We start from the raw sequence: 221005 nt of genomic DNA, 5'->3' as shown, positions 1-221005 counted from the left end.
GTGTTACTCTTCAGGGGTGTTTGATGACTTGAGATTCTCTCCATTACTTGTCCAACATGCTTACCCTGAGCTTTTATTTTTCTCTAGGCTTCCTCTCTGGACTCAGTCACATAAGTTCTCAGGATTCTCTTCTGGATCAAAATCTTCTCATGATCTCTATAAGAAAGACAAGGCTAGGAACTACAACCGCAGAGGAATTGGGTCTCCCTGAGGCAAATGTAGGTGTTTCTCCGTGGGTGAGTGAGACACCAGAAAGACAGTTAAGTGCAGTGGCACAAGCGAGAATCCAGGCAGAGTCAGAGATACAGACGGGGCCAGAGATAGGAGATGAATCAGTAATAAGGGATGGATTTATCCCTCGGGCAAGGTTAGCTGCTGAGGAAGAACCTCTGCTGACCCAGTAGAAAAAAGACCTGAGGCCAAGAAATACGTTGCAATAGACTTGAGGGTAATCAAAAGAAAACGGCCGAAAACAGGAATGATGGAAACAGATTCAGCTGAGAGAAATGAGGACAACAAGACACACAAAAAAAATTAACCTTAGATGTCAGGTAGTTAAAGGCAAGGGGAAAAAAAGCAATCCAGCAGAGATATTTCCGTTTGGGGTTGAAGACATTTTGTTGAGTCTGTGTGAGGAGCAGTAGGGGTATCTGATGTAGTTCTGAGAGGATGGTATGAGGACTGTCAAATCCTCCCTACGTTACACCCTGTTCACTGAACAGATTGATACTGTGGATGATAATCATTCGTAGCATTTAGGTCAAAGGCACCAACAACCTAAGAATGACAAAGTGATGAAAAGCTGATTAAAAGAAATTTCCATGTTTGTGTTGTGTGCTGTGATGGGGAAAGGCTGCAAAAGATGGGGAGCCCAAGCCACCAAGCCTTTACAGATTTTCATGACCACCCAATGGATCTCTTAGCAGAATGGAAAGGGCATTCTGTTTGGAAATTCAGACTCTCGTTTTTTTGGGCTTCACTCCCCTAATGAGTTAGGCTAACTTTTGGCAAATATTTAAGTTTCTTGGGCTTAAGATCCTCCATTAACCAGCAAGGCTCTGAAATTTCTAGTGCTGTTTATGGCTAAACACAGTAAATAATAGAGAAGTTATTCCTATTGGCCTCTACAACCCCAGGTTATTTTAGTAAGTAACTTGGAGTAATTAAATTCAATTCTCTACCTCCAAGGTAACTTTTGAAAAGTTGTCTCATTTTTTATTCAGATACCTCATTTTAAAATGTAGGTGATGGGGAGTTCCCGTCGTGGCGCAGTGGTTAACGAATCCGACTAGGAACCATGAGGTTGAGGGTTCGGTCCCTGCCCTTGCTCAGTGGGTTAACGATCCGGCGTTGCCGTGAGCTGTGGTGTAGGTTGCAGACGCGGCTCGGATCCCGCGTTGCTGTGGCTCTGGCGTAGGCCGGAGGCTACAGCTCCGATTCGACCCCTAGCCTGGGAACCTCCATATGCCGCGGGAGCGGCCCAAGAAATAGCAACAACAACAACAACAAAAGACAAAAAATAAAATAAATAAATAAATAAAATAAAATAAAATGTAGGTGATGGAGTTCCCACAGTGGTATAACAGGATTGGCAGCATCTTAGGACACAGGTGTGATCCCTGGTCTGGCACAGTGGGTTAAGGATCCTGTGTTGCCGAAGCTTGTCACAACTGCAGCTCGGATCTGATCCTTGGCCTGGGAACTCCATATGCCGTATAGCGGCCGAAAAGGGGAAAAAATGTAGCCGATTCCTATAATTTCTGACTATTTGTAGGAATTGGAAAGGAGGGAATAAGATACAGGCAAAAGGAACAGACTCTCTGCAAGAGAGTATATCATCTAGACTCAGGGAGACTTTAAATGGTTTTGCACAAAGGATTGTGGTCTTTGAAAGTGAAAGCTAATTTTTTGGTTGGCTGTGTTAGTAGTTCACTGTGAAAACCTACTTTTAATTCCTTAGACTCCTAAAAGCTGTTATACTATTTCTGCCTGCCTGTACCCCTCACTAGGTAAATTCTATAGCCCTTAATTTTATCATCTTTAAAAGTGGCTTCAATAAATAATATCACCCCCATTCAACACATTTTACTTTCTGGAATGTTAGATGAGGAACCAGGAGAGAGAGTAAAGGACGGACAGGGCAGGGAGCATTAAAAGATATACCTCCTTGTAAAAATGAATGAAAAAAAATGTATTAACATACAGATTCTCTATGGGGATAGTTCAAATTTTAGTGATATTTTAATTTAAGTTGCTTAAATCAATTAGATAATTTATATAGCCAAATACTACTGAGCAGATGTTTTGATAGTTGAGAGAGGAGGAAGAAAAAGGAACCTTGCAAAGGGGAGGTCTAGATGCTCGTGTGGGGGTAGAATTTGGGAGCTCTTAGGCAAGATGAAAGAGCCAACTACTTGGAGGGCAGGGACACTGAAAGTGTTGAAACAAATGTGAAAGATTGTTATGGACAAAATTTACTTTCCTTATAAGTATGCCTAAAACCATGGAGATATTTGACTGGTTTGGAAACCTGTAACCTCCATCCTTTTAATCATACCCAACTTCTCATGCATCATCCCTTCAACAAAAATTTAACAGAGGTTTATTAAACATTAACAAGTAGTTCACTATGCAGTGGGGTATAAAGGTAGTAAGAGCAAAGGGTAAGACACAAGTCTGTGGAGCTCTAACAGAACACTGAGGTCCTGCACACCCAGGTCAGTCTAGGCCTTAAGGGAAAGTGCTCAGAGTTGCTAAAACATGAACGGGCTTATTCTTGAAAAGGAAAAAGTAATGACATAGACTTCATCTAGGAGAAAAGTTACACAAGTCATTAGTGTGAAGCTGACTTCTCCAAAGGTTTTGGGAAACAGAATAATACTATGTCAACACCATGCCTTAAAATTGTATTTATTTGGAGTTCCCTTCATGGTGCAGTGATTAATGAATCTGACAAGGAACCATGAGGTTGTGGTGTTGACCCCTGGCCTAGCTCAGTGGGTTGAGGATCCAGCGTTGCCAGGAGCTGTGGTGTAGGTTACAGACGAAGCTTGGATCCCGAGTTGCTGGGGCTGTGGCATAGGCCGGCGGCTACAACTCTAATTTTGAGCCCTAGCCTGGGAACCTCCGTATGCTGCGGGTGTGGCCCTAGGGGAAAAAAAAAAAAAAGACAAAAAAAATTGTATTTATTTACTTTTCTCTTTTTAGGGCCCCACCTGCCGCATATGAAGTTCTCCGGCTTCATCGGAGGAAGTTACAATCGGAGTTACAGCCGCCGCCCTACACCACAGCCACAGCAATACCAGATCTGAGCCGCGTCTGCAACCTACACCACAGCTCATGGCAACGCCAGATCCTTAACCCACTGAGTGGGACCAGGGATCGAACCTGAGTCTTCATGGTTCGTTACTGCTAAGCCACACCGGGAACTCCTAAAGCTGTATTTAAGTAAACTTGTTCTTAAACAGTAAAAAGCGAAATAAAAACAAAACTTCCTCAGCCATTTTTCTCCTTGGACTCAAGCCTCTTGGCATAACTGCCTGGCTTGTTTAATCTTCCATCTTTGTTTATCCTCTTTAATTCTTTGCTGCCCCTTTGAGAAATACCCATCTTCTTCACATTTTCTTACACACAGAAATTTTACCTTTTCCAGTCATGTCCCCAGGGAGATCCAGGGGCTCAACTAATTACTTGAAAATACTGTGTTTAAAATGCCTAACTTGTAGTACCCACTGTGGTGCAATGGGTTAATGATCCAGCTTATCTCTGTGAAGGCACTGGTTTGATTCTGGCTTAACGCAGTGGGTTAAGGATCCAGCACTGCTGCAGCTGTGGCGTAGGTTGCAGCTCTGGCTAGGATTTGATCCTGGCCTGGGAACATCCATATGCTGCAGAGGCGGCAGAAAAAGAAAAAAAAAAGGCCTAACTTTTTTATAAAAGGTCTATCCTCTGCTATCATAGAAGGAGTTTAGTTTTTGCAGTTACATTTTCTCTTTGCAATATTTTGCAAAACTGTTCCACAAATTCCCTTTCCAAGAGTAGTTGAGGACAAAACACAATATTAAATTGTGATGCTTTTATTTCTTGTCCTTCTGTCCTGGAAAATTACTATAGTAAAGATAGATGCACATAAATATACCCAAATGAAATGCAAAGACAATTTAATGGAGGAAGGATAGATTTATCAACAAATGGTGCTGGAGTAATTGGACATCCTGGGGTCAAAACAATGAACCTCAACTTACCATGTACCTTATGCAAAAATTAACTCACAATGAATTGTGGATTTATATGTAAATTGTAAAACTATAAAGCTTTTAGGATAAAAACTAGGGAAAAAAATCTTCAGGATCTAGAGCTAAGAGTTATTAGATTTGACAGCAAAAGCATCAATAAAAGTAAATATTGGTAGATTAGTTCCCATGAAAATGAAAAACTCTGCTCTGTGAAAGATTCTATTAATAAGAAAAACCAGAGTTCCCATCAAGGCTTAGCAGTTATCAAACCTGACTAACATCCATGAGGACGAGGGTTTGATCCCTGGTCTTACTCAGTGGGTAGGGATCCGGTTGCAGTGAGCTGTGTGTGGTGTAAGTCACAGACACAGCTCTGATGTTGCGTTGCTGTGGCTGTGGCATAGGCTGGCAGCTGTAGCTCCAATTGGACACCTGGCCTGGGAACCTCCATATGCCACAAGTGCGGCCCTGAAAAGACACAAAGACAAAAAGACACCCCCCCAAAAAAAAAGAATAACAAAAAAACAAGCTACAGATGACTGGGAGAAAATATTTGCAAACCATGTTACAAAGGACTAGTATCTAGACTATGTAACTCCAAAACAACAATTTTAAAAAAGATATAAATGAAATAATCCAATTAGAAAATGTGCCCAACACATGAACAGGCATTTCACCTGAGAGGATATACCATTGGCAAATAAGCACAGGAAAAGTTAATTAACATCATTAGACATCAGGTAAATGCAGGTTAAAAACCACAGTGAGATATCACTACATACCTATTAGAATGCTTAAAATAGGAGTTCCCGTTGTGGCACAGTGGTTAACGAATCTGACTAGGAACCATGAGGTTGCAGGTTCGATCCCTGCCCTGGCTCAGTGGGTTAAGGATCCGGCGTTGCCGTGAGCTGTGGTGTAGGTTGCAGATGCGGCTCGGATCCCGCGTTGCTGTGGCTGTGGTGTAGGCCGGCGGCTACAGCTCCGATTCGACCCCTAGCCTGGGAATCTCCATATGCCGCAGGAGCGGCCCAAGAAATGGCAAAAAAAAAAAAAAAAAAAAAAGAATGCTTAAAATAATAAAGTCATCCTCCTGAATGCTACTGAGGATATGGAGAAACTAAATCATATACATATTGCTGGGGAGAAAGTAAAATGTTAAAACCACTCTGGAAGATAGGATGGCAGTTTCTTATAGAACCAAACATACAACTACCATATGACTCAGAAGTTGAAGTCTAGGGCATTTAGTCTGGAGAAACGAAAACTTATATTCACACAAAAAATGTACACAAATGGTTCCAGCAACTTTATTCAGTTTTTTTATTAGTTCCAGGTGACAGTATAGTGATTTGATACTTCTGTACATTACAAAATGATTACCACATTGAGTCTAGACTATATGTCATGATACAAAGTTATTACAATATTAATGACTATGTTTCCCATGTATATTCCCCATTTCATCGTCATGACTCATTTATTAGGTAACTGGAAACTTACACCTGTTAATCTCAACTCACCTATTTTGCTCATCCTCCTTCTCCCTTCTCCTCTGACAACCACCTGTTTTTTTTCCTGTATTTATGAGTCTGCTTCTGTTTTGTTGTTTGTTCATTTGTTTTGTTTTTTAGATTTCACATATAGGTGAAACCTACAGTATTTGTATTTCTCTGACTTATTTCACTTAGATTATATTAGGTCCATCCATGTTGTCACAAATGGTAAGATTTCATTCTTTTTATGGCTGAGTAGTATTTTATGTATATATACACTTCTTTCCCTTTTCATCCATATTAATGGACATTTAAGTTGCTACTATATTTTGGCCATTATAAATGATGATGAAATGAACATAGGGGTCCATAAATCTTTTCAAACTAGTGTTCTTGTTTTCTTTGGAAAATTACCCAGAAGTAGAATTACTGGATTGTATGTTAGTTCTATTTTTAATTTTTTTGAGGAGACTCTATTGTTTTCCATAGTGGCTGTACCAGTTTGCATTACCACTAATAGTGCACAATCCTTGGCAATGCTTACTATTTGTTGTCTTTTTACTTGATGAATAGTGAATTTGAGCATCTTTTGATGTGTCTGTTGGCCTGTTGTATGTCTTTTTTGGAAAAATTTCTATTCAGGTTGTCAATTTTCCAATCATGTTGATTTGTATAAATTATAAATTATTTATAATAATTCCATGTCAGATATAGCATTTGCAAATATCTTCTTTCATTCAGTAGGCAGTCTTTTCATTGTGTTGATAGTTTCCTTAACTGTGCAAAAGCTTTTTGGTTTGATGTATTTCCATTTGTCTAGTTTTGCTTTTGTTTCCCTTGCCTGAGGAGACATATCCAAAAAATATTGCGAAGACCAATTGTCTAAGAGTATATCGCCTGTGTTTTCTTCTAGGAGTTTTATAGTTTCAGGTCTTATGTTTGCCTTTAATCCATTTTGAGTTTATTTTATATTGATTCTTTTGCATCTCCAACACCATTTATTGAATAGGCTGCCTTTTCCCCATTGTATATTTTTGCTTCCTTTATTGTAGATTAGTTGCCCATTATAACGTGGGTTCTAATGAGTTTGGGGCTTTCTCTTCTGTTTCACTGAGTTATGTGTCTGTTTTTGTGCCAGTATTGTACCATTGAATTATTGTTGCTTTATAGTATAGTTTGAAATCAGGGAGCATGTTACCTCCAGCGTTGTTTTTCTTTTTCAAGATTGTTCAGGCTATTCAGGCTCTTTTGTGTTTCCAGAGGAATTTTAGAATTACTTGTTCTAGTTATGTGAAAAATGTCATTGGTATTTTGATGGGAATTGCATGGAATCTGTAGATTGCCTTGGGGAGTATGATCTTTTTAACAGTACTAGTTATTCCAACCCATGTACAAATTTGTCTTTCCATTTGTTTGTATTATCTTCAAAATTTCATTCATCAATGTCTTATAGTTTTCCAAATACAGATCTTTTACCTCCTTGCTTAGATTTACTCCTGGAAATTTTGTTCTTTTTGTTGAAGTGTAAATGGGATTGTTTTCTTAAATTCTCTTTACAACAGTTTGTTATTATTTAGAAACTCATTAAATTTCTATATATTAATTTTGTGTCCTGAAACTTTACTGAATTCATTTACTAGTTCTAATAGTTTTTTAGTGGCATCTTTAGGCTTTTCTATATGCAGTTTCATGTCATCTGCAAACATGAAAAGAAGATATCTGAGAAAGAACTTGAACTGTAATGAAGGAGTTTGGTTTGTAATTTTTTTCTGTATGGGCTATCCTCTGACTGACCAATTCTACTGCTTGGTTTATTCTCAACAGAAATGCCTGATGCATTCACTAAAATCTATGTATGAGAATTTTTATAGCAGTTTTGTTCATAGTAGCCACAAACCAGACACAACCCAATGTCCACCAAGAGAGGAATGGATAAATATATTGTAGTATATTCATACAGATGGAACATTATAAAGCAATTAAAAAGTAAGAACTACAGATACATGCAAAAAAATGGATAAACCTCACAGACATTATATTGAGCAACAGAAGCCAGACACAGGGAGTTCTCTTGTGGTGCAATGAGTTTAGGATCCGGCATTGTCACTGCAATGGCTTGGCTTGCTGATGTGGTGCAGGTTCAGTCCCTGGCTGAGGGACTTCAACATGCCATGGGCACAGCCAAAAAAAAAAAAAAAAAAATCAGACAAAAAAGATTACCTGGGTACTATTACACTGTAAGAAGTTGAAAAACAAGCAAAGTGAATCAATAGGGATTAGAAGGAAGATGGCTGGTTACATTTGCCTAGGTACAGTAATAATGGGGCTACTGGAAAGGTACTATATTTTTATCTTGCTGGTGATTATATGCAAGTATTCATACGTAAAAGTCAACAGACTAATAAATGAGTTTGTGAAGGTTACAGATGCAAGATCAATATGCAAAAGCCAAGTGTATTTCTATGCACTAGTAATGAACATTATGAAAATGAAATTTAAAAAACAATCCCACTTATGATAGCATCAAAAAGAGTCAAATATTTTTTTGGAGGGGGGTTCTTTTTTAGGGCTGTACCAGCCACACATGGAAGTTCCCAGGTGAGGGGTCAACTTGGAGCTGTAACCAAAACTAAAACTCCTTATTCCTTTAAGTGGAAATACATTGAGAGGATCAGCAAGGTCAGAGAGAGAGAGCAGGAGCAGGTGGGGATAAAAGAGTAAAGCCCTTTGCAAATAGGCACATTTATACAAACCGAAAATAGGTCCTTCAATCTCTGTGAATCTTCAATCCATCTATATGAATTAAAGTGTATTTGCTTGCCATCTTTTTCGTTCTTTGGAAAAACCTTTCAGCTACCATTATAGTTATTTTGGCACTTCATATTTTTGCAACTTCTTTTTTTTGAGAAGTCAGTAGTAAAGGAGAAAATAAGCTTAAAAAAATTACCAGTTATGCATACCCATTGTAGAAGTATAAGAAAATACAGGTAAATAAGAAAAAAAAAATCTCTTTAGTTGAAATGGGATAGTTGCACAACCTGTAAATGTATTTAAAATCATTTCATTGTACATTCAAAATGTGTGGAACTTATGATTAGTAAATGAAAAAATAGAGTTTTAAAAATTCACCTAACTTTGCTCATACAAATGCACATAAAACAACACAGGATCATCCTTTAACACTGCTTTGCAGCTGCCTTTTCTTCCTTGTTTAACTGCATTTCATGACCATCTTTCCAGATCAATTAGTAGTTTTCTATCATATAATTTAACCTTTTTTTGGCCACACCCCCAGCATGTTTCTACATGCTGGGCCAGGGATCAACCTGCACCACAGCAATGACCCAAGCTGTTGCAGTGACAATGCCAGATCCTTAACTTCATACAGCCAAGGGAATTCCTATCATACAATTTCAAATGGCAGCATAGTTTTAAGTTTTTGTAATTTGTTAACCAATTCATTCCTTGAATATTTTGCAGCTAGATTTGGGTACAAATTTTCTTAGGTTAAGTTGCTAGGAAAATACTGCTGGATAGAGGGTCCACTCATTTTAAGATTTTTTTCATATTTAAAAATTGCTCTCTAGGCATTCCCGCTGTGGTGCAGTAGGTTAAGAATCTGACTTCAGGAGTTCCCGTCATGGTGAAGTGGAAATGAATCCGACTAGGAACCGTGAAGTTTCGGGTCTGATCCCTGGCCTCACTCAGTGGTTTAAGGATCTGGCATTGCCATGAGCTGTGGTGTAGGTTGCAGACTCGGCTTGAATCCCACGTTGCTGTGGCTGTGGTGTAGGCTGGCAGCTGTAGCTCTGATTAGACCCCTAGCCTGGGAACCTCCATATGCCATGGGTGTGGCCCTAAAAAGCAAAAAAATTAAAAAAACAAAAAATAAAAGAAAGAAAGAAAGAAAGAAAGAAAGAAAGAAAGAAAGAAAGAAAGAAAGAATCTGACTTACTTCAGTGGCTTAAGTTGCTGCAAAGGCATAGGTTCGATCCCTGGCCCGGCACAGCAGGTTAAAGAATCTGGCATTGCTGCATCTGCCACGTGGGTCACAGCTGTGGCTGGCATTCAGTCCCTGGCTAGAGAACTTCCATATGCTCCAGGTGTAGCCATAAAAATAAAATAAAAAAATTTTAAAGTAAAATAAATTACTCTCTGATTGCTTTCTGGGAGCTCCCATGTGGCTCAGAGGGTTAAGTATCCCGTGTTGTCATAGCAGTGCCTCAGTTGCTGCTGTGGCATGGGTTCAATACTGCCCCTGGAACTTTCTCATGCCACAAGTGCAGCCAAAAAAAAAAAGACCTTGAGAAAAGCTGTACCAATTGGTATTCCCACACAGTGTCATTCTGTCCCTGCTTCTCTCCCATTAAAATCAATATTAGTATTTTATAAAATATCTACAATTCTGACAGGAGATAATGGATTATTATTATTAAATTCCATTTCAATTACTAATAAAACTAAATTTTTTGGGTCATTTATTGGGCATTTGTATTTCAGTTTATGTCTTAGTCCTCACAAACACACTAGTTTGTATTTGTATTTTTTTATTAATTCACGTGAGATACATTGAAGATAAATAACCTTCTGTCATGTATGTCAAATATTTTTCCCAGCTTGTCTTTGTTTTTTATTCATGATGTTGTTTTTGCAGAAGGAAACTTCAAATAAGGTAGTCAAAACTAATCTTTCGGGAGTTCCCATCGTGGTGCAGTGGTTAACGAATCCGACGAGGAACCATGAGGTTGCGGGTTCGGTCCCTGCCCTGGCTCAGAGGGTTAATGATCTGGCGTTGCCGTGAGCTGTGGTGTAGGTTGCAGACGCGGCTCGGATCCCACGTTGCTGTGGCTCTGGCGTAGGCCAGTGGCTGCAGCTCCGATTAGACCCGTAGCCTGGGAACCTCCAAATGCCGCGGGAGCGGCCCAAAGAAATAGCAAAAAGACAAAAAAAAAAAAAAAAAACCAAACTAATCTTTTGCTTTATAGATATTATTGTTGGTACTATCTCTGATAAAGATTTTCTCATTCTCAGATGATTAAATATTCGCCCATATTTCTTCTACTAATAATGTTTTCTTTCCTTATACTTAAATATTTCATTTATCTGAATTTTGATATATGACATAGGGTAAGGATCTAATTTGGTAGAAAGAATGGGGAAACAAATTAAGTTAGATCTTTATTTATTGTATGCCTTCTAAGTATTGAAAACTACATTACTATATGTAGTCTATAGTAATAAACACTAAGAATAGTCTCCTCTGAACTATGGGATTTAGCAACTCCGAGAGAAAACATACTATACAAGTTTGATGAATGCTATGGAAAAGTGCCAATTTCTAAGGTAGTGTGTATGTAGACTAATCAATTATTCTATTGAAAAATTGATTATGTAAAAGGAGGTACTTTGGTTGGAGTGAAGAAAAATTCAGTTTAAAACAACAACAACAACAGGAAGTTCCAGTCATGGCACAGAGGAAAGGAATCCAACTAGGAACTATGAGGTTGCGGATTCGATCCCTGGCCTTCCTCAGTGGGTTAAGGATTTGGCATTGCCGTGAGCTGTGGTCTAGGTCACAAATATGGCTCAAATCTGGTGCTGCTGTGGCTGTGGTGAAGGTCGGCAGCTGCAGCTCTGATTCGACCCTAGCCTGGGAACATCCAAACGCTGCGGGTGTGGCCCTAAAAAGCAAAATGAGAACAACAACAAATATTTATTATCTCAGAGTGTCTGTGGGTCAAAATTTGGGTGTGGCTTAGTTGGGTCCTCTGTTGCAGGATCTCTCACAATGGTGAAACAAGGTGTTGGCAGTCAAATAGGGCTGAAATCTCACTCGACTGCACAAAGATTCATTTCCAAGCTCCAGTCAGGTGATTGTTGGAAGGATTTAGCTCCTCCTCCATTTCTGAACCAGGCCTCCACTTCTTTATTGAGGATTCAGTTCGTTACAGGCTGCTGGCTGGAGGCTTCCCTCAGTTCCTTGGCATACAGGCCAGGAGAATTCAGTTTTACTCTGGGGTAGGTACTTTAGCTTTGATAAAATGATTTGTAAAGAAGGGCTATATGAAGTAAAAATTAGCATAGCATTCATATTCTTACTTCTAGATTAGGGACTAAAATGAATGTGTATACATTATGAATTTTCTGGTAGATGTACACTTCTGGCCTGTATATAAATTAATACATGAGTGATTTAAGCATTCACAGAAAATTAATTAATTGCATATTGCAGAGAACAAACACAATTTTTTTCATTTTTTAGTTTTATGGAAGTTGGGAGTTCCTGTCATGGCTCAGTGGTTAACGAATTTGACTAGGAACCATGAGGTTGTGGGTTCAATCCCTAGCCTTGCTCAGTGGTTTAAGGATCCAGCGTTGCCATGAGCTGTGGTGTAGGTTGCAGACGCGGCTTGGATCCCGCATTGTTGTGGCTCTGGTGTAGGCTGGCAGTTACAGCTGCAATTAGACCCCTAGCCTCAGAACCTCCATAAGCCATGGGAGCAGCCCTAGAAAAGGCAAAAAGACAAAAAAAAAAATTATGGAAGTAAAGTTGATTTATAAGGTTGTGATAAATAATTTCTGCCATACAACAAAGTGATTCAGTTATTCACGTACACACAAACACATAATTCTGTACAGGGTAAGACTGTCAGGACAAGTTTTAGATGATTATAGTGGGCTAAATTGAAATAATTTATAAATTTGAGTTTCTCTTTCAACCACATTGTGGATATAGCTTCAAATCATTTTTCATTCTCTCCTTCCCTTCCCACCAGATACTATATTGTGAATACACTGCCCTGGAGTTACGCGATGTGGCAGCCTGAGCTCAGCTACACAAGTACACACACAAGAACGTACATGATTATTTAATTTTTTTAAATCTAAGGCTGTGGGTTTTAGTCTTCACTCAGGAAATTTAATTTTTAAGTTATATTTAACCTTTGGGTAGATATTTACTAAAACTCCCAAACTGAAATTTGACTGTTAGTCTTAGACTTTTGAAAGTGATAGCCTAGCAACAACAACAACAACAAAAGACAAAAAAAAAAAAAAAAAAAAAGTGAAAGTGATAGCCTTAGCCAAGTGCATATATTCTCAACATGGGCGACACTGCCTCCTAGGGGGGCAAAAAATGGTTCTTGAGGGATGTGTGTGGCAAAAGAAAATAACTCCTTTTATGCACAAAATATACATCTACATACAGTAGATGAATAGATAAACAGTATATCTGTGGTATTATAATTTCATGAGAGGAGGTGATTAGGGGGTGATAATGAAGAAAAAAAGTTGAGAAACACCGTCTTAGTGCTAAGCTTAACAGATAGGCTGCCTTGAATTGTTTTCCTCTAAGTCTCATTTCCTCTATTTGATTGTAAGCTTCTTAGGGATAGGAAATGTAACCTGATCTGTATTTTCAATAACATCTAATACAATGGCTTATGTCCAATTGCATTCAATAAATATGGAACTAATATGGAACACATCTTCCTCTCCTTGCACCCATCCTATTGCCCAATCGATATAATCTAAACACAATGATCAAAATGAGTCTAGCAAGCAACCTGACATAGCTTCTCTCACAAAAATCCTCAGAAAAATAATGACAAACTATTTAAAAAGCAAAAAATCTTCAAAGTAGCATAGCAAAAGGAGACTCTGGAGATGGAGGAATCAGGGCTTTGATTTCTAGCTCTACCATTTACAAGCTATGGAAACTTTAGCCAAGTTACCTATGGGGGAAGGGGAGAGAGGATTAGTAGTCTTGCATACACCCTAAATTTCAAGTGTGTTGACAAAATGGCAGTTCCCCAAACAGGCTAAGGTTCAATTATACCATATTCTTTCAAGCTTCTATGTACATACATACTCCCTCTTTCCAGAGCATCATTTGTTTTTCCTCCAGTCCCCAGCTCAGGCCACACCTCCCCTAGGAAGCCCTCCATGATACCCTTCCCTGCCTCCCACACTGAGATGCCTATCTTCTTGCTTCCCTGACATTCCAATCATACATCATTACAGTACTTGTCATATTATAGTGTAATTAATGGTTTACACATTTCCCTCATTAGTCTGTGAGCATTCTGAGAGCTGAAATGGCTTTATCTTCTTATTCTCAACATCTAGCATGGTACCTGACATACTGTTGGTGAACAGTCGTCATGGTGAATTAACTAATAAAAAGACAGGCATACAAAAAAAGCACAGCAATATTTGACGAATAATGGTCTGTACTCTTCAAAGGACTTTTTTTTTTTTTTTTTTGCTTTTTAGGGCCACACCTATGGCATATGGAAGTTCTGTCTGGAAGTTCCCAGGCTAGGGGTCGAGTTGGAGCTGTAGCTGCTGGCCTACTGCACAGGTACAGCAACACAGGATCCGAGCCACATCTACAACCTACACCACAGCTCACGGCAACGCTGGATCTTTAACCCACTGAGTGAGGCCAGGGATCAAACCTGCGTTCTCATGGATACTAGCTGGGTTCATTAACCACTGAGCCATGAAGGGAACTCCCAAAGGCAAGGGCCTTAAGTTAGATGGAATCATCATCATTGTATATTCTCAGGTCTAAAATAAAACATTGTATATTTCCTGTGTCCAATAATGATAATATAATGAGTCCTTTTAGTAATTTAATGTTACAATCCAATGAGGAAAATCCTATTCTTCTTCTTCTTTTTAAGATTGGAAAATGGGCTCTTAAGTGGTTAAATAACTTGCCTAAGGTCATATAAGGGGAGCTTCTAGCTCTGAAGCCTAGGGTGCTGGCTGGCACACCATAGTACCTCTTAAAGTTAGCTGAGTAATATTCACTTTTGCAAAACATCCCTCTGACCCTCTCCACCTGCAACCTCCTACATACAATCACCTAGAAGAAAACAAAGACTCATACCTCATACATGCAGTTTGTTTACTTTCACAGAAAATCTGTCCGCATACACCCAGCTTCGCTTTATGTAAAAACATACCAATCAATGATAGGGTAATGCGTTGGGACTATACCATTTTAATAACTTTTAGAGACAATATAATGATTATAATTATTTCAGTGACCTTTCAAACTCTTTAAAATGGGAACTCTATTCAGTGCTTCAGCATTCGAGTGTGTCAAAACAGGCATCCAACATGCTAAATTATCATTTCATCAAAGCAAAATGTGAAGTAGCTCATAAAGAATTCTGGACAAGAAGTCATGTATTACAAGCCCTCCATTATTACTTTACTGATGATGTCTGTGAGGGTATAGTTGGAAAGACAGAATTGAAAAACCGGTTCTTGCCACATTGCAAAAGGAGTGGCATCTGGTTCCTGGAGCTACAAGAGGTTACTATGCCTTTTAAATCATGGTATTGTCTCAAACAAAACAAATGAAAAAAAAAACACAGAAAAGCTAAGAGAGAAACAAAAATAAATAAATTAATAAATTAATAAATAAAGGAAAAGTCTTTTCATTTCTGAAAGTTTTGGGGCTATGTGAACCTGTCAGATGCTATTGTTTGTGGGTTCCCTCAGTTACTTCAATCTTCAGGTCCTTAAGGCTTTTCTGTTTTGTCCTTTATTCATTCATAAACAGGCTGCATTGTATTAGTTGTGTCTGATGTGTTGAATTCTAACATCAATCCTTTCTTGCCATGCACTATGAAAAGCCAAAGTACTACTGGGTATGTGAGAGGTGAGCTGGGCATTTGCCCTAGAGAAAACCTGGATAAGAGATGCCATGGAGAACATGCGCATCAGGTCCCCTCCTCCTCTTCCATACAACCTTCAAGTTTCCATGGAGACCTGGACGAATTAACAAATAAGGACACTAATGTTAATATAATATCAGCAAAATTCAGTCAACACACTTTGAGATAAGAAGACAATGTCTATTGGTTTATAGCTTTAGGTTTATATTAATTCATTCCAACACTATCAAAAGCTTGGAATTATGTTAGTAATGGGAGATACTCACGTTCTAGGCATCAGGTGCCAGGTTTGGAATGGCTTGAAAAAAATAGTAGTTTTGAAGAATATGGATTAGTTAGAGGTAAGGAGTAGTTGGTAGAGGGAACAGTAGGTGCAAAGGCATAGAGGTATGAGAAAGTCCAGCATATAATGCTTTCTTAAAACATCTTAGTGACCTTTAGTGATTTTGTCTTTTGTAAACTCCTTAGCACTTACCATCTCTGCCATTCTTCTTGGTTTATTTTTCAACTACAGTTACCATTTTTATAACTAAACTTTCCTTCAAGTCTCTTTCACTTAAATAAATTATGATTTCGTTCTTTTTTCTCTCTCCAGGATGCCTAGAAAGGTGCTTTGCACTGAGAAGTCACTAATAACTACTGACAAATTTGCCAAACAATCAGGACATATATTTTGAGTTTTCATTAAAAACACTAAGATTGTATCTACAAGATTAAAGCAAGACTATTTGAATAACACACCTTGCAACACATTCATGTGGCTTAAATACGTGTTTATATTACTGGAAAAATACACAATGGTTTTGTACATTTGTCTATTTGTACTAGGGCATGTATATACTCTACTTCTAGATCCAGCATTATCTTACCACACACTGTAGATAACTACTTGTATAAAACCTCTGGTTCAATAATAAAGTGCGTAGACTGGATTCTAGACAAAAGGTAGAGTCTGAGAGAGGGGGTGGCAGTCAGGAATCTCAAGTTCTATTTTTGGTTATTTCTGTATCTACCAGACTTTGAATGAGGCACATAACCTCAGTTTCTCTAAACCTTATTATTATTTACCACATAGAACTGGTATGATGAGCTCTCTCTCTCAACAATGGTGTAACACTTGTTGTTTGTAACAAAATATGAAGTACACAGATGTTTCTAAATAAATGCCAAGTATTCAGGTAGCTTACTAGAATCTCTCTTTGCACTTGAAATAAAATTTTATTTTATTTTTATTACTATTGTTTTTTGTCTTTTTAGGGCCCCACCCTCGGCATATGGAGGTTCTCATGCTAAGGGTTGAATCAGAGCTGTAGCTGCTGGCCTAAGCCACAGCCACAGCAACGTGGTATCCAAGCCGCAACTGCAACCTATACCACAGCTCAGGGCAACACTAGATCCTTGACCCACCAAACAAGGCCAGGGATCAAAGTCGCATCCTCATGGATACTAGTTGGGTTCAGCCACAATGGAAACTCCTAAAATTCGATTTTAAATTAAATTTATATTAAAATTAAAAATTCATTTTCTTACCTCCTACCTGCAAAACACAGAAACAACTCAATTTTTTTTAAAAAGCAAAAAGTGCTGCATTAAAAACATTTCACAAACAAAATAGCAAAAAGCAATTTCCACTTAGTTTTTGAAAGATCACACAAGAATTTTTGATGAGATGACCACATCCCCATTTGTCTGAGATTTCCTAGTTTTAACACGGAAAATTCCACATCCCAGAAATCCCCCATTCTGTCACCCTAGTGCCGTGCCATTACTAGAGGTTTTCCATAGCTTACAGCTATTATCTGCCCTCAGGGCTATTTTAACTTTTATTTATCTGAAAAGCACTTGCATATTTTTCCTGTTGGAATTTCATTCGTTAACCACTGGTGAGCATATAAATACTTAAGGAGTTTTGCCCCAGGAATAGATATTTAATAAATGTATACTAATATTTTTGACCTTATCAGAACATTGAAACAATGGGAGTACCCAATTACAAAACAATTATTCTTTTGGCACTAAGGAAATACTAACTCGACTATTCTTTTTCAAGGAACTTGTCCTGTTGTTGTTTACAGACTACTATACTTCCACCCAGTAATCATCATAGCTGAGAAATCAGTAACACAGGCAATACCTTTAAGATCAAGTCACTTAAAAAACATTGTATGTGGGTCATCCCTTGGCCAATTAGTGGCCAGAGAGAAGTTGTTATACTGGTTTCCTTTAATAGCACTATAAACTAATCTGATTCTAAGGTATTTTTAAAAATACCAATGGAATGATTGTTGCTGAGAATCTGGTTATGATGGTTTAATCCATGAATCAAGACCCCAAAATTCAGAATCACTATGACATTGCCCATGATACTGACTAAAAAAGAAGTCATCAGACTATGGAAAAGATTTTTGAGAAACAAGCTGACCAGTTTTCTTTCCTGGAAAACAGGGATGACTTAGGCCATATACATACCTGTGTAATCAAAAAAATCAATTAAAAGGTTATAAATCCAATTAGCTATGGTTTTTTTCCCCAAAAGATACAAGGTGACTTATACACACTTTTTAAAAATTCTAATTTTGTGAACACGTAACTATGTGCCAGGCATTTGATACTCATAAATAGTCCTATGAAAACTGGAATTATAATCCTTCAAAGTGAAGCTTTGTAATTTGTTCAAAGTTACAGACATCAACTAGCAGGGCAGAGGTAAATTCTGCTCTGTCTCCTTCAGAGTCTAACCTCTTAAACTTTAGCCTATGCTGCTTCTCAACATTGTTGAAATAAACTTTGGTGAAACTCTATCTCTAGCCCTAACTTCTGACCTGATTCAGTCTTGTACATTAGAATATAGAACTGCCTATTCAACATCTCTACCTCAATGTCTAGTAGCATTTCAAATTTAATATGTTTCAGTAAATGGAACCACCATTAACCCAGTTGCTCAAGCCGCAAATTTAGTAGGCATCCTCAATTCCTCTATCAACTTCACACTCTAGCTATTTGCAAGGACATCTCCACTGTCACAACTCTAACTTGAACCATTATCATTATTCACCTGACTACTGAGCCTCACAATTGGTCTCTGCTTTCATAGTCCATTTCCCACAAAGCACCCATAGTTGTTAAAACACACATATGGTTTCACTCTTCACTCTTCTGCTTAAACTACGTTAATGCTTCCCATTGTAATAATGTAAACTTAAGGCAGCCTACAAGGTCCTACTGACCTCCTGCCCTGATCTGCCCTCTCTAACTTTATCCAGTAACACTCTTTTTTGCCCAGTATGCTTCAGTCACATTGGTCTTTATGATTTCAGAATTCTCTGTTATGTAAAGTCATGTACTTTAAGAGGATTTGGAAGGGCAGGGTTGGGGATCTGAAAAACTGGTGAAGGTTTGAAAAGGTTGCCTAGAGTAGGAGAATAATTTAGAAAAATTTAACAGGACTGCTCTGTGGTATTGAGAGCTCAGTTGTGGTAGGCGATTGAAATTTAATAACAGAATGCATGTGATTACGCAAATTTCTCCAGTAGTGGTCAGCTGCTCCAGTACCAAAGGGGAGGATATGGATGGTAGGGTTCACTCAAGGTAGAAGCAGATGAAAGGAAAGATGGGGCAAAGGAGTTTAGGGTACTGATAAGTGTGGCTGATTTTTTCCCATAGGTATATAACAATGGAGATGGGGTTGAGAGAAGGGTTGCTAGTATCCTTAGTTTGCCCCAGTTGTGGCAACAACCTATAATTGCTAAATAAAAACAGGACCAAAGGACCAAGACCTACCAGCATTGATGTTTCAAAGTTTTAATTTGCAAATCCTAAGATTACTTTAGGAAATTTGATTCTAAAAAATAAATTACAAAATGGAAGTTCCCTCTGTGGCACAGCAGGTTAAGGATCTGGCATTGTCTTTGCAGTGGTTCGGGTCGCTGCTAGGGCTGGGGATCCATCCCTGGCCCAGCAGAGTGGCTTAAGGATCCACTGTTACCACAGCTGTGGCATAGGTTGAAGTTGCAGCTGGGAAATTCCATATGCTGCAGGTGTGGCTAAAAAAGAAATTACAAAATGGACAAATTAGTAGAGGCTAACATACATTGTAAAGGAATTTTTCACTTTTCAAAATAAATTTCCAAAGGGAATTTGTAGGTTCAACATTAAGATTTATCAGTAAGTTAGGGATTCGGGCTTTAAAAGATTTCCAATCTGGCCAATTATTCAAGTTATCCCAAGAGGGAGTTTTCTTATGCTTCTCCCTTCAGAACATTTCTCTGGTTCTCCTGTTCTGCCAACAAAGAATTAAGTCTAATGTTAGAATGGCATAAATTACTCTTACTGTCCTGGCCACTAACTTGCCGTTTGCCCTTCCTCAAACTAAACTACTTTACACCTACTGCGCTATTGTTTTTGCTGTTTTCTCCTTCTCCTTTTTCTTCTCTTTGCCATGTGCCCTCCACATGTGCAAGTACCCAGGCCAGGGATTGAACCCGTGCCACATCAGCGACCCAAGCCACTGCAGTGATAATGCTGGACTTTTAACCTGCTGCACCGCCAGGGAACTCAAAATTCGGTTATTTTCTCAGGCTCGACCATCTTCCCTACCTTCCATTAAACTCCTAGCCATCTATCAACACTAAGCTCAAACAGCACATTTCCAGATAAAAGACAAGCACTATCTCTCTGCTTTATTTGGTCCCTGCAGATATTTCTTTTACCGGTCTTATGTTGTCTTACAATGCATTTTATATACAATGCAGTATATAATACATACTATACGTTATAAAGTGTTTTTATGATCGATATTTAAGGTCACCCAGGGTCTAAAATAGGGCAAGTGTTCTGTGGCCTTGGTCAAGTCTCTTCCTCTTTGAGTCTCAGGCATAACACAGGTACTGTGGCTCTGTGACGATGAGAAAAAACATTACATATTTAATATGTTGTATTATATATTAATATTATAATTCATACGTATAGATTATAGATTATAGATCTTACACAGTGCTCAACTAAGGCAAGCCACGACTTTGCCAATGTTCTGGCCTTGAATAGGCGCTTAATGAGCGGAGTTTAGAGACCGCTTCTTTTAAATGACGTCACTACAGGCGACTTAAATCACAGCACGTCTGTACCAGGGCACAGAGTCAAGTGAATTACTTAAAACGAGAACACCTGCTGCGTGGCTGAGAGGTTCTGCATAAAACAGAATCCTCTGAGTAGCCCAGGCAACAGGAATATTAGCTCAACATCCAAGGTCTTCCTGGAATTACTCCAGGTTGGGCGGGAAGGGTCTTTACTGCCCGGTGGGAAGGCCGCCTTCCCCATTGGTTTGCGCGAATGGCTGGATCCCCATAGCCAGTGGCAAAACCACTCCCGGGGCGGCCTAAGGGCCCCCTCTCGGTGACCAGGAGGCCACAGCCTCCTCAAGTACACTGTCAGCTGGTGTCGGCCAGCGTCCGTCCGAACAGCGAACGCAGCGGGAACCCAGGCGGCGATTCCCGCGGCGCCTGGCTCCCAGGGCCAGCCCCGGCCGTGGGGTCTCCCCGCACTCCACACAGGGGCCGAGGGGCGGGGCGCGGTGACGCCAAGAACAGTGACGCCACGACGCAGCGCGACGCGGTGACGCACGCCCCTTTGTTGGCTCAGTAGCGGTAGCAGCGGCCGTGGAGGTGGCGCTGGGGACTGTTTTCTCTCCGAGGCCGGTGCGGAGCCGCGTCTGATTGAGGCGGGCGACGAGCGGCCCCCTCGCTCCCTCCCTCCCTCCTCCGCGCCCTCCCCGCCGCCGCCAGCCGCCAACCGCCAACCGCCGCGCCCGGGGAGGAGCTGCGGCCCGCGGGGCCGGAGCCAGGCCTGCGTCCGGACATCAGCCGGAGCCGGAGCGAGAGCCGGGGCCTCGGCGTCCCCGCCCTCTCCCCGCCTTAGGGCCAGCGTCTGCCGGGCCCCCGCGCGTCGCGCCATGGACTCGGACGAGGGGTACAACTACGAGTTCGACGAGGACGAAGAGTGCAGCGAGGAGGACAGCGGCGCCGAGGAGGAGGAGGACGACGACGACGACGAGCCGGACGATGATAACCTGGATCTGGGCGAGGTGGAGCTGGTGGAGCCTGAGCTGGGCGTCGGCGGGGAGCGGGACGGACTGCTGGGCGGGGAGACGGGCGGTGGCGGCGGCAGTGCTCTGGGGCCCGGCGGCGGCGGCGGCGGCAGTGGCGGCGGCGGCGGCGGGTCGGGGCACGAGCAGGAGGAGGATTACCGCTACGAGGTGCTCACAGCCGAGCAGATTCTGCAACACATGGTGGAATGTATCCGGGAGGTCAACGAGGTCATCCAGGTGAGAGTGGCCCCCACGCCTGCTTGATCGGTCTGGACCCAGGAGCGGATTCGTGCTGCTCGCGCGGTCCCGAGGGGCAGGCCTGGGCCTGGTGCTCAGCTCAGCCCGGTACCTCCCAGCCCTGTCTCCTCCGCTGCCCCTGCTGGGGGTAGAGCAGACATTTGCCGGGTGTGGGGAGGTGCGCTGGAGGCGGTGCTTTCCAGGTCCTGCTATGGCGGAGGCCTCCGGCCGCCTAAGACTTCTCTCTTGGACGCAGTTCCTGCCGGTCCTGGCCCCGGTGTTACTCCTCTGGCCCATGGAGCACCTACCAGGGCAGAGTGGAGAAGAGCTGGAAGAACTGGGCCCCTAAGACTGTTTCTCCGGCCTTCAGCCTCACTTGAGCACTTTTGGAAGGGGTTAGAGTAGGCCTAAGAGCTGCTTGTTGTACGGTTGCCCCAAGTGGACACCAGTTAATAAAGGAATGGATCTGCTTGGCAGTCTTAAGTGCCTACTTAAAGGTGGGGGAAGGGAAGTGTTTCTTGGAAGAGGTGTTCGTGGGTCTTCTTTTCTGATGGTGAGGCTTCTGCTTGCATCTTTTTAAATCTTTGCTATTTGTTTGGGACCCAACTACTACTTTTTTCAGTTGTAGCGTACTTAAGCTGTTGGAACAGTTGCAGCGAATTGCATACCCAGCCTTGCAGCTAAAACAACAGCAAAGCGTAGTGTTATTGTTTAATATTGGACAAGCCTCTATTGTGAGTTAGTAAGTAGAGGCTTTCTGCTTCTGGACTCACCCCCTTTCTCTAATAATTTGTATTTCGTGGTCATTAAGTTGGTCTTGGTTTAAATTGATAACCACATCTCATTTAACCTTCTTGTGGGTCGGACTTTGTTTTTGAGCTTAGGACGTCAAAAGTTTCTCTTTGGGAAAAACAGTCATGGGGGTCAGGGATGTGATTGAAGAATAAAAATGAAGCCTTGATTCACTGCAACTTTTAGAAAACACTGGTTACATGGAAAGAAACTATATATACATAAACAGAAGATTACTATTGTCTTGTTGTATGTCAGTCATAACCAATCCCCCACCCCCTTAAAATTGCTTGGCTAATATTCACTGGTAAATTAGTAGTATGTCAGTGCCTACTTGTGAAGTTTGCATGATTTTTTACAGTATTGTTTAGTAGGCGACACTTTCTTTTGAAAATGGAACTATCTATGTAGGCCTATTGGAAGACTGCTTTGAATAATAGTTTAAAAAAATCTGTGATATCTAGTGCTATTACTAAACAGTGGAAATCTCAAACTTTCCTATAGATAATGTAGTTTGAGGAGAGAATTGAAGGGTTGTAGAAGAAAGATAAGTTTTACTTTTTTTTCTAATTCTTAAAATATGACAGTTGAGGTCTTAGGTCACTAAATTGAAAATTTTTCTTTCTTTGAGGAAACTTGAATTTACAGTGAAACTTTGAATTCTTTTTTTTTGTTTATTTACTGTATAAAGTATATAGCAAATCTATAAAGTGGTTTTCAAACTTATTACCTAGGTTTTTTGGCATTTTAGTTAGCTTTAAAAATTCATGGCTATTTATTTTTTAACTTAGGTGTGTTTTCATGTAGTTAAATCTCATCCAACTTTTTCAACTCTTAAGTGTGCCCTTAATCACTGAGGTCAAACCTTACAAATTCTTTATGTCATTTCTGGAACAAAGATGTAGCTAATGCATATGATATCTTTTTTTTGTTAGTTTAGGGGGAAAGGAGTAAGTGCTGATGAACTGAACTCAGACCTACAAAATACTAGGGATTTTTTTTTTTTTTTTTTAGGTGTCCTGCTTTAACCATGTTTCCATAACAGATTTTTGAAGAAAACTGCTATTCTACTCCATGTTAAGGATGCTCTTAAATAGAATTGCACAATATCTTAGTATCTTTCCCTTGTTAAAAGTTCATATTTAGGAATATCAGTAAATCAAAGGATAGGAGTTAGCCCAGACCATTTCCTCTCCAAATAGTACACATTAGATCTAAACTAGGCTTTGGTTATGTTATAGGTTATGTTTGTTAAATTTAAACTTAAAAAGTTACATAGGTAACATACTGTTAGAAAACAGGTATTGGGTAAGGAGAAAAAAATAATTATTTTACCTGCCACTTTGAGATATATACCAGAATTTGAACTGTGGTCATTATTCCAGACCTGTGACTAAGCTATAGATGTTTTTTAAATAATAACAGAATCAAACCCTGTATTCTCTTTATGTTTTTAGTAGAAAAAAGCAGATTAGAAAAAAGAATGATTTTAAAGAAGGAATGTCAGCAACTTTGTCTTGTCAAAAAGTAGCGATTTTTCAAGTGCTTACATTTTTATAGATCTAAACTATTTAATCAGTCTTTTATTATTTTGCTCTTTTTAATGTCTAGTTTCTGTCTTATAAGCCTCTTTGGAAATATCCTTATAGGTAAATCTTTGAATGTCTATTTTTCAGAATAAATTGAATTGCTGAGTCAAAGAGCTTGGTTATTTTCAAAGCATGTGATACGTATTACCACACTGCTTTCAGAAATACTTATACTAGTTTTTCCCCCCTCTGATGTTTGATTGAAATAAAATGGTCATCATTTTTTAAATTTCCTTTTTTTTTTGAACTTCTAACACGTTAGAGGTTGAACTTCTAACATGTTTATTCTTTCGTAAATTGCCCTTTGCTTTTGCTGTTTTACCCCTTTTGGGGATGTTTGTCTTTTATTGATTTATAAGACCTGTTTATATTAATAGTGGCTTTACATATCACACATGTAGGTTTTTTAGTTAAAACTAATGTTGGTCTAATGTATATTTTAAGTAATTTTAGAACCATTGTTTTATTTAGTTCACCTTAGGGAGCTTACTGTTAATTCTAAAAAATTTAAATCCCCTTCTCCCTGGTGCTACTTTTCAATATGAAATCAGGTATACTAGTGAATTTGAGAGAGAAAGACTGAAATGTAATAAGGTCACCAAGTTAATCTTTCCTGGGGGAATTTGGTTACTTTTTCTGAGAGTAGTTCTGGGCAACAGATTAATACTGTTATTTGTAGATATCTGCTAATTAGTTCTAGTCTTCAAATAAGTTAACACGTTTTCTTTTAGGAAATTCTTGGTTTTCTGGCTTTCTCTAACTCTTGTTATAGTTTGTTTAATTTGGCCTTGTTTTTTTTAAACCCTTTGTGGCTACTTAGCTTACCTTTTGAACTTTTAAGAAAAGATCAAGGATTTTCTTTAACTTTATATCAATGGTAGGTGCTTATAGCCTTTGGTTTGCCCAACTTTACTTAACTACTATTGTTACTGTTACAATAGTTAACTTATTAAAATTACTGTGATTATTTAATGTAATTGCCTAAATAGCTAAGTAATTTATTGAACTAACATTATATAGCTCTGTATTTGAAGGATGTTTAACTTTGCCATTTTGTATTTCCATAGCAATATTCAGCAAATGTCGGTTGTGCCTTGGGTGTGTGCTTGTCACTGTAGAGGACATGGTTCTTAACTAAGAAGCATAGAGATGGGGAACACAGAGGTCCTTGGGCTCCATTCCCAGAGATTGTTATTCATTAGTCAAGTCTGAATTGGAGCCTAAGCATCTCTATATTTTTAGTCACTCTGGTGATAATTCCAAACCTCTGGAATAGTCATAGTTCATCCAGTGTCATGATTTTGACTCACTTAGGAAGAATGTAGTAGAGTATGACAGTACCCTTAATACCACATTTAAAAAGGATGTGCTGAAGAAGAGGCACATCGGACTATTGGATGTGAACAGAGAGGAGGCATAAAGAGAAGTGGATGGCGTCTTGCTTTATTATAAGATTTATTATTCTAAATAACCTGTATTAAAGACACCTGAAATATGTAACCTTCATGAGGGAAACTTTCTGTTGTTTGTTGATTTGAAATCTTTGGTTCATTTTTTGTCTTTTTATAGGGCCGCACCTGTGGCATATGGAGGGTCCCAGGCCAGGGGTCTTATTGGAGCTGTAGCTGCCAGCCACGCCACAGCCACAGCAACGCCAGATCAGAGATGCCTTTGCAACCTACACGACCTACACTACAGCTCACGGCAACGCAGGATCCTTAAACCACTGATCGAGGCCAGATATCCAACCTGCAACCTCATGGTTCTTAGTTGGATTCTTTCCACTGTACCACGATGGGATTTGAAATCTTAATTATTATTTCACCCATTTATTTATTTGAAATATTAAAGAACTTCTAAGGTAAAGTTTCATGCATAAATTAGAGGCAGTATAGTCCAGTGTATTGTGTATTGGTTTGGAAGTCAGTTTTAACCATTACTTTCTTCTAAACTGACAGGTTAATTTACATCTCAGAACCTTGAGTTTTTGTTTGGCTTTGCTTTTTTTTTTTTTTTTTTTTTAATTTAAATCTGGGAAGTTAACTACTAGACTGGCCTTTTTTATGTTAATGCTTTGTTTGTTTTCCTAAAGTCCTTTTAAAGGCTCAGTAAATTGGAGATTCTCACTTTTTCCAAGAAATTGAAGTGTGCATATCAAGATGAATTTAAGTTGATCAACTTGGAGTTCCTGTTGTGTCTCAGTGGTAGCGAACCCCACTAGTATCCATGATGATCCGGGTTTGATCTCTGGCCTTACTCAGTGGGTTAAGGATCTGGCATTGCCCTGAGCTGTGGTGTAGGCTGCCGATGTGGCTTTGATCCTGATTCTGTGTTTCTGTGGAGTAGGCCAGCAGCTGCAGCTCCAATTTGACTCCTAGCCTGGGAACTTCCACATGCCGCAGGTGTGGCCCTAAAAAATAATAATAATGATAATAATAAATTGGTTCACTTGTTTGAGGGAGATGCGATGTGTGTGTGTTGTAGCTATTAAGGTGTCAGTATGGTTTATTCCTCTCGAATTTTTATCTTTTCCCAGCTGATTTCTTTGAGCTCTAAGTTCTAAATAAAACTAATTCTTGTTGAATCGCTTATGGTTTTAATCCTCTGAATCAGAAACTGTGGTTTATCAGTCTGTTTTAACAGCCATTCCAGGTGATACTGATGTAAGCTGAAGTTTGAGAACCACTGGTCTAGTTGAAATTTAACAGCAGTGCTCTCCATTATAATTACTAGTGATAAATTACTGTAGAGGTGCGATATTGATGGAAGGCAATTTGTTCAAGAAATTTTAAGAGTTTGGTCAATACTTACTAGGCTAATCATGAAGCGGATTTATTATCGTTACTGTTATTTTTCAGATAAGGTGATCTTTATTCAGTCATTTCAAACTTGCAAGCCAGACTGTTGACATCTTTCTTTTGAGGTTGGAGGACTTGGTTTTTCTTCCACCCTTCCCCACACACTGGTGGTGGTGGTGGTGTTTTTTAAACAAAAATAGTTGTGTTTCTTTATTTGATACACTGGAAGAGATATGAAGTCTTTGGATACTGTCAGTGTACCTGCTTGGTACTGCATTAAATATTGAAAAAAATATGAAACTTATTCTCTAGGAGTTCACGGTCTCTCTGAATTTAGACCCTCAAAGCTATTAGGTCAGTGCTAAATGGATAATAATAGAGGTCTGTGGATGTTATCTGGAAGATGTCTAGGATTTAGGTGGATAGAAAGGACAGATAGGAAGCCATTCGAAGAAATTGAAATAAAAATGAGGAAGGTGTGTTCCAGTAATGGTGAGGTCGGCTAAGGTAAAACAATTAATTATGGGTGATAAGATTGTAGAAGCTCGGACAAAGGCAGAAATCATCAGACTAGATCACTTTCTTCTGGGCTTGACCTGTGGCAGCTATATGTATTAGTTATCTTTAGCTCTATATTTTCCCTAAAAATTAGTGGCTTAAAAACACAAAACACCTCACATTTTATATGGGCCATGATATGGCTTCAGCTTAGTTGGGTTCCTCTGTCTCAGGGTCTCTGTATCAGCTAGATTGCATTTATCAAGGTTGGACTCATGGGAAGATCCCCTTCCAGACTCACTTGTGTGGTTGTTGGGAGGCCTCAGATTTTTCACTGGCTGGTTTTTGGCCAATTCATGCCACGTGGGTTTCTCCAGAAAGTGGCTTACAACACAGTAGTTTCTTTTCTTCAGGGTGAGGAGTCTGATAGAGAGTCCCCAAGATTAAAATACAGTCTTCTATAACTTGATCTTAGAAGTGACATCCCATCACTTGGCTGTATTGTACTGTTTTAAAACAGTACAATACAGCCAACACTCAAGAGGAAGGGAATGCACGAAAGCGTGAAGACAGGAGGTGGATCCTGAGGGCCATTTTAGAGACTACTTACCATGATACATATAATCTGGCTCAGATAAGAGGTGAGTATAAACTATTGTATAGTGTGTATTTATCCAATTTATCTACTAATGGAAGGGTATAGTAGTTTGAATTTTTAATTTTTGAATAACCATAAATTATTTGTTTGACTTTGAGAAGTATTACTGTACCTTTAAATGATTACCTTTCAATGGCTGAGATTGAAAGAATAGTTAACCTCTTAGAATTGGCAGGAATTTGAGATTCTTCAGTTCATTGATTTTTTTTTTTCCCCCTTTTTCATTTTTGAACTTCGGCTAGATAGTAGCATCACCTGTGATTTTTTTTTTTTTTCCCTTCTTTTGTTTGTTCTTTCTTCTTTTTGGTCTCTTTAGGGCTGCACCTGCAGCATATGGAATTTCCCAGGCTAGGGGTTGAATCAGAGCTACAGCTTCTGACCTGTGCCACAGGCACAGCAACACAGGATCCAAGCTGCATCTGCAACCTACACCACAGCTCATGGAAACGCTAGATGCTTAACCCATTGAGTGGTACCAGAGATTGAACCCATGTCCTCATGGATGCCAGTCCGGTTCATTAACTGCTGAGCCATGATAGGAACTCCTCACCTGGTAATTTTTTCATGACATTTTAAATTTTAAGATACAGATTAACGTGTAGTTGTAAGAAAGGTGCGCTATACCCTTTACTGATTTGATTTTTTTTTTTTCTCCTTTCTTTTTAGGGCCACACCTGTGGCATATAGAGGTTCTCAGGCTAGGGGTCTAATGGGAGCTACAGCTGCCAGCCTACACCACAGCTCACAGCAACGCTGGATCTTTAACCCACTGAACGAGGCCAGGGATCGAACCCAAAACCTCATGGTTCCTAGTCAGATTCATTTCTTCTGCACCATGACAGGAACTCTGCCTTTACTAACTTTTCTACAGTGGTACCATCTTGCAGAACAGCATAATATCATAATCAGTATATTGACATTGATGCAATCTACTCATCTTATTCAGATTTTTTACTTGAGAATTTTTTTAAAAGCTGGCACTCATAACCCAAGGCTAAGCGAATAGGTCTCTGGGAGTTTGGTCTAAGCATTATCATTAAACAAAAAGTCTTCCTCTGTTTTATTTTATGTACAGCCAGTGTCTCTAAGAATCCTCTCCATAACATTCTAATCTACTTAACTCCAAATAAATGACAGTGAGCTGTTTTGTGATGTAGCACATTCTAAGTTTAAATCTTGACTTTTTTTAAAAAAAATGGAGTTAACATTCTCCATTTTAGCTTTCACCCATTGTTCCTGTGGTGGCTTAGATGAAGATTGTTGTTGTTGTTCTCTTAACATAATTATCGTTTGGAAGCATGAAGGAAAACATTCTCTTCCTAAGGTTAATTAATCCCCCTCTTTTTGTTCTTTTTATGATAGTGGACCTATAATATCTTTGATTATGCATGTTGCCTATTTAGACACTTTCTTTTAATAGGTATAGTATCAAAGGCCATAACTGCTAAGATCTTGACTGTCAGTATAGTCCATTTTGCAAATAGCTGAATTATTTGCATTATATGATGGGGTAAATAGAAGAATGAGTGTTAGGCTGACATTTGATCTGTTACCCAGAGCTGCTTCTTTTTTTTGTTTGTTTTTTGTTTTGTCTTTTTTTGCTATTTCTTTGGGCCGCTCCCGTGGCATATGGAGGTTCCCAGGCTAGGGGTCCAATCGGAGCTGTAGCCACCGGCCTACGCCAGAGCCACAGCAACTCGGGATCTGAGCCGCGTCTGCAACCTACACCACAGCTCACGGCAACGCCGGATCGTTAACCCACTGAGCCAGGGCAGGGATCGAACCCGCAACCTCATGGTTCCTAGTCAGACTCGTTAACCACTGCGCCACAACGGGAACTCCCCAGAGCTGCTTCTAATCTGGGATGACTGGATACTTTGGGGCCCATGGAGGTAGTAGAGGCAGTCCTTGCCTTATTTTATTTTCAGTGTTTAAAAAAGTCTACTCTATTTAAAACAAAGCAAAACAAAACTGCCAGGCTAATTAAAATGTGGGCCGTTGTTATATGTTCAATTTCAAAAGAACACGTTTTACAGTCAGTAGATTTCTAAAATTAAGTAATTTAAGTTTCTTCCTAAAATTTTGCTTTCTTCCTAACTTTTTATTCACCCAGTAGTAATCTGGCTTAATCTTGAATAATGTCTCCTTTCTTGATGTATCTTGGTATGTAGTAAATGCCCAATTAATATTTGAGTTAAATAATGGATAATTTGGTATTTTAGAAGGCAGTTTTAAAAGGTCTTGTTTGAGCTAGCAGCTGCTCTGGCAGATTAATTTTTTAGAGCCCTACTCATTTTTAAAAATGAGAGTATTGTTTTTAAGGCCAAAAAGTGTGAAGATTTAAATGAGAAACTGCCAAATATTGTATTGGGAGGTTGTTCTTTTCTTTTTCCCTGCACTTTTGGCAAACAGAAGTTCCTAGGGCCAGGGATTGAACCCACTCCATAATAGTGAACTGAGCCACTGCAGTGACAACACCGGATCCTTAACCTGCTGAGCCACCTGGGAATTCTGGGAGTTTTTTTAATGTAATTTTATTTTCCACTTAATGAAGACTTGCTCAATAACATCTTTTCTTTGTGCTGCGTTCCATTTAAAAGAAGTGTCACAAATGACCTGAGAATACGTTTTGGCAAAAAGTACCGCAGATAGGAGTTCCTGTCGTCGTGCAGTGGTTACTGAATTGGACTAGGAACCATGAAGTTGTGGGTTCGATCCCTGGCCTTGCTTAGTGGGTTAAGGATCTGGCGTTACCATGAGCTGTGGTGTAGGTCACAGACGCAGCTCGGATTCTTCGTTGCTGTGGCTCTGGTGTAGGCTGGTGGCTGCAGCTCCGATTAGACCCCTAGCCTGGGAACCTACATATGCTGCAGGAGCGGCCCTAGAAAAGGCAAAAAGACAAAAAAAAAAAAAAAAAAGTACTGCAGATAATGAACTATTAGGTAACATTTCCTTATTACTAAGATACTTGTTTAGACAATGCTAAGAATAGCTATAATCCCAGACATTTCTTCCAGGCTTGCTTTGCTGTCTCCTTTTAAACTGTCATACTTCTAATTCAAATATTAACCAGCTCCAATTAGTTGATAATATAGCCTTTCTCAATCACAATGGCACTCTTTTTTTGGAATTAAGAATAGGCCAGGGACTGAGAAATATTTTCTTATTATCCTAGCAAGTATTTATATGTGGACCTCTAATGTGGACACACTGAAATTTGTGACATTTTGGATAGGCATTTCCTGAAACCCACTTGAAATCCAAACTTATGGCCTTCTTTCCTTAAGGCTCTTCTTCCTTTGATTGACTTACTAGTTGGTCATTCTTGGAATTTGAAAGTCATTCTTGATTCTTTTTCTCCCTGTATTTCCCATATCTGGTTGCCCTGATCAAGTTACCCCTGAAATTTATAAGTTACCTCTGAAATTTATTTTATGTTATTCTTATCCCTTTTTTTCTAACTAACCTAACGTAGGGCCTCTTTTTATTTTGCCTTTTTGTCTCTGGGCTTCCAGTCTGTCATACTACCAAATACAAATATACCAGTTATTTTCTTGCTAAAATTAAAAAGAGGCTTCATTACCCCCCATATATTTATTTCCTTTTATATATCTAGTTCAGATTCTTTAATGTGGTCTTCGTGGCTTCCCCATCTTGATTTCAACAGATTTTTTCATTCTTTGTTTTGGCTGCCCCATGGCATATGGAGTTTCTGGGCCAAGGATCAGATCAGAGCTGCAGTTGCAGCTTACACTGCAGCTGCAGCAACACTGGGATCCTTAACCCACTGTGACGTGCCAGGGATCAAACCTGCGTCCCAGCGCTCCCAAGATTCTGCCAATCCCATTGCATCACTGAGGAGACTCCTAATTTTTTCAGCCTTAACTGCTGTTGTTCCATGTCCTCCCACCACCCCAAGTTGCACTAATAATTTCTTAATATATGATACACATCTGTGTTTTCCTGTTTTTGCTCATGCTGGTCCCTATTTTTGTGATGCTTTTTGTCTTTTTAATTGCCTGATATACTCCTAGACATACCTCACTCTGTGTTACCATGTCTCTTAATAGGTCCCTCTCCTCTACCTTCACTGCTTCCTTGTTTATGTTTGCATAGCACTTTGTATGGACATTTAGTGTGGTATCAGTGAGGCTATAATGTAGCCACCCCGATTTCTAAGTCACTAGCTAACTATGAGGGTTTTGAGGGTGAGAGCTGAGTCTTCATCCATAGCATATGTCACACAGTCTCTGACATAGTAGAAACTCAGTAAATACGTACTCATTGAAGTATGTTCTTGTGTAGTAAGTGCTTGCTTCTCTGGTTTCCTTAACTGTAAACCAAAGGGGACCAGACAATGTTTTCTTTTGGCACTAATTATTTTATGATTTCTAAATAATGCTACAGTGATAGTGTAAGAAGATGGCATGAAAAAAGCATTTAAATTGCAAGAGGGCAACCTTTTTTTTTTTTTTTTGTCTTTTTAGGGCCACACCTGAGGCATATGGTCCTTCCTAGGCTAGGGGTCGAATTGGAGCTACAGCTGCCAGCCTGCGCCACAGCCATAGCAATACAGGATCCGAGCTGCGCCTGTGACGTACACCACATCTGGGGACAACGCTGGATCCTTAACCCACTGAGCGAGGCCAGGGATTGAACCCACTACCTCATCGTTACTAGTCAGATGCGTTTCCACTGAGAGAACAAGCTTTTTAAGGCCTCTTTTACGTTAAACTTTTATTTTCATATAGTTCCCTGATACTTTGTATGAACTGAGAGTGATGTTAAAAACAGTTTAGTCCCTCTAATATAGTAGTTCTCAAAGTATGGTCCATGAGAGCAAAACTTTTGTATAGCAGTATTTGTCTTTTTTTAGAGCCGTACTTGTGGCATATGGAAGTACCCAGGCCAGGGGTCGGATTGAAGCTGCAGCTGCAGGCGTGTGCCATAGCCACAGCAATGCCAGATCCAAGTCGCATCTGCAGCCTGCAGTGCAGCTTGTGGCAATGCCAGATCCTTAACCCACTGAGCCACAATGGGAACTCTAGTATATTTCCTTTTTAATGTGCATGGATTTGTATTGATGGTGCAGAAACAATGAGTGGGTAAAACCATGGGAACCTTAGCACAAAGCAAATCAGTGGCTATACTAGTTATTTTTTCATTGCCACACACTTAGTAAAAAAAAAAAAAAAAGAATCATTTTCAGAGTTCCTTCTGTGGCACAGTGGGTTAAGGAGTTGATTGTCTGTGTAGCAATGTGGATTCCATCCCTGGTCTGGTGCAGGGTTAAAGACCTGGTGTCGCTGCAGCTCTGGTGTAGGTCACAGCTGAAACTCAGATTTGATCCCTGGCAGGGGAACTTCCATATGCCAAGGGTGTGGCCAAAAAAAAAAAAGCCATTTTCACCTATTGTCCTGGATGAAGCAGTAAAAGTTATTAGTGTTGGAGTTCCCGTCGTGGCGCAGTGGTTAACGAATCCGACTAGGAACCATGAGGTTGCGGGTTCGGTCCCTGCCCTTGCTCAGTGGGTTAATGATCCGGCGTTGCCGTGAGCTGTGGTGTAGGTTGTAGACGCGGCTCGGATCCCGCGTCGCTGTGGCTCTGGCGTAGGCCAGTGGCTACACCTCCGATTCAACCCCTAGCCTGGGAACCTCCATATGCCGTGGGAGCGGCCCAAGAAATAGCAACAACAACAACAACAAAACAACCACAAAAAAGACAAAAGACAAAAAAAAAAATTATTAGTGTTGTTATATCTTATCCCTTAAGTACACGTCTTAGTAGCTTACGTGGCAAAATTGGTGGCATGCATAAAGCACTTCTGTAAACTAGAGTGGTTGTCTTAAAAACATTTGTGCAGTTTGATTTGTGAGCTGAACAAACTGCTTGTTTGATGGAACACTGTTTTTACTTGAAAAAAATGACTTTACAGACTAGTTATTCAAACATATGGCAGATAAACATATGGTAAATGTTTCTCCAGAGTGAACGAAATACACCTGTTATTTGAAGGAAAATTGCTTATTTGTTGCCAATGATAAAATATTTAAATTTTTAAGTGAAAATTAGAATTTTGGAAAACTTATATCTGCCATTGTGAAACTGACAGCTTCTTGATGAGGTATAATATAGCAACATTTGGAAGATCTGCTTCTTCCAAATAGTGAACCAATATTTTTCACATGATAATTTTTCAGTGTCCGATTATGATATTTCACAGTCATGCATTGGTAAATGATCCATTCAGAGTATAAAACAGATCATTGGATTTTAATATAGCTGGAGTGTGAAAAGTTCTTTTTTTTTTTTTTTTTTTTTTTTGTCTTTTTGCTATTTCTTTGGGCCGCTCCCGCAGCATATGGAGGTTCCCAGGCTAGAGGTTGAATCGGAGCTGTAGCCACTGGCCTACGCCAGAGCCACAGCAATGTGGGATCTGAGCCGCATCTACAACCTACACCACAGCTCACGGCAACGCCGGATCATTAACCCTCTGAGCCAGGGCAGGGACCGAACCCGCAACCTCATGGTTCCTAGTCGGATTCGTTAACCACTGCGCCACGACAGGAACTCCTGAAAAGTTCTTTAATATAGTTTCAGACTCTATGTTATAACTTATCCTTTTAAGAAACTACCACTTTTAGGGAGTTGCTATTGTGGCTCAGCGGTGATGAACCCCACTAGTATCTGTGAGGATTTGGGGTTTGATCCTTGGCCTCGCTCAGTGGGTTAAAGGATCCTCCGTTGCTGTGAGCTGTGGTGTAGGTCGCAGACACTGCTTAGATCTGCTTGCTGTGCAGATTTGACCCCAGCCTGGGAACTTCCATATGGTGCAGGTGTGGCCCTAAAAAAAAAAAAAGAACCACTTTTTGAGTTTTGGTGTAATACCAGAAAGAATATCCATAGTTATTTGAAAAGGCTGTGAAGGAGTTCCCGTCGTGGCTCAGTGGTTAACGAATCCAACTAGGAACCATGAGATTGTGGGTTTGATCCCTGGCCTCGCTCAGTGGGTTAAGGATCCGTCATTGCCATGAGCTGTGGTGTGGGTTGCAGACGTGGCTCGGATCCTGTGTTGCTGTGGCTCTGGTGTAGGCCGGCGGCTAGGTCTCCAGTTATACCCCTAGCCTGGGAAATTCCTTATGCTGTGGGTGTGGCCCTAGAAAAGGCAAAAAACAAAAACAAACAAAAAAAAAACCCATAATTTCATAAAAATTTTTTTTGTATAAGTTCTTCTGTGGCATGGTGGTTTAAGGATCCAGCATTGTCACTGCAGTGGCTTGGTTTGTTGCTGTGGCTTGGGTTCACTCGCTGGCCCAGGAACACATGCCATGAGTGGGGCAAAAAAAGCGATTTTTGTATTAAACATGAGGGTTTATTACTGATATTTTTAATGAATTAATAAATATTTTAAAAATCATTTTGAGGCGTTCCTGCTGTGGTGCAGTGGGTTAAGGATCCAGTGCTTCTGCAGTGGCTAAGGTCGTTGCTGCTGAAGCACAGGATTCGATCCTCAGCCCAGCGCAGTGGATTAAGGATCTGGCCTTCTTGTAGTCAAGGTGTAGGTTTGCAGCTGAGGCTCGGATTCAATCCCTGGCCCAAGAACTTCCATATGCTGCAGCCGCCAAGAAAGGGAAAAGATATCTAACATCATTAATGTTGATAGTTATAATTCACATAAACAAAACTCAGTACTTTTTAAGATAGAAAGGGGTTCTGAGACCAATCAGGTAGTGAATCACTGCTCTGATATTCTGAAATATTTATGAATCATTATGGAAACACAGTATTGGCTTGCAAACAGGGGATAAGACTAGCCACACTATATGAGTTGAGTTGAGTTTATTTTATTTTTTGTCTTTTTAGGGCCACACCTGTGGCACATGGGAGTTCCTAGGCTAGGGGTTGAATCAGCTGTAGCTGCTGACCTATACCACAGCTCGTGGCAATGCTGGATCCTTAACCCACAGAATGGTGCCAGGGACCAAACTTTTATCCTCATGGATGCTAGTTGGATTCATACCGCTGAGCCACGACATGAACTCCCTATGAGTTCACTTTAAATCTGCAGTGGGTTATGTATGACAAATTAAGTATTGCTGATTAATCAGAAACATATATAAGCTGTCTTAGATGCTCTGGGAGATATTAACAGAAATAGTAATATCATTAATAAATATGATTGAAATGTGAATCATAAGGTATGATAGGGTAAGATGTTTGGAAATGGAATGGATGCTTAATTTTCTCAAGAAGGAACTGTTAGAGGTACCACCTGACATACTCCATTTATTAATTTGCTTATATTTTGACTTTTTACCTTAAAATGAAAGCTTTATGAAAGCAGTGACTGTTTTATTAATTGCTGTAGTTCTAGCACCCAGAACATAGTAGGCACTTAGTAAACATTTTTTGTTCAAATATTTTTATTTTACTTCTATTCTTGAATATTTTGCTACATATATGATTTTAGGTTGGTAGTTTTTCTTTAAGCACTTTAAAGATGTTGTTTTCTGGTTTCCATTTTTTTTTAAATTTTTTATTTTTTTGTCTTTTTGCTATTTCTTGGGCTGCTCCCGCGGCATATGGAGGTTCCCAGGCTAGGGGTCCAATCGGAGCTGTAGTCTCCGGCCTACGCCAGAGCCACAGCAACGCGCGATCCGAGCCGCGTCTGCAACCTACACCACAGCTCGCGGCAACGCCGGATCGTTAACCCACTGAGCCAGGGCAGGGATCGAACCCGCAACCTCATGGTTCCTAGTCGGATTCGTTAACCACTGCGCCATGACGGGAACTCCTGGTTTCCATTATTTGTGGTCGGAAGAAGCTAAGGAACCTTTAACCTGGGTATTTGTAATATTTTTTACTTTGTGTCTAGTTGTGGTTTTCTTTGTGTTAATCTTGTGTTTTCAGATCCTTCCAAATCTGTGGAGGGTGATGTCTTACCGATTTCGGAAATTTTCAGTTTTGTCTTTATCCCCTTTCCTTCTGAGATTCCAGTTACACATATATTAGAGCTTTTTCTTATGTGTGTCCAATGCCCTTTTGTGTATCTTACATTCACTTTTTTCTGTGCTTCAGTTTGGATGATTTCTATTGATTTATCATGTGGGTCTCTAAATCTGTCTTCTTTGTCTGATCTGCTTTTTGTTTTGAGCTGTACCCATGGCATGCAGAAGTTCCTGGGCTAGGGTCAAACCCATGTCACAGCAGTGACCAGAGCCACAGCAGTGACAATGCTGGATCCTTAACTTACTGACCCACCAGGGAGCCTCTCAGTAAATACCCCTCAGTAAATTCTTAATTTCAAATAACATTTTTTTCCTCTTCTTTGTTTGCTTTTTTTAGGGCCAAACCCACTGCATATGGAAGTTCTCAGCTATGGATTGAATCAGAGCTGTGGCTGCTGGCCTATACCACAGCCACAGTAATGTGGGATTGGAGCCACATCTGTGACCTACACCGCAGCTCACAGCAACACTGGATCCTTGGCCCACTGAGCGAAGCTAGGGATTGATCCTCTGTCTTATGGATTCTAGCCAGCTTCATCATCGCTTAGCCACAATGGGAACTCTACCTTTAGATCTTTAGTCTTGGCCCTGTACAATCTCAGGATTCAGTAAATGTCCTGGATGGAAGACCAGCCATTCCTCCATTCATTGAGATACCCCTTCAAGTCTCAGTTTGCTTTTGTTGCTGTAATGACTTAACACAAATTTAGTGACTTAGAACAACAGAAATTCTTTATTTTACAACTGAGAAAGTCAGAAGTCCAAAGTGAATCTCTCTGGTCTAAAATCAAGGAGTTGGCAGGTGGTATTCCTTCTGGAGAATCTGTTCCCTTGCCCTTTTCACTTCTATAGGCTGCCTGCGTTCCTTGACTTGCGGCCCTTTATTCCATCCTCAAAGCCAGCAGCATAGCATCTTTTTATTTTTTTGGTCTTTTTAAGGCTGCACCCATGGCACATGGAAGTTCCTAGGCTAGGGGTCGAATCAGAGTTGTAGCTGCTAGCCTATACCATAGCCACAGCAACATAGAATCCAAGGCGCATCCGCAACCTATACCATAGCTCACAGCAACGCTGGAACCCAACCCACTCAGCAAGGCCAGGGATTGAACTCATATCCTCATGAATAGTAGTCATATTCATTTCAGCTGCACCACAACAGGAACTCCTAGTTGGACTTTTTGACTGAACCAAATTCTCATACTTAAATTTTCTTCGTATACTGAAAACTTTACGAAGAGAATCTTTCATTGTAGCTAAATTGACTGTTTTTAGATGTCTCTTGTATTAGTTATCTGTTGCTATATAACAAACTAACACTTTTGGCTTAAAACAGCAAACGTTTATCATATTACAGTTTTGAGTGGCTTACTTGTCTGATTCTGGGTCAGGGTCTCTGATGAGGTTATAGTCATCCTGTTAATTGAGGATGCATTTATCTGAAGGCTTGGTTTGTGCTGAACTGTTTTCAGTTAGATGGCTCACTCACATGGTTGTTGGTAGGAGGTCTCAGTTCTTTATCACGTGGGCCTCTCCAGTCCTTCCAGACCACATAATCAAAGAAAGCAAGATAATACCCTAACATTTTTTATGGCTTAGCCTTGGAAACCATACTTACTATTTCTGCAGTGTCCTATTGGCTACACAAGTCAGCCCTATTCACTGTGGGAAGCAACTACACAAATCACAGAAGGCAAAGATCATTGGGGGCCATCTTAGAGGCTGTTTTTATGTGGAAAGGAAGGGTAGATACAGGGATATGGCTGTCAGGCTAGATTTTGGTTCCAGGATCATTAAAAACTTTTTTGGGTATATGCTTAATAAATAATTAAAACTGAACTTGAAAGCCCTCCAAACTGAGTGGAGGGCAGGCTCCTTTTATGTAGTACAGTAGGTTTACTGAGGTCAGTGTTTAAAAGCTTCTATATGTGAGACAGCAGGTATATATAAAGGTCTTAAGTACATAGCAATCACTTTGTTTAATTCACATTCCATACTATTTATTAAAATTCTTATACCTTATAGTGTAGGACTAGAGTGGAATTCCATCTATATTACAAACTATAATAACCTTAGACTAAATCAGTTTCGAGTTTGCACCTGCTCCTGCAGAAGACAAGGTTTGAACTTGATGATCATTTCCAGAGTTCTTTTCCAGTTAAAGAATTCAAATGACAGAATAGTGTGATTGCTTTCGAGGTAGGAAGCTGAAAGACCAAAGCCTCCTTTCTGCCTGAGGCACTGTCTATGGTGAACTTGGTTCTCTTGGATTTTACTCTTCCTAAAACCACTTCCTGTATGTCTTCCTGTCACCATGTTCTACCAAAACAGTTCTCAACTTTTACATCTATATGTCTCCCCTCAGTACATGTGCTTTGGCAGTAGGTTTACAAAGTGGAGAACATTTCTTTCTTTTCTAGGACTCCTAGTATAGGAAGGACAGACATGTACATAAATTCTTGATTATAAATAAAAGACAGTAAATCAGGACCCATCATGCCCACTTTTATTCACATGTAGCCTTATTTCCTGTTTCTTGACTTGCCCTGACCTGGTTTTCATAGTTGAATATCTTAGTGTATTGTCAGAAATCCCACACCTTAGCAGTTTGTCTTTGGAAGTGTTACTTTTTATAGTAGGTCAACTTTGGCATGTTTCACTTTTGTTGTGGTTTGACCCTTCTTTACTACTTGGTTAAGGAATGCCCTGCCTTCTGAAAAGACTAGTTGGTTTTTATGAAAGAAGGAAAGTAGAGTCTTTTGTGTGGGTAAGTACAGTTCCCCCCCCCCCCCAGTGTACAGGAAGTTTTATTTATGGCCTCTGAGCGGGAGCCCTGGTAGGGACTGACCAATAAATACAGTCTTGTTAGACACTATTAGAAGTAATTAGAAAGTGTTCAATGGCAAAACAGAAAAATTCAAAGAATGTGAAAAGGGTGATATTGATGGAAAATGGGGCTTTCTGAGTGTAGGATGATCACCACAGATTTTTTTAGGGAATGCTAAATGTCTCCTTTCCTTCCTGAGTAATCATCCTTCAGTTAATAGCAGTGTCGGAAATGTTCATGCTCAATCGAAGTTTATGCCCTGAAAAAGTGTGCCACATCTTTACTATTCATGATAAGCAGTGGTTGGGAATGGGTCAGGAAATGGTGCTCATAAAGAACCTACTACTACCTAAGCCTGGGCATTTGGAGCCTAGGAGTTTCCAACAACTAGGTTACAAGAGGCTGCAGATTAGGATAAAAAGATTATTTATATTTAGCATGATAGATCAGACTTTTCATACTTCAACCTCTGTCTACCTTATCTGTTATTTCTTCACACTTACCTTGGTGTAGCAAAATAATGATGTTCCCTCTGAAATTTTTCTTTGAAACCTTCTGTTTGAGTAAGTTTCAGGGTTTTATATGTACTTTTATTTTAAAAAGCTCTTTATTAAACTCACATTAAATAGACTGAAATCCTTGAGCATAGGATCAGCCTACAAATGTACCATCCTCAAGAAAATATCAAGCCAAAATTGCTGTTATAATATATACTATTTGCTAGTCTAATATAAACATTTAAAAATGAAGTTTAACACTAAGTAATTTTACTACGTGATGTACATTATAGGTGCATATATAATGTAAAACTTAGTCGTGGTTTATGTATGAAATTACAGACTGAGACCATTGTTCCGCAAAGTTAGTGTACTCCTGACAGAAGCACAAAGAGATTCTGGAAGAATAGCATTGCTAAATTGTTACGGATGTGCCAGATAACACATGCATTTAAAGGGAGATTAGCTGACTTTACTAATTGAAGTTGTTTTTTGTTTTTGCTTTTCTTTTCTTTTTCTTTTTTTTTTTTTTTTTTTTTTTTGGTCTTTTTATGGCCACTCCCGCAGCATATGGAGGTTCCCAGGCTAGGGGTTAAATTGAAGCTGTAGCTGCTGCCCTACGCCACTGGCGCAGCAATTCACATCTGAGGCATGTCTGCCACCTGCCCACAGCTCATGGCAAGCAATGCTGGATCTTTAATCCACTGAATGAGGCTGGGGATCGAACTGGCATCCTCATGAATCCTAGTCAGATTCATTCCCTCTTTGCCACGACGGGAACTCCTTGAGTAAAGTTCTAATGTTCATTAAATACTAATAAAGTACTAACGTTTAGTAATGAGAAAATAGTTCTTTTTTAAAGTTATTAGAGGAGCATATTACTGATATTTGCCTTACTCTTTGAACCTGGTGTTTCCATAAGCAAAAAACCTAGAGTGGGCTTCAAATTGTTACTCAATATGGAAGTAATATTCCTTTGAAAAGGAAGTATATATGTAATTTTAGTTACCAGTCTGACTTTTTTTTTTTTTTTGGTCTTTTTTTCTCTTTTTGGGGCTGCACCCGTGCCATATGGAGGTTCCCAGGCTAGGGGTCTAATTGGAGCTGTTGCCGCCGACCTACACCACAGCTCACAGCAACGCCAGATCCTTAACCCATTGAGTGAGGCCAGGGATCGAACCCGCAACCTTGTGGTTCCTAGTTGGATTCGTTTCTGCTGCGCCATGACGGGAACTTCCGGTCTGACTTTTTTTTTTTTTTTGTCTTTTTTTTGCTATTTCTTGGGCCGCTTCCCATGGCATATGGAGGTTCCCAGGCTCCATATGGGGTTGGATCGGAGCTGTAGCCACCGGCCTATGCCAGAGCCACAGCAATGTGGGATCCGAGCCACGTCTGCAGCCTATACCACAGCTCACGGCAACGCCGGATCCTTAACCCACTGAGCAAGTGCAGGGACCGAACCCACAACCTCATGGTTCCTAGTCGGGTTCGTTAACCACTGCGCCACAACGGGAACTCCCCAGTCTGACTTTTTAAATCTAATTCCGTTTCATTGGCCCTAAACATTTTATCTGTTTTCTATATTATCTCAACTCATATTGCATTGATATGGTTTTACTGGGTCTTTGGAATATACAGGTGCCGAAGCTTGATTTATAAGTTGCCTTCTAGCCAACTGTAAAGCCAAAAGGGTGAAAATAAAATTCACAGAAATCCTCTATTCACTCTTAGGAGTGAAAATATAATAACAGTAGAAAAAGAATGAAAGATTGCAGTAAACTTGCTTAGTATTTGTTTCATATCAGAGTCAACACAATTTTTGATTCACATAGGGTAAGATTAACAAGGATGAAAATGTTCTTAAAGGTTATATCCTGGTCAACAACTTACCAAGTATCTTGCCTCCCTGTTAAGTGATCCCTGACCCTATTCTTAGACCTCTATACTGACTTAAACCAAATGGCTACAGCTGCTCTAGAAAATGAGCACATTTCATACTTGAACAGCTCTGCTTTTGAGTTTTTCTTTATGTTAGTATCGGTCTCTGTAGCTTTTTACTTGAACTTACCTGGTTTTAATCTTTCCTCATGATAGCCTTGTATAATTTTTAAAGAGTTATTTAACATTTTGGAGATTACCAATGTGTTAAACCTTAGCCAGCCTAATATTTTATGTGCAGTATCTGGAAAAACGCTTTTGCTTTACTTATGGATTGTTGCTTAGGAAGATTATTATGCACTGATATTTTGGATTCAGACCTATCTATGTATGTCAGCTCAGAGTTGAGAGAAGATAGGACACTGCAGCAGCACATACAGACCCTGTTCAGTCAAATAAATGCTAGTCAAGGAAAAGGCAGATGTTTATTCATACCCCCACTGCAGACACTGGAAGGTTTTGAAGTAGCAAAGGAGTAGATAACTCATTCTGGTTATTACTCTGTTATTAATGGTATGAGGTTTTGAGTTCTGTGTATTTCCTCTGTGTGTTTATAAGAGTAAAAGTAGTTGCTAGACAGTATTGACTAGTTAGCTCTGAATAAAATGTTTTCTGCTGCCTTTTTTAAGCTTCTGGATCAGTTTAAGTGAAGTCCTGAAATTGCAATGCTGACTTTTTAGCATTGTGAATCAGAGTTTTTCTTCATTCTCTGTAACCAAAACAAAATACAGAAATAAGTTGCATGCTGGGCCCAATATGACTGAATTCTCCTCCATAACCTCTTTTTTTATTTTTATTTATTTATTTATTTTTGTCTTTTTGCTATTTCTTTGGGCCACTCCCGTGGCATATGGAGGTTCCCAGGCTAGGGGTCGAATCGGAGCTGTAGCCTCCGGCCTACGCCAGAGCCACAGCAACGCGGGATCCGAGCCGCGTCTGCAACCTACACCACAGCTCACAGCAACGCCGGATTGTTAACCCACTGAGCCAGGGCAGGGACCGAACCCGCAACCTTATGGTTCCTAGTCAGATTCATTAACTACTGCGCCACGACGGGAACTCCGACCTCTTTTTTAAAAAAATTTGAACAGCCTTAGTCTAAGAGTGTTAATACATCTTTTTTTTTTTTTTTTTTAGAATTAAATAAATAAATTTTATTGTTTGACTATGCATGTATTTTCTTGGCCCAAAATTCAAAAAGCACAAAAGATAAAAAAGTAAAAAAATCTGTAGTTCCTGTTATGGCGCAGCGGAAACAAATCTGACTAGGAACCATGAGGTTGTGGGTTTAATCCCTGCCCTCAGTGGGTTAAGGATCCAGCATTGCCGTGAGCTGTGGTGTAGGTTGTAGACGGGGCTCGGATATGGCATTGCTGTGGCTGGTGTAGGCTGCCGTTGTATCTCCGATTAGACCCCCTAGCCTCCATGTGCCATGAAAAGACAAAAAGACCAAAAAAAAAAAAAGTTAAAAACTCTCCCACCATAGCATCTTAACTACCTTATTCCCTTCCTCAGAGGTAATCATTATTATTATCTTCATTTTTAATATTTTTCTCTTAAATGTAGAATCTATACCCTTTCCCTAACCTGATTTTTATCCTCCTTTTAAGACCCTAAATATCATGATTATTTTATGAATTTCTGAGGTTAATGGGTTCCAAAAAATAATGCTTCAGTTTAATTGGCAACAGTATATAAAATGAGTACCTGATTGATTTTTGCCTACTTTTTTTTTAGCTGCTACATTGTGCTGGGGGAATACAGATATTGGACAACTCTTTTAAGGGGGCCTGTATAAATAAATGATAGTACAGTAATATGCAACAGTAGAATTACAAGGTCAGAGAAGGAATGTTTAGTGCCACCTTCTGGAAAGGACTGACGAATCCTAATGGAAGTAGGTCTGAAGCTAGGCTGTGAAATCTGCTTACTAGGCAGATGGTATTAGAGATGGAATTCTAGACAGAGGAGGAAGATCAATAGAATGCACAAAGGTAGAGGCTACTAATGGTCTAGATTGTTGAATCTAGAATAAGGAATTGAATATTGCTAAAATTATTGGGAAGTAGTGTGGTAGGAGCTAGGGCTAGATAGGCAGTTTATAAAGGCTTTTGGCATAGTGCTAAATGAGGTGGGGCCAGCTGAAACAACTTTAAACTTAAATTAGTATAGGATTAGTGTTTAGAAGAACTGCTTTGCTGGCTGTATAGGAAGTAAATAATATTAGGAATCAGGGAGTGTATTGAGAAATTTATTACAGTAATCTGAGCAAGAACTATATGGTGAGGTTAATTAGCCAGATAGGAATGAAGAGGAGGGAGAGGTATTCAAGGTATTAGGAGATACCATCAGTGAGAATTGGTAGATTATTGTTAGGAGATAAAATAATTTAGTGGTTAATTCTTTGGCAACATATAGAACTAAGTTTTGCTCTTTATCAGCTCTATGACTTTGTATAAGTTATTTAATTTTAATAAATTCTCTTTCCTCATCTGTAATAAACGCAGTTGAAGCTTTAAGCAGCCTTCATTTAACTGACTTTCTGAATTAATAGTTCCTCTCTAGTCCCTCAGTAAAACAGACCTATTTGATGTCTGTGACAAGCTCTCAGCTTGTTGGCCTTCCTATGTAAGTAAAACTAAACGACAGAATTAACCAGTCACAGCAGGCCTCATACTATATGATGCCATTTATATGAAGAGTCCAAAATAGGCAAATCTATAGAGACAAAAAGTAGAGGCTCAGTGGGGAAATGGAGAGTGACTGCTAATGGGTATTGGGTTTCTTTTTGGGGTGATGAAATGTTCTGCAGTTAATGGTTGATGCAGCTATATCATAACTGAATATAATCAAAATCACTGAATCACACACTTTGAAAGTGAATTTTATGGTATATGAATTATATCTTAATAAAATGGTCATAGAAAAAAATCTAACGTACATATGACATTTATATTTTCCCAGTTGTCTTTTGTAGCTTTTCTTCTTCTAGTGTAGGATTTAGTCAAGGATCATGCATTACATTTGATTATCATTACTCATTACCTGCTCATGGTTTTAAGAGGTTACAGTAAGAAATGTATAAATGGTTAGATTTCTGGAAATAGTAGGGAAACTTTTCCCCTCAATCTTTCTTATACATGTAGCTTCGATCTGTTATTTTAGATGCATGCAAAACAAAATATTTCATTAAGTTGACTTTTGGAGTTCACATTGTGGCACAGTGGACTACAATCCTGACTAGTATTCATGAGGATGCTGGTTTGATCCCTGGCCTTGCTCAGTGGGTTGAGGATCCGGCATGGCCATGAGCTGTGGTGTAGGTTGCAGATGCAGCTCAGATCTGGCATTAGTTTGGCTTTGGTGTAGGCTGGCCGCTGCAGCTCCAATTTGATCCCTAGCCTGGGAACTTCCATATGCTGCCAGTGTGGTCCTAAAATGCAAAAAAAGAAAAGAAAAGACTTTTACGTGGATGTAAGTTTTTGATGAAGCTTAAGCCAAGCTGGCATTTTGAGATACAAAGGTGTTTTTTGGGAGGGGCCCCTCACCCGCGGCATATGGAGGTTCCCAGGCTAGAGATCTAATCAGAGCTACAGCTACTGGCCTGCGCCAGAGCCCCAGCAATGCCGCATCAAAGCCATGTCTGTGGCCTACACCACAGTTCAGGGCAACGCTGGATCCTTAACCCACTGAGCAAGGCCAGGGATCAAACCCGCAACCTCATGGCTCTTGGTCGGATTCGTTTCCGCTGCGCCACAATGGGAACTTCCTAAAATGTTTTTCAAAAAATGACTTCTAGAAGCTTCTTTAAGTGTGAATACTCATTTGAATGTATTTGAGGTAACAGGAGGACTCTACATGGCTTTTAGAGATTCTGTTAGCGTTGTTTATAAATATTTTACTCTATCTTGGTAATTGGCCTAAATGACACTTCTTTTAAGCCCTCAAAAGTATCTAGATGTAGTACCAACAAACGTTTTTACATAGAAATAAAAATGTGGAATGATAAAATGCTAAATATGACTTTCACTCCATGATTCCCAGTAGTATACTTTAATCATGTAGGCCTTAACACTACAGTAGAACTTTTCTATGTGTAATACTGCCGTTTTAATTTTGTCATAGGAAGTTGTCTTTGGATGTGATAGTTTATTGTGTATTAAAGAGCAACCTCTATTTAAAGAAATTGTGTGGCATGGTTACAGAAATGCCTGCTGTGTCTGTAACTGCCAGTAATATTTTGTCTATGGCAGCGGACGGTTTCTACTTGAAAGAAGGGAATAATATGGAAATCAAGAATAGTTTATTAGGGTGAGTGTGTGGGAGGGTTGCGTATCTGAAGTTCAGGTGTTTTACTATAAAATGTAGGTAGATATGTTTTCTGGTTTTCCCCTTCCCTTTATATACCTTGATTTTAATTTTTATCAAATCTATCTGGCCTTTGTCGCTGTGGCCCATTGATCTGTCCATCTGTCTGTTACAGTGCATATTGGGTACTTCCAGAAGTATGAATTCAGTGATGCAAAGGACAGGAGGGCTGCAGCAGCAAAGGTAGGACAGAATCATTCCAAAGACAAGTTACTAAAGGATAATTAAACACATATATGTGTGTACACATATTGGCAGCAAGTACCTATCCTGTAAAATTTATGGAAAACCTGTTGTGACATGAAGAATTTGACCTATTTATTTTATAAAGGGCACAATTTAAAAGTTTTTTAAATTAGAAGCTTCTTTGGCACTTAGGCAACAAAGTAAATTGATATTTGCCACTCTATTTCAAAAAATGCTTAGGAGTTCCTTCCCATTGTGGCTCAGTGGTAATGAACCCAACTAGTATCTTTGAGGACGTGGGTTTGATCCCTGGCCTCACTCAGTGGGTTAAGGATCCAGCATTGACACGAGCTGTGGTGTAGCTCGCAGACATAGCATGGATCCCGTGTTGCTCTGGCTGTGGCGCAGGCCAGCAGCTGCAGCTCCGATTTGACCCCTAGCCTGGGAACTTCCATATGGCGCAGGTTAGGTCCTAAAAAAAAAAAAAATTAAAAATCCTAATAATAGAAGAAATGATTAAATGGAGGATATTTATGATATTTACTTGGTTCGTGGATCTGATTGATTTTCAGAAACTGGTGACAAAGGATACCATTTATAAAACTGGGAGAAGCAAGAAAGAGATTGATCTGGCCATATATGTATATTTATATGTATGTATATATGATTCTCTTGGTAAAAATAATCTAAAGCTTCCAGGTTGTTTTTTAACTAACTTATGTCAGGAAGCTTATGTGTTCTTATTTAGACATTTGTATCAATTTATTTGCTAAATGATAGCAATTAAATAGCAATTCCTGGTTTCTTTCTTTCTTTCTTTTTTTAAATGTTGACTTAGAATGAGAGCAACAGCGCTTTCATACTAAATCCTAAGACCTAAATCACAGGCAAGTTTTAAGAACTTAGGCAGTACAGTGCAAACATTTGAAGAAAAAGAAATGAAATTCTTAATATGATAATGTATTGGAGTGCTTATTTATTACCGTTGTATTGGCTGTAAAAAGTGAGATTTTTATAGGGATAACTAAATGATACAGATGTTTGCATCATTTTCTTTGTGGTTATACTTCTAAAGAAAGTGGCTATATTTGTATAAATTGGTTAATACAGTACTTCTCAAGACTTCCCAGAGAGTTTCCATTGTGGCACAGCAGGTTAAAAACCTGACAAGTATCTGTGAGGATGTGAGTTTGATTCCTGGTCTTGCTCAGTGGGTTAAGGATCTGGCATTGTCCCAAGCTGCTGCTTAGTTCGCAGATGTGGCTCAGGTTTGGCGTGGCTGTGGTTGTGGCATAGGCTGGCAGCTGCAGCTCTGATTAAACCCCTAGCTTGGGAACTTCCATATGCCAAAGGTGTGGCTCTAAAAGAAGAAAAGATTTCCCAAATGCAAAGGCAGATAAAAATCGTTAACTGGGAGTTCTTATCGTGGCGCAGTGGTTAACGAATCTGACCAGGAACCATGAGGTTGCGGGTTCGGTGCCTGCCCTTGCTCAGTGGGTTAAGGATCCGGTGTTGCCGTGAGCTGTGGTGTAGGTCGCAGACGCGGCTCAGATCCCGCGTTGCTGTGGCTGTGGTGTAGGCTGGCGGCTACAGCTCCGATTGGACCCCTAGCCTGGGAACCTCCATATGTCGTGGAAGCGGCCCTAGAAAAGACAAAAAAAAAATGTTTTTTTTTTTAAAAAAAATTGTTAACTGGTTTTCAGTAAAGATTGGATTGCTGGGTTTTTCAAAATGACTGTAAAACCTAAGAACTCCGGTATCTACAGACTAAATTCTGTCCCCCAAAGCCAATATTAATAGTTACTTTTATAAACTCTGTACACCATAGTGAAGAGATCTAGTCTCTTGTTGCTTGAATGTGGAAACCTATTTTGGAGTGAAGTTTGATGGCATATCATGATTTTGAATTAATAGTGCTAACACAAAAATGTTTTTGTGCATTTTAAGATGCCCTCTTTTGTTTTGCTTTTTTAGGGCCACAGCAGAGGCTTATGGAAATTCCCAGGCTAGGGGTCAAATCAGAGTTACAGCTGCCCGCCTATGCCATAACTACAAGCAATGGGATCCGAGCCATGTCTGTTATCTACACCACAGCTCACAGAAATCCCGGATCCCTGACCCACTGAGCGAGGCCAGGGGTCGAACCAGTATCCTCATGGATACTAGTTGGATTTGTTTCCACTGTGCCCCAACAGGAACTCCTAAGGTGCCTTCCCCGCCGCCCCTTTTTCGCCTACCTTGCAGCCTGTGGAATTCCCGGCTGTCAGGGACCAAGTCTGAGCCACAGCTACAGCAGCGCTGGATCCTTAACCCGCTCTGCAAGGGCCAGGGATGAAACCTGTATCTCAGCCAGTGCTGCAGGGACACTGTTGATCCTGTGGCACCACAGCAGGAACTATAGGTCTCCCCTCTTTATGAGGGGGTTGTAGAAACCTTTTTGGTTAACTTTTTAGACTTTCATATTTAGCACTTCTTTCAAATGTAATTTAGGTATTTCATGGCCTGAGTAAATCATAAATCATTTTTTATCTTTTATTATGTGACATACTGAAATGAGTATTAGTCATAAATCTATAGTTTCTTCACAATTGTCAGATCTGGCAGTCCAACTCAGTGTAAAGCAAAACACTTGTGAATTTTGGAGACCTACTGTTCTAATCCTGACTGCCACTATTGACGTTTCAAAAGTAACTTCTGCTTTTCAGTTTTTGCCGCCTTAAAATGTATGTGGCAGGTACCTTTACAAAACCTTGTTAATCTATGTCTTCATGAAAAGGGATTCACAGTAAGAAAATGAAGATGGGAACTGTTTAACTTTATCTAAATCATTGCAAAGCTTTGATTTTTTTAAAAAGTAGTTCTTATGTCATCAGTAAACTTTATGAGTGAAATGTTTTATTTTTAAAGAAAGGTAATGAGCTATATGTGTATTCTTTCTCTCTTTCTTTTCCAATTCCACTTTTTTCTGCAAGTGTTGTTATTTTTTTCCTTCAGTTGGAATTAACAACTGTGTAGTATTTTCTAACATGACCTATTGTTGGTCATTTTTTGTGTTCTGTATTGTGTGCCTCCTTCCTTTCCTTTCCTTTCATTTCTTGACCTAATCTAACTTTGCCAGTGATCTTGCTGGGCCTTTTGGGTATAAACATTTACAATTTTTATAAATAAGTCTGTTTTCAAAAAAGGTTATGGAGTTTTAACATGTGAACTATCTCTATACCCTTGCTGACACTATTAAGAATCCTAAAATTTTCATTAGTCTGATAAAGTATTACTTGGCTTTTTGTTTTTGGGGTTTTTTGTTTGTTTGTTTGTTTTGTTTTGTTTTTGCTGTACCCATGGCATGTGGGAGTTGAGCCACTGGACCAGGGGTTGAGCACATACCACAGCTGTGTGATAAGGCCATATCCTTAACCTGCTGCACTATGAGGGAACTCCTATTATTTGGTTGTTTTAATTTAATTTTTCTCTGAATTGCCTTTTCATATCCTTTGCACCTTTTCTTAGTTCTTAATGTATGATAGTTTTTGTACCTCTTTCCTCCAATCTGTTATTTGTGATTAAAAAAAAAAAAAGGAGTAATACTTGCATATGGGAACAAATAAAGAGGTATTTGGTCTTCAAATAATTACATTTATAACTTTAATTAATGTACTTCTTTCTTGCTATCACCTTTTGCCATTCTCTTTCCTCTTCTCTCACCTTTGAGGATCCCACCTTTTATCAGCTATACTTCTGTGTTATCATAAAGTTCTTTTGTGATCATAGCTAAGTCTCAGTTTGCTCATAGCTTGATTTTTTTAAAGTGACACTGTTGGATAAAGTTTGTTTTTGTGGGTTATATCATTCAGTGACAGTTTAAGTTGTGTACTGGGATTATTGTTACTTTTTTTTTTTTTTTTAAATAGATTTAATGCCAAATGTTCTGGACCTTCCTGCAGTGCTTCTGTTATCAAGGTCATTTGCATTGTATTTACTCTTCTGGAGGCCTCCATTCCACTCTAATCAGGATGCCCTTCCTTACTAAGTCTCTCCTATCGCTGTCAACCATGAACTTTTACATCACTGTTCTACCTCTCTTTCTTATATCTATGTCTTTTTTCTTCTTTTCTTTTCTTTTCTTTTTTTTTTTTTTTTGCTTTTTAGGGCCACACTTGTGACATATGGAAGTCCCCAGGCTGGGGTTGAATTGGAACTGTAGCAGCCAAGCCACACCACAGCCACAGCAACTTAGGATCTGAGCTGCGCCTGTGGCCTATACCACAGCTCACTGCAGTGCCGGATCCCTGACCCACTGAGCAAGGCCAGGGATCAAACCCACATCTTCATGGATGCTAGTCAGACTCGTTTCTGCTGCGCCACGATGGAAACTCCCTATGTCTTTTTTCTTGAATTAATCTCATTTTGCTGGACTACATTCTTAACTCCTACATTATTTTTCTAAGGATATTACTCATTGTGACTCTGATAATGTCTTTAATTTCCCTTTAAACTTGGTTACTAGATTGGTATGTTTATAAAAGATACTACCTTCACATTCACTGTTGGCTATTAAATCTAATATCAGTCTGGTTACCATTTCTTCATGACTTTTTAAAAATTTTCAGCCTTTTCTCTTTATTCTTTGTGTTCTGAAGAGATGTATAAATGTGAATCTGCTGATTGTGTTGGGCCCTTATTGGACCCTTTTATTTTATTTTATTTTATTTTATTGTTTTTTTGCCTTTTCTAGGGCCACTCCCGCAGCATATGGAGATTCCCAGGCTAGGGGTCTAATCCGAGCTATAGCCACCGGCCTAAGCCAGAGCCACAGCAACGCGGGATCCGAGCTGCATCTGCAACCTACACCACAGCTAACGGCAATGCCGGATCCTTAACTCACTGAGCAAGGGCAGGGATCGAATCTGCAACCTCATGGTTCCTAGTCGGATTTGTTAACCACTGAGACATGATGGAAACTCCTGGAGCCTTTAAACTGAAAGACTTATTAGGTCCTTTTAGAGATTTTTGGAAATTAACTTTTAATACTGTTTTGTGATTCCCTTCCCTTTCCCCTCTTTCTGGAGTTCTTTATATCAGAAAGATTTGGGTGGGGGGGTGCATGCTGGAGTGCTGAATCTTCAGCTTTCACAAGGAAGGTGATAGAAAATACCTAAAATGAAAAGATAGTAATTATCTGACAGAAGCATGTTATCTAGGATTAAAATAAATATTAGAAGAAGCAGCTAAAAGAATTTCAAACAGTTGCTTCAGAGGATTGGAAACAGTAGCAAGTGGGATATGGTAAAGATGGTTGTTAAATCTTGAGGTTACCATTAGCTTCTTTCTTTTTGTCTTTTTTGGCCACACCCATGGCATGCAGAAGTTCCCAGTCTAGGAATTGAACCCATGCCAAAGCAGTGGCAACATTGTATCCCTAACCACTGGGCTACCAGGGAACTCCACCATTAACTTGTAAAACTGTACATAGAGTAATTTTTAAAAAATGTGATTAAGTGCAATCACATCATTAAAGGTTCACATTGAGTGGTACCTTCATTCTTTAAAATCTCCTCTGCAAATATATGTAGTAGTGTTCTTAGTCTAAGCCTTCATGAAGGAAGATTCCAGTTATATGTGCCACATGTTCCTTTTTCATTATTCTTAACCATCAAGCTGTATGTTTTGAGAATAATTTGCAAGAGAATGTCCTGGAGATGTACATAATCTGTTACAGCTTGATTACAAAATTTTCTTTAAACGATGAGAGGAGTTCTCATCATGGCTCAACAGAATCAAATCTGACTAGTATCCATGAGGACGCAGGTTATAACCCTGGGCTTGCTCAGTGGGATCCAGCATTGTGGTGAGCTATGGTGTAGGTCACAGACGAGGCTTGGATCTGGCATTGCTATGGCGGTGGTGTAACAGCTCCAATTCTACCCCTAGCCTGGGATGAAAAATAAAAAGATATAAAATATAAAAAAAGATGAAAAATAAATAAACGATATAGGAAGACATTCGTGCCTTTCTTAAGTTCATTTGGATTTATAACTACTCTTTGATCTTTAATGACCTTTAAAATCGCTTTATTTTCAAGTCCTACTTATTGGTGATATACAAATTTACGTAAATAAACTTTCACACTCCTTTTAAATATAATCACTATGATTTTCAAATAATCTCACATTCCTATTGTACAAAGTGCTGTGTATCACATGTATAGAGTATGAATTAGTAAGTAGACAGCCAGTTGCTAATCAGAATCTAACCACTTATCCAGAGGTGCTTTGAGTTGCTGTGCTGGGAGTGGAATGATATTAGTTAAAAGATACAGTTTGAGAAAGTACTAGCTCAAATCCTGTTAAAATTTGTTATTAGGAAGTAGTTGGAAATGTATATTTCTTTTTCTAAGTGCGTCCAGAGGAAGAAGTAACTATATACGAGACTTCCTAGTAATATTCAGTTCACTTTACAGAACTAATTTTTGTATGTAGGTTGTTTGGAGATGGCTGGGGGTAGTGTTAAGTGAAAGTACAGTAGCTATGTAGAATGCTAATACTTTGAGCTTAACCTAGGAATTCAGAGGTGAGACTATGAATAGATAAGTAAAGATTGTTAAATAACCTTAATTACCTCTCAGAATTCTGAATTACCACAAATTTAGAAGAGTAGCATAAGGTAGTCTATGTAGAAATCTTCATTTGTGGTTTAGAGTAGCTCCATTATGCCAGGACAGTTTTTTTTTTGTCTTTTTCTAGGGCTGTAGCCACCGGCCTACGCCACAGCTACAGCAACTTGGGATCCGAGCCGAGTCTGCGATCTACACCACAGCTCACGGCAATGCCGGATCCTTAACCCACTGAGCGAGGCCAGGGATTAAACCCACAACCTCATGGTTCCTGGTCGGATTCGTTAACCACTGAGCCACAACGGGAACTCCCTGTGCCAGAGTAGTTTTGATTGGAGTTTCCTGGTTCTTGACCTTACGTTTTTGTTCTGAATTTTTTTATCTATAGGGTTTTTTCCCCCACTCAGGAATAGCCAGTTAGAAGACTAAGACTAAAAAATAATCTTGCTGAATGGAGCCTCGTGTAATGGTAAAAGTGTAAAACTAGAGTTAAGATTGTTCAAGGTGACTTGGCTATTATTCAGCTAGCTGCTGAAGAGTATAGTGTATTTAAAGTCATGAGTTTCTTTTTCTGATGTAAAATAGTTGTTTATAAGTTTAGGTAAATAGATCCTTTCCTTCACTTTCCCCCTTTGGTTTGCAGTTGAATCTTTACAGAATAAATTAAATGTCTACACAGTTTAGTATTCTTCCTTTCATTTACAGAAACATTTTCTTATCTTACTCTGATTAAACTCTTGACATTTTCTAGAGGTGAAACCTTTGACTCTTCAAATTTGAGATGACGTAGACGGAAATAATTTCCTTCTTAAAATTCCTGTACAAGGGCAAGTGAAGAAGAGCAAAGTCAAACTTGAAATGCTATTGATGGGTAGCTGGCTAGGTGCATTCATTAACAAGCTTTGGTACATTAGGATTAAATTTGTAGTTCAAATGCATACCTCAGCAGAAATTCCAGTTAAGTATCATGTATGTACAGAATTACAGGTAGTTGGTCAAAGCTCGTCAGTGTTAAATTTATAAAAAGTAATTTGCAAGGGTAGTGAGTAAAGTGTAAACTTCTCGCTGAAATAATCTTCCAGGAAGCATCTTCAGTGGGAAGGTATCTCAAAAACATTACTGTGAACATTTCCCCCTTCTTTCACACCTTCTTTCTGATGGTAGCTTAGAAGTAAATATTCAGAACTGGAAACTTTGAGAATTAGTGTTGTTTAGTTATAAATTCTTGGAGTTCCCGTTGTGGCTCAGTGGTTAACGAATCCAACTAGGAACCATGAGGTTGCGGGTTGGATGCCTAGCCTCACTCAGTGGGTTAAGGATCTGGTGTTGCCGTGAGCTGTGGTGTAGGTCACAGATGCAGCTCAGATCCCGTGTTGCTGTGGCTCTGGCGTAGGCCAGCAGCTTCAGCTCCGATTGAACCCCTAGCCTGGGAACCTCCATATGCTGCAGGAGCAGTCCTAGAAAAGAGAAAAAAACAAACAAATTATTTTAATGCCTATAGCTTTTAAGCCATCTGGGAATTCTATTATTGTCTTCCTCTACCCTCCTAATTACTTCTCTGTATTACTGGACTAGAAAAGCCAAAAACTTTCTCAGATTAATTTGTATTTAAGCTTTTAGATGTGAAATAGTTGCTAGCAATTAGATACATATGTGTGTGTGAAGGTTTGAAAGGAATTCATTTTTCTTTCCTCTTCTGCCCCCACCTCCTTTTTTTCTATATCTTGAAGATTTTTCTGCAGTTATCCATTGCCTTGCTGTGTTATCAAAGACTCATTTGTGGCAAAGGCAGCACCTGGACTGTTTTGTTGTGTACACCACCTTTCTTCATGGTTGTGTAGGGACAGTCGTGGCAGTGGCAGTGATGACTTTTCTCATTGCTTGGATCACTTTGTGACACTTTGGATTACAGTTATCTGTTGTTCTTGAATTTAGTGGTTTCATTGGTGGCTCAAGGGGGGGAGATGGGAGTTCCTTGTGATTCAGTTGTGTGGTGTTCTGGTGTCATTCTTTTTTTTTTTTAATATTTTTGTTTTTTCTATTATAGTTGATTTACAGTGTTCTGTCAGTTCCTGCCATACAGCAGAGTGACCCAGTTGTACATGGATGTATACATTGTTTTTCTCACATTATCCTCCATCGTGTTCCATCACAAGTGACTAGATATAGCTCCCTGTGTTACACAGCAGGATCTCACTGCTTATCCACTCCAAACGCAGTAGTTCTCATCTACTTAACCCCAAACCCCGCGTCCATCCCATTCTGTCCCCCTCCCCCTTGGCAACCACAAGTCTCTTCTCCAAGTTCTGGTGTCATTCTTGTAGACACATAAAGCCTTACAATCCTATTCCTCCAATCCTTCCAACTGTTAAGCACCTAGTTGCTTTTATTAACCTATTCTTTGCTCAAAATATCTAGTGGTTTCTGTTCCTGGCACTTAATCCTGATTGATCAAAATCAAGAGCATCTTTTGGTGACAAGGTACTCCTCTTTTTTTTGGAGGGGGGGGCCATGCTGGCTGCATATACAAGTTCCCAGGTGGCCATGGGTTGAGCCTGAGCCACAGCAGTGACAATGTGGATTCCTTAACAGCTAGGCCACCAGAGAACTCTTCCATTTTGTATACAGTACTGTGCAAACTTTGGATACCTGAAGAATTTATTGTATGTCACTAAGTTATATTGTAGCCTTTTAGTGACTCTTAGTATTCAAAGCTCTCAGCATTCTTATATACCTTTAAATGGAAGGCAAATCACACCTGAATTATACATGATAATTTCATTCCAAGTATTTAATTAAATCTGAGAGTTTAGTGATGAAACTTTTTACAGTTAGTGTGATGAGCCAAGAACATTGTTTCCTATAGCTTGTATGTATCACTGCTTCTTGTACTTATTAGCATGTACACATCACCTAAGGAACTTAAGGGTTTGGTTGAAATGAACATTGAGTAGATGTGGATTGAGACTGAGGATTCTGCATTCCTTTTTTCCTTTTATTCCTTTTTACGGTCTCACCTGCCATTTGTTGAAGTTTCCAGGCTAGGGATTAAATCAGAGCTGCAGCTGCTGGCCTTCGCCACAGCTAGAGCTAAACGGATCCAAGCTGTGTCTGTAACCTATACATACCACAGTTCATGGCAGTGCCAGATCATCAATCCCCTGAATGAGGCCAGGGATTGAACCCACATCCTCATGGATACTAGTTGGGTTCGTAACCCAATTTAGTATCATAAAGAGTTTTCTCCTAGAAGTGTTATACTTAATATGTTTTACATTTAGGTCTGATCAATTATGAATTTTGTATGAAGTCTGAGATATAGGTCAAAGTTGATTTAAAATATAAATTATTGGCATTCTCTTGTGACACAGTGGGTTAAGGATCTGGCATTGTCACTGCATTGGCTTGGGTCACTGCTGTGGTACAGATTTGGTCACTGGTCCTGGATCTTTGGCCAAAGGTGTGGCCAAAAATATATCTGCACATATATGGCGATTGGTAGTAGGTAGGTAGATATGTAGATGGATGGAGATAGGTGGTAGGTAGGTAGGTAGGTAGATAGATGGATGGATGTCTTAATCTAGCACTGTTTGTTGAAAAGATTCTTCATTTAATTCTTATAGCACTGTTGTAAAAAATCACTGCCGTATTTATGGATCTACTTCTGGCTTCTATTCCTTTGATCTACACAGATCTATTGATCTTTTGATCTACACAGATCTATTCTTTTGCTAGTACTGTAGCTTTGTAGTATATTTTGAAGTCACATGGTGGTCTTTTCAAAATTACTTTGGCTATTCTGGTTTTCTTGCTAAATCCATATAGGTTTTACAGTCATCTTGCTGATCCCAAAATCCTATTAGGATTTTGATTGATCTTAAGTTGAATTTGCAGATCAATTTGGCAAGAATTAATATTTTAACTATATTGAGTTTCTCATGAAGATATATATATTTCCAGTTATTTAGGTTTTTAAAAATTTCCTTCATTAGTATTTTGCAGTTTACATCATATATGTACTTCACATATTCTGTTAAATTTATACCTGAATGTAATACTTTGGTGCTACTATAAATGGCACTTAAAATTTTTTTGATTTCCAGTTACTCATTGCCACTATATAAAAACGTGTATTAAAAAAAAATTGGTCCTGTCTTCTAAAACCTTGCTAAACCATTTATTTTAGAAACTTGTTTGTAGATCCATGGAATTTTCTACATAGATCATGTCATTACCTATCTATCTACCTATCTATCTGTCTGTCTGTCTGTCTATCTGTCTATCTGCTGCCCCTGTGGCATTTGGAAGTTCACAGGCCAGGAATCCAGCCAGTGCCACAGCAGTGACCTGAGTTGCTTCAGTGAATGTGTAACCCACCACACCATAAAAGAACTCTGATCATATCACTTTCTACAAGAGATATTTTTATTTTTTTCTTTCTAATCTCTATGCCTTGTTTCTTTTTCTTACCTTAATGGATTTGTAAGGCTTCTTCCAATACAGTGTTGAATAGGAGTGGTAAAAAATGGACATCCTTGCCTTGTTTCATATCTTGGAGGAAAGCATACAGTCTTTAGTCATTAAGTATGGTGTTAGCTGTAATTTTTCTAATAGGTTGCCAATTTGAGGAAATTCTTTTATATTCCTAAATTGGTAAGAGTTTTCATGAGTACTGCATATTGGATTTTGTCAATTGCTTTTTCTATATCCTACTGTTACTACATTCCTGTGGTTTTTCTTTTAGGCTGTTAATATGGTTAATTAATAATCCTGATTTTTAAATATTTCAATAGCCCTGAAATACTGGGATAAACTTCACTTTGTTGTAGTGTAATTATCCTTTAAAATTTGTTTTATTATAGTTGATGTACAATCTTCTATCTTTTTTTATATATAGCTAGATTTGGTTTCCTAATATTTTGTTAGTTTTTGCGCATGTGTTTTGTTTGTTTTGGCTGTGACCACAGCATTCAGAAGTTCCCAGGCCAAGGATCAAACCTGAGCCACAGCAGTGACAATGCCAAGTCCTTAATTTCTAGGCCACTAGGGAACTCCTCTTGGGGATTTTCACATCTTTGATTATGTAGTGGTTTCTTAAAAAGTTTTTGTCTGATATTGATAGCAGGGTGATGCTGGTCTTATAATAGGAATTGGAGGAATTGGGAAGTGTTCCCTCTTCTGTTTTCTGTAAGAGATTATGTAGAATTGGTATTTTTGGGTTCTTTGATGATTGATAAAATTTACCAGTGAAACCATTTGAGTCTTATGTTTTCTTTGTACAAAGATTTTCCTTGCTTTCCTTTTTTCTTTCTTTTTCTTTGTTTCTTTCTTTGTTTCTCTCTCTCTCTCTCTCTCTCTCCTTCCTTCTCTTCTCTTTTCTTTATTCCTTCCTTCCTTCTTTATAGGGCCGCACTCATGGCATATGGAAGTTCCAGGCTAGGGGTTGAATTGGAGCTGTAGCTGCTGGCCTACGCCACGGCCATGGCAACACCAGATCTGAGCTGGCCTACACCACAGCCACAGCAACACTAGATCTGAGCCACATCTGCAACCTACACCACAGCTAATGGCAGTGCTGGATCCTTAACCCACTGGTCAAGGCCAGGGATTGAACCCGCATCCGCATGGATACTAGTGGGGTTTGTTACTGCTGAGCCCACCATGGGAGTGCCCTGTGCAAAGATTTTCATTGCTCGTTTGGTTTGTTTTATAGATGTAGAAATGTTTGTGTTAGGTATTTCTTCAGTGAGTTTTAGTAGTTAGTGGCTTTTAAGGAAATTGGTCTGTTTCATTTATGTTGTGATTTGGGCCTTTTATCTTGGGTAGTCTTTCTAGCGTTTTGTTGATCTTTAGTACTAGTTTTTGGTTTTTCTTTTGTTTTTCTCTTATTTTGTTGACTTCTCTTTATTACTTTTTCTGCCTGCTTTTGATGCAGTTTGCTTTTTCCAAAAAAAAAAAGCATTTTTAATCTTCACTACTTATATAAACATTAAATACAATAAATTTCCCCCAAATGATGTTAGCTACATTTCACAAATTTTTGTGTGTTATATTTTCATTTTCTTCAGTTTCTTCAAAACTGCCTCTTTGACTTGGGTTATTTAATACAAGATGGCTTATTTTCCAAGTAGTCTGTCAACTTGTTCAGTGCATTAGTGAGAGAGGTGTCTTGAAATTTCCAAGTGTAATTGTGGATTTTCTTTTACTTCTGTCAGTTTTTCCTTTTTGTATTATGAGGTTTCGTTGGGTGCATATTTTCTTGGTAACTTGACCTTTCCACTGTGATGTTTTTCTTTAGCACTGGTAAATTTTCTTTTGAAGTTTACTTTGATACAAATATAGCTGCTGTTGCTTTCATTTGATTAGTGTTTTGCATGACCACATCTTTTTTCATCCTTTTAGTCTCTATATATCATTAATTGGAAAATGTATTCTTATAAACAATATATAGTTTTGCCTTTTATAGAAACTAAACTGTCTTTTCATTTAGTAGCATAAAGATTTATTTATTTATTTATTTATTAAAAAAAATTTTTTTTGTCTTTTTGCCATTTCTTGGGCCGCTCCCATGGCATATGGAGGTTCCCAGGCTAGGGGTCGAATCAGAGCTGTAGCCACCGGCCTACGCCAGAGCCACAGCAACGCGGGATCTGAGCAGCGTCTGCAACCTACACCACAGTTCACGGCAACGCCGGATCCTTAACCCACTGAGCAAGGGCAGGGAGCGAACCCACAACCTCATGGTTCCTAGTTGGATTCATTAACCACTGAGCCATGATGGGAACTCCAAGATTTATTTTTTTTAAGTTAAGGTATAATTGACAACATCAGTTTCAGGTGTAAACATGATAACTTGGTATTGTATATCTATGTCTTTTAAATGAGTTTTTCACTTTTTACATCTAATGTGATTACTGATGTGGTTGAATTTAGTAGGTCTTTTAAATAATTTTTTTCTTTAATCCTCCTTTTCTGCCTCTTTTTTGAATTGAAATTTTTAAAATATTCCACTTTGGAGTTCGCTGGTGGCTCAATGGGTTAAGGATCAGGCATTGTCACTGTTGTCCTATGATGTGGGTTTGATCCCTGACCTGGGAACTTCCACATGCCACAGGTCCATACCCCCCCCCCCCCAAAAAGGGAAAAGGGAAAATTCCACTTCATCTATTCATGTATCTATTGGTGTTTTAGGGACTAAAATATAAATATTTTAACTCTTCACATTGTACTTGGAGTTATTTTTGTTGTTACTGTTATTGTCATTTTAGGGCCACACTTGCAGCATATGGAAATTCCCAGGTCAGAGGTCAAATCTGAGCTGCAGCAGCTCGCCTACCTGACAGCCACAGCAACACCAGATCCAAGCTGCATCTGCAGCCTAACCTACACTGCTGCTCATGTCAATGCCAGATCCTTGAACCCACTGAGCAAGGCCAGGGATCGAACCTCATCCTCATGGATATTAGGTTCTTAACCTGCTGAGCCATAATAGGAACTCCTGGAGTTAATATTTTGCCACTCCAAGTAAAGCGTAGAAGCCTTATATCTATGTAGATGACCTTTCTCTCAGTCCCTTTATATTGTAGTCATCGTGTGTAGTACATCTATATACATGTAAGTCTTCCTCTCACCATGATGTGTTAACATTTTTGGTTTCAACAGTTTTAAATATTTTCAGGAACTAAAGAGGAGAAAAATAGACTGATACTTATTTACCATTTCTGTTACTCCTACTTCTTTCCTGAAGTTCCAGGTTTCCCTGTGGTACCATTTCCTTTCTACCCAAAGAACATCTTTTAGTATTTCCTTTAGAGCAGGTCTGCTGCCGATGCATTTTCTTGGTTTCTTTTGTTTGAGAATATCCATATCTTCATTCCTTAGCTATGCTTTCACTGAATTTAGAATTCTAGGGTGATGGTTTTTGATATTATCCCACAGGGTCGTGAGAGACTTCTTTAATATATGTAGATATAGTTGTTAAGATTGGAGAATTTATTGACATTTCTTTTTGTGTGTGTGTGTGTGTGTGTTTTTGCTATTTCTTGGGCCACTCCTGCGGCATATGGAGATTCCCAGGCTAGGGGTCTAATCGGAGCTGTAGCCACCAGCCTACACCAGAACCACAGCAACTCAGGATCCGAGCCGCGTCTGCAACCTGCACCACAGCTCACGGCAACGCTGGATCGTTAACCCACTGAGCAAGGGCAGGGACTGAACCCGCAACCTCATGGTTCCTAGTCGTATTCATTAACCGCTGCGCCACGACGGGAACTCCTGTTGACATTTCTTTAAGTTACTGACTCTTCTGTTACCTCCTTTCTGCCCATCCAGTGATCTTCAGGTTTTTTGTTCTAAAATTTTCCTGGTTCTTTTTTTTTATAATTTGAGACTCTTTCCTAAGGATTTCTTTCATTCATTTTTAAGGTGTTCACCCTTAAATGTGTCATGTTTTTAAAAGCTGCCTTAAAAGTCTTTGGTAATTCTGATATTTAGGTCATCTTGGTGTCAGAAGAAAACAATTATCAGATTTTTGTTGTTGTTCTTTGGTAAGTTTGGATTCTGTCCTAGATGTTTGGAATGTTATATGAGATTCTACATCTTTTTAAAATCCTTTAGAGAATGGTGAGAATATTTTACTTGTTTTAGTAAACAAGTCAACCCAGTTAGGTTTTTTTTCCTTATTTTATGTATGAATTGGTTCCATTATCTATTCAGTTTTCAAAGTTTTTGCTATGTTGAGTTTGCCCTTCCCATTCCCACTTAGGTTGATGTAGAATTTGTGTAATTGTTTATATCGTAGTTCTGTTCTGGAGGCCTCTCTTCCTATTCTTTGGCTGTGTTCCACACATGCATGGGTTGCATGTGAGTCCATGACTTGGTTCACATATAAAATTAGGAAATCTACTTCTTCATCTCTCTCCTTTCAGTGTTTCTGGCTCCACTCTCTTATCTCTCAGGGGCCCTGCATTCCCCTAGGCAGAAGTATAGAGTTCTTTCAGTTTTAGTTTCCTTCACCTTGAGGTGAAGTGTCAAGAGAAAAAAAGAAAAGAAAGTAATAGGCGTTCTCCCGCACTCTTCTTTTGACCACAGGGTCTCTCCTTCCATTTCTTCTACTCAGAGCAGTGGGTTTATGCTTGTGGTCTGCAGGAGTGTAGTTTCATGGCTGGAGCTGGCCTCAGGGCAGGGCTGGGAGGAATAAGGGACAGAGAAGAAAATATTCTCCCTACTTTTTCCAGCAGCCTTTTGCCTTAGTCCTCTGGCCAAAAAGATGCACTTGTCTCAGTTTTTGGTAATCATGCCTGCTATACAGTATGCCTGTTTGGCCCACTCTTGCACCAAATCCAAGAAATAAAGGGGAAAAAAAAATCGGGATACATACCATCATCTTATTTGTTCTTCACTTCCCTCATCAGTCTACCTGCTGTTATTTAATTTTCAGTACTCTGATAGTTGTATATTGTGTTTTGTCGAAAGTTTTTATTTAGTTGTAAAGTCAGAGAGAGATGCTATAATGAGCTTATTACTCCGTTTTGGACAGGATGAGAATTCAGATTGTTCTGTTTTTAAATAAATAAATACTATTGATGTATAACCTTTGTATGACTAAAGGGTACTCATTTATACGTGTTTAGTGTGAGTTTTGATAAATGTTTTCTCTCATATAACCAACCATCACATTCAAGAAGTAGAACATTTTCAGTCACTTAGAAAAAGCTCCCTTGTGCCTCTTTCTTTCTACCATTCCCTCCTCATCCTGCTCTGAATTACTTTTTGGTGGAGAATATAGAGGATATTTAGACATATGATTAATAGTTAAATGAGATCTTTAATATTCTTTTAGATTCTCCTACATGGAATAATCGAAGGAATATTAGATCCAGGTTGTCCTAAACTAGAATTCACAACTATTCTACTTAATAAGGAGCAGGATATTAGGTAGTTTTTGTAAGCTTCTGGAACCTAGTCATAGTTTTCTCGTATTTAAAATCAAAGATGACTGTGTTTACAGAGTACTTTGAAGATTTAATGAGTTGTGTAAAATACCTTCTACAGGGCCTGGAATACAGTAGATACACAGTAAATTTTATTGCCCCATCACCTTTCCTTATATGCAATGCACATAAACGACTTGAGCCAGCTGCACTGAGATAGTGACCTAAATATGTTTATTTAGTTACTGTTGTGAAATGTCTTCTGCCCTATAGCATAGAACCCTGGCAGAATATAGGTATTTTGACATTATCATGTGGTTTAGACAATTTTTTTTCTGTAATACTCTCTTGGGAAACATTTTTGAGCATGGGCCTCCAATACAGTATGTATATTTTATTTATTATTTATTTATTTATTTATTTATTTATTGTCATTTCTAAGGCCACTCCCAAGGCACATGGGGTTCCCAGGCTAGGGGTCGAATCGGAGCTGTAGCCGCCGGCCTACGCCAGAGCCACAGCAACTTGGGATCCGAGCCGTGTCTGCAACCTACACCACAGCTCACGGCAATGCCAGATCCTTAACCCACTGAGCAAGGCCAGGGATCGAACCCACAACCTCATGGTTCCTAGTCAGATTTGTTAACCACTGAGCCACAACGGGAACGCCCAGTAGGTATATTTTAAACAAACATATTACATCTATGCAGAAAATTTTCAACAGATAGCTAAAAATCAGAAAGGAAGTTGTAATGTTTTCTTTTTCTTGGGGGACCACTAATCTAATGTTCTGAATTCCTTTGGTGATGAGCACATGTGAGGGCGGAACCTAGAACTTTTTTTTTTTTTTTTTTTTTTTTTTAAACAGAACATTCCATAGTAATTTTTTTTTTAGGGCAGCACCTGAGGCATATGGAGATTCCCAGGCTAGGGGTCTAATTCGAGCTACAGCTGCCAGCCTACACCACAGCCACAGCCACGCCAGATCTGAGCCTTGTCTGTGACCTAGACCATAGCTCATGGCAATGCTGGATCCTTAACCCCCTGAATGAGGCCAGGGATTGAATCAGCCAACCTGATGGTTCCTGATGGTTCGGATTCGTTTCTGCTGCGCCACGACGGAAACACCTCCATAATATATATATATATATATATATATATTTTTTTTTTTTTTTTTTTTTTTTTTTGTCTTTGCCATTTCTTGGGCCACTCCCGCGGCATATGGAGGTTCCCAGGCTAGGGGTCTGATCGGAGCTATAGCCACCGGCCTATGCCAGAGCCACAGCAACGCGGGATCCGAGCCGCGTCTGCAACCTACACCACAGCTCACGGCAACGCCGGATCATTAACCCACTGAGCAAGGGCAGGGACCGAACCCGCAACCTCATGGTTCCTAGTTGGATTCATTAACCACTGCGCCATGACGGGAACTCCTTTTTTTTCTTTCTTTCTTTTTTTTTTTTTCTTTTTCTTCGTAATAATTTTTGAAGAAGCAGTAACAGGTTTGGGAACCTCTGGATAAGAGACCAGTTTTTGATCTGGGAACTCAAGACCCAGAAAAGGCACTTAGCAACAGTAAGTCAAAGAGGGCATTTCACCTCCTGTCCCCTTTATCTCTTTGCAAGTTGAGACTCTTAGCAATTCCTGAAACATTTTTTCCCCAAGTGCACTGTCTAGTGGCAGAGAATATATAGTGCATAGAGTGCTGCAAAGCTATAGATGCGGAATCCCAGTGGATACTAGTTGACCTAATTTTCCCACTTGATAGGATTATTTCCCTTATTGTACATATGACTAAATGAATTAACTATTTCAATTGCATGGCAGATCCTGTTGTGAAAACCTATTGTATCATATTTCTGAGAAAGAGCTGGACACATGACAGTGTTTATATATTCTATACAGATATTATGACTTTGGATCAGCTAGATTCATTTCTTTTCATTATTAATTCTTGTAGATGGGTTGTATTTTTTTGGAGTGCTGTGAATCCTTTAGGAGGATTCTTATGAGTTTCGGTCCAAGAAATAAGGAATAACTAGATGGATTAGCAAAATGTGCCTAGAGTGGAGGGTTGGGAGTTACCATGTCTGCATTTTTGACTTTTTTTAGGTATGTGAATGCATGTGAATTTTTCTGTGACAAATAGTATTATTGAGGATAATTGAAGATTTCTTTCATAACAATATACAGAATTACCGTTTTTTTTGGTTTGTTTGTTTGTTTTTTTAGTGCCACTTCCTTGGCATATGGAAGTTCCCAGGCTAGGGGTCTGAGCTGAGTCTGTGACCTACACCATAGCTCATGGTGACACCTACCTGATCTCTGACCCATTGATCAAGGCCAGGGATTGAACCCGCATCCTCATGGATACTAGTCAGATTCACTTCTGCTGTACCACAACAGGAACTCCAGGCTTACTTTTTTAATACTATGATCTAACTATGGTGAAATAGACCTTTTTTGAAATGTTACTTGATGTAGTGAAATTATACATGAAGTAATACAAATAAGCAGACTCAGGTTTGAGTTTCACTTTTGATATTGTCACTAGCTCTAGTTATCTTTGAAAGAATCAGGTTTTGACTCCTCTCTTAGGTGCCGTTGTATTTCGAGTTAAAATTCTGCTAATTTCATTGAAAATGGATATATTTGTGACATCGTTGAATGATAGGGCAGTAAACTTTGGGTTTATTTCATGGTGCTACCCTTTCCTGAGATAGCAGTTTAAAATTATAAATTATTTATCAGTACAGATATTTTGTCGTTTTTCATAAATATCTCTGAAGGACCTTCTCACTCAAAAATGGTTTGGACCCATTTGAACTATTCAGTACATAAGGTGTTAGAAGTTTTATTGATTTACAGTGTATTGATATGGCAGTTGGTTTTAAAATCTTTATTGCAAACAGTTCACTTTAATTAATGCTTTATTTAATATAGTAGTTTTTCATTTAATTTCTTCTTTGCTTATTTTGAATTCTTCTTTAGACTCCCATGGAAACTTGACATTAGTTTGACAAACTATTTTTAAATAATCTTGATTATATAATTAAAAGTTTGGGAATTCCCATAGTGGCTCAACGGAAATGAATCCGACTAGTAACCATGAGGTTGCGGGTTTGATCCCTGGCCTTCCTCAGTGGGTTGAGGATCTGGCGTTGCCATGAGCTGTGGTGTAGGTTGCAGATGCAGCTCAGATCTGGCGTTGCTGCGGCTGTGGAATAGTAGGCCGGTGGCTACAGCTCTGTTTTACCCCTAACCTGGGAACCTCCATATGCCGGAGTGCGGCCCTAAAAAGACAAAAGAACAAAGTTTGTGTTTTCTTAATGGAATAAAGAAATATCTTAGGAATTTTGGGTGGGGTGTTATAGAAATTTAAGTTCAGCCTAAATCACTAAATGTCATTGAAGTACTATTACCTTAAAATGACTTTTTTTCCCCCTTCTTTAGAATCCAGCAACTATCACAAGAATACTCCTTAGCCACTTCAATTGGGATAAAGAGAAGCTAATGGAAAGGTAAGGAATTATATTGTGAGCTTTGCACTTAGAGGTGACACGAAACTTTTGCCTTTGAACTGAATTTATGAGACATAGTAAGGAATTGATTTATGTACCAAGATATGACAAACCATCATACAACTAGTATTTGCTTTAATATCTCATATTCTCTGTCTCTGAATTTTGCAATAAACTTAGTGTTAAGGAAATTCAGACTTAATGTCTCTTATTTTATCTTAGAGGTGAAGTGTGGGGTCTCTCCTTCATTATATTCTACAGTGTATCCTCTTGCATACTCAGAACTAAAAATAGATTTAAAAAAATCACTTGATATATTCTTAGAACACATGAATAAAATCTCTCCTTAATTATTCAGAACTTTCTTGCTCATAAACCTTTAAATTTATCTTAGGCATAATAATGTCATTTATTCAATAAGAACAAAATAAAGAAGTTGCTCAGGATATCCTGGCCACCAGAACAGCTCAGTTTGAACTGGTTCTGTGGTTTCAGGGCAAGATTAAAGTCCATTGGGTACTTTCTCTCTGGAAATGTTTCTGGTCCTAAAAGGGAAGAAGTTACGGGGACTGGAGAATACAATAATAGTGCCATTCTTAATCTTTTTCTTTTCCTTAGAAGAAATGTGGAGTACTTTGTGGTAGGATGACAGCTTTTATTTATTCTGTCAGCTTTGTTCTGTCAGTCTAAAATTAGTAATTCTTAATTATTGAGCCCTGTGTGCCAGGCATTATTTCATTTTATCCTAGTGATAGCTTTATGGAGCTACAAATTACTATCCCCATTAACTGATAAGGAAACTAAGACTTAGAGCTTGATGCATTTATCTCAGTTTTTTGTCACAAGGAATTAGCACTCAAACTCAGGTTTGTTGGACTCCAAAGCTTATGTTCTTAAACGCATACTATACAGCTTTCCTGTGGTTCACTGAAGAATAAAATGCTCCTTGATTAGTATGATCTTTTTCTTTTTCCCATGGATCTGACCATCTTTTTTTTTTTTCCTTTTTCTTTTTAGGGCCCCACCTGTGGCATGTTGAAGTTCCCAGGCTAGGAGTCACATCAGACAGACCTAGCGCTGTCGGCCTACATCACGGCCACACCGAATCTGAGCCACATCTGTAACCTGCACTACAGTTCATGGCAGTGTGGGATCCTTAACCCATTGAGTGAGGCCAGGGGTTGAACCCTCATCCTCATTGATGCTAATTAGGTTCGTTACTGCTGAGCCACAACAGGAACTCCCACTAACTAGTATGTTTAGATTTAACTACTGACTTACCTTAATTTATACAGCAGTATTATACTATTTATATCCATGCCCTGCACAAGACAAAGCCTGTAGCATACTTTTCTTCTCTATCCTTCTCTCTCCCCCTCTCTGTTGGATAAGTTGGTAATATTTGAATTTTCCATTTTATGTTAAGCATTTTTATCATCAATATATTTAACTTTTTTTCCCTGCTCGTTTGTTTCTTGCATCCCACTGTTTTATCTAGATTTACTTTTTTTCCCTCTAGAATAATACATCCTTCAGTCATTTAAGTTAATTACATGTGATTCGTTTTTGAGTGCTCGAAAAAGAAATCCATAGTATTCTGAAATTCAGGGGTAGGTTTTGAAAACATAGACAGTTGGGCACTTTAAGTCTGAGGACTCACATTAGTTTTGGGAAATTCTTAGCTGTTACTTCGTTAATATTACTTTTTTTCCATTCTCTTAATGCTTTCTACAATTCCTCTTGATTACATTTTGAAACTTCTGCATCTCTCTTTCACTTTTTTTCAAAATGCTTCTTTTATATTTGTCTTCCTACCGTGGTCTGTGAAAGTTCCTCACGTTTACTTAATTCACTAACTTGCTTTTCTTTCTGCATCCATTCTGCTGTATAGCCATCTTGAATTATTTATTTCAACAGTATACAGCTTACTCATTTTAATTATTGTTTTGTGAGTGCTGTCTCTTTTGACATATTAACTATGCTTAACACTAGTTTTCTTTTAGACTATTTACCAATAGGTAAACATAGTGAGGATATAAAATATGTATTGGTATTTGGTGTACTCTTCAGAGTATATTATTTTCAAATTGGTCACATTCTGAGCTATAATACATTCCAAGAAAAATTGGTATTCTAGTTTCACTTTACTAAATAACTCTTAGAATCAAAAAACAAAATTATTAAAATAATTAGAACCAAATAATGAGATGACAAATGTGGGATTCTGCTGAAGAGGTATAGGGAAATTTATAATTTTAGTATCTATAAGAAAAAGATAAATAGGTAGAAAATTAAGCCTTTGAAACAGGAGGTTAGAAAAATAAAAAGTTAACCCAAAGAGAATAGAATAGGTATTCCTAAAAAAGCAACATTAATGAACTAGAGAACAAAAATAAATAAAACAAAAGATTTTTTTTTTTTTTTTTTTTAAATGGCTGCACATGGCATACGGAAATAACTGGGCCAGGGATTGAATCTGAGCTGTGGCTGTGGAAACATCAGATCCTTTGACCCAGTGCACAGGACTGGGGATCAAACCTGTGCTTCTCAGTTCTGAGCGAACTGAGCTGCTGCAGTGGGATTCTTAACCCACTGCACAACAGCGGGAATGCCAAAAGATAAATCTTTGAAATGGATTTTTAAATGGGGGAATATCAAGAGAATGAGGATACAAGCCATAGATGGAGGAAATGTTTGCAAAAGATACCGTTTTCCAGAATACACAAAGAATTCTTGGAATTCAACAGTAAGTAAACATTTAAAATCAGCACAAATCTTAATAGACACTTCATCAAAGAAGATATACAGATGTCAGATAAGTATATGAAGAGATACTTACATATCATTAGGGCATTGCTAATAAAAATGACATTGCCAGTTAAAATCACTGCAACGGACCTGTTAGAATGGCCAAAATCCAAAACACTGACACAACCAAATACTGATGAGCATTTGAAGCAATAGGAGCTCTTCATTCATTGCTGGTGGGAATACAAAACGGTCCAGCCACATTGGGTCTGGTTTGACAGTTTCTTACAAAATGAAACATACTCTTACTGTATAATCTAGCAGTCTTGGTTCTTGGTATTTACCCTAATTAGTTGGAAACTTAGGCCCACACAAAACCTGCCCATGATATTCAAAGCATCTTTATTCATAATTGCTAAAGCTTGGAAACAATCAAAATGTCCTTCAGTAGGTGAATGGATGAATGAACTCTGGCACACTAGACAGAAGAATATAATTCATTGCTAAAAAGAAATGAGCTATCAAACCCTGCAAAGACATGGAAGAATCCTAAAGCATATTCCACTGAGTGGCAGAAACAAATCTGAAAAGGTTACACACCATGTGGTTCGAAGGATATGACATTCTGGAAAAGGCAAAACTTTGGAGATAATGAAAAAATCAGTGGTTGCCAGGGGTTAGAGAGAAGGAAGGATGAAGATACGGATCAAAAAGGATTTTTAGGGCAGTGAAAGTTCTGTATGAAACTGTCATGATGCATATGTCTAAACCCATAGAATGCACAATACCAAAAGTGATCCCTAATGTAAGCTAGGTGATAATGATGTCAGTGTAGGTTCATTGATTGTATCAAATATACCACTCTGGTTGAGATGTTGAGAGCGGGGAAGGTTGTGTGTATGTAATGGCAGGGAATATACTGGGAATGCTCTATACTTTCTGCCTGGTTTTGCTGTGAACTTAACACTGATTTTTAAAAAGTAAAGTCTATTTTGCAGTTCCTGTGGCTCTGCGGGTTATGAGCCAGACTAGTAACCATGAGGATGCGGATTCGATCCCTGGCCTTGCTTAGTGGGTTAAGGATCCGGTGTTGCTGTCAGCTGTGGTGTAGGTCACAGACGTGAGTGAGAGCCCACATTGCTGTGACTGTGGTGTAGGCCTGCAGCTGTAGCTCCAATTCAACCCGTAGCCTGGAAACTTCCATATGCCACCAGTGCAACCCTAAAATAAAGAAAAGCAACCAAAAAAAAAAAAGTAGTCTGTTTTGAAAAATGGGAGGGAAATAACCTGTTGGCAAATGTGATTGGGGTAGGAGGAAAAGGCACAAATAAACAGCACTGGAAATAATGCATAATTATGGATAGGAAAAATAATACTACTTTTACCATTACATTTGAAAACTTAGAAATGGAAATTATGGAGTTCTTGTTGTGGCTCAGAGGAAACAAATCTGACTAGCACTTAGGATGCAGGTTCAGTCCCTGGCAGTGCTCAGTGGGTTAAGGATCCAGAATTGCTGTGAGGTGTGGTGTAGGTCTCAGACGAGGCTTGGATCCTGCATTTGTGCTTGTGGTATAGGCTGGCAGCTGTAGCTTTTTGGATCCCTAGCCTGAGAACCTCCATATACCGTGGGTGCAGCCCTAAAAAGACAAAAAAAAAAAAGAAATGGAAATAAGCTGCCCTAATGCTCCCCCAGTCTCTCCCACCCCACCAGGAAAAGAAGTAGGAAAACAGCCATGGAAAAATGTAGTAAATATTATGCTAAAAGATCCCTTTCCTTCTCCAAAAAGCACTAGATGATTTTTATGGGCAAATTCTAAGAAACCTTTAAGGAACTGATAGTTCCTATTGAAGATTATTTCAGAACATAGAAAAAGGACATCATTAATTCATGTTAGCCAGATTAGAATAATCCTGGTTACTGGAGTTCCCTTCGTGGCTCAGTAGAAATGAATATGACTTAGTAACCATGAGGACACAGGTTTGATCCCTGGCCTTGCTCAGTAGGTTAAGGATCCGGCTTTGATGTGAGCTGTGGTGTAGGTCGCAGACGTGGCTCAGATCTGGTGTTGCTATGGCTATTGAGACAGGCCAGCGGCTACAGTTCTGGTTTGACCACTAGCCTGGAAACCTCTATATGTGGGTGTGGCCCTAAAAAGACAAAAACAACAACAACAACAAAAACTGGTTATGAAATCTGACAAAAGGCAGCATAAAGAAACCGTCTTTATTATGAACATAGCTGTTGAATTCATGAATAAAATAATAATTGAATTGGAAGAATTAATGGTCTAGTAGGATTTCTTCTAGGAATGCAAGAATGGGTCACCACTGGGGAAAAACTCATAGTATAGCATTTACCATTAACAGGTTAATGAAGAAAAACCAAAAGGTAATTATAATAAATGCTAGCAGAGTATTTGATAATATTGTGCATTTACCCAGGAGTTAGAGAAAACAATTTTTCCCAAACTATTAATTTCTTAGGTTAATAAAGGGCATTAACTAATAATCTGTGGCAAATTATATTTAATTTTGAAACATTAGAATATGCCCCTTAAAGTCAAAGTTACTGGCTGTCACCACCATTTAAATATATTTTAGTGTTGTCTTGTGGCACATTGGGTTAAGGAGCTGACATTGTCACAGGGTGAAGGTTTGATCCCTGGCCTGGGAACTTCTAATTTCTGCATGCCATGGGCGTGGCTCCTCCCAAAATTTTAAAACTGTATTTGGAAGTTCTAATCAATAGAATAATACATAAAAAATTAAATAAGGGTCATAAAGATTGTTTTGGGGAATGGGGGAATTATGGATTTTTTAAAGGTTCTTTATATATTCTGTGAATTTTCCTCAGAATCACAGGAAGGCTTTTTAATAACAAGATGACTTTTAATTCAGAAAATACAAGCACTCGTTTGTAATGAAAATACTTTCTTTTTTTTTTTTTTTTTTTTTTTTAAAGCAAGAGAATTTCTAAGTGGACAATAGAATCATTTACCTACAAAACTTAAGAGAATCAACTGATAAAGTGTTAAAGTGGTTGTAAATTAGAATCACCTGAGAATTTTTTAACAGTGCCAATGCCTAGGCCACTTTCCATTCCTCCCTCTCCCTCCACCCTCATAATTCCCTTGGAAAATGAAAAGAAACACGAAATATCAAGCATCTTAACTTCAGTGATAACTGTGCCTCCGAATTCTTAAGTATAACAATGAAGGTTACTCATATGATACCTGTAACTACTTAGGATCCCAAGAATCACAAGAAAAGGTAGACAGTATGGCCAATAAAATTTCTTACCTAGCATTAAAAAAGAAATCTTGCGGAGTTTCCCATGTGGCGCAGCGGAAATGAATCCAGCCAGTACCCATGAGCATGTAGGTTCTATCCCTGGTCTTACTTAGTGGGTCGGGGATCCGGTGTTGTTGTGAGCTGTGGTATAGGTCGCAGACACGGCTCTGATCCCTCATTGCTATTGCTGTGGTGTAGGCCTGCAGCTCTAGCCCCAGTTCGACCCCTAGCCTGGGAATTTCATATGGCTTGGGTGCAGCCCTAAAAAAGCAAGAAAATAAAAAATTTAAAAATCTTGCTTTCCAGTTGGTAACACAGACTATATTCAGATATTCTTTATTCATTTTGATGTATTTAAAGATACTTCAAAATACTAAGATGAGAATTATTTTAAATTTTGTCCTCTCCATTATTTTCTTATGTTAGGCATATAAATGTTTCTTTTATTCATTAGTGAGCTATAGTTCCTGCCCTAGAAGGAGAAACTCATAGTCTAGTGAGGGCAGTAAAGGTATAAATAGATTCTTGCCAGTAATTCTTCTTACTTGCCCCCTTGACTTAAACAAATCTGTCCTGACCCTAAATACTAATGATTTATTCTTTTTGTTTTGGGGCAGTTTAGGCCGGCAGCTGCAGCTCCAATTTGACCCCAAGGCTGGGAACTTCGATATGCTGTGGGTGTGGCCCTTAAAAAAAAAAAAAAAGAAATACATTTTGGTGAAGGTGTGGAGGGACTGGTTGACAAGGGGACCATTTTAACTTTTTGGTCTTTTTTTGTCTCTAGTAGCAGCTTTCCAGACTTTTGCCTTTTTTCTTCTTACTTAGCCTTCTGCTTTTTAACTCTGTAGATTAATTTCTCTTCTGTTTTACAAATTAAATAGAATTTTCTCTGTTCACTAGATTTCTTCCCATCCTCCTCCAGATAAGGCAAAACAGAGCAAATCACAGAATCAGAAGAGCAGCAGTAACAAATCTGCCCTTCTTTTAGGCCAACATTTACATGTTGGCTTTGATTCTGTCATAATTTTGGTGGGATATTGCTTTATTTCATTTGTCGTATCTTGAATCTTCTTTTCCTGTATATCATCAGGATTTTTAGTCGTAAATAAACTTTGAGGTTAAGTAGAAAATACATTAAATAATGAGAATTAGCCATGAAGTCTGTAAATCCTGGGAAATGCTAAAAATCACTGTGTCAGCTGTTTTAATGGAAGTGTTGCTGCTGTCATTGGGCACAGGCATCACAGCTCATGTCATCAAATGTTGGGCATGTGGCACCTTGACTCCTACTTCTTCTGTTACACCCTTTGAAAGATGGATTATATCCTTACCTCTTTGACAGAATGAATTCTTCATTGACCCTTCTTCAGTACTATGCTTTACATAAACTGTAGATCACTCTGCTCCTGCTAAGCCATTTATCCTCCCAGCAGGAGAGCCTGAGAAAGTGAGTTGTCCTTCCTTTTCTATTTATGACAAATCCAGTTTCTGCCTGCGTTTCTAACTCTTCTCTTCATTTCTTATATTCCACTTTAGTAGTACAAAAGTTTTTAAAGTAGTCATCAAATCTTTTTTATGTTGTTTCAACTTTGAAAATGTTTCCTTTATCTGACACAGGGCTTCTGTGGTTATTACTGTAGGCTATTGGTTCTATAGCTCTAGGGAATACCTTTGGAATTGTGTCTTTGGCCTTCTCCTGGCATGCCTTCCTTATTGTCCTTTTTCCTAATCGTCTTTCAAAACTCAACTTAAGGTTTGCCTCTAAGATGACTTTTCTTTTTTTTTTTTTTTTGTCTTTTGTCTTTTTGTTGTTGTTGTTGTTGTTGCTATTTCTTGGGCTGCTCCCACGGCATATGGAGGTTCCCAGGCTAGGGGTTGAATCGGAGCTGTAGCCACCAGCCTACGCCAGAGCCACAGCAACGTGGGATCCGAGCTGCGTCTGCAAGCTACACCACAGCTCACGGCAACGCCAGATCGTTAACCCACTGAGCAAGGGCAGGGACCGAACCCGCAACCTCATGGTTCCTAGTCGGATTCGTTAACCGCTGTGCCACGACGGGAACTCCGTAAGATGACTTTTCTTATTACTCAAGACTTGTAATTACTCCTTCCTTGGCTCTTTAATATGTATTTGGTATAATATTTCACCACTTTAGTTAGAGGTCATTTAGTTAGAGGTCATTGTGTAGAAAATACCTCTTTAATTCCTAGCACCTAACACAACTCCTAATATATAGTTAGTGTTCAGTAAGTATTTTAATTAAGTTCAGCCATTTCTAGGTTTTCTTTTCTACAGTAGAACTATTATGTAACTTATGACATGCATGTAAATCAGATTTCATTTGGCAGGAGTTGGAGACAAAACCCACCCACCACCACCACCCTGTGCCAAATTAAGCTCCTTCAGAGTTGTTAACAAGTAAAAAGTCAACATCTTCTTTCCTGTGGCTCAGATTTCTTTTTTTATAGGTCTCTTTTGATAAATTTTAAAACTAATTTTAGTTGATAGCATAATAAGGTGGGTGTTAATGAGTAACTGGTGTCTGAGGTAAGGGGACATAGAGATGGCTGATGGCTCACTATTTTTGTTTATTTGTTTATTAAAATATTGTTAAAGTATATTTGACTTACAATGTTGTACCAATTTCTGCTGTACAGTAAAGTGACTCAGTCATTGATATATTTATGTTCTTTTAAAATATTCTTTTCCATCATGGTCTATCTCAGGAGTTTAGATATAATTTTGTGTGCTATAGACTAACGACTTTTAAATGGACAGGTGTAATAAAAGAACCTTAAAAGCTGATAGTAGTCTTTACCAGACTGTGTTACAAAAAGCTTTCTTTCTCCTTTTTGTTCTGAAGTATTAATGCCCATTTAGTGATTAGGTACTAGAGTGAGCCTTTGTATGTTATGATAATATAGAGCTTTTCTTAAACACATTAGTAATATATTGTTTCACAGTTAACTGCTGGAATGTGAAAGTAAACTTGGTTTTTCAGACTCCTGACTTTAGTGATAGCATTCATCACTAGTCTTCTACAGTATAGTGGGGTTTTTCCTCTTTAAACAACTCAGGTATTACTGGGGAGCAGTATATGGAAAGCTGGAAATGTACCATCCTATTACATACTATAGTGATTAAGAACATGGGGTCTTTGCTCCGTGAATTTATTTATTTTTGTCTGTTCTCTTGTCCTTAACCTTCTTGTATTCTTACTACTTCATATATTTTGAGAATGTTTTTGACTCTCAGTTGTGTGTAAGACCTTGGGCATAGGTTTGACGATAAAGAGGTATGCACAGCAGTGTATCATACAGTTTCTACCCCCAGAGTACTTAGATATAAAGCGTTATGGGAATACAGAAAGGGTACTTTCTTTTTTTTTTCCACTGCTAAAATGTCTTTGTCTTTTATTTTTTTCCTTGCCCAGCTCTAAACAAAACTATAGGACTGAAATTAACAACCCATTAGAATCGGCAATAATTTATGAAAATCATGACGTTTTCTCTTTTTTTCCTTTTTTTAGGGCCGCATCAGCAGCATACGGTGGTTCCCAGGCTAGGGATCTAATCGGAGCTACAGCTGCCGGCCTATACCACAGCTCACGGCAACGCTGGATCCTTAACCCACTGGGCAAGGCTAGGGATCAAACCCGAAACCTCATGGTTCCTAGTCAGATTTGTTTCTGCTGCACCACGATGGGAACTCCATGACGTTTTCTTTTTTAAGTAATTAAGAATCATTAAATTATTCAAAGTGTACAAAGTCCAGAGAGTCAGGATGAGGCTTCCAAGGCTTCCTGGGGTAAGAGAGAGGGCCCGAGGAGAACCTTGGAGTTTGAAAGACAAAGGGAACACATGATGTTGAAGTGCAGACTAGAAATATCACTTAAAAGAAAATAACACTTCTGAAAATATTGATAAGAGCAACAGTAGCACCTGAACAGTGGGTTTGTGAGGAAGGAGAGAGAGAGTTTATAGAAAAACAAAAACAAATCTTTTTATTAAAATGAGACAAAGGCCAAACTTTACTAGTTAACTATGACAGTGTTTCTCCTATAGATATCAGAGGGTAACAGGTAATGATTTTAAAAGAAAACAAAAACTGCATTGAGCTTTTTTCTGCTTAGGCCAGAACTCATTCATTTTGTGCACTATAGAAAATGAAGTGTGAGATATTTTATCATTATCAAATTCTGCATAAAAATTATTTTTTCTGTGTGTTTTTCACTATAAAGGAAGTCTGTGTTTTTAATGGACAAGCTTTGAAAAAAATGTCATTTTGGTTTTCAAAACATAAAAACTAAAAACTGAAGTAATCTGAAGTAAAATGCTGCTGTGACTCAGACTTTAGCCTGCTAATCTGTGTACATAACTCTTTTGGCCCATGCAGACCAGAGGCACGTGGAGCTTTTTCCTTTGGGCCCCGTATTTCTGATTTCGGTGGGAAAGAATTTATTGATGAAATGGCATTTGATTGGACTTGGAAGGACAAGAAGCTTTAGGAACCTGGGCACTTCAGGTTCAGAAAACAAGTTGGCATGGGGGAATTTAAGGAACATATGTTGAGTGGTAATGAGATTTAGAGTGGCTAGAGTACATGAAGAATAGAGGGGAGATGATTGGATGTGTTGAGTAGGAAGTACATTAATGGAGAACCTTGAATGCTGCGCAAATAAATTTGGACTTTTTCCCTGCTGAAGGGAAAGCTCTCGAAGGTTGTTTTATGGAGAAATGTGATAAAAAAGCATTATTGTAGGAAAAAATGTAGTAACAGTATGAGCTAATTGGAGGCAAGAAGACCAATTGGAAGACTGTTTCAGTAATCTAATTAAAAGAAAAATGTTGGCTTGACTTAGGGTGGTGACAATTAATTGAAGGCAGAGTGTGGACAAGACGTGAAGGAGTTTTAACAAGAAAATACAGGAGACTCTGGGAAACTTTGGAAATTTGGACCATTCCATCCATCAAATACAAAACACAAGCTGAATGGAATATTGAAACATCTTTTAAAAAATCAAGAACATCAAAGAATTAGTAAAATAGGAATTAGAGGGTTAAGCCTAAGAGAATTTGGAAATCTAGACAAATGAACCAAGCACCCCAGTCTGCTTTGCTCTGGAAGTATATGCCAATCCAGACAAGGTAGCTGGGATACTGAGCTGTGATTTTGTTGTTGTCATTGACCTTTGTTATTGAGAAAAAAAGTTGGAGCCCTCTGCCCACCGAGGGTGAGGATTAGGTAAACCAGTTTTTCTAAAGACTGAAGTTAGTGTTCATGTCATCTGGGTGGCTCAGAAAAGCTTAAGCTTGAAAATTGGATTAAGGTGGTCCCAGACTGTTAATGTACCCAGGCATATGACGAGGCAATTGTAAATCTTTTCTAGGGAAAGAACAGTAAGGTCTCAAGCTATTTACTCAAATTAATTTTGTAATTAAAACATACTAATTTGGAACTCCAGATATTAGAATTACGTAGGCTTACATGAAAGTATTATGCTCTCATCAGAATTGAGAAGTATGAGCTGTCATACAGATTTGAAAAAACAACTTATTAAACAAAGTAAGCAAAATTAGCTTTGAATTAGATTTACAGCAGATTGGACAAAGCTAAAGAGAGGTTCAGTGTGTGAGATCAAAACTATTCGGAATTAAGTATGTCATACTAAAAGATGGAAATAATACACAAGAGAAGTTAAGAAATATAGAAGATATAATAAGGTCTCCATTGAGCTTGTGAAAGGATGCTCAACATCACATGTTAGAGAAATGTAAATCAATATTACAATGAGGTACCACCTCACATAGGTCAAAATGGCCATCATTTAAAAAATCTATAAATAACAAATGCTGGAGAGGATGTAAAGAAAATGGAAACCTCCTAAACTGTGGTTGGGACGTCCACTATGGAAAACTGTATGGAAGTTCATCAGAAAATTTAAGGATCGAGTTACCATATGATCCAGCAGTCTCACTCCTGGGTGTATATCTAGACAAAACTATAACTCAAAAAGATACATGCACCCTTGTGTTCATAGCAGCAGTATTCACAGTAGTCAAGACATGGAAACAACCTAAATGTCCATCGACAGATGAATGGATAAAGATTTGGTACATATATACAGTGGAATACTACTCAGTCATAAAAAATGAATGATGGCATTTGCAGCAACATGCAAGGAACCAGAGATTTTCATACTAAATGAAGTAAGTCAGACAAAGACAAATACTGTATGATATCACATATATGGAATCTAAACTATGACACAAATCAACCTATCTACAAAACAAACAGACTTATGAACAAGGAAAACAGACTTTTGGTTGCCAGGGGGAAAGAGTTCCATTATTCTAAAGCATGGTGGAAAAGAAAACATTTTTAAAAAGAATGTATATATTCTTTTTAAAAAGAATGTATAACTGAATCACTTTGCTGTACAGCAGAAATTAACATATAACATGGTTAATACTTCAGTTAAAGGTAAAAACTATGAACATAGGGAGGTGAAATCAGCCCATTTTAAGAGCAGAAAATTGATCAAAATAAAATTTCAAAATTGAAAGAAAGCATAAATAACCATTTTAAAAAGAAACAGTGAAGTTAGCTAGTGGTGCAGCTGGTGAAGGATCCAGCATTGCTGCAACTGTGGCCAAAAAAAAAAAAAAAAAAGTTCCCATCGTGGCTCAGTGGAAACAAAACTGACTAGTATGCATGAGGACAGGAGTGTGATCTCTGGCCTCTCTCAGTGGGTTCGGGATCCAGCCTTGCCATGAGCTGTGGTGTAGGTCGCAGACTTGTCTAGGATCTGGTGTAGGCCAGTGGCAGCTACATTTTCACCCATAGGCTGGGAACCTCCATATGCCGAGGGTGCAGACCTAAAAAAAAGAAAAGAAAAAAGAAACCAGGGTTCCTGCTGTGGTGCAACGGTATCAGCAGTGTCTTGGGAGTGTTGGGACAGAGGTTCAGTCCCTGGCCCAGCACAGTTAAGGATCTGGTGTTTCTCTGATATGATCCCTGGCCCAGAAACTCCATATGCCTTGGGCAGTCAAAAAAGGGGCGGGGGGGAAAAAAAAAAAGCAAATCTCTCCAAGTTTTCACCACTACCTCTTTCCCTACCCCCTCCCTCTTCCTCCCTTTAAAAGAAATAAAAAGAGGAACTTTCTTAAGCTAATCTATAAAAACATCTGTAGGCAGTATCATAGTACATGCTGAAATGTTGGAAATATTTCCCTTTTAGATGGAGTTCAAGGCATGGATATCTGTTATCTTTATTTATGTTCAACATTATACTTGAGGAATTCCCGTCCTGGCTCAGCAGTTAGTGATCCCAACTAGCATCCATGAGGACTCGTTTTGATCCGTAGCCTCACTAGGTGGGTAAAGCATCCAGTGTTGCCAGGAGCTGTGGTGTAGGTCACAGCCACAGCTCTGATCCTGAGTTGCTATGGCTGTGGCGTAGGCCGGCACCTGTAGCTCTGATTCGACCCCTGGCCTGGGAACCTCCATATGCCACTGGTGCAGCCCTAAAAGACAAAAAGACCAGACAAACAAAAATCGTTATGCTTAAGGAGATCCTAGCCAGTAGTATACAAAAAGGGTAATTATAACAGTTGTAAGGCAGATGGTTAAACAGTTAATGCTCACTGGTGATATGAATTATGTACAAAAAAAGAGTCTACAGACAAGTTGTGAAATGATTTTAGAAAGAAATGTAAAATTAATTTATCTCTTAGCATTTACATGCATATCTTTGACCCAGTAATTCTACTTCCAAGGGTAACCTAATAGAAATACACAAGTCTAAATTGAAAGTCATATGTAAGCATGTTTATAGCAGTATTACTCATACTCGCTCCAACCTACAAACAACCCAAATGTCTATAGATAGATAAGTATGGTTTATTTATATAGCTGTTTAGCAGTGGAAGATAAATGAACCAGAGCTACAAGTGACTACATATTTGAATCTTAAAAACTTGTATGTAGATTCAGCAGAATACTTGTTTTCTATATGGTTCTGTTTATATGACATTCAGAAACAGGGGAAAATAAGTTTTATTAAGAGTGCATATTTAGGTGGTAAAATTATAAAGAAAAATGGGGTAGTGATTATCTCTAGGGGAGAGAGAAGCTTGTTACTGAGATGTTTAGAGGGTTTCTAAAGTATTGGTAGTGTTCGGATTCTTATCCTGGGTGCTCCCTAGACCTCCTTATTCCCTGAATTTTTATCACATTTACTGTTGAAATCACTTTGATTTACTGAAATTAGTTTCTTAAAATACCTGGCATAGTTTCAGATTTACCTTGAAAGTTAACATAGGAATGAAATTTTTTCCTTCCAAAAAGTCAGAGTTCCCGTTGTGGTTCAGCGAACCCGACTAGCATCCATGAGGACGCGGTTCCATCCCTGGCCTCTCTCAGTGAGTTAAGTATCCGGTGTTGCCGTGAGCTGTGATGTAGGTCGCAGACTCGTCTTGGACCTGGTGTTGCTGTGGCTTTGGGGTAGGCCGGAAGCTACAGTTCCGATTGGACCCCTAGCCTGGGAACCTTTATATGCCATGGGTGCACCCTAAAAGACAAAAAAAGACCAAAAAAACAAAAACAAAACCCAATACAAAACCCAAAGAGTCTTTTAATTAGCAGAATGTTGATAGTGGATAAAGCTGGGAGGGTGGGTATAAGGAATTCATTTTATTGTTCTTTTGGCTTTTGTGTATTTAAAGTTTTCTGTGATAAACGAGTGCGGGAACCTTTTGGGAAGGTGGCATAGTTTATTGTGTTTCTCTTATGCTTTTGTTAATTCAAGCCTAGGTGGAGTTTCACTGTGGTAAGTTTCTTCATACACTTAACCTTCCTCAAAGCTCAAAACCAAAAGGATAAAGTATGGAAGAACAAATGGCAGAAAGTTTTTTGAAAATTATCCAGTAAGACTTTAAAAAAAATTTTTTTTTCCCTTTTACTTTTCTTTCTTTCTTTTTTCTTTTCTTTTCTTTTTTTTTTTTTTTTTTTTTTGGCTGCCCTGAGGCATAAGGAGTTCCTGGGCCAGGGATCTAATCCTCTAATCCGAGCCAGAGTTGTGATCTCCACCTTCATTAGCTGCAGCAACAGCAGATCATTAACCCACTGCGTTGGGCTGGGGATCAAACCTCTGTCCCTTCTGCTGCAGAGATACCTTTGATCCCATTGTGCCACAGCAGGAACTCCGAGATACGATTTTTGTACTGCAGCTTGAAAGTAGTATTTATTAACTTTTATGGCAGATGGTCTTTTGGAAAGCTCAGGAGGTTTTATTATCATGCTGTTTTTTAATTAGGTTGAGTTTTTCTGTATAGAGAAAAAATAATTTCAGAATCTCAAAAAGTATTCTTTTTCTATAAAATAACACAGTCAGTGTATTTATTTAGCTATAAACCGTATATAATAATAATATTAAAATGAGAACTAAATTTATTTTTTAATTTAGCATAAAAACCCCAAAACTTTTAAAGTGAGTTTTTATTGACCTATTTTAAGTCCTCATTAGATTTTTTTTCTGACAAGGGCCAAAAGTCTTAGACCAAAAAAAAAAATTTTTTCTATTCCTAAATTATTAGACAGTTAACTAGTGTTCTGGAATTCTGAACTTTACCTACTAGAAGTTCGTATGTTTGCCAGTTACGACATTCTAATTTTAGTCCTTCCTTTGAAAGAATACCTTTAAAAACCACAAATGCTATGGTAAATCTTTTAATTTGTATAAAGTTCACCTCCTACTTCAGGAGCCCTTTTTATTTTTATTTTTTTGTTTTTACTTTTTAAATTTTTTTTTTTTTGTCTTTTGTCCTTACGGCCTGCACCTGCGGCACATAGAGGTTCCCAGGCTAGGGGTCAAATTGGAGCTACAGCTGCCAGCCTATGCCCCAGCAACGCAGGATCCGAGCCGCGTCTGCAACCTACACTACAGCTTATGGCAACGCCAGATCCTTAACCACTGAGAGAGGCCAGGGATTGAACGCTCAACCTCATAGTTCCTAGTTGGATTTGTTTCCGCTGCGCCATGAGTGGAACTCCCAGGAGCCCTTTTTAAATTTAAATTTTTATCCATTTAACACAAAGTTTTAAAAAATCTATAGTTTTAAAGGGGTTATAAATGAAAAATAGTGCTCAAATTCTCAGTTTCAGTCTCATTCCCAAAAGAAAAATACTCTTACTTCAATGTTTCTTAATAACTCACTTATACTACTATACTACACTAGATCTACTGGCTTCTTTTTATAGAAAGTGAAGATTAAGCTCTGAAACTAAGGTTTGTCTGTAAAGCCTGGAGAAAGCCTTATCATCTCATTGGTGTGTGTACTCTCTTGTTCCATTTTGCTGTTTTAAGGTTCATTTTCTTCATGCTTTATTATTTTTGCTTTTTATAAATATGGCAGTTTTTATTCATAGATTCAAATGAAAATCTGTTTTTTTGTGCCTTCGGCATTTTTGCTTAAATATGCCTTTTCTAAAAGTGGAAAAGTTGACACCATTAGAAGCAGGTTAATGAGGCCAAAGGATGGTTGAAGTGACAATTCCTGAAAGAGATGTCGATGCCACAAATCTTTTTTAGTGCTTTGTTGGAACATAATTGATGTATAGAATAATTGTTACTGTTTTGTTGCCTTTTAAAATCGAAGTTTGGTACCCATAAAATGTCACAGGAGAATGTTGAAACAAAACTTATTTTGTTATTTAGAAGTGAAAGTGTATGTATATGCAAGTGTATATGTGGCAATACATAATATGTATTATATGTTTTTATGAATTTTCATATATGTGTGTGTTTGCTCTCTCTCAAGCTTATAGTAATAGATAATTGATGTATAAATATGTAACGGAAGCATTAATGGAGTATAAGGAGCATTGAACTCTGATAACTCAAGAATATACAGTGGAAAAGCCCAGTATATAACTTTAAAGTAGCTTATTATTTGCTTTTCACATTCTTCTGTGAAAATAAGTGCTACTTGAACAGTGGTCTTTTTATGAAGTATGAAGCCCTAGTGGCTTTTAAGATAAACTCATAATGATAAAATTAAATATTGACATAGCAAACAAATGATGATGCCACTCAATTCAAGAAGAAACACTAGCAAGTGATATACACCCCACCAGCCATGTCTCCCCTCCCCATAACCAGACATAGTTATATTCCTGCCTTGAAATTTAATTCATATTACTTGGTATATTTCTTTCAAATAGTCAAGGAAAATGAAAAATTGGCTGTTTAGGTACCATTTTGTTTAACTATATTTCTATAAATATACTGAAAGAACAAAACGAACTGTGGAGGGAGGAGGATTTTTTTTCATTTAATCTTTTCAAATCAATTTTTATTTTATAGTTGATTTACAATGTTGTATCAATTTCAGGTGTACAGCATAGTGATTCAGTTACACATATACATATATATCCATTTCTTTTTCAGGTTCTTTTCCTCTACAGGTTATTACAGAATATTGAGTAGGGTTTTCCTGTTTTATACAATAGGTCCTTGTTGAAATTACGCTTCTAATAATCTAGAGAAACCTAGGCCATGTGAGATATACGGTGGGGTACTGTAATCATGCTTTTTTCCATTAAAGGAAAAATGACACTGCCATTCTGTTTTTCTTTTCCTCAATATGGTTTTCTCAAAGGATGGGCAAATTTTGCAGGAAAGGAGGGTAGTAGTATCCTAGGATAAGCTTTGCAGCTGTTGACCAAAGTCAGTGAAGCAAGGAGAATATGTGTTATCTCATTAAACAAAGTGCCTGAGCTGCAGTGCTTCACACTGGATCAGTCGCTCTTCATTTTGGTCTGTTTTTCACAGGCAACGATATGCATAAAAGTCAGCAAACTGAAGGAATTTTCAGATATATAGGGGCTATGTATATACAGTATGGGGAGTTAAGAATCCACCTATATTCTTAGGCATAGTATCCTATAATAAAACTATCATAATTAGCAGAGATGGGCGAGTTTCCTTGTTCTCTTAAGAAAATTAAATGTAGACTCTAACTTGGGATCAAAGATAAACTGATAAAACAACAGAACAAGATTAAAAGGTGACAGAACTAAGAAAAAGAATAAAAGAATAAGTAGTAATCTTGCAGAAGTTAAAACCACATAAGCAACAGCAAGAAATAGTGCAGATTGGAGTTCCTGTTGTGGCTCAGTGGTAATGAACCCAATGAACCCATGAGGATGTCAGTTTGCATCCTGGCCTCAGTGGGTTAAGGATTCGACCTTGCCATGAGCTGTGGTATAAGTCATGGTGGAATATTATATACCAATGAAAAATAATGTAGTCCCACACTCCTTGACAAAGATGTTGTTACATATTATTTAGTGAAGAAAGCAGATAATAAGCCTGGAGTATGAAATTATATGAAACAAGCACCTGTCTGTTTGGCTGTATTTGCATAGAATGCTGTCTAGAATGTTTACCAGAGTATTAGGAGTTGGTAATCTTGTGTGGTCAAGTTTTGGATGACAAGGATTTATCCTTTCTTGAAAGCATGAGTATTTTTTATGAAGAGAAAGAGTTTGATTTATTTACCTATTGATAATTAGTGTTAGATTCATATATGTTCTACCTTTTAGATATAACTTGCATTTTTTTAGAGATAACATTTGTAAAAAAGCATTTGATCTATTTGCTTTATATATTTCGATTAGCTGAATCATCAGGCTTAACTTCATATGAGTTCCTCTTTTATACTGTGTTAACGTTTGACATTTTTGATAATTTGATCATTTAATTGAAACATAACTATAGTCAGAGTATTTATAAAAAGATACTTTGGTAAGTTCCCATTGTGGCTTAGTGGTAACAAACCTGATTAGTATTCATGAGGATGAGTGTTCAATCCCTGGCCCTGCTCATGGGTTAAGGATCCGGCGGTGCCCTGAGCTGTGGTGTAGGTCACAGACGAGACTCGGATCTGGCATGGCTGTGGCATAGGCTGGCAGCTGCAAGCTCCAATTCGAGCCCTAGCCTGGGAACTTCCATATGCCATGGGTGCGGCCATAAAAAAGACCAAAAAAAAAAAAAAAGTATATATTTATTAGTCTTAGAGAGTGATGTGGTTCATTTCATTTGAGTGGTTTTCTGGAGGTAACAGTAAATGCTTTGACACAGCCTGAACAAGACTTTCATTAAAAATATTGGAAATCTCTTTTGGGTGTTGATGGTTTTTTATCTTGAAAGCCTCCTATTTATATACAAAGAACACTGTAGTTATTTAAACCTGGACTTTATAAGCTAAAAAGTAAATTCAGGAGTTCCTGCTGTAGTGCAACGGTGGCATCACTGTAGCATCAAGACGCTGGTACTTCCAGGCCTGGTGCAGTGGGGTAAGGGATCCAGTGTTGCCGCAGCTACAGCATAGGTTGCAACTGTGATCTGATCCCTGGCCCGAGAACTCCATATGCTGCAAAATGGCCAAAAGCAAAACAAAACAACAAAAAGTAAATTTACCAGATTCCACATTAGTATTTTTGTGGTTATATCGATTCACAAGTTGAAAGTTTATTGCTTTTCCCTTTAGAATGTTAAGATATTTCAGGAGGCTAAAGATCATGTATTAACTGATTAGTGGGAAATATTGGGCTAAGTTTTTACCACTATCTTTTGTCAAGAAGTTTACAATTTAGTTAAAACTCTGTATGTAGGACTTCCCATGCCATGCTGTTGATATCTTAGGTAGTAAACTACTTCTTTATATTTAGGTAGATATTTATATGGAAAAAACTAATACATAATTTGATATAAAAACTTCATAAAGATATACTTTTTTGTTTTCTCCTTTCCTAATGAAATAAAAATATTTTAAGAGACTATTTAGAAAGTTAGTCTTGTAGAGGCACGTCATATTTTCATTTTTAACAATGATTTGTAGGATATAGTATGCTTTGTAGGCAGTTTACTTACTAATATATTTAAACTGGAATAACTAAAATTTAATCAGTAAAGTTAATTCATTTGTGTGAAATATAGCCTACCCTTTTAAAATATCATTACTCTTCATAAGGTACTGCTAGAGATAGTACAACTTTTATCCTTAGTTTTAGTTATAGTACTGTTAATAATAATAGCTTAACTTCTCAGGCCAAAACAAAGTATGTCAAAGAACAAGAAAGGTTATAGTCTTGGTTTAATCACTTCATTGCTTTTCCCTGTAGAAAATCAGGTTTTTGGAGAGCTCTAACAGTTTGCTCTTGCTGGGCTCTCATCCTTTCTGTTTAAATAATGCAGGTACTTTGATGGAAACCTGGAGAAGCTCTTTGCTGAGTGTCATGTAATTAATCCAAGTAAAAAGTCTCGAACACGCCAGATGAATACAAGGTCATCAGCACAGGATATGCCTTGTCAGATCTGCTACTTGAATTACCCTAACTCGGTGAGTATCTGGTAGTTTAAGGTTAGCACAGACTCTGTATTTCAGAAGGTAAAGCAGCTTTTCATTTTTTAAAGAAAGGAAGATATGGGAATCTGGGGTTGTAGTAATTAAAGCAGTCATCTATCAAATATATTAAGGGAGAGAAAGAGTAAGCACTTGTTCTCTCTTCTTCCCCATTTGCTTTTTAAAGCAGCCACTTGTCCACATTGTCATTACATACCTAAGTCTTTTCCAGGTTTATTTTACCATCATAGGAGAATTGTGTAATAGGTAGCCAGGAAATAGAATTTTTTTCATCCAAATTATAATAGATTTAAAATAAGTTTTTAGACTAAATATCCAAAACATTTATAAAATGTCCTTAATGCTAGTTTGACCAGGTAGCTTCTAGGATTCTTCATAACAAAAGATTTTCACACATATAGTTCCATTTAACAGAGATTCTTAAGTACAAATGTTCTTCTTAAAACCTATTGAATTTAGATGATTTACTTTGGTATATCTAGTGAGGAAATTTAAGGCCTAAATAAACACAGTCTTCCTATAAAGGCACTTTATTAGTATCCATAGGAAAATTATATTTGTGGCCAAAATGAAAATTTGTTTAGTTACTTGGATGTCACCTCTTAAGGTGTTTCAATGTATCTAAGAATAATTTAATTCTATAATAATTATAATTATCTTGTTTATAGACTCTGCTTTAATAGTTAAACAGCTTTTTCTGGTAATCACTTTATACTAGGTCTTTATCACCCATATAGTATATGTTAACATATTGGAGCTTTTTCTTTTCTTTACTTTTTGTTGGGGGGCTATGCTGGTGGCATGTGGAAGTTCCCCAGCCAAGGATCTGAAGGTTTTTCATTGTTTATGTTAGTTTAACATGTGTACCTCTAAAGATTTTCTTTTGAAGGGAACTGATTTGTTCACACATGCAAGTGCTTAGGAAAGAAGTTAAAGAAAATTAATTATGTGCTCATTAATGGAAAATCAGAGTTAAAATAATTTAGAAGGTAAAATGCTGAATTGAATTTCCAGATTATCTAGTTTTGACCATTTGCTTCTTGGCTTTGGCTAGTTAATCGTTTAATCTTGCCAGGTTTCAGGTTTTTTTGTTTGTTTTTTTTTGTTTGTTTCAGGTTTTTTTAATCTTTCAAATAAGTTGAATAAGAAATTCTTTCAAATCTATCAGCCTGGGAATTGTACCATTTCCCCCTAAATCCCATTCTAACTTAAGTATTTAAAAAGAACAATCAGCACCACTATTAAAAATAATTAGGGAGTTCCTGTTGTGGCTCAGTGGGTTAAGAACCTGACTAGTATCTGTGGGATAAGGGTTCTATCCCTGGCCTCTCTCATTGGGTTAAGAATCCAGCATTGCTGCAAGCTGCAGCATAGGTCAAAGATGCAGCTCAGACCTGGCATTGCTGTGGTTGTGGCTGTGACGTAGGCTGTTGACTACTGCTCTGATTCGACTCCTAGCCTGGGCACCTCCATATGCCATGGGTACGGCCCTAAAAATACTTTGGCACAGTGGGTTAATGATCTGGCTGTCTCTTTAGAGGTGCCCTTTCCATCCTGGGGCCCAGGAGCTTCTATGTGCTGTGGGTGTGGCCTAAAAAGGGAAAATAAAACAACATTAAGTTTTGACCATTTTGTTATCTTTAACAGATTGTCTTTGCCAGTGACATTTGTTTCCCATTTACAGTTTATAAATGTTTCTGTGAAGTAATACTAAGACCCAAATAATTTGTCCCAGATTAGACAAGATTTCCTTATTCCTTGGCATTTCCCCTCCTGCTCTGTTATAGCCAGCTCCTCCTCAGTTTAAATCTTAAATGTAATTTGAGTACCAAAGGTAGCTACTTACAAATATACCCTGTAACTTTCTCTGTACCCTTGGTATTGTCTGACAGAACAAAGTAGAATTGAAAGTCATCTATAGAGATTTGCAGTATAAATTGTGCTTGTACTTGTAATTGATAGTAGAGAACCTACTATTCATTCATTCATTAACTCAACATACCAGGCACTATTCTAAATGTTAAAAACAGTGGCGAGTAAAGCATAATGCTTACCTCAGATAATTTACAGGGGTAAGCTGGGCAGATAAGTAAAGTGACATATTCAGAAAAAATGGTGAGTGCTTTGATGGGGCATCATACCATGGGGTTGTGTTAGAGAGACACCCAACCCAGTTACTGATCAGAGGCCTTCCCACAGACATTGACATTTGAACTAATCTCTCAAGGTGTGGAAGTTAGGTAAACTAGAAGAATGTAGCTAAAGGAAGAGAATGCAGTTCCAAGAATGGTAAACAGTGATAGCTTCAGAGAAAAGAATGGAAAGGTGAGTTTGGAATTAACAGTAGTTTACTGATGATCTTGGAAAGTTACTTTGACTATTGTGATAACATGGGAAGCCAGACTGCTTGGGCTGAAGAGTCATTGACTTGAAGATTGGAAAGGAAGTGGAGGCAATAAAATATAAACAAATTATTCTTTTAAAGGAAGTTTGGCTATGTAGGTGACAGGACAAAAAAAAACACAATAGCATGGGTCTGAAAAGTAAGTGTTATGGAAACACAATCATAACAATGAAATTAGGACTTCTCATGGTTTTTAAACTAATAAAGAAGAATAATTTTAACCTCTTCATTTTGCGTGTAAATGCTACCCTGAGATTCTTTGTTGAAGCTTTATTAATTGGATGTTTTCTTTATTTAGATTGTATAACTCCTGTGTTTCAATTTCTATTAGTCTCTTCAAACACTGATACTTACCTTTTATTATTGTGTATCTTCTATACCTTTGTCCTTCTAGAAAGCAACTTTGCTACACAAAAACAGGTTTTAAGTAAATACTTCTGATAGCTTAGTTTTATAATACTTTGAAATTAACTATTTTGGTGGGGTTTTTTTTGTTTGTTTGTTTTGTCCTTTTGTCTTTTTCTAGGGCCACTCCCGCAGCATACTGAGATTCCCAGGCTAGGGGTCTAATCAGAGCTGCAACCATTGGCCTATGCCAGAGCCTCAGCAACGCGGGATCTGAGCTGCGTCTGCAACCTAGACCACAGCTCTTGGCAACGCCAGATCCCCAACCCACTGGGCAAGGGCAGGGATCGAACCCTCAACCTCATGGTTCCTAGTCAGATTTGTTAACCACTGAACCACGACGGGAACTCTGGTCTCTTCTTTGAAAACAGTTTCCTAGAGAGTTCCTTGGTGGTCTGGTGGACTTGGCACTTTCACTTCTGTGGCCCTGGTCTGGGAACTGAGAACCCACATCAAGCTGGTGAATGCTATGGCCAAAAAAATTTTTTTTAATAAAATAAATAAAAATAATTTCCTGAGACTTTGGGACACTTTTTAAATTCAGAGAGTGTTTCCCCATCCCACTCTACCCTTGTGTTGTGGCCAATCAGGGGTTTCTTAGCCCTGGCAGGAGTTACTATATAATAATGTTCCTTTGAATCAAAGCATAATATCTAGCTATATTAAACCCTCTCTCTACTAGAAAATAATATAGCTTGGGCTACCGTATTTCATTTTTGTGAAGTAAATTTTATTTAAGGATAAGGTATGTTAGATAAATGCATTAAGTTGAAGACTGCATAGCTTATTCTCTGGTTCCCCACCCCTGGAGCTCCTCTGAATCTTTGTGCTCCTGGGAACACTGAATACACCTGACCTAATTACTGCCTTGTCTTCCTTTTTAACTCGTTCCATTTTACAGATGAGGGAACTGGCGCCCTTATTATTTGCTCAGTTATTATAAACAAAATGGCTTCGGCTTTAAAGATTATATGGGCAGCTTCTGATGGAGGGAAGATCATTCTTAATGTTCTTACAGCTGTTTGACATTAGTTGCTATGTGTGTAAATGGTGGAGATAAAAGAAGCTTTTAAGAATGTGCATTGTTCTTTGACTTCTTTTTCTTCAGGACCATTAATTTCTGTTGATAGTATTTTTTATATTTTTCATGTATTCTTCATCAGATACATTTATAATATACACAGAGATAAGTTCGATGAATAGATAATCTGATCCCCTGAGTCAGGCCCAGGGAGCCAAGTATGTAAGTATAAGTTAGTAAGGAAAAACAAATTTGTCAGAGGAGGAGGAAGGAAAGCAAAATAAGGAATTCTCTTGTGGCGTAGCAGGTTAAGGATCCAACGTGGTCACTGCAGTGGCTTGGGTCACTGCTGTGGCATGGATTCCCTCCTTGGCCCAGGAGCTTCCGCATGCTTCAGGCACAGCCCAAAAAAGGGAGGGGGGTTGGATAAGACAGACAGGAAGATACCCTGATATATCCATGATGACAAAACTCTTGAGCACAATGGCTATGTTGTATACAGGTTAGTTTTTGCTTTACCTTCAAACATATGAGTGTAATTTATTTCTAATTTATCTTGTTTAATCTTATTATTACGTATTTAAATTTGAAAAGTTATTGGAAAGAACAAAAGGCTTTGTTTTTGTCTTTTTATCTTATAGTGAACCCTGATGTAGAAATTCTAAAAGTAGAGATGTTACTTATAGTGATCACTTAGTAATCATTGTAATAACCTTTACTCTCTCAGTCTTAAGGATTCTTATTTGAAAAAAGAATAAAGCACTTGAGGATGTGTATGAGTTTTTAAGTTATGAGTAAAGCATTTTAGAATTGCTATTACATAGCTGTACTGTATTTGTCCTTTGTAGAATGTCCTTCTCATTACAGCCTCAAAAACCAAATAAACTACATTGGTAATCTGGCAAGAGATCTCTTTCACTACTGGGGAGTAATGAGAACAGATTTTTGTTTCCTAGAATTTTTTTTAATATGTAATATTGATTTCGCAAATACTTAGCTTCACTCATTTTGTGAATGACCTAGAATCATTTTCAGTCCCTTTTTTGAGGGGGGCGGGATCTTTTTAGGGCTACATCCACAGCATGTGGAAGTTTCTAGGCCAGGGGAGATGCAGTTGCCGGCCTACACCACAGCACGGCAATGCCAAATCCTTAACGCACTGAGTGAGGCCAGGGATTGAACCTGCATCCTCATGGATACTAGTCAGGTTTGTTGTCTCTGAGCCACAATGGGAACTCCAAATAACACCATATTTTAAACTTGATGTTTCCATGTCATTTAGTCTGTAAAACCAGTCACAAGACTCCAGTACATTTTTCTTCCATGACTACTTTCCAGGCATTTTTATATCATTGATATGATATGCTATAATATAGTATCTTCAGTATTTGCATTTATATCATAAGCAACATCAGAAGTTTTGTAAGCATACTGTAAATAATAGCCAAATGGAAAATGTAAAAGAATTTAAAATGCCACTTATAAAAGGCTTAGAAGAGCCACAAAATTAATAAAAGAGCTTAGGGATAAACTTGGCAAAAAGTATGAGAGATCTTACTTTCATAAGGAAAGTAAGGGGAAGTAAATGGATGACAAATATTTGGAAAAATAGAATAATAATAAAAAGAATAGATTGATGGGGATAGGAGGGGAACTAATCCTGCTAAATTCAGGAATAAGCACTGCATTGGAAAAGGATAGAGTGAAGTATGCATGAGGATAATTTAGTATATAATAGAGGAGGAATTTTAAATAAGGTATATAATAAATGATGTTAGAACAACTTGATAGCCATTTGGGGTGGAAACGTAAATTCCTACCCAAGTCCTTATATCAGAGTTAATTAATTTAGAAGGCCTAAATTGTGAAACTAACACATTGTGCTACATATAACTAAATAGCTTCTCTGTTGCAGCAAAATGTAAACATTTAAACTGGGAGAAGATATTTTCCATACTTAAAAAAAACCAATTTTCTAAATAAGTAAAACTCCTCAGTTAATCAGTAAGAAGAAAAGCCTAGGAGTTCCCATTGTGGCTCAGCGGAAATTAATCTGACTAGTATCCATGAGGACACAGGTTCAATCCCTGGCCTCACTCAGTGGGTTAAGGATCCAGCATTGCTGTGAACCATGGTATAGATTGCAGACTCAGCTCACATGGCTCAGATCCTTCGTTGCTGTGATTGTGGCGTAGGCCAGCATCTGTAGCTGTGATTTGACCCCTAACCTGGGACCCCTAACCTGGGACCCCTAACCTGTGAGTGGGCAAAATAGGTGATGAAAGAACACAGAAAAAGAAATATACAGCCTTAAATCTTTCTTCAGATGTTTAAACTTCACTCATAAAAGGAAATTAAAATTATAACTAATGGTAATTGATGGAGTTCATTTTCACTTGTTAGATTGGCAGAGATTGAAGAGTTGGAATATTTTACTGTGTTGACATGGGTGTGAGAATTAGGTTCTCTTCAGTGGTGTAAATTACTACAACCTCTTTGAACAAAGCTTTGTAATAAGTTGTAAATATATACTGTTATAATTTCACTTGTAAAAATTTGTCCTGAATACATGAATTTGATCATAATCATCATCGTCATCATCAAGAAATCCAGGAGTTCCTGCTGTGGTGAAACAGGATCGATAGCGTCTCTACAGCACTGGGATGCAGGTTCAATGCAATGTGAGGCACAGCGGGTTACAGGATCCAGCATTCCCTCAGTTGATCCCTGGTTTGGGAACTCCATGTGCCACAGGGTGGCCAAAAAAGAAAAGGATAAAGAAAATGAGAATTCCAAAGAGAGTTTGTGGTACTTTTTGTATGTATCTATACTTGTGTTCATTAGAACATCTTTGGAAGAATATAATATGTAAATATATTGGAAATAGGGATTACTTCTGGGTAGCGAAGTAGAGGATGAGGAAGACTTCTTTTTCAACGTAAGTTCATTGTTAAATAACTGTTTTTAACCATGAGCCTGTATTACTTAATTCATTTAAAAATAATTTGGTAGCAAATATTATAAAATATTCATAAACTAAAATGCAGTAACCATTGTCTTTTGAAAGTGCAGTCCTCTAGACTTTTTTTTTTTTTTTTTGGTCTTTTTGCCTTTTCTAGGGCCATACCTGCGGCATATGGAAGTTCCCAGGCTAGGTATTGAATCGGAGCTGTAGCTGCCGACCACAGCCACAGCCACAGCAACTCGGGATCCAAGCCATGTCTGTGACCTATGCCACAGCTCACGGCAACGCCGGATCCTTAACCCACTGAGCAAGGCCAGGGATCAAACCCAAAACCTCATGGTTCCTAGTCGGATTGGTTAACCACTGAGCCACGACAGGAACTCCAAGACTCTCTTTAATATTACTTAAAATACATCTTTTTAAGATCCTGTTATAGAATATAGTATACTTCATTTAACTGTCTATCAAATTAGCAGTATTTCAAATCATGTAAGTAATGTTACTATTATTCTGTTCAAGTAAATATTTTAGTTTCCATAAGATTTTATTTATTTTCTAGATTAGCTGTGTTCCATGCAGTTCCATGAAGTTCTGTATTTGTGTGACATTTAAAAAATAATAGCTTTATTGAGATATAATTCACTTACCAAACAACTCATCTATTTAAAGTGGTCTTTAATATACTCACAGTTGTGCTGACATTATCACAATTAATTAGAACATTTTTATAACCTCAAAAGACCTGTATCCTTTTATCGTCAATTCCCATTCCCCCCTGAAGCTTCCCAGCCCTAGGCAACTGCAAATCTACTTTCTTTCTCTATGAATTTGCCTATTACGGACATTTCATATAAGTGAAATCCAATAATATGTGGTATTTTGTGATTGGCTTTTTTCACTTAACATGATGTTTTCAAGGTTTGTCCACATTAGGTTTCAATACTTCTTTCTATGGCTGAGTTATACCCCGTTATATAGATACTCTACATTTTGCTTATTTTTCAGTTGATAGACATTTTGAGGTGTTTCTACTTTTGGATTATTGTGGATAATGCTTCTGTGAACATTTGTATACAAGTTTTTGTGTGGGACGTGTGTTTTCAGTTCTTTGGAATGGAGTTGCTGGATCATATGGTAATAACTGTTTAATTTTTTGAGATACTGCCAGAATGTTTTCCAAAGTTCCTGTACCATGTTACATTCCCACCAGCAGTGTATGAGATTTCTAATTTCTCCACATTCTTGTCAACACTTTTATCTGTCTTTTTTTTTTTTTTTTTTTTTTTTTTTTGCTATTTCTTTGGGCCGCTTCTGCGGCATATGGAGGTTCCCAGGCTAGGGGTCGAATTGGAGCTGTAGCCACCGGCCTACGCCAGAGCCACAGCAACACGGGATCTGAGCCACGTCTGCAACCTACACCACAGCTCACGGCAACGCCGGATTGTTAACCCACTGAGCAAGGGCAGGGACCGAACCCGCAACCTCATGGTTCCTAGTCGGATTTGTTAACCACTGCGCCATGACGGGAACTCCTGTCTTTTTGGTTATAGCTGTCTGTCCTAGTGGGTATAAAGTAGTGTTTGATTTGGCTTTGACTTAGATTTCCCTGATGACTAAGGATATGATGTTGAGCATCTTCTCATACTCAAACACAGACTTGTCTGTGTTTTCTAAAAGTTATAAATATCTACTATAAATAAATGCATTTCTGGAGTTTCCGTCGTGGCCTAGTGGTTAGCAAATCCGACTAGGAACCATGAGGTTTCGGGTTTGATATTTGGCCTTGCTCAGTGGATTAAGGATCTGGCATTGCTGTGAGCTGTAGTATAGGTCGCAGGCTGGCGGGCTATAGCTCCGATTTGACCCCTAGCCTGGGAACCTCCATATGCCGTGGGTGTGGCCCTAGAAAAGACAAAAAAAATAAAATAAAAAATACAAAATAAAATAAATGCATTCCTCATTAGGTATTTGCTGTTCAGTGTATTTGCATGTATTGATTTCACCACCTAGAAGTTCATTTTAGGAGCCCATTTAGTCTTGTCAAATTAGACATTTTAGCCACTATAAGAAATATGACTTAATAGAGCCTTAGTAAGGGAGTTCTCTTGTGGCACAGCAGGTTAAGGATCTGGTGGTGTCACTGCAATGGCTTGGGTTGCTGTTGTGGTGAGGGTTTGATTCCTGGTCCAGGAACTTCAACGTGCTGTGGGCATGGCCAAAGAAAAGAACCTTATTGAGTCACTATGTGTAGTGATTTTTCTGCTAATGTTTTTTTTAAAGTCCATGTATTATTTTTGTTGCAGTATTTCACTGGCCTTGAATGTGGACATAAGTTTTGTATGCAGTGCTGGAGTGAATATTTAACTACCAAAATAATGGAAGAAGGCATGGGACAGGTAAAGAATGCAATTTGTTTTTTAGTTTTTGTTGAGTTTCCTACAGTGTTTAGACTCTTAAACAGGTGAAGCATTCTGGATTGTGAATTGCATGGGGAAACTTTTTCCTAGATTAAAATGACTAAAAGATAATGGAGACTTTTTAAATTTACAGTGTGGCATTCCAGTTAAAGATACAGTCTAGGTAATGTATTTTCGGCAGGCATTAGCATTTTTGTTTATCAGGTTAAACTTGTTTAGAACTCTTGTTTTGTCTCTTGCTTTTCTGTTCAAGTTTTATATTGAAAAACCAATCGTTTAGGTTAGCATTTTTAGTTACTTTATGGTGATAAACACATTTCCTTTAATAGAAGGGGCATAATTTAGGACCTATTGATGTTAAGGTATCTGCAGAACCTAGTAAAGTGCGTGGCAGTGGTAAGCATTCAGTAAATATTTGTTGAATAAAGACATTAAATTTCAATCTTTTTCAGACTATTTCGTGTCCTGCTCATGGTTGTGATATTTTAGTGGATGACAACACAGTTATGTAAGTACTTTTTGTATATTCTGCATGTTGAATATTGATTGATTGGCTAAACCAAATTAATTTTTGCCCAACACTACAGAGGAGGTGAAATTTTAAAAAGTTGGAAAAGATTTTCTAATCTGCATTCCTTTGTAGCGCACAAGTCTGCTTTTAACCTAGTTAAATGCCCAGTTAATATTCTGGTAAACTTGGCAACACTAGATAGCTAGATTTCAGTAAACCTTGGAATTGGAGAACAGGATGTGTCATTGTGTCAGTTTATGTCCTCTGGGAAGCAGATGCTAAGAGAGTTAAAAGGGGAGGTGGTATTTATTGTGGGATAGCACCTATGTATGATAAAGAGGAGGAGAAGCAGTAGGCAGACCTTGATAGAGTTCTGACTCCTGTTACGGAGAGAAAGAAGGGAAGAGGATTCAGTAGGACAAGACACAGACTATGTTGCAGCTGTTAGAGTGTCTGGCAGCCCTGTAGGGAACTCCAGTGCATAGATTTCCCAAAGAGGAATGCCTCAATAAGCAGAAATGGCCAGACCCTGGTACCTTTGTCATGCTCGGTCTTTCACTGAGAGCTAACCAGGGAGAATGTGGCCTCAGCTGGAACACTGCTACAGATACCAAAGGCATGGTAACAGGAGGCTCTTGGCTCATTACCCACCTTGTGAAAGGTTCCCTTTTGAAGGGGAAAAACAAACTTGAAGAAACAAATGTAGTTAACTCCTATGTGTGAAGTAAAATCCCAGGTTGCTTAAATTCCTGAGTCAGTGCTGTTTCATAACCTCAGGCTACCTAATTGACTTCAGTCTAGGAAAAAAAAAACAGATTGAAGGCCTGAATGATCCACAAACAAATTACATAATTAGTCCTGGATAATTGCCTAAGGTATGTCTGTTTAAGCAATGGGATTTGAAGGTAATAAAAGTAAAAGCAGCCATGGGCTTTAGTGAGCAAATTTCTTAACTTAATGAAGCCATAAATTGACTTAACCAGCACAGTTTATAAAGCCCCTGATTCCTCTTTATTAATCCCAACCTTCTTTAGTTTACTAACACGTAGTTACTGTTGTTGTCAGCTTATGTTAATACTGTTGCTATCTTTCAGTAAGTCTTATCTCCATTATTGTTGTAAACTAGTAGAAATAAACCGTGTATCATCTTACGGTACCACCATTCCTTCAGCTGTCTTTATCTTATATTCTTTAATCAGTACATTTCATCAATATGTACTTGTATCCTTTCATTCATTCCACAGACATTTACTGGGAGCCTCCTTATTAATGCTCATATACAGAGGAGAACAGAAAAATTAAGATGACATTTTGTTTCCCCAGGAAGTTCATAATAATAAATAAAATGCATAGTTTAAGTTTTATATATAAAGGTATATGTAAAGTACAGTTAAAAAGAAGCAAATTACTAAAGAAATTAGGGCGATTTTACTTAGGGAGTAATACTAAGAAGTTCATGAACTTCTCTATTAATGTATTCTGTAGCTAGAGCACAGAGTTAGCAGACTACTGGAGATGAGGATGAAAAGAATTTGACAATTTATGGTGCATTTCTTCATAGATGGTTTAGACTGATAAGATTTGCAGATTTGAGGCAATATTACAAATCCACAATAATCATGACAGTGTGGTACTGGTACCAAAACAGACATTCAGACCAATGGAACAGAATAGAGAACCCAGAAATAAACCCAGACACCTATGGTCAGTTAATCTTCAACAAAGGAGTCAAGAATATAAAATGGGAAAAAGACAGTCTTTTCAGCAAATGGTGCTGGGAAACCTGGACAGTTGCATGTAAATCAATGAAGTTGAAACACACCCTCACACCATGCACAGAAATAAACTCAGAAATGGGCAAAAGACCTGAATAGACATTTCTCCCAAGAAGATATACAGATGGCGAACAAGCACATGAAAAAATGCTCAGCATGATTATTAGAGAAATGCAAATCAAAACTACTATGAGGTACCACCTCAAACCAGTCAGAATGGCCATCATTAATAAGTCCACAAATAACAAATGCTGGAGAGAGTGTGGAGGAAAGGGAATCTGCCTACACTGGTAGGAATGTAAATTGGTACAACCACTATGGAAAATAGTGTGGAGGTACCTTAGAAAACTAAATATAGAACTCCCATATGACCTAGCAGTCCCACTCTTGGGCATATAGCCAGACAAAACTTTCCTTAAAAAAGACACATGCACCCCTATGTTCATTGTAGCACTATTCACAGTAGCCAAGACATGGAAACAACCTAAATGGCCATGCACAGATGAATGGATTAAGAAGATATGGTATATAAACACAATTGAATACAACTCAGCCGTAAAAAGAACAAAATAATGCCATTTGCAGCAACATGGGTGGAACTAGAGACTCTCACACTAAGTGAAGTAAGTCAGAAAGAGGAAGACAAATACCATATGATATCATTTATATCTGGAATCTAATACATGGCACAAATGAACCTTTCCACAGAAAAGAAAATCATGGACATGGAGAAAAGACTTGGGGTTGCCCAGAGTGAGGGGGAGGGATTGATACGGACTGGGAATTTGGGGTTAATAGATGTAAACTATTGCCTTTGGAATGGATAAGCTAGGAGATCCTGCTGTATAGCACTGGGAACTATATCTAGTCACTTATAATGGAGCATGATAATGTGAGAAGAAAGAATGTATACATGTATGTGTAACTGGGTCACTGTGCTGTACAGTAGAAAATTGGCAGAACACTGTAAACCAGCTATAATGGAAAAAAGTAAAAATCATTAAATAAAAAAGTAAATAAAAATAAATAAGTTGGTAGCATTGAAGTTTTGTAATATTACAAACGAGTGCGACCTCATTAAGTTAAAAGTGTAAAAAGAATTTGGTAGTATCTAATGTGAGAATTTAGTACAGTGGGGAATATAAACTGTTGCAACTTTTTGGTAATATAGTTTGGTGGTTCCTACAAATGTATATGCTCTTTGGCCTTTTGTTTAACAGTTTCATCACTTTGAATGTGTCATTCTGCTGCCTCCTTGCCTCCATTGTTTCTGCTAAGTCAGCCATTAATCATATTGTCTGGTTTGCTGCTTTCAGGATTTGCTGCGTCTTGGAGTTCTCTTGTGACACAGTGGGTTAAGGATCTGGCATTATCACTACAGTGGCTTGGGTTGCTAATGTGGTACAGGCTCATTCCCTGGCCAGGGAACTTCTGCATGCCGTGGGAGTGGCCCCCAATTTTTTTTTTTGCTGTGTCGTTAGCATAAGTTTTGACTGGTATATCTAGATGTGGTTCTCTTTGTGTTTATCCTTTTTGGGGTTTTTTTCTTTCTTTCTTTTTTTTTTTTTTTTTTTTTTTAGGGCCATGGGTATGGCATATGGAATTTCCCAGTCTAGGGGTTGAATTGGAGCTGTAGTTGCCAGCCTACGTTACAGCCATGGCAAAGCCAGATCCAAACCCTGTCTGCAGCCTCCACTGCAGCTCTCAGCATAGCCGGATCCTTAGTCCACTGAGCAAGGCCAGAGATTGAACCCACATCCTCATGAATATTAGTCAGGTTCTTAACCTGCTGAGCCACAACGGGAACTCTAGTTTTTGAGGTTTCTTGAGCTCTTTGGGTGCTGTATTCAGGCTGTTGCATGCAGAGAAAACTTTGATAATACTCATAAGAGAATTTTAATAATAACGTTATTATCTGAGGGTTTAGGAGTTGAGATGAGAAATTTTTTATTTTCACCTTAAACAGTTGTATGCTGTGTGGTGTATAGCAACATAATATTAATAAATGAAGGTGAGGGTTTTTTTTTTTTTTCATGTAAACTCCAGTAACTGAAACACGCTTGTTTTTCTTAGTATGAAAGAAACTAAATCCTCCCCAATTGTGGATTATAGTTTTTTAATTTCCAACTTGATAGTTTTAAAAATGGTTTCTTGTTTTAATTTGAACTAAACTCGTTTGGAACTTGAGACTGAAACCTTTTCCTTTCCTGATAATGTATTACCCTTTAACCCTCTCAAGTTGAAGCTCACTTTTTCCCTCTATGTGTACCTTATGGCCAAGAGGTGAAGTCATTCTCCCCCTTGGTCTCAGGGCTGTATTCAGACCATTTCTCTACTTCAGTTTAAAATCCCCATAAATCCTTTGAGACTTGTGTTATCCAGCTGTTTCATGGTCCTTTGTGCTTAGACTTCTTGGTTTGTCCCACTTAATTATTTGTAGTGCTAACACCTCACTCACAGGCTTTTCTTTCTCCCAAGGCTTGCTGTCAATCCAGTGTGATTTCATGTCTATATTTATTGTTCATTCTACACCCTAGCCCTGTAGCTCTCAAAGTGTAGCCCCCCAACCAGCAGCATCACCTTCACCTCGGAATGTTATGAGAATGCACATTTTCAGGCCTAGCTCCAGACTGCTGAATCAGAAACTCTGGGTATAGGGCCCAGCAGTATGAACCACAAGCTCTCTTAGTATGGTTCTGATGCATGCTTCAGTTTAAGAACTCCTGCCTTTCATTTCTATGTTTTACTCATTTCCAGTAAAATCTCCTTTACCTCAGCCACCTACAACTAAGGCCACCATTGTAGGCCTACTTCTCATCTACTCTAATTGACTTTACAAAATCACCTTCCCTGCCTTTACCTAAAAGAGTACTCCTCTGAGTTCTGTTCTATTCACTATTCTCACTCTGTAATTTATACACTTTTCCTAGGCATACACTGGGAATTCCCTCTTTTGAGCTTGAGACTTACGTATCCCACTGCCTTTCAGGCATCTCCATTTGTATATTCTTCTGACTTTATCTGGTGCAGCCCTCCTACTACTTCTGTCAACACCAAACTCACTCATTCTACTTGCTTCTAAGTGTCAAAGAATGGCATCACTAGGTATTAAAGCCTTGACTAAATTAGAAATGTTGGTGGTATCCCTGATTCATTTTTGTCCTGTGTTTGTCACAGTCATCCTTGCACCAAAACTCTGTGAATTTTACATCCCTTAAATCCATCCATTTCTCTCTGTTCTTTCTGCCATTGACCTGATCCAGTCCATCATTGTCTTTTAGCTGGGAATCTGCAACTGGCTCCTAAGTGATCTCTTGTAACCAATGTCATCACCTTTCAGTTCTTCTTTACAAATGGCTTCTGTTGTCCTATGCTGTTTACCTTTACAGCTTCATCTTTTGCCTCACCTTTTTTCACATTCTCTGTTCGAGCCACATAGAACTTGATTTTTTGAAAGCACTGTGCTTTTTATTTGCATTTGGTTTGATTTGATTTTTGTTTACTTTTTTCCTACTGTATTCTGACTTTCATGTAAGTAGTATTCTCTTCCTATTTTATTCTTCATCTCACTTAACTTACTTGTCATCTTAGTTATTCTTTGTGCCACAGTTTTAACTGATTTTCATTTTCAATTTGGTAAGCATCCTCTGTGCTCTGAGAGCCCCCATATTTTCCTTACCATACACTTTCATAATTGCCTATATTCGTGTCTGTATTCTTTCTTAGGCTGTAAGTTGACTCCAGGTATCCTATTTATGTTGACCGAATTTCCATTCAAGATGTGTGGCTCTAATCTTGGAAACACTACACTCTGAAATTATTCACTGATCTCTCAAGGCTTCTTAGACTCACTTTTTTTTTTTTTTTTTCTTTCTGCTTTTTAGGGCTGCACCTGTGTCATATGAAAGTTACCAGGCTAGGGGTCTAACTGGAGCTACAGCTGCCGGCCAACACCACAGCCACAGCAACACTGAATCCAGTCCATATCTGCGAACTACACCACAGCTCACGGCAACACTGGATCCCCCACCCACTGTGTGAGGCCAGGGATCAAAACCCACATCCCCATGGTACTAGTTGGATTTGTTTCCTCTGTGCCACAGTGGGAACTTGCTACACTCACTTCTTAAGATTAGCGATTCATTGGGCTCACCTTTTTATTCCTTAGGAACAGGTGTGTAACAGGCACGAGTATAGGCATGTATCCTTGAGTAAATAACTGGAAGTGTATTATTCTCTCTGCTTTCATAAGCATATGTAATCATTGCAAACACCAGGGATTGGTTTGTGCTAAGATACCACTAAGGCTATTTGGCTAAGTGGGTCTCCCTACACAATGGCCTTGTATAGTATACTTTGAGAAATTTTTCATTGTTCCAAGATTTATCCTTGATGTCATCATGAGATTAATGAAAACCATTTATCTAAATTATTTAGAGTTCCCTGGTGGCTCAGTAGGTTAAGGACCTTGTATTGTCACTGCTATGGCTTGGGTTACTCCTGTGGTGCAGGTTCAGTCTCTGGCCTTGGAACTTCTACATGCTAGAGGCACACTAAGTAAATAAATAAATAGATAAATAATCAATCACTTGGGGCAAAATACAGGTTCATCTATTTCTGTTCATCCTAGCAGTTGGTTAGTTTTTTAATGTAGTTGTTTGGGCCTAAATTTCTTTTACTATATATAGCTTCTCTAATAATCTTAGATACACTAAAAGTAAACATGTATCTATTTAGTCTTTAAAGACCTTCAAGTAATATATTTAATTTCATCTTGACTAATCATTATTAGCATTAACCACACACCTGGAATTGTGCTATTCTAGTTTATCCTGCTAGGTTTGTCTGAAAAATGGAATGATTTATTTTCACATATGGAAGTTTTAGAAACAGACAAGCGGAAATAATGTCAGCAACTCATTGCCATCACTTCTAGCAGAATTATGCCAGATTTTTTTTTTTTCGTCTTTAGTGTGGCATATGGAAATTCCCAGCTAGAGAATTGGAGCTGCAGCCACCAGCCTACACCACAGCCACAGTAATGTGGGATCCGAGCCATGTCTGTGACCTACACTACAGCCCACAGCAACATCAGATCCTTAACCCACTGCGCAAGGCCAAAGATTGAACCAGTATCCTCGTGGATACTCCTCAGATTTGTTTCCACTGAGCCATGACAGGAGCTCTGCCAGATGCTTTTTTAATAGCTTTAACTGTTACATCAGATTTTTAAAAAATGGATCTTAGAATCTTAGTATCTTAGAGACAATGCATACCTCTGTTGGCTCAATCTCTACTTGTCTGAGAAGGACAGAAATGTTCTTTTTAAAAATAAATTGTCTTGGGGTTTCTGTTGTGGCTCAACAGGTTAAGAACCCGACTAGTATCCATGAGGATGCAGGTTCAATCCCTGGCCTTGCTCACTGATTTAAGGATCCTGTGTTGCTGCAAGCTTCATTGTAGGTCACAGATGTGCCTTGGATCTGGCATTGTTGTGGCTGTGACGTGCAGCTCTGATTCGACCCCTAGCCTGGGAAATGGCCATATGCTGCTGGTTCAGCCCTTTAAAAAAACAAAAACAAAAAAAAAGTTGTCCTGGAGTTGCTGGTGGTGCAGTGGGTTAAGAATCTGGTGTTGTCATTGCTGTGTCAAAGGCTCAGTCCCTGGCCTGGGAACTTCGGTATGCTGCAAATATGGACAAAAGGAAAAAAATAATAAATAGTCTTAATACATGCCTTTTAACTAAACTATGTAAAGTGAGGAAATTGCTGCCTCTGGCTGTCACTTTCATCTTTTCTATCCCCAAATTTCTGTTAGGTACCTAATTACTTTATACTGTCAGCTTTATAGTTATTCTTTTCTATTCTGGAACAGATTCTTTTATGTTTTGTCAGTCAGTTTATTTTATTTTTTATCTTTACAAAGACAACCTTTATTGATAGGTACTAGCTCCCAGGGTCAGCTCTGAGGTGAAGGAGGGCCCCAGCCCCTTCCCATTGCCTGGACACCTGCTGGCCAAGTGATAAGGTGAGGGGACTCCTGTGGTGCTGAGACTAGAAGTGGGGCCTTTCCTGCAGCCCATGGGTATATGGGGGGCCTCAGAGGCCCTGAGTAGAACTGACCCAGAACCTGTGTGAGTGTAAGGCCAGGACACCCAGCTGGTGGGCTGCACCCAGGGCTTCTTTGTCACCCAGAGCTGGTGGCAATTGGCAGCTGCCTCTCTTGGCACCCAAGACAAGAAGAGAAAGTGGCCACTGCCATGAAGAACAAAGATGCTTTGAAGACAGATTGCTGGAGACTAAGGCCTGATGGGCACAGTGGAGGCAGTTCCCTCTACCTGTGGCCTTGTCAGCTGTCCTTGTCTCCATTGCTCTTCTGCTCTGAGCTGTGGCCTTGGTCAGCTTCCCTGATTCCCTCTTCAGGACACTAAGCTGAGTCTGTGAGCTCTCCAGGATTTTGAGGTAGGCAGCCTCTGTCTCTGCATGATGGTCCCATCAAACTCTTTACAAGAGGTGATCTTGTGAGCCAGGTTCTTGTTGACTTGGGCCAACTTCTCTTCAGCTGCCTCACTTCATTCTGCAGCCACTGTTTCTCATCCTTCTCCTGCTGGATCTGTTTGCACATCTCTTCCTGCTTCTGACACAGCTCCTTGATGCATTTGACCAGCTTGTTGTAGTTCTGCAGTGCTGTGCCCTTCTGCGTCATGGTGGACGCTCTAGCCACTGCTACCACATCTGTCTGTTTTGTCAATAAGTTTAGTCAAAAAATTGTAAACCAGTACTTTTATAATATTATAACTGTGCAAATATTACATAAAACCAAATAATCAAATAGATCCAGAGAAGTATGTCTAGTCCTCAAGTCTGTGCTGCTCCAAGAAGAATATTCCAGACATCCAAGTCAGATGTTTATTTTTTACATTCCATATAATATGTATAATGTATTATATATATAAAGGTTGTGAAGCCGCATAGATCCTTAAGTGAAGTCATACAGTTTGTACTATCTGAGGCAAGAGAAAAAAACTAAACTTCAATAGACATGTTAATCCCAGTCTAGCAGAGCATCTCATCTTTTACAATGGAAATGCATCATTCTTGTTTAGTTATAATAGGTTCGATTTCCAATGTATTGGTTTTCACTGTACTTTTTTTTTTAAGTTCTAAAATAAATTCAGGGAATTCTCCTTGTGGCTCAGCGGTAACGAACCTGACTAGTATCCATGAGAGTGCAGGTTCGATCCCTGGCCTTGCTTAATGGGTTAAGGATCTGGTGTTGTGTGAGCTGTGGTGTAGGTCACAGATGTGGCTCGGATCTAGCGTTGCTGTGGCCATGGCATAGGCTGGTAGATGTAGCTCTGATTGGACCCCTAGCCTGGGAACCTTCATATGCCGCAAGTGTAGCCCTATATAAAAAAATAAATTAAAAAAATTCTGTAAAGTGTGTAAAGTACATTAACTTAAAAAGTATGTTTTGCTAACCACCCAGATCAAGGTATAGAGCTTTTCTAGTACTTAGGGTGTTTGTCCTTGTCCCCCTTCCCAGGCAGTATTCTGACTTTGCCTGTTTTTGAACTTCATTCAGATGGAATTATGTAGCACATAATCTTTTTCTGTGTATCTACTTTGTTTAACAAAATGTATGTCTTTGAGATAATGTGCATGTTGTTAAGTATGTATGTTTTTTAGGGTTTTGTTTGTTTGCTGTGGAGTATTTCATCCTCTCAATAATAGACACTTGGAGGTTTTTTTGGTTTGACTACTGTGAAAAAAACTGCAAAGAATATTCCTAAATGTGGGTAGGCACGTTGTGATTTCTTTGGGGTGTATACTCAGGAGTGAGATTTTTATCTCTTAATAGGTACTGCCAAAGTATGTATCTGCTTTCCCAAAGTGGTTTTACTTCTACTCCTCCTCTGTGTTACTACTTTAGTGTTTGTTCACACTTGTATCACTAGTCTTTTTTAATTTTACCCATTCTCATAGGTGTGTAGGGATATCTCATTGTGGTTTTAATTTGCATTTCCCTGGTAGATAATGAACACCTTTCTTTGGCTATCCCTTTTTATGAAGTACCCATTCTTAAAATTTTGTTATTTTGCCTATTAATTACTTTTTGAGAATCCTTTAAATACTCTGAAATTTAAATACTTTAAATACTGTTTGTCGGATAGATGCGTTAAGAACTATTTTCCCCAGTGTTGAGCTTACCTTTTTCCCCCTCTCTGAATGATTTTTGATAAACAAAATTTTGTTTATTTATTTATTTAGTCTTTTTTTTTTTCTTTCTTTTTTTTTTTTTTAAGGGCCGCACCCACGGCATATGGAGGTTCCCAGGCTATGGGTCGAATCCGAGCTACAGCTGCTGGCTTACGCCAGAGCCACAGCAATGCCAGTTCCAAGCCGTATCCGCACCCTACACTACAGCTTATGGCAACACTGGATCCTTAATCCACTGAGCGAGGCCAGGGATCAAACCTGCAACCTCATGGTTCCTAATCAGATTTATTTCCTCTCTGCCACGACGGAAACTCAAAAAAAAGCTTACCTTAATGGGATCTAGTTTATTTATCATTTCCCTGCATTTATGATTATTGCTACTTAAGAAATTTTTGTGGACTTCCCTTGTGGCTCAGCAAGTTAAGGACCTGGCATTGTCACTGTTGTGATTCTTGCCCAGGAACTTCTGCATGCATGCTGGCCTGGAACATTCTGCATGAAGAAATCTTTGCATACTCCAAGGTGTATTTGTTTTTAAGGCAGGCTACAGAGGATTTATGAAGAATGCTTGGAAAACATATAACTTTTTAATTAATTTTTTTTAAGGCCATATCTGTGGCATATTGAACTTCTCAGGCTAGGAGTTGAATTGGAGCTGCAGCTACTGTCTTACGCCACAGCCATAGCAACACCATATCCGAGCCACATCTGTGACCTATGATGCAGCTTTCGGCAGCTTCGGATCTTTAACCCACTGAGTGAGGCCAGGGATCAAAACCACATTTTCAGGGACACTTAACCCGCAGTCACAATGGGAACTCCAAAAACATACGACTTTAAAGTTGTATGTCTCATGGTAGAATAAATGCCCCCATTATTTCTGTACAATGAAATAGAAAAGCACTACTTTTGTATTCTAAGTAGGAAATTTATCACAAATGTTACTGTATACTGTCTGTTATATATGCTTAAGGGATCAGAGTTCATACTGAAATAATTCCCTCATCTCATGAAATGTAAAATGAAATAATTTGTCAAGTTTTGGTAATTAATAAGATAAAGTTTTACAGATTGGGGTTAAGTTACTGGTTATTATTATTAAAACTTTAAAAACGTTGGGTTTTTTTGTTTCTTTGTTTGCTGTGCCCATGGCATGTGAACATTTCCAGGCCAGGGATTGAACCCACGCCATTGCAGTGACAATGCCCTATCCTTAAACTGCTGCACTACAAGGGAACTCCTAAAAATGTTTTTGGGCTATTAATGTAAAGTTATAAATTAAAGGGAAGCAGAGGAAGGTGTGGGAGAGCTGGGTGAAGTTGATTCTGTGGGGTCTTAGAGGCCATTATAAGGTCTTTGGACTTTAAGATAGAGTCGTGAAAGGATTTTGAGCAGAGGTCATAGAAGATTACTCTGACTCCTGGTATTAAAAAGAGCATAAATGGGAGCAGGGAGATTGGGTGGTTTAAATGGGAGGCTATTAAACCACCAGAGACAATGGTTTGAATAGCCAAGGAGGTGGAGAGAAATGCCAAGGAGGTGGTTTGAGTAGCCAAGGAGGTGGAGAGAAATGGTTGGATTTTGGTTCTGTTTTCAAGGTAGATTCGGTTAAGGCTTTGATAAAAGAAGGAGATGAGCCAGAGATGACTGTAAGGTCATTTTGACCTTTGATTGTGATTAGATGTATTCAGATGATAGTAAATGTTATATTTCTTTCTCTTTTTGGGGGGGCCGTACCTATGGCATACAAAAATTCCTGGGCCAGGAATCAAACCCAAACCATAGCAGTGATAGTGCTGCCTCTTATAAAGATATTAATCATCACATTGTCATAATCCTACAACCCAAATGCCCGCCAGCAGGAGAAGATGGAGTGTGGTACAGCCATTAAAAAAAGATTTATGGAAGTTCTCCGGTGTCTTGCAATATTTTAATTAAATAATAATATAATTAAAATACGGATTATTTTAAGACATTGGAAAGTACCTATAATAATGTTTTTAAAAAACAAACAAACAAAAAAACAAAAAAGATATACATTCCTGCTGTGGTACCTTGGGTTACTGATCCGGCTTGTCTTTGTGGTGGTGCCAGTTCAGTACCCAGCTTGGCACAGTAGATCAAGGATCTGGTGTTGCTGTAGCTGTGGTGTAATTTTCAGCTCTGGCTTGGATTCAGTCCCTGGCCTGAGAACTTCCATATGCCATGGGTGTAGCTGAAACAAAACAAAACAAAAAAATAATATGTGGTACGGTCTCTATTTAAAATTATGTACCATACCCTTACCAAAAAAGAGGGAAGGGTCCAGGTTCCTAAGAATGTTGAGTGATTAATCTTCCTGAGTGCTAGGGTTACAGATGATTTTTATTTCCTACTTTATACTTGTCTGTAATTGGAAAGAAACCTTTTCAAAGAAAAGCATTTCATCATTAGTCCTAAATTGAAGTATGATATTATTGAGTTACTCAGGGTGATATATAAGGCATAGTTTAGTATTTGACATACCAAAAATAATCCTTGTGTTTTAAAGTTACCTGGTTTCAGAGTTTCCACTGTGGCACAGTTGGTTAGGGATCAGGCATTGTCTCTGTAACAGTATAGGTTCGATCCCCACCCCTGCACAGTAGGTTAAGGATCCAGCGTTGCTGCAGCTGTGGTGTAGGTCACAGCTCTGACTCGGATTTGATCCCAGGCCTGGAACTTCTTTATGCTGAGGGTGCAGCTGAAAAAGCCGGAGAAAAGAAGGCATTCAGTAGAAGTCATTATGTTTACCTTCATAAAGAGCTGACTTCTATGATGAGAGTTGGCATATTTTCAGCCTAAGTGATGGCAGCAGGTACTTCGTGTAGAGAATTAGCTTATCAATAGCCAGGTTGACACTTGTCTTCTTGAGAGTGCTTAGTATTTCCAAGATAGGGGAAATCACTTTCTTTTTCTTCCCTATCACCAAATTAACTAAGGCCTAGTAGCTATTTGCAGACCTTTATTTGCTCAAGTTATAGTCATCTCTAAGATGTCATTAAAGTTTGTCATATCAGAGAAGCATTGTGGGTAATAGCAGTAAGGTATTTGAAAATCAGTAAGATTCGGAAATCAGGGATTCTGATTTTGAGTCTGATTCTTTCCAATTAATACTTTTTTCTTTTTACCGCCACACCTGCAGAATATGGAAGTTCCTGGCCTAGGGATTGAACCAGAGCTGCAGTGGCTGAGATCAAACCTGCACCACAGCAGTGACCATGCTGAGCCACCAGGGAACTCTGTATTTCCACTTTTTGTAAAAAAAATTGTGTTATTATTTGATCATGTGTGTGCAAGATTTTTATTGAACACCTTTTTTTAATTCTCTTGAAAATAATATGGCATGGAGTGGAATTGCTGGGTCATGTTGTAGTTCTTTGTTTAACTTCTGAGGAACTGCCAAGTACACTAATTCTCTTTATACTTCATCTTCAAAATGTTGAGGCCAGGCAGTGTATTGGATATAAAAGATCTTTCCATCAAGCTTATTGTTAGGTTGGGGGAAAGGAAGCAGGAAGGCAGATATTAAACAAATGATTATACAGATAGCTGTCTAATGAAAATTGTGACACATTTTATAAAAGATTTATATTGTGCCATGAGAACTGAGGGGTGTTGATTTACATCTAGACTGCTGTGGGAAATTGTCAGAAAAGGCCTTCTTGAGTAATAATAAATATTAGCTGAGTAAAATAAAATAATCTAAGTGCTTACTGAGTGATTACTATTTGCCATGCACTATTCTATCTCACAGCTCTTTTTCTGCTATCCATTTTATAGATTAGTAAACTGAAAAATGGAGAAGTCAGAGAATTTACCCTCAGTTCATAGCTAATAAGTTATGAAACCAATATTCAAACCTAAGCTGTCTCACCTCAGAGCCCCACTGTGATCATCTTTTGTTTCCTTTCCAAGGGAAATAGCCCCAAACAAAAACCTCTGAGAAAGGGTGATCCATAGTATTTTGAAAGAATATAGATGTGAGAGGAATACACTGAAAATGGCACAGGACAGGATATAGGGTCTTGTGGAAGAAGAGCAGTGAGTGGGATAAGAAACTCAAGAATTACATGAGGCCAAGTTGTACAAAACTTTCTTGTTCATTGAAAGTATTTTAGTGAAATTGTGTTATGCATTTTTGTTTGTTTGTTTGTTTGTTAGGGCCACAGCTATGGCATATGGAGGTTCCCAGGCTAGGTATATAATTGGAGCTACAGCAGCTGGCCACAGCCACAGCCATGCCAGATATGAGCCACATCTCCAACCTACACCACAGCTCACGGCAACGCCGGATCGTTAACCCACTGAGCAAGGGCAGGGACCGAACCCGCAACCTCATGGTTCCTAGTCGGATTCGTTAACCACTGCACCACGACGGGAACTCCGTCATTTTCTTAAAAACATGAGAGTATTTGCCATTAAAACTAATGAAACTTAAGCTTCAGGGTTTTTCACTTTCCTGGGATCCTATGAGTTCAAGAAATTCTTGTGAATTATATAGTGTTCTAGATGGACAAGGAAAGACAGGTTGCAGTTAGTAAGCATTTCTAATAAATTACCAAGAAATTTCAGAAGAAGGAGCCATCATAATTATATATACAAAACCTAGATCTGTTTGTGAACATTTCTGTTGATATTCCTTTATTTCAAGCACTGATTTTTTGGGAGTACCCATTGTGGCTCAGTGGAAATGAATCCATCTAGTATCTATGAGGATGCAGGTTTGATCCCTGGCCTGCCTCAGTGGGTTAAGGATCCAGCATCGCCGTGAGCTGTGGTGTAGATCCAAGATGCACCTTGGATCTGGTGTTGGCTGTGGCTGTGGTGTAGGCCAGTGGCTGTAGCTCCAATTCAACCCCTAGCCTGGGAACTTCCATATGCTGTGATGAGGCCCTACAAAGCAAAAGTGGGGGGTGGGGGCACTGATTTTGGGGGGGGGGTATCTTAGAATTTAAGAAACAGAGAGAGAGGTAGTTCCCTTGTGCTTCAGCAGGTTAAGGATCCAGTGTTGTCACTGCTGTGGCTCTGGTTATAGCTGTGGCACAGGTTCAATCCCTGGCCCAGCAATTTTAGGAAAATATTTTTTGAAATGGTTAATAAACTTGAGTTCTCATGGAATGTTTTTTGAGCCATGTTTGGCCTATAATAAAAATACTTCAAAAGTTAATATTTTGTAGGTAAGGACAAAAAGGAAAAGAAAACAGAGGGAAGCATCTACCAAAATAAACATAGAGACTTTGAAATTATTGTTTTGATTACTGCAGTTGTATTTGTTGACAGGTTATGTGTATTTTAGTGTTTTCAAATTAAGGCAGTTTTTATAACAGCATTGGAATTTTATAAATGTGGAAAATACTCTTAGCTGAAAATCTCCTAATAAACTGTTTTTATTCTCACTTTTAGGCGCCTGATCACAGATTCAAAAGTTAAATTAAAGTATCAGCATTTAATAACAAATAGTTTTGTAGAGGTAAGTGATTTCTTGTAAGTTTTCTTTCTTTAAATAAAAGGAATTCTGTTTATTAATAGAAATACCAGTATAACCTGGAATTTTAATTGTAGAAAGTAATTTTCATTTTTTATTGGAGTTTAAATTGAAGGTCAGATCTTCTAGGAGATAGCAATTTTTAGGAATACATTTTTTGAAATGGTCAATAAACTTGAGTTCTCATGGAGTGTTACTTAAGCCACATTTTGTGCTATAATAAAAGTACTTCATAAGCTAATATTTCTTTTGGAGAACTAAAATGCATTTTTTTCCTGTGGTATGGTAAGTAGATTTTGTTCTTAGAAGAGTTTTTTATGGTCAAAGAGAGAAATTCCATGTGTATCCCTTAGTTTGTTTCATACTATTCTATAGCATGTAAATTTCTTCTCTGAGTAGAAGCATATCTTGTTTTCTTTCATCTTTTAAAATTGCCCTTCAGTAGAACCATAGGCACACTGATGCTTGATCACATAATAGGTAATTAGTTTATATATTTTATTATACCAGGTCTTCAAGGGATCTATAATCTTAGAAAAACAGTATATCCAAAAGCATTGGTGTAAAAGATTAAGTATTGACTGCAGATTTCATCCCCACTTTGTGAGTGTGGGGAGGTAATGTAAGTAATTGTTTGGTGTAATAGGAAATCTTCCATCATGATGTGATTTGCTGTCATTTTTTATTTTATAATTTGTATGTCAGTGTAATCGACTGTTAAAGTGGTGTCCTGCCCCAGATTGCCACCATGTTGTGAAAGTTCAATATCCTGACGCTAAACCTGTTCGCTGCAAATGTGGGCGCCAGTTTTGGTAAGCAAGTGATTCCTAAATTGGAATAGTGCATGTAGCTTTTCTAGTTATTTTCAGTAGTAAATAGTAGAAAAAATTCTTTACTTGAGGTAGGTGGGTGATGTTGATTTTAAATAGTATTATATATTATAATATATAATAATAGTATATATTATTCATATAATATATATATGAATGACTGGGTCACTCTGGTGTACAGCAGAAATTGGCACAACAGTGTAAATCAACTATACTTTAAAAAATTTTTTTTAATTAAAAAAAATTGATTTAAAAGGTACATTTTCCTCTTTTGTTTTGGCCATACTCACAGCATGTTCAAGTCCCCGAGCCAGGGATTGAACTGCACCATAGTTGGGGCCTCTGCCACAGCTGCTGCAGTACTATATCCTTAACCCGCTGCACCACGAAGGAATTTCCTACAAGTCACATATTGAAATAATTTTTCCTCTTTCTTTGTTGCTCTAATTTTTGGATTCATTTTCTTAGGGGGAAAAATGCAGCTGTAGTCACATTTACTTGTCTGCTTCACTGGAACTTATATAGGAGCAGACTTAAAGATCTGAACAGGAATTCAGTTCTCATTTCTGATTAACTGCTTATTTTGTAAATTATGTTTGGTGCCTTTATGGCTTCTGATCTGTTTTTAGGTTATCTCAGGAAATAAAATAAACAGGTGTTTTGTTTTATTTGATTTTAAATTCCTTTGCTCTGACAAGTAATTTTACTCCTAAAAAAAAAAAAAAAAGCGGAGTTCCCATTGTGGCGAAGTGGAAACAAATTCACTTAGGAACCATGAGGTTGTGGGTTTGATCCCTGGCATTGCTCATTGGGTTAAGGATCCAGTCTTGCCGTGAGCTGTGGTGTAGGTCAAGGACGAGGCTCAGATCTGGCGTTGCTGTGGCTCTGGTGTAGTCTGGCAGCAACAGCTCTGATTGGACCCCTATCCAGGAACCTCCATATGCCACAAGTGTGGCCCTGAAAAGATAAAAAAGACCGAAAAAAAATGCAAATACATTTAGAAAGATAAAACTCGGTTGATTAGATATACTGGGGATTTTTTGTTTGTTTTGTTTTGTTTTGTTTTTTAGGCCGCATCTGTATCATATGGAAGTTCTTAGGCCAGGGATTGAACTTGGGCCATTGCAGTGACAATGCTGAATCCTTAACCCTCTGTGCCACAAGGAAACTCCTAGATGTGCTATTTTTTTAACTAAGAGTTTTTCTGTGGGGCCTCTGGCCACAGTTCTCTTGGTAACATGCATTCTTGGGAGTTCTATAACATAGTCTTTAGCCTTTGACTTCTAGATTCAACTTAACAGGGTATTTCCAATACCCCATATTAAAGAATTAAAATGATCTTCCATTCCCTTTATGGATCTTTTAGGAATGAGAAGCTAATCAAGCCAAGAGGCTCTATAACTATCAAATAGACTTTCTTTTTTATCTTTTGTCGTTTTAGAGCCGCACACATGGAGTATGAAGGTTTCCAGGCTAGGAGTCGAATTGGAGCTGCAGCTGCCGGCCTACGCCACAGCCGCAGCAGTGCTAGATCCGAGCTGTGTCTGCAACCTACATCCACAGCTCAGGGCAACACTGGATCCTTAACCCACTGAGCACGGCCAGGGATCAAACCCATGTCCTCATGGATACTAGTCGGGTTTGTTAACCACTGAGCCACAATGGGAACTCCTAAATAGACATTTTATTGGTGTTCTGTATCATTCTTTTTCTCTCCAGACATCTATAGGATTAGACTTGCACTTCATTAAATACTAAATATTTCTGAAAAGAGTAGATAAACTCATAGTGGTTAAATTGGTATAAAATACATACTATTTTGGTAAAAATTAAATAGGCATTATTGTTTCAGAGTTTCCTGTAGACAGAGGGTGTAATATGATTCCTTACCTAATTTCACATATGCATTTAGTATGAAATATTTTGAATGTAGACATAAGTATAGAGAATAACAAGCAATGGCTACTTACCTAGGTATAACCCAGCTTAATCAAAATCAGTATTTTGTTTTTGCCAAGAAATAGAACATGACAGATATATTTAAAGCCTCTTGGTGTTCCCTTCTCCATCCCATTCCTCATCTTCTTTTCCAAAAATTAACCATTATCTTGACTTAAATTACAGCACTTAATTCTAATTTGCAAAGGATTTTTGGCATTTATAAATTATTTCATTAACTAATCAATTAGCCATTCCATGTTTATTTTTTCACAAGCATTTGTGTTTATTATTAATTTATACTTGTTAAACATGTATTTACCATATGCCTAGAAAACAGGAATTAGCAGTTAATATTTGTCTTAGAGAATGTTTAGTCATAATCTTTTGTTTTATACTGTGGTACAATTTATCTCTGCTGGGCTGGGGTTCGTTTGTTTGGATTATGCAAAGATGTGACCTGTTTGCTTCCTACAGGTCACTGTGTGTTAGTACTAAATTATAGAATTACCCTATAAAGTCAGACTTTTACTCTTCATTTAGAGTCTTAAAATATTTCATATATGCCTATGAAGCATTGGTTAAAAATTTTTTTTTTTTTTTTTTGTCTTTTTGTCTTTTTGCTATTTCTTTGGGCCGCTCCCTTGGCATATGGAGGTTCCCAGGCTAGGGGTCGAATCGGAGCTGTAGCCACCGGCCTACGCCAGAGCCACAGCAACGCAGGATCCGAGCCGCATCTGCAGCCTACACCACAGCTCACGGCAACGCTGGATCATTAACCCACTGAGCCAGGGCAGGGACCGAACCCGCAACCTCATGGTTCCTAGTCGGGTTCGTTAACCACTGCGCCACGACGGGAATTCCAGCATTGGTTAAAATTTAATTTCAAATTAGTGAAATGATTTTATTTTGGTTTCAGTTAGAGAATGGTTGCAGCAAAGAATTATACATATTAAAAACTATTTGAAAAATACAGATGTAACTAAACTGATTGCATTGTTTAACAGTTTGGTAGCTGTTAAGATAGTCATGTATTATGAAATTGTTATCATAGCATGTCTTCATGCTTTCAAGTCATTCCTCATTTCACACACCCAGTATATGCTGATCCTAATACTAAATCCTAAATAATTTACTGTAGAATAAAATAGACATGATTCTTGCCCTTTTATTTGCCATTCACCAGTAACTGGTGAAAGTACTGAGGGACTATGAGGCATGAAGTTGTTTGTTTACTCACAGTATATAGGATAATGCTTTAACTCTTGTGACTCTTGTGTCACTTAACAGCTTTAACTGTGGAGAAAATTGGCATGACCCTGTAAAGTGTAAGGTGAGTTTACCTGGCTTCCCCCTGTCCCTTTTTTCATTGTTTTCTTTTTGGTCAGGGTGTGCAGCAGTTTGATGAGGGATTTCAGTTCACAGACCAGAGACTGAACACAGGCTATTGTAGTGAAAGTGCCAAGTCCTAGCCACTAGACCACCAGGGAACTCCGCTGGCATTTTCTTTTTCTTTTTCCTTTCCTTTTTTTTTTTTTTTTTTTTTTTTGTACTTTTAGGGCCATACCCATGGCATACGGACGTTCCCAGCCTAGGGGTCAAATTGGAACTGTAGCTGCCAGCCTACGTTCAGGATCTGATATGCATCTGCGACCTATACCACAGTTCATGGCAACACCGGATCCTTAACCCACTAAGCGAGGCCAGGGATCAAACCCATGTCCTCATTGATATTGGTCGGGTTTGTTACCACTGAGCCACAATGGGAACTCCTGGCATTTTCATTTTTAAATAAGGTAGTAGAGTACTTCTAAGACATGATGACTGAAAGCCACAGCCCACAATTTTATTTATCCACTAGTGGATGAAAGAGTATGTTTTGTCTTTTTTATTTCAGATGATCTTCGCAATTATTCAGAGAACATTCCTTAGGAGTAAATCATCTCCTGATTATTATCAGGATACTGATGATTAAGTCTCCTCCCTTGGAAGCCTTTATAATTAGCTAACAGGGGTGACACACTTTGCAGCTGGGCTTCTCATCAAGCTCAAGGTTCCCCACTTAGCTTCAGCCAGAGAAAGTCTTCCTGTGGCTGGTTTTGTATTTACCTGGACTAGATTTGAGAATCACAGGATTTCTTGGTTTAAAAGGATGTAAACCCAGTGATAATCTTATCCTTTGGCTTTTACATTTAAGTTTGACTATTTACGTGATGAAGTAATTTGCTCTTCTTTTTTCTTAAGTCTTTTGTGGTACTCTATCTAACAGTTCTTGTTTTCAAACAGTGGTTGAAGAAGTGGATTAAAAAGTGTGATGATGACAGTGAAACTTCTAATTGGATTGCAGCTAACACAAAGGTTGGTATTTTCCTTCGGTAAACTCTTAGTATTGAAACTGATGAGGATAGGTGTAACAGCACTAGCAAAAGCAGTAAGTTTACCTAGTAAAAGGCCTTGTTTTACTTTTCCTCAAAGTTTGCTTTTTCTTTTCAAAGTGATTACCTATTAATAATTTCCCAGAGTTCCCACTGTGCCTCACTGGGTTAAGAACCTAACTAGTATCCATGAGGATGCAGGCTCAATCTCTGGTGTCCCTTAGTGGGTTAAGGATTTAGTGTTGCCATGGCTGTGGTAGAGGCCACAGCTGCAGCTCCAGTTTGACCCCTGGCCCAGGAACTTCTGTATGCCGTAGGTGTAGCCATAAAATGAAGAAATAATACTGATTTTCCTTTACTGTTTATTAATTACTGCAGTGTGCACAGTACTCTGCTTTAGAAGTTTTCTTCTATCAGAAAAATAGTAGTGGGTAATTTTTCTGCCTTGGAGTTTGATAATGCCATTTCAAGTGCTTCTTGGGTATCTTGTAGTATACAAATGTATTGTAGAGTTTATTCTACCTAGTTTAGTATTACTAGGTTATTTTATATTTTTGCTTTTTAAAAGCCCAGGGTTTAACTTTTAAGGAATCATTCTTTAGGGCAGTATTCAGTCAGAATAACTGAGTAACTTTTTATTATGTAATTGAATTGGGCTTAACAAAATTTTTAACATGTTAAACTTCCAAAATATAATTTATTAAGAGACTTGAATCCTGAGAATTAGAAGCTCTGGGATAATATGAATATCCTTGAGGTTTTTTTGGTCAAGCCCATGTATTCCTGGGCCAGGGATCAAACCCACGCCACAGCAGTGACCTGAACTGCTGCAGTGACAACACTGGATCCTTAACCTGCTGCGCCACAAGAGAACTCCCTGTTTTTAATTTTTTGAATTACACTGCTTGTGATTCTGGTTTCAAAATTCAGTCTCACTGTGCCATGAACCACTTTAACCCTAGACAGGTGTCTTACAAATGCAAGTAATCTTGAGTCCTATCTTTATGAGAGGACTTCTTTTCTATCACTAAGTAATAAGCAGGCATTTGAATCCCATCTGTGTAACCAGCCAGTTTCTTAGTAGAAAATTGTATCAACATCCAAACTTTAATTCAGTCTTACAATCTATCCATACATAGGAAGTGACTTGGGTGATGGATAGTAGGGTTATTACTCATGGGCTATCTATTTTTATTATTGTCTTTCACATGTGAAGATGATGCTTTAAAGAATACTAGGAGTTCCCTGGTGGCTCAGTGGGTTGAGGATCTGATGTCATCATTGCTATGGCTTGATTTCACTGCTATGGTGTGGGATTCATCCTTAGCCTAGGACCTTCCACATGCTGTGGGCAAGGCCAAGAAAAGAAAGAGAACACAGAATTGTTTGACCCAGAGTTACTCTTTCCATCACTCAGTCAGAAGACACTGATAAGAAGGAGTGCTGAAATGATAGCCATTAGTACATGATTTTATACCATCAGTACTCTGCTCAACTCCAAAAGATTAAAACATATGTATACATTTCTCTCACTCAGAAAGCATTAGCAGTGAAACATTGAGTCCTAGCTCATAAAATAAATGTCCACATATTTGAGGAATGTAGTGTTGAAATTAATATATCTGTGCTAAAATCATCATGTTAAATATAACTTAAGAAAACTTTACTATAGTATCTAAAAATAATTGATTTTGTTATTTAAAAAAAATTTCCTGGTGTTGCCATTGTGGCTCAGCGAGTTAAGAACCTGGCAGTGTTCATGAGGTTGTTGGTTCAATTCCTGGCCTCGCTCTGTGAGTTAAGCTGCAGCTGCAGCTCTGATTTGACACTTAGCCAGGAACTTCCATATGCCTTGGGAATGGCCATAAAAAGAAGAAAATAAATAAATAACTTCCTAGCCAAGCATTCTTTTTTGAAAAGTGAAGATTTCCCTACCAGAAATTTCATTAAAGTCTCGGAATCCTTAAATATGCTGTCAAACTAATATTTAGGATAGGGCAGTTATATTTTCCCTGCCAGTTTGATTAAACTGTAGCCTTCTTTCTGCATCTAGAAAAATCCTTGAATATTCCAAGATGTTTAAAATAGAGAATTTAGGCTTGAATATGTTTGACTTTGTTTACAAGGTAGAGTCAGAATGCAATTTGTAATAGATTTATCTGCTCAGCAGTTTTATATGAAACAGCATTTTTGGAGTTCCCATCGTGGCTCAGTGGTAACAAACCTGACTAGTATCCATGAGGACGTGGGTTCAATCCCTGGAACCACTCAGTGGGTTAAGGATCTGCTGTTGCCTGTGAGCTGTGGTGTAGGTCTGCAGCTGTAGCTCCAATTCAACCCCTAGCCTGGGAACTTCCGTATGCCATGGGTGTAGCCCTAAAGAGACAAAAAAAGAAAAGAAAAATAAAATGAGTTTTCTCTTGAGACTTTTCAGGAGTTTATTTTTGGTTTTAGTTCCTTTAGTACATTTTTGTAGGTTGTTGACATATTGAGAAATTAATACTATTAGTTAATTAGAGCCAAAAAATATAGAATGAGATAGATATTTTAAGCCTGGAATTAGCTTCTTTGGGAAAATGTATTATTTCTTATGTGACTGATTTCAATAATTTGATTTAAAATGTATAATAAAAATTGCCATATTGATCTATTTTAAATTACTACAGTTTCTTTTATGGGCAGTGTAGGCTGTTCTCCTTTATGGGAGAAATAGTCATCAAACACAAATACATACAGCAGAAATACAAGCTTTACATTTTATTAATAATTTTATTAAAAATTATATGCCAGTTTGAATTTTCTAGATTTTTTTCAAGAGAAAAAACAAAACATGTACCTGCAGGATTATACCTTTGGCTCATTAGCTACCAAGAAAATGATAAAGACTTGGGGAAAACAAAAAAAAAGAAAAAGCATGATCTCTATATAGCACAGTTTTAAATAGACCACAATGAGAAAAATTTAAAACAAGGGTACTTGACAGAAGAAAGTTGGAAAACTCAGTAGACACAAAAACAATTTACCAGTCTTGCCTGCCTGACTCTTGAGGCCAGATTGCTTGGGTTTGAATCCTGACTCTGCCATTTGCTACTTGTGTGGCTTTGGGCTAGCCTCAAATTTTTCTCTGTTTAGTTTATTCATCTGACAAAGGGAAATAGGAATAGGACCACTATGAGGATTCTGAGTTAATGTATATAAAACACTAAGAACGGTGTATAGGAAGTATTCAGTAATTACTTCTTGATGATACTAGAGGAGTATATTATATGAACAAATTGTTTTACCTCTCACAAAACTACTATTTCTATGTGTATAGTTAAAAGTTACTTAAAATATTTCCTCAACCCCACTAAAAATAACTCCTTAACATTTTTTCCCCAGCTGTCCAAAAAAAAAAAAAAATCCTTAAAAGCCAGTAATAATAGTATCTCATTTTTCAGTAGTACTTATTAAATGTTTGACACTGTTCTAAGTGCTTCACATGTATTAATCACAGTAAATGTAGTATTTAAAAATAAACCAAATCTAGAACTGGCTTCTCCTCAGTGTAGCATTGACACCAACTTTATAGTTTCTCTTCATAGGAATGTCCCAAATGCCATGTCACAATTGAGAAGGATGGCGGTTGTAATCACATGGTCTGTCGTAACCAGAACTGTAAAGCAGAGTTTTGCTGGGTGTGTCTTGGCCCTTGGGAACCACATGGATCTGCCTGGTAGGTTGGGGAAATGAAGGGAAGAATGTATTCACACAAGTATGTGATGTATGTGGCGTATTATGAATAAGGTTTCTATTGCATGGAAATCACCATTCACCTAGGGAGCTAAATAAATAAATGAATATATGTGTGACCAGTGTTAGAAATATATGCAAGATACTCAAAGAGATTAATTAGGCTTATTTCACAGGGGAGGGAACAACTGAGTTGAACTTTAAGGAGGATTGAGGATTCATTTGTTTTTAAAGTAGTAGGAAAAACATTCAAGGCAAAAGGAACAGCATGAACAGAGATAGACTGATGTGAAGGTACCTGACGTATTAAGAAAAGAGTTACATTGTTTAATATGTCTCGCTAGACAATAGTTGAAAACTAAGAGACTATTGGAAAACCCAATCCATATTTGTGTTTTAGTTGTCTCGCACATTGTTAAACAAAAAATTTGTCCCATACTTTAAAAATTGGAAAATTGCCCAATGCGATCCAGTTTTTAGCTTTTCTTTGAAATAAAGGAAGGGCTTGGCAGAAATCACCAGGAATGGGAAGTTTCCTTGTGGCACAGTGCATTAATGATCCAGCGTTTCTGCAACTGTGGCAGTCACAACTGCAGTGCAGATTTGATCCCTGGCCTGGGAAGTTCCACATGCTGCTGGCATGGTCAGAAAAATAAGTAAAATAAAATCCCTTGGAATTGATTAGTAGCCCTTTAGATAGAGCCTTTACCTTCTGCTTTAATATTTTCTCAAAGACTGAAGCTTATTGACATTTTCATGTATCATGATGGCACCAGTCACATTTGGTAGTAATTCTCATCTGTCCCATGCATGTTTCTAATCTGTTTGGGGGAAATGCAGGTTAGACTGCAGATGCCTTGATACATTTTTCTCAAAATGAGATAAATAGGAGCTAGTATATCTCTTGGTAAAAGTGAAAATACTTTGATGTGTTGTAATGTGCAGATTGCTTATTTCATTAATTTGTGTTACTTCTCTGTCTCTTCTTGGTGTTTGAGTTTGTGGCCCTTCTTAAGTTGTGGGGAATGGGGGAAAAAAGTAGACTGGGACCTAAAGTATTCCGGACATTATTAGAAGGATTTTAACTGGGAATGGCAAGATTGGATCTGTAGTTTAGATGAGGAGGAAGGCTCTGTATTATGTGTTTCACATACATTGTCTCAACATGTATGTAAAGACAGTAAAATACATGTGGCTGCTTTGTAGAGAGTGGATGGGAGGGAAGAAATTGCAAGTTCAAAACAAGATGAGGATCTGAATCTAAGACAATGGCAAGTCTTCCCTTTTAGTTTCATTGGAATCTTCATTTGTTTCAGTAGCAGAATAGTAAGAGGGAATACTTGTCTGGTATTAAATCTAAACTGAGTAAAAACTAATTGGACAAGTGGAAATAAAGCATGTGATTTTACTGCTGTCAGCCGAAGAAAGGTGTTTAGGGTGTAGCTTTTAGGATGGCTAACTGATTAGATTAGAGTGTTTAGGGTGTAGCTTTTAGGATGGCTAACTGAAAGATTAGAGTGTTCAGAGGAACTAAATTCACTTGACTGTATTTAAACAAGCCTAGTGAAAAGGAGCGGGAATGGGGAAGAGTTATGAAAGAGACTTTTTATATGTTTTTAAGGAAATCTCTGATCACAACTCAAATTTTAAATGTGCTGTATCGAAAACTAAAAAGGGTAAAAAAAAGGCTGGATACAAAAGAGTGAAAATGGCCTGGATCAGGGGTTCAAAAATGTTGCCTGTGTCTTGCCTTTAGAATTAACACTGCAAATGAATCATGCTATGCTTTCTTGTTTAAATCTGAAAGTGCCTCAGAATCCTCAAAATTCTGGTTATATAAGTATAGATGGATTCATCTTACTTGCTTTTTTTTTTTTTTTGTCTTTTGTTGTTGTTGTTGTTGTTGTTGCTATTTCTTGGGCCGCTCCCGAGGCATATGGAGGTTCCCAGGCCAGGAGTTGAATCGGAGCTGCAGCCACCGGCCTACGCCAGAGCCACAGCAACGCGGGATCCGAGCCGCGTCTGCAACCTACACCACAGCTCACGGCAACGCCGGATCGTTTACCCACTGAGCAAGGGCAGGGACCGAACCCGCAACCTCATGGTTCCTAGTCGGATTCGTTAACCACTGCGCCACAACGGGAACTCCCATTACTTGCTTTCTTGGCCTTAAAATTCTTAATGATCTTTGCAGAGTAAAGCCCAGAATGAATTGAGGCTTAAAATATCAAAAGGAAAGCTTTTAAGGCTGTTATCATATAGGTAGAGGAGATATTAACAGTTAGACTATTAGAGGGCAAGGAGAGGCAACCTTTGGGCTAAGTTGAGTAATTTTTGGTTAGGTGAGGATTATAAACCAATCTAGGGAAAAATTAATAAATCTCCTGACTCCAATGAATGTGGTCTGGGTTACTTTTAAAATCTTGAAGGTGAGATCAGTGAGCCATTTCTGAGTACCTGTAGAAAATAGAAAGGTACCAAAGATTGGGAGCAGAGAATGTAATCCCAAATTTCCAAAGTCTCTGATTGACTCTACAAACTGCATATGAACCACATAGTTTTTCTCTTATGTGAAACTTCAGAATCAAATGGTATTTTTTGGATGATGGTTTAGCAAGTGTTTTGTAGATTTTAGCATGGACTGAGAGGTTTGTGGCCTAGGTTATGAATATAGACAGGAACATTCAGGATTAATTGACCATTTCTTGCAGTATTAATAATAGATTTGTGTCTTCCTAGTGGAATGCTTTAAAGGTTTGCTGAAAGGTGTTGTCCTCATCTCTTTTTATTTCACTTAAACTGTATACTGTTTTTCTTGGTTGTATTGATGATTTTCTTATACTAATACAAGAATCTTATATGTATTTTGGGGTAACATCAAAGAGGTATATTGATACATAAATCATTATCCTGATAACTGGAATAATCAATCCAGTTTAACAAGATTTAAATTCAAAATTCCTCCTTTGCTTCTAAAAAGATGACTGTTGGAAGATTCTGAAGACATGAACTCACTAGTTAAGAGCATGAGCCTCAGTTGGCAGATTAAGCTTAATTTCCATCTCTGAACCTCTAGCTTTGTGACTGTAAGTTGGTTATCTTCTCAAAACCTGATGCCTCATCTGTTTGATGAGGATAATAAAAACATATTTGATAAGGTGATTGAGAGGATTAAATGTGATAGGATGGTTAAAATCCTTAGTGAGTGGATGGTATATAGTAAGTTCTCTGTAAACTTCAGCTGCTCCCATAATGTAGGCCTCCAGGAAAGAAAGGGGGGAATATTCAGAGCAAGGGAAGTGCTAGTCTTACATCTTCCCTCTAACCCGACTTCTCTGGATGAATTTTCCCTTGGTCCTCATTTTGTATGTTACTAAGTTTTCAGTGATTTGTGTAAACCGTAATAGCATGCTACTGATTCTCTTTAGTGTATAAAAGTGAAGATAAGCTGAGTAAATAACTGTTTTCTAATGATTATTGGTAAGTTGATTTGAATGGACTACCTCAGGAAGTGGGGAATTGCCTATTGCTAGTAAAGAACTGCTACACTTTTATGGAAAGGATTCAAATACTAGGTGTTTTTTTTGTACCTGTTTATCTGATTATTGGTTCTAGATAAAGCCGGCTAAATTCTCTGATTTGTTCCCTTTTCATTGATTTATGGCTTTATGGAATCCTCTTCACTTATTTCAAGGTACAACTGTAACCGCTATAATGAGGATGATGCAAAGGCAGCAAGAGACGCACAAGAGGTAAGTACATTTATTTTCAGCTAACAGTTGAACAGGAACGTGCATTATAATAGGTTGATTAGGGAATAATTTAGTGGAAGTGTTCAATTCTGAAAGATTTGTTGAAAGGCACTCCAGTAAATTTTGTTTATCTGTGTACATGTAGAAAGGGCATCTTATGTAAAATGTGTATCAAGAGCATTCCTCTTTTATAGGTTTGTCTGCATTTTTTAAATTAATTAAGTCATGTAGAACACTTTCAGGTTTCAGTGGTCTTAGTGTCAAGATTTTCCCTCTCTAGCAGGAACACTGGAGAACAGTATTTGTTAAATGGCACTGCTGCTATTTATATGCAGTCTTACATCTTTTTAATTAATAAATTACCTTGTAGCTCATCAAGAAACACTGATGGTTATAGGTGAACTGATTTAGAATGAACTGTCTCAGGAGGTGGGGATTTCTCTGTTACTGGATAAGGAAATATGCCGCTATTATAGTAGAAGGGATTCAAACACTAGGTGTGGTTATATTCAATAACACTAAGTTCTTAGTGTTAATTCTGTCATAATTACAGAAGCCAGGAATTTAATCATTCCTTATATTCATCTATTTGTATTGAAATCCCCAAGTTGTCCCTCTCCAAAATCTTTTTTTTTGTTCCTTTGCTATTTCTTGGGCCGCTCCCGCGGCATATGGAGGTTCCCAGGCTAGGGGTCAAATCGGAGCTGTAGCCTCTGGCCTAGGCTAGAGCCACAGCAACTTGGGATCCTAGTCTGCAACCTACACCACAGCTCACGGCAACGCCGGATCATCAACCCACTGAGCAAGGGCAGGGACCGAACAACCCACAACCTCATGGTTCCTAGTCAGATTCGTTAACCATTGCGCCACGACGGGAACTCCCCCCCCCCAAATCTTTTTGAGTGATTTGTCTTGCCAGGATACAGTCCAGAAACATAACCTATTTGTTATTGTTTCACTTTTTAAATGTTCCTTTTAAATTTATTTGTAATTTAAATTATCATAAATACAAAGGAATATATTTATGTAACCTGGGCTGTTGTATTTCACACTTTCACAATATTTATGGTCCTCTTAAAGGGGACCCCCCCCAAATTCCATTATTGATTTAATTATATTTATTATAATATTATTTAAATATATTTAAACATAAAACCAGCCATAGGAGTTCCTGTTTTGTCTCAGTGGATTAAAAACCTGACTAGTGGAGTTCCCATTGTGGCTCAGCAGAAATGAATCTGACTAGCATCCATGAGGATGCAGGGTCTATCCCTGGCCTCCTCAGTAGGTTAAGAATCTGGCATTGCTGTGGCTGTGGTGTAGGCCAGCGGCTACAGCTCTGATTTGACCCCTAGCCTGGGAAACTCCATATGCTGTGGTTGTGGCCCTAAAAAGACCAAAAACAGAAAAGAAGAACCTGACCAGTATCCTTGAGGATGTGGGTTTGATCCCTGACTTTGTTCAGTGGGTTAAGGGTCCTGTGTTGTCACAAGGTGCAGCATAGATTGCAGATGCAGCTTGGATCTGGCATTGGTGTGGCTGTGGCGTAGACTGGCAGCTACTTCTGATTCAACCCCCAGCCTGGGAACTTGCATATGTTGAGGTTGTGGCCCTAAAAAGAATGAAGAAATAAAGCCAGCTGTAAACTTTTTTTTTTAACATAGTCAACATATCACAATTATTTATTTGTTTTCTGATTGTTATTATTATTCTGTATGTATAGATGTAATTACGTCTGTTTTAAAATCAAAAATATATCTGAATTATGAGCCTGGTACTATCAGAGTCTCTTTTTTATGGTTCTGCAAATAAAATGACAATTAGGGACAGTAGTTTTCACCCTCTACTAAGATTATTTATTTTTACTTCTAGAGAAACAAAATATTTTAAAGGTAAAAGGGACCTTACAGATCAACTACTAAGGTTTCCTCTTTTAACAAATGAAGAAATTGAGATCTCTGAAACTGTGTCTTTTAAAGTGTTGCATTACCTTCCTCTAAAATTCTTTCCATTCAATAAAAATAAAATCATTGTATTTAATTCAGTTTGCTTTAGGTTAATTAAATCATTTCAATCCGTAGCCCTAAACTTTCATGCAACTCTACAGCCATACCACGAAAACTACAAAACCAGTGAGATTCAAGACTAATTTGATGGATAAGTTGTTTGCTGATTAAATTGCTGTTGATAGATTGTTTTAAGATTGGGTGTTTTAGGGAGTTCCCATTGTGGCGCAGTGGAAATGAATCCAACTAGTAACCGGGGGATGATGGGTTTGATCCGTGGCCTTGCTCAGTCGGTTAAGGATCCAAGTTGCTGTGAGCTGTGGTGTAGGTTGCAGACATGGCTCGATCCTGCATTGCTGTGGCTGTGGTGTAGGCCAGCAGCTGTAGCTCTGATTCATCCCCTAGCCTGGAAACCTCCATATGCCGTGGGTGTGGTCCTATTTAAAAAAAAAAAAGTTCAGGTGTTTTAAATTTAGTGTTACCATACTACTAATCGCTGTGTGGTAACATGCTTCCCACCAGTTTTCAATATCTCAGCTATTGCATCTTCATTCCTGCAGTGCATTAAGTTTAATTTGGTCAGAATTTATTTTTTATTTTTATTTTTTTTTTCTCTTTTTAGGGTCGCACCCTTGGCATATGGAGGTTCCCAGGCTAGGGGTCTAATTGGAGCTGTTGAACCAGCCTACACCAGAGCCACTGCAACACCAGATCCGAGCCGCGTCTGCGACCTACACCACAGCTCACAGCAACGACGGATCCTTAACCCACTGAGGGAGGCCAGGGATTGGCCCCACAACCTCATGGTTCCTAGTCAGATTTGTATCTGCTGTGCCATGGTGGGAACTCCAGAGTTTATTATTGATGAATTCCCTCATCACTTATTATTCTCTTTCTCAATTCTGGTACAGTTAAGATAATTCAGCTTAATGCCAATTTTAGCCATTTCACAAATGTTAAGGGAGTTCCTGTCATGATGCAGCGGAAACAAATCCAACTGGGAACCATGAGGTTGCGAATTAGATCCCTGGCTTCGCTCAGTGGGTTAAGGATCCGTCGTTGCCGTGAGGTGTGGTGTAGGTTGCAGATGTGTCTCGGATCTGGCATTGCTGTGGTGTAGGCTGGTGGCTACAGCTCCGATTCAACCCCTAACCTGGGAACCTCCATATGCTTCCAGTGTGGCCCTTAAAAAAGAAGAAAAAAAAGGAAAAAAACCCATAAATTTAAGACCTGAGAGTATTCTCATAAGTTCATTCGGATGGTCCAGAGTGTTTATGTTGCCTTTAGGTTATTGACAGATTTTTAATATTTAAAAATTCCATGGTCTCTTTAAACCAGATCATTTGGTTCCTCTTTTCCAGTCCCATCTGGTATCAGATTCCAATTTAAGAAACATCAGCCCATGTCATCTTGGTATAAAAAACTTTGCAGTGACAGTCATGCTTTTTCCACCTCCCATTTGGAAAAGATTCTGTGGTTGTATTTCTCTCTCTCTCTCTCTCTTTTTTTTTTTTTTTGTCCTTTTGGGCTGCACCCTCGACATATGGAAGTTCTCAGGCTAGGGGTTGAATCAGAGCTGCACCTGCCGGCCTACACCACAGCCACAACAATGTGGGATCCAAGCTTTGCCTGCAACCTACACCACAGCTCACAGTAATGCCAGATCCTTAACCCACTGATCAAAGCCAGGTATCCAACCTGTGTCCTCATGGATAAATTTTTTTTTTAGTCCATAGAGAAATGTTCTTTTTCTCTTACTCTGCATTGTTTTTCCTAATTACCGTGGTGGTCTTTTCAGTTCTTACTTATCCTGAATAAAGGGTAGTCTATAATATGGCTAACCAAAAAAATCTGTATGGGTTATCCTTGGCCTTACCTGGTTTGCATTTGGGTACTGGTAGAATCCATCCTTTATTGACATCCACAGAAAGTGTGGAGTATTGGGTGTAGCTTCTAGGCCCTTCTAATATCTAGATTGTAGGTGCTAGAATATTTTTCTAGCTCATTTCTGTTGGACTAAACTAGAATCTTTTGATCCTGTGGTGGTACAAGGAAAGATTTCGTACAAGTACCTTTGTTTGTTTTTTTAGTGGGAGCCATACCTCCCATAATGGAGATGCTGTTGCACATCTGTCTAATCTGTTCTTTCTTCACTTCCTCACTTCCATATTCTGGCTTAGTGTTTTCTAGGAGTTGTAGTTCTTAAAAAGTACTAGAAGGTCGACACCCAGTACAGAAGGAATATAGATGGTACTTTGAGTGCCTTGGTAAGGTGTACCTACATTTGTTGTGGAAAGTTGTTGACTTAATATTCTTGTGTGCCACGGTGCTCCCAGTGGTGAACATTTGAGTTTTCTTATCCTCTAGACCAGGAGTCAGTACACTTCTGTGAAAAATTTCAGCTTTGCAGACTATGTAGTCTTTTGTTAGAACCACTCAGTTTTGTCCCTGCTCTCATAATGCTGAATCAGCCGTAGACCTAAAGGAGTAGGTATGGCACTTTTGCAAGTTAACTTTATTTCTAAGTCTAGAAACTATACAGTACCACTGTGTTCTGTGATGTTTCCACCTCCCTCTCCAAATTGAATTAATTCAGGTACCTAGAATTAACCTCAGTTTCAGGAAGTAACAGGGACAGAGAACTTAATAAATGAAACCAGGGAGTTGCAATCAGCAAAAGCCAGAATGTGGAAAATTCTATAAGACAAAATGACTTAGAGTCACATCCAATTTGTGGGTCCTGATTTGAACGAACTATAAATGTTACGAGATACATTTTTATTTTCTACTTTAAAATATGGATGCTACTTGCTTGTTTTATTTATACCGTATTGCATATGGCAGAACAAAGCTATCCAGTAGAATATTATCCAGTGATGACGGAAATGTTCTTCATTACCACTCTTCAGTTTGGTCGCCACTGACCAGAGTATGGCTGTTCAAATACAAGAAACTGAATTTTTTTTTTTTAAATTTAAATAGCCACATGTAACTAATGGCTGCTGTATTAGAAAGTAAAACTATAGGACGTTCAAAACATTAAATAACAAAGGTAACACTTAATGTCTCTTTGTTCCTGATTTTAGCCTGACTTCCTATACTGTTTCATCAGTAGAATGTCAGCCTTTGTGTATATATATTCGATGTAATTATGTGACCTTAATTTTTCTTAATGGGACAGCGATCAAGGGCAGCCCTGCAGAGGTACCTGTTCTACTGTAATCGCTATATGAACCACATGCAGAGTCTACGCTTTGAGCACAAACTCTATGCTCAGGTGAAGCAGAAAATGGAGGAGATGCAGCAGCACAACATGTCCTGGATTGAGGTGCAGTTCCTGAAGAAAGCAGTTGATGTCCTCTGCCAGTGTCGTGCCACACTCATGTACACTTATGTCTTCGCTTTCTACCTCAAAAAGAATAACCAGTCCATTATCTTTGAGGTAGGAATAGTTACTGAGTGGGGGAGAAAACCCACCTGTGTGTCATAGGACTACTAGGTCTTTCAAAGATAAGATATACAGGGTTTTAAAGGTTCCTGTCTGCCCATGTGGATTAAAAGTTTAGTGTTTAGGAGGTCCCATTGTGGCTCAATAGGTTAAGACCTGACTGATATCTGTGAGGATATGGGTTCAATCCCTGGCATTGCTCAGTGAATTAAAGATTCAGCATTGCTGCTGTGTAGGTTGCAGATGTAGCTCAGATCCTGCATTGTTGTGGCTGTCTTGTAGCCTGGCACTTGCAGCTCCATTTCAACCACTAGCCTGGTCACTTCTATATGCTGCAGATGCAGCCCTAAAAAGAAGAAGAAAAAAAGTTTAGAGTTTGGTAGAAGAAATTTAGATTTCTTGCTACAATCTATACTCAAATTGGTATGGTTTAGCCAGCTAGCTTTTAAGTTTGCAGGCTCTTAAATGAGCCTTGATTTTGAAATTTATCACTTTTTAGCTCTGCTGACTTGGAACAAAACACTTAACCTCTTCTATAGATCTGTTTTTAAATGGGGATAGTACTTTTCTAGAAATGTTAAGAGGTCTAAGTGAGACAGTCCCTGTATCATGCTAATATAACATCATAAGCTCTTTCAAAAGTCTTTATGAAAGCAAAATACATGGATGGCATTAGAAGTTAATGCGGTGCTTACCTTTTGTGGAGAGGTAATGACTGAAAGGGGATTTTTAGCAGTAAAGTTTTTTCAAGTAGAGATGCCCATTTAAATTTTTTTAATTTTATTTTTATTTTTTTATTACTCAAATGAATTTATCACATCTGTAGTTGTATAATGATCATCACAATCCAGTTTCACAGGATTTCGCCCCACCTGCCCATTTAAAATTGATGCGTGCAACATTGATGTTGATAGGTGGCTTAGATAGTGACATTGACTAGCAGATGAGAATTTTGATGGGTAAATGTTCAGAATTAGCCATAGTAGTAAAGGATAGCAAAATTTTAATCTTCCATGTAGTATTCTTTTAGAAGTAACTATAAAGTAGATAACCAGGAGTTCCTTAGTGGTGCAGTGGGTTAGGGATCCACCATTGTCACTGCTGTGGCTTGGGTTGCAGCTATGGCATGGGTTTGATCCTTGGCTCAGGAATTTCCACATGCCCTGGCCATGCCCCTCCCCCAAAGATATCCAGTACCGCAAGTCAACTATACTCCAATAAAAATTTTTAAAAATAAAATGAAATAGATAACCACCAAGGACAAGATGCGTAGCATAAGAAACTCAATATTCTGTAATAATCTGTGTGGGAAAAGAATCTGAAAAAGAGTAAATATATGTGTAGTTGAATCATTGTGCTATATACCTAAAAATGACATGATGTTGTAAAGCAGCTATATTCCATTTTTTTAGAAAACAGTAGAATCTAGCTAGATATGAAGAATAATGGATTTCTTTTTTTTCCCTCAAACTTTAGCAAATAGCAGTTTTCAGAACTAGAAGATTCTCAAAAATCTTTTAAATCCTTTTAAATTGTCTTTGATATTCTTCCAGATGCAATGGATAAATCTTTAGTCTTTTAATATTTAAAGAATTTGTTCTGGAAAAGAGAGATCAAATTGTAAGAGGTGAAAGTAATAAAGGGCTTTACAGGTACAGTTAAACACCCACAGAAGTCAGTGGTGAGAGCAGTCTTATCAAGGAATCAGCTAAGATGTCTTTTATTTTTGAAGGCAAAATTTATTACATATTCTTCTTCCTTTTGCAGAATAACCAAGCAGATCTAGAGAATGCCACAGAGGTGCTCTCGGGCTACCTTGAACGAGATATTTCCCAAGACTCTCTGCAGGATATAAAGCAGAAAGTACAAGATAAGTACAGGTGAGGTTTTTTTTTCATTAGTTGTTGAGCAAAAATGTCCACCACTGGTGGTCTGGTATGCCTTAGTGGTGAAGTTAGATTATGGTGAAACTTGTCTTTAGCATATAACTGAGCTGCTGCCATGTTTTCACAGATTGCTTCTGTCCTTTGGGCAGCAAATCCCAGATGATGCTAGTCAAGCATAGGGCAAAAATGAGCTATTTACCCCATTAGCTGATTCTGCATCTTTCATACAACTTTATATAGTTACTGCCCTGAAAGGAAGAAGGAACCCCAAAAGGACAAGTATGAGGGGTGAGATTAGGATTCTTGCCCTAGCATAAAGATCCTGTGAATCATGGGTATTGACAAGTGAGCTACCCAGACTTGTAAAAATCTTTTCAAAGAGGTTTTCTAAGATTTATCTTTTTCTAAGATGCGATTTACTTTGTCCTAGGGATAGGTGATGCTTCAAGATATGCCACCTCTTAAGCTAAGAATACAAAATGTTTGCTTTCTCAACATGGAGCTCTTTCTCCCAAAGCTGTTTCCCGGTGGATACAAATATTTTTTTAATAGTAGTAGAAACTTTTTGGAAATTTTGGAAGGCTTGGAGATTTAGTGCTAAGTAATATTTTCACTTCCCTTAGCCAACTATAGCTACCATGTTGTATTTAATAGTACCTTGAGATTTTACAGATACAGATAGATAACCTTTGAAATTACTTCTTCCTAAAACTGTTTCCTTACCTATAGAATGACATGATTAAATCAGATGATTTCTAAGGCCTTTATTTTATTGCTCTAGAATTAATTCCCAAAACTGGTAACTGACTTTTGAAAAATATCTTTTTAAAATTAGAAATATTCAGGAGTTCCCGTCGTGGCTTAGTGGTTAACGAATCCGACTAGGAACAGTGAGGTTGCGGGTTCCATCCCTAGCCTTGCTCAGTGGGTTAAGGATCTGGCGTTGCTGTGAGCTGTGGTGTAGGTTGCAGACGCGGCTCGGATCCCAGGTTGCTGTGGCTGTGGTATAGGCTGACAGCTATAGCTCCGATTCGACCCCTAGCCTGGGAACCTCCATATTCCGCAGGAGCAGCCCTAGAAAAGGCAAAAAGACAAAAGTAAATAAGTAAATAAAATTAGACATATTCATATCTTTATATCTAGACCTGAAAATGTGCCTATTAAAAACAAGTGTGACGTTCCCTCTGTGGCACAGTGGGATCAGCAGCGTGTCTGCAGCTTTGGGATACAGGTTCGATCCCTGGCTCAATACAGTAGGTTACAAGCTCTGGCATTGCCAGTGCTCTGCTGTAGGTCACAACTGCGGCTTGGATCTGATCCCTGGCCCAAGAACTCCATATGTCACAGGGCAGCCAAAAAAAAGTATTTGTGGGGTTCCTGCTGTAGCACAGTGGGTTAAGGAGTTTGCATTGTCTCTGCAATGCTGTTGGTTCAATCCCCAGCCTGGTGCAGTGGGTTAAGGATCTGACATTGCCACAGTTGGGGCATAGGTTTCAGATTTGATCCCCTGGCCTCTGAACCGATATGCCGTGGATGTGGCCAAAGAATAAATAAAAATACATGTTTGGTTCCAAGTCTGGGTATACTGTAGGGAACCTTAAGAAGATAAGTAAACGCCTCTTTTTAAAAAATTATTGGAGGCTGACAAGTTTTTTTTCTCTTTGATTACAGATACTGTGAGAGTCGACGAAGGGTTTTGTTACAGCATGTGCATGAAGGCTATGAAAAAGATCTGTGGGAGTACATTGAGGACTGAGAAATGGCCCTGCATAAAATGAACTCTGAAAACTTTACCATCTAGAGTGCTCATGCAATTAAAACAAACAAAACAAAGCAAACACAAACAAGGAGGCACTAAGCCTATTCTGACACCGCTGGTCTGTAGTACCAGAATTCTGTTTTGTTAACGGAAAGTTAAAGTAAATTATATTGTAATAATAAAAAAAAGGTAGATAAACCATTGTACAACAGTATTCTAGGCCGCCAACAAAAGTGTGACAGACACACTAAAAGCCCTCCAACTTTAACTTGTAACGTAGCTTCATTCTCAAAGCTGACTCTTCTTTTTCTTTTTCTTTTTCCTGAGTGTAGTACAGTTAAAATTTAAAACAGCTCCTTGACACTGCTTTTCATGTCCAAACCAGCCATTTTGTTGTACTTTGGTAAAGGACCTCTTCCCCTTCCTCCCTACACATACAAATACACCCACACACACAGACTGTCTCTCTCTCATACCCCAGGGTCATGAGTGAATGATGATTAGTTCCTTGTAAAGAAAATTCTTGGGTTGGGGAAGAGGGTAGACAGAAAGAGGAATTAAACAAACAAAAAAAAACCACAAAAAAACTTTGTATATGACTTTTAAAACAAGAGGACAACACAGTATTTTTCAAAATTGTATATAGCGCATATGCATGGACAAAGCAAGCGTGGCACGTGTTTGCATAATGTTTAATTACAAAAATATTTATTCTTTAAAAATCTTCAAGATTATGTCTATTTGCTGTGCATTTTTCTTTCAGTTTGCTTTTTCTTTCCAGGGTTGAGGGTTGGGATAAAAGGCGTGTTGGTTTAGCACCTCTGGAAGACCTAACTAGAGCTCTTTGAGTTCCCTTTCCTGAGATTACTTTGCCCTCTCGAGTTTCGATGTGTCTGTTGCTAGGCATGGTGTCATGCCCTGAATTCCCAGCTCCTGGTCGGGGACAGACAGGGGCATCAAGTTCTAACTAAATGCCGTGGCCTGATAAGGGTTGCAACAGGGAGCTTTGTTGCTGCAATTCCAGAAGGACGCTGTCCCTAACCTCATCCCTCTCCATGGCTTCATGCATCTATATAAGCCTTTGTGTGTCCATGTCATACACACAGCTGAAGGCTTCCTAGGCTTCCTATCACATCCAGAGGAAACATTTCAAAAAATTTTTTCCCCTTGATTGCTGCTTTGAGCCTTTTAAGATTTTAATTATGGCTCTTCTCTTACCCCTTCTTTACGTTAGGTGTCAAATAGAATGTTTTTGCTTTAAATATAAATAAATAGCCATTCACTTAGTTTCAGGTTGTGAATTACAAATGGCAGATACTGAAATTGCTTGTGTGTGTTGCTGTGGGTTCAGTTTGAAGGTAAACACCCCCAGAACTTGATATTCCCATCTAGTGCATTTAAATAGAAATCACTGAGTTTGCTTCTTTTCTATTGTCAGCAGATAGGAGAATTAATAATGCATTTTAGCTGTGATGTCCATTTTTATGAAATTTCTACTAAGAGCTATGTTAAAAGTAAAGGATGGTGGTGGTTTTATTAACTACATATCTGTTTAGGCCATTCTGGCTGTGGTATTTTTCAACAGGTCATTGTCCCTAAATCTGTCAGTTTTATACAGGAGCACAGAGTGAACTAGGCAACTAGATTAAGAGGTCTCAGTACTAAATACCAATTTTGGCTGAAGGACCTCTTTGTCTTCCAAAATGTGCCTAGGGAGTGTTTACCGTTTGTGAGGCAGCTTTGCCTGCTCTTGCATTGTACATCTTACTACTCCATTGGGAAGTAGGTTCACTTTCCTCTGGCCATTTGCCTAAGTTAGGCTTTGCTAAATCAACCCTACTTTTCCTTTTAGAAAGGTGGTTACATGAGATGTACTTGCAACTGTTCTTTTCCCATCAAAAATCAGTGAATATTTGCAGAGTATATTATGCTGCTTCCTTAAATCACTTGTTGCTTTAGGATCAACATTACCTGTACCTTTTATTCTCCCCTTCCTTGCCACCTCAGGTGCAAATCTGAACTCACTGTCTGCTCTCACATTCTCTTCTCCTTTCCTTTCCCTGTCATCCATTTGACTTTATTTTAAATGACTGCATCAATCTTAAAAGACAATTATCAAAACTAAGGAATTTTTTTTTAAGAAAGTTTGAGTAAGTCCTTCCCCTCATAACTTCAAAAAGCAGCCAGAGTTGCTATCTAGATTTATGTGGTTCCCTTAAAATGTTTTGTGTATGTGTGGTGTTTTAAAAAATCTTACCAGTTAATTGCAGTATGTAGGTTTGAGTGTCATAAACCCTCTTTACATGGTCCCCTTAAAACAAGTATCCACAACCAATGTGTGCAGTTCATAATATCAGCCCCCACCCATGGAAGAACAGTGCTTTTTAGAGCTGCTTTGTAGTTCCAGTGTTGGCATATTACCTGAGGGTATTGCAACTGTGGGTGCATTCTCTAATTTGTATGGGTAAAGGTGAACTGGCCTTTAGAACTTCCAAGCTTTTACCTGCTATCTCCATATTTGATAGAATTCCCAGAGTTAATTTCTTTCAATGTTAGTAACTTCAGTGGCCCCAGCTGGGATAGGCAAGCCATATTGTATGACAGCTTCCCTATTTCACCTACCTTAGTCTTTCTGTCAGAGGGCTCTATTCATGGTCAGCACCAGGGTCTCCCTGTCTTCTTGAGGGCAATTCTATTGTCTTCTGAAAAGTGCATGCTTCATTTGAACAATTTATTGAGCAGTAGATGGATTTTAAGTGATTTACGATATAATGTTGATCCAAAGCGCAGGATACCACAGTGGTAAAATTGAGTAGCATATAGTATCATCAGACTCTAAATTCTGTGTAATCTGCTGCAACCCAGTTTGTATGTGTTTTATGTGTGTTTAAATAAATATATTAAATACACATGTCTATACATACACACATATATAATAGATCCCAAACTGACTAACTTGATTTGAAATGGTTGAATCTGCAGTGTAACATGTGGTTCAACCATGATTAGGAGCTGAAATTTAGAATGAGAGAGAAAAGGACTTGATATAACAAAATCTTTTAGCTACAAATCCCGGTATAGAGCACTTGGGGGATGGGAGGGGGCGGGTTGGTGAGACAATCAGATTGGTAAATTGATTAAATGCTCCTAACCCTGTAATTTTGTGCATAGAGCACCCTGTGCTATGGAAATAACTGTTCTTAGATTTTCATTGTAACTGGACTGTTCAGGTTGCCCAGAGGGAAAGAACATTCCTAATTCTAATAAAATAAACTTTTATTTTGTTATTCCATTAGTTACTTATGTTTATTTTTATAGTTTAAAAAAAAAAAAGAAAAGACATTGGTGGCCTAACAGTCGCCTGTATTATGTGCCTTATTCACTGTTCCTACTTAACATAAAATGTCAAGATTTGGTTCAGTTTCTTTGCAGGGAACTGTGAATGAGACTTCCCAACAATTAATTTGGTTAATGAAGCCTTCAGAGCATTTTCTGGAAGCTTTCCCATTTCTGTGTCTTGAAAATTGAGTTTAGATTGCTCGTTGTGTTGTAACAGTGATAGTAGATGCTCAGTAGGTCTTTGTTAATTTTTAAAGATAAAATATTTGAAAAGTCATTATCAACCTTAAACTCCTGTCACATTTCTTCCATTTAGCTTGGTCTTAGAAGCTGATATCTCCCACAAGGGTGGAGGGAGAATTGTCTTAAAGAAGGTCCCCAAAGTTGAGATCTTTGTCATGGATATTCTAGTCAAGCCTAGATTATAGGACAATTTAATTTGGTCTTGTTTGGATCTATAATTATGAAAGTTCATTTATTACTCATATCTTCAAAGCACTTTAACTTGTATTGTCTAAAGCAAGTGGAAATAGTAATTGCTCTTTTAAAAAAAGAAGTCTCAAGTAACTTGCCCAAGATTTCACAATTTCTTCTGAGACTTAAGCTTTCTTCTTTTGATCAACATCATACTACCTCTTTGTATCATATTTTCTTAGTATGGTCTCAGAATGATCTAGCATTCAGTACCAGGAAACATGGTTCTTATCTATAGTGTTGTACTTTAAAACTGTATCAAAGACTATAAACACCTGTCACTGCTACTGTTAGAGGAATACTGTATACTATTTCTACTCATTAATTTGCTGTTACAGAGTTTGCAGCTAATGTAGCTCTGTTTTGCCTCATCAAAGAAATTAGTGATGGATAGAAGAATAGCTCTCTCCATCTTGGTGACTGGGACAGTATCATGAGAAGACTATCACATGTGATAGTTGAGAGTAAATGGTTCAGTATCATTTGGATAAATAGCGGCCAAGTAATTTGCAGTTGCTGGTCTAGTTATTTGTTCTAATGAACTTGCAGTGTAAAGAATTTTGGATAATTTATTGGAACTTGTTACGGAATTTGTTTTATAACAAAATGCACAGAACAGCCACTATACATTTGTTTCTCAGCATTTTTCCTTGGAACTGGATGACCCATGGGACTTTTAGAAGATAAGCAGTGAGCACTGGGGGAAAATCTTGGCTCCTGCAGAAACAGGAAAAAGTATGGATGCCTTCATACTTTTTCAGCTTTCTTTGGGGATAAGGTTGGTGTATTTCTGGTTCATTTTAAGGAATTTGTTTCTCCACTTATCACCCAAGATGAAATTCTCAGAAATCCCCAACTGGAAATAATCAAATAGTACTTGCTGTAGGAGTAAAGAACTAAGGTTAATCTGTCTCTAAGCAGTAGCAGTAGTGGGGAAAATAATATGAGATTCTTTTGAAAAGCAGTTTTCAGACTCTAATTAAACTATATATATGCTTGTTTAGGGCCATTTTCAGAGTAGGAGCCAATTAGTATATAAATCAATCACCCATTGGTATGTAGCAGCTATAACAATTCCAAAAGCAGAATTTATTACCACAGTAACCCAGGAGTTTCGAGTAGTAACAGGAGTCTCAAACTCAGATGTCTCTAAGAATCAGGTAAACATTTTAATAGACCAGCCTGGGTTCTGAGAGGATCCTGTGAAATAAACTTTATGTGAATTCTTTCAGTCTTGAAATGTTGATCATTAACAAAATATTTTAAAATGTGGGTCGAAGAAAAACAGCACATGGGCCATATCATTTTCTAACACTAACTTGTATTGGGTGTCGCCTTAATGCCCTGTCCATCTTACACATTGAAATCTCTGAGAAATTTCATAAGGACAAAGCCAAAAAAACTCTTCCTGAGTCCACTCCATAGAAATTATGATTTAATTGCTTTGGATTGTGTCCTGAGCATCAGTAATTTTTAAAAAGCCTTGTCTTCAAGGCAAAAGCCCAACTCTGATGATTATGCAGTGCAGTTTGAGACCTGCAGGCAAGGTTAAGACTACTGATCTAGATACTTGTGTGTTTAAAGAGGAGGATAGCTGAGCACTCTAGGTCATAAGGGACAATCGGATATGTGGCAAATTCACAAGCTCAGGAAAGGGCCACAAGAGGCCCTAGCTGAGTGGGTTTTGTAGAATGGTGCCTCCTAAGGGTCTAATGTGAAGTGTTCAACTTAGTTTTTTGGTAAGTGTTCCACCCTGGAGAAAATTAAATTCACAAAACTAGAAAAACTGTGAAACTGACAACCTGAGTATATTATTCACATCAACTGGCAATATATTTTCTTAGCTAGGGCGAGAACCCTATCTGGAAGTAAATTGATAGAGAGTCTGAGCAGAGATCATTGAATTGAGAGGTTAAGCTATGTCAAGTCAATGCACAATCACTTAAATTCAGAGCACCTGAAAGTCATGTTTCTTGGTATTAACTTTCATTACTTTGATGATTTTTTTATGTTAGAGAGGATCTTCCTGTTCTCATTCCCAATGTGGTTGGAATGGTAGAGAGAATATTAATATTTCTCAGCCATAGTTTTTCCCTTCTGTAAAGTGAGGATACTAATAGGAACTGTAGTTTGTTGAGTGGTTCTTGCCAGATGCCTTACTTATGTTATTTGTATTTTCTAAGAAGCCCTAAGACAAAGTAGGCATTACTCTCTTATTTTATAAATGAGAAATATAGGTGTATAGACTTTTAATTCAAAATTTACAGTTTATGGCAGAATCATGCTTGCTTGTCTGATTCCATGTGTTCATTCCATCATGTTACATTTTCTTTTATAGGACTATTGTGAGGATTAAAAAAAATAATGGGAAAACAAAGATTTGTTATAAATGATGAGCATACTAGTACTAACTTAAGCCAAAAACAAGGATGCATAGCTATCTCATAGACTCCCAAAGGCAGGCTGAGATTGAATCCAGAATCTGGAAAGCCGTTTTGGACTCAAACTGGCATTGTCTGCTGTCTGTACATCCACATCATTCTAATGGCTTCTGCTGTTCCTCTAAGCTACTTTTACAACTTAACAACTGTTCCAGACATGTGCAGCCAGAGTCAGACAGCCATGGGACAGGGTTGTTTGCACAGATGTGGCTTTTGGGGGCTTACCCCTGAGGATTGGGAGGTGGATCTTGGAGATCATGTTTGTCTGACTGTATGTAGGTCACAGGTATCTTTGACAATACCAAAATGCCCTGAAAGTTTTCTTTTTTAAATAAATGTAAAGAATTAGTATATAATAGATAATTATGGACTAATTTGTGTAGTGTTTACTAAATGTTTCCTGTCCATTTATTTTAAACTCAAAATCCCATTAGACAGTTACCACCTCCATTTTATAAATAAGGAAATAGCTCAAATAAGGTCATTTTTTGAGGTCTTCCTTTTGTAAGTGGCAGAATGAAGATTCAAACCTAAGTTCCTTCAGTCAGCACTCATGGTGTTGGGCACTCTTCTAGATGCTGGAGGAACAGCAGTCAACAAAGGGGTCTGAAGCACAACCCTGATTCTACATAGAGACCAGTGTGTTGCCTAAGGTCACCCAGCCAGTTAGTGGCAGATCTGCAGGCACATTTTGATTACTACATTATATTTTCATCACACTAGCTGCTGTTCAAACAACCTTATTAAAAGTATCTGTTGAAATGATACAGCCTGATTAGAGGACTCTCAGCCTTAAGAGACTCAGTGACCAGTTCTTTGACTCTTTTCTGTACAAAACATGTCTCTTTCTGCTGTTGACCTCAGATACTCTAAGAAGGACCCAAAGTATGCCTTTTTCTCCCTCATATTTCAGAGCCACAGTAGTATATTAATGAGTTTAGAAGCAAGCCTCATATTTCCAAGCCATTCTTATTTTGAGCCGATGATGTGACTTTGTATGCACAAGGTAACATTTCCAGATGTACTGTCCTTATTTAGCATCTGTATAACCCTCCTCACTGACTCCATCTATATAAAATTTGGATATTTGCTTTTCAAGTTGCACGCTTTTTTTTTTTTTTTTTTTTTTTGCCATCTGACTGACCACCACATCAGTGACCTGAGCCGCTGCAGTGAAAATGCTGGATTCTTAACCCACTGAGCCACCAGGGAACTCCTCAATCTGCGTGCTTTCTGTCATGGAGTATTCAAGTTCCTTTCAGGGTGGGAATTTGGAAGGTATGAGTAACTATAGTAGATAGCTAATTCTCCAGAAGGCTCTTTAGAATGAAAACTTGCTTCTGTAAATTTTATTTTTGCTTTTTTAGGGCCATACCTGCGGCATGTGGAGGTTCCGAGGCTAGGGGTCAAATCGCGGCTACAGCTGCGGGCCTACACCACAGCCACAGCAACAAGGGACCTGAGCTGTGTCTGTGACCTACATGACAGCTCGTGGCAACGCCAGAACCTTAACCTACTGAGCGAGGCCAGGAATCGAACCTGCATCCTCATGAATACCAGTTGGGTTCATTAACCATTGAGCCATGACAGGAACTCCGCTTCTAAAGATTTTAGATTTTCTTCTGATGGTTAAAATTGGTTTCTATGTGCAAAACGACAAAGTCGTGCCCTAGAAACCACTTCAGTGCATGTTAAATGGCAATTTCTTAGAATCGTGAATCAGGGCAGTCAGGATCTGGTTCTCTGGAATCAACCGGCAAAGCTGGGATTCCTAAGGAGTGAGCAAACACACACAGTCCTAAGTTTTCTAAGGGACCCTATCCAAAAACATCACTACTTACTAAATTGTCCAACTTCCTCTTGCAGGGAGACTCCCTGTGTGTACTCTGACCTCTGTAGGTCACATCCTTTTTTCATAGTAAGTGCAGCATAAAATGATAACCAGATTTTATGGAGCACTTCATGTGGGCCTGTGTGGGCAGTAGACATTCTTAATGGAATGCTCTAAAATTGTAAGTTCTTGCACCTACTCTCAAGTCATTTATAACCTAATTGCTGGTCTTCCTGGTATGAACAAAATTGTTGCTTGTTAATAAATTCCTACCATATGACCCTGACTTGTGGTTCATTTCTATATAACTAGGGCAAATACTGAAGAGTTTTCTGACAAAGGAGAAAGCATGAGCAGTGTCTACTTGATTTGGATAGGAAATAGTATGTATCCAAAAATCCTGTGACTAGCTTACACGTCACAGCAACAAATACCAGAGAATGAGTTTAATGAAGAGTAATAGTGTTGTTGTACTTGCTTTTGAAGAATTAAATTTTACTCCATTAATTCTTGACTATCTTTCAATAGAGTAAATTAAGTCTTTTACAAACTATTACAAACTAATCACATTAGTACAGGAGTTCCCTTGGTGCAGCGAGTTAAGGATCTAGCATTGTCATTGCAGCAGCCTGGGTCATTGCTGTGGCACAGATTTGATCCCTGGCCTGGGAACTACTGCATGCTCTAGGCGCAGCCAGAAAACAAAACAAAAAGCACATTAGTGCAAGTCAGTGCTTTACAGTGGTCAGTGGTTGCCCTCTAATCAATGGAAATAAACTATTGGTTCCACAGAATTGCTTCACAGGTTCCAAATGCTACTTTTTAGGGATACCAGATTGTGTGCCCTTTAAGATAAATCCTATAGTCAAGAGCCTAGCCCTAATCAGATTAAAGCCCAAAGATGACACTTAGGAGAACAGAATAGGTCAGTAAAGGGTTGGGGACAGATGCTTCTACTAGAATAGGTATCCTCTACTCACCTTTAAGTTGATAGAAATCAAAAATTGCACCCATCTTAAGTGTTCAGATTGATGTTTCAACAATTGTACATGTTGTGAGATAATGCAAAAGAAGCTATAGAACATTACTATTAATCCAGAAAGTTCTCTTGTGCATCTTTCAAATTATCCCTGCTCCCTTCCCTACTCCAAAGATCATTTGTGATCTCCCTAAAGATTTATCTTGCCTACCTTTGGACTTATATAATTAGAATTATATAACATGAACTCTTGCATCTGGCTTCTTTCACTTACAATACTTTAACGACTCATCCATATTGTATGTATCAGTAAATTATTCTTTATTTCTGAGTAGTATTTGATGTATATATATACATAAATATATACATATACCACAGGTTTTTTTAATCCATTCTCCTACTGATTAGACTTCAAGGTTTTAATTGGGGCAATTATGAATAAGGCTGCTATGTATATTCTTAAGTCTTTGTTTTGTGGATATGTGTTTTCATTTTTTTTGGATAAATACCTAAGAATAGAAAATTGCTGAGTTATGTGATAACTTTTTAAGAAACTGGCTTCATGTTTTCTAAAGTTGTTTACCATTTTGTACTCTCATCAGTGGTGTATGAGAGTTCCAGTTGCTTCATATCTTTGTCAACATTTACTGTAGTCAGTGTTTTTTATATTGGCCATTTTATTGGGTATGAAATAACTATAATTTTAATTTACGTTTCCCTGATGATTAATGGTGTTGTGCACTTTTCATATGCTTATTTTAATCTTTTATGAAATATCTTTTGTGTCTTTTCCAATTTTAAAATTGAATTATCTTTTTATTATGGTTATTGTGTGTATTCTGGATACAAGTCCTTTGGTGGGTATATATGCTGTGATTTTTTTTTATAGGCTCTGATTTGTCTGTTCACTTTCTTACTGGGATATTTTGATGAGCAGAAATTTTTGTTTTGATAAAGACCACTTTATCAAGTTTTTTGTTTATGATTTTAGACCCCAAGCTCACAAAAAACACATTTTCTTCTAGAAGTTTTATGGTTTGGGGTTTTATGTTTATGATTGATCATAAATAGTCTTGATCCATCTCACTGGTTTTAGGTTTTTCATCTATGGTTTGGAGTTTTTGGAGTTTTATATCTAGGTATATGATGCACCTCAAATTAATTATTTGCATAGAACGAGTTTTATTTCAACATGGATATTCAGTTGTTGCAGCAACATTTGTTTAAAAATAATCTCCTGGATATCCCCCTGTGGCTCACTGGGTTCAGAATCTTACTGGAGTGGCCCGGGTGGCTATAGAGGTGCAGGTTCAATCCTTAGCACAGTGAGTTATGGAATCCAGTGTTGCCACAGCTATGGCAGTCGATCCCTGGCCCGGGAACTTCCATATGCTGTGGGTACAGTCATTTAAAAACATGATTTTTTTGGAGTTCCTGTCATGGCTCAGTGGAAAAGAATCTGACTAGCATCCATGAGGACGCAGGTTCGATCCCTAGCCTTTCTCAGTAGGTTAAGGATTCAGTGTTGCTGTGAGCTGTGGGAACCCCTAACCTGGGAACCTCCATATGCTGTGGGTGCAGCCCTAAAAAGACAAAAAAAATTTTTTCCTTCTCCCATTAGATTGACTTGGCATCTTGGTTGAAAATCATTTGACAGGAGTTCCCGTTGAGGCACAGTGGTTAACGAATCCGACTAGGAACCATGAGGTTGCGGGTTCGATCCCTGGCCTTGCTCAGTGGGTTAAGGATTTGGCGTTGCCATGTGCTGTGGTGTAGGTTGCAGGTGCGTCTCGGATCTGGCATTGCTGTGGTGTAGGCTGGGGGCTACAGCTCCGATTAGATCCCTAGCTGGGAACCTCCATATGCCAAGGGAGTGGCCCTAGAAAAGGCAAAAAGACAAAAAAAAAAAAAAAAGAAAGAAAATCATTTGACAATATGTGTGTGTAATTTCCCCACAGAATACTCCATTCCCCACAATACTTAATTGTTATTGCTTTTAGTATTTTCCAACAATTCTGTGGTTTCATCCGGTATATCTGAAGAACTTTTAGCATTTCTTCAACTGCAGTTTTTCAAGAGATGAATTCTCCCAGCATAATTACCGGTCAGATAATATTTTTATTTTCCTTTTTGAGAGATATTTTAGTTGCATATACAATTCTGTTTTAGAGTTCCTGCTTTGGTGCAGTGGGTTAAGGATCTTGCTGCAGCGGTGGCTCAGATTCAGTCTCTGGCCTGGGAACTTCCATATGTCACAGGTGTGGCCCTAAAAAAAAAAAAAAAAAAGAAGCAGAGGCAGGTGTTCCCTTGTGGCACAGTGGGTTAAGAATCCAACGTCACTGCAGGCTCCAGTTGCTGCTGTGGCACAGATTTGATCTCTGGCCTAGGAATTTCTGTATGCCATGGGTGTGGCCACAATAAATATATAAATATAAGGTAGCTTGCACTTTTGAAAGGCTCAACTTACCCCAAGGAAAAGAGGGATCTGTCTCAACTCCCCTATTATTCATACCCACTTTTGGTCTACTACCTACATGTACTTTTTTAGTTCTAAGAGGTAAGATTGGTAGGTGGGTGCAAGCTTTCTCTGGATTTGAGTCCTTTAGATTCTAATGTCATGCAAGCCTCAACGGAGCTGTGATATTTTTTAAGTTTCAACTTGCTTCTCTTATTTTCTCCTATGGTGGATTTCTCATGGGGAACATGAGTAGCCAGTTATCTCTTCTCTCTGTGAAGGACTTAGCACTTTATGGAGGTTGGTTCACTTAGGTTTCTTTTCTCTCTCTCTCTCTTTTTTTTTTTTTGGCGGGGTGGGGTGGGGAGCACACCTGTGGCATATGGAAGTTCCCAGGCTAGGGGTCAAATTGGAGCTGTGGCCAAAGCCATGGCAACTTGGGATCAAACCTGTGTCCTCATGGAGACTAGTTAGGTTCGTTACCACTGAGCCACAATGGGAACTCCAGGGTTCACCTAGGTGTCTTTATGTCCTCAGCTTTCTGGTGAGTTAAAAATATTTTTGGGAGTTCCTATCATGGCTCAGCAGTTAATGAACCCAACTAGCATCCATGAGGACAAGGGTTTGATCCCCGGTCTTGCTCAGTTGGCTAAGGATCCAGTGTTGCCATGAGCTGTGGTGTAGGTCACAGACGCTGCTCAGATCCAGCATTGCTGTGGCTCTGGTGCAGGCTAGCAGCTACAGCTCTGATTGGACCTCTAGCTTGGAAAACTCCATATACTGCGAGTGCAGCCCTAAAAAGACAAAAAGAACATAAAAAAATTCTTTTTTAAAATTTTCTAGCTAATCTGGCCTTTGTTTGCTAGACTGGGAAATACATTCTCTTGGGGTTTTCTACATGCAAATGAGAAGTGAATTCCAGAAAAGGAAGTTTAAAAAAAAATGGTTTCATTTACATACTTTAAAATTTTATAGAATGGTAAGCAATGTCAAGTGAATTACTTTTCTATTATAGGTCTCCTAGACCTCTCTATTCCTTCTACAAATATCATTACCAGTTTCTTATGATTATTTTTCAAAATTCTGTTTACAAAACATGTACACATCTTCCCCCTTATTTTTAATTAATTATTTTTTTGTCTTTCTGCCTTTTTTTTTTTTTTTAGGGCCGCACCCATGGCAGCATATGGAGGTTCCCAGGCTAGGGGTCGAATCAGAGCTGTAGCTGCCAGCCTTCACCAGAGCCACAGCAATACAGGATCTGAGCCTCGTCTGCAACCTACACTACAGCTCATGGCAACGCTGGACCCTTAACCCACTGAGCAAGGCCAGGGATCGAACCTGCAACCTCAGGGTTCCTAGTCAGGTTCATTATCCACTGAGCCACGACGGGAACTCTCCTCCCCCTTATTTTTTTAAACACAAATAGAACCGTACTATCTATTTGTACATTTTGCTTTTTTTTTTGTTTGTTTTTTTTGTTTGTTTGTTTGTTTTTTTGTTTGCATCCGTTGGCATGCAGATGTTCCCCCAGGCCAGGACTGGAACCTGAGCCACACAAGTGACAGTGCCAAATCCTTAACTGTTAGGCCACCAGGAACTCCCAACAGGTTGCTTTTTTCATGTAACCATTTTGCCATCTTGAAGTCTTTTACAGGCTGCATAATATGTCTTAGAGTGGATATACTGTGGTTTATTTAAACAATCCCTGGCGATGGACATTTAGATTTTTTCCGGTATTTTTCCTCACAAATATTGCAGTATATATGCCCACATTTGTGGTTGAGTATACCTGTAGAATCAGGAATGGGCATATTTTAAAATGCTTCGTGAATGCCCCTGGAGTTTTATATTATTTCAAAGTGTTTCCCAAGGTGATGGCTGGGCTCTCAGCAGTTGTTGGTATGGGTTTGGGGAAAAATGGATACTGCAAAAGAGGCATGAGGTGCTGGAAAGTTGCCTGGCTGGTGATGTCAGAACAATGCTGGCTATAGATCCTATCAGAGTAGGAATGACATATTAAAATATTTAAAATGTAGGAACTCAACTATAATCCCTTTATATGTATATTGGGTATATTAAAAAGTTACAGATGCTTAATTCCTTTCTTGCCTCCTCAGCCCCTTCCATGGGGAAAAAAATATAAATGCCATTTTGTTTGGAATGTCTTAACCAGCTATATGACTTGAATGATACTGATAAACCAGATTACATCCAAGGAGGTTTTCTAAGGGAAATGAACACTTATGTGTTATACAAGAAACACTCTCTATGTGATTCTGGGATCTTCCTGTTAAGATGTTACATTTTTTTGAGATTTTTCTAAGTACCTATCTAATTAGCACATTAAGTGTGGCCATTGACATTTGAGAAACCAACGTGCTTTCTCATGAAAACAGCTCTTGCGCAGAAAGTGCTCTTTCTTCTAAGATCTTGGGGTTAAAGGACAAATTTTAAAACCTATAATAATGGCTTATACTTATTTAATATCCATAAAAAATGTCACTTACGGGAGTTTCCATCGTGGCTCAGTGGTTAATGAATCTGACTAACATCCATGAGGACGCAGGTTTGATCCCTGGCCTGGTTCAGTGGGTTAAGAATTTAGCGTTGGTGTAGGCCAGCAGCAACAGTTCCGATTGGACCCCTAACCTGGGAATCTCCATATGCCACTAGTGTGGCCCTAAAAAAAAAAACCAAAAAAAAAAAAAAAACCCAAAAAACAAACAACAACAAAAAAAGAGCAGCACAGCAGGCAAAAGGAACCGTCTGTGAGAGGGATGGAATTATTTAAAAAAAAAAAAAATGTCATTCATTTCTCATAGGACCCCTTCAGGGAGGTTTTATTAATTGAGAAGTACGCTTAGCTTTCCACCAACATCTTCTTCCCTAAGGCTCCCTAACTCAGTAACTGACTGTACTATTCACTCAGCTGCTTTTAAATTTAGAAACATAGTAGTCTTCCTCTGACATCTATATCTGTTCCCCTCATTCCCCCACATCCAATTCTATACCATAGGAAATTTGTTTTACCTCCTAAAATTCTTGAGAATCCATTCACTTTTTGTCCATTTCTTTTTCCTTCACTCTAGTCCAAGGGAAGTGTTGTATCATCTCTTGTTTGCAGTATCCTTTAGTCACCCATAGATTATCAGTTCCTGTCTCCAGTTCATTCTTTACTTCTTAGCCAACACAAACTCATTAAATGTCAATTCTGTGTCACTCCTTGTTCAAAACTCTCTAGTGCCTTCCCAATGCCCTTAGAATAAACCCCTCACATGGTGTCTCTTGATCTGCACACTAGTCTCTCATACCTCTCCATCTATTGCAACCAACTCTTCCCTTTTCTCTTTCCAGCCAGGCTGGTTTTTCTGTGTGGCAATGTGGCCAAGCTTCTTCCATCCTCAGGGCCTTTGTACAAGCTTTTCCTTTGCCTTAGAATTCTTTCCCTGCCTGCCCACTTACCCCTTCCCCTTTCCCAAGCTAATGCCTTATCTTTTAGGCCTCACTTTATTTCTTTTTTGGCCACCTTGAGGGATATGGAGTTCCCAGTGCAAGGATTAGATCCCATGAAGCTGTGGGGATTGAACCTTCGTCTTGTTACTGCAGAGATGTCACCGATCCCATTGCTCCATATCGGGAACTTCAGGTCTTATTTTAAACATATCTTACCCAGGGAAACGTCCTTGTCCAGTCAAGTCTAGATTGGATCTTTCTGTTACTCACTTTTACTACTCTGTATTGCTCCTTCAGCATTTACCACAATTCTATGGTTATGTTGTTCTTTTAATTAATTTTTCTCTTATCAGAATAAGTAATACATCCATTTCATGAAAAATTCAAATTGTAAACAGGGTATAAAGTCTCTTCTCTTCCCTTCCCTCTGCTACCCAGTTCTCCTTACAAGTAACTACTTTTAGTATTTTGAATATCCTTTCAGAGATATTTTGAGTATATAAGCAATTATGTACATATTATTCATCTTTATTTCTGCCTTCTCTTTTTAAAAATTAAAAAAAAAAAAATTGGCTGCAGCATGCAGAGGCTTGTGGGATCTCAGTTCCTTGACCAGGTCTTGAACTCCGATGGCAGAGGTGAAGGCACTAAGTCCTAACCACTAGACCACCAGGGAACTCCCTGCCTTCTCTTTTATTTGCACAGATCCCATGTACATTTTTCTGCACTTTGTTTTTATGTGTTAATAATATATCTTGGTGGAGTTCCTGCTGTGGTGCAGTGGGTTAAGAAACTGACTGCAGCAGTTTGGGTCACTGTGGAGGTGTAGGTTTGATCCCTGGCCTGGCTTAGAGAGTTAACAGATCTGGCATTGCTGCAGCTGCGGTGTAGGTCATAGCTGTGGCTTGGATTCATCCCCTGGCCCAGGAATTTCCATAAGCTACAGGTGGGGCATATATATATATATATATATATAGAGAGAGAGAGAGAGAGAGAGAGAGAGACCGTGTGCACAATTCTACATAAAAATGTAAATAGTTCCTTTTTCATGTATCATGCAGTATGGGCTCATCACACTTTCTTTAACCTCAATTAGTGGGCATTAAGGTTGTTTTCAGACTTTGGTTGTTATAACAATGCTGCATCAAATAACTCTGTATTTAAAGTCCTCTCCCACATTTATACCCATAGAATATATTCCTAGAATTAGTATAATGAAATTAAAGGTTATGTTATGTGCATTTTTAATTTGGGTAGTTATTCCAAACTGCTGTCAATTTACATCTCCACTAGCTACAGATGAAGAATATATGCATGTTTACTCACAACTTGGTGAAAATTTTTGTTCTCTGCCAATGTAAGAGGTGGAAAGTATCTTTTGGAAACTTTAATTTGCATGTTTTTTCTTCCTTACAAAGTTATATTTTCATATGTTTAAGAGCTATTTGTATTTGTTCTTTAGTGAACTATTTCTTCATAAACTTTGCTTATGTTATTATTCAATGTGTGATTTCCTCGCTATACTCTAAAGTCAGTGCTCCTGGTGTAGAGTTCCAATGTATTTTGTCACAGGGCTTCTGGTACTGAAATGAATGAAGCTCAAAGAAACGCCTGGCTCAAGTCATGCAGTAGTCAAATCCAGACTACTAAGTATTGACTCCAAAGCCCAAGTATTTCCACAATCACTCAGTGCAAAGACTAAGCATTTAATTCACCACACCAGGTCCCAGAAAGGTACGAAGGCTGAAATGTGTTGCAAAGTGAAGACTGTAGCAAAAAAGGTGAACAAATGCCTATATACAGTAGCAGCAGTTTTCAGATTTTACCGCCATGCAGGAACCCAGGCACGTTGTGGCATCTTTATTCATCGAGGCTAGATTTTTGGGTTTCTTATGAAATCTTCTAATTCTTAAATATTTGCAGTCAAAACAAGGCTGCGTTTAAATGCAGCCCACCAGCTGCTAATTTGCAAACCCTAGCGTAAACAAAAGTGGGAGGCCGACGGGGCAGACCATACCGTAGCCAAGAAACAAGGAATTTTTATCTAAGGCGAAAATGAAGTTCTGGGTCCTAGGGTTTGGGGTTGAGGGCCGGGGCTTCCGGAAGAAGGCTAGAAATAAACGCTGGGTGGCGTTAAAGCAGGGCAGGGCCAGATGGGGCTGGCCACTCCACCCAGCGCTGTGGGGGGGGGGGGTCTCGCAAACAGCGTCCACACGATGGAGTGGGGCGGTAAGCGCTGGCCGGGATGAAGGAGACCACTGGCTGCGTATACCCTCACCGGCTCCTTTAAAGTCAAGTGGACTGCAGCAAAGTGCCCAACTCTTGCCTCTTTTCTGGAATCCTGGGCCTCCCAGGCAAAGCCTTCCGCTCGGCGATCTACTTCTTACCCTGCTTCCAGCTCCCTCCCTACTCCCCCAGTCCTATGATTTCCGTTTGCCTGGTTGTCTGGGAAACCGCCGACTTCCGGCCTCGCATTGTGGGGGCGGAGCTAAGATGGCTGAGGAGAGACTCGCTACGGTGAGCGCTAAATTTCTGTTTAGTATTCCGGCCGCCAGGCAGGGTTGGGCAGGGGTAGGCCCGCCGGGGCTGGGCGGAGCGGCTCCGGAGCAGAACGGCCAGGCAGGCTGGTGGGCAGGCAGTGTCCCACGCCGCTGCTGCTGGGGAAATGTGGAGCTGAGGCGGGAGCGGTTAGTCTCCTGGGAACTGCTCGGCCAGGGGACAGGCTGAGTTCTCTGCAGTTCTGGGCCTGTGCTAGGGCTAGAGCCCCTCTTGAGGTGCTCTGGCTGGAAAGGGGAGATTTTCATCAGAAACGGCTCTTTTCCTAGCCCCATACTTTCTGTCTCATGAGGTTTGGAAAGGAAGCACTACACACTGTGCAAAACAGTTTCTGTTAATCCCCTGGATTAGACATTGAAGGAAACAAATCCTGGAAGCTTTCTGCGTCACTACCTTCTGCCGGTGGGGCGGGACAGTTTTCTCAAGTTTAGGAAAAGACTGTTTTGGGATTCAGCTGGTCTGAATTAGGTGTTGTTGATTCAACCCCACGTACTGCTAATACAAAATAGCTCAGGTTAATTCAGGATGGCCCAGTAATAGTTACTTTTGAGGCGTAAATTCATAATTAGATCTAACTTCTGTAACGTTCCAAGTGTGAAACTGTCCACTTTTTTTTTTTTTTTTTTTTTTTTCCTTTTTAGAGCTGAACCTATGGAGTACGGAAGTTCCCAGGCTAGGTGTCCAGGAGGAGCTTCATCCACAGCAACACCAGATCTAAGCCACGTCCCCAACCTATGCTGCACCTTGTGGCAAACTGAATTCTTAACCCACTGAGTGAGGCCAGGGATCTAACCCACATCGTCATGGATGCTAGTTGGTTTTGTAACCATCCGAGCCACAATGGGTATTCCAAAATCAAATTATTGTAGTGTAATCAGAAAACTCAGAATACAGACTGGGAGACCTAAAGCAAAGATTTTTGTTAATTAAAAAAAAAAAAAGCATTATTAGTTCTTCTAGATTTTAGACATTGAAAACATAATAAAATCCTTGACCTACATAAATGTTAGGTATAACGGTAATATGACATTGCTGGAAACATACCTTATTCTCTAGTTCTCATTGCTGGTACAGGTTGGTGTTGATGAACAGAATATGAATGTGATGGCAGAATTTTCCTGTATTTTTGAGTCTCTGATAGCATATTAAAGAGAATGACTTTCTTGTTTTGATATAACTTCAGGACTTCAGTCAAAAGTTAACTATTTTCAGGAGTTCCCGTCGTGGCGCAGTGGTTAACGAATCCGACTAGGAACCATGAGGTTGCGGGTTCGGTCCCTGCCCTTGCTCAGTGGGTTAACGAACCGGCATTGCCGTGAGCTGTGGTGTAGGTTGCAGACGCGGCTTGGATCCCGCGTTGCTGTGGCTCTGGCATAGGCCAGTGGCTACAGCTCCGATTGGACCCCTAGCCTGGGAACGTCCATATGCCGCAGGAGCGGCCCAAGAAATGGCAAAAAAAAAAAAAAAAAAAAAAAAAAGTTAACTATCTACAGTATTATCAAGCTTATTGTTCACAGTGGAAGTGTATGGTAATCTTACCTTGCAGGTTATCACTGCATGGAAACTTTTTTTTTCTTTAAATGATTTTTATTTTTTCTGTTATAGCTGGTGTACAGTGTTCTGTCAATTTTCTGCTGTACAGCAAAGTGACCCAGTCACACATACATATATATACTTTCTTTTTCTCACTTTATCCTCCATCATACCCCATAAGTGACTAGATAAAGTTCCCAGTGCTGTACAGCAGGATCTCATACTGCATGGAAATGTGAACTTCAGTTTTTTGGAAGTGATAGGGCATCTTGTAATAGAACTAAAAGACTTAGTAGTGCCACTCCTAGACTATATCCCATTGAAATAAAAGCAAAACATAAGCACCTGGTCCATGGTACTCCTTATAGTACCGTTAATAGTGGCAAAAAGCTGGAAACAAATGCCCATTAGTAGAGAAATGGATGATTCCTGGTATATCTATACTGAGGAATATTATGCAACCATTAAAAAGAATGTTAGAAGTATGTATATTGATGTGGAAGGACTTCCATGGTGTGTATTTAAGTAAAAGTTGTGGAGTGGGGTATTAAAAAACAAAACTCAACTGAATACATTTTATTTTATTTATTTTTTGTCTTTTATCTTTTGTTTTTTTTAGGGCTGCACCTGTGGCATATGGAAGTTCCCAGGCTAGGGGTCCAATCAGAGTTGTAGCTGCTGGCCTACGCTAGAGCCACAGCAACGCCAGATCCAAGCTATGTCTGTGACCTACACTATGGCTCACGGCAACGCTGGATCCTTAACCCACTACATTATGGCTCACGGCAATGCTGGATCCTTAACCCGCTGATTGAGGCCAGGGATCAAACCCACAACCTCATGGTTCCTAGTCAGATGCATTTCTGCTGTACCACCTCGGGGACTCCCCTCAACTGAGTACATTTTAAAGATCATATTGGCTTTATTCAGTGATTCATGAATCAGCATCTAATCTAGCAGACAGAAAAGCGCTTTGAGGAACTGTACAAAATAAAAGACTTTTATAAGCAGAAGGGAGCAGGAACAGGAAGTTATAGACAAAAAAATGGGTTGGTTATTGCAGGGTCACTTTCCTTTAGGTGATGGCAGAAGTATGTCAGGCAGATCACATAACTATTGCTGATCAGGTGATTCCTGATTGACTGGTTTAAGATTCCATTTCTGGGAAAATTAAAACTGTAATTAAGTCTTTGTTTGGTGACATGGGATTTAGCATACCTGACTCCATGTTGCCTTGTGATTTTTTAACAGGGGTATATTGTGTTATCTTAATTTTGTGACAAAAGGAAAAACACGTGGATCTGTAGATATAGATATATAGATGTGGAGGAGAGAAGACTAAAAAACTGAAAACTCACAGAGAGTTTTGAACAGAGCCATAACTAAACATCTAAGAATTCTGCACTAAAGGCCTTGAGGCTAGGAGGCATCCCAGCAAAATGGAGTAAAACTAATCCAGCGTGGGTCACACAGAAATTCTGGTATGCTACCCAAACTACTCAGGGTTATTACCTGTTCCTTTGGAAAACTGGGGGCTGATATTTAGGTTTTATTTAAGCATATATAATAAATGGTTTAGAGATTTTTTTTTTAAAGCAAATAGCTGTGATTTCCATGCTGTATACTTATAACATTTTTTACTCCATAATTCCTATTTTTGATGTATTTGTAAGGATACCCATCTTTTTTCCTGTAAATTAAAAGATTAATTCTTTCAGAACAGAAAGCAAAAATTACTGTTGCACTAGTTGATTTGGCTCAAGTATAGTGCCAAGCATACATCAAGTGTTACATGAATATTTGTTAGATGAATGAATAATCACAGAATTACTTAAAAATGAAGAAAGAACCAAGAAAAGTAGATAACTTATTCTACATATATATATATATATATCTCCATCCCAGTTATGAATAAGATTAAATGGGCTAATAGAATCTTTTGTATCTCAGAATTCCTAGATCTTTTGAGAAAAAGACTCATCAAAAAAATTATAATTTATTTCTACTTTGTGCAGAAAGAGGCATTGCTGACTCATGAAATTGCTTTTTGACCTTTTTAGATTCATTACTTAATGTGTTCTCCAAAAGTAAAAAAAAAATCCCAGCTGGGAGTTCCCTTTGTGGCTCAGTGGAAACGAGTCTGACTAGCATCCATGAGGATGCAGATTCCATCCCAGGCCTCACTCAGTGGGTTAAGGATACGGCATTGCCCTGAGCTGTGGTGTAGGTTGCAGATGTGGCTTAGATCCCGAGTAGCTTTGGCCGTGGTGTAGGCCAGCTGCTACAGCTCTGATCTGACCCCTAGCCTGGAAATCTCCACATGCCGTGGTTGCAGCCCTAAAAAGACCCCCCCCGCCCCCCCAAAAAAATCCCAGTTGGATCAAAAAATAGTTGGATTCTTTAGCCTCATAAAAACAGCTTTGTTGAGGTAGAATATACACATCATGGCATTTACCAGTTCGATCAGCTATAATAAATTTATATAGTTGCACAACTGTCCCCACAATCTACTTAGGTCCATCACTCCAGAAATTTCCCTTGTGTCCATTTACAGCCAGTCTCTACTTATAACCCCAGTCCATGGCTGATCTGCTTTTCTTTTTGCCTTTTCTATAGTTTCATATAGTAGAATCATTTAGCATGTGCTTTGAGGTTCATTCATATTGTTTTATGTACTTTTTATTTCTAAGTGGTATTCTACTGTATGAATATAGACATTTATTCACAAATTGATGGACATTTGGATTGTTCCTGTTTTTGGTTATTATGAATAATGTCACTCTGTTTATTAGTATGTGGATCCTTGCATGCATGTGTTTTCATTTCTCTAGAAGTGTAATTGCTGGGTTATATGATAAGTTTATTTTATTTATATATTTATTTAATTTTTAAATTTTCATTGTCTTTTTAGGACCACACCTGCAGCATATGGAGGTTCCCAGGCTAGGGGTCTAATTGGAGCTGTAGCTGCTGGCCTTCACCACAGCCACAGCAACGCCAGACCTGAGCCACGTCTGCAACCTACACCACAGCTCATGGCAACGCCAGATCCTTGACCCACTGAGTGAGGGCAGGGATTGAACCCTCAGCCTGCTGATTCCTAGTCGGATTCATTTCCACTGCGCCATGATGGGCACTCCTGATAAGTTTATTTAAAAAAACAAAAAAACAAAAAAACCCTGAAATTTAGGAGTTCTCTTGTGGTGCAGCGAGTTAAGGATCTGGCATTGTCACTGCAGTGGCTTAGGTTACTGCTGTGGCATGGGTTCATTCCTTGGCCTGGGAACTTCTGCATGCTGTGGGTGTGGCTGAAAAAAAAACACCCCAAAATGAAAGACCTACTAACCTGTTTTCTAAAGTGGCTATACTATACCATTTTACATTCCCATGAGCACTGTGTGGGGAATTCAGTTTTTACACATCCATGTCAACACTTGGTACTATCAGTCTTTTTGATTTTAGCCATTCTAATGAATTTGTATTAGCAGTTATGGTGTTTTAATTTGTGTGTCCCTAATGAATAATGATACTAATATCTTTTTATGTGCTTATCCATCCTTATCTCTTTGGTGAAGTGTTTCTATAAATCTTTTGCCCATTTTAAAATGGATTATTTATTAGGTTTTATGTATTTGTTAAATCAAGATAAATAAAAGGATACAGACTGCATCTGTGGCATATGGAAGTTCCCAGGCTGGGGTTGAATCGGAGCTGTAGCCCCAGTTTACACCACAGCCACAGCAATGCTGCATCTGAGCCATGTCTGCCACCTCCCCCAACAGCTCACAGCAGTGCTGGATCCTTAACCCACTGAACGGTGCCAGGGATCCAGCCCGCATCCTCATGGATCCTAGTTTGGTTCATTAGCACTGAGCCATGATGGGAACTCCTTAAAATATTTTTTAAAGGTTTTAAAATCTGCCTTTTCCATTTTAGTCTTCAATCTATTGTCTGTTTGTTTTCCTGATGAAGATTTTTTTCTTGAAGTCTGTTTTGTCTAAATGTTAATATTGCTACTTTTTCTTTTTTGCTTCTAATTTCCTGGTATATCTTTTCCCATCCTTTTACTTTGTTTTCCTTTGCCCTTATGTTTTAGACTTTTTTTTTTTGTACAACTAGCATATATCTGGATATTTAAAAAAATCCATTCTGATAATCTGTCTTTTTTATTTTTATCTTATTATACTTTTTTGCTTTCTAGGGCCGCACCTGCAGCATATGGAAGTTCCCAGGTTGGGGTTGAATCGGAGCTATAGCTGTCAGCCTACACCATAGCCAGAGCAACATGGGATCTGAGAGGCTCCTGTGACCTATACCACAGCTCATGGCAACCCACTGAGTAAAGCCAGGGATCAAACCCCAATCCTCATGGATACTAGTCGGATTCGTTTCTGCTGTACCACAGTGGGAACTCCTGATAATCTGTCTTTTAACTAGAGAATTTCATTTATTTCTTCTTATTTTCTTTAATCTTCCTTAAATGAGCAGCCAGATTTAAAAAATAATACGTATTTAACCTAAAGTTCAGACTTAAACCTTAATAATACAGGGATCATGGAATGATTTATTACCATTTGCCTTCTGCCAATTCATGCCGTTATTCATTTTTATTGTTTTTGTGTTTCTCAATTCAACATTACAAATTATATTTCTTGTTTGTTTTATTCAGTAAGTAAATACTTATAGTATACTTCCATATTTTACCAATTCCTTTGCTTGTTCCCTTCCTCCCTTCTGGGGTTATTTTCCTTTTTCCTAATATATATCCATTAAAAGTTTATTTCTTAATGTGTGTCCATTAAAAGTTTATTTATTTAAAAATGTCTCAAATTTTATTTTTCTGAAAGCCTTTTAAAATTTGCCATTGTTCTTGAAAATTAGTTTTAACTGGTGTGAGAGTTCAGATGGAGGTTGGTAAACTGCTTTTTTTTTTTTTTGTCTTTTTGCCATTTCTTGGGCCACTCTCGCGGCGTATGGAGGTTCCCAGGCTAGGGGTCGAATCGGCCTACACCGGCCTACACCACAGCCACAGCAACGCAGGATCCGAGCCACGTCTGCGACCTACACCACAGCTCACAGCAACGCCGGATCGTTAACCCACTGAGCAAGGGCAGGGATCGAACCCGAAACCTCATGGTTCCCAGTCGGATTCGTTAACCACTGCGCCACGACGGGAGCTCCAGTAAACTGCTTTTTAATGGACCACTGGTAAATATTTTGAGTTTCATGGGCCATATATTATCTGTCACAAGTAAAACAGCTATCCATTTGCAGGGCAAAAGCAGCCATAGATAATAGTGTGACTGTGTTCTGTTAAAATTTTGGTTGTAGATACTGACGTTTGAATTTTATATAATTTTCATGTGTTAGAAAATATTTAAAAAATTTAGCCATTAAAAATATAAAAATCATTCTTAGCTTATGGGCCATATAGACATAGACTGGATTTGACTTGCGAGCCATAGTTTGATGATCTTCTGTCTAGATTAACATTGATTTTACTCAGTACTCTTGGGGATAATTATAATGTCATATGGTATTATTTTCCACTTCCAGTGAGACGTCAGCTGTCAATCTAATTGTCCTTTCTTTGCAGGTGATCTGGTGATAGAGTTTTTTTCCTTTGGTTGTTTTTAAGAACTTATTGTTCCTGATGCAGGTTCCTATGATGTATCTACGTGTGGATTTATTTTCATTTAATCTGGTTAGAATTGTTTTAGCATCCAGAATCTAAAGATTAATGTCTCTTATTGCTTCTGGACAATTTCAGTCATTATTTTTGCTTATAGCATACTTTATCATATATAACATGGAAGGTTGATATAAGAAAAGTTCATTTGGGAGTTCCCTGGTGGCCTAGGAGTTGAGGACCTGGCATTGTCACTGCTGTAGCTTGGGTCACTGCTGTGGCATGGCTTTGATTCTTGGCCTGGGAACTTGTGCATGCTATGGGTGTGGCCATGAGGTTTTGGGTTCGATCCCTTGCCTTGCTCAGTGGGTTAAGGATCTGGCATTGCCGTGAGTTGTGGTGTAGGTCACAGACGTGACTCGGATCTGGCATTGCTGTGGCTCTGGTGTAGGCCAGCAGCAACAGCTCTGATTAGACCCCTAGCCTGGGAACCTCCATATGCAGTGGGTGCAGCCCTAGAAAAGACAAAAAAAAAAAGAACCTAGCACGTTTATTTGTGTACATTTTATCATGCATTATAATTCTACAAACTAAACATTATAATTTATATATTATAAATATGCATTATGCATTATTAATAGTTTGGAAAGCAAAGTACGACATGATTTTTTTTTTTTTTGTCTTTTTGCTATTTCTTGGGCCGCTCCTGCGGCATATGGAGATTCCCAGGCTAGGAGTCGAATTGGAGCTGTAGCTGCTGACCACAACCACAGCTACACGGGATCCGAGCCGTGTCTGCAACCTACACCACAGCTCACGGCAACACCGGATCCTTTAACCCACTGAGCAAGGCCAGGGATCGAACCCGCAACCTCATGGTTCCTAGTCGGATTCGTTCACCACTGCGCCACGACGGGAACTCCTTGTTTTTTAAACCGTATTCAAAATAATTCTTTGTACCTGTATGCACTTAATAGATTACTTGCATGATTGGAGAGTTTTTGATGATTGTTATTTGAATATTTCTTTAAGTTAGCAAGATTTATGGTGGTACTTTAACATAGACTTTTTGCATTTCAGAGAACTCAATTTCTTGCATCTGCTGAATCTCAAAAACCTCAGCTGAAAAAAGGTCTGTATGTAATTTTATTGAATGTGATATTCGCATAAATTTGTCTGTCATTAATTCTTCTATATATACTGGAGCTTTTAAAACTGTAATTTTTGGGGAGTTCCCATCGTGGTGCAGTGGTTGGCGAATCCTACTAGGAACCATGAGGTTGCAGGTTTGATCCCTGGCCTTGCTCAGTGGGTTAACAATCCGGTGTTGCTGTGAGCTGTGGTGTAGGTCGCAGACGTGGCTCGGATCCTGCGTTGCTGTGGCTCTGGCGTAGGCCGGTGGCTACAGCTCTGATTCAACCCCTAGCCTGGGAACCTCCAAATGCCGCTAGTTTGGCTCTAGAAAAGGCAAAAAGACCCAAAAAAAAAAAAAAATTGTCTATAGATAAATATCTCACTAAAAATGTACATATAAAAAGATTAGGAAGAAATATGGTAAAACAATAACCATGATTATCTGTAAGTACTGTGAACATGGGAGATTTTAATTTGTTGCTTTGTTTCTTTGTTTTCAAAACTTCTGTAGTATTTATGTATTTTTCTAAGTTTAAATATTTAGATTTTTACCTTATTTTTAAGCTGCTTAAATGTTTTAAACACACAAGGCATATATGAATCTATTCTTATTGTGAAAAGTTTCAACAACTTCAGGAAAGCTAAAATACTCCTTAAGTCACCATCCAGTCTAAACTAATCACTGTTACCAGTTAGTGTGCTTCATTTAGACTTTTATACCATGTGTATACATGTATATGTGTATAGCAATAGAAATAGTTCACTATTGTGTGAGTGTTTCACATAAATGGTGATGTTACTGAGTCCAGACTTGTTCTGTTCATTGCACAACAGGCTAGTAAATCGGGAGATGAGGTATTGGGACAAGGAATAAGACTTTATTTGGAAAAACACGAGTCCCAGAAGATGGTGGACTAAAGTCTTAGAGAACCCTCTTACCCAAGTCAGAATTCAGGCATCTTGGTGTTCTCTTACGGTGCACAGGATTGGGGCTTGGTGTTGTCATTGCTGTGGCTTGGGTTCCTGCTGTGGTATGAATTTCATCTCTGCCCCCAGAACTTTCACATACTGCTGGTTCAGAGAAAAAAAAAAAAAAAAAGAAAGAAAATTCAGGCCTCTTTTTTATTAAAAGAGGAAGGGCTGTGGTTGGTTGTTGCGAACTTCTTGATGTTAGAATCCTTCGTTCTTGCAGCTGTCTGTATAGGTCAGGCCAAAAAAGACAAACGTTACTGTCCATTCTGCAACTTTTTTGAGGGGGCACATCTATGGGCACATGGAAATTCCTGAGACAGGGGTCAAATCTGTGCCATAGATGTGACCTGAGCCATAGTAGTGATAACACCAGATCCTTAACCTGCTAGGCCATATTTTATAACTTTTAATCTGTGTATGAATGGAAGAGTATACTCTTAAAAGTCAGCACCTTGGGAATGGGCTATCCTGTATATTTCGGGCTATAGGCAACATTCTTAACTAAAAGCAAAAGTAGTAGAATACAAAGGTTAAAGTAAAAGAAATAGATCCAATGTGGAGTCAGATTTACTCTCTGCTATTACAGTAACTATCATATATTTAGCTAGTTGGTATATCTTGCAGGGCTTTCCATGAATGTTCCATGGTATGGATATATTACAGTTTCTTTTCCTTTTGATAGCGTGTACATTGTTCCTAATTTTTCACCATTGTTTGCTGTAATAGTCTTATACATGAGTCCTTGTACATTGTTGTGGGAAAATGCACACTTTAAATTTTAATAATTCTACCATGTTAGCACTGAGAACTGTGTCTGGTCACTTGTGATGGAACATGATAATGTGAGAAAAAAGAATGTATACATGTATGTGTGACTGGGTCACCTTGCTGTGCAATAGAATATTGACAGAGCACTGTAACTCAGCTATAATGTAAAAAATAAAAATCATTATAAAAAAACAGTTCTACCATGTTACTCTCCAGAGTGGCTGATTATATTTTTCTGTTAATATGGAGTATTCACAGCATTTCTGTCTGTATTATTTTTTATGATGTTTACAATAAAGAAATCTAGACTACTGAATTTTATGGAGGAAATGTTCAGTGTTTTTAGACCTTGTTTTAGCTGAGTTGCTTTCAACAATAAGTAGCAGAAAATCCAACTCAAATTGGCTTAAACAATAAGGAAATTTATTGAATTAGGTAAGAGTCCAGAATTATAGTGGACTCCAGGATTGGTCAAGCAGTTCATGGATACATGAGGGCCCAAGTTCTTTTTGCTTTTTCACTATTTTGCCCAGTGCCTGCCTTTTCCTGAGTTATAGCTGCCAATGGCATTCAGGCTCCCCCCACTTTTTTTTTAGGGCCGCACCTGCGGCATATGGAAGTTCCCAGGCTAGGGGTCGAATCGGAGCTGTAGCCACCGGCCTATGCCACAGCAACAGCAACACAGGATCCCAGCTGCATCTGTAGTCTACACCACAGCTCATGGCAATGCTGAACCCTTAACCCACTGAGCAAGGCCAGGGATCGAACCCACAACCTTATGGTTCCTAGTTGGATTTGTTTCCACTGTGCCACGACGGGAACTCCCAGGATCCATTTCCTTTTTCTTTTTTTTTTTTTGCTTCTTAGAGCTGAACCATTGGCATATGGAGATTCCCAGCCTAGGGGTTGAATTGGAGCTATAGCTGCCAGCCTGCACCACACCCATAGCAACGCAGATCTGAGCCACATCTTCGACCCACACCACAGCTCACAGCAACGCCAGATCCTTAACCCACTGAATGAGGCCAGAGATCGAACCCACAACTTCATGGTTCCTAGTCAGGTTTGTTTCTCCTGTGCCACAATGGGAATTCCCTCAGGTTCAATTTTTCCAAGGCCAGAAATATGGTCTAGCTCCCCAGATTTCTCTTTTAATAATAAGAAAGGTTTTATTTCCCTGGAATCTCCTAAGAATACCTTTTTATTGGGCTAAATTGATAAGCCTGCCAGTCACGGACAAGGGAGACAGTATTACCATTGATCAGTTTGATTTAATCAACTGATAAAAAAGTGAATTTTGAGAAGTTAAGGATAGTTATTATTGGTTGCAGAGCACAGTTAGTCATATAAATAAGTGATGTAAGTATTGGAAGGATACAGGTATAAATGAGGATGCATAGGAAACGGTCAGACAATGCTCTCTCCTTCGCAGTGTTGTTTTAGAAATCAGTAGTCACTGTAGCTCGATTCTGTTTCCATCACCATATGCTCCATCTCTGTTTTATTTCTTTGTATTTATTCAGACTCTGTTGTGCTGCTACTGATTATTTCTCTTTTAATTCTCTCTGCCTTTTATGATAAAAATATTTTTATTTAAGTAAATATTGGAATCACACATTTTATGTTGTACAGGTATATCACCTGTTTGAGAACAGGATATCAGAAAATAGTTTGTTTTGTATAAAACTTTGTTTACTATTACTCATGATTTCTTGAGCTTCCAGTTAAGATAATGTAGTAAGTTCATGTTTTGGTCACTCCTGCTCCAGATATAGAAAACAATGATGGATGAAATGTTAGTAGAAAAGATAAAGACAAAGCCAGCCTGAAGGAAAATTGTTTTTAAGAAAAAAAGATGAGGAGTTCTCTTCGTGGCGCAGTGGTTAACGAATCCAACTAGGAACCATGAGGTTGTGGGTTCGGTCCCTGCCCTTGCTTAGTGGGTTAAGGATCTGGCGTTGCCGTGAGCTGTGGTGTAGGTTGCAGACGCAGCTCGGATCCCGCGTTGCTGTGGCTCTGGCGTAGGCCCCTAGCCTAGGAACCTCCATGTGCCGCGGGAGCGGCCCAAGAAATGGCAAAAAAAGACAAAAAAAAAAAAAAAATTAAAAAAAAAGATGATAGAAAAGGAAAGGATAATGGTTTTTATTTTAAAATATAAGTATGATTTTCTGATGAAAAATTGATATAAGCTTATAGAAATTTAGAAAATATAAGGAAGTAAAAAGAAAACAGGACAAATATTAGCCTTAAGTATTAATGAACTTTAATTGACAAATTAAAATTCAAAGTAGTAGTTTTAACAAAGAGCTTCCACATTTCACTGTGGAATCCTTTGATGTCTTTTAAACTAGTTCAGATTTGCTTAGCCTTGGCACTACTGACATTTTGGACAAGATAATTGTTTGTTATGGGAACTGTCCTGTGTATTGTAGGATGTTAACAGCATCCTTTACCTCTACCTGGTAGATGTCAGTAGCACTCACCTATGACAACCAGAAACGTCTCATATATTGCCACATGTCCCCTAGGTACAGAATTGTTCCAGGTTGAGAATCACTGCTCTGGTGAAATAGTATGATACTTGAAAGTAGAAGGTAGGAAGTTGGTGAGTTGAACATGAGTAATTCAAACAAAAGTTGGATTAGCAGGACGACTTTATTTGAAAAAGCAGCAGTCATGGCATTTTGACTGAAGTTCTTTTTTTTTTTTTTTTTTTTTTTTTTTTTTTTTTTTTTTTTTTTTTAAATTTTTATTTATTTATTTATTTATTTTTTGTCTTTTGTTGTTGTTGTTGTTATTTCTTGGGCCGCTCCCACGGCATATGGAGGTTCCCAGGCTAGGGGTTGAATCGGAGCTGTAGCCACCGGCCTACGCCAGAGCCACAGCAACGTGGGATCCGAGCCGCGTCTGCAACCTACACCACAGCTCACGGCAACGCCGGATCGTTAACCCACTGAGCAAGGGCAGGGACCGAACCCGCAACCTCATGGTTCCTAGTCGGATTCGTTAACCACTGCGCCACGACGGGAACTCCTTGACTGAAGTTCTGAGTCTGGATTTGGCAGTTGTCCCCCACCTCGTCACCTTCCCTCCTTTTCTGAGAGACCCACATCCTAGCTTGACTCTGGGCTTGAGGGTAGTGAGCATCAACTCTGGAAGGGATAAACAACTTTCTATTTGGGATTTTTGTCCAAATATGTTAGGATTTTTCAAAAACAAGCAACTTATTTGGAATTGTTTATCAAAAACTACTTGATAGTTCTGAGAAAATAATACCCTTCATGGGGCTACTTAAATCCTCTTCATTTTTCCCCATGACGTAACCTCAGATGACTTTCTTCTTGCTTTTAGTTGAGGACCTTATCTGTCATTGAGAAGAATTAATCGATTTACTTTAGGGGTATTTCTGTCCTTAAAGGAGTCTTCATTGAAGACCTTACTTATTTTGGGGTGGCTATATAGCCCAGGATGAGTGTTAGTTAGTGAGACACTTGATCTCAGCTTGTGGTTTGATTTGAGGGTTATTTATTTATTTATTTTTTCATTTTTGGCCACCCCTAGGCATATGGAGTTCCCAAGCCAAAGATCAGATTTATACCACAGCTGTGGCAGTTCTGGACCTTTTTTTTTTTAAATGATTTGTATTTTTTCCATCATAGGCAATGCTGGATCCTTAACCCACTGTGCCAAACTGGGGATCAAACCTGTGTCCTAGCGCTCCAGAGACACTTCATTGCATCAAGTGGACACTTCAGGGTATTTTTTATTTTATTTTATTTATTTTTGTCTTTTTAGGGCTGCACCCACGGCATATGGAGGTTCCCAGGCTAGGATATGAGCCACATCTGCAACCTACACCATAGCTCACGGCAACACTGTATCCTTAATCCACTGAGCAAGGCCGGAGATCCAACTTGGGTCTTCATGGATGCTAGTCAGATTCATTTCAACTGAGCCATGACGGTAACTCCAGCGTATTTTTGTTTGTTTGTTTGTTTTTTGTCATTTTAGGGCCACACTCTTGGCATATGGAGGTTCCCAGGCTAGGGGTCTAATCGGGGCTGTAACTGCTGGCCTATGCCACAGCAACGCCAGATCCAAGCCACATCTATGACCTATACCACAGCTCATGGCAATGCTGGATCCTTAACCCACTGAGCGAGGCCAAGGATTGAACCCGAAACCTCATGGTTCCTAGTCAGATTCGTTTCTGCTGAACCACAATGGGAACTCTGAAAGGTATTTTTTAAAAAATTCTGGAAAAATAGGAGTTCCTGCTGTGGCACAGTGGGTTAATGATCCAGCTTGTGTCTGTGGAGGTGCCAGTTTGATCCCTGGCCTGGTACAGTGGGTTAGGGATCTGGTGTTGCTGCAGCTGTGGCATAGGTCCCAGCCATGACTCTGATCTGATCCCTGGTCTGGGAGCTCCATATGCTGTGGGATGGCCAAAAAGAAAAAAAAAAAAGTGCAATTCAGTGGCATTAATTACATTCACTGTGTTGCAACCATCACCATCAACTATTTCCAAAATTTTTTCAGCACCCCTAGCAGAACTTCTGTACCCATTAAATAATAACTCCCCATTTCTCCTTCCCTCTAAGCTCTGGTAACCTCTAGTCTATTTTCTGTCTCTATGAATTCGCCCATTCTAGATATTACATATAGGCAGAATCATACAGAATCATATAATATTTATCCTTCTGTGTCTGACTTATTTCACCTAGCATGTTTTCAAGGTTTATCTGTGTTGTAGCATGTTGGACAGAATTTCATTTTTTTTAAGCATCAATATTCCATTGTATGTGGAGATCCCCATTTTGACTCAGTGGTAATGAACCCAACTAGTATCCATGAGAATGTGGGTTCCATCCTTGGCCTTACTCAGTGGGTTAAGGATCTGGGGTTGCTGTGAGCTGTGGTGTAGGTTGCAGACTCTGATTGGATCTGACGTTGCTGTGGCTGTAATGTAGCCCAGCAGCTGTAGCTCTGATGTGACTCCTAGGCTGGCAATTTCCATATGCCGTGGGTGCAGGCCTAAAAAGCAAAAAAAAAAGAGCAAAAAAAAATATCCCATTGTATGTGTATATCACGATTTGTTCTACTTGTTGATGGACATTTGGGTTGGGTCCAAAGTATGTTTTTGTATCTGAGGTAATTCTTAAAGAATTTAAAGGTTCTAGAGATTGGGAATGTTACGGATGTTCTGGAAATATGTCATTTACTATATATAATAACTTATTCTTCTAACTAATAACAAATAATATACATTTGATTCTAATGATGGGTATGTGTGTGTGTGTGTGTGTGTGTGTGTGTGTATGTGTATATATTTGACGTCATTAATATTTTTTCCTTTCCCTGTATTTTAATTCCTGTGTATGGAATTGCCACCATGAAGTATATGTTTTTTGGGATACATGTATATATATACCTAGGAGCAGGATTATGGGCTCACCAGGAAGGATATAGGTTCAGTAGACAAAAGCAAACATTTTGCAAATATGTTTAATATAATCCCCTTTGTTTACATGTTATATGTACATTTACCCATGTGCATATATATGCAGAAATTCCTCAGAAAATACTCAAGAAACTATTAACCTCTAGGGAGGAGAAGGAATGGAGAGGGTCTTTCACTTCATGTGCTCTGTGCCCTTTCGGTTTTGTTTTACTGTATATATTTTACTTTATTTAACAAATAATTTATTATAGTCGATGTACCATGTTCTATTTTTATTGTATAGAAAAGTGACCCAGTTATACATATGTATACATTCTTTTTCCCCCATAGCAGTGTGGGATCTGAGCTGCATCTGCGACCTACACTGCGGCTCATGGCAACAATGCTGGATCCCCAACTCACTGAGCGAGGCCAGGGATCGAACTGACATCCTTGTGTATATTAGTTGGATTTGTTTCCTCTGTGCCACAACGGGAACTCCCCAAACACTTAAAGTTTGAAATTGGGAAATCCTTTATAATTTGTGCAGAAACTTGGTGTAGTTTAATGAGTAATTTCGAAGTCTTGCCTCTTCCATTAATTAGATGTAGAATGTGGGCAAATCACTTTTAATCTCTGGAGTCTTAATTTCCTCAGCTGTAATGTTGGAATAGTCCCTGAATTGCATGATTCTCTAGCCTCATAGGAACATTCAGGGGAATAATAGGGGAGAAAACACTTTGATATAGATAGATATCAAGGAATATATAGATATGTATCAAATCAAAGTTTTGATTTGAGGAAGATAAACTAATCTAGGACATGTAGTAAAACCATAATTGATCATGTGACTTTTTCCTTTCTTCCTCACCCCATTTTAAGCTCATGAGAAGCAAACAAGTTGGATAGCTAGCAAGTTGTTATTTTTTTAAACAGCCATCTTAGGGAATTCCCTTGTGGCATAGTGAGGTAAGGATCTGGCGTGGTCACTGTAGGGGTTTGAGTTGCTGCTATGGCAGGGGTTTGATCCAGGCCTGGGAACTTGTTGTGGGTGCGGCCAAAGAAATAAAAGCAGTCATTGAGCATGTGTCCTTGGGTGACTGCTGATTCAGTCCAGTTTCTTCCTCTTCCGTCATCATTTATGTTCCTGAGAAGAGTTGATGTTTTTGCTGATTGCGGGCCTGTTTGCCCTGAGATCCATTGCTCACCTCTCCCTTCTCTTCTGAGTATTGTGAGCAGCTGACCCTTATGGGCTTCTCTGCTTCCCAGGTTCTGTTTTAGCAGTTTCTGGCTGGATTAGCAAGTGGGAGCAAGAAGTAGTCAGGGCTTTCCCCCTTTTCTCACTACATATGGAAGTTGGAGGAGTTGGGTAATTTCTGGAAGCATCTCTTCTATTGTTTTTGCCAGTCAGGCCATCTTGTTTTCAGCTTCTTCCAGCTAACTTCAGCCTTGGATACTGGTAGCAATACATTCCCTCCCTTTTGCCCTCAGACTAGAGGTGTTAGTGATTTCTTGTTCCCATGCTAACCTCTGATTTGCATCACTGTTCCCTGTTGGGCTTCTCATTTTTTGGTTTGAAATGAGAATTGAAGTTCACTGAATTGAAGTCCCTGTTTTATTGTATTATTCTTTTTAATGATTTTTATTTTTTCCATTATGGTTGATTTACAGTGTTCTATTTCTACTGTACAGCATAGTGATCCAGTCACATATACATAAATATACATTCTTTTTCTCACATTATCCTCCACCATGCTCCATCACAAGTGACTAGTTACAGTTCCCAGTGCTATACAGCAGGATCTCATTGCTTATCCACTCCAAATGCAATGATTTGCATCTGTTAACCCCAGATTCCTAGTCCATCCCACTCCTTCACCTCCCTCTGGGCAACCACAAATCTGTTGTCCAAGTTCATGAGTCTCTTTTCTGTGGAAAGGTTCATTTGTGACACACTCCAGATATGTGATATCATATGGTATTCGTCTTTCTGTTTCTGACTTACTTCACTTAGTATGAGAGTCTCTAGTATGAGAGTCTCTAGTTCTATCTGTGTTGCTGCAACTGGCATTATTTTGTTCTTTTTTATGGCTGAGTAGTATTTCATTGTGTATATATATCACATCTTCTCAATCCATTCATCTGTTGATGGATATTAGGTTGTTTCCATGTCTTGGCTATTGTGAATAGTGCTACTCTGAACACAGATTTTTGAATGAAAATTTTGTCCAGATATAGGCCCAGGAGTGGGTCGTATAGTGGTTCTGAATTTAGTTTTCTGAGGTAACTCCATACTGTTTTCCCTAGTGATTTTACCAATTTGCATTCCCACCAAGAGTGTAGGAGGGTTCCCTTTTCTTCACATCCTTTCTTAGCATTTGTTATTTGAGGACTTATTAATGATGTTTATTCTGACAGGTGTGAGGTAGTACCTCATTGTAGTATTGATTTGCATTTCTCTAATAATTGGTAATGTTGAGCACTTTTTCCTGTGCTTGTTGGCCACATGTATAACTTGTTTAGAGAAATGTCTGTTTAGGTCTTTTGCCCATTTTTTCATTTGGGTTGTTTGTTTTTTTGCTGTTGAGTTGTATATGTTGTTTGTTTATTTTAGAGATTAAGCCCTTGTCAGTTGCATCATTGGAAACTATTTTCTCCCATTCTGTAGGTTGTCTTTTTTTTTTTTTTTTAATGGTTTTCTTTGCTGTGCAAAAGCCTGTCAGTTTCATTAGGTCCCATTGGTTTATTTTTGCTGTTATTCTGTTGCATTAGGAGACTAACCTAAGAAAATGTTTGCAAGGTTGATGTCAGAGAATGTTTTGCCTATATTCTTTTCTAGGAGTTTGATGGTGTCTTGTCTTACATTTAAGTCTTTCAGCCATTTTGAGTTTATTTTTGTGCATGGTTTGAGGGTGTGTTCTAGTTTCATTGATTTACATGCAGCTGTCCAGTTTTCCCAGTTCCACTTGCTGAAGAGACTTTTTACCCTTTTATATTCTTGCCTCCTTTGTTGAAGATTAAGTGACGATAGTGTCTGGATTTATTTCTGGGTTCTCTATTATGTTCCATTGTTCTGTATGTCTGTTTTGGTACCAGTAACACACTGTCTTGATGACTGCGGCTTTGTAATATTGCCTCAAGTCTAGGAGACTTATGCCGCCTGCTTGGCTTTTATTCCTCAGGATTGCTTTGGCAATTCTGGGTCTTTTATGGTTCCATGTAAATTTTTTATTTATTTTTTTTTTTGTCTTTTTGCTATTTCTTTGGGCCACTACTGTGGCATATGGAGGTTCCCAGGCTAGGGGTCCAATCAGAGCTGTAGCCACCGGCCTACACCAGAGCCACAGCAATGCGGGATCCAAGCTGTGTCTGCAACCTACACCACAGCTCACAGCAACGCCGGATCGTTAACCCACTGAGCAAGGGCAGGGACTGAACCCGCAACCTCATGGTTCCTAGTCGAATTCGTTAACCACTGCGCCACGATGGGAACTCCCCTTTTTTTTTTTTTTTCCATATAAATTTTTGAATTGTTTGTTGTTGTTCTTTGAAAAATATCATGGGTAGTTTGATAGGGATTGCATTTGTATCTGCAGTCTGTTGATTGAGTCTGTAGATTGTTTTGGGTACCATGGCCATTTTTACCATATTAATTTTTCCAGCCAAGGAGCATGGAATATCTTTCCATTTATTTGCATCCTCTTTAATTTCCTTGATTAATGTTTTATAGTTCTCAGTATATAAGTCTTTCACCTCCTTGGTCAGGTTTATTCCTAGGTATTTAATTTTTGGGGGTGCAATTTAAAAGGTACTGTATTTTTGTATTTCTTTTCTAATATTTCATTGTTGGTACACATACATGCAACTGATTTCTGAATATTAATCTTGTATCCTGCTACTTTGCTGGATTTGTTGTTCAGTTCAGATAGTTTTTTGTGGGAAGTCCTTTGGGTTTTCTGTATGTAGTATTATGTTATCTGTATGAAGTGACAGTTTTACCTCTTCTCTTCCAATTTGGATACCTTTTATTTCTTTTATTTGTCTGATTGCTGTGGCTAGGACTTCCAATACTATGTTGAATAAAAGTGGTGAGAGTAGGAATCCTTGTCTTGTTCCAGATTTTAGCAGGAAGGCTTTCGGCTTTTCTCCATTGAGTACTGTATTTTCTGTGGGATGGTCATAAGTGGCCTTTATTATGTTAAGGTATGTTCCCTCTGTACACACTTTGGTAAGAGTTTTTATCATGAATGCATGTTGGATTTTTCAAATTTTTTTTCTGCATCTCTCAAAATGATCATGTAGTTTTTGACTTTTGTTAATGTGGTGTATGATGTTGATTGATTTGCGTATGTTGAGCCATCCTTGTGAACCTGGGAGGAATTCAATCGTGGAGTATGATCTTTTTTTAAAATCTATTTATTTATTTATTTATGTCTTTTTAGGACCGCATCTGCGGCATATGGAGATTCCCAGGCTAGGGGTTGAATCGGAGCTGCACCTGCTGGCCTACGCCACAGCCACAGTAACTCAGGATCTTAGTCAGGTCTGCAACCTAAAACCACAGCTCACGGCAATGCTGGATCCTTAACCCACTGAGCGAGGCCAGGGGTTGAACCCGTGTCACATGGATCCTAGTTGGGTTCTTTAACCACTGAGCCACGACGGGACTCCCCGATCTTTTTTGTATGTTGTTGGATTCAGTTAGCTAAAATTTTGTTGAGAATTTTTGCGTCTATATTCATCAGAGATTTTGGCCTATAATTTTCTTTTTTGGTAGTATCTTTGTCTGGTTTTGGTATTAGGGTGATGGTGGCTTCATGGGATGTCTTTGGGAGTGTTCCTTCTTCAACCTTTTGGAAAAGTTTAAGAAGGATGAGTATAAGTTCCTCTTTGTATGTTTGGTAGAATTCACCTGTGAAGCCATCTGGTCCTGGACTTTTGTTTGTAGGGAGTGTTTTTATTACATATTCAATTTAATTTCTAGTGATTGGTCTGTTCAGTTGATCTGCTTCTTCTTGATTCAGGTTTTGCAGTCTGCAAGACTCTAGAAAGTTGTCCATTTCTTCTAGGTTGTCAGATTTTTTGGCTTATAATTGTTCATAGTATTCTCTTACATTTTTTTCTATTTCGACAGTATCCGTTGAGATTTCTCTTTTTTTATTTCTTATTTTGTCTATTTGGGTTTTTCCTCTCCTTCTTGGTGAGTCTGGCCAGAGGTTTGTCAATTTTGTTTGCCTTTGTGAAAAACCAGCTCTTGGTTTTATTGATTTTTTTCCTTTTGTTTTTTGAATCTCTGTTTTATTGGTTTCCTCTCTGATTTTTATGATTTCCTTCCGTCTGCTGACTTTAGGTTTTGTTTGTTCTTCTTTTCCTAATTCTTTCAGGAGAGGGTTAAGTTGTCAATTTAAGATTTTTATTCTTTTTTGAGGAACCCCTGTATTTGCTGTGAACATCCCTCTAAGCACTGCATTTGTGGCATCCCATAGATTTTGAATGATTGTGTTTTCAGTATCATTTGTTTTGAGATATTTTTTCTTTTTTTTTTTTTTTTTTTTTTTTGATTTCCCCATTGACCCATTGGTTTTTGGGTTTTTTTTTTTTTAATTTTTTTTTTTTTTTTTTTTTTTTTTTTTTTTGTCTTTTTGTCTTTTCTAGGGCTGCACCTACGGCATTTGGAGTTTCCCAGGCTAGGGGTCGAATTGGAGCTGTAGCCACCAGCCTACGCCAGAGCCACAGCAACGCAGGATCCGAGCTGTCTCTGCGACCTACACTACAGCTCGTGGCAACACCAGATCCTTAACTCACTGAGAGAGGCCAGGGATCGAATCTGAAACCTCATGGTTCCTAGTCGGATTCATTAACCACTGAGCCACGACGGGAACTCCAGATCCATTGGTTTTTGAATAGCGCATTGTTTAGTCTCCATTTAGTCAGTATTTTCTCATTTCTTTTCTTGTGGTTGATTTCTAGTTTCATGCCATTGTGGTCAGAGAAGATACCTGTAATAATATCTGTACTCTTAAATTTGTTGAGATTAGTTCTGTGCCCCCAGTATGTGGTCAATCCTTGAGAATGTTCCACGTGCACTTGAAAAGAATGTATATTCTGATTTTTTTGGACGTAATGTCCTGAACATGTCAATTAAGTCTAAATTTTCTGTTGTGTCATTTAAGATCTCTGTTGACTTATTGATTTTCTGTCTAGATAATCTGTCCATGGATGTGAGTGGGATGTTAAAATCTCTTACTGAGATTCTGTTCTCATCAGTTTCTCCTTTTATGTCTGTTTGTATTTGTTGTTTCTATCTGGGTGCTCCTATATTAAGGGCATATATATTGTGGATTGTAATATCCTCCTCTTGAACAGATCCTTTCATCATTGAATAGTGTCATTCTTTGTCTTTCTTTATGGCCTTCACTTTAAAGTCTAATTTTTGTCTAATATGAGTATTGCAACTCCTCTTTTTTTCCCCTGTCTTTTCCATTTACATGTAATGTCTTTTCCCATCCCCTCACTTTCAGTTTATATGTGTCCTTTGCCCTAAGGTGAGTCTCTTGTAGGCAGCATATTGTAGACTCTTGCTTTTTAATCCAGTGTGCCCACTCTGTGTCTTTTGATTGGAGCATTCAGTCCATTGACATTTAACATAATTATTGATAAATATGTATTTATTGCCATATTAAACCTTGTTTTCCAGTTAATTCTATGTTTCTCCTTTGTTCCTTTCTATTTTTGGTTGGATGATTTCCATTTAGTTTATGCTGGTGTACTTCTCTTTTTGTTTTTGTGAATGTAGTGTTTGGTTTTGATTTGTGGTTGCCCTGTTTTTTAAGTATGTTAAGCCTTTCCTATATCTGCTCGCTCTAGCTTGATAGTCATATAGACCCAAACATATTATTAAAAAAAAGTCTAGATTTTATTACTTTGCTTCCCAACATTCTGTGATTTTGTTTTTTTTTTTTTTTTTTTTAAATTTTATTTTCCCACTGTACAGCAAGGGGGTCAGGTTATCCTTACATGTATACATTACAATTACAGTTTTTCCCCCACCATTTCTTCTGTTGCAACATGAGTATCTAGACATAGTTCTCAATGCTATTCAGCGGGATCTCCTTGTAAATCTATTCTACGTTGTGACTGATAAGCCCAAGCTCCCGATCCCTCCCACTCCCTCCCCCTCCCATCAGGCAACCACAAGTCTCTTCTCCAAGTCCATGATTGATTTTCTTTTCTGAGGAGATGTTCATTTGTGCTGGATATTAGATTCCAGTTATAAGTGATGTCATATGGTATTTGTCTTTGTCTTTCTGGCTCATTTCACTCAGTATGAGATTCTCTAGTTCCATCCATGTTGCTGCAAATGGCATGATGTCATCCTTTTTTATGGCTGAGTAGTATTCCATCGTGTATATATACCACATCTTCCGAATCCAATCCTCTGTCGATGGACATTTGGATTGTTTCCATGTCCTGGCTATTGTGAATAGTGCTGCAATGAACATGCGGGTGCATGTGTCTCTTTTAAGTAGAGCTTTGTCCGGATAGATGCCCAAGAGTGGGATTGCAGGGTCATATATTCTGTGATTTTGAAGTCCTTCTTTTACATCATCATGTTCGTCCTTTTGCCTGTTCCTTGTGTTTATTGTCACTTTTACAGTACTTTTTTTCTTTTATTTATTAATTTTAATTTTTAATTTTTATTTATTTATTTTTTTGTCTTTTTGCCTTTTCTTGAGCCGCTCCTGGGGCATATGGAGGTTCCCAGGCTAGGGGTCGAATTGGAGCTGTAGCCACTGGCCTACGCCAGAGCCACAGCAACGCGGTATCCGAGCCACGTCTGCAACCTACACCACAGCTCACGGCAACGCCGGATCCTTAACCCACTGAGCAAGGCCAGGGATTGAACCCGAAACCTCATGGTTCCTAATCAGATTCATTAACCACTGAGCCACGACGGGAGCTCCTTTTTTCCTTTTAGATCTGTTTACTCACTTGAGTGATTGCTTTCCAGTTGTGATTTCCTCCATCCTATTTCTTCTCACTTCTTTTTTTATTTAGAGGAGCCCTTTCAGTATCTCTTTTAGAATGGATTTAGTATTTTTGTTCTCTTTTAGCTTTGTTTATTGGAGAAATTCTTTATTTCTCCTTCTATTTTCAATGATATTCTTTCTCGGTGGAGTATTTTAGGGTACAGATTTTCCCATTTATTTATTTATTTTTATTTAAGGGCCACACCTGTGGCATGTGGAGGTTCCCAGGCTAGGGGTCGAATCGGAGCTATAGCTGCCAGCCTACACCATAGCTACAGCAACGTCAGATCCAAGTCGCATCTGTAACCTACACCACAGCTTATGGCAATGCTGGATCCTTAACCCACTGAGTGAGGCCAGGGATTGAACCTGGGTCCTCATGGATGCTAGTCAGATTCGTTTTCACTGACCCATGATGGGAATTCAGTTTTTTCCCTTTTAGCACTTTGAGTATGTCTTGCCACTCTCTTCTGACCTATAGTGTTTCTGTAGAAATTATTTGATAGCCTTATGGGGGTTCCCTTATAATTAATGCTTTCTGTTTCTCTTGTTGCCTTCAGAATCCTCTCTTTATCTTTCACTTTTTTTTTTTTTTTTTGTCTTTTTGCCATTTCTTGGGCCGCTCCTGCGGCATATGGAGGTTCCCAGGCTAGGGATCTAATTGGAGCTGTCGCTGCCAGCCTACGCCAGAGCCACAGCAATTCGGGTTTCGAGCCGCGTCTGCAACCTACACCACAGCTCATGGCAATGCTGGAGTGTTAACCCACTGAGCAAGGGCAGGGACCGAACCCGCAACCTCATGGTTCCTAGTCAGATTCGTTAACCACTGTGCCACGACGGGAACTCCGTATCTTTCACTTTTGCCATTTTTATTATAATAGGTCTTGGTTTGGGCCTGTTTGGCTTCCACTTGTTTGAGGCCCTCTGTGCTTCCTGTATCTGTTTTCTTTGGATTTGGGAAGTTTTCAGCCATTATTTCTTGAAATACAATTTCAATCCCCTTTTCTTTTTATTTTCCTTCTCAAATTCCTACTATGCCTAGATTGGCCTGCTTTGTGTTATTCCCAGATCTCTTATATTGGTTTCCTATTTTCTTTTGTTTGGTTTTCTGTCTTCTGTCCTGATTGGGTTTTTCCGTTATTCTATCTTCCAAGTGACTAATTTGTTCCTCTGCATCATTCATTCTGCTCTTCAGTGCTGTTAGCTCAGTTCACGTCTCTGCAAATGAATTTTCCAATTTTTCTTGGTTCCTCCTTATATTTTCTAGTTCCTTCGTTTTGTTTTATTTTGGTTTTTTGTTAGGGCCACACCTGTGGCATATGGAAGTTACCATGCTAGGGATCAGATCAGAGCTACAGCTTCTGATCTACACCACAGCCACAGGCCACAGCAATGCCAGATCCAAGCCACATCTGTGACCTATACCACAGCTCACATCTTAGCCCACTGAGAGAGGTCATGGATTGAACCCACATCCTCACAGATATTGGGTTCATTAACCACTAAGCGATGATGGGAACTCCTCTAGTTCCTTTCTAAAGTAATCTGCATTACTGTTTATATCCACTCTTAATTCCTTCATATTCACCCACTTCATATTGCTTCAGTATTTTCACTACCTCCCTTTTGAACTCAGTGTCTATTAGACTGCAGAGGTCTGTTTCATTGTTTGTTGCTTCAGGTGAATTCTCCTGTTCTTTTAACTGAGAATTGTTCCTAAGCTTCTTCATTTGGCTTATATTTTTCTTTTTCTATGAATTTAGGGAAACTAAACTGTAGTTTTTTTTGTTTGTTTGTTTGTTTGTTTTGTCTTTTTAGGGCTGCACCCATGGCACATGGAGGTTTCCAGGCTAGGGGGTCTAATAAGAGCTATAGCCGCCGGCCTACACCACAGCCACAGCAATGCCAGATCTGAGCCTCGTCTGTGACCTACACCACAACTCACGGCAATGCTGGATCCTTAACCCACTGAGTGAGGCCAGGGATCGAACCCACAACCTCATGGTTCCCAGTCAGATTTGTTTCTGCTGTGCCACGATGGGAATTCCACCAAACTGTAGTCTTGAAGGGCTATTTCTATGCAAGATTGCCCCTTTGTATTTTGTGGGTGGTTACTGTTTTTTTTGGCATGGGAATTTGGGTATTGGTTGTCTCTTTCTTCGGTATGAGCAGGCTATTATCCCCAGAGTGCTGAGTGTGTTTCTAGTGAGAAGGAGGCAATGGGTAGGACTAGTAGGGAGTGCTTGGTTGCTGTGCTCTTGATAGTAGCAAGGACCTGCAGGAAGGTGGCACAGGTGTAGTTGCAGGGCCCTGGGAAATGGTGATGAGCCTCAGGCAGATTTAGGCCATGCCCAGAGCATTTGGCAGTGGCAGTGGCAGTGGCAGTGGCAGGGTGTGTGAGTTCCCAGGGGAGTGAGAGCAACAACAGGTGGTGTTCATTTGCAGTGCCCTCCTCTGTGGTGTCCTCTGAGGTGATTGGGCCTGCAAGTGGTGCCTGTTCGTGGATCCTTAGTGGTTGTGGGCCATGCCCACCTCTGAAGTTAGAGATAACTGTGGTGGTTTGGCCCTGCCACCTGTAGACAATGCAAGAAGCACCCTTTCCCACTTAGCTCACGCAGGAGGTGCTGCACAGGCTGCTCCTTGTTGTAGGGTTCTGGGAAGGGAATGTGATCAAGCATGTGTGGGCGCTGCCCAGAGTGTTTGGCAGTGGCAGCAGGGCGGGTGTGTTCCCAGGGGAGTAAGAGCAACAATGGGTGGTGCTCAGTTGCAGTGCCCTCTTTATTTGCTGACCTCTGAGATGACTGTGGCTGCAGATGGAGCCTGTTCATAGACCCCTAGTGGTGGCAGGCCATGCCTTCCTCTGGTTTCTGAGATGACTGCTGTGGTTTGTCCCTACTGCCTGTAGATCATGCAGGAGGCACTGCATCACGTTTAGACCCCCACTGCCCTTACCCCACACAAGAGTTGCTTGGCCATGTGTAGCCTGCACAGGAAGCACCTGATCTCCTGTAGCCTGAGCAATAGTCCTCTTGCCACCCATAGCCTGTGCCAGAGGCACCCTACCCTCTGAGAGCCTGCGGGTGTGCAGGGAGATTGCTATGGCGGTCTGCCCCTCCTCCTCTTGCCCTCTCCAACAATGGTGCCTTGCTTCTTCTGTGGGTCCAGACCTCTTCCTGGGTTCCCTTGGCTGTGGCATTCTGCTCTCCAGCCTGTGGCACACCGCTCCCTAGCCCTTCAGGCTGTCTCCATACAGCCAACCCTAGTCCTCTCCCCAGAACTGACCTCAGGAGCCTGAGTTGCAGCACCCAGCCCTCGCCTGAGCGTCTTAGGCTATGGTGTTCAGGGCAACATTGCAGATGATCCCTGCCATTCTCATTCTGCTTTCCCCTCCTCATTCCAGCTGCTGCACTTTTCTAGGCAGCTTTGAGGTCCCGCCATCTCTGCTGATCTCTCTGTAGGTTAGGTGGCTTCCTAAGTTGTGAGTTCCTTTTCTCTTTCACAGCTCCCTCTCAGGAATGCTAGTCCTGTGCTGATTCCTTTTCTCTCTCTTTTTATTTTGTTCTATCCAGTTATGTGGAGGGTTTCTTGCCCTTTTTGGAGGTTTAAGTTCTTCTGCCAGTGTTCAGTACATGTTCTGTGTGAGTTGTTCCACATGTAGAGGTGTTTTTCTGGTGTGTTTGTGGGAGCAGGTGAGCGCAACGTCTTGCTCCTCCGCCGTCTTGATCCTTGAAGTCCTTATCTTAAATCTTCAAGTGGTTTCATTGTTTCCTTATTAGACTGTCTGATGCAAAGTTCAATTGATAGTAATAAAAATATCTTCCATTTACATTCTTTTCACATTTTGTTATGACTTTTGATGTCTTGGATAACAAGGTAGAAGTGTGATAATTCTTGTCATAACATGAAGAAATGAACATCTATTGGAGTTCCTGTCATGGCACAGCAGAAACAAGTCTGACTAGGAACCATGAGGCTGCGGGTTTGATCCCTGGCCGCGCTCAGTGGGTTAAGGATCTGGCATTGCTGTGAGCTGTGGTATAGGTCACAAACGTGGCTCAGATCTGGGGTGGCGGTGGCTGTGGCTGGCAGCTGTAGCTCTGATTGGATCCCTAGCCTGGGAACCTCCATATGCCGTGGGTGCAGCCCTAGAAAAGACCAAAAAAAACCCAAAACATTTATTGTATCATTTTTGGATTTTCTGTAATTGTTCAGTGAAAATTTAAGGGGGGAAAATGAAGGCCCAAAGACATTAAATAACTTGCTCTAAATCCTACAGAAAGCTAGTATTGAGTCAAGATGGTAGAATTGCACATATAAAAATTCTGTGTGCTACAGTCTTCTGGTCCTGGAGGAAATCTTTTACTAAAGAAGTGTTCATTTATAATGAATGTACTTGGAAAAGCCTTAGTCATTTTAGTAAATTTTTTCCTCTTTTTTTAATCTTATTTTTTTTCATTGTGGTAAATTTTTCAATAAGAAATTAAAGCACAATAATTTTCTGCTCAGCATTCATATATCCAAGATGCTATTCACTAGCACTTACCAGTTTAACTTTACTTAATATAAAGTTTTGAGTTTTGGTTCTTTCTATGAGAATTTAGCACCTAGGGCAAATTACAAGGAAGAAAAATTCTTCCGACCTCATGTTTATTCAGTTATTGAATTAAGATATGTCTGATGCATCCTTATATGGGGAAAAAAAGAGATGTCACAAAGGAGTAGAATGGGGACAGGAGAGGAGAAAGGCAAGGGAATATTGTTGCCAGGTTACTAGCTTTCTGCCCCGACTGCCTTGGTGATGGTGGCAGGTCAGGTGGGAGCTGGAAATGTGAATGCGGTATTTTTACAGCTGACTGAAAGACTTCACCTTGTCTTCATCAAAAACGGTGGGAAGGGGAGTTCCCTTTGTGGCTCAGTGGCAATGAATCTGGCTAGTATCCATGAGGTTGCGGTTTTGATCCCTGGCCTCAGTGGGATAAGGATCTGACGTGGCTGTGGCATAGGTTGGCAGCTGCAGCTCTGATTAGACCCATAGCCTGGGATCTTCCATATGCTGCGGATGCAGCCCTTAAAAAAAAAAAAAAAAAATGGTGGGAAGGGCAGTGTGAGAGCTAGGTCTCTTTTACAACCAGCTGAAAGGCTTTAACTTGTCCCCATCTCATCAGCTGACTTCCTGACCTCCATGGTGGTATAGTTTCCTAAATTGTAACATCAGAGATGACCACTTTGCTCTACTGTAAAATAGAGGAGGCTCTACTTTGGATAGGCTCGTACATGCCTATCTTTTTTAGAGGATCTTTCAAATAGGTAATTCTCATAATACTTGTGAAAGCATTTAAGAACCCATATCCCTGTGGTACTGAACCCGAGTTTGCTCTGCTTGCTACATGATAGGCCAGTGAATTCGGAAACTAGTTGTTGGGGCAAGGAATAATGACTTTAATCGGAAAGCTAGCAGACTGAGAAGATGGCAGACCAATGTCTCAATCATTTTCCCTCAGTCAGAATTCAGGCTCCTTTTATTCAGAGAAAGGGGAGGGGGAGGGGCCAGTGGTCACTCACCAGCTCTTAGTTGCTTGGAGGGAAGGCTCACTACCATGCTGACCAGTGGCTGAGCAGGACCACTAAGGATTACTCTCTTACAATTGTTTGTAGGGAGAATGGACTGAGCAATGATTTGGAATACAAGAAATTCAGCTTATACATTTACAGGTAAAATTCTAACTGTAAATTCTGGATTCATAGACCCTAGGTATTTCCATGGTATCCAGAGTTTCCTGATCTTTGTTTTTTTTTGTTTTTGTTTTTGTTTTTTTGTCTTTTTGCCATTTCTTGGGCCACTCCCTCGGCATATGGAGGTTCCCAGGCTAGGGGTCGAATCGGAGCCATAGCCGCTGGCCTACGCCAGAGCCACAGCAACGCAGGATCTGAGCCACATCTGCAACCTACACCACAGCTCATGGATCCTTAACAGACTGAGCAAGGCCAGGGATCGACCCGAAACCTCATGGTTCCTAGTCAGATTCGTTAACCACTGCGCCACGATGGGAACTCCAGAATTTCCTGATCTTTGAAAATGACAGCAACAACAGTTACACTTTTTTAGGGCTTACTGTGTACCAGACAGGTTTTGAACCCCTGTATGTATTGTCATTCAGTACTTACAACTCTGTAAGATATTTTATCCCCTGACCCTCCTATTTAAATGTGAGAAAGATATCGCTAATAAAGATATGTAACATTTTATTACCATCTATCCCTTCTGTTCGCATTCTCCGACCAACCCCCCCAACCTTGCTCTGATTAAAGCTCCCTGAAATAATCAGTTTTGTTCACACTTTATTCTCTTTTTTTGGCCGTACCCATGGCATATGCAAGTTCCCAGACCAGGGATCCTACCCACACTACAGCTGAGACCTCTGCCACAGTGGAGCTTCTGAGTTTTGTGCACTTTTTTATCCCCAGTGCCTAGAATAGTGCCAGGCACATGGTTCTCAGTGAATATTTGTTGAATGAATGAGTCATTATAGATGAGAAAACTAAAATTTCCAAGATTCCACAGTAAGAGGACAATTAGGAGAAACTGAAATGATTTATAAAGTCCAATGAACCTAAAGTTCTTTTGGCTTTTTGAAAGATTGCATCATCAGGAGTATGAAATGACTTCTAGGCACTTGGCTTTGGTGGTGCTTTCCCTTCTAATACCTAGTACTCCATTTCATGAGCCTCTGGGCCCTTGAGATACTTACAAGTTGAGTATTTTTCTCCTCTATTCTTCACCAAGGAAATACAAAAAAATCACTCCTCTTTTATTATAAGATTTTAATAATAGGCACAACTCAAATTTGCATTTTGTAGATTTTATTTTAGGCCATAGAAGCAATGATAGTGATACTGTAAACTCAAAGGATTCAATAGTGTTCTTCCCTTTTACTTTTTCCTTTTAGAGCGTGGGTAATAGGTAAGCCATATGGTTGAGACTTGGTCCAAGGTTGTATGAGCACACATTCACATCCCTCTTTTTTTTTTTGGCTGTGCCTGTGGCATGTGGAAGTTCCCTGGGCCAGGGCTTGAACCTCTGCCACAGCTGCAGCAACACTAGATGCTTAACCTGCTGCACCACAAGGGAACTTCCTCACATCCAACTTTAAGCTTGCTGATTTGTAGTCTTCAGGAGGAAATTTTAATTCTGGAAGTGATTAGGCAGAACATGAATGGCTAAGATCTGATCATTGATGGGGCTTGAGAGAAGAGAAGGAAGAATCTCAAATAGGGAGTTCCCATTGTGGGTCAGTGGTAATGAACCTGGTAGTATCCATGAGGACCCTGGTTTGATCCCTGGCCCCGCTCAGTGGGCTAAAGATCCTGCGTTGCCATGAGCTGTGGTATAGGCCAGCAGCAGCAGCTCTGATTCAACCCCTAGCCTGGGAACTTACATATATGCAGCTCTGGCCCTAAAAACAAAAACAAAAACAAAAACCCAAACCAAACCAAAACAAAAAAGAATGAAATAGGCCCTTGCTGACTAGAAGATGGGTACTCCCACTCAATGAATGCGAGTCAGATGTTTAACATTTTACCGTTTTTCTTTCTTCTGGGATGTAAAATCACATCCATAATTTCTGTTATAATTTCTCTTTACAGATTCCATTGCTATTCCCTATTCTTGGGAAAGAGTAAGCATTACTCCTTGATTTTTTTTAGATTTTTATTTTTTATTATACTTGATTTACAATGTTCTACCAGTTTCTGCTGTACAGCAAAGTGACCCAGTCATACATATATATACTTTCTTTTTCTCATACCATCTTCCATCATGTTCCACCACAACTGACTAGATACAGTTCCCTGTGCTATACAGCACGACCTCACTGTTTATCAATTCCAAATGCAGTAGTTTGCATCTACTAACCCCAAACTCCCAGTCCATCCCCCTCCCACCCCTCTCCCCCTTGGCAACCACAAGTCTGTTCTCCAAGTCCGTGAGTTTGCTTCTTCTCTGTAGATAGGTTCATTTGTGCCATATATTAGATTCCAGATAAGTGATATTATATGGTATTTGTCTTTCTCTTTGTGACTTAACTTCATTTAGTAAGAGAGTCTCTAGTTCCATCCACGTTGCTACAAATGGCATTATTTTGTTCTTTTTTATGGCCAAGTACTATTCCATTGTGTATATATACCACATCTTCTTAATCCATTCATCTGTCGATGGACAGCTTAGGTTGTTTCCATGTCTTGGCTATTGTGCATAGTGCTGCAGTGAACACAAGGGTGCGTGTATCTTTTTCCATGAAAGTTTTATCCAGATATAAGCCCAGGAGTGGGATTTCTGGATCTTATGGTAGTTCTGCATTTAGTTTCTGAGGAACCTCCATACTCTTTTCCATAGTGGATGTACCAACTTACATTCCCACCAACAGTGAAGGAGGGTACACTTTTCTCCCCACCTTCTCCAGCATTTGCTATTTGTTGAGCTGTTAATTATGACCATTCTGACAGGTATGAGGTGGTACCTCACGGTAGTTTTGATTTGCATTTCTCTAATAATTAGTGATGTTGAGCAATTTTTCATGTTGCCTGTTGGCCATCTGTATATCTTCTATAGAGAAATATCTTTTCAAGTCTTCTGCCCGTTTTTCGATTCGGCTGTTGGCTTTCTTGCTGTTGAGTGTATAAATCCTTTGTATATTTTAGAGATTAAGCCCTTGTCAGTTGCATCATTTGAAACTATTTTCTCCCATGCTGTAGGTTGTTTTTTTGTTTTTCTTATGGTGTTGCTTTTTGTGCAAGAGCTTGTAAGTTTGATTAGGTCCCATTGGTTTATTTTTGCTTTTATTTCTGTTGTCTTGGGAGACTGACCTAAGAAAACATCTGTATGGTTGATGTCAGAGAATGTTTTGCCTATGTTCTCTTCTAGGAATTTTATGGTGTCTTGTGTTATATTTAAGTCTGAAAGCCATTTTGAGTTTATTTTTGTGCATGGTTTGAGGGTGTGTTCTAGTTTCATTGATTTACATGCAGCTGTCCAGTTTTTCCAGCACCACTTGCTGAAGAGACTGTCTTTTTTCCATTTTATATTCTTGCCTCCTTTGTTGAAGGTTAATTGACCATAGGTATCTGGGTTTATTTCCAGGTTCTCTACTTTGTTCCATTGGTCTGTATGTCTGTTTTTGTATCAGTGCCATACTGTCTTGATTACTATAGCTTTGTAGTAGTATCTGAAGTCTGGGAGAGTTCTGCTTCCTGCTCAGTTTTTGTTCCTCAGGATTGCTTTGGCAATTTGGGATCTTCCATGGTTCTATATATATATTTTTTTTTTTTTTTTTTTTTTTTAGGTATGCACTCGTGGCATATAGAGGTTCCCAGCCTAGGGGTCCAATCAGAGCTGTAGCAACAAGGGATCTGAGCCGTGTCTGTGACCTACACCACAGCTCACAGCAATGCATATGTTGAAATGATCATGTGGTTTTTGACTTTGCTTTTTTAATGCAGTATATGATGTTGATTGATTTGTGTATCTTGAACCATCCTTTTGAACTTGGGATAAATCCCACTCACTCTTGGTGTATGATCTCTTTCATGTGTTGCTGGATTCAGTTAGCTAAACTTTTGCTGAGAATTTTTGCATCTATGTTAATCAAAGATGTTGGCCTATAATTTTCCTTTTTGGTACTATCTTTGGTTTTTGTATTAGGGTGATGGTGGCGTCATAGAATGTCTTTGGGAGTGCTCCTTCTTCAACCTTTTAGAAAAGTTTAAGAAGGATGGGTATTAATTTCTTCTTTGTATGCTTGGAAGAATTTGCCTTTGAAGCCCTCTCTGGTCCTGAACTTTTGTTTGTAGGTAGTGTTTTTATTACATACTCAATTTTATTTCTAGTGATTGGTGTGTTCAATTAATCTATTTCTTTTTTTCTTTCTTTTTTTAGGGCTGCACCCACGGCACATGGAGGTTTCCAGTCTAGGGGAAATTGGAGTTGTAGCCTCTGGCCTTTGCCACAGCCACAGCAATGCCAGATCCAAGCCATGTCTGCAATTGATACCACAGCTCACAGCAAAGCCAGATCCTAAACCCACTGAATGAGATCAGGGATCGAACCTCTGTCCTCACTGGTAATAGTCAGATTCCTTTCTGCTGAGCCACGATGGGAACTCCCTTGTCTATTTCTTCTTGATTCAGTTTTGGCGAGCAGTTAAGTCTCTAGAAAGTTGTCCATTTCTTCTAGGTTGTCAAATTTGTTGGGATGTAGTTGTTCATAGTAATCTCTCTCTCTCTCTCTCTCTTTTTTTTTTTTTTTTTTTTTTTTTGTATTTCTGCAGTATGTGTTGAGATTTCTCCTTTTTTCGTTTCTCATTTTGTTTATTTGAATTCTTTCTCTCCTCTTGGTGAATCTGGCCAGATATTTGTCAATTTTGTTTACCCTTTCAAAGAACCAGCTCTTGGTGTTACTGATTTTTTTCTATTGTTTTTTGAATCTGTTTTATTGATTTCCTCTCTGATCTTTATGATTTCATTCCTTCTGCTGACTTCTTTTTCTAATTCTTTTAGGTGATAGGTTAAATTGTTGATTTGAGATTTTTCCTCTTTTCTGAGAAAGGCCTGTACTTGCTTAAACTTCCCTCTAAGCACTGCTTTTGTGGCATCCCATGGATTTTGAATGGTTGTGTTTTCATTATCGTTTCTCTTGATGTGTTCTTGAATTTCCCCATTGACCCAATGATTTTTTAATAGCATGTTGTTTAGTTTCCATGTAGTCAGTTTTTTCTCATTTCTTTTCCTGTGGTTGATTTCTAGTTACCTGCCATTGTGGTCAGAGAGGATACTTATAAGAATTTCTAGACTCCTAAATTTGTTGAGGTCAGTTTTGTGCCCCTTATTGTGGCCAGTCTTTAGAATGTTCCATGTGCACTTGAAAAGAATGTATATTCTGATTATTTTGGATGTAATGTCCTGAAAATGTCAATTAAGTCTAACTTTTCTATTGTGTCATTTAGGATCTCTATTACCTTATTGATTTTCTGTCTAAAGGATCTGTCCATTTATGTGAGTGGGATGTTTAAAGTTGTCTACTGTGATTGTATTCCCATTAATTTCTCCTTTTATGTCTGTTAGTATTTGTTTTATGTATCTGGGTGCTCCTGTATTAGGGCATATATATTGTGAATTGTAATACTCTCCTCTTGAATGGATCCTTTTACCATTAATGTCCTTGTTTGTCTTTATGACCTTTGTTTTAAAGTCTGTTTTGTCTGATATGATTATTGCAATTCTCATATTGCGAGTATTATGATTTCCTGTCTTTTCCATTCACATGAAATATATTTTCCCATCCTCTCACTTTCAGTTTATATGTGTCCTTTGCCCTAAGGTGAGTCTCTTGTAGGCAGCATATTGTAGGCTCTTGCTTTTTCATCCAGTCTGCCCACTCTGTGTCTTTTGATTGGAGCGTTCAGTCCATTGACATTTAAGGTAATTATTGATGAATATGTATTTACTGCCATTTTAAACCTTGTTTTTCAGTTGGTTCTGTGTTTCTCCTTTGTTCTTTTCTTTTTTTTGGGGGGGGTGGATGATTTCTTTTTATTTCATCCTTGTGTCATCTTCTTTTTAGTTTTTGTGAATGTAATGTGTGGTTTTGACTTGTGGTTGCCCTGTTTTTCAATTAAGCCCTTCCTACAACTGCTTGCCTTAGCCTGATAGTCATATAGGCTCAAACACATTCTAAAAAAGAGTCTAGATTTTCTTTCTTTTCTTCCCCACATTTTATAATTTTGAAGTTCTTTTTTAACATCTTCGTGTGTACCCTTTTGCTGTTCCTTGTGTTTATTGTTGCTTTTACAGTAGGTTTTTTTTTCCTTTTATGTCTGTATACTTGCTTATTTAAGTAATTGCTTTCTAATTGTGATTTCCTCCATCCTATTTCTTCTTACTTCTTTTTTATTATTTTTTTTTATTTTTATTTTTTTTTGTCTTTTGTCTTTTTGTCTTTTGTTGTTGTTGTTGTTGCTATTTCTTGGGCCGCTCCCGCGGCATATGGAGGTTCCCAGGCTAGGGGTTGAATCGGAGCTGTAGCCACCGGCCTACGCCAGAGCCACAGCAATGCGGGATCCGAGCCGCGTCTGCAACCTACACCACAGCTCACGGCAACGCCGGATCGTTAACCCACTGAGCAAGGGCAGGGACCGAACCCGCAACCTCATGGTTCCTAGTCGGATTCGTTAACCACTGCGCCACGACGGGAACTCCCTCTTACTTCTTTTTTAATTTAGAGGAGGCCTTTCAGCATTTCTTTTAGAATGGATTTAGTTTTGAGTACTCTCAGTTTTTGTTTGTTGGAGAAATTCTTTATTTTTCCTTCTATTTTATTTATTTATTTAATTAATTAATTAATTTATTTTGCTATTTCTTGGGCTGCTCCCATGGCATATGGAGGTTCCCAGGCTAGGGGTTGAATCAGAGCTGCAGCCACCGGCCTACGCCAGAGCCACAGCAACGCAGGATCCGAGCCGCGTCTGCAACCTACACCACAGCTCACGGCAATGCCGGATCCTTAACCCACTGAGCAAGGGCAGGGACCAAACCCGCAACCTCATGGTTCCTAGTCAGATTCATTAACCACTGCGCCACGACGGGAACTCCTGTTTTTCCTTCTATTTTAAATGATATCCTTGCTGGTAGAGTATTTTAGGCTGCCACTTTTTCCCTTTTAGTACTTTGAGTATATCTTGCCACTCTCTTCTAGCTTATGGTGTTTCTGTAGATAAATCAGTTGATAGCCTTATGGGGGTTCCCTTTGTTTTTAACTCTTTGTTTTTCTCTTGCTGCCTTTAGAATCTTTTCTTTAACTTTTGCCATTTGTATTACGATATGTTTTGGTATGGGCCTCTTTGGGCTCAGCTTGTTTGGGGTGCTCTGTGCTTCTTGTATCTTGGTATCTGTTTCCTTTAGATTAGGAAAGTTCTCAGACATAATTTCTTCAGATATATTTTCAGTCCCCTTTCTTTTTCTTCTCCTTCTGGAATCCCTAGCATGTGTAGATCGGCCCACTTTCTATTATCCCGTAGATATCCTGTTTTTTCATTTGGTTTTCTGTCTGCTGTCCTGATTGGGTGATTTCCATTATTTTATCTTCTAAGTCACTAATTCATTCCTGTGCATTATTCATTCTGCTCTTCAGTGCTTTTAACTCAGCTTGTGTCTCTGCAAATGAATTTTGTAATTCTTCTTGGCTCCTCATTATGTTTTCTAGTTTCTTTCTAGAACTGCATTACTAGATAAAGTAATGCTTTTAATACTTTTTTGCTGCATAAAATAATCTGCATTACTGTTCATATTCACTTTTAATTCCTTCATGTCTGCTCTTAATTCCTTCAGTATTTTCACTGTTTCCTTTTGAACTCGGTGTCTGTTAGACGCAGAAGTCTGTCTCATTGCTCCTTCAGGGGAATTCTCTTGTTCTTTTAACTGGAAATGGCTCCTGAGTTTCTTGATTTTGTTTATATTTTTCTTATTCTGTGAGTTTAGGGAAAACAACTACTGTAGTCTTGGAGGGCTATTTATGTGCATGAGCACCCCTCAGTATTTTGTGAGAGCTTTTTATTTTGGGGGTGCTGTGTGTGCTTTCAGGAAGATGGAGGCAGTGGGCAGCTAGTGCCTCATTGCTGGGCCCTTGACAGTGATAATGGCAGCAGCAAGGTGTGTCTGTTCCCAGGGAAGTGAGAACAACAACGAGTGGTGCCAAGCTGCGGTACCCTCCTCTTTGCCGACCTCTTAGGTGACTGGGGCTGCAGGTTGTGCCTTTTCACATATCCCTAGGTGGCAGACCACACCCATCTCTGGTGTCTGAGATGACTGCTCTGGCTCCCCCGCAAGCCCCCATGGTCTACAGACCACTCATGAGGTGCTGCATCATGCTTAGTCCCCCAATGCTCTTAGCCCACACAAGAGGTGCCCAGCCACCTGTAGCCTGCACAAGTGGTGCCTCACCACCTGTAGCCTGTGCCAGAGGTGCCCCACCCTCTGAGAGCCTGCCTGCATTTGTGCAGGGAACTATATTCCTGTGGCAATCTGCCCCTCCCCCTCTTGCCCTTCCCAGCAATGGCGCCTTGCTTTTCCTGCGGGCCTAGACCTCGTCCCCGGGTCCCTTATTTGTGGCGCACTGCTCTGTAGCCCCTCCACGCAGCCAACCCTTGTCCTTTCCCCGTAACTGACCTCCAGAACCTGAGTCTTAGCGAGCAGCCCCCGCCTGAGTGTCTCAGGCTGTGGTTTCTGGGGGCAGTGGTGCATATGGTCTGTGCCACTCTCACTCTGCTTTGCTCTCTTCAGTCCAGCTGCTGTGTTTTTCTTTGAGACTTTGAGGTCCCTCCGTCTCAGGTGATCTCCTTATCAGAAGGCTTCCCAGGGTGTGGGTTCCTTTCCTCTTTAATAGGTCCCTCTCAGGAGTGCTAGTTCCTTCCTGATTCCTTTTCTCTCTCTCTCTCTTTTCTCTTTTGTTCTATCCAGTTATGTGGAGGGTTTCTTGCCCTTTTTGGAGGGTTAAATTCTTCTGCCAGCATTCAGTTGATGTTCTGTGCGAATCCTTATACATGTAGGTGTTTTTTTTTTTTAATGTGTTTGTGGGAGAAGGTAAGTGTCACGTCTTACTCTTCTTCTATCTTGATCCTTCTCCACTCCACTCCTTAATTTTTGTGTTTTGTTTTTTTTTTTTCCCCTTTTTTGGCCACCCTGAAGCATCTGGAGTTCCCAGGCCCAGGATCAGATCCTAGCCACAGTTTTGACCTATACCATTGTGCCCGGCTGGGAATTGAACCTGCGTCCTGGTGCTGCAGAGATGCCACTGATCCTGTTGCTCACAGTGGGTACTCCTTGATTTTCATTTTCTGATAACATTAATTTGGTGTCACAGTAAGCTTTTTTTCCTTCTTATTATATGGATATATGAGTATTAAGTTAACTTTTGATGTATTTCCTAAGGTTCTGGAACAGAATGATTACAAATCAATTCATTTTCCTCTTTTCCCCCTGCTTTACCATTTCTTTTACATTTTCAAACATCAGGGAATACCTCAAACATGTAGTAAAATGCATAAGAAATACAGCCAGCCATGTACTGACAGGGCAGATTTAATAAATAAAAACACTTAGTGAGGTTTACTTTAGAGCTTTTAATTTTTTTGATAAATCATTACAGAGTTGAAGCCTTCTTTTTATTGCTTTGTAATTCCATTCTTCCCTCTTCATTCCTTGAGCTCACTACTGTTCTGATATTGGTGTTAATCCTTTTTCTCCTTTTTATTATAGAAGAGTAATTTCTTCATGAACTTTTTTACCTTTATTTTAATTGAATTCCAAGAATAGTAACTCATGGTTTCTCTCTCATTAATCATTTCAGTGGCTCAAATATTTTTATCACTGTTGACTTCTCATTCTTGGGCAGCAGTGCAATGTTTCACATTTGAGCTACTGCTGAGGATGTGCTTTAGTTACTTTGGTCCTCTGATCAGATGTGATACTATGTTATGTGTGTCTGTGTGTATATATATATATATATATATATATATATATATATATATATATATATATTTGGTAGTAACATTCCTGAAATATCCTTTAGAAAGTCATCTTTTCACCTTCTAAAACCAGGGAGAGAGGTGGGCGATGGGGAGACGAAGCAAAGAATGATTCAGTTTTTCTCCTCAAGCAAGTTATCAGTTGAGAAACTGACGTTTTAAACCACAAAAACTGAATAAAAACAAAAATAAACCAATTGGACCTAATCAAACTTATAAGCTTTTGCACAGCAAAGGAAACCATTAAAAAAAACAAAAAGACAACCTACAGCATGGGAGAAAATAATTACAAATGATGCAACTGACAAGGGCTTAATCTCCAGAATATACAGAAGACTCATACAACTCAATAGCAAAAAACCCAAACAACCCAACTGAAAAATGGGCAGAAGCCCTAAATAAACATTTCTCCAAGGAAGACATACACGTGGCCAGCAGGCACATGAAAATTGCTCAACATCACTAATTATTAGAGAAATGCAAATCAAAACTACCGTGAGGTACCACCTCATACCTGTCAGAATGGTCATAATTAACAGCTCAACAAATAGCAAATGCTGGAGAAGGTGGGGAGAAAAGTGTACCCTCCTTCACTGTTGGTGGGAATGTAAGTTGGTACATCCACTATGGAAAAGAGTATGGAGGTTCCTCAGAAACTAAATGCAGAACTACCATAAGATCCAGAAATCCCACTCCTGGGCTTATATCTGGATAAAACTTTCATGGAAAAAGATACACGCACCCTTGTGTTCACTGCAGCACTATGCACAATAGCCAAGACATGGAAACAACCTAAGCTGTCCATCGACAGATGAATGGATTAAGAAGATGTGGTATATATACACAATGGAATAGTACTTGGCCATAAAAAAGAACAAAATAATGCCATTTGTAGCAACGTGGATGGAACTAGAGACTCTCTTACTAAATGAAGTTAAGTCACAAAGAGAAAGACAAATACCATATAATATCACTTATCTGGAATCTAATATATGGCACAAATGAACCTATCTACAGAGAAGAAGCAAACTCACGGACTTGGAGAACAGACTTGTGGTTGCCAAGGGGGAGAGGGGTGGGAGGGGGATGGACTGGGAGTTTGGGGTTAGTAGATGCAAACTACTGCATTTGGAATTGATAAACAGTGAGGTCGTGCTGTATAGCACAGGGAACTGTATCTAGTCAGTTGTGGTGGAACATGATGGAAGATGGTATGAGAAAAAGAAAGTATATATATGTATGACTGGGTCACTTTGCTGTACAGCAGAAACTGGTAGAACATTGTAAATCAAGTATAATAAAAAATAAAAAACACCCCACTAAAACCCCACTAATACTGGACAGAAGTATATATATTCAAAGTATATACATTGAATTTGTAGGATAAGTATCTTAGTTTAATAACACGTACGTTTTTGATGCACTGTGTTCTTATGGTCAGCAGCAGGAGGAACTTAACATGATGTTTCAGTATGCTTATGGTTAGTTTAGACACGAGGCTGATGCTCAAGGAGAAAACTTACAATGTCTCTGTTATTTGTTTTGTCAAAATGTACTACCTAGCTCCAGAATTTCCTATTTTGGAGAAGCAGAACTGGCTGATACATCTCCACTATATCCGGAAGGATTATGAAGCATGCAAGGTGAGAGGCTGCAGTGATAGAGAACATGAGAGGCAGGCTTTGGTTAGGCACCTAACAGTGTCTGTACCTCTGTTTGTAGCAGTTTATATTTCACTAATAATGTATGAATTCATGTTTCCCTATATTTTGTGTATTAGTTAGTTTTTGCTATGATAATGCTGCTTAACAAACAACCTCAAAACGTCAGGCCTCCAACAGCAGACACATTATTACTCATGGGCCTTCATACTGGCTATAGATTGGCTGAGTTTGACCATAGGCTGTGGGTCAGGTTCAAGTGTGTTCCATGTGTCTTCTCATTTTAAGACCAACCCCAAAGAGCACCCACTCTCTGGGGCTTGGTCTCATGGAGGAGGTCAGGTGTTCAACACAGAGTAATTGTTTTAAGTTTCTGGTGAGGTGAAAATTGTATTTCATTGCATTTTATTTTATAATTCTGTTCCTATTGTGAGCTCGGTCATTTGTATATTTTAAAACCATTTGTATTTTCTTTTCTCTATAAACTGTGTCTATTTTTTTAGGGCTGCACCCACATCTTTTGGAGGGTCAAATTGGAGCTGTAGCCGCTGGCCTATACCACAGCCACAGCAACGCACGATCCACGCTGCATCTGTGACCTACACCACAGCTCCCGGCAATGCCAGATCCTTAACCCACTTATTGAGGCCAGGGATGAAACCTGCATCCTCATGGATGCTAGTCAGATTGATTTCCACTGAGCCACAACAGTAACTCCTCTAAACTGTATCTTTGTTTACATACTATATAAGTTATATACTTGCTGGTAAAGAATAGTATCAGGCAAAATATATCCTTGGTACTAGCCCTTTTGTTTTTTGGCATTCAGAGCTTCGTAATGCTTTTAAGGTTATGGTTTTTATTTTTATTTTTTTATTTTTGGCCATGCCCATGTGATATGGAGTTTCCCAGGCCAGATAAAATCTACACCATAGCAGTAACCCAGGCTGCTGCAGTGACAATGCCAGATTCTTAACCCGCTGTGCCACAAAACCACTCCCAGGGTTGTGGTTTTTAATTTATTCCTGACATTTGTACCAAGGGCAATGCAGTGAATTAACAGTTTAGTTCCAGTATGAGTCTTGAAAGGTTTTCTTCTTCTCTAATATTATTCTTTTCTTATTTCAGTTTTCCTTTATTGACCAGTTTCTCTGTTTTGTTTTTGTTTTTGTTTTGACTCATCGTCCTTTGCTATTTCTTAAGAGTTGGGGCTCTTCCTAGGCTCTGTCTTTGACCCTTTTCTCTGCTCATTCCACATACTTCCTCCTGATCTCCAGACCAATCTCATTCATAGTGAATGCTTCCCAGAACTGTCAAATTCAATTTTTCTATAGCTGAATTTGCTTCCTTCCAAACCTATTCCTTCTTCTGTTCCCTGTCTCAGGGATAGGTACCATCATTCACCCAGCCATCTGTGTCAGAATCCCCTGACCCACTTTCCCTAATATAGAAATCATCAAGTTCTGGAAGTTCTTCTCTTACTGTCTCATAAAATTGTCTAATTTCCCCCCCTCCACACCTTAGGTAATCCCTATTTTTTTTAAATTATTATTATAGTTGATTTACAATGTTCTGTCAATTTCTGCTGCACAACAAAGTGACCCATCCATCATTCTTACTTGAATTATCCACAAGAGTTCTTATATCAACCCTTAATCTTGCCCCCTTTCCATCTATTTTCAACAATATTCCAAAAATAGAGCAAATAGAATCAGGTTATTTCCTGCTCAAAACTTATCAACATTTTCCCCATTGCTCTCAACCTTCTTTAGTATGGCATTCAAAGCCCTTCTCTCTCTGACTTTCTGGGCCACTTCAACCCCTTGCTAACACAGGATTTGATCTGTTTTCCTTTGGAAAGTCTTCCTTGATTCTTCAAGTCAGAATCACGTACTTGTCTTCTGAGCTCTCTAGCTCCCTGGTCTTAGCCCATCATGGTACAAAGATAGAGCCTATATTTTGCTCATCAGAGAGCCCATAGCATCTGTAATGGTGCTTGGAAATCTTTTCATATTTTTCTTAGCTTGCCTAGTTAGATTCTAGATAGTAGTTGGCAAACTTTTTCTGTAAAGGGACAGATGATAAATATCTTAGGCTTTGCAGGCTGCAGTGTCTGTCTCACATATTTAATCTTTCTCTCTCTTTTTATAACCCTTAGAAAATATAAAAACCTGGGGTTCCCATTGTGGCTCAGCAGTAACAAACCCAACTAGTATCCATGAGGACGCAGGTTCGATCTCTGTCCTCACTCAGTGGCTTAAGGATCCAGTGTTGCTGAGAGCTGTGGTATAGGTTGCAGACGTGGCTTGGATCTGGCATTTCTGTGGCTGTGGTGTAGGCCAGCAGCTGCAGGTCTGATTCATCCCCCTAGCCTGGGAACTTCCATATGCCTCAGGTGCAGCCCTATAAAGACTAAATAAATAAATAAATAAAATTTCAAAAAAATATAAAAAGCCCTCTTAGCTTGAAGGCTGTACAAAAATAGGGCATGTTGGAGTTCCAGTTGTGGCGCAGCGGAAATGAATCTGACTAGGAACCATGAGGTTGTGGGTTCGATCCCTGGCCTTGCTTGGAGGGTTAAGGATCCGGTGTTGCTAAGAGCTGTGGTTTGGATCTGGTGTTGCTGTGGCTGTGGTGTAGGCCAGCAGCTGTAGCTCCTTTCGATCCCTAGCCTGGGTACCTCCCTATGCCATGAGTGTGGCCCTAACGAGCAAAAAAAGAAAAAAAAAGAAAAAGCTGTGTGGGTTGGATTTGGCCTATGGGCCATACTTTGCTGACCCTTGTTACGGAAGAAATAATCATAATAAGAGTTGAAATTTTAAAGATATCCTAATTAACTGCTTTATTAGTAATTGTTAGTATTGTAGATTTCTTACATATGCTCCTTGTCTGGTCTGCCTTAAAAATACTTGAAGACAATTTAACCACTACTCAACAGTATTGTTTCTTTGTCTTCCAGGCTATTATCAAAGAACAGCTTCAGGAGACTCAGGGGTTATGTGAATATGCTATCTATGTCCAAGGTAGGACATATATCTCTTCTATTCTTGCTAGAGAAATGCATATTCTGAGAAAAGGGCAAATAAGTCATGAAATACTTAAAATGTTGCACAAGTCTCTTATCCAATATTATTATTATTATTATTTTTTGAAATCAGAACCTAATTCTTGTGCTGGATTTGAACTCAGAAATGGCTAATTCTGTTAAAAAATTTGCCACCATCCTTCACACCTTTTCTAGTTTATGGCTAGTGTTTTTCAGAATGGATGTAGCTTCAGATTCAGAAGAGGCTTTTAGAAGGGTTCCTTGCAGTCAAGCTAAAAGAGATGAGGAAATGCTTGAGGATTTTTTGTAAGGTGAATCAGGATGAAGCCTACAAGTATATAGGGTAAAACAGAATTAGTGAAATTGATCAGAAATCAAATATGGAACCACTGACTGAAAGTTTACCCTGTAGTACCCAAAGTAGCACCTTAGATTTTCCAGTAACTGTCTTTGACTCTTTGGTATAAATGAGTGGCTTTGTTTACCACACATTGCATTCACACATCTAGGATGTCATGGCTAAATAATGCTCTTTTATTCCCAGTGTCACAAGTTCCAGTCTTAAGAGTGCCTCACAGTACATGAGCATGTACATTCTTTTGAAAACCTAGGCCTAGGGAAAATGGTTGATTCTGATTGGTTGCTATATGGAAAACCAAGTCTGAAATGTTAATTGCATTCTTTGCCAGCATCTCCTTGTTGGTCTTGAGGTATTGATTGCACTTGCCCCATTTGGTGTACTCTCTGAAAACTATTAAGTGGAAATCTGAATTATCATGATAAATAGAGCATGTGATGGGGAGCTATAAGAATGTTCTTATTGTGAATAGTTTGTGGGATAGTTTATAAGGCACCCTATTTTCTTTGTAGTGGAAGCTGGGAGTGGAGGAACAGGCAGGTTCATGATACCTTATTAGAAAAGATTGCTTATCAGTTTTGCTACTTATTTCAATCCATTGGACATCATATCTGATTGTATCAAAGACACAGTTATCCAAAGGATTACTGTGATATAATTTCCTACCTCCCTCTCCTACAATTTTCTGATACCAGCCTCCATTCTTCCTAGAACGTGATTTTATTTTCTGTGTTTTCTATTTCTTGGCAGCATTGATATTTCGCCTGGAAGGAAACATCCAAGAATCCCTAGAACTCTTTCAGACTTGTGCTATTCTCAGCCCTCAGTGTGCTGATAACCTCAAGCAGGTGGCCAGATCTTTGTGAGTATTGGCAGCCTAGACACCCTAGGGCACTGACAGAGAACAGTGTAAAGTGCATTCTCAGGTTGGGGCTGCTTCTGGTAGCCTGAGGGAGGGTTGCTTAACAGGAATAACAGATTCACTTTTTTTTTTCTTTTGTCTATTTAGGGCCGCATCTATGGCATATGGAGATTCCCAGGCTAGGGGTCGAATCGGAGCTACTGCTGCCACCCTACGCCATAGCCACAGCAACTTGGGATCTGAGCCACGTCTGCGACCTACATCACAGCTCACAGCAATGCCAGATCCTTAACTCACTGTTCGAGGCCAGGGATTGAACCTGCATCCTCATGGATACTAGTCGGGTTTGTTAACTACTGAGCAACAACAGGAACTCCCAGATTCATTTTGAAGGGTGTGGATTAATTTTGAAATTTGAGAATATGCAATAAGTAGTATAATAAAGGATCCGAATATTTCAAATATGTATATTTTAGTTTTATGTGAGAACACTGATAGTGTTTCTCATTTAAATGGTGACATTTTGTACCTAAATTACCCTAATTGTATTGGCAACCCATGGAATTTTTCTCATTTACTTTTCCAACACTTGACATAATACTAGATGCACAGTAGGTTTTTAGTGTTTGTTGAGTGAATGCCCTGAGGGTTCTTGGATGCAAGGAACCTCCAAAGTCTCTATAAGCTGTTAAGTACTGATAGCTTTACTACTCTAGAGTAGGAGAGTGTTCCCTGGGGTTCCCATACTTACACTGACATTCATACCTGCACTGTCTTTGCATGGAGGCTGGTTTTCCTCTGTGTTTCCAGAATTATGATCCAGTAACAAGGAAAAAGACTAATGTTGGGAGAGAAGAGATGCCCCTTCCTCTATCATGGATGATGATAATAAATTGTGGCAGTTCTTGTTTAACATGGTAATTAACTAGGCTCATTTCTTTTATGGTCTACATTTGTAATACGTTGTAGAAAATAAAGTACAAAAAACTTTCACTAAAATTGGGCTAAGGTCTTGGAACAGCTGCCAGTTCTGTCCCTACCAAGAGAGCTTCTGCTGATAGTATATAGTAGCCTCACTGGCTAAACCAGAACAACTAGCTGATAGGGAAGAGGCTTCTAGAATTTTCTGCTGGCTGGGACATGAATCAAATGTGGGACTAGGGGGGTTGGTCTTGTAAAAGCTTGGCATTAACAGTTATGGAAAATGTATTTTGGAGTGCCCATTGTGGTACAGTGGAAATGAATCCGTCTAGGAACCATGAGGTTGTGGGTTTGATCCCTGGCCTTGCTCAGTGGGTTAAGGATCCGATGTTGCCATGAGCTGTGGTGTAAATGGCAGATGTAGCTCGAATATGGCGTTACTGTGGCTGTGGTGTAGGCCAGCAGCTATAGATCTGATTCGACCCCTAGCCTGGGACCCTCCATCACAAGTGCGGCCCTAAAAAACCCCCCAAAAAAAAAAAAGTATATATATATGTATTTCTTCCCCAGATTTCTTTTGGGAAAACATAAAGCTGCTACTGAAGTATATAATGAAGCAGCTAAACTTAACCAGAAAGACTGGGTAAGTAGAGAACTTTGTTCTTTGTTTATTAGTAATATGCTGATGGTTCCATTTATAATACGGCTGTCTTTTGTTATTATTACTGAATTCTTGCATTCCAAAACTATAAGATCAAAAGTCATGTTTCCTTATAACTTAGCTGATATTGCTGCCTAGTTTGTTGGCAGTCAGTGTTGTTGATGAGCAGACTCTTAGCAGTCTGATTCTTCTTGATAACCCTACTTCCTCTGTAGAAACTTTGAGGATTTTCTTTTTGCAGTTCTGAAATGTCAGTAATAGTTGTCTAGATGTGTTTCTTTCTTTTTTTCCCCTCTTGTTTGTGGATACTCAGTTGGCTCTTTCACTGTGAAGACCCTTGCCTTTCTTTGCGTCAGGGAGGTTTTTTGTTTTGTTTTTTTTTTGTTTTGTTTCCTTTTTGGCTGAGCCCGCAGCATGCAAAAGTTCCCAGGCCAGGGATCAAACCTGCACCACAGCAGTGACAATACCATGTCCTTAACCTGCTGAGGCACCGGGGCACTACAAGGTTTTGTGGTGTGTTTTTTGTTTGTTTGTTTTTAAATTTTTCCTCTTTTTTAGGGCCACACCCACAGCATATGGAAGTTCCCAGGCCAGAGGTCAAATTGGAGCTGTAGCTGCTGGCCTAGACCACAGCCACAGGAACACTGGATCTGAGCCACATATGCGACCTGCACCATAGCTCATGGCGATGCCGGATCCTTAACCCACTGATCAAGGCCAGGGATCGAACCTACATCCTCCTCATGGATACTAGTCAGGTTCGTTACTGCTGAGCCACGACAGGAACTCCCTTAATGATAGATTGTTTTCTTTTTTGGCATTTTTGGTCACTGCATATGGAGCTCCTGGGCCAGGAATCAGAGCCACAGTTTTGACCTAAGCCCCACCTGTGGCAATCCAATCTCCAATGGATCCCTAACCCATTTTGCCAGGCTGGGGATTGAACCTGCGTCCCAGTGACTCTCAAGATGCTGTTGATCCCATTGCACCATAGTAGGAGCTCCTTTGTGGGCTTTTTGGGTAGTTTCTTGATTAATTTTTTCCTTCCTATTGTCCTTTTGTATCAGATTGTGTGTAACTAAAATTTTGACAAAACATTGGCTTAACAAATTAGGAGTTTATTTTTTCTCATGAAACAAGAAATCCAACTTAGTAGTTGCTGACATTGATTCCAAAGCTGTCAGGCTGAGGCTTTTTCTTCATGGTTACAAGATGACCACTACAGCTCTAATAACATCCCATCATCATCCTAGGAAGCAACAAAGAGGAAAAAGACAACCTTTATCAAGAAAGTACAGCTTTTTCAGAAATCCTCAGCAGACTTCCACTTAGGCATATTAACTACTCCTTGTGTAAGGAAGGTTGGGAAATAGTTTTAAAGTTGGACACATTGTCACTCTAAACAAAATTAGGGTTTTGTTAGTAAGGTAAATGGAGAGAGTGGATGTTAGGGAGATAACTAGCAGCATTTGCCAGACTGTTTTCTACTCTGTTAGATATGTTCTATACCTGTTCTCCTCGTCTCCTAACTTTCTTCTCATATTTTCTTCTGTATATTCAGAGACATTTCCTCAGTCTTATCTTCCAGATCATTTTTGTTTTTAGCTCTGTTCACATTATGCTATTTAGTCTACCCATTCAGTATTTTTTTATTTAGGTAATTATATACATATATATATATATTTTGGGCACACTTGGGGCACGTGGAAGTTCCTAGGCCAGGGATCGAACCTGTGCTATAGCAGTGATCCGAGTCACTGCAGTAACAATGCCAGATCCTTAACCCACTGTGCCACAGGAGAATTCCTCAGTAATTATATATATATATATTTTTTTGTCTTTTTTGCTATTTCTTTGGGCCGCTCCCGCGGCACATGGAGGTTCCCAGGCTAGGGGTCGAATCGGAGCTATGGCCACCGGCCTATGCCAGAGCCACAGCAACGCGGGACCCGAGCCGCGCCTGCAACCCACACCACAGCTCACGGCAATGCCGGATCGTCAACCCACTGAGCAAGGGCAGGGACCGAACCCGCAACCTCATGGTTCCTAGTTGGATTCGTCAACCACTGCGCCACGACGGGAACTCCAGTAATTATATTTTTAATTTCCAAGAACTTTGTCTCTCCTCTTCTTGCAGTAGCCTCTCCATGTCTCTGATCCTGTGAAGTTCTGTTCTGCTTTCCACGATTATCTTTTTTCTCTTTATTCTAGTTCTTCTTTTTCATGCTGTTGGTTTTTTCAAAATATCTGAGGATTCTTGGAAAGACATATCTGAGTGAAGGATTAGATTGATTAGTATAAAGAGCTAGTTCTTATGGCACTATTTTTTGGCTGAGCCCAAGGCGTGTGGAAGTTCCCAGGCCAGAATCAAACCTGCACCACAGTAGTGCACCAGAACTGGAAAGCTGTCAGTAATCAAGGTAGCTTCTCGACATTTCTGCTTGATTCTTTTCTTTCTGTAGGTCAGAGATTGGCAACCTTTTTTTGGTAAAGGGCCAGTTAGTAAATGAAAGCTTTGTGGCTTTAAATAGTCTCCATTGCAGCTACTTAACTCTGAAGTTTTAGTGTGAAAGAATCATAGGTAATACATAATAAGCGATTGTGGCTATGTCCCAATACGACTTTATTTACAAAAAAAGGCACAGGATGCATTTGGTCCATGGGCTACAGTTTGCTGACCTGTGCTGCATATTTCTGTGGTTTGGCTCCAACTACATATATGTGTTTCAGCCTAGTGGCCTCCAGATGGTGCTGTCGGTTTCCAAGTCCACATCACCTAGTGAATTCCTATATTCCTAGAAAAGGGACTCTGCAATAGACATATACATATTTATGTATGTATCTTTGTAGGGCTGGAGAACAGGCTGTGGTAGTCTCTTCTAAGAAGGCACAAAGGGTTTATACAGTGGGCAGCTCTTAGAGAAAAAGGTATAGGAATGCACCCCAGGTGCTACATAGACCCAGGAAGATCACCTGTTTATCCTGCTTTTATCTCTTATAATCTGTAAAATAGTCAAGTAAAAAACTAACCCTAGTGCATGTTTTAAAGTTTAAATTTTGCCAAGCAACAATAACCTCTAGATGCCTGTTTTTCACTCTAATAGTTAGTGTGGAATTTACACTCAAGTTGTTTTCCTTTCTTTTGTATGTAGGAGATCTGTCATAACCTGGGAGTTTGCTACATTTATCTGAAACAATTTGACAAGGTAATGTATAGAGATGTCAGTGGTGGTTGAGCATTTGGCTGGGCATTTCATGGAGGGTACACTGGTTACAGAGGTACCATTGCTTATTTTGTCTTATTCCTACTGCTTGCAGAGATTTTTAGAAGTAAAAATCGAAAGTACCGTATACATTTATTGCCATTTTTATTCTCATTTCTTTTTTTTTTTTTGTCTTTTTGCTATTTCTTTGGGCCGCTCCCGCAGCATATGGAGGTTCCCAGGCTAGGGGTCAAATCGGAGCTGTAGCCCCCAGCCTACGCCAGAGCCACAGCAATGCGGGATCCGAGCCACGTCTGTGACCTACACCACAGCTCATGGAAACGCTGGATCATTAACCCAGCGTTAAGCAAGGGCAGGGACAGAACCCGCAACCTCATGGTTCCTAGTCAGATTCGTCAACCACTACGCCACGACGGGAACTCCTATTCTTATTTCTATTCACCCATTTTTTTTTTTCTGCTTTTAACAAGAAAATGACAAATTCTAGAAATATTATAAAGGAATGGCAATCTAGTTGCTTTCCTCTTCTTATTTTCCATCCCTCCCCGCCCCCCCATTTAATTTTCCAGAATAGAAACACAAATGTTCAATAAAACTTAGATATCAAAAAGTGGACCCAGGAGTTCCTGTCGTGGTGTAGTGGAAACAAATCCGACTAGGAACCATGAAGTTGCGGGTTCGCAACCGTGTTGCCGTGAGCTGTGGTGTAGGTTGCAAACGCAGCTCAGATCCTCCGTTGCCGTGGCTGTGGTGTAGGCTGGCAGCTGCAGCTCCGATTGGATCCCTAGCCTGGGAACCTCCATGTGCTGCAGGTGTGGCCATAAAAAGCAAAAAAAAAAAAAAAAAAAAAAAAAAAAAAAAGTTGACCTGTAAGTCTTAAAAGTGTCATTATGAACATGTGAGCAAACTTATGCTCCAATGGCAACTGAGTTTAGTTTTTAAGGTCATTGGAAATGAATATTTAATTTTAAGTAGATTTGATTTCTGAGAATTTTCAGGTTTTTTGTTTGTTTTTTTTAAGGTGATTTTCCATGTGGGTTTTTTTTTTTTTTTTTTTTTTTTTGTCTTTTTAGGGCCAAATCCGCAGCATATTGAGGTTCCTAGGCTAGGGGTCGAATTGGAGCTGTAGCTGCTCTCCTACGCCACAGCCACAGCAATCCTGGATCCTTAACCCACTGAGTGAGGCCAGGAATCAAACCTGTGTCCTCATGAATGCTAGTCAGATTCGTTTCCGCTTTACCACGATGGGAACTCCTCCATGTGGGATTTTATATTTCATTGTGATTAGGCTGTAGTGCCTAAGGCTCTTGGATCAGATAAAATATTTCGGCTTACATTGGTACTCAAAGGGAAGAATGTGTATTAATTGTGGGATAGACCAGTTTACTGAGAGCTCTAAAAGGTCATGATAAGGGGGTTGGGTAGAATTTCCTCATAAAGCTCCTTCTGAGTGATTGGGAAGTTTTATTCTCCTTTCTCCAATGCTGACAGAATTGAAACTCAGAATTAGTTGATACCCATTTAACAATGTTTAATTTGTATCAGTTTGTAAACTGAGACAACCTAATTAATCTTTCAGGGGCATGAAAATAAAATCTGTACATCAGCAGCTGAGGAATGAGAATTAACTTTTTCTCCTGTGAGATATGTAAAAAAAATAATGTCTATTATCTATATAAATAAGGAGTTCCCGTTGTGACGCAGTGGTTGACGAATCTGACTAGGAACCATGAGGTTGCTGGTTCGGTCCCTGCCCTTGCTCAGTGGGTTAATGATCCAGTGTTGCAGTGAGCTGTGGTGTAGGTTGCAGACGTGGCTCAGATCCCGCATTGCTGTGGCTCTGGCGTAGGCCGGGGGCTACAGCTCCGATTCGATCTCTAGCCTGGGAATCTCCATATGCCGTGGGAGCGGCCCAAAGAAATAGCAAAAAGACAATAAAATAAAATTATATATTTAGTGTGTCCATTAGGTTTTTCTGGGCAGATCTAGATCTACAGTATTATATACTTGTTTGAAAGCTTTTTCTCTTGAGAGGATATTTCAAGCAAGTACATATCTATTCACAGTATTGCTGTGAGCCAAGGGAGAGGTAGGATTGATTTTTGATCAGGCCTGTACCAAAGAGAAAGAGAATTCTATTTAGATTTTACCATAAAGCTAACAGGCTAAGCAAACACCATACGAGGCATTTATATAAATACTTGTTGATCAGTGAAGGACTAAATGAATCCCTTTTCATCAACTACAAGGATGTAGGCTCTTCCAAAGCAAGGAGTTTGCTTTGTTAGTTCCAGTATCTGTAGTACCTAGAACAACAGGCACTTGATGAATACATGTTGAGTGAATAAATGAGAATAATTCATTCATTCATTAAAATATTGCTGAGGAAAATGAGGTCCACCTTGGGACGAGGTGTGCCATTGGTCAGTGTGCAGCTGGAGCAGTATTCTCCATGTACCATGAATGAGTCATGGGTATAAGTACAAGAAACAGAAAACAGAAAGGTTAATTATCTTGTACAAAACCCCCAAGTGGGAGTTCTCATTGTGGCTCAGTGTGTCAAGCATCGGGCGTTGCTGTGAGTTGTGGTGTAGGTTGCAGACACAGCTCGGATTTGGCGTTGTGTGGCTGTGGTATCAACTGGCAGCTGCAGCTCTGATTCACCCCCCTAGCCTGGGAACAGCCATATGTCGCAGGTGTGGCCATTAAAACAAAACAAAACAAAATCCCCAAGTGGCTCTAGAGGCGTACACACCATGTTGCCAGCTATTCTGTAAGCAAGTGCAACTTGAGGATGTTTTGGTTTTTTGGGTAGTGGGGTATTTGCTGAAACGTGATGTTCCTACATTAGTGCAGTAGGAGTTCTGTCTTTACATTAGCTGTACAATGTCACTGTCCTTCCAAGGTAGTGACTTGGTTCTCTTTACTCTGTCAATCTTGTTAGGCACAGGACCAGTTGCACAATGCCCTACATCTTAACAGGCATGATCTCACTTACATAATGCTGGGCAAGATCCACTTGCTGGAGGGAGACTTGGACAAGGCCATCGAAATCTACAAGAAAGCAGTAGAGTAAGTATATCTGTTTCCTTTAGAGCAACGAGAAACTAAAACAAAAATGGGAGCAGAATGAACTCCCAAGCTTAAGAGGGAACATGTGTGACTGATGACTAGTTGTATGAGTTAGAGTAAATGTTAACTAAGCTAAGGTTTAGGGCTCCCAGTGGCTTCAATAAGGAAGACTTCTGTTTATCATCTTAGCTGGGCAGCCCTGCTGCACAAGGTCAGTCAGGGATCCAGGTTTCTTCCATGTTAATCCACCATTCCTTAGGTTGTTGTTTTCTCAGTTGAACTGAATAAGCTGTGTCTGGCCACCTCAGGCCTCCGCAAGCTGGAGCTTTGGCCCCTGTGGTTCTGGTCTCCCCGTAGGTAACCAGCGTCCTACGTTGTTCCTTAGAAACAGGAGACATTGTTCCTCGCCTTTTGCCATTTTCACTGTTGAAATTATTGGATGATCCTGCAGTTAGATCATCTCAGCTCAGTGTTGCTTTCATTTTGTGACAAAGACAAAAGTCAGTGAGAAATTGGAAAGGCAGATATCTTTTTGAGCTAGTGTTTACTCCCCAAAGCCAATGGCTGATTCTTTCCTAGAAATGGTATGTGTCTTCCTTCTTTGGTTTGGTTCCTGCGTATGGCTTTTTGTTAAATGTGGAGAACAGAGCATTAGGGGCCTTGGGATCCTAAATTACACGGGAAATTATATTGGCTGGCATTTTGAGTACAGTGAGAACAGGAAAAAAAAAAAAAAAAGAAATCTCACAAGAGGGAAGTGGCTAAAACTGTGCGTGTTCTAGACTGAGTTGGTTTATGAGGCATCATTCTTTAATTCTATTGGTGTCATCAAGATGGTGACACATAACATTCTGTAGGTTCCTTCTGAGGACTTTGGCACTAAGAAAATTTCCTGAGAAAGGATTCTGGGTTCTAAGTCCCATTTCTTTCTTGCCCAGCAGCCCACCCTATAGCCAGGGTTGCGGTGACTACTTTTGAAGGAAATTTCCAAATCCCTTCAAGGGTTCGCACAGGAAGTGGGAGGGACAGTAGTGTCTCAGAGGGTGGTGAACAAGGGCAAGTTCCTATGCATGTATCTCGGTGTCGCCCATACATGTCTTGTTTCCCTCTGAGCCTCTGTGTTGATCTGTGTTCCAGGTTCTCTCCAGAAAATACAGAACTTCTTACAACTTTAGGATTACTCTATCTACAGGTGAGAATTCTTTACTCATCCATGCGTTGATGTTAAAAATGCTTTTGGGTTTGTGTGAGTTGTAGTTTTCCTTCATTTTTGGTTTACACAGTTTACTAAAGGTCCTATAAAGCACGTGAACTTTACAGTCCGCATTTGATAGTCTTTGTTAAAGGAATTAATTTTCAGCACTCGAATGAGAAACAAATAAATGTATTTGAGCCTAGTGCAAATGTAATTTTTATCCAACCAAGGAAAGAACTTCATACATGAGAAATAACTATGTGGTCAGAGAGGCTGGCATTTTGTTGTGGGAGGAGAAACTGGTGCTACCAGGGCTTTGAGGCATAGGTCATTTCTGTTGTTCCTTCCTCCCAGCCAGGCCCTATAGAATAAAGTCTCCTCTCTCTCCACATTCCTGAGTGGGAGTGGGCTTCTTCTAGCTCCATCACTTTCTTTTATTGGCTCAAGGCCCTGGGACCCAGGGATCCCTGAGGGGCTTCTCCCGGCCGCACCCCATTCACTGCCCATTTCTCTGCCCAGCTGTTCTTGCCTCCAGATCTGCCTCTGTGGTGGCCTTTTTGTCTGCTTCAGTTTTCTCTCAAAGGACCTTAACCCTGGGCCTTCCTGGGCCTTGGGTTGGGACATGGGCCCCATGGGAGATGAAGCTAATCAGTCTGTTTCCTGCCAAGAGGCATTAGTGTGTTACAGCACTAGTGTGGCAGAGATGGTTCCTGGCAGGATAGAAACTTTGATCCTATTAGGGGACAGATCAAGATAGGAGGGAAAACACTCACGTGGGAGTCTTGGTTTTCTTTTTTAAAAATCTGGTATCTGTAGCTCTTTGTCAGAAGAACTCAAAAAAGCAAGGTGTGTCTGTGAGGGTGTGGTTGGCCAGTCTTCTTAACTGCTATCTCCCTTGAGGTAATTCTCTGGTTTGCTTTTTTCCAAGCTTGGCATTTACCAGAAGGCATTTGAACATCTTGGAAATGCACTGACTTATGACCCTACCAACTACAAGGTATTGCAGCCTTTACACAGATGGTCCCATTATTCTTAGAGGTGATCTGGCCCTAGAAGGCATTTTTAATACTTGAGAAAGTACCTTTTTCTTAGAAAACTTATAGAATATATATTTTATTTGAAAATATTGTGAAGTATTGGTGCTCTGCTGCTTATCTTCTAAAAGAACACAACTATAACTTAAACAGAAAGCACAACTATAGTGCTGGTAAAGTTGTTTGTGTCACTTAGGAAATTAGTGAAGCCTCTACTACTACTATCAAGAATAAACCTGGTGGAATGACTTCCAGATTCCTGATGAATCTGAGGTTACAGCTCTTGTCCAGATAGAACTTTGGGGATGGGAAGATCATCATGTGGATGAGTATCACTGAAGGAGGTGCAGCAAAACAGGGGTTTGTTACGGGTACAGACTCAGTCTTGCTTGGAAGTCATTAGCCTGATGTAGGCAGCACCACACCTTGACCCCCCCCTCCTTAGAGACCTGAAAAGCTGGACTGAGGAAGCCTCAAGCTGGCTCACCCTCTGTCCAGGGGCCAAAGACAGGTGCATCTGAGTTGTGTGGAGCCCTTGGTGTACCAAGTAGGGGCTACAGGGAACGGGTTAAAGGCAGCTTTTACTTAAAGGGCCCCGATACTCTGAAGAGAGAGCTACAGTGTGGGGTGTCAGATCTCCTCATGAGCATTTGTCCCAGTAGCTTGGATATGAGGTTATATAGGTCTCTGGAAGCTTTTCAGTCCCACCAATGCTGAGTATCTAGACTCAGGAAGGCTGTTACTGTGATGGCCTTTTGGCAATAACTGAATTACCAATTTTCCACATCCCATGTTTTCAGGCCATCTTGGCAGCAGGCAGCATGATGCAGACCCATGGGGACTTTGAGGTTGCCCTCACCAAATACAGAGTTGTAGCTTGTGCTGTTCCAGAAAGTCCTCCCCTCTGGAATAACATCGGAATGTGTTTCTTTGGCAAGAAGAAATACGTGGCAGTGAGTGTCTCATTTTCCTGGTTTGTGTTGAGAGTTACTGGGCCTGCTGCACTTGCCCCCACTGCTCACCGAGTGCTCCCTCTCTCCTCCAGGCTATCAGCTGCCTGAAACGAGCCAACTACTTGGCACCCTTCGATTGGAAGATTCTGTATAATTTGGGCCTCGTACACTTGACTATGCAGCAGTATGCCTCAGCTTTCCATTTCCTCAGTGCAGCCATCAACTTCCAGCCAAAGATGGGGGAGCTGTACATGCTCTTGGCTGGTAAGAGACATTTATATGGAGAACCCTCTGCAGTCTGTAGCGAGGGAAAAATGAATTAGAATCATAGGAGGCTGGTCGTTAAATGTCCCATAGAAGCCATCCCCTTGCAGACCCCTTAGGAGTTGGATTACTACCCTAGAGCTTGGAGAAACGTGAAAGAAAAAGATGACACAGTGCCTTTTTGCTTCTAACGTGAGGGAATTTCACTCAGAGATCAATAGGTTAAATCAGGTTCATCTTTTTTTTTTGTCTTTTTAGGTCTCCACCTGCGGCATATGGAGGTTCCCAGGCTAGGGATCTAATCAGAGCTACAGCTGCTGGCCTACACCACAGCCACAGCAACTCCAGATCCTTAACCCACTGAGCGAGGCCAGGGAATGAACCCACAACCTCAGGGGTCCTAGTCAGATTCATTTCCACTGTGCCACGATGGGAACTCCCTCTAGCTCATCTTTTAACAGTGGTTTCCCCTTGGCTTGACAATTCATTCATATATATATATATATCTACACACACACACACACACACACACACAGGGAGAGAGCGTGAGTGAGAGAGAGAGGAGAGAGGGAGGGAGAGACTAACCTCCAGTTATTATCAAGTATTAAGATCTTGGGCTCTAGGTAGTATCCTGCCTCAGCTACTAACTAGCCTCTCATCATAGGGTTAATGAGAGGACTACATGATTAAATTATCAGTGAATGGTAACTGTTGGTTTTGTTGTTATTATATAATCTATTATTAATGTTTTGTTGTAAAAGTGCTGACTAAATATTCTTTCTGGGGGATATTTCTTATTATACTAAACTTACTAAATGTATACCTAAAAGCAGTTTCCATGTTCTCATTGACAGTAGTCTGCAGGGGGGTTTCTTGGTCGTCTCTGGCGGTGGGGGGTGGGGGGCTTCTGATTTATAACATAAGATGCAGTAGCAAATAGAGTGGTGGTCATTTGAGGGCTGCCTGAATACACAGGTAGCCCAGTTGTCGGGGGAGGTAGGAGATGGCTGTATTGTAGGGCATAAGGAGCACTTCTGACTTCTTGAAGTAGAGATGGTCCTCACACTGGGTTTTGAAGGAGAAGCTGGAATTCAATAGCACAGAATGGCCGAGGAGCCCAAGTGAAGGTATCAGCCCTACACCGGCGGGTACCCAGCAGCTAGTGGGCAGCAGTGATGCAGAACGCAGTGGGGGTGAGTCAGGAAAGGAGTCTGGGGTCAGTGTGGAGGAGGGCCTGAGTAGAGCACAGGGGCTGCAGACTTGATCTGAGAGGCTTTGTTTTCCCAAGTGTATTCCTAGCTCTCGTGTGTCTGGTAGAAGTAGATGTGTGGTTGTTGGGGAGGTGGAGTGGGCAGGGCTTCCAGAGCAGCTGTTTTTGTTTTTATAGATCGAGCTTTGCAGAAAATATTGATAAAAGAAGGGAGAGTGTTCTGTTGCTAAAGAGAAGCTTAAAGATTATAGTAGTGGGTGGTAGAGAACAGTGAGGATTCTTGAGTAGAAAAGTGATGCTTCAGGTTTGTCTGGAAGTCAGTGAGATACCTGGCAGCACTGTGGCAAGTAGATGGAGGTGGGGGGGATGGTGCGCCTGGGGAACAAAATGGGAAGCTTGACATGACCAAACAAGGGCAGTGTCACCAAAGAAGCTATAAAAAATGGGATTCTTGGAACTTGGCACCTAATTAACTATGGAGGGGTCTGTTGAAGATGACACCAGGAATCCAAGCTGAATGGCTGTGCCAGGGGCTGAGAGGGCACAGGAGGGGTTGTGTGTGGGGGCTGAACGAACTGCAGTCTTGAGGCACTGCCTGTTTCCTATGCCAGGCTCTTCACCCACAGCACTCACTTTCTTTGTTGCAGTGGCTCTGACCAACCTGGAGGATCTAGAGAATGCCAAGAGAGCCTATGCAGAAGCAGTGCGCCTGGATAAGTAAGCTGCCGCATCGGGAATGTGTTGGGAGGGCTGGACTCTGCAGATCCACAAGGTGGCGCCATGGCCTGTGGGTTGCCCGGGTCAGCTGCCTGCTCTCCATGCCTTTGTACACAGCAGGCTTAAGGGTGGAAGGACGGTTCCTGAGCAGGCAGTGGCTCAACGGGACCTAACACCTTCTCTGAGAAAATGATTCCAGCCTTAAGTAGTAAGGAGGCCAGGGAAAGTGAGAGCTGGCAGTGGGCTTGCTGGAATAGCCCGTGGGACCCTCAGCTCAGTTTCAAATTAACTTGACTCTCCTGTGATTTATTCCAGTGGCATCTCTTAGGCAGCAAGGAAACCCTTTTGGTCTCTCCTGGGGACTGAGATGTCAGACTAAGTCCCAGTACTTTGCTGGTGGGGTAGTTAATTCCTGGATTCTTCTTCATAGGTCCACACATGTGTGTTCCCCACCTTGCTGTGGAATGGAGCTATCTCCACTTAGCCAGTTTTGTTGTTTGTAGTGAGATGAAGCTTTAAATGCCATCTGTCACAGAGCCCCAGCTCCATACTATCTGTCCGTTTGAACAGGTGTAACCCTTTAGTAAACCTCAACTATGCTGTGCTGCTGTACAACCAGGGCGAGAAGAGGGGTGCCCTGGCCCAGTATCAGGAGATGGAGAAGAAAGTCAACCTACTCAAGGACAGTAGCTCTCTGGAGTTTGATCCGGAGGTATGTCTTGTCTTAGCTCCTGGAAGTCGGAAGTAATCTGTCTGGAGACTTTTGAATCAAGCCCAAATAACCCAAAGATAAGGATTTGTAGGCTCATGCCTGATTTGGCTCTGATATTCCTAGTGGCATGAATTCTTCAGTTAAGAACACCTTGAGCAGTGGATTCAGGAGCCGGCATTGGTACTGCAGCAGTGCTGCAGTGGTGGAGGTTTGATCCCTGGCCTGCTGCAGGTGCGGCCAAAAAAAAAAAAAGGAAAAAGAACAGTTTGTGAGAAAAAACTTTACTGAAATAATTAATAAGAGGAAATTTAAGAGTTATCTGTCACTGTAATACAGTGCATTTGAGTTGAGGTCTGTGTCCTTTTGTAGCTTCTTCCCACTTCTCCTCAGATAGGACAGGCAAGAATTTAGCCCAGTAATGTGCCAAACTTGGATTGTTAGGTTTTGAGAGCCTTTAAGGAGTCCCTTGCCATCCACTCAGGGCAGTATGTTCTCTGATGCTTGAAAATGATTTCTTTGTAGTAAGTACTTCCTCCCTCAAATGCTAAATAGTACGGCAGACACCATGTCAGCTAACCCCCGCTGGCCTGAGGAAGCCTCGGCTGAGGCGTGTCATACTCGTGATTCTCTTCTTCCTTCCCATGTGGGCCTAAGATGGTGGAGATGGCCCAGAAGCTGGGAGCTGCTCTTCAGGCTGGCGAGGCACTGGTATGGACTAAACCAGTTAAAGATCCCAAGTCAAAGCACCGGACTCCTTCTACCAGCAAAACCACCAGTGTCCAGCAGCCTCTGGGCTCTAATCAGGCCCTAGGACAGGCAATGTCTTCAGCAGCCACATACAGGAAGCTCCCCTCAGGTAGGAAGCTACACGTATGAAGACCTCTGAGTACAACCCCCAGGTGCCTGCAGAGAGATTAACTTTGAGTGAGGCACGTGCTTTTCAGACTCAGAACACATCCTACGTCGTGCTGCCTAGAAGGGGGAAAAAGCCTGAGGGTGGCCAAATTGTCACTTGTTTCCCTAAGGCAGTTGTCATAAGAGGTAACAGCTATTGGCAGGCTTAGTTGGCTGGTCCATACACTGGATCTTTACAATATTCAAGCTTAGAAATAACTGTACCTTTCATTACGTGGTCTTGCTTTGATTCTCACTGCCTGGTCATAAGTCAGCATGGTGCAGGTAACTAAAGATCGATATGGTCATTGAAGGCAAACTACTTGTTTTATTTAGTCATGGTCTTCCTTCAGAGCTGCAAAGCCACACCACAGCCCCATTAGCCCCAGAAAGGAACTTAACAGTGAGAATAATGATTTCTTCTGCAACCAGAGAACTGACAATTGACGCTTTTTGCTTTGCTCCTAGGTGCCGGAGGAACACCCCAGCCCACAAAGCCACCATCTCTTCCTCTGGAGCCAGAGCCCACTGTGGAAGCACAGCCAACTGGAGCATCAGCACAAATAAGAGAAAAACAGGTGTAGGATGACCCCAGAGTTGGGAGTTTCTTTAGCGAGGATGTACCAGGTTAGGTAGGGAAGGTCAGTGACACAGGCAGCGAGGAGGCTAGCATGTTCCCCGGGGAACCACGAATTAGAACCCAGAACGTGTTATGACGACCATGAGGAGCCTGCACAGCCCCCACTGCTCCGTCAGCCAGGAAGGGGAGAGAAGAAAGCCCAGACAGGTTTTTTAAGAATTGAGAACAAGGCTTATGGCTCTGTGTATGTAGTTCCCAGAGCGAGCCCGGGCATGGGATATTGTTTGCTTTGAAAAGGATTTAATCTCCTGGCTGACTGATCCCTTCCTTAGTAGGAGGAAAGTGTGAGACAGACCTCTGCTCAGTAGTCCTGTCATGACGAAGCCTTGGCTTAGCTGAGGTGACCCTAGGGCTGTGGGGTATACCAGCCACCCAGGCAAATACAAATCTTGGATTAATAATTCGGCTCCAATAGTCTAAATTTAAAAGAAAAAAATGATGAAAAAAAGCTCTTTTGATTAAAGTCCAGCCTATTGAGTGTCCCAGCTGCATTCACTCAAGGAATCCAAAACAATATCCCTATGTCTCGTTCTTGAGCAGGTTCACAGTGCAGAGCCAGATCATGTCAGTATGATGAGAAGTAGAGACCAAGGGCTGACTGGGTGTCAGCACCAAAGATTAAAAAAAAACCCAAAAACAAAACAGAACAAAAAAAACAAAACTTCTTAACTGAGTTATTTTTATTTAAGACAATCTGTGATACCACTGACCAGATGCTACCAATACATTATATATCCTTTTCAGAATAAAGATCATGTGTCATCCCCTTTGGGGAAAGTTGTTATTCAGGTATAAACATAAGGGATCACAATAAAAGCTTTTTGAAAGAACCTATGACCACAGTCTTCCCTTACCTACTTCCAAGCCTAGTTTGAAACTGGAGGAGGAACCTCAAGGCCAACTTCCCACTTGGTGTGGGCACAGCCCCTGCTGCAGCCCTGAGGGATGGGAGGCCAGCAGCTTGCTGGAGGCTAGTTGCCATTTTGCACATAAAGTGCCCTTTAATCACCATAACTCGAAAGGGGAGGACTAACCTACTGCCATACCAAAAACTGTGTTTGGAATTCTTTATATTATGACTGGGTCTGTTTTGACACTGAAGCAGCAGCTAACTGGGCAGAAAACTCTTGAGGTCTCATATCTCAGAAATAAAGAGCAAGGTGTCAGAAGCAAGGTACTCTTGCCCATGCAGCTGGTATGTGGCAGAAGTGGAGCAACTGAGAAAGCTCACTTCCATACCAGTGTGGAGTCTACTGTGCCTGTGACTGAAAAGGCCTTGGCGAGAGAGGAGCAGAGGAGGGAGGTGGGAGAGAGATTTAGGAGGTAAAATCGACAGAACCTGGGGACTGACTGGATGTGGCCGATAAGAACGGACCATTGGATGGGAACCTGTTGCTGGGAAAGGAACATAAGTGAGAGAAGAGGAACCCTGGGGGACTGGGGTCTAGTTGTAGACAGGTTTATCTTTGAGACATCCAAATGAAGCTATGCATTAGATGTGTAAATAGCTGGATTTAGAGATTCAGGAGTAATTTGGATCTGGGTGATAGCTGAAACCATAGATTTAAAAGTAGTCACCCAAGGAAAGCTAGGAAGAAGATGGGAAGCAAACCCAGAAAACCAGTATTTAATGGAAGAAGCAGGTGCCAGGAGAGAAGAACCAGGAGGGCTGCGTTAGGGAAGGCCAAGGAGGAAAAGGCTTAGGAGGGCAGTGGTCAGTCCCATGGAACCCTGACAGCACAGGTACTATAACCCCCATTTTATAAAGGAAAACTGAGGTTGCAAGAAGCAAAATGAATTGTCCCAAATAAGTGGACGGACCAGAGTTTGAACTTACGTCTGGATGCACAGCTCCTGCTTTTCACCACTAACTGACCGTGAATGTACCCTTGGTGAAGTAGTTGTCAAGAGACCCCAGGGCTTGAAGCCTGAAGAAGGAGAGATTGGACTCTCTTACTTCAAGGTGGAGCAGGGAGAGGTTTTAGAGGGTGAAACTAAACTCATCAGCCTACTCTGAGAAAATTTTAGCATTTGGAAAGAGAAGGGTAAAAAAAAGTCTTTTTCAAGTGAAGCTTGGGGGGAAACTGAGGAAATGCAAAGCAGGACAGTTTTTCCACCTTCCTCGGGCAAGAACATAATGGTTTCTTGCATCCCAGGGACAGCAGTCAAGAAGCAATGCTTTCCAAATTAATTTGCTTAGATTTTCTAAAAAATACATACAATACGAGGCTTGTGGATTTGCAGTTTCTCATTCACTCTCGTGAGAAAGGAGATCTAATTTCATATGGAATTTGCTCATGTCATCACAATTTTTAACAGAATTAGAAAAATAAGGCCAAGTCCATAAATCACAGATAAAGACATGGTTTTAGAGGCAAGAAAGTGGAAGTATGAACTAGCAGAGGGCAAAGTGCCCTTCTTACTGAATAATACTAGTACAAAACAAAAATTTTGGAGTGTTTGATTACAGTGACTTTGTTCTTAAGGAAAAATCACTATTGTCTGATAATGGAGGGTAGCTCATGATGGGCCTGTTCTCCCAGACAACAAATACAAACCCATGGGTAAATAAAAAATACTATTTTGCTTTAGTTTAAAAAAAAATACATATAACTTCAAAATTAAAACTATGTACACACACACACACACATATATAGGACAAATGGGTATTGGAAGTTTATGGTTGAAAGGTTTTCACATTTTACATGATGTGGTATGAAACTAGCCCTAAAACAGTTTGTGAAAAGTTAAGGATATATATTGTAATCCCTAGAACAACCATTAAGATGAAAAGAAGCATAGCTAAAAAGAGAAACTAAAATGAAATTCTAAAAAATATTCACTTAGCGCCCACTTCTCCTAAAAAGGGGGCAGAAAAGGAAGAATGGGAACAAGAAACCCAGAGGGAACAAAGAAAATAAATAGCAAAATGATAAATGTAAACCCAGTCATGACAGTAATTACATTAAAATGTAATTAGATTTCAAAATGTAACTGGACTAAACATTTCAATTAAAAAGTGCAGAAAGGATAAAAAAAGCTAGTGATCTGCCTTTGAAAGTAAAAGGATGGAGAAAGATACTATGCAGACTACAGCCAAGAGTCGTCTGGAGTGCTGTGTTAATGTCAGACAAAGCAGACTTTGAAGCAAGGGGCATTTTGTAATGATAAAAAGCCAATTCAGTAGGAAAAAAAAATCATAAATATGTATGCACCTAACATTACATCAAGTAAAAATGGATAGAAGTAAATGGATAGAAGTAAATCTACAATCGTAGTTGGATGTTAGCACTTTTTCTTTCAGCAATTGATATGAGACAAAAAGTGTGAAAAAAGGACTTTTCAGCCACCTTGACCTAGTTGACATTTATAGAAACAACACGCAGTAACTGCAGAGAATGCATTCTTTGCAAAGACACATAGTACAGTTATCAAGACAGACCATTTACTGCACCATAAAATAAGTCTCAAGAGTCAACAGATTGAAATTAAAGCATGTGTTCACTGAACACAAATGATACTAGAAATTAATAATAAGATATATTTGGAAATTAAACACTTGTAATGACTCATAAACAAGAAATGAAAGGAGAAATTTTGAATAATGAAAACAAATAAAAATTTATAGGATTCATTCAGCTAAGAGCTGTGCTTACAAGGAGACTTATAGCTGTAAATGCTGCCATTACAATGGATGAAAGGTAAAAATCAGTAAAAAAAGGTTTCTACCTTAAGCTAAAAAAAAGAGCAAAGTAAGCCCAAAGGAAGTATAGATAAACATTAAAGAAAAAAATCTAAAAAGCCAAAATTCCTATGCAAATAAAACCACAGAAATTGACAAATCCCAAGGAAACTGATGAAGGGAGAGAGAGGGGACAAATTGCCAATACCAGGAAAGAATGAGGGGTCCTACAGACATGAAAAAAACAATGTTATGAACAATTCTATGACAACAGAATTGACAAGCTGGATGCAGCAAAAATCTTTGAGAACTGTAACATACCACAACTGAGGCAAGATTAAAGGTAAAACCTTAATAAGTCCTATCAAATTGAATCTGGAAGTCAAAAACAACTCCTTAAAGCAAACTCTTGGCTCGGATGATTTAACCAGTGACTTCTACTAAATCCAATCCTACAAAAGTTTTTAGAAAACAGGAGCAAGAACTTCCCAACTTGTTTGAGGACAGCATAACCCTGATGTCAAAACTGCACAATCACATTAGAAAACAAAACTACAGACCACTATTCTGCATGAACACAGGTACAGAAGTCCTTAGCAATGTATTGACAAATCAAATCCAGCAGTATATGTAAAAGGTACTATGTACCATGACCAAACTGGGGTTATCCCAGGAACTTGGTTTAATATTTGAACATCTTAAGTGCTTCCATGTATTAACAAAAGAGAAAAGCCATGTGATTTTAGTAGATGCAGAAAAAGTAGATTTTAAAAAGTCACCATAAAAATCCTCAGCGAACTAGGAATACAGGAGAACACCCATTGGGGAAAAAAAATGCAATGCCTATCAATTTAGTGGTAAAATATTGACTACTTTGTCCCTAAGACCAGGACAAGGATGGCCACTCTTGCCACTTTTATTCAGCATTATACTATAGGTTCTAGCCAGTGCAATAAAGGCAAGAAATAGAAAGTCATAAATATTAGAAAGCAAGAAATAAAACTCTTAACAGAGGACATAGTTTTATGTAAAAGATCATAATCCTAAAAATTAAGTAAATAATTAAAGCTACCACAACTGATAAGTAGATCTGGCAAGGTCACTAGATAAAAAGTGTACAAAAACCAATTATATTTTTATATATCAGCAAGGAACAGTTTGAAATGAAATTTTTAAATAGTTTTTAATTTTGAAGAAATTAAAATTTAAAATAATACACTCAAATGTTACTGACACTAAATATTTAGGAATAAATTGAATGAAATACATGTGTGGCCTCTACTCTGAAAACTGCAAAGCATTGCTAAGAAAAAGACCCAAACAGCTATGATGTGTTTATGCACTGGAAAACTAAGTATTAAGATAAAAATTCTTCTGAAATTGATCTACAGATTCCTATCATAATCCTAGCAGGCTGGTTCTAAAGTGCAAAGACCTAGAACATCCAACGCCATCTTGAAAAGAATGAAGCTGGAGGACCTCACTTCAAGGCTTAATTACCCTAACAGGAATTATGTGGGACTGACACAGGGATAGAACGATAACAGGACAGAGTCCATGAACAGATCTCCACTTACACACTTTGTCACTTATCTGATAAGGACATCAAAGCAATGCAGTGGAATAAGGAAAGTCTTTTTAACAAAAGGTGCTGGAACAACCAGACAGCTGTGTGGAAAAATGGAACCAGACCCTCACCTAACACCAGATGCAAAAAGTAACTTAAAATGGATTACAGACCTAAATGTAACACCGAAAATTATAAAGTTCCTAGAAGAAAATAGGAGACTATATACATGACACAGGAATAGTCCAACATTTCTTAGAACATAGAACCATTATGCCATAAAACGAATTATCTACAGATTGAGAATTTGTTCTAGAAGAAAATACTCTCAAATTATACCCAGAAAATGTTAAAAACTACAACTCAATAATAAACTAATAAACATACACAAACTGCCCAAGTGAAAAACACCCCAAATTTGGACACCTCACAAAGACACATGAATGGCCAATAAGCACGTGGGAAAGTGCTCATTGTTCATCATCAGGGAAATGCAAAATAAGGCCACAGTGAAATACTATGTTCTCATCAAAATGGCTAAAATTAAACACGACTCCAAATGCTGGTGAGAATGAAAAGCAACCAGAACTGTCATGTCATTGATCACAGACTGTGAAATGGTCCATCCACTTTGGAGAAAGGTCTGTCACCTATCCCATGATATATATGCATTCCAGCAATTCTAGTCCTGCGGATATTTACCCAAGAGAAATGAAAATACCCGCACAAAGACTTGTTAACAGCAGTATCTGTAAAAGCTGTAAGTGTAAACAATGGTGACAGTGAGATACTCTAAGGAGCCACAAGCTACATGCAACAACACTATCTCAGAAACATCAGGATGAATGAAAGGAGCTTTATACAAAAGGTCTAAATACAGTATGGTTCCATTTCTATGAAGTTCCAGGCAGAACTCATTTATGCTGACAAAAATTATAATGGGTGCTTTCGGGGTTGGGATTGAGGGTGGGGCTGAGATAACTTGGAAGCGGCCTGAGGGAACCAAGATGATGGAAACATTCTGCATCTAACAGGCATTTGGGTTAGTCAGAGGTACATGCGTTTCTCAAAACTTACCAAATGGACTTAAAATTTGTGCAGTTATGCTGCTTGGAAATTTTTACCTGAGAAAAGACCAAAAAATAAAATGTTAAATTATCATTGTGGTAGCTTTTCATTGATTTTCAATAGGTCTAAAGAGACCCAAGAAATTGCCTGTTAAGTTTAGGGGTAGTAACCGACAGTTACTAAACTTTGAAATATGTGCCACACACTGTGCTGAGCATTTTACTTGGCATTTCTCTTTAATCAAGAATCCGGAAGTTCCCCTTGTGGCTCAGTGGGTTTATGAACCCGACTAGTATCCATGAGGATGTGGGTTCGATCCCTGGCCTCGCTCAGTGGGTTAAACATCCAGTGTTACGTTGAACTGGGTTGGGTGTGATCCTAAAAAGCAAAAAAAACAAAAAAACAAAAAAACAAAAACCAAACCAAAACACAAAACCTTATGGGGGTAAAGACCATTACTAGCCCATTTCACAGGTGAGGAAAAACGAGGCTAAGGAAGGTAACTTGTGCAATATGATAATATAATACTTGCTATTTCAAACCCTGGATGGAGGCGTTCCCATTGTGGCTTAGCGGAAACAAGTCTGACTAGCATCCATGAGTTACACAGGTTCAATCCCTGGCCTCACTCAGTGGGTTAAGGATCTAGCGCTGCTGCGGCTGTGGTGTAGGCCAGCGGCTACAGCTCTGACTCAGCCCCTAGCCTGGGAACCTCCATATGCAGTGGATGCAGCTCTAAAAAGCCAAACAAATCAAACCCTGGATGGAATTTGGACTCCTCCCACTGATGAATGACCTCTGGCCCACTCAAACTTGACAGAGTCAGAGAGTAACATGCAAACAATCTGCACCTTAAAGATTACTGATTTTTGGCTGAATTTTCATCTCTTGACAGTTGTGTGGTGTGCTGCAGCTTTTCCCTGTGTGTTAAATCAGTTTTGGGGAATGCAAGAGTGCGTGTTAGAACATTTTTAGGAAAGGTCATTTTTCACCAGGTATTTTTCATCATTCCTACTCCAGGGGATTTTCAGGCTTTTCTTGTGTCAAATCATACATGGAAATCTTTGTAAAATATAGTTCAGAGCAAAGGGGCTTGAAGCCCTACCTAGTCAGTTTATCCTGTCCTTCCAACTCACTTTCTGCATGATCTGTCCTAGGCCATGGAGCCCACTGAATCTTACTTCCAGAGCTTAGCCTCCTTCTCTGAAAGGTGGGATGGTCACAGAGGGATTCAGATACCTTCATTCTACATACACACATTCAAAGATATAATACTTATTATCCCTATAATGTATGATGCACTTTGGTACTTTTTTGTAACCACCAAGTTGATCTAGTGATGATTAATAGTTCAAGACTCACCTTTTGAAAAACCACTGCTTTTTGAGGTACGTGGTGCCCACATCTGAACTGGTCTTCCTTGACATCAGTGAAAATCGGAGACGTTGCTGAGCAGGACTGACTGTAAGAAAAGGGTCATGTGGAGAATACTGCTTCTCAGGTTCACACAAATGATGAGTTATTGTAATTTTTTTTTTTTGAAAATAGAAATCCCTTCTCACTTAAGCCTTTCTAACCAAAATAAGCTAGGAGTTCCCACTGTGATGCAGTGGATTACCGTCTCTGTGGTGGTGCGAGTTTGATCCCTGGCCCTGGGCAGTGGGTTAAGTATCTAGCATTGCTGCAGATGTGGTGTAGGTTGCAGCAACGGCTCGGTTTCAGTCCCTAGCCTGGGAACGTCTATATGCCACAGGTGTGGCCAAAACAGAAAAAAAAATAAGCTAGGAGGTTGGTGTGTAATTACTTTTAATTGAGCCTGGAGGCAGACTGATGAGGTAGCAGCCAGAGATTGCCTTAATAAGCTACCTGCTTTGAATTTCAAGCTGCATAATTCTCTAGGCTTCAGCTATCTTTGAAGGAGTAATGAAGCCTTTCCTTCGCACCCAAAGTAGGGGGGAAAGTCACAAACAAAGAACTGGAGGTAGCGTTGATATTCCAGAAGCTGCTGCTGTGAACCCAGCGTTAATGAGATTACCCCTGACCCAAGGGGACCTGCCACCAGCTGCCACATTGTCTAGACTGCTCTTTGGATAAACTGGCAGTTTCAAACTACTGGTTCACATTGGCTTGGCTACTTGATACTAGTTATTTCTGTCACTTTAAACCACAGAGGATAGAACTATAGCACAGCTTCTGTGCAAGAGGCCGCCTGACTCAGTGATGGGGAAGACAAGATAAACACTTCAAGAGCTAGAGGAACATGTAAGTCACAA

At 39.3% G+C, this 221005-nt stretch overlaps 3 protein-coding genes and 1 pseudogene across 12 annotated transcripts; 2 read left to right on the top strand and 2 right to left on the bottom strand.

Moving 5' to 3' along the window:
- Window positions 16960–21372, bottom strand: LOC110261568. The gene is made up of 2 exons (XM_021099104.1): window positions 20413–21372; window positions 16960–20317 (listed from the first exon to the last, which is right to left on the bottom strand). The coding sequence occupies exon 1, from the start codon at window positions 21370–21372 to the stop codon at window positions 20572–20574; it is 801 nt and encodes a 266-aa protein (XP_020954763.1). The 3' UTR covers window positions 16960–20317; window positions 20413–20571.
- Window positions 21043–137677, top strand: ARIH1 (ariadne RBR E3 ubiquitin protein ligase 1). 3 transcript variants are annotated; one of them, XM_021099103.1, is made up of 15 exons: window positions 21643–21742; window positions 46828–46895; window positions 66894–66961; window positions 87265–87409; window positions 96532–96624; window positions 97098–97153; window positions 112575–112641; window positions 113362–113468; window positions 116715–116757; window positions 117711–117782; window positions 121384–121514; window positions 125226–125283; window positions 130471–130731; window positions 132505–132617; window positions 134295–135104. In XM_021099103.1, the coding sequence occupies exons 1-15, from the start codon at window positions 21712–21714 to the stop codon at window positions 134377–134379; spliced, it is 1398 nt and encodes a 465-aa protein (XP_020954762.1). In that variant the 5' UTR covers window positions 21643–21711; the 3' UTR covers window positions 134380–135104. The 3 variants fall into 3 exon arrangements, with proteins under 3 accessions (XP_020954760.1, XP_020954761.1, XP_020954762.1); XM_021099101.1 differs by lacking the exon at window positions 46828–46895 and having other exon boundaries at window positions 21043–21742; window positions 134295–137677; XM_021099102.1 differs by lacking the exons at window positions 46828–46895; window positions 66894–66961 and having other exon boundaries at window positions 21067–21742; window positions 134295–137666.
- On the bottom strand, window positions 104905–105636 carry LOC106504445 (annotated as a pseudogene).
- On the top strand, window positions 151801–213247 carry BBS4 (Bardet-Biedl syndrome 4). Of its 8 annotated transcripts, XM_021098191.1 has the most exons (18): window positions 151801–151874; window positions 160156–160207; window positions 165609–165705; window positions 181075–181131; window positions 192555–192634; window positions 195612–195675; window positions 196807–196918; window positions 198410–198482; window positions 201653–201706; window positions 204669–204796; window positions 205934–205988; window positions 206920–206988; window positions 207826–207978; window positions 208071–208242; window positions 210100–210169; window positions 210740–210881; window positions 211536–211737; window positions 212244–213247. In XM_021098191.1, exons 4-18 carry the CDS (start codon window positions 181092–181094, stop codon window positions 212357–212359), a joined length of 1530 nt encoding a protein of 509 aa, XP_020953850.1. In that variant the 5' UTR covers window positions 151801–151874; window positions 160156–160207; window positions 165609–165705; window positions 181075–181091; the 3' UTR covers window positions 212360–213247.

The sequence above is a fragment of the Sus scrofa genome, chromosome 7 (genome assembly GCF_000003025.6).
Source record: "Sus scrofa isolate TJ Tabasco breed Duroc chromosome 7, Sscrofa11.1, whole genome shotgun sequence".
NCBI lineage: Eukaryota > Metazoa > Chordata > Mammalia > Artiodactyla > Suidae > Sus > Sus scrofa.
This window is presented reverse-complemented; position numbering and strand designations above follow the sequence as displayed.

Bases quoted from the DNA above. Each gene is read 5' to 3' on its own strand.
- ARIH1 (XM_021099101.1), top strand. From the start codon at position 21,371: ATGGACTCGGACGAGGGGTACAACTACGAGTTCGACGAGGACGAAGAG. The intron at 113,469-116,714 runs GTAAGCAAGTGA...GTCACTTAACAG, and splicing joins AAATGTGGGCGCCAGTTTTG to CTTTAACTGTGGAGAAAATT. The intron at 117,783-121,383 runs GTTGGTATTTTC...TTCTCTTCATAG, and splicing joins GGATTGCAGCTAACACAAAG to GAATGTCCCAAATGCCATGT.
- LOC110261568 (XM_021099104.1), bottom strand. From the start codon at position 21,372: ATGGCGCGACGCGCGGGGGCCCGGCAGACGCTGGCCCTAAGGCGGGGA.
- BBS4 (XM_021098191.1), top strand. From the start codon at position 181,092: ATGATTTGGAATACAAGAAATTCAGCTTATACATTTACAG. The intron at 192,635-195,611 runs GTGAGAGGCTGC...TTTGTCTTCCAG, and splicing joins AGGATTATGAAGCATGCAAG to GCTATTATCAAAGAACAGCT. The intron at 210,882-211,535 runs GTATGTCTTGTC...TGTGGGCCTAAG, and splicing joins CTCTGGAGTTTGATCCGGAG to ATGGTGGAGATGGCCCAGAA.